This window comes from Vanellus vanellus, assembly GCF_965231255.1.
Source record: "Vanellus vanellus genome assembly, chromosome: 18".
Lineage (NCBI taxonomy): Eukaryota > Metazoa > Chordata > Aves > Charadriiformes > Charadriidae > Vanellus > Vanellus vanellus.
In genome coordinates this window covers 1,316,161-1,602,631 of record NC_138923.1, presented here as the reverse complement: position 1 = coordinate 1,602,631, position 286,471 = coordinate 1,316,161, and the positions used below count along the sequence as shown (strand labels likewise).

The window sequence follows — 286,471 nt, the reverse complement described above, 5'->3', positions numbered from 1 at the left end:
AAATGGCGACCTGCATCTGTCTGTTCACTGTCAGGAAAGAAAATTTTTACTCTGTCTTAATTTTTCTTTTAAAACACCATGGAAGACAAATACGTTAATATCTCTTAGGTTAGGAATAGCCTGATAGAGAAATCCCTCTTGCTCTCCGCCTGCGTTTGCTTCCAGCGCTGCCAGCTGTGTCTGATACATGGAATGTTCCAGCAAGAACAGAGTCACTTTTGGGCAGAGAATATGCACAGAGCTCATGGAGACGCCTGTGGGAAGGTCAGGTCAGCCCCGCAGGGCTTCACTGGGATTTTCCTCATGCTCCTCGGAGCGCGCAGGGGTGATGGAGGGAGGATGGGTTCCTGCACTGAAGTCTCACTTTGCGTTTGGAAATGTCAGGAGCAGCCAAGATGTTGTGTCAGTGTTTCTGCTTCTGAGCTGTAAACGTTCACTGCAGTTCAAAAGAAACTTTTAGATATTTTCCACTTTTAGATATTTTCTAAAACGTAGAATTTTTTCGCTCCCTCATTTCAGATAATCCTTTGGGGCTTTTCTACTTCCTTGGGGAAAAAAGACAAAAAGAAAGAAAAAAGTTTTTTCTACTTCTTGCACTGTAGACTCTGCTAAAATTCTGGCCTGAAGGCTAAATTGTGACATTGAGTCCCTCAGAGTGATCATTTATTGCATTTTCTTTCAGTATTTTTAAATTTCATGTCATTCAGCTTCATAGAATATTCTTTGGTGTTCCAAATACAAAAATAATGAATCAGAAAATTACTTCTTTCCTCTAGTCCATTCATTATTTCCCATTACCTTACCCAGTCCCCACTTCTTTTTTGTGTGTCATTCAAAACTTAATACTCCCCATCTTTGAAGCCTGTCTCCACAAGAGAGCCCTTCTCTTTCTGTAATACCTGTTTTGAGATGGAGTTCTGCTATTCAGAGATGCCTAAGGGTGATCCTCAAAGATGTTTAAACATCTAAATTCCACAGATATTGAAGGGAATGAGCTTTCTAAATGCTTTTGAAAAGCTGGGGCTTGTACTTCTACATTAGGTGTATCTGAAAGCCCAGCTCTGAGCAGGACTGAATGCAGCCGCAGGGATGACATGCAGACAATCCGGGCAGCGGTTTTAGGATGTCCTTTGGATTTTTATTTTCTTTCACTTGTTCCGAAAAATCGGTCGAAAGGCATTTATAGAAAATTGTTGGGCCCATTTGGACATGCTCTCAAAGGGAATCTGCAATTTCATTCTAACAACTGTGTGCGAACAATACTTTGAAATATTCCATCACTGAAAAATCAGAAAAGTTGACCAAACCCAGAGAAATCGCACACAAAATGATAGACGGTACTCACCAGGCAAACAAGGCGTTTGCTGTTGCGCAAGTAAGCACTTGTGAGCAATCGTGAGCACTGCTGCTGATTGCCTTATTACGCCACTGCCCTGCGGACCCAGGTACCCTCCCTGAAAGTTCCCTTTCTCCTTGAATAATGTTTCCATCTCCCAAATCTCCCCTTTCTTGTTTAGACCATTCCATGATCTGATCTGACTTTTAATATGTCTGAGGCAGAGAAGTTTAACTTTTTTTTTAAAACTGGGACTCTTACTAAGGTAGTACAGTGCCAGCAAGAACTGGATTTGGCTAAGTACGTATATATATAGGTACATCCCTATATATATGTACTTTTTTTTTTCCCCAGCTCGAGGAGAACCCAAATTACTGTGTGTCCCAACCAGTGGTAACCAAACCCCAATTAAACCAACACAGGCAGTCAAAAAGATAGCGAAGATAGCCAAAAAAAAAAAAAAAAGCACACCTACAGTGCTGCTGTAAGAATATATTTAAACAAAGCCAGAGGTGCAGGACTGAGCAGTGAACATCACCTGCATAAGAAAAGAAACCTGGAGTTTCTTTATTTGAGCAGGAAAGCACCGTTCCTCTTTATTATGTAGGAATCCTGGTTCCCCTGTGACTTGGTCCTAGGAAACCCATGCAAAAGCAAAAGGCACAGCCTTGTGAATGCGGTGGTAAATCCCTGCTTCCACAGAGACATCAGCTTAAAGCCGGAAATTACATTATAAACAAAAAAAGAAAAAGGAGGGTGGGGAGGTGCAGTCAAATTAAGGAATACTGTCTTGAATAAAAACTGCCCTCTTCCTCTTTTCGCATTTTTTTTTCTGTGGCTTTTGCTTTGCCGGCAAGTGGCAAAATCTCTCAGCACCAAGGACGCCCTCCTGGCCAGGAGTTCTGCGCACGTGTGATGAGTTGGGGGCTGAGAACGTCTCCAGGGGCAGGGACGAGGGCTGCTGCAAGGAGCCTGCGCTGAATGTAGGGGGAGTGGAGAAAATATCTCACTCGGACCCGTCATCAACCCCTCTCTGCCCACAGAGGGGCTGACAAACAGCCTCATCCCAGAAGGAGAGGAGAAGAAGTGCTTGTGGACCTCCTGCGTGTTACACACCCCCCACGCACGTGCCCCGGTAAGGGGACCTGGAGCAAAGGAATAATGCAGGGAAAGATTATTTTGTGAAGTGCCCACTGCCGGTGCCGAGAGATATAACTTTGCAGCCATGTTCAGAGTGGAGCAAGAAATGCTCTGAATTTTGGACGTGTTATTACCCCGATTTAGTGTCTTCAGCCACTGAGCGGGTTGAAACATGTCATGTCCTTCTGTTGGGCTCTCAATGCTTAACGGAAGGCAAAACCTGACTTGAATCTGTATTACGTTGTGGGTTTTAAAAATAAAAACAGAACAGGCTAATTCCAAACATCATTCCTCGTTTTCAAACTGGGTTTTCCTTTGCTGCAGCTTTACAAACCATTTTTAATAACTGAGATGAAGCATCAGACTGTGACCTATCACATCACATTGCATCAGTCAAATTGTGTTACATCCAATAATAAACTACTGCAACTGATGTTACCCAACATGACAAGCCAAATATAAACCCAGAGCTGGAGAATTCAAAGAAAAGTGCAGTTTTGATAAGTCGCGATCTTAAAAATATCTGAGCTGCTTTTGATGGTGATTTTCAGATTTATTCTGAAGTCTAAAACCCTTGGAGAAATTGGACTGGCTATGAGCAGGCATATTTTTCTAGACAGTTTTGAGGATATGTGTCCTATAATTACTTTTAAAATAAACTTCAGCTACTGTTTCTACAGAAACAGCACTTCTTGCATGAAGCGGGTAGTGCAGGAACAAGAAAACTAGGACCCGGAGCTCCCTCTTGAAATTTAGGGTGACCATTGCATTTGGATTTTGTTAATCCAAACATCCAGTTTCAGGATGCTCCAGGCTAGTGGTGAATGCCTGTCAAAAGAAGAATGGGTGAAAATGTATGGTAAAATCAGAACATTTCTGACTTTTCATTTTCACGCGGTTGAGTTAGCAATTTAGTTGTATAGGAATTTTTACTAAAGAGAAGAAAATCTCGTCAGTCAAGCCAAAACAACTCGCTTTGGGTGAAACATTTTGGTGATTTTGTATTTGGAGAGCTTTGTTGTTTTAAGACAGAGAAAGGACACAGAAAATAATATTTTAGATAGATTTAGTGTTAGATAGAGTGCAATAAAAACATAAAATCCTTCAGCTCGGAACTAAAATTAAAACTCATTTATTTGCAAAGTCCTGATTCTTTCACAAGGAGTAACGTCAGCTTCTTTTCCTCCATCCACTGTATTTTAAGGGCGTGCACGGGAGGATGAATGACAGGGTCAGATCTGTGTGCAGTTCACCAGAGTCATTTTCAAAACATGAATGTCTTGGCATGGTTTAGCCCGATTTGCTCTTGATTACTTTTAGTCTGGTTTAGTTCTGTATTTTGTCACGGCTAAAAAAATGTGTACTCTGTAGCAGTAGTATGGTATGAGTTGGAATAATTCCATATCTAATAGGCATCAAGAATAATATTTCAGAAATACCTACATTTAGAAATGACTTTGCACCTGCGTTCGACAGATGCTTATGCATTCAAGTTGTAGATATTTACTCATAAATACCTATTAAAGGCTACTATCTAAGAGTCTAAATCTCACTGTCCATGCCTTCTGGACCTTCTGACCAGCCGGCCAAAGAGGATCACCAGCTATCACAAAATCATCATTATTTTGAACTGTGAAAAAGTCATGAGATCAGTCAATTATATTGGTAAGTACTGTTTTGGGGCAAAAACTCATGACACCGGCTGTTTCCCTGACAATTCAGCCAGAGCCCAGTTCCTGTTGTGCTGGGGTCTGTGTTTTCCACATCGGTGTGTTGGACAACGAATGCTTTCACTCAGTGTAATTGAAAGACTGGTGATAAGGCCGTAAGGATTGTACATAACAAGTCATGGGTCATTCAAAGGAAAAGTAATTTTCAAGCTCAAAGTATTTTACTGCTAAAATGAAACAAAAATTGGAACCTTCCAAATTTTGAAATACCTCGGTCTTTGCTGGATGCTTTGATATTAAACAGAACTCTATCAAGTTGCATCTACTCTTAATATTTCTGTGTTCATGGGGAAAAAAATCACACATAGTATATCCACGGTTTCTTACGCCTTTTCCTTTATTTCAGACAGAAAGGGAAAAGAGATTGATAGAGCTGAAATTTGAAGCCAGTCTCAGGGTATTAGTTTCATATTCACTTAGTTTCCCGTAAAGCTTCTGCATTTATAGTTATTTTTAAAGAAAAACTAAACTGAAGGTTGAAAGCCATTAGCAATAACTCACTTGGATTTTAACTCATTCTGATGTTTACTTATTTTGATTTTAATGTATTCTGATATTCTTATGCCGTTTGTTGGCATATTTCCATGTATTCAAGGACCTGAATTGTTCTTGTTTGCAATACTGCAAGGAAGAAGGAATACAGAGCACCAGACCCACCAAATCACCAAGTTCCTTAAGATTTAGTCTATCCATTTAATTTCTGTTCATAAAGATTTTGTTTTACCCCTTCAGAAATGTTGTCTTCATGCGGTCTGGGGGGTGGCAGCAATCGGTGCTCAGCACAAGAGGTTTGTATAAACCCTACAAACACCGTTTGTAAAATAATGGTGCAGATAACTCACGCTATGGGAGCCCACCAGCTTCATCAAGAGCAGCGGAGGGGTGGGCTGTGTGACTCCAGCCGGAGGGTAACTCCTGGCACTGCTAATGAAAACACTGAGCGTTGGAGAGACGTGGGTCTTGTCACACGCTGCAAACAGCGATGGTCTCTTCCATCCCTTATGCGAAATGCACCAGAAAGCTCACGGAGGGTCCTCAGCTGCGGGGCTGGCAAACGCAGCATTGCCCTGCTGAGATGCAGGGGAAGATATTTTCGGCCAGCAAAAATGTTGACAGAGTTAATGTTAAGACAAAAGCTCCCCAGACAAATCCCCACTGGCGTCCCTGTTGGATTACCGGGGTGAGGGCCTGTGCTTCAGGTGCTGTGATCACTCGAGAGTTTTGTGTTTCAAAGGAGCTTGAGGCTTTCTCCACTGCCGCACTGGTGTGCTGTGGGCTGGCTTTGCAGCTCTGCTCCGGGACAGGGGCAGAGGGAGCTGCTTTTTCTTAGTGCCAGGAAGGTTTGAGCGGGACCTCTCCTCCACTGCATCGCCCTGAGCGGTTCCTCCCGCACAGACCCTGCCCAGGTCTCCCGCAGGCCTTCTCCAGGCCTGCCTGCGCCCAGCATCCCCACCACTGCATGCCAGAGGTGAGGGGCACGCCTGGGGCCCATGCATACACCATGGATGCACGTACATGTCCAGCACGTACCCTCCCAGACACCACCGCTGGGGCTTCCAGGCACAGAATAGTAACATATATTCCCAACACTCCTATTTGCACCAGCACGCACGTGTGAGCACACACTCACCTGCCACATTTCCGCTCACTGACTCATTCCCAGCCAAAATTCCCCAGTCGTCCTGACAGGGAGTGAACTCAAGCCTTCAAGGCATCCAGACTTCCCTGGACAGATCCTTGTTTGCTGCTTGCACTCTCCATTAATCTTCATGCCTGTGAATGTTATCCTTTTTCTTCAACCAGGTAAAAAGCTATCATCAAAAAAAAGCGAGTGCACTTCTGGCGAGAAATACCTCATTCAATTCCTCTTGTATGGATGGCATTTCCAACAGATTTCCCCAGGATAAGAGCCGGGTTTGACTGTCACCAACATTTCTTTCATAACGCACATGGTGGCATTCAAAGTATGCTTGTGAAATCCACCTCTGCGCGCGAGGCTGGGAGAGGTTGTGAGTGCTTCATGAGGCACCAGTAGTGATCAGGAGATGTTGGAGGAGGAGTGTCGACATCCTGGAGAGAATCCAGAAAAGAACAGTAAACATGATGAGAGATCGGGAATCACGACCTCTGAAGACAGGTTAAAAAAATAGGGTTTCTTTAGTCTAGAAAAGAGGAACAGTCAATCATCTCTCAGGGCTGTTTTGGAATAATTTATAGGAAAAAATGTTACACTATCTTTAGGATATGATATTGGGATGGTTTTGCTTTGGACTAGAATATCTAGAAGAGTTGTAGAACCTGTAGGAACATTGAGGCACGTGGGAGTGGTGCGCAGCACTTCTCAGAGCAGTGCAGTGCACTCTTGGTCAGAACGTGTCAGCTGAGGTCTCGTTTCCCGGCTCTCAGGAGGGGAATGAGGGTGCCCTGACTTGCACTTGCACTGACTTCAGGAAATTGGGACCAAGTATATATATGCATCGACAGCAGTAGCTTGTCATTGGCCAAACGTGATTTTCCAAGGAGGCAGCCCTGGCGTGTAGACATCAGATGACAGAACCACCACTTTCCCCTGTGGCCAGCTCCAGTAATTTATGTGCCTCACAGTTAGAAACTCGAGCTTTATTTCTCATTTCAGTTAAGTCCGGTTTCATCTTCCAGCCACTGCTTTGAGCCATGTCTTTGTCTTCCAGGTTGGTAACCCCTTGCTCTTGCCGCACAGTGTATCTCCCCATGAACAGCACAGTTAAGTCACTTCACCGTCTTTTATAACCCCAAATCCTACTGGACACATTTGTCTTAGATGTTGTTCCCCACTGGCACCTACGGCATCTCATCTTTTATTAAGGGAACTGATAACATTGAAAAAGAAAACCCAAAGTTGAAACAAAAACCGGAGCCCTCCAAAGCTATAACACTGTAAATGTTCAGAACGGAAACCTGTTGTTTGGACCTTTGGCTGTCATTACCTGTAACCACTCACCATGAACCTTCCCCTTCTGCCATCTCCAAGCTATCATGGCCACTATATTACTGTTATCTTCCATGACTGCTTGGCGTTAGCGACCGTTTTAATACACAGTGATATCCCTGAGTGCAGCGCTTTATCCCAAATGCCATGCAGCACTGCAAGCAGCGAGAACGATTTGAGCTGTAATCTCACCCGATGGGAGAGCGGTGTAACCAAAACACAAACTAAGCCGCGAAACCTGCTTGGAAACCCGGCGAAATACTCGTAAGTCTCACAAGCTGAGCTTCACTACCAATTCTTCATCTGCTTGATTCAAATTAGCTTAGCTTTGACTACACCAGCTCCATTGCTCCCCCGGGTTGCAGTGTAGACACTCTGGCACACTCCACTCCATCCGTTATGTCAGCTGCAATCACATCTGCAATGTGAGAAAAGGAGGAAATCAGGTTTGTTTGAAATGGTCTATTTTTCCATAAAATCCTGTTGATTGACATTTGCCATATTGCTAGCTCTGCTTTCATTAGCAGCTGGAGCTGATTCCGCCTTTTCCGTTATTTTGCCAGGACTGATGTTGGTTTGTAGCTTCCCCAGGTATCCTCCCTGCCCTCTTGGCACACAATTGCCACAACCGTTTTCTAGATTTTTGCTTTGAACTCCTGGATGAGTCAAAAATGAATGTCCGTAAGACAGAGATCTCAGTCAGCTCTCTTAGGGCTTTTGGGACAAGCTACCCAAGACCGCTGACCTTAAAACATTCTTGCACAGCAGATGCAACATAATGTTTTATCTTTGGTTACTGATTATCTTGGAAATACTTCATTGACTTTATGTAGAAAAAATACATCAACCTCCTTCTTTCCCACCATATAACAAATAGGTATTGCATATCGCCGTTCCCATTTTTAAATATCCTCTTGACAATAAATAACTACCAAAGTAATAAGTATTTTTAAAGTGCCACTGCTGAGCAATCTGCTGGAAAATAAGCATGCATGTGGTTGTCTCCAGGCAGTGTGGACGCAATGAGCCCCTCTTCTTTTTGAGACGATTGCTGAGGCATAGAGAGAGAGAATACCGAGCTGTATCCTAAGTCTATCCCACAGCCTCACGCAATGGTAGAAATACTCTCCAGCGTGGTATCACCACAAAACCACCCCGCCTGGGGCTATCGTCTGCAGCACTGATTGCTGGAGACAGAGGAGGATACCAGAATGCAGCATCTAACGTCAATAAGGAATAAGCAGCAGGGCCGCTAAAAAACAAATCATGCCAGGCAAACCTGATGGCTTTTATTTTGCTGTATGGCTGAATTGTTCCAGCTCTGTAGCTTTTTTTTCTGGGAAAATGAATCTTTTTCAAGCTTTTTATAGTGAAGGTCAAAAGACAAGATGTTCAGGACAAGGCTTCTCCATACTGGAATGATCTGATAAACTCAGGGAAGAGAAACAAAAAATTGGAGGGAAAAATGTTCGGAGGGATTTGTTTTTGGAGAAAGAGTGAAAGCACTAAGTGCATTAAAATACTGAAATGAATACAGTAGTATCACAGTGTAGATTCTGTCCTCAATATGTGACTCCAAACATGAGTAGAGAGATAAGTTACAGACTCAGAGTTTTGTGGATTTGCATCATCAGCCTCCCACAGATAAGAGAGAATGGGATTGAGTACCGCTCTCCTAAAATATTGTTTAAATGATCTGCTGCAAAACTCTCTGCTCCGATTTTGGCAGAAGACCAGAACTTGGATTTGACATCAATGACAGCACGATACAATGGGTTTTCCCAGTTTGAAAAGCCAGTTGGATGAGACAGCCTTTCGTCTAGTTGGTGCAAGAGCGAGGATGCACAAGACAATGCCGATATAAGATGCTCTAGATGTTCTGACTCCTTTCTTCCCGTTGCATAGTCAGGATGCTCCACCTACTGCTAATGGTGGTTTTGCTGCAACAGCTCTAGTCAAACTGCTTTCAAGTACCGTGTTGAACTGTGCCGGCTGAAGATGTCCACTCTGTGCATGAACAAAACCACAAACTTTCACCTAACCTGCAGGTTTTCCATCCCTGGTCTATTGAATTGAGTCTGGTTCTGACTAAAAAGGGACTTAAACAGTCCTCCTTTAGGCAGTAGCACCTCCAGACAAGCAGGCAGCCTCTGGAGTTACATGCATAGCTCCCAGTGTCTTGGTCTATCATATGGTATGTGCCGTCAGAGGCTCCAGCAGGTGACACTAAAGAGGTTTGCACATTTGTGTGGACATCATCATCAGTTTTGGCCTTGCTCTGTCACTTTGGCATGAGTAACGGATGCTCAAATTGTCATGATGAAGGCTGAAACTCATTTAAGAGTCTGTAAAAATTGCATCAGTTTAACCAAAACCATATAAAATGGTGCCTTTCATTAGAAGAGTCAACTCAGCGTGCAAAAAAACCCACTGATAAGAGGAGGGGAACCATGTCGGGACAAGGATAAGGTGTGTTACCTCAGAGATGGTATTTGGGAGCTTCATTCACCTCGAACAAGCAACAGGTGTCCTCTGGCACAGCCGTCCTGACGTGACAGAGGTGAGGACTCGACCCATTTGCTTTTGTCTCAGAGCCACCCTGCTAGTGTTATAAACAAAAAATATGTGACGTTACCAGTTCACAGAAGAAATCTGAGCATTTGGTTTCGTTCCAATTCAGAACATGAACAAAATGTTGAAACATCAAACGAACTGGAAATTTTGGCCAGCTGCGAGGGGGAGCTCCTGCTGGTTGAGCCCAGCCTGCGGGCAGAACCACAGACGTGGTGCCAAGAATAAGACACAATTAGCGAGTGGTATTTCGTCTTTTGGTGAGATTGAGGATGTCCCCCTGCTGCATGCGGGATGGTGAGGACATCTGCCATAAAATAACACAGCTGGAATGACAGCATCTGTCTCCAAGGTTTAGCAAGTCAGAAAAGGGAAATTCCTGCCTTAACCCATGAGCAGCTCTGTACCTTTATACTTCAGTCCCTATCCAGCTGTGAGGAGAGACTGAAACTGCCACTCCCGAACTCATCACATCCAAAGAGCTGAGTCCAACCTAGTTTCAACCTTCTGATTGAGTACAACGGGAAGGAGCAACAAGGAAATTATTGCTCTTGGGAGCATATTCACCTTGTGTTCCTCTAAAATACACAGAAAATAAACAGTGATTAATGCCAGCGATCAACACCAAAGGAAGATTAGGGACTTCCTCAAATATGGTGTATCCACGTTTGATGCGTGCCAATAGCTTAAAGAAGTGTACCTATGCATTACACTTGATGAGCTGTGATCTTCAAGATACTTATTTTGGATGGAAGTTGATCTGATCCATTTGTGCTGTGAATTATCAAACCTTACCTTTTCCTTGCCACCGTCCTGTTGGTCTGTTTGTGATCGGCCCTCAGCCCATGGTTCGTAAGATTCCTCTAAGAGCACACATTTTGCTATTCTATCTAAAACATCCCCTGTCTGGATGATCACCTTAATAATAATTGCGGGAGTGCCTAATACCTTGTGAAACACCGAAATAAATGACAATTGCAAGTACCTCCGGTGCCTCTGACCTCCATGAACTCTGGAAAACAAGAGGATGTCAAAGTGGCTCTGGAGCAGAGGCACCAGAACAGCCTTTTGGAGCATCTTCTGTCCATATGAACTCTTCCTGTGCTTTGAGCCCAGCAGATCTCCTTAAGGCAGAGGAGTGGACTAGCTGGTCTGCAGAGAACCTTCCAACCTCAATGGTTCTGTGATTCTATTATCCAGTATAATTGCTCTCTTTCTCTCTCTTCTCTCTTCTTCCCATCCCTTCTTATCCTGGTGCTTGGCACAAATGAGCTGATGTGCTGAGATCAAGCCATCAGGTTGCTCTAAGACACATCCGTAGTTCATAAAATGAGCATAATAATGGTCTTCTACATGGCAGGAGAAGGTTAGTTCGTTGCAACAGTGTCCAAGAGAGGGTAAATCACCTGCCTCTATATCAAAATGTGCAGTAACAGCTCATGCAAAGCACTGAGTTGGCACAAAACACTCTGCTAGTTCAAATTTCTTGGGGATTTTTTACAGGGGAACTTTGCCATCACAGGCTTTCTGCCTGATCTGGTACCGCCTGTCCCACAGCCAGCAGAAAGACAGCATTAACGCAGTGTCACGTGGTCTGGTTAATCCAACAGGAATGCAATCAGTGCTCATGCTTGAGCTGGATCAAACTTGGAATGAATGGTGAGCTGAGACTGCACAGATTGCACTACTAGACACAGCCCGGGAAATGTTACCTTGAAATTAGAGTAAACCTATTGTTTTACTAAAATATGAACATCAGGAGATCCCCAAACATAACATCAACCCTCAACAGCAATGGCAGAGAACTATCAACGCATATCCTGCAGCTGCATCCTATTACCTTCAAACCTCCACCGTCTTAGGACAAGGTGCGCACACAGTTGGCAGAAAGTCCCATGGCCCCATGGGGCACCCCTGGTTGGTCCCTATTAGCTGTAACAAAAGCCGTCCTGTCACCAAGTCACATGTGGGCAGATCCATCGGGCTGATCGCTGCAAACAAGACAAAAGCTCTCCTTCTCGAAGCGCCCCTTTAGCACATGGGCAAATTTGTTAACATCCCGAAGAGAACTGAAGTGTACAAAATAAAAGGCAAGTTGCAAACCCAGGCGCAGCTGTGGTGGCTGGAAGGGTGGCTGAATGCTTTGCTCCTCCTGTGAAGTGCTGTCAGTTCAAACTGAGGCTGGAATCTCAAATAAAATGAATTAGTTTTTCCTGTCTGGAAAAGTCCCAGGACTTCCAAGTAATCTGGTGTCACATTGCCAGCAGAATTGGGCAAATGATTTATTCCACAGTTTTGGTCTCTTTTTTTTTTTTTTTTCCTCTTGCAACATCTGTGAGTAGTTCGGGATGTCTTCGAATATATTGCTTGATCAGATTTCTTCAATGAAATGATGGCAGGGCTTTTTTCCAGTCGGTGATCATTACGCTAGGAAAATCAGACTTCTGCCTTATTGTGAGCTGTGTTGCAGCTTCTACTCCTGTACAGTTTCCTGACACCCTTACAGGCTGAATTAAGAGCCTTTAGAAGTTACCCTGAGTGTGCCTGGGCACTGCATGCTGGGATTTAGGTTGCCCAATGTATGTAGCTCACAGTTGCTCAAAGCCAAAGGAGCGGTTGTCTTGGCTGAGGCAAATACTGTCCCAGTTCCCCTTGTGGGACCATTTGGGACACATGGATGGTGTGTACCTAACCCAGAGAAGAGAGCTGGTAGACGTGTAAATGGCTAGAGGAGAGCCTTGGCCACCTCTGGAGTGATGCCCCAGAGACAAAGGCGTTTGCACAGCCGGGAGCAGGAGGGTCGGTCCCTCTCTCAGCCTGAAAGAGGGGTGAACTTATTGATCTCACACCTCAGTATTGTGCCCCAAAGGCCAACCTAAGTGTGAAAGACCAGGGCTGCAAATGCACTGGGGCTCCGGACGCCTACTCAAGCTTGCACAGTCCCACTGAAATATTTGGGGAACTGAGATACGCTTGATGGACTTGGCCCAACCACCTATTCAAGAGACCTAAGAAGTTATGTCAATGTCTACTGCGTGACTCCAGAAAAGCTGTTATAAGAAATCAGAAGCCCGTGAAGGATGTTTAATGAGTCTGTGAAGTGAGGGACAGTGCACATGGACAGGTGAATACGAAATTTATGTGCAAGGTGGGGGGAAAGAGTGGAGGCAGCTGGAGGTTGCCAGTCCTAGCTCAGAAGAGTTCAGGCTTTAGAACAATCTAGAAAGAAAGAACTATTAAAGGTGTGGTGGAAAATGGGATTCCATGCAAAAAGGAAATTGCCTTAAAAATAATTCGATCTACTCTTTAAATGCTTGGTGTATCAGACAGTAAGTTGCAGCGGAGTGTTTTAGAAATATATTTCATTGAAAAAAAAAATCATATACTGCAGATAAGTGTTTCCCTCTCGGCAGCTAAAGAAAATTCACTAAACAAAGAACAGAGTGGCCTAGCAATAAATGTAATCCAGGTGAACAGGTTTAAGGTAGGAACCAACAATAACTGGAGGCAGCAATGCCTAAATGTGCTGACACTTCCCATTATGAGACCCAGTTTTCACTTTTTGATAACTTTGCTACTTTCATTCACTCGGGCTGCAGATCTCCCAACCAGGGTCTGCTTCAGACTGGGTTTGAAAAATTGCTACTGTGGATCAGGGCTATGAGTGAGGTCTTTATGAATTTATTAGACCTGACTCTGACAGCAGCCCGTGCAAGAATGACAACACGTTCTTTTCCTCCAAAATGTTTTAAAAATCAGGAGACTCATCCAAAAATAACATTAAAAGGAAAGTGAGGCTCTAAAGGGAAGCACCAAAGAATTTGAAAATGGCAGCAAGGAGGTTGCCCTGATCTGTTGGCCATATGGCCAAAGAGCCCCTGCCAGCCTGCCAGGCGGGACGGTTGTGTAATATCACTCTAAGAAGTCAAGTGATTCTACTGCCATATAATACCAGATTTTCCATTTTAGCCTGGGAGAGAAAAGATCTGTAAAAATAAGACTTTCACATTACAATTTCTTTTGAAATATTTATTGCTGTTTCTGCGCAACTTCAGCAGTGGAGGGAATCTCCCATTTCAGGTTTGTTATGGCTATTTCAGTGAGGGTCATCAGTTACATCCACAAAGGGGTTTTGGTGCATAAATGTCTCTTCAGCTGTTTAAATCCAACACACAGTCTCCCCTGACACTCACTAATGCTCTACTGAGCAGTCATCTTCTCTTGGAGAGACTCAGAGCTTCTGTGCTTTACAGACTAACCTGTCCCAAGTCCTGGCGCTGCCTCTCTGCTTACAACCTTGATTGGAGGCTGCTTCTGGCCAAAACCCGGTTAAACGGCCTGTGTCTGGTCCAGATGCATGTTCATGGCTTTCCCAACTCTGCCAAGAGATGACCAGAGGGCGACCCTGGACCCCGCGGAGACAGCTAAACAGGTGTCTTCTGTACCTCAAAGGGTGCTCTACTGTGGAGAGGCCAATGTGGACAAGCTTTTTTGGTCTCCCACACTGGACAAGATACCCACCTGTCAGGAAGAAAAGAGCTTGAAATGCTTCTGCTACAGCTCAATGGCTTTGGCTTTTGCCAGGAGTTGAGAATAGTCAGGTCGGCACCTTCCTCCTTTGTTATGGTGGGAGTCGTTCAACACTGGAGCAGGTTGCCCAGGCAGGACATGGAGTCTCCATGCCTGGAGACATTCAAAACCCAGCAGGACTCAGCCCTGAGTGCCCTGTTCTAGCAGGACTCAGTGATCTCCAGAGCTCCTCTCAACCTCAGACTCTTGTCTTCTGAAGACCTACATTCTGTTGAGGAGCGAAATGATGAGATACTTTATTTTACGTAGACTAGATGGATTCTCAAAATTTGATGTTTTTATGAAAAGCATATGCTAGTGTTAGATGATAGGATTCTGGGATAATATGAGCCAAATTTGATTTGAGGTTAGTCCTTGAAACAGGCCTTTGTGATGCTCAGAAAGTTATTAAATCATAGCCTGACCTTGCCGAGATTTTCAGCTTCTTGCTGCTTTATGCACAGTCCCACAGTGCAGATGTGGGTGGAGATCATGTGACACAGTTTTATTTCCACCGGTTTGTTCTGTATTTGGGCATTGTTTGGATCAATAGCGGCAGGATGTGGCCCTTTATAATCATGTTAAGCTGCCTGCCAGTGCTCTCCTCTGCAGAAGAGCTCCAGTCCCGCTGCTTATGTGGATATTACCTTTACCTGGCCTGTATTCTTAGATGAAGTTTCAGTGCAGATCCCACTTTTCCTCAGATAGACATGTTCCAATTTGTTATTCGGAAGGCTGCTGACCTCCAAATGTAGCTGAGGCACTTCTCAAGGAGGTCACGTCTATTAGAAAAGCACAAACTGGTACTTGGAGCTTGAGGTGTGCTCCAAAACAGCCCCCAGTAAGAAACACTGGTGGCTAAAAGAGTTGTTAGAGGGTGCTCAGTCCTCGGAATGCCCGTTCTTATCACCATGAAGTCAGAAGAAATCTCAGCACTGCTGCTGCAAATTTCAAAGGAATCCAAGGACGCATATGGATGTGGGTACACGGATTTAGTCTGCCTGCAAAGGAGAATTCAGCAACTTAACTCTACCAGGGTAATTATACTCCTACAAGTACAACTCCTCACATGAGCACTCGTATGCCGCACAGTTTTCTGTTTTATCTTGCATTGCGTTCAAAGCAAAGCAAAGACACTAAACTGTAAAAAGCATCTGTAGGAAGGGACGTGAGTGGGAGTTGTACTGGTAAAATTATAACGGTGGTATAATTATTCTGATCAATTTTCCATATAAAACAGACTTCAGAAGAACTCATTTGTTAAACTATGTAAGCCTCAGCCTTTACTCTTGTGGCGTCTCTGTTCACCAATCAACATAATGAACATAGGCAATTAAGGTGCACCAGAAACCTGGTTACATTTCCTAAAGGCATTTCCCAATGTCCAAATGCTTGATTTGCAAAATTAATGAGCTGCTAAGGTCCCTTGGTTTAAATCAGCACATCTCCACTCACTTCAGCTGAGATCCTCTTCTACTTACCAACTGAAGGTTGGGTCCTTTCTAAACCATGGACTGCTCTGGGAAGCAGAATTATGGTTATTTTCAATATTTACGATTTGATCCTAGAAGTTAATTTGGACAATGTAACCAGTGATTGAATTAAATAGCAGCCTCGGCACAACCGCAAGCACTTATGCTAAGAAAAAAATGGCAGTTTCCTATGGCGTGAGCTCTGCATAGTGAGGTGCCATTCAATGCTCTACCATAATGGCCGGGCTTACAGCCCCCAGTTTTCATCCGAGCAAATTTCTTCCCAGAAAACTGCATAAAAACTGCAGGATTTAGCCCCCCAGAAATCGGGAACCAGCACTGCCTCCTCATTAGCAGTAGGATATAATAGTAGCTGTGGTACATTTGCCATTTGCTGGGTGAATACCATTTAAATGTATAAAAGATTCTGGTACGTGATTGTTCAGCAGCAGAAAGCGAATGGATGTCAAGTCCTTTGCTCACAACTGTGTTGGCTAATGCTGCCCTCAGGGGGTGAGACTCTTTCTAAAACATGAAGTGTTTATGGCTGATTTGAGTGAAAGTGATTTGCTCAAACCTCCTTGTATTTAGCGGTTTTAGCGTTAAAGGACCAGCCCTACTCCTACAAAGGATCTGATTTCAATTCTGTTACCAGCATGTTGTTCCAGAAAAGTGTCAAGAGGAGAAAGAGTGCGAGGAGCGGTGTCAGAGAGGCAGCGAGTCCCGCCTGAGCAGCAGTGTGACCCCACAAGCTTCATCACCCTGCCCGCAGGGATCGGCTCTTACACCCATGCTCACGCTCGGGAGCAGCACTAATTTGTAGGGAAAGGTACCACTCGGGAAAAGGGAGGAGTTTAGGATCTGAAATGGGTCCATAGCTGCTGGCTGCATCCCTCCCCAGGGCTGCTGGCATTCCTCAGGCTCATGCTTAGGAGGTATCATTAGGACAAGATTGATTATTGGGCCACCTTCACTGCTCTTTTCTTGCATGCTTATTCTTATTTCAAGGCTCCAGGCTACGGTATACTAATCAAACATCATGCAAAGTAGGGCTTGTGTATCCCGAGGCAAAATCCCTGACTTCGGAGCCAAGAGTTTTGGCCAGCTAAAGCAGATGTATGGCAATCCTAAAGGAGACGTGTAATTTTAAATTGGATGATGAATTATGGCTTTCCCATGACCCTGACTATGTGTGACTGCTGGCATGTTGGTCTTGGGCCGTATCAGAAAGGTGATTGCAGCTCTGCAGCTGAGCTACTGCCATAGAATGGAATGGAATGGAATAGAATAGAATAGAATAGAATAGAATAGAATAGAATAGAATAGAATAGAATAGAATAGAATAGAATAGAATATTTCAGTTGGAAGGGACCTACAATGATCATGTAGTCCAACTGCCTGACCACCTCAGGGCTGACCAAAAGTTACACCATATTATTAAGGGCATTGTCCAAATGTCTTCTTAAACCCTTACAGGCTTGGGACATCGACCACCTCTCTAGGAACCCTGTTCCAGTGTTTGCCATGTAGTACAGTGAAGTGGCTGGGGGATGTCCCAACAATGTTTAGGAATGAACATCCCAGGCAAAGCCAGCACAGCACTTCTATTTGCCAGCTCTCAAAATAATCTGAAAATTAGGGTGCATATGGTGACAATGAAGGACAAATTCTCCTGTGCAGCCCACTGCCCCAAAGTGTCACTGAAGCCACGGGAAAAGAAGACTGAAAAAGAATTAGAAACCATCCCAAACATTTTAAAGACTCTCAGTGGCTCTTAGGGGAGTAAATATGATTGCAATAAGCATTTATATTTCTGGGCACATCAATCACATTGAGAAGCTGATAGAACTTTCCTAACGTCCTTATGGTTGAGAACATCCTCTTCACCTGGCTCATCTCCTCTTACACATGTGCCTTGTTTCAACTGGTATCAGACCTGGTGGACCAAAGTCTGAAATGTTGGTAAACAGAGACTTATGCTGTTGATGTTGGGGTTTATTTCCTACTGAAGAAGCCACTTATTAATTGCTTTGACAGAATGTGAGGAGTTGGACTCAAAATCTTACACTGAGTCAGGAAATTTTAGTGTTTTCCTGAGATACCAGCTGTGCCACAGAGAGAAGTCAGAGCATATTAAAAAAGAGCATAAAAAAAATAAAAAAGAAGAAGAAACAGTGGCAAAATTTTGGATAGCAGCTGTTAGAGGGATGCTCCGAAGGCTGGGCTCTTGGGAATAGCTCCATTAGAGAATACGGGTAGGATGGTGGAGGACAGATGAGAGAGTCAGTGCTATAAAACAGAAAGACATTTTCCTTGTACATTAGTCACGAGAAAGATCAAGGAAAGGTTTGATCCGCTATTTGAGTAGAGGAAGAGAAGTCAATAGGTTACATGAAGGTGACCAAAACATTTAATGCCTTTTTGGCATTCACTAAAAAAGTCAAATGCAGTCAGACAGAGATCACAATTAAAACTGATGTTAAATGCAAAGTCCTTAGCTTTGAATATTTGCAAGGAGCCGTAAGAGAAGAAGATGTGTATTTGCATTCATCAAGAGCAAATTGTTTGCCATTTATTTAATTTCGTTCTAAAACTAGGAAAGAGGTTGTGTGGACAAAAAGGCAATTGTATACCTGTACTTTTAGGACATGACTTTCAAGTGCCCCTATTCTAGTAAGCGAGTGAGAAAAACCCAAAGTCCGAGTGAATCCATAACAGGTGGGCACACAGCTGAGGAGCGAGGAAGTTCTGATCACACACTTGGGGGATGCACTGAGAGGGGCTCCACAGACACCTGCTCCAGGAACTGGATGATGAAGTAAGAATGTGCATTTTAAAGCCATGGAAGACACCAAGTCCAAAGGGTCTGTTAAGATGTCAAAAGACAGGGTTCATTTTCAAAATTTCGTGGTAAACTTGAGAAACAGTCTAGGGGAAGGGAAAAAAAAAAAAAAAAAAGAGTAATACGGAGTAGTGCTTTGGCACCAGTGGTCCTGGGTGGAACAGCTGGCTGGAAAGCAGGATTTAGGAAGAGATGGAGGGATAGATGAGCAGTGATATTCTGCTGCTACAAAAAGACTGAGCTACATACAGGAGTCTATAAATGAGTGTTTCACCGGCTAGATATGGACCACAACCCTGACGTTCTTCTTAGTGCTGGGGAGGCCTCAGCCAGAGCGGGGATCTAGGATTGGGCTCTGCGCTTCAAGAAAAACGTGGGATAGTTGACATAGAGGAGAGTGATGAAGGTGACTAGAAGTCTAGAAAGCTGTGGGTTGTTTAAGGGACAGCAGAGAAGGAGGGATGGGGACAGAACTGGCAGTGCTGAGCGCATCTTCGAAGAAGGAGGACGTTGTTCAGTCTCTGGGGCAGGGCGGATGAGAGATGGGGGCTGGATTTGCTCCAGGGATGACCTGAGTTAGCTGCTGGGAAAGCCTTCCGAAGGATAACTAAGTACATAAACTGCTTTTGTTGTAGATTGTTAAGTGTGTCTTTGTTAGTCTCACAGAAAGATAAACTTCTCTTGAGTTTCACATAGACTGAAGTCATCTGGCTGTAGGGCAGAGGATCGATCAGGCAGGTCCACGAGGGCCCCAGTGATCTTCTGACTGTAGTTGTGAAGCACGCAGTTGTTTGCTGCAGCACTCTTCACATGAGTTTCGTGCTCCTGTCTCTGTGCATAGTTGTAATCACAGACGGACACACTTACACGTATGGCTTAAGCGTTTGGCTCCATATGGTCTCTGCCAGCAGAAAAGCCTGGGAGATCAGCTATCAGAGATCTGTTCAGCAGCAACGGGACTATGAAGAAGGGTGGAAATGGCGCGGGGAGCAAGAGCAGAGCTGTTGCCCCACTGGGGAAATGCATCCTTACGGTTCTGGGAGATACTAAGCCACAATTCATCAGAAGCCCAGAGATTTTTTGAAGAGTTGCACTTCTTGCAGTGCACAAATAGGCCGAGCTGAATGTCCTTCGCAGAGCAAGGACAGTGAAGTATTTCAGATGCAGGATTTAAAGCATTTTTAATGACCCATTCTTTACTCACATTCATTATTTAGGTCTGACTGTTTCAGAAACCTGACTATTTCTTCTTATTCTTGAAGACAGATACTAATGCTGAGCTGGAAGTTTTTCATCTTGTATTTACATTGAGTTGACCTCTGTCTCTCCTCCTAACGTGAACACTGAAATGCAGGAAGACAAATCCAGGGTCCTCATTCTGTTCTGAAGGGCACAGAGGCTAAATCCTTTCCTATTGTTGATGAATTGGTGTAATACAACTCATGTCTTTATCTCACTGGGCGTCTGTACCAGGCTTATCTCTTCGTGTCTTGAGCGCCTCATAGCTCCTCGGAGTCCACCCCACTCTTCTGCTGTGGCACCCTCAGACCCCTTCTAACACTCATCGATTTTTGGTGAAGCAAGACCAGCCTTAAATAATGACACGTCGTTCCTCAGTGAGCAGCCCGAGAGTAACACGCAGCCCTACCTCCTGGAGAAGGTCATGCCAGACCATGCAAAGAGCCATCCTAGCTCCGGAGGAGCTAAACCAGGAACGGGCAGAGGAAGCATAGCATGGTGTACTTTGAATTAACCAGCTCAGTTCGTTAGTCCAGCACATTGGACTAACTAGCTTTTGCTACCTCAGTTTGCACTTTGCAGGGCTGGGTACGTCTGCACAGCACGGCACCGTCAAACAGAGGGTCTGACGCCGCCGGAGGCTTTGAGATGTTTCATACTGCAGTGACAGATATATTAAATAGTGCCTGCTCAGGAGGGACCGAGCTCAGCTGGAGACATTAATGTGTCATGGTTACCGTAATCATCACACATGCTGAAAGCAAATATTCACCCATCTCTTTGAAAATAAGACTTCAAATAAAAGTCAGCCTCCAAATTTTCTGCAGCAAAAGCTCAACAGGCAGGGATGAATCCTGCCCCCCGCTGCACCTCTGGGTTTCAGGGGGCTATAATGGTTTAAATGGGGCAGAATTTGGTCTCTCATGTGCTGCCTGGAGGGGGGCAGATAGAGAGGGGCACTGAGGTTTCCATGTAGAGCCAGTTGTTTTAGCCCACATTTCTTATTTTACAGGTTTTAATGTGTTCATTCTAATTTCTTGCTCTGGTAAAGCCTCTAAAGGTTGGACGTCAGAAACGCGTGTAGGAGAATGTCAGTCTTGCACAGATTCTGTAGATGGAGATAGTGTTTTCTGACCTGAGTCTGGGAGAGAAAGACAGGGACAAGTCTCATCCTGCATCTGCAGGTACGTAAGAAAAATCCTTTTACCTTTATAACAAGTCTGAGCTGCAGCCTGAATTCTGGAAAAAAATGACTGATGGGGACCTAGCAACCTTTGGTATTTTAGTTCTCATTTTACAGTATCCATAGGCAATTAACATTCTGCAACCTCCTTTAGAAGCTCTTGTGCTCCTTTAGAAATACTCATGTTCTTTTTGGGAAGCTGACAGGTTCTGCCAAGTCACTGCGTCACTTCAATTCAAATCGCTCAGAATTGCTGTTATCCAGTCAGGAAGAAATAAAAAAAAAAAAAAAAAACAACAAAAAAAAAACCAACCTTCCTGTTTCTGAGGCACAATCTAGCTCCGGGGGTATTTTTATGGTTGTACTCCTAAAAACCACAATGGAAACGGGCAGTATCCACTGCAGGTACTTTTCACACAACAGCTCCTTGGCTGTTCAAGGGACACCTGCAAAGGGGAATAAATCTGTTTGTGGATTATTTTTTTTTTTGGTGGTGGTGCTTTGGTTTTGCCTCTTCTGATGTCTCTATTTTGATTTTATATTAAAAAGTCAAGTCCTGTTCTGTCCAAAAAAAAAAAACAAAAAACCTCTGGGGCATTTGGAAATCGATTAATAGATGTAACAGCCTAGAGAATGGAAGTTGAGTGGTCATGAAGAGAAAGCAATGCTGAAAATGTTTTTCAATGTGTACAAATAAACTGAGCTGTGCACTAAACCTTCTGATCAAACCAGAGAAAACATTACATTTTGGTAAAAGCAAAAGAAAAGGCACTCCCCCCTCAACTCTTCTCTCTGTGACTATATATTGCTTCTTTATGTGGGTCAAGTGGCCAATACAATTTCTGGCTTCGAAAATGCATACAATTTCATATCTCTGTGGATATCAAATTAGACAATATTCTGCAAAGTCATTGTGAAGAGGGTGTAGGAAACACATTTGTGAATTCCAGAGTCAGTAAGTGGAGGAAAAAAGCCTACAAGAAAATAAAAACTCTAAATGAACTTCAAGAATTTAAAGTTGTTTTTGTTTGGTTGTAAATGAAAATCATGTGGAGGCAGCGCGGAAAATTTGCTGCGGATATTTTATTTTCTTTTTTCTCAGGCTAAGTGGTCCTTCAAGATTAAAAAGCAGGGAAACATTCGTCTGTGCATGCAAAAGGGAGACAATCGCTTTGACAATTTGGGCTGGAGAGGACCGCGTGATGGTCTGGGAGAGAAAGTGAGGCTGTGAGCAGCACATAGGTACGACGGCATTCAAGAGCAGGAGCAGGTTGCTCCCCTGTGCGCTCCCCAGATTGCAAGCTCGAGGACCACAGTACCTCCCTGGTAATGGGTTTTCTGAGAAACAGCTCTCTTTAAAAAAGACTAAAGACTTCAGAAGCATAGTTCCGAATGAGACATAGCCTGCTGCTGTCACTTTTTGGTTTTGCTTAATTTTCCCAACAAACCTATAGACCTGAGAACCTGCGACTACACACCCGGGGTGAAGGACTTGAAGGACGCATTTCTCACCCGAGTCAAGTGTGGCTGAAGCTATTTCAGTCAGATCCATTTCAGGACCTCCAGCCTGAAATGCTAGGAGAAAAAAAAAAAAAAAAATCCATAATGATTTCTCCTGAAGAAATACACCAAAAATAAAATGAAAAATAGAAGACAGGCTTCACATACGGTGCCAGGAGCTGAAGGCTGAAATCCCTTCAAGTAATAAGCCAAACGTTGCACTCAGCTCTGTCTCAGTTCCATAAGCTTGAGCTGTGGAGGTGCGCACCTTGGTGTGCTGCGGTGGGGCGCACACTGCCTGGCGTGACTGAGCTCGTGGAGGTGGTGTGTGGCATACACGCGGCTATAGGATGCCGTCAGGCTGGAGCTGCAATGGTGCATCTCCTCGTCCCCTTGGATCATGTGCTTTGTGCTACAGGAGCTGAGAGTGCCCGGTGGCCCTCTGCCCACCGAGCACCAGCCCATTGCTTCCCCAGCGGCAACAACTGTGGAAGGTCCCTAGGTGGTTTAGAGGTCCCTAGAGATGAGGAAATGGATGGGATAATGTCCCTCAGCTGTGCCTGAGCCTCAGTGGAGCCATCTTCATGTGTGGATCATTACCACAGAAACCTGGGCTGGACCAGACAGGTCTTCTCTGGTACTGGAGGCTGCAATCTCATTGTGTTAAACTCATCTCCTGCTCCCCAAGGACCAGTGAGGGTGATGTTCCCCAGGGAAGGAGTAGATGAGGAGTCCGGGCACTTAGTGTCATGCAAAGAGATAGTAAATTCTGGGAAAAGCTGTACAACCCTGAGCCAGGTTTGGTGTGTGTTGTATGGCTTCAGGTTTAGGACTTCTTGGTTTTGGCAAGGTGTTTGCTTCATAGCAGGAGAAGTGTCCTCTCCAACATCCCTCTTCTCTGAAGTTTTCTCAGAATTTCTATTTATGGGTGGTCACAAATTTTTGTGTTTCTGGAGTGTCACCTTTTCCTCGAGCTCTGCCCGTCTGCCCTACTCACTCAGAGAGCTGCTGGAGTTTGACAACCAGCAGAAAATTCCTGTCCCCTCCTGATTTCCTTAGGCAGCTTTCACTTAATTAGGTCCTCATTACAGTGTCTTTGTCCAGACAGCACCTCAGCACCGTGCTCATCAGATTCCTCCCCTGACTCACAGGTAATGGGCTTTTAACCTTTAAGTAAATATTTTCATATATATAAGGAAAAAAGCTAGGGAGGGGAACGGCTTTTGAAGCAGAATTGAAGGGCACAGAGTGGGAAGAGGAATATTTTAAGCAGATTTTGCCACCAGGCTCTCCAGAAAGTGAAACTTTGCCCTAAGACCAACACACAGATAACAGCAAATCCACCCGAGGCATTGCTTGCTGGACCCTGTGTCCCAAGGCGTGAGCTGAGGAAGGTGAAGATGTCCCATGATGTGGTGGGGCTGAAGCTTGGGCTGATGCAGGGGAGAAGCAGAGAAGTGTAGAGGAGCCCAGGAGGGAAAAAATCAAGAGGCAGAAGCTTTAGCACGGCAAATTGAAAGGTCTCGAAGCAAATTCAGATCCGGCTGATCCTGACTCTCACCTTGAGGTTTCTACCCTGCTCCTCTCTTCACTGGCACGGCTATTTCTCTTGGAATCAGAGGCTTTTATCTTCAGTGGCTGCTCTGCTCCTCTGTTAGTATTTTTTTGGCTTGCTAGAACCAGCAAGGAGGTGACCCAGCATCTCCAGAACCCCATGCCCCTCTACAGCTCTGGCAGCATCTTTTCCTTTTTGCCTCTGAACCACAGAAGGGCGTTTTGTCAGCCCAGGGCAAACAGTGGGAGTAGGATTTAGGGATGCGGATGGATCGGATGGGTCAGAAGTATTTAAGAGTGAGTTAGAAACAGGGTCTGTTCTAGTTAAAGCTTGTGTCTGTTTCTTATGGGTACCACGGCTTTTTGAGACCCCAGACACAAAGGGAAATTCAAGAAACGAGAAGCCAGGAATGTGAAGTATGTGCCATGTCAGGCAGAGTGGTATTTAATACTCCGGACATTTGACGATGCAGTTTGAGGCGAGAGGGTGCGACGCAGTGTTTACTCTGGAAAGAGAGAGGAGGGTGGGAGGCAGAATAAGGGACCTCTCAGAGGTGCCGGGGGAGGTGGCAGCATCGCTGTTTCCAGGGTGTGCTGTAGAGGATGTGCGAACACTGTGTAAGCTGGAAACCCCCATGACGGGAGGTGACCTGCTCCGAGCAGGACAGGGTATCCATTCTGTTTGTCAGGTTGTTCAGTGACTGACAAGATGGGTAATTTCAGCAGTTTCCCATTTCACTGGCCGTGCTAGCCCAGACCCTGTTGTTAGCTGCACCGCGCCGGTGATAGCTTTTCCTTCTGTTATCAGAGGTGAGTTTTGATGCCGCCACGGTGTCAGCGTCGTGGTGTCAGCATCGTGCTGACAGCGACCTGGCGGCTGCCTTCGGAGGAAACTGGCTGCATCAATTCATTAGATACTAACCCAACTCGAATTTGGCTGTACCTTTGCAAGCACGTACCCCACTCCAGCAAAGGTCCGTGTTTCCCCCCGTCCCCTCTGCCGGCGGAGCCGTTCTGCACCCCTGAGCTCCGCTGCCATTTCTTCTTAACCAGAGCAAAACCGCACAGTTCCGGAGAGACGGCTTATTTCAGAGGGAGAGCGAGGAGCCGGGTGACTCGCCCTGCAATACCGTACGTGTGGATCGAAACACAAAAGGGCAGACGCTGAGGCACAGCGAGGCCGCGGCGTTTCGGGGTGAAGCACGGCGCGAGCAGGGTGCCATCCCCCCACGGTTCTGGGCGCCCCATCACGACTGCGAACGGGGGCATCGAGTCCCCTCTGGTCCTGGGCAGAACCTGGTTACTGCCGGTCCCTGCCCGTGGGAGCGAGAGCAGCAGAGCACCCCAGGCGACCTTCCATCGGGGGCCGCTTGTCCCCAGACCAGGCGCCCTTTGAAAAAGCTGGATATTTTTTGATAAAATGCAGTTTCTGTCTTGTGGAGGACCGGCAGTGCCTCCCAAACCAGGTGCTCTCTGTCGTCAGGTTCACCTTCACTCTGCTGCTGACGCGGCTGAAGTTATCCGAAATAGCACAGGTTTTGTGATTGCCGCTAATTGTCGTGCCGTGGTAATCAGACGTGTTTTGCCTCTCCCACAAACCCGCTAACTCTATTTGCCTGCCTGTTTGCCTTTTTCATATTAAAGTGTTTAGCAGTTGTGCTTTCTAATTCTTACCGCTTTTAGAAAATAGATTAATATACAAAATAACATCATAAGCAGCAGGGATCTGATAAACTCAATTGGCTAAATGACTGATGGCAGCGTTTGTTCCCAAATCGGAAATCATTATGTAAGGCACGGGATTAAATGAATAGTGAGGTTCAGCGGTACGTTGTCTGTGTGTGTGTGTGCAAACGTGTGTGTCTATATAAGCACTTGCGGGTGTGTTTTTTTAAACTGGCTCAGCATACAAACATATATTTCTGCTGAAATTATGTTCAAACAGTCAAAGTAAAAACAGATGTTTTGAAAATATAAATACAGGGCTTAATAAATATTTTATCATCAAATATTTCAAAAATGTCATCTTTAAAAACATGAAAATTCAGCCTCGGGAGGACCAAAATATTTAATCACTCTCAAGAAATTCTTAAAAAAGGAATCTCTTTCTATCAGATTCCTTCTAAATAGAAGAATGCATTTCCAGGTGCTGTGAGCTATATTTATTTTAATCAAAATCAGTCACTCAGTTAAAGGAGATAGAATAATCAGTGAGGTCATTATTAAGTGAGATAACTTCTGAATGAATGCTCTCATTAATCTAATTATAAAATGGAATAGTATCTTACTAATCAGGCTGTTAATTGAATCACTGAAATTGTAAGGCTGTAATCACAGTTATTTGAACCGCGCCAGGCTCCCGACACCGATGCTGTGGGAAATGAGCAGGAATCACGCTCACCGCCGCCGTGTGGGGACAGCCGTCCCCGCGTGCACCGGCGCACACCGGCGATGCAGATACCTGCCCGTGGAATATTACCTGCAGCTCATCTTCACACAACTGAAGGCCATTTAAAAATTGTCTGAAAAACCAATTATTATGAAATCTGCATGCAGCAGCACGCAGTGCCTGGGGCGAGGGCTGAGTTTGGGGGGGACACACCAGGTCGGGCTGATGGTCCCTTCTGCACCACTGCCCTCTACTCCACTCCCCCGGTGTCACCCCATGCCTTGGACACGTAGCAAGACCCCATGAGCATTCCTAAGCTCCAAGGGTCACCAGGACCTCCAGCAAGGCTCGTAACTGCTGTGCAGAGCAGGGTTTATAGCTGGGGAGGGGATGCTGCTGGAAAAGGCAACATTTTTTGGAGGAAGCAGATTCAGCTGGGCACAAGTGGGTGAGGACGGCTCTGGAGGGCCACCTGGACTGCAAAACCCGGTGTGGGTTTCACAGCTGGGGCTCCGGCCACCCCAGGTCCTGCTTAACCTGGACACACCGTTACACACAGAAATATCTGGTTTGGACATTTGGACTTCAAAGACCCTGGTGGTCTTCATACAACGCACTGGGCATGTTCAGATCCTCCAGCGCTCAGCTCCACCTGCCCCAGTAGCCTTTGCTTTCATTTTATGGCATCTTCCCATTTTCAGCGTATGTTATGCATTAAATTAATTTCTAGAGGGCTTTCATAGTTCAACCACCATCATCCAGGCAAGATGTCCCCTTGGCCTCCCTCACCAGGGGCATCCAAACCCACCCTCCCCTGTCTTAGCAGGATCCCCTCCGTCTTCCGTTGTGTGAAAACAGCACGAGGGTCCTGGAGAGCAGGTGGGCAGAGCCTGGCAGGGCAGGCAGGCAGGCAGCAGGTTTCTCGGGGGCTCTGACCCCGTGTGTCCTGCAGATCACGAGCAGTTTCCTTCACCAGCTTTTCTCTATAAACTGATGGTTGGTGGTGATTTACCAGCATCAGTGTTCCTGGTCCAGGTAACAGCAGGGTGAGGATGTATCAGTAAGAGTAGGCACGCACACGTGGAGTATGGACCTACCACTTCAGGCATATTGAGTCTTCCTCAGCCTCAATTGCTACAGGAACTTGCGTCTCCCATTGCTCAAAGCAGGTTGGTCAGCCCCGACCTGGCCGGTCAATCATTTTGAGAAGTTCTGGCACCTCTGCCTTTGAGGGTGCAAACAGACAGGGTTTTGTGAAGGTCTTTGTGTTTCAGCTCTAAACCTTTCATCCAGCCTTGCGCACAGGTATTGCTCCTCTTCTCAGCTCCGCTCTCTGCTGCTGGCAAGGCAGGACAGTTTGGAGCTGCCGGCACATCTCCCCCTGATCCAAGTCATCCAGTAGCCCAGCAGTGGCAGCTCTCTGAGATTGCTCTGCTCAGGAGGGAGAGCTAAAAATTCTGCATCTCCAACTGATGCCCGGTGAATGAGGAACGTTTGCTTGTCTTAAAATGTATACTAACAAATATACGCGTTGGAGCTTGATGAAAAGCTAAAATGACATACCCCTGAGTGAGCTTTCCAAACAGCATAACAGGTTTTTAAATATTTGAGAAGAAAGATAACATTGTACAAATTGTATAAAATGTATGCAGCTGTACCACTGCACCAGCGAGGAACGCATTTCAAGGGCAGCAAAGGTTTATTTCTTGCCTAGGTGTTTTCATAAATCCCACCCAGTATCTTTCTGCATTTTTAGTTCCTAAATTCCTTTAAATTCTGACATAATTCCCCCCCGCCCTCCCCTTGGGGGGAAGAAAAGAGAGAAAAGATTTTTCTCCTACTTATTAACGCCTGCTAAGAATTTTCACAGCTATTAGTAAAAACACAGTATTTTATTTCACTTCAGCAGACACGGGAGCCAAGTGTTGTCCTACCAGACATGTTTTGAAATTTCCAGTAAAAATACTTTGCCACAAATAATATGGAAAGTGCAGCTCATTACAACACTCGCTCTATTTTCTGTTATCCGTATTAATAAGCAAGAAAGGTTACTTGGAACCTGTTGTGGAGAAAGCCTTCCTAACAACTCCCGGTCAGGTCCCCTGGATTATGGGAAGAAGGTCCTTAGAGGAGTGGAACATGTGAGGAAAGAAGAGCAGGGGCAGGTGGAGGCATCGGGCTGGAAGTTGCACAGAGGTAGGGCACGTTTTCTAGCACAGTAATAGACATCATTATTTTATACTTTATATATTTGGGGAGTTGGACTAGATGATCTCTAGAGGTCCCTTCCAACTCTGAAAATTCTGTGATTCTGTGATTCCGTGATACTTTCTTAGAAGAATAGTAAGAATTGCTCAGGTCGCTCAAAATAAGTGCTTGTTTTTGAGGCTGGCCAGGACCGGACACACCAGATGCCTTTGCTGGAGGATGTATGTTAGCACATGGAAGATGCCACGTGATGAGGCAGCAGACCTGGTCCTGCACGTAGACCTCCTCCTGTCTCAGGTGTCTCTATTGCTTCCAACCCCTTATTTGAACTTTCCATTATAGGGAAATTTTCAACTCTTCATAGCAGCTCTGCTTTCCAGAATTTCATGCATCGTGCCATACTCGGACAACATCTCGATCATGAGTTCAATGGAGGATGAATTTGCTGAGTGACTTAGGGAATTTTCATGAACATTTGGAAAGTCATATGCCTGCGTTAAGAAAGCAAGCAATCGGTGTCACCCTCCTGTGATACTGCATTGAGGCACATCACTCTCTAATATTGAAGTCACCGTCATCCAGGCATTTCCGGAGGAGATCAAAGCTACAGTTCAGGACCACTGCATGCAGTCTGAGGACATTGACATTCAAGATATGAAACTATGAGAGCATTAGCCAAGATGTAAGCCTGATTGCCCAAATTAGTGCTAATATATAGAGAGAATTATAAGTGCAGGTTTCTCTTGCCAAGTTATGCCCCAGACCCTGCTGAAAGCTTGAATGTTTCCATGGAAGGTATCCAGAGGCAGTGGTCCAAAATCCAGACTGATTCCATTTGACTTGTTGAGGGAATGGACTTCCAGCCTGGGGTGGTTTCTTACAATAGCCGGATATGGTTTTAGTCTTACTGCAGTCATCTACCACAATCTCTTCTGCAATTTGGGAATTGGTACAATTTGCGGGTTAATACATAACACAATATCTAAGGGTGGAAATGTCATCACCTTTAACGAGTTGGAAGATTCCGCCCAAAGCAACCTGACTTGAATTGCCATCAAGGTTCCATACAAACACCTCTGCCGTGTCATGGTGAGGCTGAACAGATCGTACGAAAGTCAAAGATGCCTCAGAAGGGATTGCTGAGGCTTGGTGAGCTCTCCATTGCTCATCAGGCCAGTCTTCGCCTGACTGTTGGAGTGAACCAAGTTCATCTTCTCATGGGTTGGTATGTGCCGTGTCACAACCTGCATCTGTCTAAGCCCTGACACAAACAGGATGCTTTTTAGTGTGTTTGTCATAGTGTCCCTTGAGCTCCTCTGCATTGCAGCACTCATGTATGAGGTAAACTATGGATTTGGAATAAAGTGTGGTCCTCCACCATCTAGCATGGCCTTCACAGCTGTTTCATTAAGGTGTAAACTGAGGAAGGCAAAATCCAAAGCTATTACACTGGTCAGGGGAGAGCACCCTCAGGCCGCACTGCTATGGGGGAGCACCCAGCTGTGCCGTTCGGGGACACACTCAGTACACAACACAAACAGAGCCTTCCTACATCATTTCAGTGGCTGCTTCGTAAGCAGAGGAACAGCACATGACCTGAACTCCCTTGGCACCAACGAAGGAGCTTAGCTGAGGCATGGCACCACACAAAACTGCCATTCCCCTTGTGCAAGGTGGAGGCAGCATCCCGGTGTCCACATCCCAGCCCCTGAACTGGATTGCTCCAGTGGCAAGGAGTGTCCCCCAGTAACACCACCCCCCTCTGACACAGCCCTTTGTACCCTCAACACCAGCAACCAACGCCTCCAGCCCCACTGCAGAGCTCCACCCTACACCTTAGCTTATCCCACTTCAGCACACCTCTCTCCTGCCCCAGACGTCTTCCACCTATGGATCCCAACCCCTTCAGTCCTCCTGGCCTTCCCCCCTCCCCTCATTTCCAGTGCAGCCCTTTTATCTCAGCCCCCCCCGAGGATGTCCCCTGTCTGTCCTGATGACCCAGACAACTCCCGCAGCAGCCCCTGGGACAGGCACGGCCCTCATCCCACCTCACACCCCCCTGCCCCAGCTCTCCCCACAGCAGCAGCACTCTGGCTCCTGCTCAGCGGAGGGGGACCCCGTGGTGGGCCACGCTGCGGGGACCGAGGGAAAGCGTGGTGGGACTGGCACCGGGCAGGGATGCTCCGTCGGCAATGGGCAGGCATCAGAGCACCCACACCAGGGAAAATATCCTGCAGAAGGCACTGAAAAGGCGCTCAGGGCCGAATCCTGGTGTGTTTGCTGCGCTCAGCTCGGCTGCCTCGCTGGAGTGGGTGTGTGTCTGCTAGATGAAGGGTGAAGCACTTAAGATAAAGAAGAAAATCCACTGTTATTAAACATTCCCTTCCACCATTTACCAAATCACATAATACTGATACTCTCCCTATTTCGCCTCAGGAAAGGCACGGTGGGTTAAAATTAACAGCGATTCTATATTCATTGCAAGCTCCTAATTAACCAGGCTGGGCCGCACTGCTCCAGCCAGATAATTCCCCAATATTTAGCCATTAGTTCTTTCCAATTTGGCCTGCTGCTGCTTCTGGCAAGTTTTGTCTCATAAACAATTATGCTGAATGCCAGATGTCCCAATAGACTGCTCGACTTTCACTAGAGGCTGTCTCATCAGGCCAGTTTTGCTGGAGCTGGGGAGACAGTTTGACATTTGACATCCGTGTGTGTATAAAGCTAAGGGTCAGCCAGAATCCCAGCGAGGACTTTTAATTACAGCAGCCTCACGGGCTGAACACACACATATCCGTATCACAGCTATTTTCTGACAAGCCAGCGCCCATGTTTCGCGCTCCAAGGAGAGCCACTGCGCATCCAAGCTGCCGCCATCCTCTTCTCCGATTTGAGTTTGATTTGCACAGGAGAACAGTGAATTGGAGATGGTGACCTGGATAGGGGGACAGAGCAGCCTGTATATCAGTATAAAGTTGATATTTAACTCTGCAGAGAAAAAGAAAATAAAAATGCAGAAGGCAGAGGCCCGGGCAGTCTTTTCAGCTGTCCTCCTGTGCGCAAGAGCCCTTGAGGAGCCACAGGTCTTTGACCTGCAGAGCCCCAGCAGAACCATGCATAAGGTCATCTTGTGGGCAAGATTTACACCTCCAGCACAGGATGTCCCCAGTCTGGCTCCATGTTCAGCAGGGCTGAAGCTGGAGCTCTGGAGACCCCTGCGTGGGGCCACCTGAGTGGGGCACAGTAGTGGTGGATGATGCCTTTCAAACTTCATGACACCACCCCAGCCAGGTGGATTTTGCTAAGAGTCTGGGACATGTCCCATGGCCAGTTCACCCCACGGTGGGAATACAACGGGGCCCTGCGGTTGGTGGGATCCTCCTCTGTGCCCTACCTAAGGAATGCCCTCCCTCCATCGGGCCGCTCCCGGGATCGGGGATGTCCGCTGGCACAGGATCAGGGCACCGCACTTGGCCACATTTCTCTAGCCCTGCCTTGGTGGACCCAGGTGTGTGACTGCAGCTTTTACTGCAGCAACACAGGAGACGGTGGGGCCAAAGAACTGTTTTATTGTCTATTTCAAGGCAAACTTCACTAAAGGGTGGTGTATTACACGAAGAAACTTTTCTATTTGAAAAGGCTTGATTCACATTAATGCGGAGGAAAGCAGTTGCCAGCCGAAATTCCCTGGAAGAGAGTCTCATGAGATTCAGAAAAGAAGCAAAGAAATGTGCATTTTAATATAATATTCTTTCAGATTCCCACATAAAACGCTGCATGTTTTTATGCTCAGCATGGCAGCTTACTTTTATTTTAAAATAAACAAGTGCATGTTTAATGGAAGGGCACTTGTTGACAGACACATTAATTTCTCACTGGAGAAACAGAGAAAAAGCACAGGTAAATTCCTGAGACAAGTGTATTTTCAGATAAAAGACTAATGGCGTTTCGTATTCCTGAGTTGTTGGTGTGAGTAGTTGAGATGAATCGATCGAGGTGGAATAGTTCAAGCTGGCTCCAGGGCAAATAGTGTGGTGGCACCAGTGGGCTGTGGGGACTCAGGGGTGGCACACAGGAAAAACAAACTCTTACGAGACAGGGTTTGGCTGTGACACTTTGCTGTGATTGCAAGTTGAGAAACAGAGGAGATTTTCTGCTCTCTTGTCATTGCCAAAATACTCCACTGGTGTCCACCCCTGCCCTAGATGCTACTCCCAGCAAACAGAAGTTAGTAACACTTGCTCCTAATCACGAGCATCTCTTAATTTAGGTTGTATTCCCACTCTTTGTTATTTGCAGAAAAACAGCGAGACTCTTGAAATGGCATTAAGTGCACTTCTGAGAAAAGTTAGGTCCTCTGTGGTCCTTCCAAGAGACTGTCCTTTCTCTGCCTCTTAAACCAGGTTCTTCTTGGAAAGCAAAGATGCTAAATGACATTTCTCGCTCCTGACTCTGGAGCTGTTTCAGTACAAGCAGAGAGGTTGGGCACCTTCCACCGGAGTCAGCATCGTGCTCTGGCAGGCGAGATGCAGTTCACCACATGCTTCTTCAGGCTGGACCACCCCAGATGTTCCTGCCTGTGACAGGCAACACGCCTTCTCCACAACCCTTTTATTAACTGGGGGTGATACAGCATTACATTTGGATTTGATGAGCAGAGCCAGTCACTAATAAATCACTTTATTTTGAATTACTTTAGCTCAGACAAATTGAGGGCTGACTTTATTATCTGCAAATAAGGCTCTTGATTGCAAAGGGCAGATGATAATAAGCCAAATGAACTAAGATGACTGTCCTGAGTGGCTCAGGGACATACATGAGGAAGCAGTGGGAATGTGTTGAAATCAAATACGTAGAAGTAACTGGCGTGGGCTTCCAAAGCAAGAGGACAAATCCCAGAGGACTGGGCTCCACGTTTAACACAATGAATAACTTCATCCAAAAGTCTGTTAGGACCAAACAGAGAGGCTGCAAGGATGGGAAGAAAGAACTGAGCAGCAAATAAACCTACATCTTGAATCTCATAAAGTGTAGAAAAAAAAGTGAGAATTACTAAAAGTCAAGCTGAGCTAAAACTGAATTGAAGCAAATTGTAAAGGACTCATTCGCGTTATGAATAAAAAGAGAAGAAAGACGGGGGTTTGCTGATCAGCAACAGTGAAGATTAAAGATCTTCTGGATACGGACCCAAAGCTACCTATATATTTTGTGTCGGCCTTCACTAATGAAGAAAACGTTGAATGCAGACGCAGCAGCGGGATGCTGCTGTGAACGAGGGTATGAAAACGGAGCTGATCACATCCGCGGAGGAGCGACTTTTTGAACAACTCAATGCACTGGAGCCAGGGGGCCTGATAACCTCAACCTTGGACATCTAAAAATAACCAGAACATCAAATTGCGGGTCCAGTAATGATTATTTCAAATAAATCTACTAAGTTGAGGGTGGCACTGGAGGAACAAAGGGTAGGCAGGGGAGTTCCCAGGGCAAAGGAAAAGAGAGAACCGGCACCTATGAGCCGGCTAGTTTGATCCCTGCGGTACCTGAGCTGTTAGAGCCAATTTGGACAGAGAAGAATTAAAGATGTGGGATAAATGAAAAGAGGTTAGAGCTCAACATGGGTTTATTAAGCTAGATGGTGCAAGACTAACCTGATAACTTTGAATAAAAAAAGTGGTTTTCTCAGTAAAGAAATGTAGTACCTCTAATGACTCACACTGGAGGAAAGCTTTTGATTCTGCGTCATATAGGAAACGATTATCTAAACTACAATAAGGGACAACCAGGACCAGTCTGCAAAGGGACTTAGGAGACAAGTTAGGGCAAAGCTGCAAGGGCTGGCTGGAGGGAGGCCACTGGGGAAATTGTTCCGGATTCAAATGCATCCAATATCTTTGTTAACGAACAGCACAAGAACCTGTGTGCGATGTGACTGTGGAAAAGGCGAATGTGAGGCTGGGATGGTTTCAAGAGAAGTCAGGAACTACAGGTGTGACGGGACCAGACACGCTGCCATCACCTGCAGAGCTGGGTTCGGGCTCTCCCAGAGCCACAGGGGCGACCAGCCACCCGGAAAGAAGAGATAACACAAACTTGTGTTGCCACGAAGAACAGAAGCTGATAAAGGGTGGGGTTATTTTCCCTAAAGATTTTCCCTAAAGATGGGGAAAAATGAAGTAGAAGAAGAGTAAGTTTTGGAGCAGAGGAACGGCAACACAGGAGGAGACGGGTGTCAATCAGGGAACTATTTGTCAGCTGTGTATTGGGAAAAGGTTCATCCTGGAAGGACTGAGCTCCACACCTGGTCCTGTAGGAGTGGGTGACACAGTGGGGTGTGAAATGGAGATGTGCCATGGCGCAGGAGGCTGGTGCCTGCCCCGTGCTCCCAGAACCCTCGCATATCTCAAACCGTTCCCATCACAGTCTCATCACGCTTTGGCTGTAACCTGCTCAGCCCTCCACCTAAGTTTGAACTGACGCTTGCTAATTCAGCAAATGCCAACCTTTCGGGGGTTCTGCCAGAAATTTGCCATTTTGTCTACACTTTCTCACCCTGAGCCATGATCCACATGTTCCCACTGAGCTATTTGCTATATCTGGTGCACAACCGTGCTGCAGGCTCACCCCTACTCCCTTCGGCTGCCACACACCTTCTCCCAAATCCTCACCTCGAACGTTCTCAGCCAGTTCGTCTCATTTGCTCACTGTAGAATAATTTTTCTGCTTGCGCTAACACCGCTTTTCTGTTCTTACTCATAAAAAATGATCTGTACATGCTTAACAGCTTATTTAGCAAGCCCTCAGCCCAGACCCTGCCCTCCCTGTGTTTTCTTCAAGTCTTCCCTGAAAGGTCACGGTAGGACCTCTCTGAAAAGCTCCAAAGCCTGTGTGTGTCTTCCACATACGTGTTTTGAGACTACCTTGATATGTTCATCATGGCAGCTGTGATTCTCCCTATGTGATGCCAACGCATTTGTTTTGCAAACCAAATGCAGTGTTTATCAATAGCACCTCAAGAAAGAGCTGATCACATTTTTTACCGTATGCCTCCATACGAAAAATCACATTGCTGCAGAAGTTACCTCCACGCTGAAAAGTCATCTGCATAGAAAAAAAATTAAAAAATTAGCCAGTTCTATTTCCAAATCTGTCATGTTCAGCCTCCGATTACCAGTTTTGCAAATATTTTGACTTCTAAATATCTCCCTAGCTAGCTCGGCTGGCTGCAGTGCAGTTATGCAGCCTCATCCCTAGATATATCTAGGGGTTTTGTTTTTTTTTTTTTTTTTGCACTGGGCAGAATCTATACAGCATTCATTGATCAATGTTGGCTTCATGGCCCTGAGGTTACAGCGGTGTCCTTCTGGTGGAATTTCTTATGAACACCTCTCCAGCTCCCCCAAAATGTCGCTGCTGGAGCATTAACTTCTGCAGAGAGGTGGGTTAATCAAATCCCTGGACATCCTTGTGCCCAATACAGGGCAGATGTCAGAACTGCCTTTGGTAGCTGTTGTTGCAGCACCTGGAGGAGGCTGTCACCCAGGGGTCGATCTCCCCTTGGGCATCACTGATTCCATTACTTCAACACATTCGAAAGAAGTCCTGGCTGGTTTTTGGGAAACAACAAAAAAAAAATCATTCTTTTTTACCCTAGGATTGTTTTCTCCCAAACTTTCTGTTAGCGCTGGCCTTCAGAAACCCTTTACCCAATTCAGGAGCAACTCCCATTGCTCGGTTAACAGCTCCTTCGTGTAGAGGGAGGATCGAGGAGAGGGAACCTGGAGAAATGCCTCCGATTTCAAGGGCGCATGACCACAGGGCAGCCACCAGCAATGAGGACCAGTGCCACTGTGGCCACAGTATCTATCTTTGCCCCTGTTTTGCCTCTGTGAATATTATCTTCTTATTAAAAGAAGGAAAAATAATTAATTAACCAATTAATTAACTTTCTTTGCTTTTTATTCCAGTTCAACTTGCAATTTGAAACTGGCATAGTAGCTAAGATAACAGTAATTAGGAAGGCAGTCAGGTATATGCTGGGATTTCAAGATGAACTTTGCGACCTAGAGAGAGAAAAAATTAAAACAGAGGCCCTCATCTACTTTATCTGAGTCATTTCATTCTTCTTGTTAGGGCTCAAGCAGCATTAAAGTACCTGTATCACTACAGGAGGCTAAATAGAGAGGGGACCGTATCTACCTTTCTGCAGGGAGGCTCAACAGACCACGTAGGAGTGGGAAAACTCGGTATAACCACTGACAGATACTGCGTTCCTTAGCCCAAGGCTGGCTACCCCAACTGAGCGCATCCCGGCAGGAGATCCGCATCACCTGCACCCTCTTAGCCAGAACAGAGTGCCCCGTTCCTCTCAGCCGGGCTATGTCAGGGTGAATTTCACCCGGAAAATTTTCCTTCAACATCTTGTAATTGGGTCCATAAATAAATTTCAACCACTATAGTTACCACATGTGTTTTAAACACTTTCGATATCTCTGTAGCTGGAAAAATGAAGGATTTCTGCCCGCTGCCCCCGAGTAGTTCCAAGTTAAGTGAAAGTTCCTGCCATGTCTGGTGATAATGATCCTATGTCTGTCACAACTCTGATATGCTCAGAGCCTACTCACTGATTAATGTCAAAATAACAATCCCTGTGCTTTTTGCATGCTTGAAAACTTTTCGGAATTATGCTATCATCAGTAATTAATTTTTTACCCTTATATTTATGCAACATATTACAGTGACTTTAAAACTTAAATGAAGATGGAGTTTAGGACATAGGACGTTGTATAATATATTCACTCATCTGCATATTACAATTCAGAAAGCAACAAATGATCATTTATTTTTATTACACGAGGAGTTGGCAGAACCGCTTTACGCTTCAGGTTGCCTGACAGCTCCGTTTTAAAACATTGTTCTGAATTGCTTAAAATCTTGCCAGATCTTGAGCATTTTGTCTGAAACTTTCCAAGTCGAGTTCCTGTCTCAGATTGATGTTTTTATAGATACTTTTTTGGAAACTGAATCTCAAATAGGTCAATCATTTCTTCGGCTGCAATTAAGGGAAATACATTGCTATGCTAATGTTTAAAAGCTCTTAAAGTTGTTTTGTTGAACAGCTCTAATACCTTCCTGGTTCGGAGCAACATTTGAAGGTTGGGAGGGACGGCAGCCTGGCTCGGCATGCGTTTTATTGCTCCTGTGGACAACAGCCAGATTTAGATGTATTATGGACCACAGGAAAGAAAAAAAACATCTTATTTTTTTACAAGTTTATGAAGGTGCAGCTAAGCTGTCTGAAAGTCCATCTGCACTGTACGTGCTGTCTGCAGCGCTGGGGCGGAGGTCTGCCACGGCAAATTTTGTCCTCGGGTGCAGCGAATGGTGTGGGGGTGAGGATGGGCATCCCTCCCCCTGCATCCCTTCGGTCCCCATCGGGGGGGTGGGACTGGGGGGGCAGCAGGGGGCTGAGGCAGAGGGGACACAGTCAGGACGTGAGCCCGTGGGGAGGACAAACGTGTGTGGCTCCTCCGTGCAGGCTCTCTGTGCTGCCAGGGCACGCAGGACAGGAGCACCATGGAAAACAACAGGGAAAGATCGCATAAAGAAGGTCGTCTTCAAATGGGGGGTGGGGGAGAGGGGAAGGGCGGGTTTTCACTTCTTTTGCCTCAAAATACCCTTTGCTAGGGACTTTTGAAAAGGGACACTGTTCACCAGTCCCCAGGATCACCAGGGCTCTGGTCAAGGGAGAAAGGATGGGATTTTTGCTGGAAGCTGCTGGTTTTGCTGATAAAGCTCCATCCTATTTTTTTCTCGTCGTGCAGCTGATGAGTGGGTCTTCCCTGTCGAGATCAGAGTTGGGCCGGGCAACCACAGCCCTCCCTCAGCTTTGAAAACCATGAGGGAGGTGCAAACACCAGCCAGAGGATGCAGCCGGTAGCCGGGATGGCCACTGCCGTTCCGCTGCCACCTCGCAGGGTGGGCATGGAAACCCCCAGAGGGTCTTCACCCCCCCTCCATCTCCCTGCGAAAGGAAAAACCTTCATTAGCGATGCAAAGCTGATAGAAGCTGTGAAGGGCTTCCTCAGAGCGAGGAGAGGGGGACAGGAGAGGGGACGGTTTGGCTAGACAGCGATGCGTGATGGGGGACAGTGCTGGGACGGCGGCAGGGCACGCAGGCTGCCCGCGCACGGGCGTGCTGGGGGGTGAAACGCAACCCCCCAGGTGTTCCCTGCAAACGCGTACCTTTTTATTTAAAAACGACAAAACCACTAATTAGGATTTTCTTTCTGCGTTTGGCTTTCGGAAAAAAAAAAAATTAAAAATGTATAAGCCCTTCTGTACTGGGTATGTATATTTTATTGCTGTATAATTGGGATCTTCATTAGTTCCCTGGGTGGTGAAGTGACAGGCTTTTCATGTGATACAGACACTAATGCATTGCGATACAGTTCTCTCTTTTTTTTTTTTTTCTCTGAGATGCGCCTTCCTAAACACATGCAACGCTCCCTAATAAGGACTTATGTACAAAGCCCCTTTTTGGGGGAACGCTATCCACTGTAGTGCCACTGAAAGACAAGACTCTGATTGCAGCAGAAGCAGGGGCGGGGGGGACATTTGGAGATCGAGAAAGTATTAATCATGTTAATCCCGAACCCCAGGGTATAATTGCTGCTGCTCTCAAACAAAATGTTACTTTTATCTAAATTACTAAAGTGGGAAAAGTGCAATCCAGTTTAATTTAGCACTGGTGCTCCCGAGCAGACGTGCAGAGCCCGGCTGCAAAGGGGAAGGCGCCGCGGGGGCCCTCGGCACAAACGCTGCTCCATTCTCTTCAAGGAGCAGAGATTTTCCCGGGTCCAGAGGCGGCCGACCCAGCTCCATCGGAGACAGGAGGGAGAGATGAGGGTGGAGTAAACTTCCAAGAGGAAGATGACCAACCCTGTGAGGGCAAGGTGATTTCTAGCCCACACCTTTTTCCCTTTTTCTGCCAGAATCCAAGACCCTTGTTCCCCGAGGAACCTGAAGAAGGCTTTCCCCTGCAAGCTGCTGAGAGAGGCTCTCGACCCGGCAGGTTTCATATTCCTCCTGGTGGCTCGTGCCTTTTAGAGCCTGGTCACTGACTGATGATTTCCTTGTTCTGAGGCAAAATAAAATTATATATATGTGGCCCAGAAGTGTATATTTTTAGGCAGAGAGTGGTGAAAAATTCACATCACCTCCATAGGGATGTCAAAAGCCAGCTTCATAAGGCAGTCCAGCCTGGACTTTGGGCATCAAGTCCCTGGATGCAGCAGCATCTCCCTGTACCGGGAGTGCTGGTCATCTCACCTGATCTCCCCTCTCCAGTTCTTCCTTCACCTCAGCTCATCAGGCTGTTGCCTCTCCAGCTGCCTGGTCTCAACTGAGCTCAGATCTCATCGCTCACCTCCAAGCATAAAAAGTGCGGAGGGCTTTGCAGCTGTGGAAGGAACAACTTGGACATTCAGTGGGAGGAAAGTGAATAGTGAGCTGGTTTGGTCACGGTTAGAGGTGGTGAAGGGCACGGCTCTGCACCTGTAAAACTAAGGAGCTTCATCCATCTAAATCTAATAGACTGCTGGGAACGTCAGAGACAATTCACTGGGTGAGATTTAGATGCCTCCAAGAGCCACAGATGACTAACTCGCCATGCAAGAATCTGACCCTCTATTTATTATTTCAAGCGGGTTTGAGTTTGGTGGGGGTTCTGGTGTGCTACCACATCAAATTTTTTCAATTCATTGTGACAAGCTCTTAAAAGAAAAGATACGATATGCTTACGCAAGACATAGTGTTTTCCTGACCGGACCTGACTATGTGCTCACCAGGATCAAACAGCCTGGTAGAAGGAGCTCTCAGCGCAACAAACTTGTGAGGAATGAAGAGGAAAGCCAAGTGACTGTGCAGACACTGTCGAGGGCTGGTCCTATCCTCAAAGCATGTGTCAATGCTGTTTGCTCAGTGATTCATGATAAGCTCATTAGAACATGGAGTTACGGGGATAAAAAACCCTTCCACACCAAGAAATACGCTCATGTCACTGTTGAATCAGATGTGACACCAGCATACATTTTAAAAAGTGCATTTTTTAATTCTAAAAAACTGTTGACAAATGCATGTCCCAGTTTTTTGAGACTGATCATATTTTCAGTTCTCTAAACAGAATAAAGATGAGCTTTTTCCTTTGTTGTCAGAAGTTCTAATTCACCACTGTCCACTACTGCAATTAGTCCTTCTGTTTAAACACCCAACTGAGAACCCCTACATTGTGGAAGTCACCAAACTTGCATCGGGATGTAATAAGAATGGAAGAAGGGACATCCTGGGTCAGATCCATCCTACCCATTATCTGTCCCTCCCAATGGTCACCATGGGATGTGCAGAAGAAACAGGACAAACATGGAGTGGCAGTTCCCTGATGAGTCTCCCGGCTGCCAGTAGAGTGAGGCTCAAGGATTTTTTTTGCTGAATATTGTTCTGCATCACCAAGTTTCAGACAACATCCTTCTTGTCCATAAATCAGTTTTCCTGCTTTCTGATCCTATTTGTACCTTTGGACTCCATGACATGCTCAGACATCACGTTATGAAGTGCAATTATGCATCCTCAGGGGATCTTTCCTTTGCTTGTTTTAAACTTCTTGACTGATCATTTGAGATGCTCATTGCAGTGGTTTGTGTTTGGGAAAACAGGGAATAACTGTCCTCTACTCATTGTTTCTATGTCACTCATGATTTTGTAAGACTTTGTTCACCACAACATTTCTCTTCCCCATGCAACCACCCTTCTCTCAAGTTGAGGAGCGGTAGCCTTCCAAAATCTCCTGTTATGAAAGTTATTCTACATCTGGTTATCCTTCTTGCCCATCTCTAAAGCTCTTCTGGTTTGCCAAAATTTTTTGGGGGCAGTTTCAACAGGAATGTACATCATATTCAAAATGTGGTCATTCCAGGGATTTATACACGCAGTAAGTTGTTTCCTGCTTGCTTGTAATGTTCACTGTGTTTTCTAACGTTTCCTTTCCAACACTACCAAGGATTGCAGTGATGTTCCCAAGAACTCCCTACAAAGATTAAATCTTTATACATCTTCACATTATACCTTTATGCATCCTTATGTCACACCTGGCACGGCATGCCACATGCTCATATCTTGTATTAATACTCTCCCACCCTCCAGAAAAGGCTGGTTGTACCCACACCGACCATTGGAAAGTACCCTGGGCCGCACCGACGGCCCCGTAGTGCCTGTGAATTGTTCGGTACGGCACGAGTTGGCTGGGAAAAAACAAGCCAGAGGCCAGGCTAAAAATTTAACAGTGTAATGTTCTAATTAGCGAATTCCACTGCCCAGGAAGGTTCCCCGGCACTGTTTACTGTTGTAGGCAGACTCCCCTGACTGCAGCCCTACTCTCTTGAGACACGAAGGTTTTTATTCCTGCATTTTTTCATGTCATTCAAGTGGCCATGATAACACATAAGGACCTTTCCTTTTATCCCATAACTGGTTTTGGGTGAAACTTCCTTGAAAGCCTTTTGGAAATCCAAGTACATCTGTTCTCGCTTCCAGGATCTAGAAGTGCTCTGTTGGTCAGCTTTGGATGAGACAACATCTTGTTCTGCCTTATGTACCTGCTTATTTTGCTCTTTATTTTAGTGTCTACCAGTTTTCCTTGTAAAAAAAAAAAAAAATAAAAAAATCAGACTTCCCATTTCACAGTTTTCCATATTTCCCCTTCAATTCTTTTTAATAAATTGGCAAGAAGTTCTCCGCCTTATATTTTCTGGTACCTAGGTAGATTGAAGTGACAGATCACCCAGCAGAGTTAATAGACTGGAATTTCATTTTTTTTTTATTCCTTCACAGCTCTTCGGAAAATACCATCTGGTCTTCATGAATTTTTATTATTCAATTTTTAATTTCAAGCCTAAAATATAAAATGGTTCCTTAAACTCATCCCTTGTAATGAAAATTTCCCATGTGGGAACATTACTAAATTCCTCTGTTTATTTAACTTTCCTGCTGTGCCCTTTCTTTCACAGTTCTCCCACTGAATTCTGATCTTCCGTGAGCTGTACTAGCCCCATGGCATATACTCACCTTGCAATGTTTGGAAAAAAAAAAAAGTTATCATTATTTTTTATGTCTTTAGCAATTTCTTTCTCAATCACATTTTTGGCCCATATTAATATGGTTTTACATTAACTTGCCAGAGTTTATTTTCCTCCTTTGAAAGATATCGTTTTAGTTCTAGCTGCTTCTTTTATGCCTCTGTATAACCACGGTCAGAATTATTTTTGTCCATTTAATGCTTTCTAATAATGTTCCAGAGATTCTAATACAATGTCTTTCAAAAGTAACCCCACCACTTTCAATCATTTTACCCTTCTAGCCATTCCCTTTAAGTTCCCTTTCAAGTAGTTTCCTCGGGTTTTTGTAGTCTCCCTTTAAACTTTATCAGAGTGATTTCTGCTTTCCCCCCCCCCCCTCCTATGGAGTATTGAACTTCAGTCTATTACGGTCACTCTCATGGAACTGCTTTTTGATGGCTAGACCTTGAACCGGGTCTCCTGGACTGCTCCATACCAAATCAAAGGTTGCTTCTCCTCTTTCCTATTCTCCGAAGAAACAGTCACATACGCTGCCTGAAAACGTAGTCTCAGCACCTCACCCCTTTGTAACAGTCACTAATCACCATGGGGGTAATTGAAGTCTACTTTTATTTTCGTGTTTTCAGCCCTGAGACACCAACTAACATTACTCAGTGCTTGATGACCCCGTGCACCATCATGGGATTGTCTCCTATCCATAGAGTACAGCGTACAGCCATCGGGCCCTTTCTTCCCACGTACGCATGAAATTTCAGTCTACAGGAACTGCACGCTACTTACCAATACAGTGAACCCCTTTACCTTATTGACCTTTAAGATCTCCCTAGTGTCTCTTCTCCACTGACGCCCGTTACTCTGTTGTTACTATGCAGATGACACCTTAGTATGAATGTCCCAGTGATTACTATACCCCTGCCAGGCATCTAGAAGGCCTCTTCAGTCAATACGTTCCTTTAGAATTGAGTCTCCAATTCACCTATATTAATTTTTAAAATTCAGGCATTCAAATAGATACTTGCAAATAGTTGGCATTGGTTCAGCTGTTGGTATTTTTACCATATTCTTAAACGCCATCTCCAGCCAAGGTCTGTTTTGGCCATGTGGGAACCTGCCTATCACGGACACATTCCACCTATTCCAAAACTTTATTCAATTTCTAACAGGTCCAGATCCTGATCCCATACACATTTTTCTCATACATCTTGATGTTTGTCTGCTGTGCACTTGGTTCTGAGAACATTTCAGAAATTATACTGCTGAGATATTGCTGCATAATATACTCATCAGCAAATTAAACTTTGTGTCTAAAAATTCTCTCCCATTCCTCCTTGCGCCAATGGCACTCACACAGACCACCCCCATTGACTTTACCTGGCACAGGAGCCTACCGAGACACCTTACGAGGTCTGCACCTTTGTGTCTCGCCCCGTGGTCCTCCCAGAGCAGCACTCGGCACACCCAACAACGGGGTCCTCCCTGCTGCATCCCCCACCCGGGACATTACACCCTACAACCAACACTTTGTTGTGTCCATTGGGCAAGTGTCCCTCATCTCTTGGATTTCCGTGTACGTCTCTCAGATAGAGATAACAGAGCAGAAAACCAAATCGTACTGGAAAAATGAAAATTATATGTGTGTTCTGCTTGGGTTGGATTTGTTAAAAGTTATTAGGAATGAATGTGACAAATCAGACTTAATCCCCCAAAACGACTAGCTGCAGCTTTCTCAAAAGCACTTGATAAGATTGCTTGAAAATTTTGATGTCCTGCCAATACTTTTTTCCAGTAAAAGATAATTTAGAAATTGAGCCAAACCACTATAGAAAACTCTGTGCTATTTCTAACAGTTTTGTGAAGATCAGAACCCTAACCAGTTTCACCAGGGAAAACACTTTTCTTGTACCTCTATTTTTATATTTTTAATATTATGAGATGAACTACTGGCTTACCTGAACCAAATCACCAAGGAGCAGAAGAAATTAAGTCTGGAGACCAAGTACCAGAAAGTAGTCTGTATACAGATGACTTACTCCTGATAGTAGGACCACAGGAGAATCAGATGCAATGGAGACGGTGGAGGAATTAGATTCCCAGGGAGGTGGAGAAGCAGAAAACGATGCCCTTAAGTGACAAAACACTAAGATATAAAGGGACATTTTTTCACAAGTGAAGATATAGACACACAAAGCTCGTGCCTGAGCATGGTGTCAGGAACAGAAATGGTCAAAGACTTGGGCAGGTGAGAGGTTGTCTCTCCAAGTGTCTGCCTTGTTTAAAACAATCTTCTTAAAAGACGTGTGCTGCCCTGACCATGCTGCTGCCCCAGCAGCCCACGGCAACAGCTCAGTCCAGTGGTTAAACCCTGTGGTACAGCACCGGCTTCCTGCGGAAACGGGCAAGGCTTGTTCCCTAGAGCAGCTGGAGCGACACATGATTAGCCATTTATTCCATTAATGCTGGATTTCTCTTTCTCTCAGAAATTAACTCTGAACAGCTTGTTTTGTATAAATGTGCTCTGTTATTACACATGTACTTATCGTGGGAACATATTTCCATCCACTGATGGCTTTCGAACTATTCTCAGTAGTATTTTTCTCCCACTACTCATTATTTATGGTGAATAAGCCATCACATGAGTCACCTGGTATTGCTTTAGCTCCATGACTGGGTGACTGAAATGTTTATAGATAGGTGGAGGGATAGCAGAGTATTTTCGAGCTGGCCAAGCAACCACTTGCAGAATAAATGCCAGCGCGCGTGTGCTGCAAAGGGAGTCACAACAACATCGCTGCTCGTTGCTAAAGAAATTGGAAGTACACCGAAAACCCCACAGCACAATAACAAAGATATCCTGCATACAGCTTGGGCAACAAAAGCTTCTTTTTTTCATTTTTAGTAGCAGATGATTTTAATATTAACCAGTATGGAATTCAAAGGGGTCACCAAAGAAAAACATAAACAGGATTGAAGAAGGATCTCCAGTTTGCGTGAATAAGCCCAGTTCAGTCCATGGCCGCATCGCTGGACTGGTGCTGGATTACATACCTGGGACTTGGCCTTGGGAGGTGCCCTGGTCATCTTCTTGCAGGGTTCAGGGAGAGATTGAGCTTCAGAGGACTGCCAAACGCTTCTGGGTGGAAGAGGATGAACGTCTCTAAGCCCTGGGAGCATCATCCGTCAATGCAGAGGGAAGGTTTGAGCTGGAGGAGGAATGGAACAAGGCACCAGTGGCACGGGAGAGCGTTCATGCTGAATGAGTGGCCCCAGATGCCGAGCTGCATCACCCCGACTGAGACGCTGGGCTGGCAGCTCTTCAGCCACCTCTGTAAGCCCCGCGGACCCGAGTGTGATATTTTAATATCTTTCATTAGAAGAGGTCCCTTTACCCTCAGTACATCCAGGTGGGAAGGCAATTTTCCACAGCAGTTTCCAGCCAGGAGGTTGTATGGCCTTGTTGAGACCTTGTAAGAAAGGTCTTTACCCTGCAAAAAGGCAAATCCTTGGTATTGGGGTAGAGCGTGTCTTCCCAAAAAGAAGCCTGGGCCTGAACAGAAGCTATCAGGAGACAGAGGACACTCACCTTCCCTCAGGACTTTGTGCCAGTGTTTAATCAACTCCATTGTTAAAACCTTGTGGCTTACTTAGTCTGAATTTCTCCAGCTTCAGCTCCCAGCCATTAGTTCTTATTATGCCTTTCTCCATTAAATTAAAGAGCCCTTCAGTACCTGGTATTTTCTCCCCATGAAGGTACTTACACGCTAATCAAGTCACCTCTCGCTCTTCCTTTCTACAATCTAAACAGATTGTGCTTTTTAAAAATCATTCACTGTAGGGCATTTTCTCCCGCCCTCAAATTATTTTTGTGGCTCTTTTCTGAACCTTCTCCAGTTCCTGTACCCTTTTACAAACGTGAGCATCAGACCGGCATGTCATAATCCAGCCTTGATGGGATGTGAGCATTTGCACATGGAGAGAAGAAAGCTTCCCTTACTCTTGGTCGTCCCTGTGTTAACGTACACCAGGCTACGTTAACTCTTCATGTACTCACAGCTCACCTGTCCACAGAGGTCTTCCGTCTATTTTTTGAACCACTGTTTTCCAGGAGGTCCTTTTTGCCTTTAGATGGATAAGCTCGCACTTGGCTTCACGTTAATACATGTGAATGGGCCCATGTGATCCCACTCACTCAATTAGCTGCCTTGACAGGTGCGTTGCAGACATCTGCTGCATCCAGGCAATATGCTTCTCGAATCAACTTCCAGTTCCAGAAAAAAAAAAAAAGCAAAGCAGAGTTTTTTTGACAGGATCTAATTGCTATAAAACCATGTGGACCCATATTTGTTGATTTTCTAGGTGTACTGTGGGTGGCGGTACCGTTATTTTGCTTAGGACCGGTGCCAGGCTCGCTTGCTTAGAAATAACGCGTCACCCCGCTACCCCAGCCTGGGTATCAACACATCACTTGCAACAGGTATTAAAAATCAGCATCGGAGTACCAGAAATCTCCTCAACCTGCTATTTTAGGATGCTGAAGTATAAAGTGAGAGATACGCCAATGTTAAAGCGTTCAGATCTAATAGGTGCTGCTTACTATTACCCTGACGTACTAAGGGACAGAAAGAATACATCTGCATGCCCTGACATACATTTGCACGGAGGGATTCAGCGTCCACTCCCACTCTCCGAGTGCCCTTTTGGGGTTCAAATGCATATTCATTTGGGGCATCTGGAAAGGAAAAAAAGTCAAATGGAGTCTTCCTGTACGTCATTTCTTAATTCTTTATTTATAAAACAAGGCCGACATGACCCAGTGCGCCTGAAAGTGATGGTGGTGGGGCTGAAACTACGAAACGACTCGCTGGTTCTCAGCTGAGCAGCTCCTGAAGAGAGCTGAGAAGAAGGTTTTCATGCAGTGCTACCGGCTCACAGTCTCTCCAGACTTCTCCCTCTCTTCAAAAAAAAAAAAAAAAGTGTATGTATGAAAAGCATTTGTAATTATCATACAGTGCGGCACATTAGCACAGATATAGCTACAGTTCTGTCACTTTGTAGTGATAATAGTGTATTGCTGGTGTTGTGTTTCTCCTGCAATGACAGCACTAAAGGAGCGGTAATGCCTGGCAGCCCAGATGCAAAGATACAGCATTATTTTACTACAAATATGGGGGTAAATACAACAGACTTATGGTGTGTACAATGTACGCTGTTGGATTAGAGCACAACACAGTCCTTCCTCCTTATGCCGTGCATAAGGCTGTGGGAAGAAAAGGTCAATATTCCACGTATTATAGATCCCAATTACTGCAGAATAACACAGTGGAGTGAGATCTGTGTTGACCTTGCACTCAAACTACAAAATAAATGTGTGTTATGCAGCTCACCGTGCAGGGCTGACATGGAAGACCCACGCGGATGGGTGGACAGGGGGAAGGACTATCACCACAGAGGAGGAGAATAAACGCAGACTGACAAAATTGCAGCCCTGGGTGCCAAGCAGAGCCCGCTAGCTCCAAGCTCCTCTTGGACCTCTTGGAGACAACCCACTTTTCCTTTTCCTTTTCTTCTGCCCTTTGCTGGACCCTCTCTCCACTTCTTGTGTGTCTTTGACCGTCGTCCTGTGGTTGCTGTTGGGTCACCAGTCAGCAAGTGGAGAGGACCCCACTGCTGACCTGGGCGCTTCCCTCCAGCCTGGCTCAGAAAGGAGTCTCCAGGGATCTTCCACGGCAGCCAGTTTGGGACCTCAAGATCCCATCCCAGTGCTAGAAATCTTACTCTTAAACGGGCTGTGAGATCTTTATAGGATGATGACAGCACCGTCTGTGCAAAGTATCTGCCTCAGCTCATGCTTTTACTGAAACGGACTGTACTGAATGAAAAGCAGCTCCACGTGAACACTGTGTATAAAGCTGCAATACCACAACTCTAACTCGATACCCACTGTGCCCACCAGACAACAGGAGAGCCCACAGACAGTGATTTATTCTCCAACCAGCGCTGGTATTTATCTCACCCTCTTAGCACCAGGCATCCTCAGGACTGACAGCAATTATGGTCCGAAGGAGAAAATGTAAAGATTGACCCTTTGCAAAGTGGAAACGCGGCAAACGGGCTGCTGGAAAGAGCGAGCTCCCTCCTGGCTCAGCACCGTTCACTGGTCCCCAGTCCCAGGCTGGGCAAGCGCCTGTGGGAGCGTTTGTAACGAGCGACCCCCCGGGAGCAGCTCAGGAGGCAGAAACCCGACGTGACCAGCCTGCAAGGGAACCCCAGTTTGCATATTCCCAGACTTTCCCCGCTTCTGTTAGCAACAAGGTAAAATCTGGACAGTCTTGAGGAAACTCCTCACGCTTACCTTCATCCATACCAGTGGCTGCTGTGCCCCATCCACCTGTTCTGCCAAATAGCTGAGAAACATCAATCGTATGTTTTTACAACAGTTTGTAGAGACTTACTGAGAGTTCAGCTGTATCGGACACAAGTTTTCTACAGCATACACCCTGGATCCTCAGCCTAGCATCCAACTTTCTGCCTCTTTCAGCCTATTTCCATCCTTTCAGCTGCAGGCAAGGTCATCAGGACTTGTTTGATGGGCAGGGAGTCACTATTTTCTCCCAACACTTGATGCCAGCTGCACTATTTTTGTGATATTCTCAGAGGAAACCCACCTGGGAGCAGAGACAGAGCCCAGAAAACATCAAACTGAAAGATTTTCAGCTGTGTCCGGCTACAAGGCTTGGAAACAGGAAAAGGCTTGGAAACAGGAAAGACAAGGCATCGGTACCCTGATTGCCCTCACAGATGGTCCTACTTTCTCTGTACTCCATGGACTCCGATACCAATATTTTGCTGATTTAGGGTGACGCAAAAGCCACAACATGTCTGAAAGGAGCAGAAAGAGGTGAAGAAATGTCAGACAGCTGCTCTGGCCAGCTTTGTACTCAGTCTTTGATGCCTCCGAGATAACCCTCACACAAGCATCACTGATGGCTCCTGGGTCTTCACACTGTTGACTGTATGTTTCCCTTCAGCCTTGCTTGGCACACCCCAGCTGCCTGACAACGCCGTGGGCCATTGGCTACGGCAAAGGAAGGGAGCATAAGGCATTTTTTCAATTTCGTGGGTTGTTTTTTTTTTTATATATTAGGTGAGTTCTGCTCTCTTGTGTCCTCTGAGGCAGGGTCATCTCCCTGCACCTCACCTGCATGGTGCACCATAAGCTCCTCTCGATTTCCTTCCTTGAGAAGCATGTGAGGATGTCTTTTTAAGATCTAGGTACAATGAGGTTGCCTGGCATCCTCACCGTCCCGTTGTAAAGGCTGCATTTTTCAGTGGCAAATTAAGAAGACTGATTGATCAAATTCTTCTGGCATTTCCCAACTGCTTTGTTCCACAGGGTCACTTCTTGGGCGCCCTCATGCTAAGCCTTCATCCTGAGGCACTGCTGCCAGAAAATTCATTATTTAACAAGGCAGTTTCAAAGCAAGGTCCGGGGTTCCCTGTGCCATGGCCTCTGATGGGTTTTCCAGCCAGCTGGTGACATTTTCCTCCTGCAGCTCCTGCAGCTCAGCTGAGGAGAGCTGCAAAGGGAAAAACACGAGGCAGCTTTCCTGGTGTGGGCTGTCTGAACTGCCACAACCTGCTCCAGGTTTCCAGATTCAGGGAGGACTGAAGAAACGGAGGTGCTCCACACTGGCCTTGAAGACATCCATCCTTCCCACTGACACAGCCAAGGCCGGCAGTTCCTTTGCCGTTTGTCAGCTGCAGCCTGGTGACCTCTGAGTATGTTAAACACAAACATTAAGCAAAGAAGGCTCAACTGTACCTACTCAGTGGTCCAGAGATGCTCAACATTGCTTTAAGTAGTAGGAGGAGACATGTCACAATGAACACTGTTTTGATTGCTCTTGCCATTAGGCGATGGGTGTTCACATAGGCTGTTACATTTGAGGGGTGTCCCAGAGACCTTGACCATCGGTGTCACCCCTTGCTGTTGCAAACTCAGGTCTCTATTTCAGGGTGCACCCACTGATTCATTTTGCCAGGCTGGGGGGAGATCAGGTCTTCTTGTGTGTCACACATCAACTTGCAGTGCAGGTGAAACCAGCACATCCCCAGGGCATGTGGGTGTATGAGCTATGGAGGTGGCCAAGTGCCCCTGGGGCATCCTGACCAACAGCCCAGATATGTCCCAGCGGGTCTTGCAAGCTTGCTGACCCCCGTTTGTTTCATGACTCCCACACTTTTTCCCCTACCCAATGCAATTGTCATCAGCACAGCCTCTCATTTCTCCCTACCAAGCCATGGCATCACCGTTCTGGGAGGCCAAGGAGTCCCCAGCTCAAATTAACAGCTGGAAGAAAGTGACGCCTGTTTGATGCTTCCCACCATGTTTCCTTCGACTTTTCCCTCCAGAAAGATGAGGCGATTGCAGCTAGGCTGTTCCAGGCAGTTTTCCTTAGCCCTAGACTGCTAGTCTGGGGAGTAATTTGATTCATGACTTTGTGGAGGGGGCAGTGAATGGAGCTGCACAACCTTTTGAGGTCGGGTCATTACCCCCAGGTCTCCCTATGGGATTTAGGGAGCCAGAACACTCAAATCTGGGGAGCACATTTCCTCCCACCACAGGAGATGCTCTTGGCTGCTCTATCCTCTTCTCCATGGGACGTCAGGTGAATGTCCCCTTTGGGGCTTGTCTGTGCTTGGAATTGTGCCCATTTAGCGTAAGGTGTGATGTCAACATGATTCAGTTCAACCTGAGGAAAGGTGCGGCATGTACTCTCTTTTCCACATCAGCCAGGCCTCTTTCAGCTTGCTTAAGATAATGAGGAAGAAGCTTAAGCTTGGTTGAAACAGGTCAAAAAAACCCAAACCACTAAAAATGCCTTTGAATTGGTTGAATTGATTTAACCGGACCAGTTTAACCCTACATGGTAGCAGCAACCTAAAGCCTCCTAAGAATTTTTGTTTCTCCAAATGTTCCAGAGCAGAGAAAAATAAGGAAAGCAACGCATCTCGGTGACCTTCAGACAGATGTATATCCTGTAAGTAGTCTGTAATCTAGAAGAGACGGTATACTGAGCCATAGTATTATAGTGTCACATGTTGTGCTCCTATAATTAAAGTGTTTCCATTGTAAACTCAATTTTTAGGGGCTTATAACTTTTCTTAAGAGAGTGAACAGCAATGACCTGTTTCTGCATTCTAAGCAGGTTTTAAGGTCATTATGTGAGTGTTAACGTTCCGTTACAGTATATTGCAATGAAATGAGTCTTTCAGAGTAAAAGCATTTCACAGTATTGGCAAAAATGAGCATATTCATCTTAATTTTCGCATCTACTTAATTTCAGGAGCTTTTATAATTAAATGTTTGGTTGCACTGGCAAATAGAGGAAGCAAATCCTTGTCATCATGAAAACAATCCTACCCCATCTGTGTGCTCTGCTGGGGAGGAATAAAATAGCTTTACACGGAACTTCTCCTTAAAAAGCCAAATGATGATTTTTCCATACTGGAGGAGCAGATGGGTGCTATTTTCTCAACGTGCGCACACGCATTGGATGCTTCTCCCCAGCTGGTATCCGGCAATCACCTGCTTGAGAACCTGCCCTTTCCAAGGTAATTGCACGTTTTCCTGCACTGCTGGATAGAGTTCTGCTACAGCACCAAGAGTGGCCAAACACCCCCAGGGAACTGCCACCCCGAAGTTCAAATAGAGCTGTAAGGAGGTGATGAGTGAGAAGCAGAGTGGTGGAAACGAGGATCAAGCAACACCGTGCTCCTTACAGCTGCTCAGGGGGACCAGAACATAAAGTCTTCTGCTTCCCACAGGTGAAGGTTATGAGCCACTACACACACCACCCTTCCCACAAGCAGGTGTCTGCCTTCTCTAGGCAACAAAGCTGCCCAGGTGACCAAAAAATACATTGAGAAGAGTTTGGCTCACAGCCGTTACCTTTGTCCTTAGGAGACCCTCATATTTTGTAGGATTCCCATGGGGATCATTGCTCAGGTGCATGACTGCAGAGCAATTCAGGACTGTGCTTAGGAGGTTTAGTTTCTCTCAGATGTATGATTCTACCTTCACTCATAATCAGAATTTCTTTTCCTTTAGGAAACCACCACTCCAGAGTGAGAAAAGTGGAGTCTTGATGCAAGACCCATGCAAGACATGGGTCTTGCAACAAGGTGACCCACCTGCAATTGCTGAGCCCACAACTGGAAGTCATATGCCATCGGGGCACCCCTCTATCAAAAAGTTGTTGACACATTGGACAGGTGGGAAAGAATGAGAATGATTCAAAGGCTGGAAAATAGTATTATAATAAAAAATAACCACTCGATCTTTTTTATCAGTCCAAAAGATGTAACTCATAGACTTCAAGTTCTTCCATGGGGAGAGGAGCTCGAACAGTGGATGATTCTTGTACAGAGTAGGAAAAGGCAGACTGACAGGCAACAGTTAGAAACTAAAGGTAGACACGTTCAGGCCAGAAATAAAGTGCAATTTTTAATAGTGAGGTAATTGATCATGGTAATAGAGTGCCTGGGGACACAGTGGACTTTTCATCACTCGGAGCCCTTAAATCAAGTCTTGCCATCTTTTCTGAGGCATTAAAGAGAAGTTATGGGTTTGAACTGTAAATTATTGGCAAGAGCCTTTGGCCTCTCTTAAGCAGAAGGTTCAACCAGCAGTCGCGATGGTCCTTTATGGCCCGAAGTCCATGAATCTCTGCCTTTCAGCAGATTTTTCAGTCCAATGGCGAGAATATTCACATCTTTTGAATCATACCGCTAAAATTCTTAAGCACCATCCTGAACTGCTCTGCTAATAATTAGGATTGGAAGTAGCTGAACTGAAGGATTTGCAGACACAGATCCAGTTCAGGAGAATGCTTCAGCATGGGTTTCTTCAGAAACATGTCCCTGAATGTGCTACAACAAGCTCCAGTCTCCATCTGCAAAGGAGAACACACACACTCTGGGTGTTGCTTGGAGATGGGATGAGGAATGAGCTGCCCTCATCCTCCAGCTACAGTGGAGACAACACTCAGAGTAGTGGAGATTGCTTAAAAATCATGAATAAAGGATGAGGGACAGGAGTGAAAATGACAGAAAAAGGGGCTTGAATGGTGTCAGATCTGGCTGCTGGGATCTAGTTTGTTGAACTGGACCATGAGTTCTCCTTGCTCGAGTTCAAGAACCTGCACTCACAGCTCCCAGGAAATGGGGAGCCTTTCTTACAGAAATGAGGTAAAAACCTGGGTCTGAGTAGGCTAGCAAAAAAAATAATTAGTTTGTAAACCTGTGGGGGAGACATGAGGGAGGGGGAGTCCATGGTGGCACAAGAACAGACGCACTGGCCATAGAGAAATGGAGGCTGTGACCTAGAAGGACCCAAGCCCTCAGAGAACTGGGCTTTGGGTGGGACAGGCAAGAAACCAAACTGATTTCCAGATGGGAAGGAAAACATTTATGAGCAGGACTGTCATGAACGTGGTACAGCCCTCATATTGAGGGACACATGCTTAAGATCCTTCCATTTTATATTCCCCATTCCTAAATTTCCCAAACCCATCAACAGAGAGAAACCACCCATGAATTAAAGGATTTCAAAGAATCACAGAATGATAGGGATTGGCAGGGTCCTGTGGAGGTCCCCCAGTCCCACCCTCCGCCAGAGCAGGGGCACCTCCAGCAGTGGCACAGGACATGTCCAGGCGGGTTTGGAATGGCTCCAGAGTGGGAGACTCCCCCCCTCTCTGGGCAGCTGTGCCAGTGCTCTGCCGCCCGCACAGGAGAGAAGTCCCTCCTCGGGTTGAGATGGAACTTCCTATGGTCAAGTTTGTGCCCGTTCCCTCTTGTCCTGTCACTGGGCACCACTGGAAAAAGACTGTTCCCATCCCCCTGGCACCCTCCCTTGAAGGATTGATAAGCATTGATAAGATACCCCCTCAGTCTTCTCTTCTCCAGACTAAAAAGCCCCAACTCCCTCAGCCTTTCCTCATAGGAGAGATGCTCCAATCCCCTCATCATCATTGTAGCCCTTTGCTGGGCCCTCTCCAGCAGTTCCCTGTCCTTCTTGACCCGGGGAGCCCAGAACTGGACACAGTGCTCCAGATGTGGCCTCCCCAGGGCAGAGCAGAGGGGGAGGATGACCTCCCTCGACCTGCTGGCCACACTCTTCTTGATGTCCCCCAGGATGCCATTGGCCTTCTTGGCCACAAGGGCACGTTTCCTACTTTAATACAGCCCAATAGCAGAACAGGTCCACCAGCAAAGGAGAATCAAGAGACACAGCTCTGACTTCAAAACCCAAGAGTTAGGAAAAAAAAAAAAGAAGAAAGGAGAAATTGGTCCTGAAGCAGATATTTCAACAATTCTGCCAAAAAACGACCTAGTGTGAACCATTAGAGCCAGCTCAAGGAGGTACCTGCTGCTGGCAGGGCTGTCACCAATCCAGGGTGGTCGCCCTGCAGCAATGCTCCCCTCGCACCCTGAACCCAGGGACCTGGTGCTGATGCTACTCATTTGTTTGATGTCACCATCCCAGTTCTCCCTCTGTTTTCCACACACACCTACATAGACACATGGGAAACATTGTAAAGGAGACTGACAGATACACATTCCGGCATCTTATAGTAGCCCATTTTACTAGTTTTACCAAGAAAAGCTTATTTTGATGTGTCTTCAAGATAGAGCACTTCCTGATAAATGAAGCGGTTTATTGACAGAGATCAGCTGGAAGCAGGCAGAGAAATGCTGGTTTTCTGGTGAATAAGAAAAAAAGCATTAGGCTGGGGTGAAATCACTGCACAAATTTTCTTTGCATCTCCAGTTCTACAGCCCCTGTGTTTGTATGCACAGTGCCACCAAGGTCATAGTGAGGATTTCCAGGACAAGCGTTAACAAGTGGCTTGTGAGAATTAGGATTTTTTGCAAGGGAAGCGAGAGGAAAGCTATTTCTGAGCCCTCCGATTCACCACCTCCCGCAGCCCCACACTTCTTGCCTTGAGCATCTTTGTGCTCAGCGATGGGCCAGTTGGGTGTGACTGCAGCCCAACAAGAACTGATCTCGCCTCTAGGGAAGGGATCACCCTGTTCCCTGGACAAACAGCAAAGAAAGGAGTAAAGAAGAGTTTGTAGCTGAATGCACCAGACTTGTGGGTGCAGGGGGGGAGGCTCTCTCAGGGTACAGTCCTACGTATTTTTGTAAAAGTTCAGACTAATGCCCTGGGCTCGGCCGGGGAGCAGCGCGGAGCATGGTCTCTCTTCAGACGTTCATCAGGGTTCACATGGTTAACTGAAATATTTCTGCTCCTACAGCTTTAATTCATTCAGTGTAGTTCAGAAGCTTCTGATAATAAGACCTAATTTATAATTAGGCTTTATCAGTAATCAGTTAATTTATAGAACCCTAATTCTCACGAAGGTATTTCAGAGGCTTTGCTTATTATATTGCGGAGCTAATGCCCGTAGACAACCAAATCACAATGATAGGATGGAAACAATTTCAGGGTAATCCCACTCCATAACTACTCTAGTTATTTACTTCAAATTTCATGCAGTGGGTGTAATACCGCGTATCATTTATGCAAGCAGCCAGGGAGAAGGGTACTTCATTCAAACATGTCAGGAATAGCCTATCAGTAACAGGTAACCTTCCCTGTGCGTTCAGCCAGCTGTTACCTCCTGGGGGCTTCCAGAGGTCTGATAGGTGCTGAGAGACGAGTCCCACACAGGGGAAGGGAAGATGCTGGTGGGGAGGGATGCAGCCAGGGCTGGATGGTGAGAGACATCACCTCCAAGCCCAAATTGACAGCCCATGGAGAACCGCAGAAAGCTTCTCATGGGCTTCATCTCTGATCGTTCCCACATTGCCAGTCCGGATCAGTGTAAGTTCCCCAAAATTCCCAGCTGGTGGGATATTTGTGGTGGAGTTGATTCCCTAGAGGGACAGTCACTGCTCTCTTCTGGCTCTTTGGGAGGCATTCCCACATTGTGCCAGCCTTTCCTGCAACCATATAACACTGAAAACCCATCTTCACCTTCCCATTACCGCTCTCTGTGCTTTCAGACCTTTCCACAACTCCGACTCCTGGTTTCTCACCCAGGTAGCGTGTTGTTCTCACATCATTCCCTCCAATACACTGAGAAAAAAAATCAAGACAAAACCCTCTCTCTCCACCTCTCCAGGCCCTTTCAAATCACGTCACTGTCCATCTATGCTTGTTTCTCTTCCAAATGAAGCACAGTCCACAAATATTCTTGCTGTGCTTGCTTTCAGAGAATTGATAACTATTTTAAGACGAAGCCCAGGCCCTAATGAGCCCAGACTGTCTCCTTGCAGTGCAGCGCTCTCCTTGGTTGACTGTCATTTCTCCAGCCCGTAACCCCTCTGAGAGCTCCTAGCCAACCAGTTTCAATTAAATTTCAATTAACATATCTGAGCAAAATGCTATATGCTACAAAGTCACCAGGAGGGCTGGATTAAAGTACAAACGCGAGCAGCTCGCCCCTGAGGCTCTCGCTTCTGGGACTGTGCGGCCATATGAAAAACCTCACTTTGCTCTAAAAAACGTGGCCGTTGCCAGCGGCGGCAGGCTCGATGGCAGGCTTGCGAGGGCAGAGCTGGTGGGAACTGATAGGGCTCACCGTCCCACCAGGGACCGCCTGGCCTGCAAGAAGTCCTCGGTCACCACATCGGGCGATGCTGCGCGTACAGCCCCACACGGCTGTTTCACCACGGCACGGTCCTGCCCTCACCCCGGGGAGGAGGCAGAGCCCTGCGGGGGCGGTGAGCCGGGGAGCACATTTCCCAGAACATCCCGTTAGCTCCTGACTTCCCTTCGGTTTTACCTTGTGACACTCATCACTTCCGTTTGTCTTACTGAAACTCCCTTTGTGAAGAGAGCTTTTATGAAGTCACTCAGGGTCTCAGCCCCAGCGGCTGTGAGTCACCATCCATTTCAACTTTCTTCCACAGGCACCGCTTTCCCCAACGTCCTTCTCCCGCCCCGTGGTCCCACGGGATATTTCTGTTCCCCACATGTGGGATGGCAGCGCAGCTCGTGCTGCTGCTTTCCAGCCCCTGCCTTCTCCCTTCGAACCGCACCGCTCCTTGCTCAGAGCCCTCCCACCCCCGGGTCCACTTCTAGGGCAGGTTTTCTTTTATCCTCAAATCTATGAGCCGCCTTTTCCCGATGCCGCATCAGCCAATTCTCCTTTCTTGTAATTGCAGAGGAGCTGCAGTCTGTTGTGCTTTAATTAAAGTGTATTAGTAGTGGCATGTTATTGATTTACTATACATTTGCATTAGCTGAGTACTTTACACTCTTATCTGATGGGCAAAGGATTGATACGGCGCACGGAGCCTCCCTTGATGAAATACAAACGGGAGATGCAGAAGGCCCACCTGGGTAGATCTGCGGAGCGCCGGCTGGTTGGCAGTAGCTTCTGTTATTGCCAACCGCAAATCCAGACGATAAGGCAGGAAGCTCGAAAACCAGTCTTATTTAGACCGGCAGAACTTTCCAATCAAAACCTTTCACATGTCATGCTTCTGCCGTTATTTCCCCACCTGCAGAACAGAAAAATGCTTTGGCTTGTGCCCCTCCACGCAGGGTGGGAACTGCCCGGCGCAGTAAAATGCACAGAAAATTGAAGCAAGTTCATCCCTTCGGAGCAGGCTCACAGTCTGTGGAAGCTGTACGGTCAACGTTCACGCTTTACAGTTTTGTGACCGTGGGGATACCCTCCAGGTCCGCAGGGAAACCTGGTTTTGTCCCCACCAAGCCAAAAAGGCATCTCCTGTGCTCCACCAGCAGCACAGCCATCCTGGTACCACACCATGAAACGGAGCGGGCTGCTTCCTCTTTCCATCCCAGAGCCTCTGCAGAGATGGGCACATTTCAGGCAATATCCCTTCTCGCCTGGTGAAGATCTCCTCTCTTCTCCATCATGTGCCGAACTCAGCAGCCTATTTATGTGGCAGAGAGAGGAAGGGACCATGGCACACCTCAGTGAGCTCAATGAACCGCACCCCACACAGATGAGACAAGTTTGGACAGAGAAAGCGTAGAAACTGGTCATTCTGCTGGGATTTCGGTTCACAGATGGGCTGGGGCATGCTGAGCTGTGGATGGGGATCGGGGTACCAGAAGGGCTCCGTAACAGATCACCAGCTGATCAGAGCTGAGTACCTGGGGCTGGGCAAGCTGTGCTGTGCAACTTCTGTCATGGTCATCTGTCTTACCAAGCCAAGCAGAAAGTCCTGGCCGACACGGGGCTGTGTCTGTAGTGCTGATGTGCACAGCCTCAAGGGACTTCGTGGTGGGAACATGGCTGTTTGCCCACCCGCGAATGTGCTGGGCACCCCAAAGAGGCAGCGAGGAGTAATTCTCCACCAGAGAGTTGGTGGGTCTGGTTCCCAGGGGCGGCTGAATTGGACTTTCCTCCATGAGGGTCCACACTGGGATCCCAGTCCCACATGCCCTGAGCATGTGCAGCAACAGAGGCGAATTGCGTTGACCCCGCTCCGGAAAGGCACTTCAGCCCCACAGCAGGGTCTCCCTGACAGTCACGATCTCCACACGGGTGCTCTCAGCCCCCATGAGCCAGGTCTTCTGACTGGCGCTTCTGCAGCACCTGCTTTAGGTTGAACCTTTCCCTCCAGGTCTTTTCTCATGGCACCTCGGTGAGAGCTTTCACATGAATCAAGCGGGGATTGAAGCCAAGCAGCAGCACATGGTCATGGTCAGCACAGTGGTCCCACAGCCCAGCGGAGCAGCTTTTCTGGTCTCTTCGGCGGCTTTGCTATAAGGATCGCACGTTTTGCCACAGCTGCAGTCACAAGAGGTGCAGCGGCTTCTCTGCGGTGTCCAACAGACCAGCCCACAGAGGGCTCAGGTATTCCAACGCTCCTCTCTTTCTGGCTCCTCTGAACATGCGAGCAACACCGCGAGGATCTTTGCAAGTACCAACAGTGAAACCACATCTCCCTGCATGCGCAGAGCCCGGAATTCCCCACGGTTAGACTAGCAAAGGCGCTTCCCTGAAGATACCCTTACCCAGAGTGATGGCTTTTCTTGTTAATGTTAGAACTGATTGAAGTTCGTGTCGTAAAAAGCAGATTTATCAAGATCCAAAAGTGTCATAGAGCTGTATAATTTTCACTAGATATTTGGGGTTTAATTTGTTGAAATACTTCAAGAAAGTCATAACTAATTTTTCTGTTCAAATTTACTACTAATAATTGCTGCACAACAACATCTTTCATCTACTGGCAAGTTCTTTTTTAATTTCCTTTTTAGATGGACTACTCATTTACAGTATTTTTTTATACAAGTTGCAGTGTAGTATTCATTCATAAAATACACCTCATGAAATAGAGGATAGACTAAATAAAAAGCTAAAGTAACAATACTCAAGAAATTGCTAAATTTCTTTTTGCCAGACATTTTTGCACTTTTAAAACATTGAAAGGCACATTGCAGGGGAGATTTGCATTTCCGTCCTGTTCTAGCTACCGTGTTTCCCTGCACTCACTCACGTTTCAGCTTAGATAATATGCTTCAATTTTAAGAAATCAAATTTCTTAAATTCTCCGTCAAAAGAGAGAAAATGCAGCGATTCGCTTTGCACCTGAGCGCTGCTCGGAGCTCTCACCCGATGCCCATGAGCCAGAGCATCCGCGTCCCTCCCAGGGCCGCCCATGCATCCGTGTGGTTTTTGTGCCATCAGATCCGGTAAATACTGCACCATACAGATCCGGGACCCCGTTTCTGCTGTGAGGGTCAAAATCTCAACATCAGTTCTTCCAGTGACAGCAACTGGTCCTTGCTGCTCCGGCATGACCGGCGTTGCTGGGAATTAAATTCTTCGCACTCTCCGTCAGACCCAGTTTGTCCTCTGGTGGTTTGGACACCCTATGAGCGATGTGACATCCCCCCGGCACTCCAGAGGGGCTGGGGCAGAGGTGGGGTTGTGTGCCACACCACCACAGATTTCGATGCCATTTCACTATTGCAGAGCTGGACAGAATCAGAGCTGGTGATGCTCACTGTACTTTTACCGAGGATTTTTTTACGGCTGATTAGATGGTCAGGGACAGCATTAGCACAAAATACAAAAGGGAAACAGCTAAGCCACCCACAGGACACATGCCCGCGTTGATACCTCCAGCAAGGACAAATGAGACTTTTAGTCTCGCAGGAGGGTTTGCACCTCCCAGCCCAGTGCAAAGTACAGAGTCCCGGGGAAGGACCATGCTCATGTGCTGCAGCTGTGTGCACCTCCCGAGATCAGCCTGGAAAAGGAGCCAAACACTCAGCCCACGTCTACGTGAGCTCACAGCCGCAGACCGGGGCTGAACCCCATGTCAGCTGAATGACATCTTGTGCTCTGGTCCCAGCTGACCTTGCCAGCGCGGAGGAGAATGACCCTCGGTTCAGGTCCTACCTATGGACAGCATGACCACGATCAACATGCGCAGGAAACTTGACCTCAGAGTCAAGGAGGACTCCCCAAACCAGCGTGGGAGCAACCACAGCTTTTCTAGATTCAAGGCACGGAGGGGTTGTGGCTGGTCTGGAGGTAGAAACCAGCTCTCCAGAGAGCACTCTGTGCACTGGTACAGCACTCCCGCTTTTGGCCGGGTTGGTCTGAGCATGCCATTCCCTCCAAGAGAGAAGTCGAACATTTCCCTGTTTTAAATCTCCAGGGTTTCACATGAACCTTCTGCCTCGGGGGGAGCAATTTAGCAGCAGAAGTGAACCCCACCCCACTGGAAAATCCCAACACACATTGGGAAGTCCCATATAACAGGCTATCTGCAAAAGAGCTTGTGGACCTGCCCATGCAATGGCACTGTGGAGAGTCCGCTCTGCTCCCTCGCCCAGCGGGCGCCCTGCCCACCCCAGGCAGCCTCCTGCCTACATGCATCCATGGCATTTCCACACTCGGTCCCTGACAATGCCCATCCGAGCAGTCAGGGGGGCCTCAAGCAGCGTCCTGAGCTGCTGCCTCCTCCTCCTGACATGACCGAAGTCCTGGCTAGCCCTGTTTTCCCAGTAGGAAGGAGATGGAAGATGGTGCGCAGCCAATACCATTCCGTGATCAATCCCACAGCCTCTCCTGCCATCCCTGGAGGTGTTCAAGTCCAGGTTGGATGGGGCTTAGAGCAACCAGATCTAGTGGGAGGTGTCCCTGCCCATGGCGGGGGATTGGAACTGGAGGATCTTTAAGGTCCTTCCAACCTATTCATTCTATGATTCTATGATTCTATGAAATTTGGGGCTAAATTAGCAGCAATCAGGCACCTTCCTGCCACCCCCACAGATGTTCTGCTGCGCTTAGGGAGACCTTTGCGAACTGTAATATGTCCTGCTTGCCCAGCTAGGGCTTCCGCACAGCTTGGGCATCTCACCTCTGTGGCCCCTCTCGCTGCCCCAGCCAACCGCACTCCTCGCTCCTTTTCATAGGTTTGTCAATGCAGAGTCCAACTCCATCTGCTTTGCAGCAATATCAACTGAGTGACTCTATTCAAATGCTCAGACAGTTGTAAATAAACAAATCTTCGTGGTAATTCAAAAGAAAACTGAAAGGAGAGAGAGATGGCCTATATTAATCTCAACCGGTTCTCAGCAAAAATGCATGCAAAAAGCACATTTTCATACAGAGGCTGTTTCATTAGTTGACAAAGATGAGCTAAATACCTCAGTCTCTGTTCTTTGGTACGGATGTGGCAGCTATTTTAAGTATTCGGGAGTTCAGAGTTATCTGCTCCTGCACCTTTGTTTAAATTGATTTGCAATGGCGCTTTATTGACCTCGCTGCATAAAGCAGCTCAAAGAAAATAAAAATGTTAGACCCTCATTAGAAGATCCGGAACGAGCATCAGCCAAACTGTGAGCATTATCCATCCTAACACCTGGAGCCAACGTCAGGGTTTGCACCTAGCTTAAATTATCGTTCCCCTTGCGTTCATTATTGCAGAAGTCCTGTCGGCTCCGTGGGTGCAGAGATGTCCCGTATGGCTCCCCGCAGAGAAGCCCAGACTGGGGAGCGTGATGCACAGCAAACGCACCACGCAGGCTTGCCATGGACATGGAAACGGGCTTGGGAAACCACCCGGCTAGAAGCTCTGCTGGGAGACTCGCTTGCTCTTACGCTTCAGCCCACGCTTGTCTTTCTGCTCGTCACTGCGCTGCCGAGATCTCTACCTCCTGCATCAGCACGAGTAAATCCTCCAACTTGATTACCACCCTCTTTATTCTGTGGTCCCATTCAGAGCTATTCCCCAGCCTAATTTTAATGCCTGCCTTTCACAGGCCACGTGCTACAAATGCTGTAGCTGAGGTAACAATTTCAGCCTCCATGAGAACACTCTGTCTTCACAAACTTGTACCTTTTCCCAAAATTCTCCTCTTGGAATGAATCTGTTTTATGGAAAGTTGGAGGGAAATCAATTTGGCCACATTTGCATTAGGAAAGAAGGGGAAAAGCACACTATTTTCCTACCTTGGAAAAAAAAAAAAAAACAACAAAAAAACCAACCTACATTTTTCATGCAACGCAAACAGCTCTAAAATCCTGAAATCCTGCATTCTGCCTCACCCACCGCAGCGGGGGGTGCCAACAGGAGCAGGACAGCAAAGGGGCAGAGATGTAGAGGAGGAAGAAGAACGGGGGCTGAGCGTTCTGACGTTTGCTGGCCACTAATGCGATAAATCAGGGAAAAAAAAGAAGAAACTGTTGAACAAATAAACAGACCTTTACAGGCCCAGGTGGAGCACTTTCCTTCCAGTTCCATAGTTTCTACCGTTATGTCATCAGTGTACATACCTACTTCTCTTTGTCTGTTCCACATGTTTTAAAGGATTTGTTGTTCTACCTGGACGCAAGTGAATGTTCTCCCAGCAAACCAGACAAAAATACAATAATCCCAGTCCCTTCCCAAATGTCAGAGGGAAGAAAGCAGAGAGAGATTCAGACAAGCCTCCAGGGGTGAATGGTCGTTTGAAGACATACCAGTAAAAGTCTTGTTGTACACCATCTGGCTTGAGGACCAGACCGGGACAGAGAGGTGCTGGGAGATCTTCAGGGGCGTCTTTCTCACTTCCTTGCTCTTTGTGTGCTTTTCCTATATGTTTTCACTGCAACAGCAGTCTCGTATTCCATGTATCCCACAAAACCCAGGTCTTCTCCTTGTGGCTTATGGCAGTAGAGACTGTCAAGCCAACTTCAAGCTTTCTTCAAGAACGTGCTTCTCTGAAGAGAAAGTCCTGGGGAGCATCATTTCCCATGGTGGTTTAAGATAAAAACTCTCTCCCTCCACGTTTTCTGTTCAGTGGTTATTCTTCAGTGGTTATTAAATAATGTCATTTTCCTCTCCATGCCTGCAGAATGTGGTCGGTGTTTTGCTAACGCAATCAGATCCAAGTGAGAAGTGAAGGAAGATGCCAAGACTTCCAAAACTTTTCCACTCTAATCAGGCCAACCCCAAAATTTTCAGTGTTTTGTATGAAGCCCTGCAAAAACCCTCGCCTCTCTTATGCCCAATAAGCACTTCATTCAAACCAAGTAAAACACTTCTACCCAACAGGTGATGCAAAACAGCACAATTGTGTCTCTGGTCACAAGGTCTGTCTTTGATAGTCCAACTAAGAGCAGCTGATTCTTGGTGTGACTCAGAGAGCTGGGAGATGTGAGTGGAGGTTTCACCTCCAGCACAAATGTGTGCAAACCAGAGGCAATGTGGATGTGATCAGAGAATCATAAAATCATAGAATGGTTTAGGTTGGAAGTGACCTTGAAGATCATCTCATTCCACCCCCCTGCCCTGGGCAGAGACACCTCCCCCCAGCCCAGGTTGCTCCAAGCCCCGTCCAACCTGGCCTTGAACACCTCCAGGGATGGGGCAGCCACAGCTTCTCGGGGCACCCTGCGCCAGGGGCTCACCGCCCTCACCGGGAAACATTTCTTCCTAATATCTCATCTAAATCTCCCCTCTTCCAGTTTGAAGCCATTCCCCCTGGTCCTATCGACACATGCCCCAGTAAAAAGTCCTTCCCCAGCTCTCCTTTAGACCCCCTTTAGGTACTGGAAGGTTACAATAAGGTCTCCCCGGAGCCTTGTCTTAAGGTCACAGGGACTGTCCCACCACACTGTTATGCCCTGGCTATGTGGCAGCCGTGGGAGCACCATCTCAGATGGGACCAATCTGGCTGACAGTCCCTTGGCCTGTAGGAGACCTTCCCCTGGGAAAGGAGGCTGTGCTCAGCACTGGAATCAAAACTGGAATGGAGTTTCTGTCTCAGGTCCCACAAATCCCAGTTTCACCCTGTTTCCATTGGGCTGGCACCAGTGAGTTGTTGGACTAACATCTCCAGCAATGAGCCAGTCCTGAGCAAAAACGACCAAGAAAAGGAGAGCTCAACCTCTTTCTTAAACAATTTATTCCAATGATTAATTGCCCTCATTGCTAAAATTTGTGCCCGGTTTCCAATGCAAATTTAACTGACTTCAGCTGTTGTAATGCACTTCTCTACTAAGCTAAAAATCTCCCCAGTACCTGATATTCTCCACATGCACACACCAATACAGAGAGTTTGGACACACTGTAAGTGAGTCAGCTCAATTTTGGTTTTGATAAATCTCAATCTGTTGCAGCCAAAGTCAAATACTTGGGTCACCTTGCAGAGTGGACTTAGAGAACACAAAGTGGTGACCTGTAAAATAAAATTAAACCAGAAAATGTGCCCCAGAAACACTTGGTGCTCTCCATCCACTAATGCGCCACAGGACCACACCAGAGATAGTCCAAAATAACCCCACCAGAACACACACAGTATGGATGCTGATGGTTCCGTGTCAGCTGTGTCACTCTACACATCTGCTCATATTGAGCTGCACAATGCGTTGGTGTAACAGTTCACCACACTGCAGACAGAGAGAAAATAGCTCCAGGTGATTTGGGCAGGGTCTCTTACAGAGTAGTTTTACATGTTGGCAAACAGTGTGCCACAGGGAGAGAGAGGAGATTGAAAGCCTCTAACGACTTCTGGCTGGTGGGCAAGCAGCTGAACATAGCAGTGTCTTCAAGTGGTGCTACCTGGGTTTGGGCACAGCCTAAAGCTCCTCTAGCCCAAAGGGTCTGGTGGTGTTTAAGGGTTTACCTTCTGAAGGGCATGAAGGTCCCGTCTGAGTGGCCAGGATTAAAAACTAATCTTAAAAATAAGATTTTAAGACTTTTGGAAAAGCAGTCTTCTTCTGGTCTCTTCCTTCTTCAAATGATTTGTTCCTACGGATATCATCCTCTTCATTGGAGGTTTAGTGGCCACTCCACCAGTGGCCACAGAAGAGGCTGTTAAAGAAGGTACTGAGGGACTGTCCTGGCCTGCGGGAGAGCAATGATGGGGTTTCCTGGCAAGCAAGCGCAGGCAGATGATGATGGAAAGTGTGCTGTGGTGTGTGGAGGTGGAGAGGGATTCAGAGGACCCACCAAGGGGACAAAGCTTCGGCTGTCCCCAGTTGCGACATGGGTGACTCGGGATGTAAACTAACATTGCTGTGCCTACACAGCGGTGTCTGTCTAGCTCATCTTTGTGTCCGTCACAGAAAGGTATGATTTTGCTTTAGCTCAAACCAGTTTCTAATTGGCTAAATATAAACAAAGGAAACTTGGTCCCATATTTAATGAAAGGGTCTATAGACAGACTTCCATCATTTAAAAATGGTGGGTTTAAGCCACGCAATGGTCTATATAACCAGGTTTCATCAGCTGGACACAGTTCGAAACCTTTCGGTGTGTGCCCTGTTTGGAAAAAAATGGTTCACAAAATGTGATGCTCCCGCTGAGATATAAGTAAACACAGACCTGCCAAATTACTGCAGCTTAATGAGTCACCCCACATCAGCTGAGCTGCAGGAACTGGCCTTGTGTGTACCCTCTTTGAAGTGCAGTGTACTCGCGTAAGCCACCCTAAGAGGCTTTAGGTAGGGATCCTTGTTTGGGCAAAGCTTCACGATGGCTGGTGCTGGGATTGTCAAGAATTAGGTGGTTGCTTTGCTAATATTTTCCTCCTGTCCTTGCCTCCAGTTGAGTCTCTACTTCATAGACTAGCTCTAAACAACATCCCTGAGCTTTTATCTGCAGGTGACAAACAGAGGCATACAAACTGGATTGGCAGGAACACAAAGAAGGCTTTCATCTCATCATTGCACGAGGCACTTACAGTAACTTCTCAAGGAAAAAAGAGATTATGCATCAACATTGTGAGCATAAAGACAATTTAAAAGGGACGTTAAGAAACTTCATGTCAGGAAAATATAGAACATCTGCAAACAGATGAGTGTTCAGTAATAAGCTACGTCAACAATCTTGGAGGAAAGAGCCTGTTCTCTTGCAGTGACAGGCCCATAGAATACCCCCAAGGGGATTTTAACAGGCTAAAGTGCTCCTTGTGGTCAGGAAAATTAGCTGGCTGCGTGCCACAGTTGGGGTTCTTTGGCTGGGTTTGCCTCACCTGCTCGCAGCTCTTTGCCGTCCGTCTCCAGCACATCTCCCAGCGAGGTTCACCCTCGGCGCAAGGCGGTGTGAGGGTCCGCCCCAAGACTGCGACAGCTAACTGTCCTAGAAGTTTTCTGGACTTGAGGCATACGCTACCGCTTGGTTTCACGGCAGTTTACGGAATTTTGCCCCCGTGCTTGGGGTTTCCACGATGGGTGATAGAAGCGGCAGGATAGTTGCAGGCTGTACTGGATGACGCGGTGTGTGGTGCTATGCAGGAGCACGCGTAGTAATCGTTATTATTGTAACAATCCAGGATGACAGGGAAGACTCAGCCACCATTAAATAACAAGCTGGGTTAACTGGTTATTAGTCCACTAATTAACGGATAACTAATGGTAATACATGTTCATTCCCATTTGTCAGTAAACACTACTTCCAATTCTGCAGCTGATGCTTTAGAGGTGCTTACATCCACCAGGAAAGCACCGAGCCAAATCCATGTGCTAGCCCAAACACTGCCAGGCCTGCCAGGGTGACACGGTGCCTGGGTTTCCCTGGCTGTCTTCACCTCCTCAAGGCTCTGTGCTCTTGCCTCTGCCAGCTGGATGCAGCAAGTGTGCCAGCTGGTGGGATTTCTAACTTCTCTGAGATGTACCTCCAATCTGAGCTCGTTGCCTTCTGCTGCGCTAAGAGTCAATGGACACCTGGCTCGGAGGTTCACTGTGGTCCAGGGTGTCACCACCGGGCTCACCTGAGACCTCCTGAGGTGAGCCGTGCCCCACTGCATAAGGCATTTTGCTTACGCCCGCACTGATGACCATGTGCGAGTCAAAAGTGGCCGCCTTGGGTGGAGTCAGCCAAACGGCTGTTGCTTTTGCAGTAACGTCTATTTGCGATGCGCTTTTTCAAACACCTCCCTACGACTGCTCTGTGCCAGGATGCCAGCTGGGACGGGCTGTCCTGGGCTTTCTCCAGCTCCTCTTTTAACCCAGGGCAGCATAAATGTCCAGGTGAATGAGAACCTGGGGAAGCCGGTGGATTTTACCCTGTGCTACATACAGCGTTTTACCTCTCGAGTTTGAAGCCAGCAGGTGGGCACTCTCACTGCTCTGGTTTTAAGATGAAATCATGTGAGACTGGGGTCTCAGCATGGTCTGGAGACTGTCCCACCAAGGTGCCTGTCTGCAGTCCTGAGGCAGGTAGTTAAGTCCAAGGTAAGTCCTGCTCTGACATTCCCATTGAACGAGGCAGCCCAGTGCTCAGCCAGTATGCTCCTACCAATCACAGCCCCGGAGCTCTGCCGTGAGGGCATCTACCACAGCATCACAAAACCCACTCTGAAGTCCAGGTGCTGAATTTCATGCGCCGGTTGTTGTCACAAGACCTCTTGAGCAGCACATGCCTACTGAGCTCCTCCAAGTGAAGATCCTGTCACCTCCAGCCAGTCGTCGCTCCGCGTTTGTCCCTTCCGCTGCCGCTCTGATGGCAGAAAGACACGTGTCACCTCGCTTTGCCTGTGGTGGGTTTGGGAGTGCGCCCGCTGCCCCTGCATCTCACAGGGTCCACAGGCAGGAACGAGCAGCGGGGGCAGCGGCCACGTTTATCGCCACTTCAGCCATTTGAAAGCGAGCTCATACCTTGCAAAGAGGAGCGGGAGAGCCGGAGGAGCAGCGGGAAGGGGGACTCCACCAACCATCTGAGCACAACCTGCTCCCTGCATGAGTTGGCTCAGCAGAAAGCAATATTTCGACTGAAATGTTTTAAACTGCAGTGGGCATGAAGGGTGTGAATTATCTGACTCACAGCAGATGCCTGGTGCTGTTTTAAGCACCTAGATGTTTGGCAGCGCTTCCTCTCATCTACCCCAAACAGCGGCAAGATGTTGCTTCTGTGAGTGACTGCATTTAGCACGCTCTGCGCGCAAAGATGTCCACGCTGTCTGCCACGGGCTGGCTCACCGTGCACAGCCCAGGGTGACACTTGCCGAGATTCACCTCCTCGAGGTGTCTCCCACTCCCTGCTGATTTTCCAGCCGCATACCTCTAGTTGTCAAAATAGCCATTTCTCCCCAGATCTGTTTTTTTCCTTAAAGGGCGCTTTTTTTTTTTTTTTTGCTCAGGCTGCAAAAAAAAAAAGTGACCCACTCCCTGACCCAGGCAGGCTCGTGCCTTCCCCAGGACACACCAAGAAGGCAAGAGCTGTGCTTGTGCCCCCCACGGGGCGGGTGTGTGACACCAGCCGACCATCCCCATCCAGCCCCAGCACACAGCGATGGCAAAGCTGCACCTTTGCTTTCGGCACGGTGTGATCCTGAGGCTTCCCTCTGCCATGGTACATGGTGCTCATGGCTTGTGGAGCGTGTCTTGTGTGTGAGCCCTGGGAGACACATCAAAGATGTTCTGGCAGAAGGGGCTTATGGCAGGCGTGGTGGAGGAGGAGTGTGTGCAGAAGAGAGTATATGGGAGACTGTGCATCCTTGTGTTTGTGAAGAGGTTTACTGACTTTTGACCACCTTGTGAGCATCTTTCACATGCAAATGGCTGCTGATGGCCCCATGAGGCAGACTATTTTGGAGAGGGACTTTTTACAAGGGCATTCGGTGATAGAAGGAAGGAGGGCACATTTAGATTAGGTATTAGGAAGAAATTTTTCCCTGTGAGGGGCTGAGCCCCTGGCGCAGGTTGCCCCAAGAAGCTGTGGCTGCCCCATCCCTGGAGGTGTTCAAGGCCAGGTTGGACGGGGCTTGGAGCAACCTGGGCTGGGGGGAGGTGTCCCTGCCCAGGGCAGGGGGGTGGGACTAGGTGATCTTCAAGGTCACTTCCAACCCAAACCATTCTATGATTCTATGATCCTATTTGGTCTGCATGGGGAGCCTAGACAGCTGAAAAGCCTTTTGTGGACCAGCTGGTCAATACATCTGGATCACAAACAGGCATCTAGCCTGGAGAAGTCATCTTTCTCTACTTGGAGAAATTCCATGCAAGATAGTTACACGCACAGGCACTGAAACATGGGTGTATAAACCTCTTCCCCTATGTTAATTGTTTGGGGCTCTTCCTTTCTAGACTGAAATGACACAGATGAAGATCTTAAGTACGTGGTCCTTCCTGCCATCAACTGCCTTTCCCAAGTTTTGACTGAATTTCTACTTAATGAATCCAGCTTTGTCATTTAGGGGATGTTCCGGCAATAAGATATGACAAGGTGTGAATTATAGTACAATAATTCATGCCTGGAGCATTGTCAGGCACAAGGCTGAAAGCCGAGTGCCGTCCATGCAACTCAGCGTGAATTATTGCACCATAATTCAAGCCCTGAGGAAACAATAAGGGACTAGCCAGAGACTATCAATATGAAAAAAAAAATAAATGGGTTAAACCTATTAATTTTGTTCAGGTTGTTGGATTAAAAGGAAAAAATATGCTCTTTGCAACATTCCTTTCTGCCCGTCCCCATGTTTTCTTCGCAGAGAAGTCAAATTAAAAAAAAATAAATAAATCCCTGTTTAATGGGAAACGGGAGAGAGGACCGTGCGGGCTCCTGGAGGGGAGAGCGATCCGCTGCAGGCAGAGCGGCCTTTTTTCCCCCATCCCTGCTTTAAATATTCAACAACCTGTCACCAGATCCTAAAGCACTTTACAAACTTAGTGCAAAGTATGAACACGGATCGCTCCACCTGCCAGGGAACCGCGGCAGAGCTCACAGCGCAGATGGGAGCGCCTTACACCAGGTGGGACCTGCAGCAGAGGGTTGGTCACACACAACGTAGGTGTGTTGTGAGTTGTGTCTACTGCTTGAACCTGAAGATGACCTTCCCCTTCACCCAGGCAGAAAAATACGGAGCTACGCTGGAAAATGGGCTAAGGATTTGCAGCAGCAAAAGGGACGTCTCAACATGGCCTCTGCCTTAGGTCAACTGTTGGGCTTCTTCCATTTGTTACCGCCTTTGATGCCCAGTAGGGTATGCAGCAGAGACTCTAGAAAAGGTTTTGCTGAACATTTTAAAGGCTGGTTTTGCGGTTTTTGTGTAGTCAGTCCACAGAAGGTCACCCTTGTGAAATCTTTTTTTTTATTTTATTTTATCTGAGAAAACAGCCCTCAGTTTTATTCAGCTTTTCCTAGAAACATTTTATGGTTCAAAAATAAACCACCCAATTTTCCAGGGATCTGTGAGAGGTAACCTGCCTCCAGGAGCCCCTCAGAACAACTCTATTTTGCAGTAGACATGATCCAGCTTGCCCCTGTTTTGGGGCTACAGATCCAAATGCCCTAAAATTTCCTTCCAGGATTTATTCTCTTGAACAAGGAGGCAAGTCCTCACCCTGCAAGCTGTGCTTCTCTCTGTATGCCTCTTGGTTTCTTTGTAGGGATGTCTCCAGTCCCTCCTCCGCAATGACAGACCTGGGAGAGCCCTGAACAAGAGGAACCCCTCTTCTTCCCACCTCTGAAGCCGGGGCAGTTGGTCATTCAAAGTTGGCTGCTGACTGTGGTGGACGTAGGGTGAAGGGCAATTTAAGGTTATCCAGGGCAAATTTTAAGTCATAATTTGGACCTCAGTTGCCCAGTCAGTATAGATCTCATTTCGGAATGTCTCCAGGTTAATTGATCGCTGTTTCAGGCAGATATTGATTTTCAAATAACTATTCTAATTATTTTTCATCTAGCTATCTTTCTGTCCCTCTGCTCAGGCAGTCTTGAAAATATTTCCTTGCTGAGCCCCGCACAAGAAGCTGATTTTTAGTGTTCCATTTGACAGTGGGACACTGAGACAGAGCGATGCTCGAGGGCAGAGACCCACCTCTGACTCTGCCCCTGGAAGGGACGCAGGACCCACCGTGACGTCTACCAGCAGTGGAGCACGTGACGACCCCACACCCCCTGCCACAGGGCTGCCAAGCACAATGCAGTAGTTGTTATGAGTGGAAGTAGATGGTGTGTTCATGTCAACTCTTTGGACATCCGGGACAGATGCTCTGCATGTTGGTTTCCACCGTCCTTGGGAGGACCCACCTTCTGGAAGCTGCAGAGCCCAGATGAACTCGGCTGGTCCTCGCTCCCCGGGATTGCATGTGTCCCTGTCCACATTAGGACAGAAAGCTTCAACAGATACAGCCTGACCTTCAAGACTGCAAGAGATACCAACTTCTATTCCAGCCCTGGTTCTGCTGATGACAAAGCAGCCCCTGTGAAACCGAGTATTCCTATTAGAGATCTATTTACCACTTCACTTACAACACTATCTAAATATGCCAAACGGGAACAGGACTTCTTTCCCAGGATATACACAGATATAAGATGCAATCTCAGCTCCAAAGACCCCAGACAGTCAGTCTTCTTTCAGTCTAAAACCAACCAAGAGGAAATAATAAGGGACAGAAATACAATGACAATGTTGATTTAAAAGTCAGTTGTATTCAGTAAGATTGATTTTTTAAATCAGCAGTTTTCATTACACTTCTCAAAACTTTGAATTACCCTCATTGATCAAAAATATTTCCAAACATCTTTATAACTTACCACATTACAAGTGGGCTGGATGGGATTCCTTCCATTATTCTGGTGAGGACGCAGTCTTGAAGCTCCTCCATCCACACCTGCAGGTTTGGGCTTGCCCGGCACTGCACAATGAGGGGGATGGATACGTTGGAGGCTCTTGTGAAGGGTTGGAGGAGCTTCATCGGAGGAAGAAATTCAGGGGGTCATGAGCGTATGGAAGCAAGATAGGGAGGAATATAAAGAGAGGAAATAGTTGTGATATCTTATCTGGCCATAAATGAGAGGAAGTGGCAATTCTCGCTGTTTTGATAAGCAGCAACGCGTGCGGGGTGCAGTGTGTTAACTAACACCGTGGGGAGAGACTGGTTGTGGGCTGGTCCGTGCCATCACGCCCCACGCGGGGCGCACCGGGCTGCAGGGTGTCCCAGGGAAACTCGCCCTTTTCCCCAGGACGTTACTGTGGGAGGTGAAAGCCGGAGACCTCCTGCCGGCAGTAATAAAACATCAGTGGCATCTCTAAAATTTATATACGATAATTTTCTAACACAAAAAGGATGGCACCTAACGTGAGGTAATTCTATTTTAGATCTTATTATGATGGATAAAGATGAATTGATCACTGAACTAGAAATCGGTGGTTGCCTAGAGACCGGTGATCATGACCTGATTACATTAATTATGGGATAATAAAAGACAGTCCGGACCAGTAATATATACCTGGTGCTTCTCCCTGGATCTGTGAAGCTGAATAAAGAGATGAGAGAAGCTCACCGGGAAGAAAAATAAACACACAAGCAAATGAGTGAAAAATGAAAAGTTCCCACGAAGAGTTCACAACCCGGCTAAAAAGTTACATTTCCACTATAATTTTAAAAGAATGGTGTTTGATTTTGAGATCTTTCTAGGTGAAAACGAAGGCAGCAATTAGAAAAAGAAACAGCGTGTAAAGAATGGGAAAAGAGGGAAAAACTAGTAATCAAGATAATTTAACATTTCTGAGTGGTAGAAAATGGATAAATGAAGCCAAATGCATTAAAGAAAAATCTAGCTGATGAGTTATAGATAATAGGAGCTGTTATTATCAACAAGAAAAAGAGCCCTAATTGTGGTATATACCGACTACTTGAAAAAGATGATAAAAATGATAAAATTAGATCATAAAATTAATAACAGTGACACAGAGAAGATCCAAAAATGTCAGAGTGTCATTATCTTGGTCAAGCAGCTCATAAGGTCCTCAAGGCATTAGAGGAAGCTTAAATTTAGAGAATCTACAAAAGGCTTTTTCCTTTGAGGGCTTTATGGCAGTGTTGCAAACGGCACATTGCGCGTTGCCCAGACTCTCTGAAATATGGCATTTCCCACCCTTCGGTCACAGTGGTGAACCATGCCACAGATTCCCGTTTTTCCTGAGTTTCTTTTCTGTCATTGTACTTCCAGAATGTAAAAAATATGTCTTTAAAAATCATGGCAAATTGCCCTCTCTTACTTTGTATGGATTTTATCTAGGGACAGCTGCTGGCTCAGGGCCTGCTGTTGCAGAACATTTTGTAAAAAGCAGACAAAATTATGATTATTTTTAATCTAAACCCCAGATTATTTGTAATAGCCATCATTATTAAAATAACTGAACCCCTCGCAGTCTCTGATATATTTATCCTTGCAAGAAGCATTGAAGTGGAGACCAGAACTGGCTTCGGTCTCCATGACAGCTCACGTAGGTGAAATGGAGGGTTTGTCCACAAGTAGGATGGGTCCCACTCCCCGGGAAGCCACAGCCCTGTCACCACCGGCACTGTGGCCATGCCCAAGTGTCTACCTGAGCTTGTAAGCAGGTTTTCCACCCTGTGCTGACCCCCGTGCTACTACAGCCGTGGACACTGGCCTTGTCCCTCGTCCCAGCTCCAACACCCCACTCCTACGGGTAGAGGGTGGGATGGTGATGGGGTCCAGGGACCTTGCAGGTGTTCTTAATGGTGTTCCTACAGAGACCCAGCATGAGACAACAGCCCCCAGGCACACAAGGAGCTTGCGAAATGGTCGGAACTGGGTTCAGTCTGTAAGCCCACAGCCGTGTCACCATCCCACTATGGTGATTGTACAACTGTCCTGCTGCAAAACGAGTGGAGGGAAGGTGGATCCTGTGCTGACAGACAGCCACAATATGCCTTTCGAGTGAAAATTTTACTGCTGTCTTATTTATTGTTTGTATTTCTACAGCACCAAGAGACCCCCTTGGGAACAGGGCTTCCTTGCCAGCCTTTGAACAAACATCAAATAAGATGGTCCCTGTCCCAAAGAGCCTCCAGTCTCTCCAGCAAGTGGGAAAGGAGGAAAGACAACTGCTTCAGAAATCAGTTGTATTTCGTAAAAAGTGAAGTTGCTGATTTTTGCCAAGCTGTTCAGCTCTCTGCATAATCCAAATGACTCCAAAACATTTCAGAGCAGGTTTTGGTTCCACTTGCCACAGGTGGAGCTGGTGGCCATGCCGCACGCCTATGAGCCGTGGGGGGACGGGTCTCCTGTGCCCAGCGGACCCCCTGCTTGGAAGGAGGTTTTCAAACCGGCAGCTTTGGGGACCTCAAGCTTTTGGTGCCTCCCCAAAGACATCAACTACGGGCCTGACTTCTTAGTAAATACCGAGACGCACTGGTCCCCGTTTGAGCAAACCGAACTGGCGCTTGTGTTTTGGAGCCGTGCCTTTTTCACAGAATCATAGAATGACTTGGGTTGGGAAAGACCTTTAAGATCATGGTGTCCAACCGTAAACCTAATCAAGGTTAAGTTCCAAGTCCACCGCTAAACCGTGTCCTGAAGTGCCACATCTACACGTCTTTTCAACACCCCCCGGTACAAACCCAGGGGCAGAGATGCCGAGACGGAAGATTCCTGGCCACGGGACGGCGTGATCCCTGCAGACATGCTGTGTTCCCATGTCATCCCCACGGGCTACGCCAGGCACGCAGGCTGACACATCCCCGTTACGATTTCTGAACGACTCGCCCCGCAGCGCTGCCGAGGCTGGCGAGCCCACGTCCTCCCTTGGGTGCCCCGGGGCCGGAGCCAGGGGGGAGGAAACCTCCGCACCCCGAGGTGAGGGACCGGCTTTGGCTCAGGGGCTGCCGCTGAATTTCAGCCCTTATTCATAATTTAGCACCGCGTTGGGGCAGAGAGCCGCCCGGGGCTGCCCGGGGGCTACCAGCACGGCTGCCCCGCTGGCCCCACTGCTCGCCCACCCGGTCGGCAGCAACGATGCAGGGGGGTCTCCAGGGCTGGCCCGGGGAAGTGTTTGCCTTGCTCTGGAACGTAAAATACAGGTTTGCAGAATGCCAAAAAGGTAATTTAAATGTTAAAACATTTGTGATTGCATAAATTGCATGTATTATTCCAATTGAATTGTAGTGGGATTAATCTGACCTTAATAGAATACTACTAATAATTTATATTATTATCTTTAATAATATTAATTCTACTTAATTTTTTTCCATTTACTTTGTTCATTTAAGGGCAGCTCCATTGAGCTCTGGAGCATTTAGCTCTTGGTGTGCGGCAGTCACTTATCATTTGCACAAGTGGGGATTCCACTAGGCAATTTTCAGAGAAATAAAGATCATCTTTCAGTGAAAGGAACTTTAAAAAAAATTATAGTATTAAATGAGTAGATATTAATGTGTCATATTTAGAATATAAAACAACCCATAATCTGTTCTGAAGTCTCTTCCACCTAAACATATACTTTTTTCCTTCTAGAGGGATCTTTTATTCTGCTGTTTAACTTATTAGGCACTACCATTCTAACTGTTAAAATAAAATTGTTAAGATCGTAATGTCAGGGAAATAAAAACCTTGGCAGTATGATAGCGCCTTCTGAGCAGAGCATCGCAGTTTGTTGGTGATGAATTGGAATTGCGCATTTCATTAGAATTTATATCACAAGCCAAGGGATGAAGCATTATTTCATTAAGTATCTTGAAATTTCACCAACCTAATGAAGCTGTCAAAATTCTATTAATAAAGCACTGGAAATATTTATTTGTTTGTTTGTTAGTATGCATTTGCCATTATTTAATGTTGTATTTGCAATTTGTTAATTTACGAGCAGGGGCTCAGTGGCGCGGCGGGAGGACGAGTGGCGGGGCCAGGAGCGGGGACGGTGGCGAGGGGTTCCCGGCTCGGCGGAGGAAGCGGAGGGTCCCGCATGGCCGAGGAGCTGCTCCGTCCTACGGCGGGATGGGGCCGCCAGCCCTGCCTCGCGGGGAGCCGCGGGACTCCCGAGTCGCTGCGTGCTGCGGGAGCAGAGGTGCTCGGGGAAAGAACGGGACTCTCTTCACCGAAGCCGATGCTGCCGGGGAGCGCAGCACGGTTTGGTCAGGGCGAGCTACGTGCCACCGCTTCATTTTTAAAACGCATTTTTAAATGTGCCCTTTTCTGACCTACTTAACATATTTTTATTTTTTTTTTCTCAGTTTATCTCTGAGAGGTGGCAAATTTCAGTGGGAGCTGAACAATGTTAGTGATGATCACCGTTAAGGAACTCCCAAGTTTTACCGAGTGCCATTTGGTGAGGATCCGCGATTCTCTGCCAGTTGCACAACCGGCTTGGGGGCAGCCCCGGCGTACCCGAGGTGGGTCAGCAGCTGCGCCGGGATTAGAAATGACAATATGTTACGTTTTGGTCAGGCTCTTTGTCTTGAATAAGCCCATGGAAGTTTACGGGCTGTTTTCGGCGGCGATGCTGTCCGCGGCGGTGCGGCACAAAGGGTGTGCATCTGGGATGGACCCATTACTCACGCGCGGTGCCGCCGTGAGGGGAAGGTTTGGAGCACCCCGGATGAGTATTAATAAAATTAATTATGCCAGTTCAGTCGTGTATTTAGTATATTCTATTTGTGACAGTAAAAAATAGTCAGGAAATCTTTCACTTCTTCAGCCTCCCGTCCCATGGCCCACACGCAATGTTCTTCTGAAGGCGTTATAATGACTTCAAATGACAGCTTATGTTCATTATTCAAACTAACGCTTGTGGCCCGACTCTCCCATGTGTCTGGCTGCTTCGTGTTGCTCCAGAGCAGCCACAGACCTCCAGAGCCCGCTGCCCCGTGCAGCCCCACTCCGGCAGAGCTGCAGGAGCGCCCCAGCACACGCCGGCCGGGCTCGGACCCGCCACCCGGCTGTGGGGGATCACCGGAGCCGGACGGGAGGCAGATCCTCACGGGAAAATGGAGGAAAACCTTGCAAACCAGCCTGGCTTCATAAACTTCCAGTTAGGAAGTATCATCTCGTAAGAGACCATTCGTTATAAAAAAAAAATTCTCCGAGTGAAATTTATATATAAGATTTCAGTGAGTATTAATTGCACAGGAAGGTTGCAGGGTCTGCATTATTCTGTTAATAGGATCTGCGGGGGGAAAAAAAAAAAAGACAGGTCTGACACAACGCATTAGATTTGTTAAAGGACTGATTTTTAATTAGTTTTAACTGATAAGTTAATTAATGAATTTGCAAATACCTACCCAGGACATGTATTCGATATTCAAAAAGTAGATGCTGGGATTTCGCAGGGAACGCTCTGCAACAAAGAGATCGTGCGCCTGCCTGAAGTGCAAAATTCAACATAGCCATAACTACAGAACCCTAAATAGTGATTTCCATAATTACACAATTAAAGCAGAAAGACTCAATTTAAGGCATGCAAATATTCTTAATTCTGCTCTGCCATGACACCACGAAGAAGAGACAGATGAATCTGATTACGGGCCCAGAAAGCTACAGCTCCTCTCTAATACTCAGTTGATGGTTGCGTGTTATGGCAGAGCAGAGTTAGGATTTCCTCGGTGAACTGCGTGCACTTCTTTTAAGTACAACTTTAACTTTCAATTTCTGCCGTTTATACTACTTAGCATGGGGATAACTGCAAATCGCTTTAATCTAATTTACCCCAAAATAGTGATGATACATCTCTCAGTATAAACTCCTTCTTAACATAACATCTCTCTAGGAATATCAATACCACATACGATTTTCAATTAAAGCAGAAACTCAACCTTTTCTGTCTGAGGAACGTTTTGTTATCTTTTTCTAAGCTTACAGCACCTGATGTGTGGATAAAAATTCCGTCTTCTGGGGATTTTCAGCTAAATCTATTATTTAAATCCCGTTTATTAAGGTTCTTTGCTTCAGTGTCTGAATTTTCTTGGACACCTTTTTCCTGCCAAATGCAATCCTCGGCATAATGCGCGCCCTGAGCCGTACCCCAGGCACGCAGCCTGTGCCACCGGCGTGCACGTGCCAACCCTGAACATCTCCTGGGGCTGTCGGCCAGGCTGACTGCACCCGGGGCTTCATCCATGCAATCATAGAATCACAGAATGGTTTGGGTTGGAAGGGACCTTGAAGATCATCTCATTCCACCCCCCTGCCCTGGGCAGAGACACCTCCCCCCAGCCCAGGTTGCTCCAAGCCCCGTCCAACCTGGCCTTGAACACCTCCAGGGATGGGGCAGCCACAGCTTCTCGGGGCACCCTGCGCCAGGGGCTCACCGCCCTCAGAGGGAAAAAAATTCTTCCTGATCTCTAATCTAAATCTCCCCTCTTCCAGTTTGAAGCCATTCCTCCTCAATGGAATGTTCTCCTTCAGTCCAGCGTGTATTTCCCGGACGAGCAGCTCAAGCCCATGCACCCCAACATTGCCTCTGGTGCAGCCCCCAGGAGGGCAGATGGGCTCCAAGCATCCTCCTCCCATCAGGGTAGGTGGCCAAGCAACTTTCGGCTGCCGCTCCATCTGGTGGACCCACAAGTGGGGATCTGCTGCTGTTACAGGGTGGATTCCTGCGCTGGGATGTGGCTGTTGCATTATCTGGTGAAGGCAAAAGGAAGTTCTTTGTTGTAGCACTAAACCTCTCACCATCAGCAGAAATGTGTTGTACTTCAGTGTCTGAATTTTCTTGGACACCTTTTTGCTGCCAAATGCAATCCTCGGCATAATGCGCACCCTGAGCCGTACCCCAGGCACGCAGCCTGTGCCGCCGGCGTGCACGTGCCAACCCTGAACATCTCCTGGGGCTGTCGGCCAGGCTGACTGCACCCGGGGCTTCATCCACGCAATCATAGAATCACAGAATGGTTAAAAGAAAGTTTAAAAAAAAATTAAAGAGTGCGTAAGAGGTGCCCCACAGTTTGGGGTTTTATTGCTTTGCAGTTTTCTCTGGAGACTGTTGTGTTTATACAATCTTCATGCTTTTAAAACCAAAGGTTTCTCTTTTTATGTAGGTAAAATACACGCTCACATGCTTATAAATGCCCCACACCCTTGTGTTTGCTCCTGAAATTCAGTGGGGTCTCGAGACGTGTGCAGCTCCGGCCTCTTCTTGAACCCACTGGGACCAGGGGGAGCAAAGCCCCACGTGCATCTGAAATCACGCCACCAGCTCCGCGGCCTGAGGCTTTCACCGGAATTTCCCCGGGACAAGGGTTCGTCAACAGAGCCGATCCTAACGACTCGGCCACTGCGATTTCTGAAGAGGCTTTGATGCAAATGAAGAACTCGTTAATCATCCCGTGGGAAAAAGTACTGGAGCTAAACCCACACGGGTTTGGGGCTCCCGTTCCACCCAGCTGGTTGCTCGGTGCATTGTCGGTACCAACCCATCGCAGAGAGCACCGGCCCGTGGGGGATATAAGATCATCGCAGACTTTCGAGGGACCTGCGGGCGCTGACGGCGGGTGCTCAGCACACACGGTCCCGGGAAAGGAGGGGACGAGAGGGATCACAGCTAGGAAAGGAGGGAGCAGTTAGTTCAGTGCCGAGAAGGACAAACACAATCCAACACTTCCTTTTATATAGCTGTTGGCAAACATCTCTGATGAGGCGTAATGCCACGGAGTGAAGCAAATAGATGGTCAGGAAGAGTGAAGCGGGGATTTTTTTTTTTTTTTGCTGGTCTCACAAATATCTCTGCAGATAGCGGCGATTATAAATAGCCCTTTTGCCATTTCCTGACTGTGGTTTGCCGACTCTGCCTTATTTATGGCAGCGCACGAGAAGCCTTCAGCATTTTGCCCCGGCGTGGTGGGGCTCAACTTCAGCGGTTCGGATGCAGAGTTCAAACTTCAGAGTGGGCACCGAAACAGAGGGATCCCCCGCGCCCCGTCAGGATACCCTTTGGCGCAGACGAACGAGCGCTGTGACGGGATTAAGGGGACCGTGAGCTCTGGATTTACTTGAGCGGACTGCTAGCAATAATTTCCTCCTCCAGACTATTGAGCACGTAACCCCGCGAAGAGGCTCCTCGCTGGAAACAGCACAAGTGCCTTACGCAGAATCCTCCTCGCCTCGCCGGGCTCGGCCTCCAGCGTGTCCTAACTTCATCCTCGGCTGCGCTTTTGCGAGATGGAGTCAGTTGTGCCCTGTGACACCCTTTCCGGGGGCTAAGGAGCATTGCCCCCTGCCTCCGTCACCCAACAGCCTTCTCCTCTAACCAACACCCTGAACACAACAGCTCAAGCAGAAGTCTACGCTGCAGCACGCGAACTCCCACGACGGACGCTGTGCGGGTTGCGACACTTGTACACCATAGAAACTGTGCTGCCCGCCTTAAAAACAGGCGAGGGTGATACACGCAAATTCAGCAGGCCAAAAGGCTATCGAGCTTACAGAACCAACCTCCCTACGTGTGTGCCTCGTGACAATCTTTAATCATCGGTTTATCGCAGCAGGGACCCCACCTCCTCCAGCACGTGGGAGGTGGGTTCCTACCAGGAACCTACTCCTGGTTCCTACTAGGCTGGCATTCCAGGGCTGCAGTGACCATAGAGCTTCCCTGGGAACGGGCACGCGCTGCTGCTGCCCCATTTTACAGGTAGGAAAGTCAACCACCGAGTCACCCCGTGGTAAGCCCAGTGCCACGCGGACAACGAGGTCCCAGGAGGAATTCCTGGGCTTGGAGGCTTCCAAGTTGGGAATCCTGCAGAGGCGTGAGCGCCACTGTGCCCTCAACCCACAGCCACCGGGAACGGGAATAAGAAAAAAAGATTGTTCTTTATTGGAAAGTCAGTTTTGAAATGTGGTGGTGGGGACCTCCCGGCTGGAATGGGCCCCTCAGTACTTGTCACCCAATGAAGGTATGAGGGCGCTAAAAAAGTAAGGATGTGGGTTTTCAGGCGCTGGTCACTGATCACAGGGAGTTTTGAGAGATAAAACAAAAACTTGCTACCAGTCAGGACAGAAGAGCCCACCGAGTGCTACCGGAGTGACAGGCTGGCGCGGCCGAAGTGTCTGGCCCGAACATACAGGAGGAAAGGCCACCTCATCACGAGGGACTTCAGCCTGAGTGACGCAATGGATATCTCATCCTGCCAGGATTAAAATATCCTTGGAATTCCTTAAACCTAATCAATACCAATTTCCTAACTAGAAATGTCTCGACTCGTAGAAATTCTGCATTAGACCTCACCCCGCCAGAGGAGACCGGGCTGTCCTTCAGGCAGAAGGGATCACCATCTGATGATACTTGTTACGTGCAAACAGCATGAAATCCATGCTCAGCCGCAGAAACCCACGCTGGTTGTGGAGGGACGGTTTCCCAAAGCCAAGACCAACCAGCAGCCAAATCCCTTGGGAGAAAGGCTTCAGACTCCGAGATCTGGCCAACGACTGGGAACTCTCTCCTGCGAGGCCCCAACTCCACCACCCAGTGTGATGGCTGCCTTAGCTGGACAGCCAAAGCAGACCGCGAGGCCATTGAAAAAATATATATGAAAAAGACCTGACTGGTGTCTCTGGCCGTTTCCTGGTTGCTGCTCAATTCCTGCATCCGTTCCGTGTCCACGATCGGAAGGAATGGGAGAAAGTCTGGGCTGAGGAAGCTTGGAGAGCTCAAATACCGCCCTTCCAGAGGGAAGACCGACCCCAAAAGAAGGCAAAGGGATGATTTACCCACACGGCTCGTGGACATGGGATGGCAGGAGGCTACAACCTTACCGAACGGCAGCAAAACTGGGTGAGGCTTGAAGTGAGTCATAGTTTCTTCTTTCAGCAGCACGGCTGAGGAACGGTTGGCCAAGTCACCGTGACTTGAGATGAATTCTCCATAGCTGAAGAGGATTAAAGGCAGGCAGCGAATGCTCGGAACGGGCCCTTGGACATCACGGTACACAGAGGGCTGGAGATCTGTTCTCTCCGGGCTTTGACTGAGGAAGGAGGGCAGTGAGCAGGTTTCCCGAGGGCTGTTGAGGGCATCTCTATGCACCTCCTCATCCTGCAAAACCCACGTCAAAACGGCATTTTTCCCCTAACCTTCCTCAAACTATACCATTTGTTAAACACCTTTTTTTGCTTTATTCTGTTCCGCAGGGGATGCCCTCTGGCTCCTCTTCACACCGACAATGGGGGTGAAAGAGCCTTGTGAGTGGTTTTTGCCTCTTGACTTCCCACATCCCTTCTCAGCTCATTCGGAAAACATCTTCCCTTGCCCAACATCTCCACCAATTCCCCTTCCCCTTTGTTTTTATTTAGCTCTGTAATGACATTATCTGACTGTACAGCGTTTTGGAATGAAATCTGCATGAAAGATAATAAGAAAAATAAATTTGTCTTTTGCAATATCTTTGAAGCTATCTTTAGCCTGGGCAGCAAAAAGACAATCAGCGTTCGGCTCTCCACAAATTTCCAGCTTTGTGGAGCTCTTGGGAAAGAAGGTTTCACGGGCCGGGCCGGGGAAATCCATGAGTTCGGGTTATTTTATTAACACTATTAGTAACTATTTTTGGCAGCGCCTCACAAGGCAGAAAAACACCCAGTACGCAGGAGATGTAATTATGCTGATCGCCAACGCTGTATGTTTTCCAGGGGAAGGGAAGCACTCCTTTACTCCTTTTTTTTTTTTTTTTTTTCCCCTTTTTTGGGGGGAAAACGGAGCAAAGTTTGGCCGGGCGGCACCGCGCGGGGCCTGAGCACGTGCGGAGGAACCGCTCTTTGCGGCGGGCGATGGTGCCGGGCCGAGTTCCACCGGGGGATGGGGAACGACCTTCCCCCCCTCTCCCTCCCCCCCCCCCCCGGTTTGCACCACGGGGAAACCGCTCTCAAACACGGTGGGGGGGACCCCGGGTGGGGGGCAACACCGGGGAGCTTCGGGGCTCAGGGGGTGCTGGGGAGGACGGAGAAGGGCAGAGATGCCGCCCGGGCCCTTCTGCCGCCCCCGCACACCCCCTTCGCCCCGCGGCCCTCCGCCTTCAGCCGCCGCCCGCCGCGGCCGGGGGGGAAGGCCGGTGGGGAGGCCCGGGGGTGCCGCGCCGCTCCCCGGCCTCTCCCCCCGCCACAGCCCGCCGGGTGTCACCCCCCCGCCCCGGGCCGGGGCCGCTCCGCACCCCTCCCCACCCCCCAACCGGCTCCGCGGGGGGCGCCGCGGCGGCGGCCCCACAGCGCGGAGCGGCCCCGCGCCCGCCGGGCGGCGGCGGTGGCGGCGGGCCGGGTGCGGGGGGCGGAGGGGGCAGCGCGGGGCCGGCCGGCGGCGGGGCTGCCGGGCTGGGCCAGACTCAGCCCCTTTCTCCCGCCGCCGCCGCTGGCTGCGAGCGCGCTGCGGCTGGAGCTGCCCCCAGAGCGGCTCGTGATGGCGGCGGCGGCGGCGGCGGCGGCGCGGGCTCGGCAGCGGGAGGCGCCCGCCCAGCCCTGCGCGCCGCGCCGCTAGCGGCAGCGCCCGTGCCCGCGGCGGCCGCCCCGGCCCATGCCCCCGGGGGGAAGGGGGGCTGCAGCAGCCCGGCGAGCCGCCCACCCGCGCAGCGGGGGCATCGCCCCCACTCGCCGCTCCTGGGAGGGCGGAAAGGAGGCAGCGGCGGCGGCGGCATTGTGCGCGGCGGATCGCAGGCCCCGGCGGCGCGGGGCTCGCCTGCCTCCCGCCTCAGCCTCATGAACCAGCCGGACGGCTCCGCTCCGGCGGCGGCGGCGGCGGCGGCGGCGGCGACGGGAGCGCAGGTACGCGGCGGGCCGGGCGGCGTGTCCCCCGGGGGGAGGCGGAGGGAGCGGGGAGGAAGAAGGGAGGGAGAGGGCGGCCGCCGCCGCAGCCGCCCCGTCGCGGAGCCCCCGCCGGCGGCGCTTTGGCGCAGTGGCGCGGGGGGCGCCGGCGGGACGCGGCTCGTCCCGGCCCCGCACCGGCCCCGCCGCCCCCCTCGCACCGGGGGCGGAAAACAAAGCGGCGCCCAGCAGCCATGTCGGCGGGGACGAGCCGCCGGCCGCGGCCCGGCCCGGCCCGCACCCCCCCCGGCCCGGCCCGGGCCCGCCGACCGCCCCCCCCGCCCGCTCCCCTTCGCGGGGCTTCTCTCGCTTTTATTTTATTTTTTTTGTTACCCCCCCCCCCCAAATTTTTTTTTTTCTCCCCTTCTCTAATGTTCCTGCCGAACGGTAGTTTTTTTTTTTTTTTTTTTTTTTCCATTAAAACGACGCCACCTAGAGGAGAGTATTTCGTAAATAAAAAAAAAAAAGAAATTAAAATTGAAAAAAAAAAAAAGAGGAAATATTCTGCTATTTCTTATTTTTTGGAGAAAGTTGGGGGGCGGCGGGGCGGGGCCGGTCCCCCCCCTCCATCCCCTCCCCCCCCGCAGCCCCCGCAAATCCCGTGTTTGTCCCTTCGGAGGCGAAGCCCAGCGAATATGTAAATGAAAATTAAGCTGGAATTTGAATGAATTCAAGTTCCCCCCCCCCTTCCCTCCCCCCCGCCACCCCCTTTTCCAGGGGGGAGCCGGAGCCGGCGCGCGCGGGGGGGGGGGGGAGGGTGGGAGGGGGCACCCCTGGGTGGGCTGCGATTAGTTTGGGAAAGTGGGAGAATTGCTGTTACGGAGCAATTAGGAATTGGTACTTCATTGTAATTTTGAACTTGGGCAGCACGCTGTGCCAAAACTGATTTTCTTTTTTTTTTTTTGTAATTTTTAATTTTTTTTTAATTTTTTTTTTTTTTTCACCGCGGTCCTTAAAGTTATTTGTTTCAACTGGGGAGTTTTGCAGGAAAATTAGAGCAGAGAAAATTTGCTGTGGACACACCCAAATTTTTTTTTTTTTTTTTTTTTTTTTTTTTTTGGCGATTTTGGATTTCATGCAAAACTGCTCTTAAACAATGAGGGTTCTAAACACAGTCCAGGAAAACACGAGGACAAGCAAAATTAAGAGTCGAATGTCAGATTTATTTTTGAATTTCTTGGCTTTTCGGATGGTTTCTCCTGGCATAATTAAAACATAGTTTCCAGCATTTAATTTCCTACTTCTTTTGTAGAGAAAAAAATTTCCATAGTAGGTTTCCCCCCACCCCCCCGCTTCTTTTTTTAAACACACACACTGTAACAACTCCAGATACTGGGGATCATCTAAATGTAATATTTACACAGGTTTATTATAAGGTCCGCCATGACATTATGAATATGCATAATTAACAATATTGTGAAAAAATAATTGCAGATTTAGTGATTTTGATTTTTTTTTTTTTTTTTTTAAGCAGTAAAACTAAAGTGCCTTTAAAGGGCTCAGCCATGATTATTTCTCACAATTTCAAAATCCTTTTTGACTCTTTACTACAGAGCCTTCCAGGAGTTTGAATTGAAAAATCTTTTTTTCACATTTTTTTGGGGGGGTGGTTGTGGGTTTTTTTTTTTTGTTGTTTTTTTTTTTTTTTTTTTAAATGCTGTTATGTGCCTCTTATTTTGCTGTTAGGGGGTGACTGCGAGTTCTGGACTGTGCACACACTGGTTTATTATTGTAGGGTTGCCCTTGAATAGTGGGGTCTTGGTATTGATCTTTTTTTAAAAATAAATAACAAAAGAGCACTGAAACATGCATTGTTTCAAGAAGAAAAAAAAAAAAAAACAAAACCCAATATAGGAGAGCTCCATGGCCTTTCCACCCAAAAGCGGGGGAGGGAGAGGAAGGGAAAGATTAGGTCAACATTGAGTTTTACCAACCTTGACACAGTCTCCTCTCTAAAATGGGGACAAAATAGCAAGATGGCTGGCTCCACAGCTGCAGCAGGGTGGTTTTTTTTTTTTTTCTTTTTTTCTTTTCTTTTTTTTTTTAAAAAAAAAAAAAAAGGCATTTTAAAATTTTGAACTCAGAAGTGAGTTTTCGGACCTACTGGGCACCCACCCCGCCAACGCTGAAATCCAGGTGCTTACAAAAAAAAAAAAAAAAAAAAAAAATTAAATTTCAATCCGGAAAGAATTTTTAAATCTGAATCTCAACCCCCTGAAAAGTTTTTGTTTTTTTTTTATCTTTTCTGGTTTGATTTTTATTTCACTGTAACTTGATATTTGCTGGGGATTAGGCAGGAGTGGCTGGTGAATTTGGGGGGTTCTGGGGCTGTTTTTCACCCTCCTCTTTATTTGTTTCACATTTGCTCAAAGGGGGGGAGGGGGGGGATGGAAAAAATTTGCGAAGCAGGAGAACTCTTGGGCGGAGGACAAAATACTCTGAAATGTCAACTTCATATTTTTATTTTTGCATTTATTTCCCCCCCCTCCCCATCACCGCCCCCCCTCCCCCCTCCCCGAAAAGGACCCACCCTCTTCCTGAATCTCTTTTTTAGCAAATAATGCAGCGCGTCCCGTGGTGCCGGGGCGGCAGTGGTGCAGTGAGAGCGGGGTGGCGCGTACGGGTCAAAATGACACACAATGCTCTAAATTGGATTAAACAATCCCGGCGAATATTTTATCCCCGGTTTCATCCAGGAAGCTGTAACGTGGTGGCTTTTCCAGATTCTTACCCTCCAAGAATTCCCCTCCTCGAGCTGCACCCCCTAACTTTCACTTACTCTATAATTATACCCAAAGAAACTGTTTAGCTGTAATTTTTTTTTTTTTTTTTTTTTTTTCCTAAGGTTTCATACATTTTTTTCCAAACGCAGATTTTTTTGCTGCTGCTTTTTCTCTGCCCGACCCCACGCCGGGATCTGGGGAGCCGCGCCGTGGCTGCGCCGTGGGTTGGGGGGGGACGACACACACACGGATACGCTGATGGGTGCTGCATTTTAATTACGAATAACGAGATATATTCAATTTGGGGTCCGAACGACCGCATTTCGTGGGTGTATCTTTCGAGTCGATCGTGCTATCCTAAAATAGAAGAATTGAAACTCGAAAGACCCCGGTTGGGGTCTGTTTTAACCTGTTTTGGGCTGTTGTGGGAATAAGTGAATTTTCTGTGGGTGTTCGCGGGGGGGGTTTGCGCGTCGCGCGGTTCCTCTGCAGAGGGGAAAATGCGATGCCGTAGCGCTGGGCTGCAACTTGGGGAGATGCCGGCAGCCCGTAGGTGCGCGTACCGCAACCTTTAACCATCTTTAACTCTCTGTATATCAGTTTCTTTTAAACAACGGCTTCCATTATACGTTCCGCCGGCGATGAAAAGCTACGGTTGAGGTTATAATGGGTTTCTGAATCTGCCCTTTCTGCGCGCCGCTGTCCTTCCAGGGGAAACCTCCTCCTGCTTGAAAATATTTTCATAATTTTTCCATCGCAGTCCGCTTTCAGGGGGATATTTTTTTTTTTTTAAATTATTTTTTTTTTTTCTCTCCTCCCTCTGGAAAGTTGATCAATATTTATCATTTTAAAAATTGCTGTTTGGCAGCCTGGAAGGGGGAGGGGGAGGGAAGGAGCCCGGCAGAGCCATACCAACAGATTTCTTGTGACATAATTGGAATGTATTTTTTTTTTTTTTTTTTAAAAAAAAAGGAAAATTTCAAGTCCCTCATCCTCGTTGAGGATGAAAATAGACATGTTTTCATCCCTGGATGAAAATAGACATAATATTATTAAAGTAGTAGATAATATTTACACAAGCGCCATATAAAACCTTAGGACGCTATTCGCATAACTCCAGAATAATTTAAATATATATCACAGCCATAACGCAACGCCGTGAATAGTTGGGTTCCCGGGTGCAGTCACGTGGCCCTGGTGATGCACAGGCAAGTTTGCAATTACGCCGGTGCGGTAGCGAAATTAGTGTTCTAAAAGTTAGATTAATTTAAATTTTCATTTATTTATTTTCCTTTTTTTTTTTTCTTTCTTTTTTTTTTTTTTTTTAATTTCTCTGCGTTGAAACCTGCTGTCGGGCTCACGCTGGTACGGATTCGTGCCCGCTTCTTTGGATGCTCTGCCCGCGGGAGGGTTTAGACCTCCCCACGGCGGCGTGGTGGGGCTCGGGCTCCGCTCGAGCATCTCGGCTGTCCCTCACGTTTCGGTGACAGCACAGTGCCGGCGTCACCCACGTCGGGGAGCTTCTGCGGGGCGCCGCGCGCAGGCAGCGCGTTGCGGATGCAGAAGGGTTTGCCGGGTCCCACCGTGACCCGCTGGTGCGAGCCGGGCTCCACGGGAGCGATGGTTTGCGTGGGAACTGCGCCGGGGGCTGGAACGTGGAGAGGGTTAGTCCCGGGGGTCATGGGGAGCTGCCCATGGAGTTGTGTCCGAGGTGCCGTGGGCAGGATGAGGCTCTCGTTGGACCTGACGTGCCGAGGGGGGACGCAGCGGGGAGGGCGAGGGGATGGGGTGGTGGGACAGGGGCTGCGAGCGCGGCGGGAGGCGGCGGTTGCGTTTTGGTAAGGGACACGAGTAAATGCCACCGTGTGAGACTCGCTTCTTGTGACTGCGAAATTTCTGAGCATCTAGCTTTACGTATATTTAGAATTTTGCATTTACGGATTCGGTTTGGCCATGCCGTGTTTTCTGGGGGAGACGTTTCTAATTTTTAAAGGTCTTTTATGGATTAATTGCTAGTCATCTGCCTCCTTTTTGCTTTTGTTTGGTTCCTTGAATGTCTCTTGATTATTTTGTACTATGCGATGCCAATTTAGTGGTTAACTAGTATGCAAACTACATCTGGACGTGTTGACTTTGCATTAACAATCATTGATTTGTCTGGAGCGAGGGAATAGAAATGAATGATGCTGTTTACCGTGGATAGTATATGAAAAATAACCATTTGCGATGCGTCTTTCATCAGTGGCACACGGCTCTGCCTCGTCGGCAGTCGTGTGAGAGCTGAATTTTTAAGCCGTGGCACCGAGGTGGGCAGAGGGACCCGGGAAGGTGGTGGCACGTGGTGTCCAGTGGAGGGGTTGACTGCGTGCCCGGCGTGGGAGAGTCACGGCGCGTGGCTTATGGTGACCTTGGTTAGCTCTGGTGACGGTGGGAGTGGGGTAAAGTTGTAGCAGAAAGGGAGTGCAAAGGAATTAATATGTATATATTACATATGACATATGTAATATAATATATAACATATAATGTACAACGTATATACATAGAGAGATCTTTTCTCTTGGGCCTTTAGCGATACGGGTAATGGCTTTGAACTAAAAGAGGGATGATAGACTCGATAGAAGGAAGGGTGGTGAGACACTGGCCCAGGTTGCCCAGAGAGGTGGTAGATGGCCCATCCCTGGAAACATTCCAGGTCAGGTTAGACAGGGCTCTGAGCAACCTGGTCTAGTTGAAGGTGTCCCTGCTCATGGCAGGGGGGTTGGACCAGATGGTCTTTAACGGTCCCTTCCAACCCAAACTATTCTATGATAATCAAGAGGATTCAAAATTTAACAATCATAACTAATAAGCAGCGGGTTGAGTTGATGGGTGCCTTCAGTGACAGTTGGTTGTCTGCAAAGCCCGTGGCCGCAGGGGCACGGTTGGCTCTGGCTGGAGCAGAGAGTTTGGTGCCTCTCATCCCCGCCTGGTCGTGGGGAAGCTGAGCTGCACCCGTAGCTGCTGCACGTTCAGGTGAGTTGTGGGATGCAGGAGGCATTGCTATGCGCTTGTGTCTTCTTTGGAAGAAGTGAAAGGCTGGAGGACATGCTCTTTCTGTGGAGCAGGTCCCTTCCCAAGACATGTGCATGCTGGAGATCTCAAAGCTGCCATGCCCCACTCCTTGGACGGGGTGTTTATAAAGGCAAAGCATCACTTGGTTGGCGTTGGATATTTAGACCTCGCATCTGTCCTCCCACAGTCCTGGGTCTTGTTTGCTCTCTCCCATTGAGTGCTCTCATTGCCGTTGGTGGGACTGTGGTGGTGGGTGAAGTTGGGTGTGAGTGGTGGTCTTTCTTTCGGGCTGGGGTCAGCAGTCTGGGCTCTTCCCGTGCAGAAGTTGCTTTGCCAGCCTCTGAAATGTGCATTTGCGGGTCGGGTACCAAAATGAAGGATATAAGTGATCTCCGGTAACATGGGCTTTGTACACCAACGCTATTGAGGGTGTAAACACACGTGGAGGGGCTGGGCAAGCTGCACGATGGGTTTCTGAGGTATTTGGGTTTTGCTGCTTTGGGTCTCTATTTGTGGCTCCCAAAGCAGGCAGGGTAAGCCGTGGCAGAAAAAGGAGGTTAAGTAGAGAAAATCCTCCTCCGTACTCTTTGAAAGCACAGCCGCAAAGTTTCTTACTCGGAGAGGTGGGTTTGGGGGAGGGATGCGGCAGTGAGGGTACGAGCTGTGTAGAGGTGATATTAGCAGGTCAGACTCCGGACCCCAACTCAAACCACCTCTGGACCCATAGAGAAGAGTTTTTGTGCTCTGCACCTTTTGGGGTTCTTTTGGCGATTGGTTGGCAGGTGGCTCGGGTTCATGGACTGGTCTCTGAGCACGCTGGAAGCCTTTGCTCCAGCTGGGATGCTGCGTTAGGCAGTGTGGCGGGTGCCGGGAGCCTCCCCTGGGGAGGTCGGATCAGCCGAACCCCCCCGTGCTTGTGTCTCTGGAGGTGTGGATGGGCCCCAGTGACTCTTGGACGAGGTCAGGGCAGAGTTTCAGGCTCTTACCAGGGGATGGGACTTGGGGTTGATGGAGTCGTGCTGCCGCTGGAGGCCGGGCAGCCCGTTTGGGGTGAGATTGCAGAACTTTGGGTCAGCTCGGCGTGCGTGATGCTTTTCGGTGGTGGGACCGGTGTCACTGTACGGGTTCCTCTACTAGGGTAGCTCTTCTGGGGGGGTCTCTCCTCTGTCTTTATTTCTGTCTGTATTGCCCAGGTGGGCTTCAGCACGCGCTTAGAAGGGCTTAGCTGGTGTGCTGTACCTGCGAAGATTTAATTATATAGGCAAGGCCTTCCTCGCTTGTAATTTCCAGTCTTCCTCTTTGTTTGGCGTCTATATTTGGCCTGGCGTAACGTGAAAAATAAGGCTGGAGGTGGAAAAGCGGTGACTAGATTTTCCCTGCGCTGACAAGGGGCTGACGCAGGGGAACGGGAAGGTGGGCTGGGGGCTGCCGAAGCTGCCGTATACCTGAGGGGTCAATCCGTGTGGGTACGTGTTTGTGCCTATGGACGCGTCTGAGGGACTCCACTCGCCGATGGAGGCTGCAGCTCTCTGGTGACTCTGGGATGCTGTGTAGACCGTTGGGTACGTGGTTCGGCAACACTGGGGCCAGACCTCAGTGAGCCATCGGTGTCCTCTGTACTGCTGTAGAAATTTGGGCTGTTACCACACGAGGTTTCGTATCTCGGCGCCTGGTGGGAGTGCGAACAGGCGCATTTGTCAGAGCGGAGCAGGGTTCTCCTCAACAGCCGCGACCGGCCAGATGTGGTCACGTCCCGGTGCTGGTGTCCCAATGGCACTGCCGTCTTTCCGCGGTCTTCAAGTTTTAATACTTGTTGTGATTTCATTTTACTAGATACACTCGGGCAGCAAGTCATTTCTTGCGAGTTAATTTTTTACTCTGTGTGGGTGTTGGTATCCTCTCCTGCCCGAAAATAGCAACAGAAGTGAGTTTTCAGAAGAAGTTGGGTGTGCTTGCGTTGAAGGCTCATCATTTAGGTTCTGCTTCCAGTACGTTGAGGACGATTTTAGTACAAGTATTTAATTGCTTTAGACCTATTTTTAGAAGTATTAAACCTCAGTTTTCAAAACTCTGCAACCAAAGCCAACAGCTCAGCCGGTGCGGGAGAGCCGGGAGGGGACCCTGAAGCAGCGATGTGGGTTGACCCCGTTGGGAGCAGAGCCTGGTCGTGGTCCTTGGGGCACTGTGGAGCCTTTGGGGTGCACGCTTGAAATGGAGTTGTCTGTATCTGGGTGAGGGTTTTTTATTATTATTTTAATTACTTGGCTACACACGGGGAGAATGAACGAAACCCTTTTTCAACAGATCTGTATGATTTTTTAGATGAAGTCTGCAGACCGTTGGGTGTACTTTGGAAGCTGAACGAGAGCACCCCAGTGAGCAGCGTGCAGACAGCCCCGGTGGCTTCGTGGCTTGAAACCCAAGAAGAGCTACTGCTTTCTGGGTGTAAATCCGTCACTTCAGGTCTGACGCGCTTTAGTCTGCGGGCTGCAAATCCTGAGCTTTTACCGGCATTTGTGATATTTGTAATTTTGAGGGTGGACAGGGAGGATTGGGAGGACACAGAATAATTATTTGCTGGAAACAAAATACCTTTTTGAATTTCTGTATGCGTTTTTGAAACCCGCGTCGGGAGGCACAGCTGGATTCGGATCAGGCTGGCAGCAGAGGGGATCTGAAAACCCCCTTGGGAATCAGCGGGATTTCTCCTTGCAATCAGGTGATGCCGTCGACAGGAGCCCACGTCGGGCTCTCGAGATGCTCAAGTGCATCCTTGGGATGACGACGGTGGTGGCAGCGACACCGGGGGACGGGTCGGCACCTGGCAGTCGGTGGCCCTGGCCTTGCCGGGTGGGCGCCAGTGGATGCGGGCTGGCAGGGCTGGACATGAACTTTGCCAGTGAAGAAATTAATAATTGAACACCAGAAGGACTGTCCGCGCGTGTATTTTGACTCTTGTCATGTTTAGACTGCTTGGGGGCATGCGGCTTCGGCTATCTGGTTATGGTTAATACCCCTGAGGCATGCTACATATTAACTCCGAGGGAGGGATGTTTTTACCTTCTTATCTGTCTTTATTTTAAAGGCCTATAAATTTGGCTGGTTGGTGATAACAGCACTTAGAATTAGCGTTTCTCCTTAATGAGGTGTGTTAGGACACTGCCGGGGAGACAGCCTTGTAGGAGGACCCGCTCTGCCCCGAGCCGAGGAGGGCGCTGGGCGAGAAATCAAAAAATGCAAACGTATCGAACTAAATTGCATTAGGTGGTGGCAAAATCCATCCGGAGCAAGTTTGCAAGGTCCAACTTGTATCACGCGTGGTCTGAGAGCAGCGATGCAATTCCCACTCCTGGAAGCGGCTCGCAGACATCGGGGGGATGTAGGCTTGAGTCCACTGGAGCATCCTCAGTGGAAACAGCGATGCCGTTCGTACATGAGAAAAAACAGCCCAAAATCAAGAAAAATAAGAGGCCTTTTTCCAGAAACGTTGCATGTATTTAAATTTTTTTTTTTTTTTTTTTTTTTTAATGCCGTAGTCTTGATTGGTTTAGTTGGTCACAAGTAGAGTCGCTGAGAATGCTGCGTTTGCTCTTGGTTTGGGGCAGCGTGGAGGAGATGGCAGTCCCACCTCGCGGCGGTTGGTTCGTCTGATTCGGAAATGTTTGTGCTTTCCTCCTGTCAGGGAGAGCGCTTTGGCCTTCCCGCTCCAGCATAAACGGTGTTTGTGATTGTAGTTCATCATGTGATACTTAAAATGTATAAAATGAAACGTTCCTGTCTACTTTAAGCAGACATATGTCTGCGTTTTACAAATTAACCTAATTAAATATATATGTAGAAATTTATGATACTCAGCTCCTGGCACAAGGTACGCAATTAGCATCCATGGAGCCAGGAAGGAATTTTCCATTTGTGTCTTGACTTTTCCTCATAGGATGTGTGGTTTGGTTGTTGTTTGTTGTTGTTTTTTTGGTGTTTTTTTTTTTTTTTTTTTAAATCTTCAATGCTTTAATTTTTATTCTGCTTAGGAATTCACGTAGGGACCAGTCCTGCAGGGATTTAGGCTTGTGGTTAAATTTCCCCGCAAGCAGCTTTGACCGAAGTCGGTAAAATGGTACCTAATTCCCGTGCTTCAGCCGAACCCCTTTGACTCTGCAGGACAGAAGGATTGCGTTCTATTAAGAGACTATTATCATGAGCAAAGTATCATTCTGGAGGAAAAATGGCATTAGAATATTTACATTTTTCAAGCCTCTTCCTTCCTCCCACCCAAAAATAGCAAAAAAAAAAAAAAAATAATTCTCTGTCTCCTCTGGATTTGTGTAATTTTTAAGTGCTCGGCTAACGTTGTTTCCAAAACACTCTGTCCCTCTACCTTAACTCTCTCTATGGCAAGAAAGCCCTTAAACAGTAAATGTAAGGAATATATTCCATTTAGAAACATTCTGGCACCAGGAATAATACATTTTCATTTCTTTTCAGCCAAAGTCTTGGTTTTTTTTTTTTTTTTTTAATATTTAAAGTTTGATCACGTTATAATAGTCTGTTATATAAATAATCATTCGGTCTATTTTGCATCTCAATAGTTGAATCCATTTTATTCACAAAAAGCCTTTTTTTACCCCATAAACATCCCCACTGTTCCATCCCAGAAGGTACTCTTTCTTAGCAAAACCGACGAAGTAAATGTCGTTCCCAGCTCAGCTATTTTAATGATCCCACAAACCCAAAAAAGCAGTAGGAAATTTTTCAAAAGCAAACTGCAGAAACATTTTTTTTTTTTTTTGGGACATCATAACTTTTCAACTTTTCCCCCAGTTATTTTTTGTTAGATTTTTTCCGAGTAGATGCTGCAGTGAGCTGTAAACTCGAAGAATTTGGGACTATTCTTCCTTTCTGGAGATAGTTTAGGGGTTTCAAAGGTGACTCGCGGAGCATCCCCCAGCGAAGCCGAGGACCCAGCACACGCGCTGGCTCCGTTACTAATTTCTGCGCGGGAACTATTAATAATTCTGCAGGAGGAAGGTGAGATGTTGGATTGGAGCCATTTTTCCCCTCTTGGACACCTCTGTGAATCCATCCTCCAGTATTTTCCTTCCACTTTCTGCGTTGCCGTGTTTCCCCGTCTCTCTATTTCAAGGCGGAGGAGGTGTTGCTCTGAGCCGCTGCTCCAGATCTGTCCCTTCGCAGGAGCTCTCCGCTGTCTCGGGGTTGGGGTTGGTGGTTTCTCCCACCCTCCCGAGATGTTTCTGTGCCCTCTCCTTTAGGGGGAACGCCTTTTTCTATGAGGTGCCGGAGCTGTCACCAGCTTTGGTTCCCATTCCTCCATCACCAGGTGTTGAGTGGCGACCGACTACATTAATGAGAAGAAAAAAACAGTATTGCAAACTCTTTTTCTGGGTTTTCATGTGAGGCTGCAGCCTCGCCAGCAAGCTCTGCGGGGCAGGAACCGCGTCCTGTGTAACTTCAGGTACGGGACAGGTGATTTACTAATAATAACTTTATTTTCCACTCCGGCGGGGATGGCACCCAGCTGTTTCTTTCTCCCCTCTGCTGTGCCCACCCTTTGGAGGCTCCTTGTGACTTGTCCCCGGGACGTGCTGCGGCCCCTCGTTATGTGGATTTTCAGCACCCTGGCGTTACCGACCACCGAGGCAACGATTTGGATAATTGCAGCGTCTGCAATTTATTTAGGCAAATAGGAGCGTGAAAAAATATTTGCTTTCCTTTGCTTGTGGGGTTTATTTTTGGGGTTTAGCTTGGTCCTTTGGGAAGCAGCGACCTTGCCAGTAACTTGGTAGTGCTGGGTTAACGGGTGGACTCGATGATCTTAAAGGTGTCTTCCGACCATAACGATTCTATGGTTCTACGACAACGATTCTATGGTTCTACGACAGCCGTCATCCTGCGTGCCCGTTCTTGGGGCGGTCCGTGGGCACCCTGTGCGCCCCACGGGAGTTTCTCTCGCTGGATCGTCCTTGTCGCCCTCCTTTGCTTCCTTTCTTCCCACAGTCGCTTTCGCGGTGGGCACACCGGCACGATGCGCAGTGCTGTGGGTGCATTTTCTGTTCACACAGTATCACAGTATCACAGTATGCTAGGGATTGGAAGGGACCTTGAAAGATCATCTAGTCCAATCCCCCTGTCGGAGCAGGAACACCTAGATGAGGTTGCACAGGAAGGCGTCCAGGCGAGTTTTGAATGTCTCCAGAGAAGGAGACTCCACAACCTCCCTGGGCAGCCTGTTCCAGTGCTCTGTCACCCTCACTGAGAAGAAGTTTCTTCTCAAATTTAAGTGGAACCTCTTGTGTTCCAGCTTGAATCCATTACCCCTTGTCCTATCACTGGTCGCTACTGAGAAGAGCCTGGCTCCATCCTCATGACATTCCCCCTTTATATATTTATAAACGCTAATAAGATCACCCCTCAGTCTCCTCCAAACTCAAGAGACCCAGCTCCCTCAGTCTTTCCTCATAAGGGAGATGCTCCACTCCCTTAATCATCTTAGTTGCCCTACGCTGGACTCTCTCCAGCAGCTCTCTGTCCCTCTTGAACTGAGGGGCCCAGAACTGGACACAATATTCCAGATGCGGTCTCACCAGGGCAGAGTAGAGGGGAAGGAGGACCTCTCTCGATCTGCTAACCACCCCCCTTCTAATACAGCCCAGGATGCCATTGGCCTTCTTGGCCACAAGGGCACAGTGCTGGCTCATGGTCATCCTGCTGTCCACCAGGACCCCCAGGTCCCTTTCCTCTACACTGCTCTCTAACAGGTAGCTCCCCATCCTATACTGGAACCTGGGGTTGTTTCTGCCCAGAGTTCCTTCACTCGTAGTTCCTTGTTGCCCTGCTGGCTGCCGTGGAACGCCGCGCTCGTGCTGCTGGAGAGGTGCCCTCGGTTTCTCCTCAATCGCTTTTGTGAATGCTGATGTCTCATTTAGGTAACTTGATTTTGTGTATGTTGTCGTTTTTCCCCCGGTGTATTCCTTTCTCCAAATCTTCCTCGGTGCACGGAGCAGATGTCTGCGGGACCCCACTGTGATAACGAACTATTTCTGCCCTTTATTTTCCAGCTTTTAATCAGTTGTTAATCAATGAGATGACTTCTTATTTTATCCTGTGCATATGGAAGTACTGTGAGTGTACTTACCGTAAGAGCCTTCGTAGAGGAAACTTGTCTAAGGCTTTTGGAAATCCAGGTACGCTGTGCTGCTCGCTCGCCCCGTTCTTCCGCATTGACCCTTGCTGGCAGTCCTCAGCGCTCGGGGAGTTACGGCTGTCTACAGAAGCCATATCGATTCCTGGTGTTTCTTTTTTATCTCTGTGAATACTGATTTTTTTTTAGGTTTGGGTTTGGTTTTTTTTGTTTGTTTTTTTTTTTTTTTTAATTACTGTCTATACTAATTTTTCTGCTACAAAAATGGAGTTCTGCAGCTCCTAATTCCTTGGGTGTCTTCTGTAGCTCTTCTAAAACGGTGGGATCCCATTCGTTACTTTCTTGTTCTTAGGTACTGACATCGATACCAGTGATTTTGTGGTAGCTAGGTAATTTTAGTAGCTTAATGCCTTTCAGACTTTTGGATGGATACTGTCTAGCCCTGTAAATTATTTTTTTTTTTTTTCCCCTGTTAATTTTGCTGGGCAGGTCTGCCTCTTTATCTGGTGACGCCACAGTTCGAGGCAGATGCTCTGCTCATTCCTGGTGAAGGAAGAGTTCAGGAGGGGAGTTGCTGAGCCCTGTCACAAGTGAGCTGTGGTGCAAAGAAGTTGAATGTTTATTCTGTGGTTTTATCTTTCTTTGGTGCTTGATTTATACCAGAATCTGGCAGACTTCTGGTGCTTGTGTGTTTGATTTTTTTTTTTTTTTTTTAACTTTTAAATTAGGTTTTATTCTTTCAGCGACCTGTTCTTTGAAATCTTTTTCTGGATTGGCTTTTTATGGCTTCAAGTGTAGCTTCCTTGAGTTTACATTCATGTAATTTTGATTTCTTTCTGAGGGTGTCTTTTTGTTTCTAATAGCCTTTTTCACTCTGCTGTTAAAATATCCTTATTTGTTTAACAGGCTCCCCTTGGGAGGTGATAACCGTCTTCTCCAAGTTCTCCACCTCACCTGCAAGCCCTTTTAGCTGCTTCGTTAACACTCTTTAAACACATTTTCCTATTTAAGTATCCTTTTCTTTAGTTAAGTGTCAGCGTAATGGACTTTTTTTTGTGTGGCTTTTGTGTTCTGAAGGCTTTTGGTGTTGGCTGCATGGTGGACTCTACAGCACGGCTGGGTTTTGGTGGCTGTCTCCTGAGTCACATTTATGGGACCAAACCCAGAGAGGGACAGGAACCGCGGGGCTGAGCAGGGGTTGAGGGGCTCCACAGAGCCCGTAACTCCATCCCTGGTGGGGCCTGGATTCATTCCTCCTGCTTGTGTCAAGGCTCATTGTTCATGAACAGCAGAGCAGGACTCACGGACAGCCGTGTTCCCCAACATGCGGCAAGAGGTCCTATGTGGGACCTAGAGCATCATTTCTTAATCAGACCTGCTTTCACAGATTTCACAGAGGGACCTGGGAGTCCTGGTGGACAACAAGTTGCCCATGAGCCAGCAATGTGCCCTGGTGGCCAAGAAGGCCAATGGCATCCTGGGGTGCATTAAAAAGAGTGTGGCCAGCAGGTCGAGAGAGGTCATCCTCCCCCTCTGCTCTGCCCTGGGGAGGCCACATCTGGAGCACTGTGCCCAGTTCTGGGCTCCCCGGGTCAAGAAAGACGGGGATCTGCTGGAGAGGGTCTAGTGGAGGCTATGGAGATACTCAGGACTGGAGCACCTCTCTGCTGGGGGAAGGCTGAGAGCCCTGGGGGTGTTCGGCTGGAGAAGAGAAGGCTGAGAGGGCATCTCATCAATGCTGATGGAGATCTAAAGGGCGGGTGGCGGGAGGACGGGGCCAGACTCTTCAGCGGAGCCCGGCGACGGGACAAGGGGCAACGGGCACAAACCGGAACATGGGAAGTTCTGTCTGAACATGAGGGAGAACTCCTTTCCTTTGAGGGCGGCAGAGCACTGGCACAGCTGCCCAGAGAGGGGGGGGAGTCTCCTTCTCTGGAGCCATTCCAAACCCGCCTGGACGTGTCCTGTGCCACTGCTGGAGGTGCCCCTGCTCTGGCGGGGGAGTGGGACTGGGGGACCCCAAGAGGGCCCTTCCAATCCCTGCCAGTCTGGGATTCTGTGTGATTCTGTGATTCACGTTTTCAAGTCTCTGTGGGAATAACTGAATTCTCCTGTTACTGAAATCGTATTTTCTGCCTTGGCAGAGGCCCGCAGCCTCTCTGGTATCCTTTGACATTTTGAGCATCCTTCTCTGCTCACCGGTGCTGGAAATGTTCTCTGTTTTCTTGGATAGGCTTCCAGTCTGTAAAGGTTCTCTGCGACCTACTCGCATAATATTCACGTTTAATTAATTGGGCTGCACTTTGCTTCTTTGTCAACACAGCTCCATCATTCCTGTGTAATTTGGATACGGCCTGTAATGCGTTCAGTCTTTGGTTTCCTACCTGAATTTTTATAAAGTTTTTCAGGGATACAGTAAATTTATGACCTCATCAATAGAAAATGCTTCCCATAAACTGGATGTTCTCCTTCCTTAGTTTGATTTTCTCGGGCTTTAGTTTAAATAGACCTTTATATACTGGCATCTGTTTTCATTTTGGTTTTGATGGCATCTGGCTTTCTTGTAAGGGCTCCGTTTCCTTTGGCATAACCCCTCCTGCAGCCTGCGCCTCTTCACCCCCCTGGACGTGCAGGTGGGTCCTCCTGGGACTTCACAGACAGGCACCACCTGGGTCCTGAGTTTTACTTCTTCGGGATCTCTTGTCCCCAGTGTCATTCGCAGGCGCTTTTTGGCGAAGGGTGGTTACTGCCATGACATGAGAACCGTAGTCGGGGTTTAAAATTGCTGTAAAACTCGGATGGAGGTTGCGTTGTGCGGGACCCTGCGCTCACCTCTCCCGCTGGCTGAGCTCACCCTGAGCCGGGCGGCGCGAAGCTGGTGGGAATTAAGAAAGAAAAAAAAAAAAAAAAAAAAGAAAAAAGAAGAAAAAGGGTATAATAAAAGGAAGAGATGACAGTTATCCTTGAGTTAGAAGTTATCAAGTGCAGAAAATTGATAAAGGAAGTTAAAAACACAAGGGAAAAAATCTGTGACTGTCAGTGGAGGGAACAGTAAGAAAGTATTTGTATTAGGAACAAAAGAAATTCTAATAATGGTTTGTGTAGACTTATCACAACTGAGGAGAGGTAAAATGCATAATAAAGCAGAAAAACTAGACATGTTTAATAAATATTGCTGTTCCCTATTTGCAAGGAAGAGGTGTGCTACACTTCCCGCCCACGTGCAGAAGAGCTCCCGGGTCCAGCGTTAGCCAGAGCGGTGCTGAGCACAGCCCGAGGGGTGGGAGCGTTTCCCCGGGTGGTGATGGTGTTCACTGGGGATTCCTGGGGGAGGTCTGGCCATTGGGTTTCTGTCTTTTTTTTCTCCTCCTATGTGACTTGGGTATAGTGAGAATATTCCAGAAAAATTGGCGAATGCTGCTGTTGTACTGTCTTAGCCTGACATCGCTCTGGGGATGAGGACTGACAAAGCGAAGGAGCGCACAGAACGTAGGGGAGGAGGTGGTGGGAATATTGAATTGAATTTGTTCTTTAGTCAAAGTGATGGAGGATGTGTCACGTGCCAAGCTGGCAAAATCTTTTGGTGTCACACACCAAAACACCCTCTGGTAGCATCAAGCTGGTGTGAGAGAGGTTGTGAACGGGGTCTCAAGTGACCCCATGCATCTCCAGTGGCCCCGTGGGGTCCAGCCCCAGAGGGCTGGCGGCTAATGGTCATGCTTGGACATGGCCATAGGGTTGGTGAAAATGGGGTAACGGGGGAGCATAGCTGTTCGAAGGGATTTAGATTATTGGTTTGTCTCCATCAGATCAACTTTGATAAGGTGAATCGTAGGATGCGTGCATGTGGAGGTGAGAGCTGGAGGGAGTGCTTTTGGGATGGGGACACCAGAGAAGGAGCTGAGATGCCATACCGGGCTTTGGGGTGGGAAGGGGACAACTGCTGCAGCATGAGCAGTGGCACTGAGTGTGGGAATGGGATAGCGCAAACCACGGCTGTGCGGAACAAGAGTGAAAACAGCTATTCTGTCTTCTCCTGTTGCTTGTGCTTTAATACAATATCCCTATTTTCAGTTCTCTCATTTTTTTTAAGAGATGTTGAAAAGTTGGAGAAGGCAGACCACATGTGAGTGGAGTGAAGCAATTCGAAGAGGCAAAGGAAATACTCATTGGTATTTGTTCCTAGACGTTTGGGGACATGCGCCATATTTGGGGAAACTCTCCCTGACCATAAGAGTCTGAAAAAAAATCTCACTTGCTGATTTTTATCTTCATGGAGCCAGTTCTACATGGGTTTAAAAAAAAAAAAAAAAAAAAAAAAAAAAAAAGGCAGGTAGCAGAGCTCTTCGTTTTAGCAAACTGCGTAGCAAGAAACAATACCTGGAAGCTGGATCCAAACATTCAGATGACAAAATGAAGACGCGAAAATATTTTTAAGAGTAGGAGGTGGAAATTTTGAACAGCAGGGGAGATCAGCTATTAGAACAAACTACCACGGGAAACTGTGGACGCTGCATATCTCGATGCCGTTGCTTATTTTCTGCATCTATGGAATATGTGTTTCAGAGTTTTCTGGCAGAGCTTAGCAGTTAGACAGGGGAGAATTGCTGTTATGTTATAAAGAATGGCCATTCTGTGGTTTAAACAAAAGATCTTGCTTTCCGTCTCTCTCTTTTGGAATCCCGTTTCCCAGTGTCCAGTAGCAGATGGTTGGGGAAGAATTATAAGGAACAGAGGAAATATTGAGTGAGCCTCCCTTTAATATACTCTCCCGCTTCTGCTGAACGGACCCTAAATTACTCGCACACCCAAACCCTGTGGGATGCTCCAAACCCTCCTCTGCCAACGCCGGGCCATTGCACGTGCGTGCGCACCCCCCGGCGTAAGCCCTTGTGAGAAACGGGAGGACTTGCAACTGGTTTTTTCCTCCTAGTGGAGATATAACTAATGAAATTCATAGGTAATCTCCTGTAACATTGAGCACAAAAGGCTATTTGTTTACTTTTTCAGGCAGGAAATGATAATGAATAAGGTAGTTAGGGAACACATGGGACGCAGTCATTAATAACCTGCTTAATATTCCTAATGCAAAAGCGATAGGCAAAGCGGTGGAGAGAAGCGTGCCTAAAGCAATATATAAGAATATGGATTTTTCTCGAGAGCGCTTCGTGGTCTAGAGGAGGCTTCGTTCCCTCTCCCAGATCCAAGGGAAATGTATCGTAGAAAAAATGGGAGGTATTTACAAACTGCTGTAGAGATCAGAGAGGAAATTTCCCCTGGTTAACTCCGAAATCAGGCAAAAAGCAGCAACTGAGCCGAGGTGGCTAAGTGAAGATGTAAACAGTATTAGAAGCAGTAAGCAGTAGGCTTTTACAAAGTATAAACAGTCTGGTAAGGAGGAGGATAGGAAGATCTATTAAAATAAGCAGAAGGCAGTTAAAAGGATAATTAGGAAGGCAAAAAGAAATAGAGAAGATCTAATTGCTAAGAATATTTTGACTTCAAAGGGTTCTGTAGATACGTTCAGAGCAGGCAGATGCCGGCAGAGGGAACTTCTCCGCTGAAGTTGATGATCGCAATTGGAGGCAGGAGATACAGGAACAGCGTATTTTTAAACGAGCTCTTTATTTAATGCCTCTGGTAGGTGTTGGGTGGCTCTGGTAGGGTCCAGGCATACCTGCGTCCTGGACCCGGCTTGTGTCACGTGCTGGGAACTCCATCATCAGCAAAGGCGGTTGCAAAATGCCTGGGCACGTTTGTTTAGTGTGGCTATTGTTTTTAAACGGAGAGGTGTGTGCAGCTTGCCAAGAAGCTGGAAGACTTCTCGTTGCACAACAAAAATGCTTTGTTGCTGCACTCACCTGCCAAGCGTAGAGGTGACCTCATGCCTCAGACAGTCCCGGAGGATTCGCTTTTTCTTATGACCTTTGCAAGGTATATATGTGTGTATGTGTATATATGCATATATTTGTATACGTCGTGGGAGTGTGTATATATAAATATTTTGCACAGAAACACAAAACTTGTCTGCTGGAAGCGGACCTTCCTGCTAAAAATGACCATTTTTGTTTCTGCATGTTTGGTGTATGCTTCACCTCCAAAATCTTCCCTCTCTCAGCTCAACAGGCACGTAAACCAGAAGGAAAAAAAAAAAAAAAAGGCAATGCCACAAACGAAATGCATTCTGGCTAGGAGTTCGTGAGTCTTGTGCATAAAAACCTGGGGACAATTTATGCGGTTACTCGGTAAGCTCACTAGATTTTTCTTTTTCATGGTCTACAGAAGGGGCCTGGAAGCTTTGATCAAAGTTGCTTTTCTCAGCAAGCTGCCCTTGCAGCAGAGCTGGAGTGTAACAAACTCCTTTGTATGTGTAATTAAAAGCTGTCTTCTATCTTGGTATCACACTGTGGTTAATGTTTCATTTAGAAAAATGGGTTGACTGTAACAGGCCGGGAAGGTTGGTGATTCTTCTGGTGGCTGCCGCAGGAGCGGAGGGGCTCCGCGGGCTCCTCTTCGCCCGCCTGCCCTGGTTTGGAGAGTAGGATTAGCAGTGCCAGAAGATGTTGTTTTTGTTCTGTTTGTTGTGTTTTGGAGGATGGATTCCATGTGTTACTACGCTAGATAGTTGTCACAGCCTGCGGCAGGGAGGACGCCTCCCGTTGGGTCCGTGCCCCATGGCTGGCTGGTCAAAGACATTTCTGGAGTCCGGGGTTTGAATTCCTCCTTTTCACCCGGCCGCCACCGTAGTCTGAATTTCAACAAATTTGGGAGGAAATTAGCAACGTTTCAAGCGGCTGTCGCGCGCGGCTCTTCAGTTCTCTTCCTGGGGTGCTGTGGTTGCACGGGCAGTGCCTCGCCAACAGGGCGGGTTTCCATGTCGGCGAGCGCCGGGTGGCTGGTGTCACATCTTGACTGGAGGGTAGAATTCCCCTTGTCGGGAATGTGACCGGATCTATTGTTCGTAAATTATGGCTTGTCCCTTAAAACATTACAACATGTCCGTAGAGCGTTTCGGGCTTGCAGCCTCGCCTGCTTGCCTTCAGCTCGGGGTTGCCAACTCCATCTGCTTGAATGAGGTGTCCAGCTGTGCGCGGCGGTGATGCCGCTCTGCGCAGCCCGCGCTCCCTGTCCTCTTCCCGCAGAGGCCCTCGGGCCGCCTGGTCGCTGTCTCCTTGCCCAGCCCTGCCTTTCTTTGCAGGCAGTGGAACGGCAAGATCCTTCCTTGGCATAAAGGAGGTGGTGGGGTGGGAGAGCGGCAGCAGCACCCGGCGTTCACACCTCGCGGTGTCACCAGCAGATAAGTGGTTACCCCGTCCTGTGACGGCAGCAGGATGGTATTCTTTAAGCTGTTACGTTTCTAATGGAGGGGAGAAATGGCCTAAATATCTAATACTGAAGTTTTGAAATGGGATTTGAGAGGTTTCATATTGAACGTTATTAGCCCAGATAAGAAGTTACAGTCTCAGGAGCGAAAGAGCTCCTCGTATAGAGAAAGAGCTTAGCATTGAGCGTGGGCAAGTTCCAACTGGTCCTGAGTGGATGTTTTCCGTGTGCCCACGCTGTTTTGATATTAAACCCCCTTATTTTCACCTGCATCAAGTGCTAATGAGACCAGGGTGTCTTTTGGGCTGAATGGGAAATAAAGCAAGACAAGAACGTGGCGCATCTGTCGTCGTGCTCTGCTTTCCTCTTTTCCTCAAATCTGATATCCTTCGACTTCATATTTCATTCGACCAAATTGTGATCGGAGGAAAACGGTAATTTGATTCAAGGGGAGAAAAGTTAAATTAAAGTCAAAAACCAATATGCGGGAGATATTTGTGCAAAAGTAATGTAGATCTTGGGGAAAAGCTTTTGTAAATCGGCAGATGTAATCACCGGCAGAGGAAGTTGTGTGTTGTAGGGGAAAAGAAAAGGAGGACCCGCAGTCCTGGAGCCCTCAGCCCAGACAAAGAAGGGATGAAAGCGAGAGATGCTGGTGGAGGGAACGGTTTGCTAATGAGATATGGGTACCGCAGCAAAGCCTCGCTTGTGCTGGAGCTGGCACGGCTGCTGTTTTCAAATCGCAGCCCACTTTGGAGAGGAAAGTGAACATATTGCTTGTGAGCGTGCCTGCAGCAGAGGACCTGCTCTCGTTCCAGCTTCTCTGAGTGTGTTTATGTGGTGCAAACTCAATAGCGGTAACTTGCTTGGATGGAGGATGAGAAGACCTTGCGGTTAGTGTTCAGCTGCGAGAGGACGTGGAAGTCCCTGACCTCAAGTCCCTGTGTTGTATGTAGCTCGTTAGACCCGGGTTGCATTGTAGGAAAATCAGAAGTATGTCCTGTGAGTAGTGAAAACTTGATGTTTTGGTCTTGAATTCCTTGTTTGCCCTGCAGTGATGCCGGGGTTAGCTAGCCAGCTCAGTGGGTCCGCCCCAGAGTTGGCTGCTGTGGCTGTCAAAGTGATGGTGCTAGTCAGCAAGTGATTTCCTCTGAGAGCAGAAGGAGTGACCAGGAGGGGATGGTTTTCAGTTGACACAGGGGCTTAGGTTGGAACAAGAGCAAACCAGAAGATGGGACTAGGTTCTAGAGGGGCAGAAGTGGCAGGGCTTGTTGTGTAGCTTGGCTTGGATGTGCAGCAGTGCTGGACCCTGCTCTTTCGTATCAACCCTTCTGATCCATTATGTGGAGAAGGAAAAATGTGAACAAACCCTGCAGAAAGTTTTGGATGTTGTGACCTGCCTTTGTTATTCTTCGGGGAAGATAATGAAGGGAAGAAGCTTAAAAATGAGATTAGGTCTGTTGTCTAGACTGTGTGAGAGCTTCTTTCCCTGTTTCTGTAGCCTGCTGGGAAGTTCATCCTTGGTATTTGCTGTGAAGGAGCACTTTCTGTCCACCATCAGCTAAATGGGGAAGGATCTCATCTGGTGTACCAAGATGCTTCTCCTGTTACAGGAGCAGCAGAGGGCTCTGAGGCTGTTTTTACCATGGTGCAATGGGGCTGGGAGGTTTTATTCCCGACCACAGATGGACAGTAAGAAGTACCCAAGGAAGTCTGTGTGGTTCACCAAGACATGAAGACTGTGTGTCTCAGAGGAACCCAAACCTGTCCACATGGCATTGCGGCCATGTGCTGTGTCACACATAGGCTGGGCTGCTGGCTCGGGGTTCAGGTTGGGCAGGGTCAGTGCAGGAAGAGCATTTATTTCCGTGTTGCAGGTTTGCCATAAGCACCTTTCTCAAACCACACAGACTCGGCTCTGAGGTCATTCTATTGAGGTCCAGGTCACCCCCAAAGCTCCTTGCTCTTTGGGGTAAGATGCCACCAGTGTGTTCAGATGGAGGATGGATCTCCATGAACTCGCAGGATCTTTCTGCTATTTAAACATCTGCAGTTGCTGCCTGGGACAAGGCAAGATGGGCTGAGACTTAGTGTAGAGTCTGAGTGGTGTTTCAGCTTTGGCAGTTGTGCTGGTGATATGAAGCAAAGGAAGAAGCAAGAGATAACAGTCTGTGTTTTCCAAAGGGCTGAAGAACAGGGATGCTTGAGGACTCTGTTAAGAAGATCGCACCGTGCTGCCATGGCGTGAGGGATCTCAGAGTGGGCAGCAGTAGGAGAAAGGAGAACATTCATGGAGGAGGTGGGACAAAACCAAGCGTGAGACAGATGGGCAATGTTGCTAAAAGGTGGTGATTTGGTTAATATTTTGGGGGTCAGCCTTATTGATGGAACTTGCTGATTTGCTTGGGGTTCAAAAAGAATGTAAAAATGAAATCTCTTTGCAGTGCTGATATCTCTGCTCTGTCCCCACGCACTTGAGAGTACAAGTGGGAACACAGGGCGAAGGAAGGAGATGAAAGGAGTCTCTTAATGTGCCTTTGGGATCATGGCACAGGTATGAGTGGCTGCAGCAACATCGCCTTGGGATGCAGAACACTGTGTTGGGACTCACCGCTCTCCAGAGCGGTGAGTCCCAACATGTCCCTGGAGCTCAGGCTGTGGTGGAGGAGAGGTAGTTGCGTAGACCTTCTGCCTGTAGGAGTCGTTGTGGTGGATGAGACCAAGATGTTGCCTAAGCTACCCTCCATGAATTGTTCTGTCTCTTTGTTTTGTTGGTGATTTTTCCAACAGTTGTGTCCTACAAAGACATTTAATTGGAGGTCTTGCTGGTTTTGATCCATCCCAGTTACTGGATTTGTAGTGAAATGTTATTCCTAAAAATAAGAAATCAGGTTCTTTCTATTTCTAGAGATTAATCTTATTTCTTCACTAGTTCTTCCATGGAAGGGTTGCTGGGAGTCTTTAAAGGCTGGATAACGTAGTTCTCACTCCAGTGAGCTTTCAATAATTGACCTGTTTGCATCAACTCTTACGGAAGCAAGTGCAGAACTAACTACACCCACAATCTTGTGTCGCCTGACGTGACATGCACTGCGTTATAGCAGCCATCGGCACACTACTGTGTTGCGTTAGTGATTTCTGACTTCCGTTGAATAACTGATGTGTCCTCTGGAGATCCTTCTGCCATGCTCCTGGCTATGCTCTTGTGTCTTTTGGCATCCATCGGCAGGACCATGGCTTTGGCCGGTGCTCCAGCCCCGTTCTCTGCTTGACTGCTGCCGCTCGAGCGGTGTAACGACGTGGTGTCAGACTAGCAGATCCAACCCATTGACTCGTTGGCTGGACGTACCTTTGCGGCTGCCTGCTGCATTTGCTTTCAGAACCATCCAGGATTTCCTTTAAAAATAGCTATGCTCTTTTTATGAGGAGCATTTTCCGAGTGCAGCCTGAAGGCAGACCAGCACGTTCCAGTCTCCTTAAGTTTGCCGGCAGCGTTACCGAATAACTCGAGGTGTGAACTCCCTTAGCCCTCGTTTGTTGCATGTTAATGACACTGCTAGTCATCCTGTGGAAGGGAGGAGTGGGTGGCAAGCAGAGCCTGCGAGATGGGGAAGGGAGCCCGGCCAAGAGCATGCTGATGCCAAAAGACGGAGGTGCTGGTCCTCTGCCTTCTGTCCATGCTCTTCTGCTGCCTGTCTCGTGGGCTAGTGTTTGCCGGAGCCTTCTGTGAGTTGATTTATCTCCCTCACCCAGGAAAAGCACATTAAAAAAAAACCCCCAAAGCTATGGAGGGGGAGGGAAAGGCAGGGCCTTCTGCCAGGTTGGTGAGTAAATTGGCTCATGGAGGGGAGTGGTGAGTTGGGGGGCAGTCACAGGAGAGGAGGAGGATGGGTGGGAGGAGGAAGGCACCCCACTCTCTACCATTAGACCACTTCAGCCACTGAAGAGCTTGCCTCCAGCGTGGTGAAAAATAAAGAGATGACTCAAGTTCAGCAATGGTGCCGATGTGAGGAGGGAGGATTCCTTCAGCAGCTCTCTGTGGCATGGTCAGCGGCTCACGGGGACGTGGTTGAACCTGCTGGAACGCAGCTCGTGGGGTTGCTGTGACCTGTGTGGGGGTATCACCGCTGCGTCGTTCAGCAAAACCCAACATCTTGTGTCTTAATGACCCACTCCTCAGACAGGCTCTGCTGTCCTGGGACTCGCTGTCTCTCTGGGAGCATCACTGCCAGTGCCTGACGGTGTCTGGGGACGTCAGCCCTGCCCACAGCCCGTCCCAGCCACCGTGGCCATGGCCGTGGTGCAGAGCAGAGGGGTCACCTCCATTCCCGCCACGTGCTTTAAGGCTTGGTGTGGTGTCGGCTCAGCACTGAATCTGGAGTTGTCATCCTTCTGTGGTCACATCAGGTGTCCGACACCCTTTTCTGGCACAACTTTATAGCGGTGGCTCTTTGGCTTGTGTTCCATCAGCTGCTCAGCGTTGCTGGCTGAGGTCAGGTCTCATGGAGCTGAGTGCCGTAGAGTCACACAGTTTCTAGTCTGGTTACAAATGGTTGAAGAATAAACCGTTCCCCGGGGGCGCCAGGGCCACGGGCGGGAGCAGGACATGGCTTCCTCAGCCCTGGAGTGGTGCCACGTCCCCCGGGTCGCGGTGCTGCCCTGCCGTACCGTGCCTCCACTGGACTTGGACCAGACCCCGTGTGAGTTCCCGTCACGCAACGGAGTCCTGGGACACAAACACCTCCAAGCCACACAGTCACCCTTCCAGCCGCTGCTTGGCCTCTACTGGATTCTTACCACATTACCTGGGTTTGACGCCTGCAAGCTTCACCGCAGAGGTTGGTAAGCTGCCGAGTTGCAGACAGTGGGCTGTAACTGCGCAGCGGCCGTCGGAGTCCTTGCTTTCCAAGAAACTGGTGGATCTTACTCTTAAGATGAAGTCAAACGGAGAACTTCATTTTAGCACATGCTGTATAAAAATATTTGTGTCTCAATAGCTTCCCGCTCCCTGCAGTCATTGATGTGCCAGGTCTGGCTCTGAGCTTCTTTGCAGCCCCAGGACAGTCCTGGAAGACTCCAAGAAGACACGTGGAAACCCTTTGGCTCCCTCCCGTCACCCTTCCCAGCCCTCTGCCCTCTCCAGGAATCCTGCAGCCCTGAGGCACCCTGCGGTCGTTGGCTTTGAGCAGTTGCTCACAGAAGCGGTTCTGGAGCGGGTTCCGTCAGATGCAGTTTGGTTCACACAGAGCAGAGTAGTTGGGTGGGAGGTGAGAGCGGTGGCTCGGGCTGTGGGCAGGAGCCCAGCATCCCTGTCCTCCGACTCTGGGCTCCCCTCCTGCAGGGCGATCGCTCCTGGGCTGTCACCCACTAACTCGGAGCCTGTGGGACCAGGGGGACCTTCCCGTCCTGTGCTCTGACCTGTCCTCTCCTAAAGGACTGGGAAACGAGGTGTGTTTTGAACAGCTCCAGCTCTGATGCTGAGCAGCTCCTCCTCCGATGCTGATGTTGGAATATTTCGCTTTATTTCTTCCAAAATCTGTGATGACTTCCCAAGCTGTAGCTCACCAGGGTGTATAAAAGGCTGGGAACGAGAAATGAGATGAAAGCAACCTTCTCTTCCTGACTTTGGAGGAGGCCGGTGTGCCGCAGCATGCCTTCGATCAGCCACCATACCCTAGGAAAAAGGGTAAAATCCTGGAATTGGGGAAATCCGGGAGTTTTCCTGCGACGCTGTTCTTTATGCGAAACCTCTTTATCAGGAGAGTGTCAATGGAGGGCAGCACCTAATTTCACCTGAGACCAAACTCGTTTCTGAGCAAACTCCACTCTGTTTGCCGGTGTTACCACGGGGATGGACGTGAATGAACCAACTGGGTTTTTCTCTTACAGTGAGAAATTTATTACAGTATTTTCTTTAGCCTGGCTTGTAGCGTCAACACCTGCCTGGCCCTTTCCCTGTAATTCTGGCTGTGCCATGAGGACAGCAACTCCTGATCCCCAAGTGCTGGAAGCGGAGGTAAAGGGCCTTTTGCCTTATGAATTTTGAAATAAGGTTCTGTACTTCTATATTTTAGGGTTTTTTTCCCATAAAATACTAGTGGGCAGAGCTACACATGCGCACAGTGTCTGTTGGCTTATTGGGACACATTGTGCTGCTTGAATTTACATTGAGTTTTCACTCTGTTACTGGGGTTCTTTTGAGCTAAACTGAAAAATGTGAAAATAGGTATTATTGCTTTAAAGCACTACTATGTTAAAAAAAAAAAAAAGTCCGTTTCAGAAGTTAAATAAATGGCTTGAATATTTAAGAAACCGTATTTTGTACTTCGGTACCCCGTTTCCCAAGTAACAAATACCTTAAGCTTCTGCCCGAGATGCCATCGCCGTGTCCTCCCCTGCCTCTCTACTGGTCCCGGCAGAAATCTTGGCACCGCGGCCGGCAGCGCTGGAGTGATGAAGTAGTGAAACTCGATGGATTTCCGTTCCCGAGGTCAAACAACGCATAATTCATCCCCCACTTCCTTTCCCTCTAACTCAAAGGACGTTCCCCAGCGGGCCGTAATGGGACCGAGTGGTACAAAATATTGCACCTCCCTCCAAGTGAAACGTCTGTGTGCCGCACGGGGGAGGAACGGCTGTGCTTTGGGCTCTGCGCCGGTGCTGCGGTGCTGGTGCCGCCGTGGGCATTGCCGTGCACGCCAGCTGGGGTCTTTGCCATCTTGGTGGTGTCCAGGCTGGAGCGGTGCAAACCCCAACCCTCCCGTTGTCTCCGGTGCTCACACCTGCGGTGCTGGAGGATGCATTTAAGCATCTTTCACCCATCTGAGGGGTCCCATCTCCGTTTCCCCCCGTTGCCTCCTGTCAGCTGAGAGGTTTTAGTTCATTTAAGTTCTGCTGCTGAAGGTATTACTCTCTGCCTTCCCCAGAGGTGGTCTATCTTTGGGACAGGGTGGTGAAAGCTGCAGGCTGTGTTCAAAATGCAGGTGTGGTAGGGACACGTACATGGCACAGTTGTGTTTTCTGTTTGTTTTGCCTTTTTTAACAATCCCTTACCTTCTCTTTTCCTCTTTGACTGCTAAGGAGCACTGAGCTGACGTTTTCCCTGCACATGTAAGACATAAAGGCCAACTGAGATCAGGTTTGACCCTTTCCTAACACAGAGCATGGATCTGTTGCTTTTTTGTGTTCTACTGGTATGAGTGGTTTGCTGGATTTCAGTGGTTTCTGCCCGTTGTCCCACTGGTGGTCTTCAGCCCCCCACATTTCCACCTGCGGACCTGGCAGAAGGTCCCCGGGTGGGGTTTGCACCTCCTGTCCCCCCATCGGAACGTGGTCAGCACAGAGAAGATTCAGCTGTTTCGTGTTTGCTTTCACCGAGAGGTTTTGTTAAGTCCCACCGGGTCTTGGCAAGTTCTTACAACTTGCTTTATCCAGTTCACTCTGAAACCTTCTCGGCTGTGTTGTGAAGATCTTTGCAGGTGTTTCCATTGGCAAACGTGGTTAATTCTGTGTGGGGATGAAGGGGCACATGAGGAGTGAGCCAGGGGAGCATGAGCCCCAAAGAGAGGGAGACCATCAGTTCTTGGGGTGGTTGGGAGGCTCGTTTAGTTTTGTGAGGGAGAGGTTTGGTTGTCAGACGCCGAAAACAGCCGTGCCTGCGTGGGAAGGAAGCATTTCACACCTTTTAATACATTAATTAGAAATGCCTTTGGGGTGCTAAAGTCTGTATGATGAGCGTGGTCTCCGTCTGCAGTGGTGGTGGCACGGGAGATGCTCTGTACCCACTGGGTGCCCCGTGTTGCCACCGGTCAGAAAAGGAGCGACTACATATATCCGCGGTACTGCTGGAGGTCCTGCTCCCCGCTGCAGCTGCGTTTGGGCTACGGGAAGACCTGTGCGGTGTGGTAGAGCCCATCCCGTCATTGAGCTCCTGGTGGCTTCTGGACTGGTCGTGACCAGATCTTGTTGATACCTGGCCAGCAGCACATGTGGCTGCACACACTGGCAGTTGCTTCATTGTCTAATAAGTTACTTTTGGGGACAAGACAGGCCCTTCCTCCAGTCCCAGGAGACCAGAGAAACCTATTGGTATGTTTTTTTCTGCTTATCCCTGCTTGGGTCAAGGTTATCCCTGCTTGCAGCCTTCGAAGCTGGTTGTTCTCCAGTAACGTGCTGTTTTTCCTCTATTTGAAGATGTAGATCATGGGTGATCACATCAAGTGGTGTCCATCTGTGTTGGGGAGTTGGTGAGATTTACAAATAGACCATCAGCTTATTGAAAACAATGTGGGTCCCAGAGTTCTTACTTGGATTTTTTATGAAGTGTTTCTCTTTGACCAAGCCAGAGGCAGTGGTGTTGGTGTCCTACTGCCCGAGGACCTGTTCGGTGGTGGTGCAGCCCTGCAGGTGTTGCCTGTTTGACTTTTCCCACCTTTGGCACTTCTCGTGTGGGTTTTGAGGCAGCATCTCGCACAGGGTAGAGGGTGAAAGCTGGCTTTGGCTGCTGCCTTCACTGCTAGCTGAAGCCACCGAGGCTGTGGATGGACATCTTCCTGGAAGCAGCAGTGCTGGTGGAGGAGCTTACTTCACTTAATTCGAGCAAAGTCACCTGGGTTAGCATTTCTGTTTGATTTCTGGTCTGAGCTGTCACACTTTGTTTCCCCAGAACAGTCGTGCGTGTGCCGTGGGCTGCTCACCCTGTGGTCCTCTTCCCTTCTGCTGGGCTGGGGCTGCTGGAGGAGCCGTGCTGCAGCCCGGGGCGGAAGGGGCTCGTTTGCACCACCATGGTCCCACTGCGGCCAGAGCTGCCGGGAGCCGCCCGGCCGTGCTCAGCGGACGGGATGGTATGTGAAACTCTCTTCACATTAAGCATTAACAGAAGGGCAGCCTTGCCCCCAGCAGCGCGAGTGAGGCAGCACGAGGCTATTCCTGTTTTCTTGGAAGAGCAGATGCCTGTGCCCGCTCCCCCGCGCTGCCCGTGGTCGCGTTGCTGCTTGTGGTCTCGTGTTTGGCAGGGCTGCGATGCAGCTTGTGGAGTTTGTAGCTAATCTTCCTCTCGTTGCACTCTTCTGTAGTGGAGAAAGAGGCTCCTCTGATCTTAGACATCCTCCAGCCGAGGGGAACGATGCTCTGTCCTGCTGACACCTTGAGCGGACACCTTGCTCCAGCCCTGCCGGCGCAGCTCGCCATGTGGGACCATGCACAACCTCATTTGACATATCCGAGTCTCAGCTCTGGTCCTGCCGATGCTGGAGCAGGCAAGAGGATGCTGGCAGCGTCTGTGGGGCTGGTGGCACCTTTCCCGGTGGCAGCCATGCACCCATCCTCAATCTGTGCACGCGCTTTGCAAGGCACCCTTTAGCCGTGAGCTCGCAAAGGGTTTTTTTCTACCTCTTCCATGCACGGAGGGGCGATTAATTGGAAATGTGTGATGGCTGTCCATAGGAACCAGCTTGGATAGCGGCTGGTTGGCAGGGGAGTGTGGGCAGGGGATGCAGAAGGGATGCAGGCATGGGGATGCGGGCAGGGGATGCAGGTAGGAGATGCAGGCAGGGGATGCAGACGGGATGCGGGCAGGAGATGTGGGCAGGGGATGCAGATGGGATGTGGGCAGGGGATGCAGATGGGATGTGGGCAGGGGATGCAGGCAGGAGATGCGGGCAGGGGATGCAGAAGGGATGCAGGCATGGGGATGCGGGCAGGGGATGCAGGCAGGAGATGCGGGCAGGGGGTGCAGATGGGATGCGGGCAGGGGATGCAGATGGGATGCGGGCAGGGGATGCAGGCAGGAGATGTGGGCAGGGGATGCAGGCAGGGGGATGCGGGCAGGGAGAGGAGATGTCTGGCTCCGAGCGGCTCCTGTTTATTTAGGAAGGGAAATGCTCCAGGTTGGGTTGTGCCCTTTAGGAGTGCGTCTCCATACGGGTGAAGGAAACTGGTTGAAAAGTTGGATTTTTCTGGACTGCGCTGTAAGTGGTTTGAAACTGTTCTTGAAGTTTTATTTGACTGGAAAGCATTTAGGAAGTGATTTTGAATCCATTTGGTTGATTCACTGCTATTCCCGCAGTAGGATGGAGAGCAGTGATTCTGTAATTAATTTAATTACATGCTTATTCAATCTTTCCTAAACTAGTAAAATTTCAGAATGCTTTTGAATTCAATGAAATGTGATTTTCAGGGACAGGAGGAAGGCAAGGCAGAGAAATGGAAAGTTATTTGCTTTTTCCTTTGCTTGGCGTGCCAGCCCTCCCTCCCTGCCGCCGCCGTGGACTCGCAGTGCCCATTGGCACCCCCAGCCCTATTTCGGTTGTTTCCCAAATTCCTGCCTCTGCTCGGTGCTTCCCAGCCAAAGGGAAACCTTTTAAAGAAGCTTCACCAATAAAATAATACAAAGCCTTTTCTTTTTCTCCTGTCCCCCACTTCTTCCATATTTGCTGTTACCAAATGTTCGTTTCTCTCGCTGCTTTTATTGCCTTCGGATTTGGCCAAAACAATATATTATGTAATTGGGCTAATGAGTTCCAACCCACTCTCCATCTTCCCATGGCGGTGCAGCAAGCAGCTAATCTCTCCCCGGTTTACCTCTTTCCCCTTTTCGGTTGTTAATTTAAAAGTATCTTTTCCAAATCTGCCTCTCCTCCTCACTGAGTCTCATTTTAATTTTTTTTTTTTTTTTTAAACTCTGCATAAGGCCTTGAATGAGTAACCGAATATCTCCCGGGCTCTGGAATTTAGCTGTCTTTGCCCTTTGTTCGGCTGGGTCAATGCATGAATTCACAAGTTCCTAAATTAAAAAGGAGGAAAAAAAGCAAATGTCTGATTGTGAGTTGGATTTGTATTTTTGCCCCCAAAGAAATGAAATACAAAGAGGAACTAGTATTTTCAAATAATTTAAAAAGTAGCAATTTATTTTAAAATCTAGTTGTACCAAGGCCAATTTTTAATACAGAACTCAACATTGAGCTGTTTTTCTAAAGGGAAAGTGGTAAAATCCAACTTTCTGTGTTTAAGAAGTTAGAAAATGTAAATCTGCGTACAGCATAAGCACGGGCAGACTGGAAAAGGTTTGGTGGGCAGAGGTTGTAGCTGGAGCATAAAATTACCACCATGTCAAGATGGTTTCCTTAATTTTTCCTGCTTGAAGAAGAAAATAATGACAGGTGCGCTTTGTAAAGAGGGGGGTAAAGCAGCAGAGCACCGAGCGCACGCAGGTCCTGTTTGCAGCCGGAGCAGCCTTCTGCCTGGTAAGCCTGGACAGACCTCCGCGCTGTTTCTTGTGAGTGTGTCTTCATAAAAATCTGAAAATAAATATAGTGATGTTTCCATTAAAAAAAGCGTCGAGGGAGCAGCACTGGCTGGTGTGAATGGGTCTGGTTTATACCAAGCTGAGGGTTTCCCCTTGGCTGTAGCTTTATTCCTAAATCGGGAGCCATCCCCTGGTGGAAATGGTCTGGGCTGGTGACTAGGGGGGTCAGGATTGCTTCGTCTTTGTTGCTGCTCTTTGGAAAGGTGAGGATGCTTTTCCGTACCTTTTGATGGAGAGCTGCCCAAGCAGGGCTTCCTTGGGAGGGATGGAGGAGCTTCAAGCTTTTCGTAGGGATCCTGCAGTTGCACAAGGTGGGCTTTATGGTGCTGTAAATCTCCATAAGTGACTGACTTACAAATAATGGGACTCGCAAATCTCAGCAAGTCAGTCGCTGGGTTTGATAATTTTTGGGAGGGATTGCTCGAACTTTGCTTTCCTTCTCACTCTCGTATGGCAGCATGAGATGGCTGAGCTTTGGGGTTTGGGCGGCCACGACGGCTCTTTGAGCTCCAGCAGTGCCTTTGAGGGCTGCCTCCTGCTTTGCGGCTTTGCAATATTTTCCATGTTTGTGGGAGACACCTCCCACCATCCTCCCGGTGGCCTTTGAGTCAACTCGTGAAACATGCCGTCCTCTGCTCCAGCTGCTCAAGAAGATGACTTCCATGCTGCCACCTCCTCCTCCTCCTCATCTTCTTCATCATCTCTCAGTGTTTTTAAGCTCTGAATGGAGGATTTCCAGAAGTTGAGCTGGCTGGTGGTGGTAAGAAGAGCTGGTGGCATTAGTGCCCGGTGCTGGCGTGAGCCCAGACGAGTGGCAGTATGGCTTGGGGACGCTGGGTCTGCCATGGGAGGTGGTTCAACCCCAGACTTTAGTTTGTCTCTGTTTCATGGAGCAATGGCAGTTGATGTCTGGTAATGTGCAGCAAGACGAGACTTGAAGCCTCCTGTTCTCCTAAACAGAAATGCATTTTAGTGTATTAAAATTGGCAGCCGTCTCCAAGTTGGGTGACTTTTGGCTATCGGCTCTCTCAGCATTGCCTTTGCCTTCAAAACTTTTTGCATTCAAAATGACAAATGTAACCAGAGACCTTAAGTGACCTTAATTTCCCCAAATTGGATGCCTCATGCCCAATGTGACAGCCTTAGAGTTAAAATTAATACAAATTTTGTAAATCAGTAGACTGACCTTTTGGTGAACTGGAAAGAAATGTCAAATTTCTGTTCCCCCTCCCCCCTCCCCTTGTAATCAGCAGTCTGTAATGAATGAATTATTCCTAATTTCAAGATTGTAGCTCAAAAGGGCACTCAAATGGCTGAAATCCCATAAGAAAGGCTGACCTTTTGGTTGTCTCTGATGAAAATTCAAGATTTTCCTTGAACTTAGCAGTCTGCAATGGACTGCACGAGATGCTACTGTAGCTCGGTGGGAGCAGCTCCCTGTTCCTCTTCTTAGTGTATTCAGAGTAACAGTGTATGATCCCCCAAAGCGCCTTCACAGTCTCGTAGGAGCATTCAAGGCGTCGTTAAGATTCGGTGCCAAGGCTTCTCTTCAGGTACAAAGTGACTGTGAAATAAATGATTCCCCTCCTACTCCATGAAAAATGGATTATTTGTTATCCCCTGCGTTGGATGCAGCGGCTGCGTTTCCCTGCCTGCTCCCCGTCGCTGCTGTGGGTTTGGTGATGCTGTGTACGCACAGGAGGGTCCTTCAGCTCTCTCTTGCTTGAGATAAGTGGACTTTGAGGTCTACAAGGAGCAATAAATCTGTGTTCCCCACAAGACGCTACCAATGACTGTAGATCTGTCTTGGCTCAGAAACTGCTGGAGAGAGTTCTGGATTTGGAGAACGTAGTTCACAGAATCACAGGAGTAGGTGGTCTCCAGAAATCTGCCAGTCAATCACACACGGGCAGGGGTTGGAAAGGACCTCTGGAGCTCACCCAGTCCAACCCCCGGCCAGAGCAGGGTCAGCCAGAGCAGAGTGCACAGGATCTCATCCAGGTGGGTTTGGAATGGCTCCAGAGAAGGAGACTCCCCCCCCCTCTCTGGGCAGCTGTGCCAGTGCTCTGCCGCCCTCAAAGGAAAGGAGTTCTCCCTCATGTTCAGACAGAATTTCCCATGTTCCGGTTTGTGCCCGTTGCCCCTTGTCCCGTCGCCGGGCTCCGCTGAAGAGTCTGGCCCCGTCCTCCCGCCACCCGCCCTTTAGATCTCCATCAGCATTGATGAGATGCCCTCTCAGCCTTCTCTTCTCCGGCCGAACACCCCCGGGGCTCTCAGCCTTCCCCCAGCAGAGAGGTGCTCCAGTCTTGAGCATCTCCATAGCCTCCACTAGACCCTCTCCAGCAGATCCCCGTCTTTCCTGACCCGGGGAGCCCAGAACTGGACACAGTGCTCCAGATGTGGCCTCCCCAGGGCAGAGCAGAGGGGGAGGACGACCTCCCTCGAGGTTATCCTCCAGGATATCCCGGATATCCATATGCGGTCTGTCCCCTGTGTGGTACCTGAGTGTGCTCTTGGTTGCGATAGCTTACCTGCCTTACCGGTCAGGTTTATGGGTAATGGATAGATGAGAAGTCACAAGTGTTTTGCCTAAGGAGCTTTTTTTCACTGTGTAGCACGGGCTTCCCTTTAGGTACAGAAACATGTTTTGTAATAGAAAACAATTGAGTTTAATTTATGGAGAGAAAAAGTTTCATAAAACTCACCCGTGTTGTGAAACGCTCATCCCCGGGGGGTTGGAGGAGCTGGCTGGCTTGGCCGGCATTGTCCCCGCGGCGGCAGTCGGTCCTGCCGCTGCGTTTCAACACCCTCAGCCACAACCCGCCGGGGCCGAGCCGCCCCCCTGAGCCCCCCCCGAGCCCCGCAGCATCCCGCAGGGGACTGGGAGCCGGTCCTGCCGGGAGTGGGAGCACTGTCCTGGCTGGGCATCGCCGAACCTTTAAGAAAGAGGGATCCATGTTTATTTGGGAAAAAGGCAACGCTAAAGTGGACTGGCTAACTCCTTCCTCGCTGCACCGGCAGAGACAAAGGTTCCTAAAACCAAGTGAAGCCACACGTCCATCCTGTAAAATTCTCTTTTGCATCTCCTTTAGAGATAAAGCAGGCTGGGAGCACTTCTGCTTTTCATTTTCTAGTTCTCTTCCACAACTGCAGCACGGGAAAATTTTGGAGGCAGCGATGTGAAAGCAATATTTAAGCTTCTGCCCGGTTTTCATTTTAATTTTACGAAATCGTGAAAATATTTCTAGTAAAAATAGATTTTGAAATAGATTTTGCAATTTTTACCGCCAGCAGCTTTAAAATAATAAATGTCAAGTGTTAAATTATTTGGCGCTGTTTCTGAAGTGTCCAAATGCTGGATAGCGGTTTAAAACCCGGTCTCCCGTCGGCCTTTTCAGCTCTTCTCTCAGATAATCGGGACCATGAGCCGTTCAGCAAAATATTTTCCTCGGTGAAGTGTTATCACATAGGACCTTAAAAAATAATAGTGGAAAAAAAAAAAAAAGACCAACGGGTTTAATGTCCTTAAGTTTGTGTAGTTTATTTAGAAATTAAAAAAAAACAAAAAAAAACAAGAAATCCTGATTTTTTTTTTTTTTTTTTTACCCTACTGGAGGTTGCAGGTACGTAATAGCGCGCGTACGAGAGTGGGACTGCTCAGCGCCTTGGCTTGCACCGGGGGCTGCCCCCCAGCTCGTCGAAGTCTCTCGAATCTGAACGTTTGGCTCAGAAACGTTGCTGAGCCCACTGTGTCACACCTCGGGAGTGGTTGATGGCAGTCAATCTGCCGCAAAGGTTTGGTTTTGTTTTTCAACATACGTGCCCCTTTTAGGTGGCAAAAAACCCCATGAATGGGCTGCGCTACTGCTTAAAAATTAGTTCGTGCTTCTAATTATGCTCCCAACCAGGGCTGAGGGGCTCATGTGTGGGGTGGGATTAGTCAAGTCGTGCACCGAGAAGTGGGGCTCGATGGCTCGGCGCTCTCCGAGTTGCCTTTTGGGAGCTCCTCTGTTTCTTTTGTGCGTGTGGTGTGTAGACGCTTCACCGAGCAAGGCGTTTCCGATGGTTTTTATGGGAATGCTTCAAGCTTCTTCCGTCCTGTCTGGTTCCGAGAACCCGGCGTTAGGCTTTATATTTATAAAATAGTAAAAAAGCAGCAACCGTTTAAATTAATGAAAGAAATTTCTGCCAACAGCAGCCAAGCACCTCTTGACCATGAAGGCCCTGAGCTGCAGCTTGCTGGAGGATGGGAGGTTATTCTGGAGATGTCCCACTTGGGTTTTTTTCTGATTTTATACACTTTCCTAACCCAGGCACTGCTGGGGCCACAATATTGGCTTATACGGACCCACGGTCTGAGCCTGTTCAGTCCTCCTGACATCAGCACTCTTGTGCAAGGGTGGTCCAGCTGCTTCTCCACCGTTTTTTTGAAGGTCCGGGTCCTGCACGAAGCCGGGTGGCAAACAGAGGGTGCAGGAGCCAGAGCGAGTTTCGCACGCGGCGCCTGCATCTGGAGCAAGGGCAGGACTTGCTGGCATCTTGCAGGGTCGCACCCTGACCCAGGCTGTCCGCCTGTGCCGCGTGAGCACGGTAACGATGCCGTCCTCCCTGAGAAGGGCTCTGTTCACCTAAGAAATGCCAGGACAACCAGAGGGGCGTTTTTTTCAGTCAAGTCTGCTGGGACGTGCAGCTCCCGTTGCTTTCGCTTGGAGAGCATTGCTGGAATAAGGTGGAGAACCTGAGCCTTCACCTGTGTCCAGGAGAGCGTGCCGACGATGTGTCCCCAACCTCAGCTGGGCCCGGCAGCTCTCATCCTGGTACGCGGTGTCTCCATTCATCGCAGTCACGAGGTTAATGTTGGTTATGGATTCAGTCCATGTGCAAAACTCTTTGGGTGTTGGCTTGATAGAAGGTTGTATCTTCTTGGAAGTGTGGATGTGGTGTAGGGGGTGAGGTGTGCTCAGAGAGCTGAGGAGATGGATGGAGCTCTGAGCAGAGGCCGTGGCCTCCGTGCGGGTGCGGGGTGCAGCGGGGACCCCTCCTCTTCCCTTCCTTGAGTTCCCGCTTGCTACAAAACTAAGACTTTTGAAAATGGTCTTAAGTTGCCTTTATCTTTCCGTTTGGTGTTGGACGTCACATTTATTCATAGATGCAAAATTTGTGTTTCCTTTTTCCTGTGCCTCGCCGGGCACGGGGAAGCACGTGTCAGGAAGCTGTTGTTACTGGCAGCTTTCAGACCGAGAGCGTAACTTTGCAAAGGGAAAATATTCTGTTACCACCCCGGCTTCTCAAAACTCGGGCATGGGCTTCTGTGGACATGTTGCTCTGAGCCGTAACCCCCTCTGTGATGTTGTTGACAGGTTTCACCGGGCACTGAAAGCGTCTGAGCCCACGGCAGTGAGCGTGTAAATGCAGGATGAGCTCTGGTTCCCATCCTCCAGGGCTGAATTAAGGGCAAAAAGTCCTAAGAGTGGTACTGGTCTTAATGGGTAACTGGTCCAGCTGTGGCAGCAGGGCTGTGGATGGACCTTGGGCTGTTTGTAGCCCGGCAGCCCGGATCATCCCTGCTATAAACGCTGATGTTGGTGCTCCGAGTCCTCCCGTATCTGGTGGGGAGGGGATGTAGTGGCAGCACTGGTTGTCACTGGGATGGGTGCGGGCACCCCTACGAGCTGTATGTGGCCAGCAGAAGATTAGTGGGAAAGCAGACTTGTAGGAGTGTTCACACCTCCAAAAAGTTTCAGAAGACTGAAAAAAACCATGTTGAAACCCGGTCAGTCGGAGCAACAGGTTGTGTGTTGAGCAGAGCAGCCCATGGTGGGGCTGAGAGGAGCTCTTCGGTGAGGAGCAGGCTTGATTTAGCAGGTCCTCCCCTGCCACCCAGCAGCCTTCTGGGCCTGTCTCTTTTGACACTTCAGTTGGTGTGGTTCTCTCCTGGGCGTCAGAAGCTCTCACTTGGTTTCTGTGGGGGGGTCCGGGAGAACCCCCTCGTTATCTTATGGTCTCTACAGCTGCAGAATTTGAGTTGCCAAAGGCTCCCATCCTGCCATTCCCCTCTGGTGAAAGATGCAACTGAAATAACTTGTGTGAGTATCTTGAACTTCTCAGGTGTGCCTGAGAGTGATGAGGAGCACCTTCCAGAGGAGATGGGGAGCTGAACCTCTTGTCATGGTATCTCTTGGTGCATGTCCTGAGAGTGCTGGGCAGTGCAGGCGGGGGCTCGGCAAGTGCGGTGATGCCTCCTTCAGATGGTGCTGAGCTTTGCTTGGAGGCTTTCCTCCTCTGTAAAGGAGGGAATGTGTGCTGGAAAGCACATGTCCATGTGGGAGTAGGCTTTTCCTCTTAAGCGCTGTGAAAGACAAAGTTGCTCCCACATCACACTTGTCTTCTCTGTTCCATAAATAAAAGAAAAAAGGATAAAATTCTAATTTTTTGGTGCTTCCAAATGTATCTCCTCGTATGATAAAAAGCTTTTGCTATCCAGCCCTTGTGCATAACTGCTTGAACATAGTCAGCCTCCAGTTTTCAAGAAGGCAAAGAACCTGGTCTGGATGAGGGCTCTTTCCGTTGGCTCTGCAGCTCATCTGCGTGCCCATGCGAGGGATGTCTGAGCAGTACCCCGGTTACTGCCAGGAGAGCGAGGACCACCGCTGTTATCCACCAGTCCAGATTCCTGCTGATGGCTGCAGGGCGATGGGTTTGAATGTCAGAGAGCCAATAAAGGCAAAAGACCTTTGAGATAAAGTGTCTGATTTTGAAAATACCTTCTGGCTGTAGAGTCTTGTGTTGGCTTTTGTAGGCCGCCTCGTCATAGAGTTCCTGGCCATCTTCATCTGTCTGTCTTAAAACTAGCTGGGGTGGACAGTTTCTCAGCTAAATGGCAAATGTGCCGTTTGAAGTAGGATTTTCCAATGTGGTATTCAGAAGCTTTAAAGATAGGAGCTGTGTAGTGCTGGAAGTTAAGTACGTAAAAATAAAATACGGAGTAAATATTTGGCCCTGAAAATAAGTGCGTGGGTACGATGTTGAAGAGTGCAGGTCTATGCAGGTCTATGCAGCAGGTGTAGTTCCTCTTCCCATCAGCTTATTTTTCATTGATTTGTTCTACAGTTGATTAAAAACTGAGTTAGTGCTCAATCAGAGTGATGTTAACAAGTGACACCCAGAGCTGTAGGCCCTCAAAGTTGTGTGTGGTCGCAGATAGTGAGAACTGCTTACGGTCTTCAGCAGTGTTTGCCACTTACCTCAAAATATGGAAGATGGTCAGAGAAAAATAAATCTCGCGTTCACCAAACACAAGTGGACCGAGATTCGTGCTTTGCATTCAGTTTTTGTTTTCCTCCACATTGCTGGAGGAAGACGGTACTGTTGCATTGCCTTTGCAAGGACATAGATTAGAGCCTTAAGACCAGAAGTAGTTGATCTGGTGGTTTGCACGCCAAGCCATGTGTGCTGGCCAACGCTATTTGATGCCTGGCCAACGTGCTTGGACACCCAGCCACCTCTTCAAGTGTCACTGCCCGCTATTCCTGTCGGGGGACTGTCACTGCTGGCTGTGAAAGCTCTACAGTTGCGTTGTATGGCTGAACAGTTGTCTGAAGAGCAAATCCACAATGGGGTGGGAAGTGTCACTTCTGTCACAAGTTACTGTGTCAGGGGGTGACTTGGAGCCTGGGCACCAGCTATTTGAAGACTGGACCACGATGGAGAGCCAGGGAGTGCTCGGTGGATGGAAGTGAGGTCTGGACTCTTGTTTGATGGTTCACAAGGAGAGGCCGGAGCAGGATTTTGGATCTCGGGTGTTCATATATTTTTGCCAAGCCCAAATGTCATGTTTGGTAGAAGCAGGAAACTGTGGCAACTTTCTGATGTTTCCACTCGTTGAGTTTGTGTTTCTGCTCGGCAGCTGATCACGGTGTCTGGTTGTGTTACCTGCCACATGGGAACGCTTCAGGAAACTTTTTTTTTTTTTTTTCCCCCTGAGAGAAAGCTGCCAACAGACCCCACAGAGCTGTACCCAGTTCTATATCGTAGCTGCTTGTGTGTCGGTCTGCATAAATGCCCTTTGGATAGTGTTCTCCATCACGGAGTTCACCACCTGGATCCCTCCATCCTGGAACACCCTTCTTAGCTTTGGAAAGCAATCAAATGACCCTGTTTTCATTTAATAGTAATTGCAGTAGCAATAAGCAATTTGGAGTGCTCTTAGTATTTTTCCTTTTACTGGCCAGGTTGTGTCTATTGGCTTTTTGATGTCTTGTCTACCCAGGAGATGCTGGGGGATGACCCTAGGCACTTAGATAACCTCTCCAAAAGGAAGGAATGATTTTTTGAATAAAATGCAAGACTGAAATTCAAGAGATAAGTGTCTGGTTCTCACAAAATCTTTTTCTGTGGCTCTGGGCAAGTTGTATAATCTGATTTCCCAGTACAAGAACCGAAGAGAAATGACTTCATCGGCTCACATCAAAATTGTCAATAATAACTAGTGTTTGGGAGACATCGGGATGTTTGAGACATTTTAGTTGATGTTTCTCCTAGTTTTGAATGGTTGGAGTGATTGAGAGAGGTTTACTTGAGCCTCTGGAGCCTTCTTTCTGTAGAAGCTATCTTAATTTGCCTTGTCCTTGTCCTCTTTAGAGGTAGAAAAAAATACCATCTCATAGCTTCAAGGTGGCTTTGTCTTGGTAGACTTGACCAGATTTTTTGTGGGCTGTAGATAAGCACCAGGTTGGGCATCATCCAGAAGACTTAGCAGAGGTGCTGGGGATTTTGGTACACAAGGAGATCAACCGCTGTGCCATTACAAAGGTGGTTAGTTCCAGGTCAGAGCTGAGGTACCCCAACAATAAGCACTCAACACCTTGAGTGTATTATCCTCACTCTGTGGATGAACTCCTTTATTGCTGTCAGTCTGCCATCTTTCACTGGTGTTGAATTTTCTTCCAAAGTAGGAATAAATAATAATAAAAAAAGTTGCTCCTATTTTGTTTTTTTTCTGAGCGCTGACAATAGCCTTTGGAAAAGTCCGGTTTTCCTTTCCGAGAAGGTCGCCATGGCTACTCTCCGTGCAGCATTTAACAGCCGTGCTGGCTAATGCAGCAGAAACAGATTTGGCTTTTCCTTTTGGATGTAATGAATAGCAAACTGCTGCGTATTCATTAAGAGAAGCAACTTGCAGAGGTTAAGTGTTTCATTTCTGGAGCTGCCGTCTTGGGCTGTAATAAAAAATAAATTGGGCAGCCAAGGAGGAAAAGGGGGTTTATAAGACATAAAGTGGGAAGAAAATAATTGCTACCTCGTTCCTTCTTTCTTTCCTTGGGTTCTGCAACTGTAAGTCAGGATCCCTGCGTCCAAGCTATGCAGATTTTTGTTAGATGCGATCAAATTTGCTGGAGAATTAGCCTTGTTTTTGACAGGAACCCATCTGACTAATTCAGCAAAAATAAACAGGCTCTTGGACTGCAGTCATCCAGTCCAGGAAGGATTGAGGAAAATAGGGCTGGCTTTAACGTCTGAATGGCACTACTGTGAGTCCAGACGATGCTCTGTCCACCTTTCATGGACCTGTACCTTTCAAGGCTGGAAAGGGTCCTCATCATCCAGCCGCAGCCTCCTGCCCTGCCCCGGCCAGCAGCTCCAGAGTCAAACCCATGGGTTTGGTTTGGCCCCAAGTTTATCTTTCGGAAAAGGTCTGTAACCCTGATTTCAAGACTCTGGAAACGGTAGTACTCTCTCCCACTTTTATATGTCTGTGCCCATAGTCAACGAGGAGGGATGGGCACATTTCAGATACCTCCTGTAGGGTACGAGGAGTTGGGTGGTGGATGTGCCTCTTTCTCTCCCATCTCGTTTGTGATCGTTGCATGAGAAACGGAAAGAGCGCAAAATAACGATGTCGCCGCTGGTGTCGGTACGTTGCACAGCCTCGTTGTCCTCTTGTGAACACCCCTGGCCTCCTTCTCCACAGCCTTACGTGGGCAGCGGGACTCCCTTTGGTCTCCACCACGACAACTAAGCGGTTTCCAGCCGTTTTTCCAGGACACTGTCCATCTGCTGGTTTGGGTTGTGGTTTGTTTCTTTTTTTTTTTTTCTAGTTGTACAATCTTGTGTTTGGCTGCATAAAAATGCATCTTGTTTAAATGAGTCCAGCACACCCATCGATCCAGATGGCATTGTATTAGTGACCTGTCCTCTTTAATTATGTGCAACTAATTTTTAATTTTATGTTCTCTGCAAACATGGCTGGGAATGATTTTCTGGCTGCTTGTAAATCATTGATAGATATTGAAACCTTTCAGGGATTGCTTTCTCTTGGAAGAATTGAGGATTCCTCCATTACAGTTAGTTTCCAAAATCTATCAAATAGCTATTTTTTAATCCACTTAGTATGTGTTTACATTGATTTCTCTTCTAGGGATATTGTTTTTTTTTTTTTTGAATCAACATCTTGTGCAATTGTAAGCCCTGCAAAAATCTAAGTCTCTTATGCTAAAATAGTTCTCTTTCTCAACCAAAACTGTAAATCTTACCGGGAGGTAGTGCCAAGTGTGTTTGACAAGGCTGGTTTTCTTTCTTCGTTCCCAGATGAAGACATACGGGCTGAGCGTCTTGCTAAGACTTTTTTAGCCAGGTTGGCACAGGGTGTTCACACCTGCAGAAAAAAATCATTTTGAATCCTTTCCCCACATTTTTCTGTCTGAAGTGTGTTCGTTGTATCTGCCGCGGGGATGGGAGTCTCTCTGGCCTGGCACCATCACACAGGAACTACCATTTCTTCATAATTATATTTTCCCCACTTTTTTTTTGTTAGGGAGGACAAAGTTATGTGATGCTTATAGAAACAAACTGAACTATGAGCTGTTTGGAAGCTCCAGCTACATTAAAAGTCCGTGTTACTTTTTCCCTGTGACCTGACCTATTGACATGTGCTGTGGTAGGACGTGGTAGGGATGTCCATCAAAAACCCAGTCCTTGTTTAGGAATCTGAAAGGAGTGTGAGGAGGAGGACCTGGACCTGGGAATAGTCCAAGGGGAACGAAGGGATGGGTGTCCCTCCACCCTGCTTGTGGTCATGGCCGTGTTTTCACAGATGGGTCGGCCCCATCTGTTTCATGTCTGTGAAATGCCTGGGCATGGGGGTGGCATGGGAGTCCCCAGGGCTCGTGGCAGCAGGGACAATCAGGGAGGTCACCTGCAGCTCCTGATTTGGATTGGGTTGAAAGTGATGTGCAAAGTTTTAGGTATCTTCATAGCTCCTGCCTAGATCCGTGTTTTAAAGACCTCTGTTTATAGCTCACCTGAAACACTGCTGCCAGCGTCGTGGAGGGGATGGTGCGCGTGGGGGTCAGCTCTGTGCCTCCCCCCAGGTGCGACCATGGTGTTCGGTGATGGAGTTTCGGTGGCCGGGAAGGAGTTACCTGCCTGCAGCCATGCTGGTAGCACCTGTTGATTGAATGGACATGAAAGTCATTAAATCTACCTCCCCAATGAATGTTCCCCCCTTAGTGCTGGTGTCTGGGAGTCAGTTGTTTCTCTGGGTAGACCTTGTGGTGTTTTCTTGGGGAAGAACGTGGTTGGTGTTGGTGGGTACTTCTGACTCACACGGGCAGCAGCCCAGGCTTCTGTGCGGAGCTGCCCTGCTGTCCGACCGGCGTGTTGCCTACAAAAGGTTTTGTTAGATGAGAGCTACGTGTGCCGTGGAGCATCATTAAGAGGCTCAGCGAACCTTTTCCAAGGGTCATTGAAGTCAAATGAAAGACTCGATAAGCTGAAAAGCCTTGAAACGAGATTTAGAAGGCAGTGAGAGTTTTTGAGCGTGTCATTATGGGTTTGGGGGTCGGGGAGCGCTTGGAGGTGTGAGACCTGTTTGCCTTCTTCCCTGAGCTCTGGGGCCGGAGGCTGTGAAACCGTGGAGGAGAGGGCGGGCAGAGAGATCCCGTGGATGTGCTTGGGAGGAAGGTGAGAAGCTGGAGAGTGGAGGGACCGTATCTACACTATCTGCCTCTTGTGGCATCAGGATCCATATTTTACCCGTTTCAGGTGTTTCTCCGGTGGTGTTTTGGGCAGGTTCTCTCTGTGTGGCTGCCCTTGGCAAATCCACAGCTGTGGAAGGGATGGAGAAGTTGGGTGTGCTGGGGCTTTGGTCCTGTGGGGTCCTCATAGGCCCATGGTGAGCAGCTGCCCCTACCCTGTGCTGCAAACCTGCCATACAATGCCAGGAATCAGCCCCGGGGCCAAATTTCTGGATTTAAGTAGGACCCTAAGGCAACAAAGAGCTTGGCAGCAGGGTGCCCAGCCTAAGCACAAGCCGGTTTGTGCGAAGGTCTGTGAATCTGCATTTGTTTTTCATGGATCGGGCTGAAATGCTTTGTTGGCTTTATGGGTAAAATGAAACGCGGTGGTGAATCAGTCCCTTTAAAATGACACCCGGTGCTGTAGATACGGAGCCTACTGGTAGAAATCAGTGACGCCCAAGAGCGTCAGAATTTTGAAACGTCTTTATTTGGATGCTGAAAGCCTCTGTGGTTAACACAGCTCGGGTGTGAAGGTTTTTATGAGAGAGAGAAACCCCTGTAGCTGAGGGTGAAAGCCAGCCACCGGCTGATCAAATTAAGCAGAAGCGTCCTCGTGCAGGGGATGGTCTGCCATTGCTCACTTCAGAATTTCTTCGCCTTCCTTCTGCCTTTCGGCGGGCGACGGCGCTGCCCCAGTCAGAGCATCGCTTCTGCTGCCGCGAGTCTTCCCGAGGGCTGGTTTGTGCCGAGGGGACAAAGTCTCGGGAGGTTCATTCTGGTGATGCTGTAAAGGAGAAGATAATTGACTCGCGGGGTGGAGAGAAGGAACAAGAGAGGGGGGTTTGGGGCTGCGGGGGCAAAAGCAGTGCTTGCTTTAAGAGGAGGTGCTGTAGGCACCCCGGAATGCGCTAACAAAGAATCCTAATTGGGCAAAACTTTTGGTGTGATTGTGAAGAAGGACCAACAGAGCAGAGAGCAGGTCCCTGCAGGGCAGCGCGCCGGCGGCGCAGGGGTCATTGTGGCATTCCTTGGGTCAATGCCAGAGGGGTGGGCTAGATGGTGAGAAGCTGGGAGAAAAGCTGGAGAAGGCTTTAAAACCAGTCCTGGAGCATATTTTTTTTTTCAGTGAAGCAGAGGGAGAAATGCAAAAGAATTTAGGAAAAGGAGAGTTGCAAAATTAGCATGGTGTGGTGTGACGCAGGAGAGGGACAGTGGCCTCTTGCGGGAAGTGCTCGGAAGACGCCGATGCTCAGTGATTTCCAAACTCACGGCTGACATCAGCGATGACACAGCCCGAGAGTCATCTGAGCTTGCCCATCTCCTGCTCGGTTGCGATGGAGGTGGGTGCAGATGCCAGCAGCGGTGCTCTTATCCGAGTCGTGAACAATACTTTGCCGTATTCAATTTTTACTTTACTAAAATGAATATCATGGGCTTCTTAATAGTCATAGGAGCATAAAAATCTCAGTGTATCACAATTCATCATCCTTTAAAAATTGAATTTCTGTTGAATTATGCCTTGCCGCTGTAGTGCTGTGGAAAAGCTCTTATTATTCATAACTATAAATACAATGATGTCGAGATTTAACTGGTGCCTGAAGGCTTTATGCTGTACTTTCGTATTGACAAAGCAAACAGTCTTATGGATCGGTTTTAAGTTTATGGGACCGGAGGCGGCTGAGCCCTTCCCCGTCGTTGGAAGCAGCAATCCTCCTCTACGTTCTGGAGACGTCTCTGGGTAGACAGGAAGGTTTTGGGTCATATTGGCCCTTCAGGACTGAGATAGATGGCCACCAGAAAGACAACAACATCCCTGTTAGGTGGATGCTTGTCCCCCTGGGTACTGGTTTGGTCAGGCTGCTGGAGGGCATGTTTTGGGACCAGCACCAGCTTGGAGGGAGTGCTTGGGTTGCATGGCAGCAGAGAGAGCAGGTTGAATGAGCTGAAGGCCAAGAGGGAAGAGCTGGAGAATCAGAAGGATCCCCAGAAACCGCCTGAATCTTCCAGGTCTTCATCAGCACAGAGGAGCAATTTGACCTTAATTAAAGAGACTTTCCGTAGGAAGGTTCTCACATGCTCTCCTGGATCAGCATCAATAAGTACTTTCATGTTCTTCCTCATCCCAACTGAATGTTCAAACAGACATTGGCCCATTGTGCGATTGCTGGTGAGGACAGGCCTGGCTGGGGAGAAGTTTGCTGGGGTTTATGTTTTGCTTTGTAAGCATCTATTTTGGGCCTGAAATGTGGAAAAGTCCCGTAATTTGGTGCTCAGCCGAGGTTGAATTCGAGCCGTTCGCATGGATTTTACTGTAACACAAAAGAGAAGTGAGTTAATCTTTTACAGGAAATAATTAACATATGGAAATAATTTTTAAAACCGTGATTGGGTAAATTTGGTCTCTGGGGACAAGGTGGGAAAGATTCTGATTGGATTTGGAGGGATTTTTTTTTTTTTTTTTTTTTTTGGTGTGGTTATAATTAGAAATTTACACACAGCAAAAGAAGTATTGCTGTTGGATGTTGGTTATCATGGCCCGTAGGTTGTTTGGAGTTTTGTTTGTTTTATGATGTCTTTTCTTAATATAGTGATTGGGCCTTGCAGAAATTTGGCAGTGGCATGTTTAACTTTTGACTTAGTTTGGACATTCAGTAGTTTTGTTACAAAAGAACTCTGCTGCATTTTTTTTTTTTTTAAAAAAAAAAAAAACAAACCAAAAATTAATAATCACTTGGGAACTGAAATTCTGTATTTGAGAAATTGCAAAGCCTCCATTTTGGGCTTTCTTCCACTGGAAGCCAGGCAACAAAATAGGTGATTTCGCAGTAGTTCTATTTTCTAATGCATTTCAAAACTAGTTGCCGTGCAGCCACACAGAGAGATATAAAAAAGTGTTAAAATTCCGATGCCTTAATGTTATGCCCTATAGCAGGTCTAAAAAACGGGCTGATCATTAAGTGATGGTTGGCAACAACGAAGGGGCTCAACACCATTTGTTTGTCTTGGAGTTCTTTACAGATTTTGCTGAGCGTGCGCGAGCGTTGCTGCCGTCGCACGACGTGTGAGATGGGGCTCATCTCTTCATCTGGGTCGGACACCCCTGCGTGGGTCAGGGCGGTTGGGTTGTGTTCGGAGGAGGATGAGGATGGTGCCAGTGGCGGGACAGGAATTCTTCTCTTTGTTTTTTCAGAAACATTGGGGTTTTGCATGGAAATGACCGGTACCTGAACAGAAATCGTTACCGTGGAGTAATTTCTTTCCTAGAGAAGACCTTGAACCTGCTGGGTGGTGACTCCTCAAGCAGGAGCAAGGGGGGGATCTGTGCTGCCAAAATTCTCAGTTTATTGGGATGCTGCTCAAACGGGAGGAGGCTCACATGGAAACCTGGTGTGGATGAGCACAGCTCTCTGGGCTGGACCAGACCTTCTACTCCTCCTCGTCCTCCTCCTCGTCCTCCTCCTCGTCCTCCTCCTCGTCCTCCTCCTCGTCCTCCTCCTCGTCCTCCTCCTCGTCCTCCTCCTCGTCCTCCTCCTCGTCCTCCTCGTCCTCCTCCTCGTCCTCCTCGTCCTCCTCGTCCTCCTCCTCGTCCTCCTCGTCCTCCTCGTCCTCCTCGTCCTCCTCCTCGTCGTCCTCGTCGTCCTCCTCGTCCTCCTCGTCCTCCTCGTCCTCCTCGTCCTCCTCGTCCTCCTCGTCCTCCTCGTCGTCCTCGTCGTCCTCCTCGTCCTCCTCGTCCTCCTCGTCCTCCTCGTCCTCCTCCTCGTCCTCCTCGTCCTCCTCGTCCTCCTCGTCCTCCTCCTCCTCCTCCTCGTCCTCCTCGTCCTCCTCCTCGTCCTCCTCGTCCTCCTCCTCGTCCTCCTCGTCCTCGTCCTCCTCCTCCTCTTCCTCCTCCTCCTCCTTTTCCTTCTCCTCCTCTTCCTCCTCCTCCTCTTCCTCGTTCTCGTCGTCGTCCTCCTCCTCCTCCTCCTCCTCCTCCTCACTGCTGCTGTATCACTGCCAGGGAAAAGCACTGCACCATCCCCCTGCCCAGAGACACCCTGGGGGGCTGCAGGCACCAATTTGGGGGGACCACGAACAGTTCCCTGGGGGAACAGGACAGGGGGGCTCCTGGATGCCGCCCAGGTTGGCGCGGGGTCTTGAGGGGTGGCAGTGGCGGGTGCCGGTGGCTGCTTTGCTGTGCCCGCTGCATGGAGAGGAGAGGGAGGTGCTGGTGCAGGGGTTGAAATCTGCCATCCAGGGACCCCCAAGGGCGATTTCGGCGGTGTGAACACCCGGGAGATGCTCCACCGCGCTGCACCGTGGCCGCCGCTGTTTTCCCTCCCGCCTTCGGTGGTGACCATTAATTTGAAGGAAAACAGGAAAAACTGGTTCAGTACTCTTAGGAAACTGGAAAGTGAGAGGATGAACGTAGCTGTGCCTCTAGACATGGATGAGGCAGGGGGTCCCCATGCCGACAGGGGGTCCCAACGCTGGTGGGGGGGCCTGGGCCTTCCCCGCTGCCCCCGTGTTCCCACCCAGCATAATTCGGGTGGTGTGTGCTCAGGCTCTGCGCTTCATCCCCGGGCTCAGCCACCCCGCGTTTGTGAAATTCAGACCAGCTAAATGGGTAAATGCTGCCGAAAGAGGGGCTCCGGCTGCTCCCGAAACCTCGCTCAGACTTTTTCAAAGATGCTTTTTCAGTAAAAGACGTGAATTTTCTGACTTGGAGAAACCCAGAGCCATGGGATGCAAATCTCAGAGTGGAGGAAGGGCGGATTGATTAGGTGAATCCCAAATAAAAGGGGAGATGCGACTTGTCGTCCCGTGGGCCCGGGTGCAGGGGGAACGGTGGAGGGGGACGCTCTGGTTCCCGTGGGCAGGACGGGGACACCTCGGGGGCGGCAGTGCGCACTTCTTGCTCCCAGACGGCGTTTAAAGTCGGGACGAGGCAACGGGGTTGTGTTGTGCAGGCGCCGACTGGGTTTTTTCCGTGGGAACAGGCACTCGATCACTAAATCGGAGCCTCTCCGGGATGGGGAGCGGTGCTGGTTCCTGAAGGGTGTTATTTCACATGACTTTCCCCAGCAAGGCAGGTGCGCGGACTCGGCGCCCGTTGGCCTCCCTGGTTAATGATTGCCCCGTGACTGCTCATACCGCGACTCGGGAAGTGCCTGGAGCGAGCACGGAGCCGAGCCTGGGAAGGGGCACCACGTCCTGGCGCTCATCCTGCATCCCGGCACAGCGAGCGGCGCTCGCGCAGGACCAAGCGTGTTTGCGTTTTATCCCTCTTTCTTCGAAAATCGGTATAGTGAGCCCCGGTGCTCTGGTCAGGTTCGGAGAGTCTGAACATGAAGGGAATTGGGAGAAATGCCACCAGAGCTTTCCAGAGCTGAGCCTGGGGAGGTGGCAGCCGCGATGCCGCCCTGGTCCCCGGTACATCAGCAAGTGGACGGAGGGAAGTGCGTGTATGCCTTAACTTGCAGTATCTAGACTCAATACTATCTAGACTTTACTCATTGCAAATCTGCTTCTTGCGAGAAACTCCAGCTTGGAGAGCAGGGCTCCAAACAGATTTGTTTTTATTTATTAAATAAAATGTTTATCGCTGTAGAGACGCTGATAATTGCACCTTTCTTATATATATCCACGGCCGCCCGGAGGCTCGCGGAGGGGGCGGATGCGTGCGGAGGGGACGCGGCGCTGCTCGGCCGCCCTCCCGTGCCGGCAGCCGGCGCGTTGCCGCGCTGAGACCAAACCCGCCGAGCGCCCAACTCGGCCTTCAAATTACAGTCCCCAAAGGCGATTTTATTTTTATCGATTTACCAACAAACCGGTTATTTCAGAAATGACCGGCTGCTGCTGTTGGTCATTTCTGGGTGACCAGTTGGCTCTGTGTCGCGTGGTTTAATGATTGCATACTTTGTGCTGGTTAAATAGCGCGCAACAAGGAAACAGGAGAAAAACCACACTGGGATAATCTAAGAAAAACAAGGATTATAAAAACGGCTCTGAGGCGCTGACTGCTAGAAGCGAAACCTATTTTGTGGGTTTGTCACTGCACCTTTGCTTCAAAAAAAAAAAAAAAATATATCGGAGCAGTTGTTCCACTCGTTTTCTCAGCAGATGGGCTACTCCATCGCCGGCACGTTCACCCGTCTGGAAAGTAATTATGTCGCTTGGCCCGGTCTTGATTTGCACTTCTATTAGCGTGTGCTTAACTACTACTGCCTTCGGAAGAAGGCTTGATAGATTAGTTCCTCTTTAAAACCAAAAAAAAAAACCCAAACCCCGAAAACAAGACCAAGCCCATGGTGCACCACAGAAACACTTCTTTAAAGCCAAAAACCCCGCCATTTTGATTCAAAAATGTTTCACAAACTGTTGTAAGATGACCTTAAAATTCAGGTTACTGGTGCCAATGCAAGAGGAAATTTAAAATAATATTACTGATTGCTGTGTGCCGTCTTCGCTGTCTCTTTTACAGCATCGTCGGCTGTGGGAGATTCTCCTTGTGTAGGTCAAGAAATTCATCATCAGTGTTTTATGTTTAATTCTTCTCCCGTTATAGGAAAGGACACGATTCATGACATGTGCTTTCCCGTGCTGCCAGCAAGAGCTGTTTTAAAAAGCTCCGCTCTTGGCATGCATGGAGGTCTCCAAAACTGGACCAGGGCGGGAACGGGGACCGGGATGGGGACCTCTCTGCTCCCCATCGGGCAGAGCATGCTTTTCTCCCCATTTCTCCCCAAACAGCCTCACACTTCTCTCTCTGCTGTCAGACAGTAAATCAAACTCGGGGTGGCTCAGGAGATGGGTGTGCCATGGGGGCGAAGCTCCCGGTCTCTTATTTTAGTATATTTGCTAAAACTTAATTAGGAACTACAAAAAAACCCCATATAAAACCCAAAGTGGTTTTTTGGGGGTTGTTTTTTTTTTTTTTTTTTTTTTTTTTCTTTTAGTGCAAGACTGTATGAGCTTGAGTTATTAAAGGCTTTCCCAAAATTCAAATGTGTGGGATGGGATTTGCAAAGCACCTGGGTGGCGAGCCAGTGCCCCGGGCAGGCGGTGGGTTTGTGCTGGGGCTGTTTGTTTAAATTCTTCCCGACTTCCTTATTGCCCAATCATCTATTCTTCTTGTTCTCCTGACTTGAGAAGGACAGGGGCTAGCAAGGCTTTTATATTTATTTCCTAGTTCTGTTTGAAAAATAAATGAGCGGGAGTTGCTGGTGGCTCCGCAAGGTCACCGGGCACATGATGTGCTCATGATTCATTAATGTTATTTCTTCTTCACTTCATCAAAAAAGGAAAAAAAAAATATCCAAAGAGCCCTGAAAAGACCCTTTTTGACCTCCGTTTGCCCGATCCGTGCCGTCGTGTGCCACCGGTCGTTTCGTCCTTGCGTCCTCGTGTCGCCCTTCCTCCTGCCAGCGGTTGAAGCGACTTGGATTGTCCCTCTCCCGTGTGCCAGCCCCAGTTTGGCTTTAGCTTTATTTGGCGGTGGGGCGGCGTGGGCCGGGCCGGCACGGCGCTGGGTGCCGGCGCTGGGTGCCGGCGGCGTCGGGCTGCGGAGAGCCCCGGGCTGGCGGCTGCTGGTGGGAGGGCCCGTCTATTTTTGTGTATAATAAAAATACGACTTTGTTCATTACCCGGGGAATATAGGCCGTGACTGACAGCCATTTTGCTCATCATTAATAGCTCTACTTAATCTCCAAACAAGACTTTTCCTGTGATATATCTGTAAAACAAAGCAAAACAAAACAACCTTTCTTCCTTCAGTATCTCTAACGCCACCCCCCTCCCAAACAAACAAACGAAAAAAATCCCAATTCCTCCTCTCCTCTGATGAACAATGACTCATTCAGCTTTTTTTTTTTTTTTTCTCTTTACTGGCTTTTTCTTTTTTTTTTTTTTTAATTTCATTTTTCATTTTGGCCTTTCCCCGGGGTGGCTGCATTGCAGGCGGAGCCGGCAGCGGTGAAGATTGCCCAACTCCGACGACCCCCCTGCCTTCCACTCTTAATAACTCTGCCAAAAACTTCTGAAGTGTTTGGGACGCAATTTTCCAAGCCAGGTGTCTGCCCAAGGGGGGGGGGAAATTCGTTTGGAGAAGTTGCGGCAAAATCTACTGTGTGCCGGTGAAGGGGGTTCGGAGGCGGCCCCGGGTTTGCCCACGCTGAGCCCAAAAATTTGCCGGGGGTGTGGGGGAAAAGCGCGTGGACCATGGTGTTTCTCCGTCCCTGTCCCTCGGTGGGACTTTTGTCTTTTGCTCATCTTTAGGAATTTTTTGGGGGGTTTTGAGACCTTCCCTCCTAAATGGGGTTAAATGACCCTCCGATCCGGCACTGGTGCAGTCGCCCAGTGCTTGGCTCCTCCATTGGGCGTCGAGTGGAAAATTTGGAGAACATTTAGTATTTGTGGCGCTGTGGAAAAACACGCTGATCCGGCTGAATTATTAACCTCGGGAAGTACTCGGGCTGCAAAAGCTCAGCCAAACCTGGAGAAGAGGGGGGAGGTGGGGTGGCACACAGCAGGGCCGGGGGCTGAGCGGAGCATCCCTCCTGCGTCCTCGGTGTCCCCGCATTGCCCGCACCCCGGTACTCAGGAAAGCACGAATACAGGAGGGGAAAAAAAAAAAAAAGAAAAAGAAATTTCGAATTATTTCTACAAAATATTCTGAAGTATTTTAATTGTAAATAAAAAATTGAGCTCAAACATAGCACAATCGACGAGTGGCTCATCCAGCAGTGGCGGCCCCTGCCAGGCCAGTCTGGCTGGTAGACATTTTCTGGTTTTTCTCCCCTTTATTTTTGGGTGTTTTTTTTTTTTTTTTCTAAATCAGAGTGCTGGAAGTGTTGAGGGTCCCACGGAAGAAGCGGCGTGGGTTCAAGCATCATGGGGCTGCGTCAGAGTATGGGGCTGGTGGGCGGCGCGTGGCACAGGCTGGATTCCACCGAAATGTTGGCGTTTTCCGACTTTTGATTTTGCAACTGTGTTATTCTTCCATGTGGTTTTAATGTAATCTGTGCATGGGGTTAGGTTTCCAGTATGGGCTTTTAAACTTGGGTTTTTTCGATGGTGTTGTTCGTTGCTGCTCGATGGCCGTGGTCGGTGGGACTCGCCGTCGGACTCCCCGGCACGTATGAGCCTGTCGGTTGACACGTCCCCTTGTTTACTTTCTCTCACTTTATCTGCTAATTTCCAAATTCTTTCACATTTTTCCTTTCAACCTAATGTCTTAATTCTGGTGCTTTATTAATCCGTCTAATTATGTTGAGTTCAAGTTGTTTGAAATCCACTTATGTCGGTATAGGAAGTACTTACTGTATTAATCAAACCATCCAAGGTGGCTTCTTCTCTGAAGTCCTTAATTTGTGCTATACATATTCCTCCTAATAACATCGAACTTTGGAACAATGCATGTTTCCTCTATGTTCCCAAGGAGACACTGAAATACATTAATTCTGTGATTCTTTTGGCGTACGCCAATAATTCATCGAGGAGCGTGATGTTCCCTTGCGCGGCCGCATCAAACGCCATCGGTCTCCGAAATCCCGGCACCGGTCTCGCTGCGGGGTCTGCAAAAGGGAAAGAGCTGCTTATGACAGAAATCAGCTTTCTTAAAGATTTCAAATACAATAATAGTTGAGATAAAATATTGGGTATTGAACAATTGAATAATATAATAGACAAACATAATTAAAGTTTTTTTTAAAGATTTGAAAAATTTATTTAAATAAGTTTTTAAGGAGGAGCTCAGGCGAGGGAGCGGCCTCTGGGAGGGCTCTGGTTTTGGGTGAAAAGCATCACCTCTGTGATCACCATTTTGTTTCTCTTTCTGGGAAAACAAGAAGATGGTGGCGCTCGGTTCTGCTCAGCGCGTATTTCCGAGCAGACGCTGTGGGTGAAGATTTGCTCCATCTCTGTGGGAGCAGAACGGTGTTTCCCACGTGTATTTATTGGATTTTCATGAGTGTTTTCCCTTGCTGGGTCATACGGGCAGCGAAACCTCGTAAAGGTGGCGGTGGGGTTTTCCCCCAACTTTTGCATCCCCCGCGCGCCCCAGCTCCGTGGTGACCACTGGGCAGGGGAAGGTCAGCAAAAATCTGCAGAAATGGAGTTTCTGAGTCAAACTGGACGTTCAGAGCGTGGGATTTAGCTCTGGTTAGAGCCATACTTTAAATAAAGCAGTAGAGCCGGGGAGGGGAAGGTGGCACGGAGAAACACTAAGCTTAATTCTAGGTCTGACAAAACCCGGTGCCGGAGAAGCTAAATCTATAGGGTTTGGTTAGAGGAGGCCAAAAGTGCTCGAGAAGCAGCATCTCAGTCACCGTGACAGCGGGGACAATACCAGCCACGGCCACTCTTCATGGGAAGAGAGGAGAAATGTTGAAAGTAGAGGCATTTAGGACCAGAAATGGAAAAAAACCCCAATTTTTGCTCATGCCTTAAAAGTCTCTCCCCATCGGGAGCCGTGCCGTGCCGTTAGCGACGCCGGGGAAGCGGTGGCACCGCGTCACATCTGGCTCTCCAGCCTCCGAAAGCATCTGCCCGTCAGCAGGCTTTGCCCTCTGCTTTTTTTGGGTCTGGCGTAAAATGAGTTAAACGAGGCGGTGTAAAGCTTTGAAGATTTACTTTAGCGTGTCTAAATTAAAGTACAAAAGATGGCTGGTGCGTGCGGGGGAGAGGAGGGGTTGGCTCGTAGGGGCCATGATCATCCTTCTGCCTTTGCGTATTGACACCAGTGACTTTTTTTTAGACAGCAGCTATCAGAATAAGGGCCGGGTACCAGTTTTTTTTTTCTTCCCCTTGTTCTGTTTGTGCTCCTCTGTCTGTGGAAAATGGTTGTTTGTCCGTTGGGTGATTTGGGAGCAAGAGTTTTCCCAGTTGGACCGGTCCTTGTGACAGGGGGCGCATAGCAGATAGCAGCCCCTATTCTGAGCTTAAGTATGTCACGCCAATAATAGCATTAAGGTTTCGAACTGAAGGAGGGATGCTTTTTTTTTTTTTTTTTTTTTTTTTGGTGGTGGTTAATAATTAATTAGGTCAAATTCTCCAAAATTAGACCGCTGGAGAAGGAACGGGCCGACAATTTGCATTTTCACAAAACCTCGCGACAGAAACTGATGGGGGCTGATTCCACCTCCTCCCCCCGCACGCTCCGTCCCGTGCCCCAAACTCACTTCTCCCCACAAGAGGTTCATTTTAAAAATTGTATCCATTAATATCCCAATTTCCTCCCCCCCCCCTTCTCAAATCTTGCATTAAACCCCTGTAGATTCTGCTTTAAGTAGGCAATTAAGCTAACAACATAATTATATCCCTTAATGCTCATTTTAACCGGTTTAGAGAAGAAACAAAAGGGGAAAGCAGCTTCAAATATATGGAAATAAAAGCTCCGTTGTAAAGATATTTTTGATACTCGCGATAATTTGTGCGAAGTGCAGAGTTTGCCCATTAGCGGCCGCAGGGAAACCTGGAGGTCGCATTTAAGAGCCTGACGGGCACCGCAGAGTTTTACCTTCTGAACGTCCTTTTCCTGAACCCTCTCCCGGCTGCAAATTTCGGGGAATCCCAGGAGACCCCAGAGTATGTCCACTTCACATTGTAGGGTAGTGGCTGCAGGGCTGTGGCCTGATAGTTTTTTCTCTTTTTTTATTACCTAGGCAATTAGTCACCAGAGACCAATACACTGAGGCTTCAAGCTGCCGCCATACCGTATGTACGAGCGGAAAATAGAGCGCTGCGAAATAGCATTGGTGGGGAATTGTTGTAGCGAACGTGTGCCGATGGAGTGAAGCTCCTCTGCTGCCCATGTTGCGGCGGAGGCAGACCCACAGGGTAGTCATACCCTTGTGGTAGCACGCAGAAGAACTTCTGTGGTTTTCTGCAGAGCATGTAACGGCCGCAAAAATCTGTCTGCGAGGTGCAAAGTTTTAGGAAGACATCAGGGTGCCATCCAGACAGACCTGGACAGGCTGGAGAGGTGGGCTGGTGTGAACCTCATGAAGTTCAGCCAGGCCAAGTGCAGGGTCCTGCACTTGGGTTGGGGCAACCCTAAGCACAACTCCAGGCCGGGTGGAGAATGGCTGGAGAGCAGCCTTGACAAGAAGGACTTGGGGTGCTTGGTTGATGAGAAGCTCAACATGAGCCGACAACGTGCACTTGTAGCCAAGAAAGCCCCCGGCACCCCGGGCTGCATCCCCAGCAGCATGGCCAGCAGGGCGAGGGGGGGATTCTGCACCTCTGCTGCTCTCTGGGGAGACCCCCCCGCAGTGCTGCCTCCAGCTCGGGGTGTCCCAACAGCAGAAGGACACAGAGCTGTTGGAGTGGGGCCAGAGGAGGCCCTGGAGATGCTGCGAGGGCTGGAGCCCCTCTGCTGGGAGGACAGGCTGGGAGAGTTGGGGGGGTTCAGCCTGGAGAGGAGAAGGCTCCGGGGAGACCTTATTGCAGCCTTCCAGTTCCTAAAGGGGCTCCAGGAGAGCTGGGGAAGGACTTTTAACTAGGGCATGTAGTGATAGGACAGGGGGAATGGCTTCAAACTAGAAGAAGGTAGATTTAGATTAGATATTAGGAAGAAATTCTTGCCTGTGAGGGTGGTGAGCCCCTAGCGCAGGTTGCCCAGAGAAGCTGTGGGCACCTCCCTGGAGGTGTTCAAGGCCAGGTTGGATGGGGCTTGGAGCAACCAAAAAAGCTGTAGCTTTAGCAAACATTGTCCATAGCTCCAACCTGGGGTGTCTGCTCACCCCTTCAGGGATGTGTTTCAATGGATGAAGAGATGTATGGCATTTCTGAAGAACTGGAGATGGCCAAATTAAGTTGTGAGCTTGACAAAGCATGAAAAGACTGGAGTGAACATGCTTTCGAGTGTCTGTAATGGTGAAGCTCTCCAAAGGCTCTCAGTGTCCTGTCCTGCCCTTGTCTGGGAGGGTGCATCTCTCCTGTGCCCGTCTCTCTCCAGCCAACCTTCTCCTAGGCTCAGGAATGTCCTGTGGCTTCTGTTGTATTTAGGACAATGTGGGGGCAAAGTGCATTCAAGTAGAGGTCCCTCACCCAAGATGGAGTTTGGGGGTTCAAGGGCAGTCCCTAGGATTCACCGGGCTTTTACATGGATGCCCTGAATTGTCACAGCTTCCCACACATGGAGTGTTATGTGCAGAAAAGAATTCTTGGGCTGAAGAAATTTTCCAGATGTTCAGTAGAATAATTTATTGGAGGTGGTGTGCTTAATCCAGCCCTGAAGTTTACGGTGTTCCATGTTCCCTGGGTACAAAACAGTTCATACGGAAAATATCCATGGCTGCTGCTGAGGTTATATGTGATCTGAGGGGGAAAACAAGGCACCCAAGGTGGATGACACAGCATAAAGTATAGGTGAGCATCGTTTTTTCTTCTTTAATGGAAGAGCTTGTGGTAGCTGGCATGCGTGAGCTTTTCCCAGCCCAGCATCTTCCACAGTTGGTACTCAGGGGGGACTGGAGCAGGCTGGTGGCCGGAGGATTCCTGGTGGCACATCTGGAGGAGGAAACAGCCCTTGGGCTAACTGTTTTTTTCATGCAAAGGACACAGATCCATTGTGGTGGGTTCCTTGCTACTTTCCCGACTCGGGGGCAGCACCGGCCCTGCCTGGCTCCGGCGGCAGCAGACTGTGGTGGGCAGAATCTCAGACTTGGTTTGGAAATTGGGCTTCAACGCTTGGGCGCGGGGATTTTGCTGTGGTTCTTAGCCATGACCCAAGGCCACATCTGCATTTTGGGGTGGCGATCTCACCTGCTGCTTTTCCTTTTACGCGACTTTGCAGGAGCTGGTGGCCTGCAGGCTGGCAGGGGACTAACGATGCCGCCTGCGAAATTCAACCCCGAAATGGATCCTGGAAGAACATTTGTACCTTTTTTCACATCACGGTGGCGGTTCTCCCGCTCTGCTCCGACAAATCTGTCTGACGGCAGGGCTGTGCAAATCACAGATTTTTTAGTTTCCTTGAAGCTCTGACAAATTGAAAAATTCCTTTTCAGATAGAGCCAAAAAAATATATTGATTTTAATTTTTGTTGTGGACCAGAAAATAAAAGAATGTCATTTGGGGTTGCATAGTTTCAAGTCGAACAGAATCTGGGGCTTCCGAGTGCTTCATTTAGATTTTGAACACATCTTACAGTTCTTGCTTTAAAAAATAAATAGGACAGATATTTTGCCTGTATGAATCAGAAAATTTTAAATGTCAGACTGTGTCACTTCCACTTTTTGAAAATGAGTGTCATATTCTATTGTATGAATGGTTCAGCAGAAATGACACTAATCCATGCAATGGTCGGTCTCGCTGTAGCTCCATTTTTGGCTGAAAATAATTTCCCTGCAGCTCTGTGCCCTCATTTCTTTCGGCTCTGTGAACTATAGAGAATTGAAGGTCATGCAGGTCGGGGTCCGGGTGATGGTTTGTCCCATGCCAACTGCTTGGAAAATGGTTTTTTCGGCCCAACCAATTGCTCGGAAGTGTCGATTTGGGAGTGAGAGAAGCCAAGGTCGGTGGTAGGGGGTGACAGCCTGCTCTTCCCAACGCCCTGCCCGCTTTGAGGACTTCTGGGTGAAGGCTGTGGGGTCACCATCCCCTCTGCCCTTGGGCAATATTTGCGTTAACTCAAGGAGAGAAGACCCAGGAAAAGTTGTTTTTCCTCTTCCCTTTTTGTCCAAATTGCCGTTGTTTTCGGACAGCCGGCAAACCCACCCGCCCTTGCTGAGAGCAGCTAGGCTCTTCTGTGGGTTTTGGTCTTTTTTTTTTTTTTTAATTTTAGTTTCATTTTTCTTTTTTTTTTTTTTTTTAAAATCTTGGAGGTTTGTTTGTTTATTTATTGATTTATATCTGCTCGGGGAGTCGATCTGGTGATATTTATAGGGTTTGTGGTTGGCTGATGGGAGTTATTTTGCAAGCAGAATTTCTAAGATTTCTACTTTAAGCCTGCCTTTTCTTCAGCTTCCTTCATTCTCCCCCTCCTTCTCTTTTTCCTTTTTTTCTCTTTTTGCTTTTTACTATTTTCTTTTCTTGCCTTTTTTTTTTTTTTTTTCATTTTTGAGGGAGCCAGGCAGACTAAACTCTTTCTGAATTTCCCCCCCTGTAATTACTGCTCTTTTTTAAGTCTGAAAAAATTACCCAGCTTTGTGTGCCTTCCCCCCTTCTTACTTTTAGATCGATGTGGTTTGACTTTTTTTGTTTTCCCTTTCCAAAGTAAAATTACCACCATTTCATGCTATTAAAAAAAGCCAATCGTACAAAACTGGGAGAGGAGGTGACGTCCCGTAGTTAACTTCCCAACGGTAAATGTTTGTTTAGTTCCAGCCTCTTCGGGATTTTGTTTATAAGGATAAAATTCATATTTTGCAAATGGACAGCCTTCCCCGCTAGCATCAGGGAAAGGGTGTCACGTAGTCTCAGGTTCCAGCCTCGCCGGGGACCGTTGGCCAACACTGGACCTCCTTATAGTTCTGTTCCTGACACCCTCTCACTGCCATATTTATCAAATTACGCATTTTTTTTTTTTTTAATTCTAGATACTAATTTTCTGCCTTGGATGATCATGTGTTTGACAAATGTTTAATTTTTCATTATGTACCTCAGATTTAAGCTGAACATTGTCAGCAATTTACGTCTGTGCAGTGCTGTTAATGACGGTGGGACCCAAAGTGTTCTCCAAAATTTACAAAAAAAAAAAAAAGAGGTAAAAACAACTCCAAAATGTACAATTCTGCCCAGGGATCACATTACTCCCACTGAAACACAGATGACTTAACCATGAGCTGGAGCAGCTCCTCTGGGACATGCTTCACAGCCTCTGCAGATTTAAAGGGCAAAGTTTTAGTCTTATGAAAGCTTCTTCCGAGAAGTGCTTCATCACACGGCTCCTTCTTGGCTCTGAGGTCCACGACGCTGTGGCCGGTGGATGGCCCACCAGTGCAAGCGGTCCTCTGAGGTTCTTTAACATGGGGTGGTTTTGGTTTTGTTTATAATTTTGCCTCGTGTCTTGGGTTGGGGCTTCTTGAAGGTCACAGACTTTAGCGAGGGACCAGCGGGATGATCCGTGTCTCTGTCCTTCTCATGCTGGGAAGCAGCAACGGGACTTTGAGGTTTCATGGGCAGATGGGAGGTAGCCAGTTTGGAGATGGTTCTTCCTCTAGATGCAGGCTTGGCTCTCTCTTTCTCAGCATCTTCTTTAATGCTCAGAGAGCAGGATTTGAGCTCATGATACAGGTGGACCTGTATCTGATGGGACATCTTGCTGTTAGATACTTGACCTGCTTTGATGTGCATCAGGACTACAGGCTAGCGATGGCAGGAGATGCTCCTGCGTAGTGCCTGTGTTGCACCTGCATGTGTGTTTGAATTTGGACATCCTAGTGTCTGAGAGCTTAAGGTGTTTCCTGCCTGGTCTTTACTTTGGCCAAACCACGCCGAGCTCTGTGCCCCCCACCTCCACACCGGGACTGCCCGGGAGGCTGTGCTCCCCACTGCACATCTCCAACCACTGCAAACCCTGCTTTTTCTGTGATTGCACAGAGATTTATTTTGGGGTGGATTAAACTGTCCCCGGTCAACTTCCCATCCAGAGGGACCTGGACAAGCTCGAGAAGTGGGCCTGTGTTAACCTCATGAGGTTCAACAAGGCCAAGTGCAGGGTCCTTCACATGGGTCAGGGCAACCCCTGGTATCAATACCGGGGATGGAGAGCAGCCCTGCCGAGAAGGGCTCGGGGGTACTGGAGAGTAAAAAGCTGGCCATGAGCCAGCAATGTGTGCTGGCAGCCCAGAAAGCCCCCCGCATCCCGGGCTGCATCCCCCGCAGCGTGGCCAGCAGGGCGAGGGGGGGGATTGTGCCCCTCTGCTGCGCTCTGCTCTGGGGAGACCCCCCTGCAGTGCTGCCTCCAGCTCAGGAGAGACATGGACCTGTTGGAGTGGGGCCAGAGGAGGCCCCGGAGATGCTGGGAGGGCTGGAGCCCCTCTGCTGGGAGGACAGGCTGAGAGAGTTGGGGTGTTCAGCCTGGAGAAGAGAAGGCTCCGGGGAGATCGTAGAGCCGCTTCCAGTGCCTAAAGGGGCTACAGGAAAGATAGGGACAAACTTTTACTTGGGCCTGTAGCGATAGGACAAGGGGTAATGGTTTTAAACTAAAAGAAGGTAGATTCAGACTAGACATAAGGAATAAATGTTTTACACTGAGGGCGGTGAGCCCTTGTCCCAGGTTGCCCGGAGAAGCTGTGGTTGCCCCATCCCTGGAGGTGCTCAAGGGCAGGTTGGACGGGGCTTGGAGCAACCTGGGCTGGGGGGAGGTGTCCCTGCCCATGGCAGGGGGGTGGAAATGGATGATCTTCAAGATCCCTTCCAACCCAAACTATTCCATGATTCTATAACTTCTGCTGAGTTCTTCCACATGTCGTGGAGATGAAATGGTTTCTCAGGTTGCCTCCCATCAGCGGAGCTGCGGTGAGGCCCCATGCACGTGCTCCCAGCCCGCTCCGCTTGCAAGGTGGTTTGTCTGAAACTCAAATTTCAGGTCTTCCCCACCGCATCGTATGGGCTCCAGCAGGGAAGGGCCGGACCTCTGCAGGTGGATGGCCCCGGGGGGTTCCTGCGGGGGTACCGGGAGCGGTGGGGAGCTGCCGCAGCCCCCTCAGAGGTGACATTTCAAAGTAAAGGCTGCCTACGCACAGCCGGGAGATGTGCCTGCTCACCAACGCCCCAACAAAATGTGTTTAACGGCACTTCTGTAGTAAAACGTGTGGGATTCCGTGTATAAATAAGTCCTTTTTTTTTTTTTTTTTTTTGTTTTTTTCCCCGTGCGCACTCGTAGCTTGTTAGATATGTTTGTTTTATCAACTTGGAAAAGTGCCTGTAACAGGATTTTTGAAAAATTGATTTCCTGAGAGTTTCCTGTGAAATTGGAAACCTGGAAAAATGGGTGGATTTCTGAAATGCTATCGCATGGCTCCTTCTCTCCCCTTTTTTTCCCCCAAGTAAAAAATAATAATCCACCCCCCCCCCCCCAAGTTTTCATTCCATATACATTTATTCTTTAAAAATATTTCCAGCTGTTTCTTTTGCTGGGAAACTCATACCATCTGTAAACAACTGCTTGATGCAGATAATTCTGTTGTTTTGCCTGGTCACTCTTTATTTTCCAGCTTTTATAATACGAGAGTTCAGAAGTAATCAGTAATGCCTTTTCTCCTCTTCACCCTCAATTTGATTATTTTTCTCATAAAGAATGGAGTAAGGAGAGCACTGAGCAACAGGAGATGGAAAAAATATTTTGATTACTTTTCAGTTGCTTATAATCAAGGAGTAACTCTTTAAATCCAGACCAATTTGCTGCATTGATTTAATTCATAATTTTAATTTCATGACTGTTTGGGGGGGGGGGAGGTACATCAGATTGAAGCTTTTTAAAGCTTGCTTGGCCATTTGTAGTTTTAGGTTGAAATTTATTTAATGTTCCCTTTTTTTGGTCTGCTTTTGCTAGTATGTGCTACTTGAATTTCCCTGGGCTGCCATGGGAGCAAAATTGAAATTCAAAGCACGGATTCTGCCAATGCTTTCAGCAAGTTCATAAAATTACTCCTATGAATATTCCCTTGACTCGAAGGCAACTGCTTACAGCCCTTAAACTTGTCTGCGACTATCTGAGGTATGGGGAGCCGAAGCGAATGGGAGGTGACGTGAAAACCTTGGGTCCTTCAAAGGCAATTTTTTTTTTTTTTCCATTTCAAGAGGGAAGAGCGCTGGCGCGGTTCAGCGCCTGGCCAGGCTGGTGGAGATTTGGTGGTGGGATTTTTCACTGCCTCTACGGTTTTGGTGTTTGCGTGACTTCCCGGTTAGCAAAACCCCATGTGTGCCTTTCCCCGCAGGGATGCGACCTTTTCAGTTTGAAACTTTTTAAAAGAACTTGTAATTACGAGTTACCAAGACAGCTCGGAAATTGGGCGGATGCAGGCAGCACACCCAGGTTATTAAATTAAGATTATAAAATGGGAAGATAATAAACAGTAGACAAGAAGTAAACACAATGAAACTGAATGAGAATAATTTCTAGATTTTAATTGTGATTTTTTATTATTATTACTCTCCTACTTACAATTTTCACCTCCTTGCTGCAACTTTCTCTGCCCGAGATAAGAGTTTGGGGAGAAGTTTGAGCAAACCCAGTCCTGCTGTTTGCGAGTGGAAATAATGTTGGGGGAAAAAAAAAAAAGGGAAAAAAAAAGAGAAGTTAAAAGAAAAATATTTCTTCTGCCAATACAAAGAGAATTGAAATCAGTGTAGAGAGGGCCCCCGGGTGAAGTCAGAAGTGAAACTACAAGAGCAGAGGGGATCATTCCTATCTCGGCTTTTCCAGTGAAATCCTGTGCTCAGCCTGACCTTTGCGTTGGGCTGCTCAACCTCCTGCCTGGTTTTGTCATTAGTGTTTGTTACTAATTAGTATTTGGGAGGCACCTAGCGGCTTCACAGCGACTGGGAACCTGCGGGAAGGTGAGCGGTGAGAAATGTCCTCAGCTGTTAATCCTCCCCAGTACCGCAGGGACGGGCACCGGGAGAGGGGGTGACTCCACACCTCCATGGGTGGGACTGGAGGAGACCCCTGGTGTCACCTGGGATGGCCAGAGCATCTCCTCCGCAGCTGTAGTTGTCTGTCGTGGTGGTAGGTCCTGGGTGTCTGTGCCGAGCATGGCCATCCTGCGGTACTGTTGCTCTCAGTGGTGGTGTTTGCTGGCTTAAGGTCTTCCTTGACACATGTCCTCTTGGGGGGTTGGCCAGCAGCAAGAAAGGGACATGACCAGGGGCATGGCCGAGCTTGGGTGATGCTGTATTCCCATCTAGAAACCACTCTGATTTCTTTTTAGGCTGAGCAATTGTCTCCAGTAGGCGTTTATTTGCATGTGTACATGTGGTGGAGGTGCTGCTGTGGGTGAGGTGGGTGCTCGATAAACCTCGTCAATTTTTTTCTGCTAAACCACGTCCTGGACACGGGGGTTCAGAGCAGCCACGTGGGGGATGACAGGCTCCCCGTGTCCCCAAGCACTGAGCATCAGGGTGCTCCATCTGTCCAACATGGGCGCACTGGGGATGGGTCGTGTCCCCTGCGGGTTACGGTCACCTCAGCACCTTCCCATGACTGAACCTGGGAAATCTCAATGTTAAAATAAGCCTTTCTAAAGCTCGGTTTAAAGAATGAGTGTGGCCAGGACTAACGAGCGCCCTCTTCTCACGCTGGAGGCTTCCCCATATGCTGCATTCCCCGTATGATTGATCCATGGGCTTTTGGTACCACCATGTTTCAGATGTCCCCGTGTGCAGGGGTTGAGCATCACCTGCGCATGTCCCCGGCAGGTTTGGTTTATCCCACTGTCGGCGCCTCCATCGTCCTTCTCACTGGCTGGAAAGCTCGTCCCTGGTTGGCAGGAGCCGGACGCACTTCTGCGGCCGGGATGGGAGTTGCTGCCTTTTTCTTCTGATGACCTCAAGTCAAAAACACTCCTGCTGCTCTCATCTCAGAGGGTTCAAAAATCTCAGTTGGTTTGTTTTTGTTTTTTTTTTTACGGCTGGGTTTTCCCCCTTGCACTGGCTGCAGCCCATCCGCACCCCGTTTTTTCCTGTGACAAGGCTGCCACTGAATAAACGGGTGAAATTCCTCACCAGTAAGTTTGACGCTAGTATTTTTTAAAGCTGCCCCAGCATCCCTGCCCTGTGCCTCAGGAGAGGGGTGTTTGCGGCCCCCATGATGGGCAGGGGGATGGGGGACCCACGCTCCCAGGGCTCAGCTCTGCTGTGGGACTGGAGAAGATGCATTGGGTAGAGCTCAGATTTCCTCCTTGCAAAGAATTTTTTTTTATCATTATTATTATTATTTTGGTTATTACTTGAGGCGAAGCTGCAGCTGAGGAAATAGGCAGCACATTCCTCCAGTATACTTGTTCCCTGGTGGAAAATTCATCCCTTTTGTAGGCTGCCCATATGGATCTGTAGTGGTGAAGGATGAGAACGGGAGGAGCCACAGCAGCCTCAAGCACGGGAGGTGATTTTCATAGAATCATAGAATGGTTTGGGTTGGAAGGGACCTTAAAGATCATTGAGTTCCAGCCCCCCTGCCCTGGGCAGGGCCACCTCCCCCCAGCCCAGGTTGCTCCAAGCCCCGTCCAACCTGCCCTTGAACACCTCCAGGGATGGGGCAGCCACAGCTTCTCTGGGCAACCTGCGCCGGGGGCTCACCACCCTCAGAGTGAAGAATTTCTTCCTATTACCTAACCTAAATCTCTCCACTTTTAGTTTAAAACCGTTCCCCCTCATCCCATGGCTCCCCTCCCTGACCAAGAGTCCCTCCCCAGCTCTCCTGGAGCCCCTTTAGGAACTGGAAGGCCACAATAAGGTCTCCCCGGAGCCTTCTCTTCTCCAGGCTGAACCCCCCCAACTCTCCCAGCCTGTCCTTCCAGCAGAGGGGCTCCAGCCCTCCCAGCATCTCCGGGGCCTCCTCTGGCCCCTCTCCAACAGCTCTGTGTCCTTCTGCTGTGGCACCCCCCGAGCTGGAGGCAGCACTGTGGGGGGGTCTCCCCAGAGCAGAGCGCAGCAGAGGGGCAGAATTCCCCCCTCGCCCTGCTGGCCACGCTGCTGGGGATGCAGCCCAGGCTGTGGGGGGCTTTCTGGGCTACGAGTGCACATTGCCGGCTCCTGGTGAGCTTCTCGTCCACCAACCCCCCCAAGTCCCTCTCCTCAGGGCTGCTCTCCAGCCATTCTCCGCCCGGCCTGGAGATGCCCCGGCTGCGGGAAGTGCCCAGGCCCGGCTCCTGCTCAGTTCAGCCCTCGCCTCAGCGTCGCTCCCTGCTCTTTACAAACTTTGGGGGACATCGCTGAGTTTGGGGGGGGGGGGGGAGAAGGACGAGGTGGGGGTGATGGAGGGAATTGCGTTGCCACACAAAAGCCTGGGCTTTGTGTTTCCTTAGCCAGGGGATGCAAGGACACCCCCCAAAAAAAAAAGGGGCACAGGCGTATTTATGGGCCTTTGTGCTCTGCAGATGTTTTGGTGCGATGTGGAGCTGCTTTTTTTTTTTTTTTTCTTTTTAATGAAAATTAAATAGGAAACTGCCAATGTCTTGCCCTTAGATTAAAAAAAAAAAGGGGGGGGGGAAATAGCAAAGCACTTCCTGCATTTTCTGTTGCTCTGAAGTTAATAATAACAGACAGCGCAGGTAGGCCGGCCCGCAGTTATTTTTATGGCGCATTCCTCTGTGAGACCTGCTTTTCAGTTGCTTCTCCCGCTGCCACATTTTAATTATTTGGGGTGAATTTTTCTATGCTGGGTGCTGCCGGCTCGTTTCTAAACTGTCCGTGGTTTTTTTTTTTTTTTTTGTGTTTCAACAAAAATTATTCAGCTGCCATTGGGAAAGGTGTTGAGGGAAAGTAGGTTGTGGGTTTTGGTTTGTTGTTGTTTTTTGTTGTTTTTTTTTTTTTCTTTTTTTTCCCTTCAGGTAAAACAAACCGTTCAGCCCTTTTACAAAGCATCTGGAGAGTAAATCTGACTTTCCCTGCTCTGGGAGAGGAGCTGGGGCACGTGGCTTCTGCTGCTCCTGCAAATCCTGGGCAGAATGAGGGGAGCTCCCCTCGGCAGAGCCGGGATGAAGTTCATATTATGGGGGGTGGCTGTGTACAAATAAATAAATGGATTTAAACCCATTTTCCCCCCTGGGGAGGGCTTTGACGATGCTGGGGGGGGGTCCTGGCACCCCCATCCCGCACGGGGCGTCACGCCCCTGGGAGCGGATCAGCGCGTGGCATACATGGATGCAAATCCAAGTGATTTGAATAATTGTTTCTAATCATCATTTAAGCGACCAGGCAGAAAGCCCGTGCTTAAATCTTTCGAAATCTCATTTGACATTTTTATGGTTTTTAGTTATTTTGTTGTTTTGCAGTAACTGTTAAAACGTTGAGGTTTTTTCCCAATATAGCGTAACCCTTTCTATAAACATGCATTTCTCAGGTCAGTTATACATCTGCTTGGACTCCTAATTTTTGACACTTTATCCTGTTAGGAAATGTTGACTGATACATTTCTTAGTTATCACATGATTTACTTTTCGCTTACGACTTGAGTCGAGGAGCATATGGCCAGAAACCACATTCTGCTTGCGTGCATTTTAATTTAATAGATATTTATTAGTGTTAGTTAAACAAAACTACCTTAAACGTACCCGATATGTACAAAAGCAGCTTTAGGGAATCGTATTTTGAATTGTAAATTATTTTGCGTGAGAGATTGTATGACTAATTATCCAGCCGGTGTTTCAGAGCCCCGCGTCCGTCCTCCCCTGCTCGCCAACCAGCAGGCAGAGGCAAACTCTGCTCCTCTGCTTTTTCAATTATAAATGAAGAAGTCACCGAATTAAATTACCTGGGTAAGCTGGAGCACAGGAGATTTCTCTTCGCCCTTCCCAAAGACGCTACTTTCTTGAAAGCTGCTCTGGCCCTTTTCAGCCCAATCTGGTCACTGGCGGGTAAATGGTGATTTCCAGCAAATCACTGCTTCGACTTGCTTATGATATTTGTATTTCTTAAATACCTCTTCTTATAATTTAAATGCAGTGTTTTATTTTAAATGGATTAACAGCATGGCCTGCAAAAGGCATCATTCCTTCACATTTGATTCCGAGTGGGCTTACTGCAAAATAAAAGGAAAAAGGCTTATTTCAGCCAGATATTTAAAAATATGTGGGTAGGCATCTCCCAGTTTTTTCCCTGAGCTGAAAGTGAATCCCAAGGGGAGCGGGAGAGGAGGAGGTAGGGTTTCACCTTTCAGGTAGGGTTGCAGATGGAAAGCCCCCATGGTGCCACCACAGGGTGGAGATGTTCTGCTGAACACTGAAGTGACAATTGCTCAGGCTGCTCCAGGGGTGTCCAGCCGGGCATGATGGCCGGTTCTTGAGGCAGCACAGCGGGTGCTGCCACCTGGCCTTGCGCCAAAGACACGTCTGCCAGTTCAAGTCTGTTGGTCTTTGGCATCGAGGATATTTTTGAGACTTGATTTGCGATTGCTGAGGGTTGGAGCCACCTAACAGGGTCCTGGGCATCATGCCATGGTGGCCCATCCTATTTCTGTGGAGAGCTGAGGGCCATCACATGGCTCACTCACAGAATCATAGAATGGTTTGGGTTGGAAGGGACCTTAAAGATCATCTAGTTCCACCCCCTTGCCCTGGGCAGGGACACCTCCCCCCAGCCCAGGTTGCTCCCAGCCCCGTCCAACCCGGCCTTGAACACCTCCAGAGATGGGGCAGCCACAGCTTCTCTGGGCAACCTGCGCTAGGGGCTCACCACCCTCAGAGTGAAGAATTTCTTCCTTTTATCTAACTCAAATCTCCCCTCTTTTAGTTTAAAACTGTTCCCCCCGTCCTATTGTTCCCCTCCCTGATCAAGAGTCCCTTCCCAGTTCTCCTGGAGCCCCTTTAGGCACTGGAAGGGGCTCTAAGGTCTCCCCGGAGCCTTCTCTTCTCCAGGCTGAACCCCCCCAACTCTCCCAGCCTGTCCTTCCAGCAGAGGGGCTCCAGCCCTCGCAGCATCTCCGGAGCCTCCTCTGGCCCCACTCCACCAGCTCTGTGTCCTTCTGCTGTGGGGACCCCCCGAGCTGGAGGCAGCACTGTGGGGGGGTCTCCCCAGAGCAGAGCGCAGCAGAGGGGCAGAATCCCCCCCTCGCCCTGCTGGCCACGCTGCTGGGGATGCAGCCCAGGGTGTCGGTGGCTTTCTGGGCTGCCAGCGCACATTGCCGGCTCATGGTGAGCTTCTCATCAACCATTACCTCCAACACGTATATACACTTTCTTGCAATATTTTTTTAAGCTTGTAATTGTGGTTATTTTGCAAAGTTTGAGAAGATAGCCATGGCGCTTCTTTATTAAGGTTTGTCACCTTTGCATGCCATGTATGATCAAAGGAAATGACCTTCCTGTGCTGTGGCTGGGCAGGCCGCGGTCTTGGGTAATGTGGGTGCCGGTGATTTATGATAAAATCATCTTGCAGCCTCGGGATGGGCCGGGATTCACTGTGCTGGGTGCTGCACATGTGCTGAACAAAACAGAGCTGCTCCTAAAGAGTTTGTAGCCAAGACAGATTGTTGGCACAGAAAATCTGCCAGTTGATTGCATGTCTGGAAACTGGAGCATTGTGTGAAGGTGTCTTCTGGTGGCACCTGTGGAGAGGATGGACTTATTGAAGCAGCCAGAAAGCTAGATCTGATTTCGGTCAGACTTGCCTTTCTGTTTAGGTCTAATGGATCCAAATGAAGAAGTCAACCACGGGGTTGCAGAAGCCCCAAACCAACCGTGCCAGCTCTGTCCGTGTCCATCAGTGGGTTTTAAGTCTTTCTCCAATGGGAGGTGCCCAGGAGATGTCTCCTCTCCACGAGCATCTTGGCTGGTGTGAAACCATCTAGATTGAGCACTCCTATTTCTCACGGTTCCTTTTTTTTGGGAACCCCCTGATGCTGGTGAGGTTGCACCATTGCACCTCCTGCTCTCTGCTCCTCCTGGACATCTTGTCCTTTGCACTAGTGTGTGCTACATCTCAAGGCAGGGGTGTCCATGAATTGTTCATGAAAAGAGGTCAAAAAGCCAGAAAATCAGCATTAGAAAAGTTTAAAAAAAAAAAAAAAAAAGAACAGAAGGGGAAAATTGGGCAGTGAGACACACCCAGAATGGGGAAGGTAAGCAAAAAAAGAAGCAAATAATAAAATAGCATATTGGCGGCAGAAGGTGCCGCGCTGTCGGTCGGTGATGCTCGGGAGCGCAGAGGCTGCAGTCGTCCCATCATTTATTTCCCGCAGTTCACTCACGCGACTCCAAATACACGTACGAAAAGGAGCATAAAATGAATTACACATGTGATCCTTTGCAGAGTAACACTTGGGTTAGGTTGGGTGGTAAATCACACCAGAGGCACCAGCTAACGCGTGTGTGCAACCAGGAATAAAATACGGCATGGGCACATCGAAATGCTTTGTGTTGGGAGCACGATCGCTGCGCAACGCGATCCCAAAATGAATTTATATGTAAAGAAATTTTTGCTTACATGGGGGATGAATAACTTTGCAATCTCAGACAGTTTTCCAAAGTTGAGGTTGGCTATGTGCTTCCCAAAGGGAAATATTTTAATTTTTGGTAATATTTAGGTAACATTTGGTGGTGTGGCTGGAGTGGTCCTGCGGGTGGTGTGATGGCAGAGTCGAGGCGGTGCCTTTAGCTTTGGCTTCTGTATGTTGCAGCTCTCACGAGCTCTTGTCCAGGCGACATTTCTATTCAGTGAGCGTTTTTCACGTGGAATTATAGTTGCAGGAGCCCGGACAATTTCCCTGCGGTTGGGGAATGCGGCTCGCAGGGTGACTGGTGAGGTTGGGTTTTGCAGAAAGCTCTTTAAACCGAGGGGAATTGCGGCATACCCCGTCTCTAGGGGCTCCTGGGTAACACTGATGCCCCAGTACCCCACAAGGTTTCTGTCCTGACTGTACATTAAATCTCCCCCCCCCCTTTTTTTTTTCCCTTTTTTTCCCTTTTTTTTTTTTTGTACACACAGATCTAATCTTCTAGAAAATGCCCCGAAGGTTTGAGCAATCTACCAGTTGCAGGAACCCATAAAGCTTTTTTTTTTTCTTTTTTTTTTTCCATTGTGTAAGCATGACAAATCATTAATTTTTGATTGATTGCTTTGAATTATGGGTGCTCTGACATCCTTTCTGTAGCTGAACAGCTGTATAACAAATGAACATATCAGTGCTCACAAAAGATTGGAGATCTAACAGAAGCAATTACATTGTCAGCTCCTCCCTTCTGGCTTTTCCCAGGCAATGGAGGGAGGAAATTTTTTAACAAAAATTCCTCGAGTGGCCAACAATAATAATAATAATAAAAAAATTACCTTTTTGTAATTGAATTAGATTTTTATCTCTTAATTTCCAGTGGATTTCTTAAACCTTTAAAAGCCAGGACGTGTTTCTGCTTTCTGTAACTCGGAGAATCCCTTTGAACAAAATTTTCCATGAAGAATTAAAAAAATAAAATCAAATTGCAATTTTTGGTTGCTATTCCTTTAAGATTTCAGAATTGCACCAGTGCACTAAATGTGACCTCCATAACTTTTAAATTAAGAATTTATGCTGGCTTGAAATTTATGAAATATTTCAGCATGAAAGAAAGCCTTTTTCCCTCAGGAAAATTGAGCAATAAATCACAGCACTCTCGATTTACTGCCCTACAGCCAGCCAAAGATAGGATTTTTTTTTTTCCTTCCCCCCTTCGTTCTGTAAAAAAAAAAAAAAAAAAAAAAAAAATGTAATCATATAAGACAGCTTAGCTGCTATCCTCCCACTCTCTAGAATTTTTAATTTCAGCTGTTTCTGCTTGGATTTATTTCCAATATTCCTGCTCGGCTTTTCAATTTCCTCAGTTATTAAATTTTAATTCAGTGCATTAGCATTTAAATTAAAAAAGGGTTTATTTTATCGAAATCGTTGGCTAGCCCCCATCCTGCTGCACATGAATTGCCTGTTTCTGCCATTTGCACAAAATGTGAAATGCAGCTAATATCTTTTAACTTGTATTTGCACAAATTCAGAAATAAAATTTCTGGGTTTGGAATAATATTGTCTTTCCAAGGAAGCCTCTCATCAGAGAGCTGGGGGAAGGAGGCGAAAAGGAAGAGACCCTGCTTACCCGGAGGGGCTCAATTAGGCAATTCGTCGCTAACGAAGGGAGGTGCACTGGACCTGCCCCTCTCATCCAGGAGTGGGGCCGTCTCAGCGTGGATGCGGCGCTGAATGGGGCTATTTCTGTCTTATTTGCCTCCTGCAAATTGCATGTTTTTGCATAGGAGGGATCATTACTTTAAACTTCGGTAAAGTGCAATAAAAGAATCTCACGGGAGCGACGGGAGGGAATCGGCTGAGAAGGTCGCCTCCATGGTGGGGCCGCGGCTGAGGTCCTGCCGTGGCCTCCTGCGGACCGGGCCTGTGGGGCATGGCGTGTCCCACCAACACGGGGCACGGGAGATGGAGAACCCCAGGGGTCCTGGTGCAGCGTGCTGGCAGGAGGAGTTTGGAGGATGGTCTGGCCTTATCTTCACCTAAACGGTCTTTTTTTCCCCCATGTTTTTTGTCCCCTTAGGCCGACGAGAGCAACAGCAGTGGGCGGAGGAGCTCTTCCAGCAGGTAGGTGGATGGTTTTCTCTGCTGGGGTGGGACATGGTGGGCAGATGTGGCTCTGCTCGGATGGGTCTCTCCGTCTCGGAGATGGGTAACGAAGGGCCACCTCAGGAGAAGGATGAGTTGGGAGCTGTTAGAGCACAGCATCCATACGTCCGGTTTTGGATTTTACTGAAAAGATAGATTCAAGAAGGGTCATTCTGGCCGTGGGGGCGGCGAGGAGAGGCGGTTTGCGTGCAGTGCGGGGCAGTATGGCTGAGCCCCCCCAGCACCACACCGGGGTGCAGAGACCATCGCAGGACGAGGTTCTTGGTTGGAGACCTTGGGCTGTGCTGCGGCGGTTGGGTGTGGACCCTCCTGCTCCCACACCAGGGGAGAGGAGGGGATGACCCCCCACCTCAGCCCTCTTGGATCCCACCGAGGGCTGTCCCTACAGCTCCAACTCTGGTGGGTACAGGAAATGTCAGGTCCCACACAGGGGTCTCTGCTCCCGGTGTCCCGTGTGCTGCCACCCCCAGGGTGGGTGGTTGTGGGCAGCCCCCCGGCCGGTGTGTCCCGGCAGCCCTGCGCAGTGCAGGTGGGAGGAAAGCCGGGCACAGAGGAGAAGGAGGTGATGAGGTTGGGTCTGCCCTGTGCTGTGGCCTCTCCGTCTGCTGCTGATGCTGTAGGACGTCTCACCTTGCTGGGGCGTGGTAAAGATGGTGCTTCTGGGTCCCTCTCCACCTCTATCTGTGTTCAGTTTTGGGCCCCTCACTACAAGAAGGATATTGATGTGTTGCAGCGTGTCCAGAGAAGGGCTACAAAGCTGGTGAGGGGTCTGGAGGACAAGTCTTAAGAGGAACAGCTGAGGGAACTGGGGTCGTTCAGTCTGGAGAAGAGGAGGCTGAGGGGAGACCTTATCGTTCTCTACAGCTCCCTGAAAGGAGATTGTAGAGAGGTGGGGGCTGACCTCTTCTCCCTGGTGACAAGTGATAGGACGAGAGGAAATGGGTTCAAGTTATGTCAGACGAGGTTTAGACTGGATATTAGGAAAACTTTTTTCACTGAAAGGGTTATTAAACATACGAATAGGCTGCCCAGGGAGGGGGTGGGTTCGCCATCCCTGGAGGTGTTTAAAAAAAGGGTGGACGTGGTACGTGGGGACATGGTTTAGAAGTGGTTTTGTCAGGTTAGGTTAATGGTTGGGCTTGATGCTCTTAAAGGTCCCTTCTAACTTCAACAATTTTATGATTCTATCTGGTGGAGTCAGTCGAGAGCTGTGAAAGCATGGAGGAAGCGGCAGCTTGCCTTCCTTGGCCAGGCACAAATTCCTCTTGGCTGGGTTTCCTCTGCAGAGCAATGCTGAGTGCTGGGGAGGTGGTGGGAGCTGAGAGCAAAGTGTGGCTGTGGTGACAGTAGGATTTACCTGGTCCCTTGCATGCTTGAAGCCCATTCCTGGTTGTCTGCCATCCAGAAGCAAAGTGGTAAACTCACCTTCCAGGTTTAAAAGGTTTTGTGGTAAAAACAGTTGGAGGTAAAAATGTAGGAGATAGAGGTGCCAGGCTGGAAACAGGAGCAATGCAGAAGATGTAGCAGAGAGGGCAGCACGTGGCCCAGGACGGGGAGCGGGCTGCAGCTGAGAATGGAAACATCCACAGGAGTTGGAGAAGATGGTCAGAAAGTCAAGGAGGTGCCATCACATGGTGGGATGATGCACAGCTCGTTGAGGGGACCACCAAGCACCTGAGGCATGTTTGTGGGTTACATCAGCATGGACAGGGGATGACGGATGACAGAAAACCAGAGCCAGTTTGGCAGCCATGGAAAAAAGTCAGCACAGTGCTGGGGGCTGCACCCCATCCTGGCACCATCTCCATCAGCATCACCTGCCCCTTCCTTGGTGAGGGGGCACAGCGGCGTGGGCAGCCCCAGAACGCTGCAGTGGCACAGGCAGTGAAGCTGTGATGGTGTTGCAGAAGCCACTGTCTCTGTATCGGTGTGATCTGTGCGGAGTGAGACCACCGCTGGTGCACCCGCCAAGCTTTACCGGTCACCGCTGATGGGCTCAGTCCCTCTCCCCTGCCACGGGTGCTGCGTGGAGACACGAGTGAGACACGAGGCTTTTCTGCGGGCACCCTGGGTGGCGAAGCAGCGAGCACCAGCGCTGCTGTCCCCCTGTGGCATTTCGGTCCTGCCCTGTGCACTCCAGTGATGCCGTCTCTCCGCTAAGCGTGTGCCAGAGCACCCTCGTCTTCCCTCCGGAGACTTGAAAGTGCTGCTGAGGTTTTATCCATCAGGTGAAACACATCCTTCCACGTTAAAACCCTGCTCCGTTCTTCTGATCTCTGCAGTGCTGCGGTGCGGGGTCCTCCCCCACCTCCCGCTGCCCCACGTGCACCGAGTGCTCCCTGCTGTGACGGAGGTCCCTGCTCAGTGCCCTGGCTCTCCTGCTTGGTGTTTCATAATGAAATACCCTCTGTACCGGCAGCTTTTCGGTACGGCAGTGCTGCCTGGCGTGGAACACGGCCGGGGTGGAGGGGTGGGCAGGCAGGTTTCGGCAGGGGGGAGCAGCACCAGCATCAGGTGTCCTCCACGAAGGATAACTTCTGCTTTCCCAGTTTTGGGGTGGCTCATTGGTGCGGTCCAGCACTGGTGCGGTCCCAGCTCAGGATGCTGGGAATTAGCCTAAACAAAGCATTGGAAGGAAAATTGGGCATGGGCTTAGGAGCGAGGAGCCAGGCATTGTTTCCTTCCCCTAAATTCAGGCTTTTAACTCAGTTTTGTAGCTCTCACCGGAGGGTTTTGCAGAGCAGGTGGGTGAGCGTGGTCTCCACGTGGGAGCTGATGCTCCGGGATATCCCCTGCCCTCCCCTCCCAGGCATGTGGGAGGTGCCCTGGGGGCTGAGCACCCGAGCATCCTCCTGGGCACGAGCCCCGGAGCAGTACCGGAGCACCCAGTGGGCGGCAAAGCTTCCTCCCAGTGTCACTGTGGTTTTGTACCTGCGTAGAGAAGTGTGAGACTGGCTAGCAATTTTTCTTTTAGAAAAGTGGAAACAAAATCCACTCAGCACCTGCCTGATTGAACAAAAGATGGCCAAAAATAAGGAAAGTGACCAGGTCTGTTTAAAAAAAAATAAAAGAGAATAAAAATTTCATATTTCAGGAAAGCTCTATCAGTGATGGAAGGTTGAAATTTGGCTTTGATGAAATCTGTGGGGCTGTTTGTGGCTGGAGGTACCAGCTTGATGTTTTTCAAAGTTGTTGCTGCTTAAAACTCTGACTAATTGCAAACTATCGAGGAAGCTTTTTACGATTAATTTATATTGGTAAAAAATATAAGCAAAATGAGGTTGCCGGGATGACTCTATCTTTCTGCAACTTATTTTTTTTTTACTATAGCATGCTTGATCTTAATGTGCTGACCGTAGTATTGGGTCAATACTATTTTTATTTATTTCTTGTATTGAATTGATTTTATTCTCTTTCAAGTACGTGTTAAAAGCTCTGAAGGCACGGGATTTTTATGATCTTATCACCCCTACAGCTCTGATCGGGCCTGTCTGCTGCCTTTGAAATAACACGGTTCAGCGCGTGCAGCTGTTTGCAGCTGAGAATTAGTGGTGGCAGAAAGCACTCGCTATTCTCCTGCCTTATTAACTTGTGTGTGGTTCCTGTACCTCGCTGTGTGCTTATTAATGGGAAATTTTAAAAAGTGAAGAGACTTATTAGGACCATAGGAAAAAAAAACAACCTTCTTTTAAGGGAGCTAGAAGAGAGATGGCTGTTTGCTTTGGAGAAGATGACAACTTAAGAGACAACATGACAAAGCTGTGCGTGTTTTTGAACACTCCAGAAAAGGTAGATCAGAGACTTCTTTCTTCCTTTTGCAAGAAAAAAAAAAAAGAGACAGTCAACAAAATTAAAAGGCAGCAAATGAAAAGCCAATAAAAAGCGGGATGTTTTCTTGCATGATGGGCAGTTCGCTGTCGGAGTACATTGCCAGGAGCCGGGCGCTCGAGGCGGGCTCGAGGGGACTCAGCTGGAAGGTGGCATCAGTGGGTGACGTGGGCTTTTGTGGCTGAGGCACATTGCCTGGGGATCCCCCACCCTGCTGCTCTACCGGAAAGTTTCTTGAAGCTTCTTCTGAAGCCCCTTCAACACATGGTGGACCAGATTGGGTATCACTGGCTGGTGTGAGTTTGTGTGACAGTCCTGGAGAGTTTGGAGGGGCCACAGGGCAGTGTGGGAACAGCGCTGGGAGTTGCCGACCTCAGGGTAATCGTTAGGAGTCTGCATAACGCTATTGTAAAACTAACTACTTACCAATAATTAATGTCAGCATTCAGATGGTGGGTTCTGGATCTCGACAAGAAATAATTGAAAAACCAAATGTGCAATTATGTCTGACAAGCAGCGTGTGCTTTTCTTGGTCACCAGAGCCTTGTGTAGTCATGTGTTAGACACGGTTTTATATAATTATTATTGTTTATATGGTGGGTGTCAGAGGAAGGAAGAATTTTAGTTTCAAGTCCTCCGTTGGCTATTTATTTTAAAGTCATTAGATTTGTTTTCAGACTTAACTACGCTTAATGTGCGAGACTCCTGCTGAATAAATCAGACCCTGATATAGGAACTGCATCTGTTTGCGGAGGGAACGGAGCCAGCTGGAAGCTCAGCCCCCGTCTGCACCAGGGCTGTCACCAGCCGGGGAACCCGCTCGCAGCACAGATGTAGTGGTGCAGCAAAGCACGCTCCGCTCCCGAAACGGAGGTGAAATCCCAGAGCTTCTGGGATTACGGGCCGGCTGTGAGGGCAGGCGTGGGTCTCATCTTTAGTGCAGCATTAACAGCGCAGTGGTGGAGGTACCGAGAAGGGCGGGAGGTCTCTTGGAGATGGAGATCCAGCAGAAGGGCTCTGCAGTGCCGGGCTGGAGAGAGGCAGGGCGCTGCGCAGGCAGGAGCCTTTCCAGCAGGTCCTTTGGGCTGGAGCATGGAGGTCTCCCCATTCTGACACTATGCCATCTTCCCCAGTATGCCTGACCAACCTCTGGTGCTTTGGTAGTCTGCTCATTTCGGTCTCTACCTTCAAAGATGGGACTTTCCAGCTGGAGAAGGTACTGAGAAGGGGTCACACCTACTGGCCTCCTTCTCACTTCACCCTTCTCCAGCCTCACTGGCGGCATCTTTCCCTCTCCTCCTCTCCTCCCTGTGTTGCTTGCTCTGTCCTTTGCACACACATCCTCCCTAGCAGCTCCTGTGACCCCAGGGAGGTTCTGTCCTGGGATGGCACCAGCTCTTCTGCAGGCTCCTCTCCCACCTGACCAGCCTTCACCGGATTCCCAGCATTTGGGGAGGACTACTTCCGTCTGTGCCCAAGCTGGAAGTTGTGGGAGAGGACTCCACACCCCATGGCAGGGACAGGCCAAGGGCTGAGTTTTTCCAAGAAGCAAAATGATTTAAATTGTTTCCCCTTTCTTTAAAAAGCCATCTGTGGGATTTTCAGTCCCAGAGCATAAAGAGCTTCACACTCATCCTGCGTCAGAAAGAGAGAAAACTATTAATAATTAGGCAAGGTATTTAATAAGCCATGGTGCGCTCTGAAGGGTTCTCACCACTCATCTTCAAAAAGAAACAAACCAGCACAACCTCTCCCAAAAGTCCCTTCTGGCCAATTTAAGAGAAGTGGATAGTTCAGTTCTGGACTATGACCAGCGCAGAAGCTGTTGGAAACCTAGGCAGGTTTCCTTGAAACCTGAAAGAAGGTCAAATGTATGCGTAAGAATAGATGACAGCACTCAGACGCATCCCAGCTCCCTTGGGACTGGCATCTTTTCTGTACAATCCACACCAATTTGCCAAACGCCAGAGCCTTGGAGGGCTTCAGATGGTGTGAGGTGAAGAAACGTCCCTTTCTGGAGCTGTAAATTACCGAGTGCTGGTAGCTATAATGTCCTCTGCAAAGCTGAGTTACCAGGAAATGGTTTTCCTTGGGTCACCCCCTCTCCTGGCCAGCTCGGGGTTGTTCTGGTAATGGCGTAGAGCCTCATGGCCTCTTTACGTTAAATGCATGTGTATCTGCAGCAGCAGGACATCTGCCACCTCATTTGTGTGGCTCCTCAGCTGGGGAGTTATCCCAGTCCCAAGGTCCTCTCTCCTTTCCTGTCCGTCTTTTCCCGTTGCTCATATTATCCCGTTCATCTTGCGGCCGTGCCATGCTGCGCTGCTGCCGGCGGGTCGGCGGCACGGTCCGGCAAAGGCTTCTCGTGGCCGTGTTTGGGGACCTGTGGCGTTTGTTGTCACCCCCTCAGTCATTTCTTCATCGAGCAGCATAGAGCTCTTTCACTGATATAAATAAACCTTTAATCTATTCTCTTTGTTTTTCCCTGAATTTCTTTGTGTCTGTTGACATTTCCACGCTTGAAAATTTAAAGACGCTGGCAGCGATTCTATTATCATCTTAAATTTAGTTTTTAACCTGCATCATTTGTATGTCGCTTTTTTTATCTGACTGAATTCTTTTGCTTTTGGCAAACAGTACGCGTTTGTTTTTTGTTGGGTAAGCCAAATTTTTTTTATATTTGGTTAGACTTTCCTCTTCGAACCATCCTCAAGATATTCCTAATAAGGACTGAAGGGAATTTGTTTTTGCTAATACCTTAGGAATTCTTTGTGGCTCTTAACTATTGTTCTGGTTTTTATTTTAATGTTTAATTTCTAGAGGAGAGGTAGCCTGATATGGTCCCATAGTTTTACCTTTTCTGAAGGATTTGGAGCTTCCGAGCATCCCTTGAGGAATGCACGCACGATTGAATTCCTCTTACACTTACTGTGGTGTTTGTTGTCAGGAAGGGTTGTGTGTTTTAGCAGACCAAGATAATTGGAAAAATTATGCTGCTTTGTTTGTTTGCTTTCCCCAGATTTTAGCACTGACACCACACCATACCACTAAGTGTTGCATTAGTTATTTTGGGGGTTTTGGAAGCTCTTGCCTCCGTTTTTAAGAGCTGGCTGTCCTTAGAGGCAGTGATCCTGTGATCAAGTGATCCTTCGAAATTTATGAACTCCATCACAATATTGGTATTCATTGAGCAAATTTCTTCCAGGAGAATCTAAATGGCAGTTACTGTTACGCATCTGCCTGCAGAAGGATGTGGTCTCATGCTCTGATTTCAGTTTATTTTGGGGGGAGAAAGCAGAAAACTTGAATGTGTGCCAGATAAGGACAGGGGTTTGGGCTGCTTCTCTGTCTCAGAAGTTTTCTTTGCATGCCCAATTAGTGTGATGGCCACAAATGTAATCGCTGGATTTGGAGCATGGGCCTCAAAGCCTTCGAGAGTTGCACCTTCATCCTAGTTAGCTTCGGCTTACTTTGGTCAGTTTATAGATGATTGGTGCAATCAAGGAAGTCATGTATGGCAAAGGGTGGACCCATCAGCCTTGTGAAGAAAAAAACAACCAGTCAGCCAAGGATCCAGCCTATAGGACCATGGACAAAACAAGTAGAGAGATTTGAAGCAGCACTTGCAATGTAGCAGTGACCTTGAAGTCCTTGAAGCATGAGGTTCACATGAGCATGTTGTACATGGAAGATGCCCTGAAGCTCTGACTGGCTTTTTCTTTTTTTTCTGTTATTCTGCAAGTCTTCACTTCTCTACCACTGATGGAGGAAGGAGTTCCTATTCCCTAAAACAACTTCAGAGAATCATAGTATCATAGAATAGTTTGGGTTGGAAGGGATCTTGAAGATCATTGAGTTCCAACCCCCTGCCCTGGGCAGGGACACCTCCCCCCAGCCCAGGTTGCTCCAAGCCCTGTCCAACCTGGCCTTGAACACCTCCAGGGATGGGGCAGCCACAGCTTCTCTGGGCAACCTGCGCCAGGGGCTCACCCCCCTCAGAGTGAAAAATGTCTTCCTAATACCTAATGTAAATCTGCCCTCTTCCAGTTTGAAGCCATTCCCCCTCATCCTATCACTACATGCCCTAGTAAAAAGTCCTTCCCCAGCTCTCCTGGAGCCCCTTTAGGGACTGGAAGGCCACAATAAGGTCTCCCCAGAGCCTTTTCTTTTCCAGGCTGAACAGCCCCAACCCTCCCAGCCTCTCCAGCCCTCAGATCATCTTTGTGGCCTCCTCTGGCCCCGCTCCAACAGGTCCGTGTCTTTCCTTGTTGGGGCCTCCAGAGCTGGAGGCAGTACTCCAGGTGAGGTCTCACCAGAATGAGTGAACAAGTTTTTCCTATACTGTTTGCTCTCAGTGGTTAAACCCCACCCTTTGAGATTATGCAGTGGCATTGTGGAAAGGGGCAATTGTGAAGAGAATGGAAATCTCCTGGTGCAACACGAGTGACTGTGAACTCCTTGTACAACTCCAAGAGAAGATTCGGGTTTTAGACACATGCACCAGCATGTGCTGCCACCGTGTGTGATGTTAAGAGTGCTGGTGCCATACTTTGTCCTGCTCTGGTATCCGTGCTTCGAAATGCAGACAGGCTCCGAAATGCTGATGGAAAGAGTGAGGAATGAGGAGGCATGTTTTAGCATGTATACGTTAAGGAAGTGTGTTTGCTTCGTTCAAGAGACAGCAGAAGAGGTGGTTCCCTCCTATGGAGGGGTGATGGCTGGTCAGAATCTCTTTTCCAGCAAACCAAATGGAGTGTGGCTCAGTGGCCGGAGGCAGCAATCCACGCTGGAAGTACGGCGCCTGTTTTGGAAAATAATTGCTCAGAGAAGGGACTCAGAAATGCGATGGTTACTCCAGGACTTTACGCATCAGAATCGAGACAGCCTTTATGAAAGAGGCACTGGCTGAAGCTGCAGGTGTGGTTTCGAGAGAGGAACGGAGCTGTGAGCTGTGACACAGGAGGTTGGGTTGGATGAGTAGGTCGGTCTCTTTGGCTTTCAAGTCCGCGAGGGAACATCTGAAAGCTGAAGCAGGAGGCATGGAGATTAGAAGCAAAGTGTTCAGTTGTTAACACTGGAAAAAATAGCTCCTGTCTTTTCTCTCTTTTAACACTGAACTTGAAAATATTTTGTGTAGTGAAGTCTGCAAAAGAGATGTCACTCATGAAGGACACCAAACGGTTCCTCTGCTTCTTGACCTGCTCTACCTCCCTCCTCCTGGTGTAAGGCACGGTGCTCGTGCAGATGGGCTGCTCCAGGGAGCAAAGGAGCACTCCTTTGGGGAGGGGGTAGGAAGACCACCACACATAATTTATCAGACAAGCAGATTTTAAATTTACATCTTTCTTTTTCTGTCGCTGCTTGCATCATCTCCATGTAAAATGAGAGTTCATTTACATCTGGTCTGCCTGTTCCACTTCCCTTAGCTCCAGTCATGGCAGGAACCTTCTGGTTCTTTTAAAACCATGGCAGACATCGGTAAATTGAACCCAGTTTCAGCCTCCCCCATTTTTTGCTTCCTTTCCTTTCTGACAGCTGAGGCCTTTTGATTTGGCATGGGAAGAGCCAGCTGCACACTAGTTTCAGGAAGACAAGTTGTAACATCGTACTGATGATATTGTCCTGGTGGGCTCTGCAAAGCATGTTCCTTTAGGTGCCCACGGCGTGGTCCTCATTTGAGTGAACCTTCTGAACACTCTTCTGAACCTCTTTCGTCCTGCAGATGTACCAAGGACCGTACAGGAGTGGGTTTCGGTAGCGTAAATGGGCACAGTGTGCTCAGCCAAAGGGGCGTTGGGTATCACCATCATTGATAGCTTCAACGCATTAGTGATGTGTTTCTGGTTCTTCCAGCTTGAGTGGTGTCCAGGAAGAAACTGAAGATGCTCCACATTTGCTGCTGGGGCGGAAGAGCTTGGCTTGTAGATGTTGATACAGAGCGGTATGTCCTCCTCCACATTTGTTTCCTTTTCCTCTCCTTTTGAGGAGAAAATACACAGGAGCTGACGTTGAAGACTGATTCTCCGCTGATCTCACTTTGCCCCTCCCAAAAAGCTCAGCAGGATGTGTGCTATAAAAATAGCCTCATTAGAAGCCATCTGAGTACGTATGCAATCACAGATCACTCAAAAGGGAGCACGGAGCATGCATGTTTCTGTTGCTGTCTTCAGAGAATTACATGACAAATTATTCCTAGCTGGAAGAAATGTCCTTTTATAATTGGGGTTTTTTCTCATTCTTTCATAAGGGAGGAGTGTGTGTTTTTTAAGTAGCTTTTAGTCACTTTCATTATTTATGAGAATGCTACTCCAGATCAGAAAAAAGCAAACTGCAAACGCGAGTTTCTTCTGGCTGCAGCAGCTGACGGGGCCCCATTTGCTTTCAGTCATTGCCGGATCCGCTTATCACAGCCAGAAAGAAATGCTCTCCAAGGATGAAGACGGCACCGTATTGCAGCTCTTTGGTTTGCACACCCTTCTCCTTTCAAGCCCAGGAGACTGGCTGGAAGGAGCCCCGCTGGCTTCATGGGTAGAGTGTTACCCTGCAGAGCAGACTGGTGCTCTGTCCTTCCATCTGGAAGAGCTCCTTGCGTTGCCCTTGCATTGCTCCTTGCACGGATGCCCGTGAGGCACATCCAGGCTACTCAGCTTCGTAGCCAAAATTGTACTCCTTGCATGGTCATTTGTCCATGTTCTTTTGCTGCATCATCTGTCTGTCCTGAAGCCTGGGGCCTTCGGGAGCTATCATGGGTGTAGGACCGAGGGAAGCTGCACCTAAATAGGTCCAGGACCCCATTTTTACCCCTACCTTTCCAGTTCCCCGCGATGAGTCTTCATCAAGGCCTCCTTAAATCTCTTCTGCTTTCACATACTTGTATTTGACATGAAAGTGGCCGCAACATCATCGGAAGATGAAAGTCTGATGATCAAAGCAGGCAGCAATGTTGAAATGAGCATTGTGAGATGGCAGAGCTGGTAATACAGTAATTGGCTATGTGGCCTACTTAGTCACAGGAGTGATACATGCAAGTGCAATGTTTGTTTGCCTCTTTAATGTTTAAAATCCATAGAGCCTGTTCTGGAAAATGAAACAGTTCCTCACCTGTAGGAGCAACCAAGCACGCCGTTGAGTGACGGTGTGAGCAGTGTGTGATCCCAAGGCTTCTGCCTCCTCTCCTCGGCAAGGAAGAGCCTCTTGGATTGCCAAGCTCCACAACTCAGTCAAGCCAAGACATTAAACAGTAAAGGAGGTTGGTATTCCCCAGGAAAACTCAAAGACATGGAGAAGAAGTTAGATGCACCCCGTGGAAGGAGGTAGGGTTCAAGCCAGATGTGTCTGTGCGCTCTGCTAATCTCTGGTCTGATTCCTCTGAGAAGTTTTTGTCCTGTGGAAACAGTGCTTTGTTTGAGGAGGGTCCTCTTCCCATGGAACTTCACATGGATGTGAAATGCAGGTTGGACCTGCAGAGGGAACTGCAGTGGATCCCTGGAAGGCCACACTTGAACACTGTAAAATTGCATTGTTTCATCCAAAAGAGTGATGGCGTGAGGCTGGGGACTGCATTCGGAGCCACCAGGAGCTGGATGGGGGCAGGTACCCAGGAGTGGGATCTGACTTACAGTAGGTTCTCCCTTAGTTCCTGTGCGCTGCTGTCTCCACCAAGTGGAGGCTCTGACCACATCACTGGTACCAGTGTGTTACCCAGCAGTGCCCTGCAGGAATTTGGAAGATGGGGCTGATCTCTGGGTTAGCACAGTGTGAGCTCTATGTCTTGCGGTCGCAGCACTTGGAGACATGGTCACCTCATGGTTCGTGCCGGGGAGTACTTCGGCTTCCAGGACCAAGTACCAGTACGTGACTTAGGTGACATCCTGGAAGCTGCATAGTCCTCTTCTCTCTGTGTGCCCCCACCCAAGACCAGTAAAGACTTCCTTCCAGCCTTGGGAACTGCAGATTCACTCCTATTCTTACTCATCCTCTTTTTGACACCGTTCCAGCAGTTGTGCGTCAGCGCCGGCAGTGCTGCAAGCAGGAGAGGAACAGCAGAACCAGGTCTGGACATGGTGGTGCTGAGGCCCAATTTCTTCCCTCCAGCAGGCAGCGTATTCTCTCTCACCGTGGCTCTCGGGGAATTTCTGGAGAAGTTTGTTCTGCATCTGTTGCTGCTTTATCCTCATCTCTAGTTGGAGGCTCCTCGTGCTGCTCAGAAGCAGGGGAGGCAGAATTTGGCACAACACCGAGCAAGTGCAGCGTCATGGGCTTGCGAGGGATGCAACGTCCAAGGACCAAAGGGGTGGTAAAGAAATGATGCTTTACTGGGTCACCTCTCTTGGGTCAGCGCGTGTGTTCCCTCCTGACTTGATGCCATGCATGATGGAGACTGTGGTGAATGGTGTCTCCTCAGTGAAACCTGGTTCTGCTCTGGCTGTGCAGGTACTGCTCTCCATCCCGTCTGAAGTTTTCCAATGTCAGTAATTTCTTTCCCATTTTGCTTTCTGATGCTGATAGTGTTTCCCCAGCCAAACCAAGAGGCTTCAAACTCTGCTGTCCCATAAGGGTCGTTCCTTCATCCCAGCTCCCCCCTGCACCTTGGGGACAATTACCCAGGTCCACAGAACGTCACTTCAGCAAATGGAGCTTCAGACCCAAGAAGCCTGAACTGATCCTAGTCTTGCTCTAGTCACAGGAGCGCTAACTGCATTTCACATGGGATCAGAAGAAAGTGATGCTAGTTCTTGCTAGGAGAGCTGTCTTCCATTCTTGCTGCTGCGTTCTTCTCTCCGAAGCTGTGTAGCCCCCAGCAGACACCGAGTGAGCTTTCTGAGAGCTCAGACCTGCTCCCAGGGCTTTGGGAGCAGTGCTGTTGGGTGTATTGCCATCTGGAGCAGCAGCTCTCATCAGCCCTGCACCTGCTGGCCTGGAAAGGGACCCACCTTCGCACCTGGGGAGATTTTTGGTTGCGGTGTCCAAGCAGAATGAGAGATTGAAGTGTTGCTGGACAGTCGCCATGCGAGTGATGATCACTTCAACGCTGTGCCATTGGGGTCCGCTTTCTCTGTCATCGCTGGCAAGAGGCCGGGAAGAGTCGATCCCATTGCCTGTCAGGATCTTGTTTCCTGGTCTCCAGACAAGTCCTCCTGTGTGGTCTGTCCATCAGTGCTTTGGAGGCTGTGAGGATGGAGATGAGGGAACATGTTCTCCGCGTACAGGGAAGGTAGGAGGGGTCCATCGCCTTCACCTGCTGTTAGCAGCAGCTGGTGATGCTCCTCTCATTCAACATGTGAAGTAATCACAGTCTCCTGACTCCTCTGTCCCCTGCGTAGCACACCCACAGGAGAAGAAAAGAGGGCTGAGACTGTATTGCTGTTTGATTACATTTATTTGAAGGTATTTTGCAGAACCATAGTGTTCCTTTAGACGTTGAGCTGGAGAGAGTCTGCAGTTGAACTTTGGCTAAAGCTCGACATCAGCCAGTGGCTGGAAAATCTCTGCGAGATGTGAAATAATAAGAGTGACGTAAGAACACGGTTCTCCTTAAGCGAAACAGCAATGAAAAAGGTAGTTAAAACTGCTCTTGGGTGGCACGGGACTGATTCCCGGTCTGGTGCATGTCAAGAATGAAGCTTGTGTTCGGGGGTGGTGTCTCCTGCATTTGGCTCAGGTGGTGCGGATGCCGGGGCCGTCGGTGCTGTGAAACAGGATCAGGCTCATGCAATAAAACGCTGGCACCTCAGGGTGTCAGCAGAGGATGCTGCCGGCGTCCTGGGGCTGCCGTGGCCAAAGGGGTAGGAGCGGAATGCGACAAGGGGATGCTGCCGGAGATGCAGGTACCAGCCCTTCTTGTACGTATACCTGCATATATATATGTGCATGCGTACACAAACACACACTTTTATATATGTATGCATTTTTATTTTTGTAGATAGATATAATCTGGAAAAAAAAATCTTACTGCTGCTAATTTATTGCCTTTTCACCACCTTAGAGCTCTTTCCCTGGGATCTGCGCGGGAGGTGGGTCTGTGCAGAGCTCTGGGGGGTCACCGGGCAGTGCCGCGCGGTGCCGGGGTGCTGGATGGGGAGCCCGGGGGGCTGCGGGCTCACCTCCCTGACACAAGCAGTGGGTGCGTCTGTACCCATTCTGTAACCTGGGTACATCTGCTGGCTGCAGCTTTCTTCTCTCCTAGAAAGTGTCGGAAGACAGAGAAGGTCTCTGTTGTAGAATTGTTGTAATATTGTTGTAAAAATCCAGTGGTGCTATGTTTTTGATGGTTTTGCTTATTTTGTTTATGAGGGGATCTGCAGGGTTGTTTCAGGGCTTCTGTACTATGAAATCATGCTAAAATATTTGGGGCCAGTGTCCTTCTGTACACTGAGTACTGGCTCAGGCGTGTAACACACGGGGCAGTGTCGGAGGAATAGTGTTGCTTTCAATTAATCTTTGCAGGTTTGGGTCCCACCTACGAGCAGACAGCCTAGCCGGGAAGTTACTTTCTTGGCAGAGATGGATCCAGAAAGTCAATGAGTATGAAGAACATTTTTGAGGGTCCATCCGTCTGGTCTAATAGTTTATATATCCTTATAGCTTCAGGCCACCAATTCCGGCCAGTGCACATCTGTACGGAGCCCAGTAACCTGGGGCCGGCCAGATACGGGTACTCTGGGTTTGAAGACTTGGAGAGATTTGTTCTCCCTGAGCACATCCTTTGGAAAATGGTTGTTCCAGTGGACCACCAGCCACGCTAATATTTTATGCCTCATTTCAACTTGTTTCAGCTTCCAGCGATGAGCTCGTGCTCTACTCTTCCCTGCCAAATTAAGGAAAGAGAGTATTTTCTCCCCATGAAGATGATAATGTGCTGCAATCAAATCATCTCTCAGTCTTCCTTTTGGCATAAGAAACAGATGGAAGTTGTTTGGTCTCACAAAGTCATAAAGTATCTTTCCCAGTCTCCAACCATTTCAGTGCCTCTTTTTTGAACCCTCTCCAGCTTTTCTAATCATCTTTTAAAAACGAGGGCGCTCGGTCTGTCTGCAGCGTGCAGGGACTGGCTTCACCACAGCTTCATACAGGGAGAGAATTACCTCCTCGTTCCATCTCAGGCCGTGTGTATCCAAAAATTGTGTTATTCCTTTTGGTGAGACCTGGCTCTGTGTGGCTGCAGCGTGACCTGCCTTTTGGGATCACGGCGGGTGCTGTTTGTGGGTGCACCCCCATTCCCGGACACCTTTGACTGGGCTTCACCTGCCAGGTTTGGGCAGAGCCAGCTTACGGAGCAATGGATGTGCCGGTGTTGGTGCCCCTTTCGCAGTCAGCGCTCTCCACCCCTCCGTGCGTCACCCGTCATTTTTAGCGACAGCGACGGTAAATTTAATTCCAGCGCGTTAATAAATCTGCCACACATCAACCATTTCAGGAGCCCTGTGGAGATATCTCCACCAGGGAGCAGTACCCATTGAGGAGGGCCCATCGCTCCCTTGGGGCCGTGTACTGCCGATCCGGTTTATAGCCGAACGTGATGCGATGCAAAGCTGAGCGCTGTCAGAAGGTCTCTGATATTCTTACCCAATTTGTAATCTCCTCAGAAAGCCGTATCCTTAGCCTCACCGCTAGTTGTAGTAGCTTTTAATTCCACATCGCTTGGCTCCTGCATTGATTTTTCTGTTGTTTTGTCCAGGATTGGCAAGTCCGGGTTTCTGTACCGTCTATAACAGAGGTGTTTTGCCTTCCCCGTGGGTACGAAGTTGGCTTTCAGTGCCTGCCCTCACCTTTCTGCTTACCCGTGGGAGTTGGACTGGTTCGATTTTGATCTTCCTCCACTGTTCCCTCTCCCCCCCCCCCCCCCCCATCGCTTTTCCTGCCTTTGTCAGTGTTTTGCGCTTCACACCTTCTCAGTTTGATTGATTTGCAATTAATCCCACCCTTTGCTGATTGCTGAATGTTTTGTACCATTGCTCCTGGCTGCTGCCTCTCCCTTGGCTTTAGAGCGGGTGCTCAGCCGCACCACTGTCGGGTGAGATTGATGGACCTTTTGGGCATCCAATAATATTACCATAAAGACCGTCCAGCTTTCAACCACATTTTCTCTGTCTTAATTCATCTTTCTCACTTGTAAAAGCCCTGTATGATTTTGGGAGCATGGGGGGAGTACGTGTGAGGAGGATGGGAACGAGCGGGGAGGCAGGTCAAGGCTAATTCTCGCTGTTTAGGGGTTATTAATTGTACGTTTCATTCCATAATGAGAATGAAGGGATGAATAATAAAATATCTGGCAATATGATGTGACCGACCCATTTTGAAATAGCAACTACATGTCCGTGTAGGAGGTTGTGCAGTAATTATTGCAGAAGATTGTTCTCTTCCTTCATCTGCTCCTCTCGGCTCCATCCTCCCAGATTACCCGCTGGGCGCTTTCGCCTGCACTTGCGGCATTTTGATTTCTCCACCACCTTCATAACCCCTGTCAGAAACCATGGCAGGTGTTAGTTTTCTAACATTCATACTTTTTTCTGACTTTCTGTGATGGTCCAAGCAATGGGATTTCCTTCTCTCTCGCTATTGCATGGTCTTATAACTCTCATCCATAAGTTCAGCCTATTTTCCACTTAATTTTTTCTATTACTTCTGCTTAAAATGTTTTCAAACACCTTCAGCTGTTCCCAGTGTTTACACGACTCTAAATATGTCACAGTCTTTAAAATCTCTGTTTCTGGGTAGTCTAAGCTATTGTTATATATTTAGTTCTTCTGATTTCCGCACAGACTGAAGCAGCAATTACTTTATCTTTGCGTTGCGTGTTAGAATTTATTAATAACCAGTCTTAAAAACGGGGAGCCCATAACGAGTGATGGGATGGTGCGTTGGATGGTGGGAGAAGGCTCTACCCTCTGGATGATGACCTGGTCCTCACCTGTCATGCTCAAACTCCCTCTGCCTTTGGCCACCATGGCACTTGTTGTTGATGTTGTTTTACAGCTTTGGGGTGCCCAGTTTCCTTCTTGCTCTTAAGGGGTTTTGAATATTTATTTATTTAGATTGTTTTCTTCCATGAATTTGCAGCTTTCTCTTTCTGAGATGAAAACACAATTTCCTTCATCTGCTTCTAAATAGACGGGACTCGTTCTTTCTTCCCCCTGCCTTTCCCCACCCATCATGCTTTCCCTGTCATCTTTGATATTGTATCTGTCTGTAACATAATGGTCTCTCTAGATATCATTATGCTATGGATGATCCCCTTTCATCATCACTGTATATGTTAAATAAGGCCATACGAATACCATAGGATGTTAGGTTGCTTTGAAGGGTTAAAAGAGAGGATGCGATGGCAGATTAACCCCTGGAGGAGTGCACAAGGGTGGAAATAGCTCCAAATCAAAAATGTCAGGAGGATATGGCTTTTCTTTTGCGTGTACAGTGTAGTCTTGGCATGATATTTGATGGAGTTGTGCTCCTGACCTGCTAGGAACCAGATGAAATTCTGTGCACTTCTTTAGTACTGGTCAAGTCTGCTTATGACTGCTGCTATTGTTTGTGATTATTAAAGTTATTTTCATTACTAACATGATTTTATTACTTTTGTCGGGTTAAATTTTAATTACTTACCATATAGAACAGACAAGCATACTTACCCATACTTATTTTAAATAAATTGCATTGCAAGAAAGTACCTTTAATTATGTCCTAGTGATTAGAGACGGAGCACTTGACAATGAGGATTCATGTTTTCTCCTCTTTTCTCCCCATTCAGGGAGTGTTTGAAGAGGAGCCCGCGGAGCCCGAAAGCAGAGGGCTCCGATTCGGTGACATCTCAGTCCTCACCCAGTGAAGACGCTGGAATGATGACTGAGGTGAAGGTGAAAACAGAGGTACCAGATGACTATATCGAAGAGGTGATCTGGCAGGATGACACCAAAGATTCCAAGAAGAACATAAAAGATGGGCCAGGAGACGTGCCCGCGGAGATCTGCGTGGTCATAGGTGGGGTCCGCAACCAGCAGACGCTCGGTAAGCGGTGGGATAATGTGCCCCATCAGTCGATTCCCTGAGTCCGTGGTGTTGAGTCTGTGGTGTTGGGGAGAGGAACGAAGCTCCGGAGAGCCGTTCCTGGAAGCTTGGCTCTGCCCGGGGGACCAGAGCCAAGGTGCACATCAACCTCAGGGTCCTGTTCTTGGGATTATTGACCTTCTTTAGCTTTCGCTCTCTATTTGCATCTGGTCAACCCTAAAGACTCAACCAAGATCAGGGTAACTGTAAGAAAAAGCTTCTTACCTTCTTTTGACATGTTAAATGAGCTGCCCATCAGTGACGTGCAAAATTCATGGTGAACCCAGGGCTGGTGGTAGGTATGTTGGGCAGAGATGAGGAGGCAATCAGGAGGAAAGCCTGAGAAAAAGTTGAAATGCTTTGAGGAAAGCTGCTTTGAGGAAAGTGGCTGCTTTTTCTGTGAATTATTAGATTTAACTCAAAAACGGGTTTTACAGGTTGCTGTTTGTTTGTTTTTCTGATTGCCAATAATGTTGTGGGAATAATTTTGACTTCTGGCTGGCTGTGGTGTGCCACTTCCAAGATAGTACTTCCTATTCCAGCCCACCTAGAGCTGTGATGAGAAGAAGCTTTTTCTTTTTTTCTGTGAACATCCATCTGTCCTTTCCCCCTTTCCAAGGAAAGGGCTTTCTGTGGGATCCCGGAGAGATCCAACTCCTCTGTTGGTTCTGGCATGGAGCAGGTCCCAGCAGTGACTTTTAAGAGCAAAGGCAGCTGCTGATGTAAAGAAGAAAGAGCAGTTGGACCAATGTTTCCTTTGAGGCACTCGGGAGGAAGCTAATTTGAGCTGCCCAGAGTTGCTGTTGGAGTTGGCTTGTCTTGCAGGAGGAGAGAAAAGTATTGATGTTAGATTTGTCTCCTGGTTTTTGATTGATCATTGTCCACTCTGTCAGAAAGAAACTCTGGAGGGTGTCATTAGGTGGTGACTGTATTTGGAGCATTGTTGGCCTTACTGTCCTCCTTTCCCCAGTAGGACAGCCACTAAGAATGGCAGGGTTGGAGGTCACTGCTATTTATGCAGGGTCAAAACATCTAGGGAAAGCCTAAGAAGTCCATAACTGTTTCCAACTTCAAGATCTTACAATTTGGAGGAAATAGTCTGTGTATATTTACAGCTTTTGTGCCCCCACAGCTCTTGAGAGGTTGGTCACTGCATGGGCAACCCTGAAATGCAGAGGTGTCCTTGGCACCCTGGGAGGGATGGGTGGAGAGATGACCACTGGTGGGAGCCAAAGGAGCCTCTCCTTCAGCTGTGGTCACCAGCCTTTGATGGTGACCTGCATCCGCAGATCAGGACTGTCATGTAGGACCCTCTTCCCCACATGGCTTCTGGCTGGGCAGCAGCAGCTGCTCCGCAGATGATGTCCCCTGAGTTGACTATATTGTTGTGAAAAGGGGGGAATGGGCTTTTGCTGTTGGCTAACTTGGATGTACACCACCATGTCGTACTTACTGAGAACTTTGGGGACAGGCTGGAGTGAGAGGGGACACTATTCAACATATAGGCACCATGGGGAGAGGGACAGAGAGTTATTTACTAGTTAACAAGTGGTGGTTGAAAGCTGTGGAAAGTAAACTGGAGAACTTCTATCTGGAAGGGCCTTTTCAAATGAAAAATGTGCATCGCATTTGTTATTTTATAGCCTTGCGCTGGGTTTCTTTAAAGGCAACTTGGTCCTGAGGCGATTGGCAGTTGGCGGCCGATTCCTTTGTGAAAAGAGCCCTCTAAGTGCCCCTATTCATCCGCCATTCACATAACTCTCATTTGTTGGGGAGGTGGCTCTGAATAACTTTTCTGTTTGGCCACCAAATACTGTGCTCTGTGTGGACCGACCGTGGTGCCCAGATATCAGTTCCTTGTGGTTTCTTGAACTGGCTCCCAGTCAATTCTTCTGGTCCCCTCCATCCCCCCGCAGAAACCACAGACAGGCACTATTTCCATCGCTGCGGACAGCTGTGTAACTCGCACAAGAAGCGTCCCGTGCCTGCTGCTTCGCTGACATGTTGGCTGCTGCTCTGCAACAGCCCAAGATTGCGAACAGCTGAAGACGACGGTGCCTCCTATCTCCGGAGCAAAGGCTTCGTGCTCTCTGCTGCTGCTCACCGGTACTTCCAGGAGTTTTTCTCCCTGCAGTCTTTCTCACGATGTGATCTGGTAGCCCCATATCTAAATCACTTCAGCCAAGCAGAAAGGCAAGGCTTTGGTAGGATTTTATTCACCTTCATCAGGGAAGCTGAGATTGGAGGTGTTGAAAAGGGTTCTTTTTTTATAGTCATTCGTGATGCAGGATGAAGCCGTGAAGCAGAAGTAAAAAAATCCCTCTCCTTCGCATGGAAATGCCGGCCCCCCAGGCTCCCAACCTTTCATGGCGTGCTGGGGACGGTCAGTTCAGTGGGGCATGTGTCGTCTGCGCCGGGACCGTGGTGCTGAAGGCTTCAGGGCACACGTGGCTCCAAGTGACAGACAGCTTTCCTGCAGGGCTCAGCTTCGGGACTTGGTTGAAATGTGCATGAGAAGATTTATGTCTCTTTTCTGAGTCACACATCTCCTGCAGGAGCATGCTATAGTTATGCTTTTAGTTGTTCATTGGAGCAATTTATAACAGGGATTCCCAGCTCCTTATTGCTGCTATTTGCTTGTAGTGTTTTCATCAAATTAGGCCTTATGTATGCTGCCGCCTGTTTGGTTACACGTTCACATCTCTCCCTGCACTTTGGACTCCTCCAGACCCTCTTTCCATCTGTTTGGAGCAGCCCAAACCCTGTGATGGACGAGAGCGGATGCAGCGAAGCGGGATGGGTGGCAGTGGTGGCTGCAGTCCCTCAGCCGCAGGGCCGCTGCTGATGTTTGTGGGTTTGGACCATTTCCCTTTCATCTGCTTTTCCACAGACGTCTTGCAAGCTCCGTGAGATCCCACTTTGGGCATCCCAAGCAAAGAAAGCCAACGGAGAGGTTGGCTGTAACCCGGGGTCCGGTCAGCAGCAGACAGATAACTGCCACTGGGCACCCCGCGCTCCTCCCCGTCAACTCGCCCGTACCCCCCCGGCACCGCCGGCGCTCCCTGCCATGTGGGTGCTGTGTTTCTGGCACTGCACAGCTCCGAGATGCAATATTTCCTGTTCTTGTCACCTTTTTCCTTGGTAGCTTCATGCGCTGGCCTTGGGCCAGGGTCCTTTGAAGAGCTCCACCACATGAACGTTTCTGCGGGCAGGGGCGTCAGGGCGGAGAGGCAGAGGAGCCCACCCTCTCGGAAGGAGAGGAAAAGAAAATGGCACTTGTGTTGTAAATCGAGAGAAAGGGGGAGAGGCTGTTTAGCTGATGTGGATCATTTTTTAACGTTGGGAATACCGTCAGGTCAGCATTTGTGTTTTGGAGGACAGAGTTATCTGCGAGTTGATCAGGAGAAGTTTTATACAAGGCCGTTTAAGCTCTCAATCGGGTCCGCGCTTTACAAGAAACATTTTGGAGAGGATTTTTCAAGTAACGCATTAAATCAGAAATGTTTCTGAGGCGAAGAGTGAATCCTCCTGCTTTGAGACTGTCGGTCTGACACGCGCGTGCTTGCCTCGCGCCGTGACGCTGGTGTCTCAGTTGCTGAGCTGCTCAGCACACAGAATTCAAGAGCACTCTGGATTCTCCTTAGTTATACCATATAAGATGGAGCTGCAGAAGCCTTAAGAAACTCTGTGTGACCTCTGACACCTTGTTAGCAAGCCACAGGGACAGATGGGTCTTGGAAATTTTTAATAGGTTTCAGCCATCATTATTCTTTGGAAATGCACCCACTTTAAGGGCTCTTTTCTGATTTTTTTTTTGTACAATGTAGATGGAAAAGCAGTGGAACGTGCCTCTCCCGTTGGATATACACGAAATCGATATTCAGGGACCTGGATTTTTGACCATGCATTGAGATACACGTCCGGTATGTGATGGAAGGGTGTGAAAGTCTAACCAGGGATCAGGGAGCGATGGAAAGCTCTGGATGCAACGGGTGCGTTGCCCAAATTCCGGCTGCGAGGCCCAGGAAAAGCCTGGCAAAACTGAATGCACCAACTAACCAAAAACCTTCCCCATCTCCCATCCTACTAGAAACAGCTTTAACCCGCATGACCCATCCTGATGCGGACAAAGTCTGAGACAAACCACGACCACGGTGGCAGTGTCCAAGGCAACACGGGCATGTTCTTTGTAAGGCCTTAACACGTAGCGACGTCTTTTTTTCCCCCACTTCATCTTTCCTCCACTCTAATAACACATTTATTGTGGCAAGTCATCCTTCCTTTCTCTAATATGAGGATCTGTGCCTTTGCTCCCAAATCACGGTGTGCGGCGTACACAGTTGTGGCTGTTGAGTTGTCTCTCGGTGCCTGCAGGACTCTAGATCTGCACCGCACTTCCCTTCCACGCTCCACAAACTCGCTGTCTCCCGGGGCAGCGCTCTACCGCTCACGCATGAGAGGTACCCGCGTGGGTGAGAGGTATCCGCCTCGAAGAAGATGACTCCAGCCTTCCCCAGCTTGCGCTTGAGACCTGGGTGCTTCAGGACATCTGCACAACAGCACCGGCCGTGGGACGCGCCGGTGGCTTCGGCTCCTGCCCTGGCTCTCCAGGCACAGCCCCTTGCCTGAGGCCTGCAGCGCCCGTTTGGCTTCGTATCGGAGAGGGAAGGCACTCCCTGGTTACTTGTACAGGTTATACTCTTCTTGGAAGAACTGCATGACCAAAGGCATTTATGTGCCGTAGACTATCTCCAGAGGAAGAGGGAAATATAAGAAAAATGGGGAAAAAAATTCACCCTAGAGTGACCCTCACTGTTTTTTACCCGTTTTCCCAGTGCTCTGCGTGCACGCAGCGCTGCTTCGGGGTACGGGTGGGCGTCAGTCGCATTCTGCTGTTGGTGCAGCTGAACCTCGGCTGTCGCCCAGGGTTAGTGGTTGGTAGGGCCCAAGTGGTGGGGACTGCGCTCGTCTTCTGGCCGTGCTGCTTTGGGGCTCCAGCTGGAATAGTTTTCAGGAAAGAATTTTGGAGGTTGGCGATGAATATCATCAGTCCTTTGCGCATGGAAAATGAGGGCTGGCAGATGCTGCTGACTTGCTGATCTGCAGAATTTCACTTAGAAAAGCCTGTGTGGAGCGACCACGGGTGATGACTGTCCCATATATATATAAATATATATAAAATACAATTAGCTACGATAATTAAAAGGCTATGGAGCAGATCAGACGTAGTCAACTGACCATAATACCACTTTTTTAGAGTATTTTTTCAGATGTGTACTCTTGTGTATCAAACTGTAGCGAATTGCCTCTTTCAGCATCAGTGACGAAGTAGCTTCCCAAGCCCAAAAGACAGTCCCAAGTGATGCTGACAGTGGTGGACAGGGAATTCAGTGCTGTTACAAAGTGGAAGGAGGGTTGTTTTCTTCCCAAGCTGTAAGCAATAGGGCATGGGAAGGGAAAAAAAGAACATGGGTATAGCGTGTTAAAAAAAAATACAGTTGGTTTTGTTCCTGGAAAGAGCTCACTTTGAGTAGCGCTGGGTAAGTATTGCTGTCGAATGATGTTTGGGAATATTTATTTGGATGTGTGCGTGTGAATGTTTTGTTCTTGTTTGTGCCTCGTCCCTGAGTTTTACTGGTTTTGCACAGTCAGGAAAAGATTGTTTTAAGATTGGGTGAGGAAGCGTCCGTGGAAATGAAATGCTGCGTTCACACAAAATCATGTTCAGCCTTTCTTTCTCCCACCTCCTCTTCCAGTAAGTGCTGCTCTCGCCCTCCTGAAGAGCACGGATGGGATCACAGTTACTTAGCTGCTGATGGACAGCTAAGAAATGCAATACATTTTGCAAGTGAGAACTTGAAAGGTGAATTCGTTGCCTGTTCACCAACTCGGAGTCGGGGGGGGGAAAAGGTTGAATCAACTTAAATAACAAATCTAAGGAAATTTCTGTCCGGGTGTCCAATAAACAGAAAAGGCTAAATTCATTGCATAATTTCATCATTACAAATGATTCTCCCAGCTCTGTTCCTCTGGTTTCATTTGAAATGACTGTTTGCAGATGTGTGTTTTCTGGAATTAGAGACACAAATTGAGAAGAGAGACTACTGTGGTCATGTGCTTTTCCTTAAAAAGGTCAAAAGTTCTATTTGTATCTATTTGGTTTCCTCTGGGTGGATATTTACCAAATCTCTGTGGGTTTCTTGAGAAATTTGTACATTGTGCATTTCTTGAGAAATTTTGAAAACTCCTTGCCTCAAGATAACATATTGCCTTCTTTTTTCAGTTGAAAAGCTTTTTTTCCCATATACTAGGAACTTACTGAAAAGTAATTCAAGGTTATTTCTGTCCATAGGAAATATTAGTCATTATTATAAAATTATAAGTCAAACTATTTTGAGAGTGGCCCTTTCATGTTCGCAAAGTTATAAAGATATACTGAAAATGTAAGTTCAGGGTAATATGCCAAGGAATTTTAAATAAGGCTGAAAAAAGGATTGAGTCTGGGATAGTGATTTCCTGCATTTATCTCCATGAACCTTCCAAAAATTACTTTGCTGCAAACTGCATTCTTTTGTCCCCAGTTTATGGATAAGTATGCGGCGAGGCTGTTTTTCCTGATCTACTATGGTGATGTATACTTTTCTGTCTTGTTTTTCAGGGTCTTACGAGTGTGGCATATGTGGGAAGAAATACAAGTATTACAACTGTTTCCAGACCCATGTGCGAGCGCACAGAGGTATCTCACTCCTGCTCAAATCTTTGGGAATCCTGGGGTAAACGTTCCGGCTCGGGGACTTATTTTCGGGAAGGTCTTGAAGATTGCTCTGCTGCTTCTCCGTTCATCAGTGATGCTTCTTTCGGGTGGGCCATTCGCAGGATAAATTTTGGGGCTGTCTAAGCTTTGTGGCTCTCTACTCCAGCAGTATTTCTTCTGAGGTCAGAAGCAGCTCTTGCCTTCGGTGCAGTATTTACAGCACGGGGCTCTCTGGGGACGTTGCTGTGCATTGGGAGAACTGCAAATCGAAAAGTTTCTCCTGGCAAACGATAGCCCAAGCCAGCAGTATAGTTGCCCCCGCAGGGGCAGGCGTGTCCCCGAGGCGCCCCGCGCTCCTGCCCAGCTGGGTGGTTTAGTCCATCCCTGGTGAGTCAGGATGGGAGGGTATCAGGTCAGATACTGGCGTCGCTACATTGCTGTATTTTTATGTTAAAATCAAAATGTGGCTTGAACTCACCCCCGTACCCCTGCTGTCGGCTGAGGTCACCTTCCAAGTGTATTGTTTGTAGGAAACATCTCGTCCTTAGTCAGGAGTGACTTTATTTGAAATTTCCCTAAGTCTGGCCAATTCGATGTTGCTTAATTGCAGAAATGTGAGAGTTTTGCTGGGTGTTTTGTATAGTGAGTGTAGTTTGTATAATATGGAGAAATACGTATCTGAAATAACAGAAGAAACTAACTCACGAGCCTTTCAGTGGTTTTATTTTCTTTCACCCGAGTTGAGCACTGAAGTCTGTGTGTCAGACTTGTAGGAGCATCTGCTTTAGCTCCTGGGTTGTAACTAGCAGCATCAGCGCACGTGGTCTTCAGTAGAACGATCGACTGGAATGGCTAAAGGAGCATAAGGGAAACTCCCGTGAAAAGTTTGAAAATCTAGGAATAATGAAGGCTAATGCAATATTAGATTTTAAATGTGTAAACTCCCACAAGTCAGCAAATGCACAACTGAAAAGGAAACATGCATCTTAACTTCTCAGAGTTTTTCTCAGTCTCATAATACGTCCTTTAATTGCATGGTTGCGTATTTCTTGTGTGCTGTTTAACATCACAGAGCTTCTTCTGTATCCTTAGATACACTCAGAATTGTTTTTCAATGCTGGTATTCCTTTCTAAATACCAACAAAATTCCTAAAAGTCCTTTAAATGTAACTACAAAGTAGCTTCACTCTGCAGTTTGAGAAAAAAAATCCCTAAAATAATAGTCAGCAGCAGTTATTTGCTGACATGCAAAATGCTTTACTGTTGCATCACAGCATTGCAATAATTTTGCAATAATAATTGCAGTATTTAGATTAGGGACAAGGATTGCTTTTATTTTATTTCTCTTCCCCAGGCACTATGGGATCTTTAATTCAGCTGGAATTTTAGGAGCTACATTAGTATGAGGTCACCTCCTGGTGTGTGATCCAATTGATTTGTATTTATACATTTATTTATATTTTGATCATGAAGCTATATATTAAATAGTCTGGATGCATCAACCTGCACATGTGCAATTAATATCCACATGTCCTGGTTTGAGCATCTGTCCTTCGTCTCAGTGACCAGTCTGGCCCAAACCACAACACCATAGTTTTGTCATGAACTCAGTAGAGACGTGACTTTACCTTTTGCTTCCAAAACCTTTTTAATGTGTAGCTGTAGAAGATGGAAATTTTCAAAATTTTGAATGTGGAAATTTATTGGCAATTTTCACATCAGTCGTGGAGGAGCACAATTTATATATGTGAAACTTAAAAAATTGTTGGTTTATGTTGCTGTAAATTGATGCATGTAGTAGTAACATTTAAAGTGCTTTTGAATTGCCTTAAGACAATAAAAATCAAAATGAGATATTTATTCGTGTACACTCCTCAACAAGAAATCAAAGTGAAAACTCGGTGCCGCTCTGTAAATGTGATTCTCCCAGAAACAGAACCTGAGCCGGCAGTTAAAGCAGCGGGGAAGCGTACCCGTCTGCAGAGAAGTAACATGCCATTGAGTGTGCATGTAATGTATAGTTAGGAAAAAAAAAAAAGCAAGGGTTATACGGAGGAAAGCCCTGGGTGATATTATCCAGTGTGAATCGTACATGGAACTGTACCAGTAACAGTGGTGGAAATAACGTAAGACTGCAGGACTGAAAAATTTTTGTGAGAGCTGCTTTTATTCCCACGCGTATCCGAGTCTTGTATGGAAGTGGCTGGTATTGCACCACCATAACAAACGTGAGATAACTTGCTGGTTACACATGTGCTGAGGATGGGATTCTGCGCTTTGCATGTTCTCCCTGCGTGTTTTCAGTCTGTGTCTTGGCCGCAGGGCACTGGCGAGCCAGCTCTCCTAGGTCTGCTTCTCCTCGAAGCACTGAAAATTGAGCTCCCTTGGCATATTACGGGCAATTATCAGCTGCCAGAAACTCAGATCCCGAATCTTTTAGTCGTTTCGTTTTGGCTGGCCAAGGAAGGAGCCAGCAGTGGCAGGACCTGGCAGTCCCTCTTTGCCTGATGCGTTTTTCCGTGCATCAGCCGTGGTTTCCCCAAGGTCTGGGCCACCCGTCAGTCCCATAACATCTGTCTTTCCCTGAAGGTTTGACTGATCCTGGGTAAACTCACCAGCTCAGCGCCAGAGTAACTAGAGCAAATTCGGGCCCCTTTTTCTTCTCTTTAGGTGCTTTCTTCCAGTTTTTTTTGGGCATTCAAGCAGAAATATCTGCTTTTTTTGATTTGCTGAAGGATACACCCCTTCCCCTTGAACAGCCCTCTGCTTTTTGCTTCCGTGTGTGGTTCCTGTGGTGCTGATGGTCCTTGGCCAAGCTGTGGGATGGTCCTGCAGATGGACAGAGCTGGTGATGCAAAAGGTTCAGCGCATGGGAGAGCAGATAGTAATTGTGTTGATGTGGTTTGGACCTTTGGGGCAGAACAACTGAAAAAAACATCTGTCCCGCCAGCTCCGCTGTCACCATTCAGTGACCCAACTTCAGTCCCTGGGTCAGGAGGTTGGGTGGTCCCAAGTTGTCCTTGCTTTGAACTGGGTGATTTCTAAGCTGTTTTTTTTACATTTCGGTGTCCAGTTTGGAGCTGCAGCAGATAAGCTGGGGGCGTGCGGCTGGTGGCCAGCACAGGTGGGAGCCCTGTGCCCTCTTTGCTCCTGCAGTCGGTCCCTCCTTGTCAGTCACTTGTTTTGCCCTGTGCAAAACTTACATTTCTTCTCATCCTTCGAGCTGTTCAGTTCCCCATTGAGACTTTCATGCTGGCCAGATCTCTAAAGGTAAAAATTACATTTTTCTTTGTAATGATAGTTTTGGGGAGAAATTGCCTAGATTTTTTTTTTTTTTTACATCTGCACCTGCCTCCTCTCTAGATCTCCACGGTAGAGAAGCTGTGTTGGAGGTGACCTGTGTTCTTTAGGCTGATTTTTTTTCTCGTCTGCCTTCAGGAATGGGTGGTTTCTTATTGCAAAATGGGGCATTTTCTTAATTTCTTGAGCTTTCCCTGTGGTGCTCAGCATCGTCTGGAGAATTTCAGGGAGCGATCGATCTCCTGGCACTTTAGAAGTACAAAAGGTTGAGGCAGCTCTTGTTCAAGACAGGCTGCCTCGCAGGGGCAAGCTCCCGTTCTGCTTTGCTCTGAAAGCCGAGAGGCAGGCACGGAAAACCCCGCGTAAAGGGTTCCGGAAAGAATCAGAAACGTAGGTAAGAAGTTTACTCACTACGTTTCATCAAGGCAGAAAGGCAAAGGTTGCGTTCCTTCCCTTTCGCCTCCCCGAAACGCGCAAATAAAATAGAAAAAGAAACCCAACAACAAAAAAAAGAGACGTTGTTGAGCTGAAAGGCTCCTTTGTGAGCTGTCGTGCAGCCCCGCGGGATCGCGGCTCCTTCCTCCTGCCGAGCTGCCGGAGTTCAGGGGGAGCAGAAAGGCGGCGCGTTCCTGGTGGCGATGGAAGGCTCTGTCCCAGCCATGGGCGCTCACAAACGTTACCGCTTCGCCTCTCTGCAACCCCCCGGCCTGCAAAATGTGTGGCTTACAGTGTTTTTTGTCTAGCTATGTGGGGTTTTTCAAGTCATTAAAAGGTTTGGATTCCCTTCAGGAGTTAGTCAGCTAGAAAGTTTTGTTTTGTATGGTTGGGTCATATTTAAGCAACATGAGCAGCAAAACATCTGCATGTTTTGAGTCAGAAAAATTATTTCACTTTTAGGTAACTCAAAAAAAAAAAAGCGGCTGAAATGACTTTATTAGACTTTCACAAAGTAAATTTAAAAACCTCTGGGCTGAGGCCAAGCAAGGGAGATTTTTACCCAAAGGAGAATTCTTCAGAAAGCAAATGAAAGAAAATAGCAAGGCTCAAGTTTAACCCTCGCAGGATATATCGCCTCTGTCCTAATAATTGGTGGAAGTTCTCTGTTTCCAGATAAGCTTTTCTGGGCTGCACGATGATTTTGCTCAAGTTGTTTTTCTTTATTATTTATTTACATTATTTAGTTGCCGCGTTGCCTCCCCCTGAACCGATCAGCTCTCCGTTACCTTCCCGCGTGGGTGTGCCAGCCCGAGGGGCTGATCTACCATGGTCAGAATAAATGCTGAATGCACTAGAGCGGGATTGTTTTCTTCAGGCAAAGTTTCTAGTTTAACCAGTTGTTCAAAAACCTTCTCAAAGCTTTTAAAGTTTCGGATTAATATTTTCCAAGAATGGGTTCTGCTCGATTCCAAAAATACGAAAAGGAAGATGACTCGTTCAAACTGTGAATATGGAAAAATGGTTTTTTCCAAAGTGCACATTTTTGGAGTCTGAGTTGGAGCAGTTCTGTGACTGAAACGATTTTGAGGTGAGAAGTTGAAAATTAATAGCGAAATAACCATTCCTGAGGAGAGATGGTGTTTCGGAGCTGAAGAAAGTGGGGTTTCATTTGTGTGATTATCTGCTACTGAAAAATCATAGGATTTGGGGGGGTCCTTTGCCCTCTGTGCTGCATCCCAAGCACCCATTTGTTACTGTGCACGTTTCCCAGTCTGCAGCCAATTTTTATAGGAGATTCAGAAAGTTACTTGGGACGCAGGAGTTAATTTGCCTGTTTTCCAGCTTTCCCGCCGACCTCCCTATTCTCACTTTTGCAACTTTCTCAGAAATTGGTCTTTTGTTTTGAAGCTGTAATTACTTGGTCTCAGCCCAAAGGTGATTTAGAGTGGGCTGTTAGGGGATTTTTAGGTTGTTTCTTTTTTAATTCATGACGACTTTAGTCTGTCTTATGACTAAGAGTAACAACATTGCTTAACGCAGTTCAGAAATGGCCGCTCCTTAAACCTTTGTGTGTTGCTTGATTCTTGTTAAGTTTGACTGAAGTACTTTTTAAAGCCATTTAAATGACAGAAATGGCCTGGCGCATGCATCGTACATAGCTTTTATGGTTTATTTATGCCGTTGTCTGTAAACGCCAGGACAGCATTTTGCAGAACTCCATTGTGCCACAGCTAGCTTTTTCCTTGAGTGATAGGTGGTAATTCAAACAAGTAGCGGCTGTGGAAAAATACAGGGGTTTGACTGCGGAGGTTTTGCATATGATACCGAGGGTTTCTGATCTGGCCCCTCAGTTTATGAAGTTGTGCCAAATTAATAACGTTGCCTCGAAAAGTGATCTAATCAGGCAGGTTAATCAAGTAGAAATGTACAAATTCACAAACCCACAATCATTTGTTTTTATTATTTCTTAAGAAATAAGGAAATTAAATGCAAACAGTGTTCATTACTTAAGGTTGCAAATTTTAAATTCAAAAATGCTGTGACATTCCACAGCTGTGGTTTTCCGAGCAATGCGAGCGTGATTCCAAGAGACATACGGAATATTTTGAAACGTAGTTATGTTATTAGATAATGTGACATACAGTATATGCAATTTAGGATGAATATGAAACACTTCAAAACGGCTTGGAAAACCTAATCATTTATGATCCTTGACTTGTAACATTGGGGTTTGTTTTCCAGCTTGCAGTTTCGCCCGTTGCATTCGTTTCGGGCTTGAACGTGATCGTTGCTGTGTGCTTCCCGCCGTCCCAGGCGTTACGGTGGTGGGAGCTTTTTCTCCCACCTTTCCACATGTCCCTTTGGTCAGACCAGGACAGAGTAGCCCCGGGGGGATTCTGATGGCCCACCTCTGGCAGGGGCTGTGCCATGGCTGGCCGTGGCGGGGAGGTGCGGCAGTGGAGCGTCCCCTGGGGAGGCCGAGCGGGGTGACCTGTTCCCTCTGTGACAGCACTTGCCCAGGAATTACGCACATGAGCGATTTCAACAAACCTTCACTAGAAATTACAAAACGCATCGTTAAGAGCTCCATGGATGACAGTGGGACCATGAGGGAGCGTCATCCCAGCCGGCACAGCGCCGCAGGGCCCCTGGGCCCGCAGACACCATGCTGAGGGGAGAGCGGGGGCCATGGCGGGGCTCTCCGGGGGCAGAGCGGGGGGCGGCTGCTCCCAGCCACGCCGGAGGGAAGTCCTCGCACCTCGCGCCTCACCAGAGCCCCCAGATGCCCCCCCCCGGGCTGTCCCGTTTGGCATCCAGGCCCCTGTGACAGCTCGGTAAACAGGAGCCCCAGTGTTGGAGGCTCTTCCAAAGGCAGCTGCGTTGTAACGCACAGCCCTCGATGTGGCCTGGTTCGGCCCCGCAGCCCGTCCCTGCTCAGGGCCGCCAGCCGTTCACAGCCCGCTCCATCGGCAGCCGCCGTCCCGCCGAGGCAGCCCACACCTGGCAGTGGGGCAGCGGCTCCAGGGAGGTGCTGTGGGCCTGGCGTCGCGGGCCGCCATGGCGGAGAGGAGCCGCGGCCAGAGGAGAGCGAGTGAGCGAGGCGCCGAGGCGCAGCCCCACGCCGTCGGACGGGCGTTGGGGACAGAGTCGGCCGCCAGATCTAAGTGCAGCTCTTTCTCTTTGCAGACACTGAAGCTGCCTCAGGTGAAGGAGCCTCACAAGGCAGTAAGTACTCATGGCGCTGTGGGTGCGTTAAGGGGGGACCGGGGCCTGGCGTGTGCGAGCACCGCGGGCGCACAGGGCCCTTTGGCGGGCGCTCCCCCCTCGGCGGTGCGGACACCCGCGGCGCCCCTCGCCCGCCCGGGGGGCTCGGTGCGGCCGCAGCGCCGGGGGATGTGGTGGGGCGGGCGGCGGGCGGCGTGCCGGGGTCGGCGGGGCCCTTCCCCGCGGGCCGGGGCTGCGGCGCGGCGACGCGGTCGGCAGAGGGCGATCCGCGCCGCGGAGAAGGCGGCGGGCGGGAGGCGGCGCGGCCTCCCCGGGGGAGAGGGGCCGCGGCGGGGGCCGCGACTGGCGGTTGTCGCCGTCCTCCCGCCGTGAGGGGAGAGCGGTGCCCGCGGCTGGGCGGGCTGGGACGTGGCGCCTCGGGAGACGGAGGGCGGCCATGAGCAGAGCTCCCGTCGCCCCGCTGCCTCAGCGCCCGCAGGGGCGCCGCCGGGTGCTGCCAGCCTCCCTGGTGTGATCAAGTCTTGTAGGACCTTTAAACCTTAAACCTACAATATGGGGGGTGTGTGCGCATCCCCGCCCCGAAGAAGGGCATTGATAAACCGGAGCGGGTTCAGCACAGGGTCGTGGGCTGCCGCGCTGAGGCAGCAGGGCCTGTGCACAGGGAAGAGGTGGCATCAGGGGACCTGGTGCCAGCCTGGTGGCTCCTGTAAGGGGGTGTTTGGGAAGATGAAGCCAGGTGGTTCACAGTGGCCGGAGGATGAGAGATAATGAGCGTAAAGTGGAAAGAAGAGAGGTTGAGGCTGTGTTGAAGGAAAAGCTTTTCCCCATGCTCTGGAGGAGGTTGTCCAGAGAAGTTGTGTCTTCTGCATCCTCGGAGGCTTAAAAGACCAGCCTGGATAAAGTCCCAACTAACCAAGTCAGAGCTCAGAGCAGACCCTGCTTTGAGCAGGAGGTTGGACCAGAGACCTCCTGAGGTCTCTGCCGACCTGGATTTTGCTGTGACCATGTTAGGTGAGAGCCACAGGTTCCATTCAAAAGGTAAGTTACCAACCTTGGTAGTAACAGAGGGCAGTTTGGAAGCACCAGACTTACCCTGGGTGGGTATAAAAATGTTAGATAAATAGTAAAGAAAAATAATAATTAAAAAGTACAAGCATGCCACCTTTTTTTGAACTGCTGTTTCTTCAAGCCCATTCTGTGATAGGTGAAGAGTTGGGGTTAGCATAGGGGAGTCTTGACTTTCTGTGTGCAGAAAGAAGAAGGACTGACGCCACTGCAGGCGGGGGGGTGAAGATCCTCAGCCCTGAGCCCAAACATCTCAGTAGCAATCAGCCATCGCACAGTGTATACCCACTCCTGGTGCCCACTGGAGGGGAGATGGGCTCTGTTGCTGAGCCCTTTCTGTTGAGCCAGTGACGTGGTGTCCAGCTCCAGGCAGGGGATGGACGCTCCTTCCCAGGCACCTGTTGCCTCCTTTGCTGTCTTTTTTTTCAGTAGGTGCTCTGCTGCCCAACGGTGTTTCACTTGTCCTGAGTCTTTCCAGGCTCATCTCCTGGCCCCTTGCTTTTGACATAGTGCCCTACTGTGTTCTGGGCTAGGCTGCGTGCATCCTGAGCTTGTTATTTTGGTATTGGACATTGTATCCTTTTTGCCAGAGCTTTGGAACCACTTTGTGCAAAGAGATGTTTTTTTTTCTCTAGGTCAGCCTTTCACCTTCTTACCTGTTGAGTGAATTTTCTTGGCTGAGAAATACAGGGCAGAGTGAGGTATTGAGGGTAAGGGGGGAAAAACATGAGGGTTCATGCCTCTGCTGTGTGTGCAAACCCCATGTCATTTGAGACGTAGAAGGATTTTCTGTGGACATAACTGCCTCTTCTGTGGTGCCTGGATTTCAGGGAGCTGGGGAGAACAGAAAGTCACAGGGAGAAGTTGTTTCTGGGAGAGAACAGTGACCAGCAGCTGCTCTCTGTGCCAGGCTTCAGAGGAGCTGCCGTGGTAGCAGTGGAGGTGGAGCAGGGAGCAGAAAGAGAGGCAGGAACTGCTTCCATCTTCATGCAGGGCTGTACAAATCTGGGCCCCTCCCCAGTGCAGAAATTACTGAACCACCTCTTTACCTGCCACACTCATTGCTATCCCAAAATAGCTCATCTAGCTGAAAGAGCTGGAGGCAAGACCAAGACTCCAGAGCAGGGAAACGGTGAGGGGTAGGCTAGGGGATGGGGAAGGAAGGTCCACCACAGGTATCCACCCTGGTGGAAGAACAGGCTGTCTGTGTCACCTGTCTTACAGAGTGAACCTGAAACTACTCAGCCGATGCTGCAGTTCCTAAGTGCAGATGGTTGTAATTTCCTGACAAAGTCATCTTCCTCTTCCCTTCCTTGCTGCTGTAATGAAATAGTTCAGCTGTCTTGTTTCCTCCCTGTGCCGTCCCCTCTGGGGCTGGATTAAATCCCTGGCCTACCCTGGTTGCCTCTGCACAGCTCTTCTCCTTTTTCCACTCAATGGCCCTCTTGTTTCCTTGTCAGTCTGTTTGCTTCTCATATATTTTAGGAATTTTTTATTTATCTTTCCTTTCCTGCTATTTTTGTTTTGCTTTCTGCTCCAGTGCTGTTCCTCTGTGACCCGATTTGGCTGTTTACACTCTTTCTATTACAGACGTCTGTATTGTTCAAATCTTCCTTTGCTATTTCTATCTCATTGGGAACCTCTAGACTCTTGGGCTCTGCAGGCATGGTTTGCTGCCTTCTTCCAAAATTTCTCAGTATTTAAGGGATACAGCAAGGTCTTGTTTTTTCTCACATGCTTCTCTTTGGGCCACAGATTGCATCCATCCTAAACTGATGTGGATGAGGAGCTCCCTTGGCCAGCAGTGAGTCCTTGGCATTCGTTCAAATACCTAGAAGTGCAGGTTTTTAATAGCTGTTCAAGTTTTCTCCATGGTGACTTTTTGGAGGCAGCTGTTACTCGTGGCCACAGCGGGCACCTGAAAAGTTTTGGTGTCAAGTGAGGAGGTATCTCAGCTGGTGCCTCTGCAGAGCACAGCAAGGACACCTTGGCAGGGTCCCAGTGTAATCGAGCTTTGGTGGCAGTTAGCTGCGTTATGCTCCAAAGACTTATCCTGAGAGCAACGAGTCATGTTTGTTCTTGGGAGGCAAAGTCTGCATCTTACCATACTGGGTCTGAGAGCAAGTCATGCTTGGCCTGTTGGGAGAGTGAGTTACTGACGTGGTGGGTGAAGCTGTGTTGTAATGTGCCCCTGCCTTCGGGTCTGAAGGACTGTGGTAAGAAGGGGCTGCTGCAGGAAGGGCTGCCCTGGCCTTTTTTTTCCTGGGAAGGGAGCCATGGGGCAAGCCGGGACGCAGCTGAAGCCAGTTGTTCGTTTGCTGCCTGCTTAAAGAGGAGACACTGGTGCTTAGACTTTCCAGCTGGGAAGGCACTTTGAAGACTCCCTTGAGGAAAAACTGTTGCACTTGCTTGGTTATTTTCAGCCTTTGGGGTTTTTAGTCTATAGATTGTGTCTCTGGGACTCCCTCTTTTTTTTCACCCATTCTTGAGGGGACACAGATCTGTGGTATTGAGGAGAGGATGTGCTCATGGGGACATAGTTACATGGCTTTGGGAGATACTTTTCTAGCTTTGGCTCAGGGTCCAAGACCAGAATTCCCACATGTAGAGAGAAGAAAACAATACAACCCACAGTGCTAATGTGTTAATAAAAAGGCTTGTCTAAGTGCTACCAACTTTGACTTTCAGGGAGAAAGAAGAGAGGAGAGAGTTTCTGAAAAAAAAGCATTCTATTTGATATTTTTTCCTAGGTAGGGGTGGCCAGTTTGACATCTAGGTCACTGACTGTTTCTGTAAAAGAATCTGGCAGTGTTTTCTGAGATGGTTGTATGCATCTGTGGTTTACTCCAGACTTTTGGAAGTCCTTGGGAAGAAGGCGTTTGGGCTAGATCTGCACCATCATTCACCATGGAAATTCCAGTCATGTTTAGGGGAGTTACAAACTTTGTAAAAACAGTCTCCCTCCTGCTGCTCACATACCATGGGAAATTCTTGGCAACCTGACAGATAACTACATAAAACCACTGGCAAGCGGGGGTCCCCAAGCCCTGCACCAGCAGGGACAGCGTGCCAGAGAGGCGGCTGTGGGAAGCATCACCTCTGATGAGGACAGGTCTTTGCACTGTGCTGGATCATGAAGCAGGTTGCGTTCAGTACACCTGTCACAGTTTGGGGACAGTAATTTTAAGAGCTAGGCTGGCACCACTGTTGGATCAGCAGTCCTACTCATGGCAGCGCCTACACCTGGGAGCTGCGATTGGGTTAGGAAGAAAACCCAGGATGGTCTCCATGCTGACAGCTTGGTTCTGGGCTCATCCCCATGAGGTGGAGTGGAGTATGAGCTTCCACCAGCACAGCCCTGGTCTCCAGAGCGTGGTAGCCTTCAGTGTTTCCAGATCTGTAATTCTGCTACAGATTATGGACTGTAATATTCAAGCTATTGGATTTTTGTATTATTCCTGTTCTTTTCTGTAGGAAAGAGTAACTTACATAGAAGAACATCTCCAAAATAACCATAACTGGCCTGCAGAGCTCAAAGTTCGACTGTGAATTTTATGGTTGCCCATGAAACCTTAATTCAGCTGGAAGTGTGTAAGCACCTAAGCTTTTGACTGCATGATCACTACTGCTTTTCCTAATAGTGTCTCTGCCTCTTTGGACCAGCCTAGGACAGAATTAAGGTTGCTCTGGCAACTGTTAATATGGCACTTGCCTAATTACAACTTACCAACTTGCCTTTTGATACCTGTTTTCAAAATACCAAATGTTAGTAAGTACAGCAAATAGTGTTACTAGTCCCTAGTACTTCCAAGCCTTTACCTGTATGAGCTTCAGATCACTTTTCAGAGGAGTTTGGTATTCTGCAGGCAGGGGGGGAAGCAATGGAGAAAGTGACTTGCCAGAGGCAACCAGCGGGTGAGTGGCAAAGGAAGAGAGCGCAAGTCTCTGGGCTTGCAGCCCAGTCCCTGTCTGCTGGGCACAGCCTTCTGCTGTTGGACTGCATTTCTGTGCCTTGTGAAAGAAAGCAGAACAACAAATGCACAGAGAAATGGGAGAAGAATTGCTAAAAGCTGAAGGTTTCTTAAAGTATAGCTGGTTTATTAACTTCACATGTGTCTGGTTAGCTATTTGAGACTTGATGAGTGTTCCTCTTCTCAGGGGAGAGGTCCTGAGCCTGATGGAGCAATGCTGATTAATATTGTGGGGAAGAGTCTTACCATTTCTGGAATCTTTAACTAAAATGCTGTTAAAAGTGGGAAGAACCAGGAAGAGATGAATTTGGGAGCCTTGAATTCATCTCCAGTGTGTCAGTCAGGTTGGCTGAGTCCCGGGGGGCTTGCTGATAGTGCGGTTTGCTCTGTTCTCTTGCCCTGGTAATAACTTTTTTTGAGGACTATGACAAACAGGTGATAGTTTAAAAGCAGGTAGTGCTCACAGGCATGAGTGTGAAGTTTGCTCTTTTAGACTGTCAGCATGGCACCAGACAGTTATTCTGTGGTGTGCAGGAAAGCGAGATGAAAAAGCAGTTCCACTAAAACAACTCACTTCAAATGCTTCACTTGCTTTCATTCCTGGCGGTGTTGCAGTTTGTTGCTATGGCAATTCAGTGACATTTGCTGGAGGTTGGAAGACCAATAATGGTTGTTTTTTGGTAGATCCCGTTCTTTCTGTCTCCATCTCCTGCTTTTGCATACGTTCAATTCTGTTTTAAGAGGCAAAGCTGGATTTTGTGCTGTTTCTCAAAAGCAGATCCCTGTGCTCATGCTGCCAACAGGTTACTCCTACACAGCTCTTCAGTGGACTCCACCATTTGGGAGATGCCTGAGAGTCCAGCACACAAATCCTGTCTGTAAGCCCAGACCATCCTTTGCTTGCCAGTGCCTGACAGCCTCCTTCACTTGTGCTTTAAATTCTAGTGGAAACGGAAGCAACTTTCCTAGTATGTTTGTGCTTGCTGTAGCCAGCCCAATAGGTTGAAAGCTCTTAGGCTAGATCCCACAGAATTCCCAGATTGATCCCAAGTAATGCAGCCTTTATTTTTTCTTTGTGTCTGTTGGCCTTTCTGTTGTTTTGGGGCATTTTTTTCCTGTTCACAGATAATTTTTGAAAATTAGTATTGCCACTTCACAGGTGACGATATTTACCAGGTATTTCTGTCCGCCCTGTTGAGTTACCGGGTTGTATAGGGGGGGGCAAGAAGTGGTCTTGGGATATTGTGTGACAGTGTTATGTTACCTCCACACACCCTGAGGAGCCGCTCTTCCCAGACCATTGTGGTATGAAATTTTTCTGGGGTAGAAGGGAAGCTTTGGCACTACAGAGAGATTGTCCTGCCTGAGTCTCTCCTGGAAGAAGGCAGGAGTCTCTCCATGTTGCCTTTTGAAGGAGAGGAAGAAGTGACTGTGTATACTGGGGGGGGGGGGGGGGGAGGTTATACCAGAGCCCTTAACGTTCCTGTGTCTGGACAGTGGGGAGAAAGGTATATTGGAACAGGAGAACCAAGGCCGAGCAGCAGCCCCTGCGTGCCTGAGGACAGCAGCAGTACTCATGGGAGAGGGACTACATCCAAGCTGCAGCCAGCATGGCTTGTGGGAGGTACAGACTGACCTGATACAGTGTCATACCCCCAGCCTCCCCCTGGGCAGGAACACCCTATGGAGCAGGAGCTGGTGGCAGCTGACAGAGCACAGCAGGAACAGTTGTTGAGCCGAGCTGTGGAGCAGTAACTCCCATACCCTGCACAGCAGCAGCCTGTAGCCTCCCACTTGTCTCCTGCAGAGGAGATGGGTTTCAGCTGTGCTTACCTGAGGGAGGGAAAGCCATCCCTGATGGTCAGGTAAATGTGCTGGGGTTGGTGATGGATCTCACTGGAGGAGCTGCCTGCATTAGGGACCCTGCTGAGAGAAGTGTTTGAAAGACCGTGGCCAGGCACAAGCTCACAGTCTGCTGCAAGGTGCTGAGTTAACTGGCATTCATCAGACTGTATGTGAGGGCACCAAGTGTCTGCCCATTAGGAGCAGCTGCTGATTGCTCCTGCAGCTAGAGTTCCTGACTCTGAGCTAGCATTTGAGTGCACTTTTCCTTCTAGTCATCTCAAGAGGACTCCTTCCCCTTGCACAAAGGCAGGGTAAAAATGACTTGATGAAATGATGGTGGGGGATGGTGAATTGTGTGACAGCAAAGACATGAGGGGTAGTGATAATTTGGTAGCTACAGTAGTGTCTTGAGTATGATCAGGTGCGAATTAGGGCTTGTCCCCCCAAGAAAGTGGCAGGACAATTAGCCCAGCTGAAGTGCATCTATACTAATGCACACAGCATGGGAAATAAACAGGAGGAGCTGGAGGCCATTGTACAGCAAGGAAACTATGATATAGTTGCCATCACAGAAATGTGGTGGGAGGACATACACAGGTGGAGTGCTGTAATTGATGGCTACCAACTCTTCAAAAAGGATAGGCAAGGAAGGAGAGGTGGTGGGGTGGTCCTCTATGTTAGGGGCAGTTTTGAATGTCTGGAACTTAACAGTGTGGGTGACAGTGTTGAGTGTGTATGGATAAGAATTAAGGGGAAGGCCAATAAGGCAGACATCGTGATGGGAGTTTGTTATAGACCTCCCAATCAGGATGTAGAAGCCGATGAAGTATTCTATAAGCAGCTGGCAGAGGTCTCACGATCATCTGCCCTTATTCTTGTGGGGGACTTCAACTTCCCAGACGTCTGCTGGAAATACTACGCAGCAGAGAGGGAACAGTCATGGAGGTTCCTGGAGTGTGTGGAAGACAACTTCTTAACACAGGTGGTGAAGGAACCAACTAGGGGAAGTGCCCTACTGGACCTACTGTTTGTTAACAGAGAAGGTCTTGTGGGGGATGTAAAGGTTGGAGGTCGCCTTGGGCAGAGTGATCACGAAATGATAGAATTTTCAATTCTTGATCAAGTAAGGTGGGGAGCCAGCAGAACTGCCACCTTGGATTTCCGAAGGGCAGACTTTAGCCTGTTTAGGAGCATGGTTGAGAGTGTTCCTTGGGAGGCAGTTTTGAAGAGCAAAGGTGCCCAGGAAGGCTGGTCATACTTCAAGCAGGTGCTCTTAAAAGCGCAGGAGAAGGCCATCCCCTTGTCTCGAAAAACGAGCAGACGGGGAAGACGACCAGCCTGGCTAAATAGAGAACTTTGGATGGACCTCAGAAAAAAAAGGAAAGTTTACATTCTCTGGAAAAGGGGGTTGGCAACTTATGAGGACTATCAAGATATAACAAAGCTATGTAGGGGGAAAATGAGAAGGGCCAAAGCTCAATCAGAACTCAGCTTGGCCACTGCAGTTAAAGACAATAAGAAGAGATTCTTTGAGTATATCAATAGAAAAAGGAAGACTAGGGAAAATGTAGGCCCACTGGTGAATGAGACAGGTGCCCTAGTGGTGGAAGACACAGAGAAGGCAGAGTTACTGAATGCCTTCTTTTCTTTGGTCTTCACTGCTAAAGCTGTCCCTCATGAATCCCATACTCTGAAAGAAAAGGGGAAGATCTGGAGAGAGGAAGATTTTCCCTCAGTTGAGGAGGACCGTGTCAGAGACCACTTGGCCAAGCTGGACATTCACAAGTCCATGGGCCCTGATGGCATGCATCCGCGAGTGCTGAGAGAGCTGGCGGATGTTATTGCTAGACCACTCTCCATCGTCTTTGAACGGTCATGGAGAACAGGAGAGGTGCCTGAGGGCTGGAGGAAGGCTGACATCACTCTGATCTTCAAAAAAGGCAAGAAGGAGGACCCAGGGAACTACAGACCAGTTAGTCTCATCTCTGTCCCTGGGAAGGTAATGGAGCGACTCATTCTGGATGTCATCTCCAAACACGTTGAGGAACAGGAAGTTATTGGAAGTGGTCAACATGGATTTACCAAGGATAGATCATGCTTGACCAATCTGATAGCTTTCTATGATGTTATAACTGGTTGGCTGGATGAGGGGAGAGTCGTGGATGTCATCTACCTTGACTTTAGCAAGGCTTTTGACACTGTCTCCCATGACATCCTCATTAGGAAGCTGAGGAAGTATGGGTTAGATGATGTGACAGTGAGGTGGATTGAGAGTTGGCTGTGGGACAGAACCAGAGGGTTGTGATCAGCGGCACAGAGTCTAGTTGGAGGCCTGTAACCAGTGGTGTCCCCCAGGGGTCAATACTTGGTCCAATTTTGTTTAATATATTCATTAATGACCTGGATGAGGGGACAGAGTGTATCATCAGCAAACTTGCTGAGGATGCCAAACTGGGTGGGGTGACTGACACCCCAGAGGGCCGTGCTGTCATCCAGCGTGACCTGGACAGGCTGGAGAGCTGGGCAGAGAAGAACCTAATGAGGTTCAACAAAAGCAAGTGCAAGGTCCTGCACCTGGGGAGGAAGAATGCTAGGCACCAGTATAGGTTAGGGGCGGACCTGCTGGGGAGTAGCTCGGAGGAGAAGGATCTGGGGGTCCTGGTAGACAGTAAATTATCCATGGCCCAGCAATGTGCCCTTGTCGCCAAAAAGGCCAATGGAATCCTGGGCTGCATAGGGAAGAGTGTGGCCAGTAGGTGGAGGGAGGTCATTCTCCCCCTCTACTCGGCACTGGTGAGGCCACAACTGGAATACTGTGTCCAGTTTTGGGCTCCCCAGTTCAAGAGGGACAGGGAACTGCTGGAGCGAGTCCAGCGAAGGGCAACTAAGATGATGAAGGGCTTGGAGCATCTCCCTTACGAGGAAAGGCTGAGAGCGCTGGGACTCTTTAGCCTGGAGAAGAGAAGGCTGAGGGGAGACCTTATTATTGCGGACAAGTATCTAAAGGGTGGGTTGAAGGAGGATGGAGCCAGGCTCTTTCCAGTGGTTCCCAGTGACAGGACGAGGGGCAATGGGCACAAGTTAGAACACAGAAGTTCCGTTCAAATACACGGAAAAACTTCTTTACAGTTCGGGTGACAGAGCACGGGCACAGGCTGCCCAGGGAGGTTGTGGAGTCCCCTTTTCTGGAGATTTTCAAGACCCGCCTGGATGCAATCCTGAGTAATGTGCTCCGGGCAATCCTGCTTTGGCAGGGGAGTGGGACTAGATGATCTCTAGAGGTCCCTTCCAACTCTGAAAATTCTGTGATTCTGTGAAGTTGGTGATTCTCACTGACCAAAATTTGTAAGTTCTCGTTGATAGCAGTGAGGTTGCAAGAAATTTAAAAGTAGATTTGGGCTCCAGAAAGTTTCATTGCTTCACAGATAGAACATCCTCAAGGTTGTTTTTCTAATGTGTTCTTCAGAAGTCTGCTGTGCAGACAGTTCCTCAACCTCTCAGACGTGTGGCCTTTCCTAGTGCTTTCCCTGCTAGCCCCAGGTGGGACTTTCTGCCAGTACGCAATCTTCTTTGTTGCAATTAAACTGAAGTCTTGTCTTTCCTGTTATGGCCAGTCTCGATCACCCTTCCCAGTTTATAGCAGCTTTTTAATGTATTATGTGTTGCTTTCCCTATTGAAGTGAGTTGTGTTATTGTGTTTGGGGTACAAAGTTTGTGTTGTCGAAGGTTTATGTAGATAGGAATATCTCTCCTACAGAGAGAAAAACAGAGGTATGTCTTGCAGGGAAGACAGGGCACAGCTGGTGATACAAAGAGTTCTTGAGTTACAATCCAAGCTTTAGCATCCTCTCCAGCTCAAAACTGGCCCTCAAGAAGAGTCTGAGAAACGGACGGACCACGCTCTCCTCTCTTCTCCAGTGCTGTGGTACAGACCAAAATCATCCTGCAAACTACAACTATAAAATGCTGAGAAGCATTTCAACTCCAAGGCTACGAGTTCTAGCGGTGCAACCTAGGGACGGAAAACACGGCACCTTTTTTTAGGCTGTGTCACATAGGAGCAAATACCAAGGAAGGCAGGGGTGCACAGTGTCTGCTGCAGTGTCACAGAGTTAAAAATAAGTGCTTCTCAGAATAGATATCCTTAAACAAGGGGTACCTATATACAAGAGGTACCAAAATGATCTTCAGAATAGGTATTTCAGTCCCAGCTATGTACGTGATGAAGCAGGCAGGACAACCCAGTATCTCCCAGTTTTTGTGGTACTAGCCGAGTGCCGCCATCATCACCAGTTCCGAGCTTGACTCCAGCTTGGGCTTTGCCGTAGCCTGGAGGGAAGCACATGGCTCTGGTGGTAGAGCAGAGCTGGCTGCCAGGGACATTGCCAACCTGTTCAGCTCTCTCATGCTGAAGCACCCACATCGTGACACATTTTTTTAGTGGGTACAGTATAATGTCTGAGTCCTCTTTGCCAGGTCTTCAGGCCCTCTTACTGAGTACCTAGATGTAGTGAAGCATTTATGTCTCAATGCAAGATACGTTTTAGTTTGTGGTCATATCCCAACTCCTGGTAGCTGGCTGTAGTTCTTATCAGACTGACGGTGGGTCAGGAGGTATATCTTTTGAAAATTATATATAACTGCTGTCATCTGTGAGCTTTATTTCCTCCTTCCCCATTCATAGTAGCGTCATACTTGCTTATTGTGTGCTAGGTTGTGTCTGGATGCTGGGCTAAGACAGAACATTTGGTGGTAGCGAGGACACTGACTTTCATCTGGGTCTCACGATGTTGTAGGCTGCAAACAGAATGATGTCTTTCTTTCCAGTTTCTTAGCTAAATGCATTCAAACCCATCACCTGTGTCCAGGGAGGCATCCATGAAGAGTGTGTGTCTCCACTCTGACATTATTTAGTTACAAAAAGGAAAAAAGAAAATTGCAATTTTTTTATTCCAAAATGGAATACATAGTAAATATTTCACAACCCCATAAATAAAAATGATTGGCCTGATCTTTTAAAAACATATTTCCCTTTGGGCTCTGACTAAGCATGAGAAAGTTCAGCCTAATAGGGAATTTATTTGAAAAAGCAGTGAAAGGTTAGAAGCGAGGATGTGGGCTGGAATATGCCTTGCAAACATTAACTGTGGAGGCATAGTGCTAATGCCTTGCATGTGCAAAAACATTTTGAGGGTTGTGAATTTAAACCATGAAATTAATATATTCAGAATTAAGGTTTTCTTTTCCAGACCTTAAGCATACAGGATATGGTGCTTTTAATGTTCCGACTAGTGATGGAAAGGTACGTAAGTGGTTTGCTGGTATTAATTTAATGTTAAGGATCTTTAGCATCTCCATTTCTTGATTAATTTTAAATATTCAAATTTGCAACCTTAATGTTTCCTTAAAGTAAATTTTAGCTTTTGATTTCCTTTACTTTTTGGGAGGTAACAGAGCAAAAAATGGAAAGTTCCACTGTTGTGCTTGGTAAAACTTACTAATGCCTTACACAATTAAAAGCCTAATGTAAATGATGTGTGTGTGCGTGCACACCCACGTACACTTTCCAAAGCGAATGGTTAGTCATTTACAACTTTGTGATTAATTTTTCCAGTGTTCTTATTTAATAATTCTCCCGCTCCCTGGGGAGAGCAATAAAAATGGATTTTATTTTTCTAATGTGTTTGCATTTTAAGTAGGTAAAATCTCTTTAGATTCCCATTTGCCTAACAAGTAGATGAATATGTTCATCTTTAAATTTAAATGACCAATGGGCTGAGACCAAGAATGATAAATTTCAGTGCAGGAGGAGGACATTAAGAAAATAATGTGGAACTTAGTTCTGGGATCTACAGTGTGAAGAAAATTTTAACCTTAAGGCCTGAGATATGTTCCTGCAGTGCTCTAGTTGTTGCCTTTCACAAAAGCATCTTTCTCTGCAGCTCTGGGGCTGAGTCACTCACTCTCCCCTGGAACAAGACTTTTTTGGCAAGGTGCGGTGCTGTCCCTTGCACCTTAACACCGGTTACTCCTGTCTTGCTCTTACATTCTCCTTCTCCGAGTACATTGCAGGACTGGAATGGGGGAGAGTTTATCACTGGAATTTCTCAGGTGTTCTGCAACATGGGAGATCCATTTCCCTTTGCCTTTCTCTGCTGCTGTTTCCTAGTTCTGACCCAGTGCCTTCACATTACAGCACCAATGTGTTTTTTGAGGCTGGGTGAATTAGGTAGCAGTTCCTGGATCTGTTTTAATAGGGTAAATTTGAAGTTGCTCTTCTAACACGACTGTTACACTAAGGGTTCTTTTTGGATGTTCTCACTTCGGGTGTCTTGCCTTCTAACCCCGTAAGGTGTGCTCAGGAGCATGGCACACGTGCGGTCATACCGGAGATTTTGATGTTCGTGCAAGTCCCGCAGTTCCACAGCTCTGGAGAGGACCAGTTGCTCTGCATGTAGTTTTAATCTAAGGTTTTAGAAAAGAGGCTTTCCAGTTGTCTGTAACTGTGATCTTCACATGATCTTATACAGAAAATTGATAATGTACCCATAAAAATTAAATTTCTGTCCCTTTCCCAGATACTGACCAAATAGTACATGTTTACAGAAATCTGGATGTTAATACTTTGTAACACATCTCTTACAAAGTTCCTAGGCAGCAAAATTGATGGAGAAATGTATTTATTCTACTAAAAAAGGTTAAGAATTTTAGTAATCCCAGACTGTTCTGATCGTCCGTCAGTTTGTCCTGAAAATGCCAGGAGAGCTTTATTAAAGACAGAAATCCATCCCCCCACTGTTCATTGAGAAGGGATACACTTTCCATCTTCCAACATGGTTTGAAATTTAGCAAGAGAAGAGACCTACAAGCAGCAACACCAATAATTATTCCAGATTCTTCTGTCAGCCTGAATCTTTGTCTGCTGAGCTGCGTGTTGACATTTCAACAACAATAAACCTGAATAGCACACAAAAAACTAAAACACTTCAAGTATTTTTTTTTTATTTCTTGAAAACTATATCCAGATCATTTGTAAGCCAAGAAAATGGTGAAAAAGATGGAGCAGCCTGTACTGTTGAGTAATCCAGCTTGCCTCACCACAGTTCTCAGTATTTTCACTTCTAAGGATCTTTATAATCAGGAAAGGCAGAGCAATACAAGGATTACCTTCTTAAGAGCTCTTCCTTTCAACCTAAGCAAAAAGGTTAGAGTTCTTGATTATCTTGGCTGATTGTAGAGAGGAGGACTCTGCATCCTTCCTAGTTTTCTTGATTATCTTGGCTGATCGTAGAGAGGAGGGTTCTGCAGCCTTCCTAGTTTGTTTTAATTTGGTTTGGTTCTTTATGAAGGTTTATGCAGCCAGGGTCTCTTCTTCAGTGCTGCTTGGTCGTTTAACTATCACTTTTCCTTTCCCCTTTGGAAACTAGGCAGTGATGCTCCCTGTAAATTCCCATCTGGAAATCACAGAACAAAATTTCTAGTCGAGAACAAATGAGTAGGAAAAAGTCAAGATGAGGCTTGCTTTTCCTTTATGAAACTCTCAGTACTACAGCATTTAATCTGAACAGTTGTGAAATAGATAGTATATGTACACAGCCAAACTATTGTGATTCCAAAAGGAGGTTAAAATAAAATGGCCTTTATTGCCTGTAGTGCGCAACTCCTTAATGTGGGCTGACCTCAGTTTTTTTTTTGCTTACAATGGAGATTCAGCATCCTTGTTCATGTGAAAAACAAATCTTATTCCATCAACAATTTATGTATGTATAAGTACACGTTTTTTTTTAATTATGCAAGATTAATGCTGTTCTTTGTGAGATTTCTGGTTGTAGCATATTAAATCTCTCTTTTCAACATTTTTTATCTTACACTTGGTTACAATTTGAATAAAAAAGATTCCAACACTGCCCTGAAGTGGCACCAGAATGAAAAGTATGAAACTAGATCTGCTGGTGTTACATTACATTGTCTGGTATGTCTGAATTGTGCCACGGAGTCTGAATAATCTGATTCATAATGCTGTTTTGGGGGATAATCATAAAATGCTGTTATATTTTCACTTTAAATCGCTGATATTTGCTGTCTGTATGGACTCAACTTTAACATACTTATAACTGTGGGAGAAAGAAATTCATTGATGTGTAACATCCTGAGAATGCTGGGGAAGTCTTTTCTCTCTCAACATCTAGTGAGTAGTACCCAAAACATCTTTTCCCCAACATGTTTTAAAAAAATACAGTATGTGACCATCAGACTGTTACGAACAAGGAGGCCATCTTTCAGAAATTAATTCAGGATATTCCCCTCTGTATGGAATTTCCTGCTAGTCTGGCATCAAGTTTCCAAACGTGGAGAGATTATATACAGCCCTGGATGGTCTGCATTTAAATCTCCATCGTGCTGATACATTCGGCTGACACATGGTTTGGATAAAATATCACAGAATTCATAGAATTCACTGGCCACCTACTTGAAAGCAGCTTAAAAATGCTGTAAGGTGAAGTCAATCCTGTAGCTGCTGGATGCGTCTGCGCCAGCTCTGCTTAGGAGCTGGGACTGAGCTCTGAAATGCTTCAGCGAGAAACCAAGCACAAGCCTGTGGCTCCGTGCCCTCTCACCTGTCATTTAGCCTCTTGCCACCTTGAAGCTGAGGTAACATCTTGTACCACTTTTTTTTTTGTAATTTCAAGGGATTTGGCCCCTCTGTGTGAGGGTTTGGGATTACCTTTTTCTTGACTTGGTAGTTTGCAGCCTGAGGACCCCCCTTTGCGAAGCATGGGAAGCAGCATGCTAGGTAAAGCCAGCGTGTGCCCATATGTCTCCTGTGTTCCTGACAAAGGCCAAATGTTTGTGGGAAGGAACTAAATGGTCATGAAATGAGTGATCTTGGAATAGTTTGCCCACAGGAAAAGTTTTTTCCTAACCCCCACTTAGAAGCTGGCTTGTGCCTTTGTGCGTGAGGGTTTCTGTCCTTTCCAAATTTCTGGATTTTATTATTATTTAATTCTTACTAATGTAACTCTGGATACTTTAATCCTCTTAAGGGGTTGCTGCTGACTTTGGGCTCAGTCCTGCTCCCTTTTCAAGGAAGTTTGCCATTAGACACCTTTTAACTTGAGCTCTGATGTAGATTGCAACTGATTTTACTGGCAGCTCTCTACTTGGCTGTAAAATGCAGGTGTAAAGCTCGTAACTTCTGTGCAAGAACACAGTTTGGATGAGGAGTAGATGGAAGTCTACAGACGTGTTTCTGCAAAATTGTATTTTACCTCTTCCCACTGGCAGTCCAGCATCTAGAAGGAAGCCCCTAAAGATGCCAAAGGGTTAGGTCAAAGGAATTGTCTGTGAACCTGCGCGGGGAATATCCTGCTAGCTTAGGAAGCCATAAATATGTTCCTTTCCATCTAGGTGCCCCTCTGGCTGCGGAAGGGGAGAAGAAGCCTCTCTCCAGAGCTGTCTTTGTGCTGCCCTGGATGGAATCCACAGAAACAAGTGAGGGTCCCAGATGTTTTTGCTCCCTGCTGTGTTGTAAGGAAGGAGTAACTGCACTTCTGGGGAGGCTGCTCATGTAGTCCGTGTGCTGGACACAGCTTGGAAAGGGGTTTCCCAGTGACAAGCATGTGGCTCATGTCGCAGAAAATGCCAGCCTTTCCTGTTTCTTTGCATCAGGTGATTTAGTCATGGTGACTTTGGCTCTTACTGAAGAGTGTTGGAGTTGCTCATGGTTCCTTTCAGTGAAGCAGATATCCCAGGGAATAGTGTGCTTTTTTCAGGTACCACTATGCAGCCATTCGCTAGCGCCAGTCCTCTGTGTTTGTCACCAGCAGAAGTCGTAAGGACTCCAGCATCAGAGCATCTCATGGACTGTCCTCTGATCCACTGGCTGTGGCTGGAGGGATGATGCTGATACTTCATTGTCACATAAGCCTCACTCAGAAAGCCTGTTTGGGGGTAGAAACAGCACAACCTCAAATAGAGAGATGACAGATAAATGTATTGCAGCGGCCTTAACTGTAAGAAATCCAGCCCCCCTCCCGTTTCAGAGATGCTGCTGAGCTCTATGAACTGTTTGGGAAACCTTGTTTCCCAAGGTGAGCCAGGAATGTGGAATTCCTGGAGTTTGGTGCTTCCTTTGCCATTCTCAAACCTTCTGGTGTAAAGGTGCCACCCTGACCATGGGGCAGGACAAGCAGTGCTGTCCAGACTGCTCTCTCTCTTCTTTTTTAATTCTGCTGATTTTTTTCTTGACTGGGACCTGGAACACTGCTGGATTTTAGGAATAATTCAGCAGGCTGTTGCAATCTATTGACATTCAGCAGTTTTGCCCTTCCACATTTGGAGACTGTCCCTACTAGACAGTTATATCTGCAGTGCTGTATAAGAGTAGGATCACTTAGGATTCAAGAGGATCTCCAAAGAGCCTAGTTGCTGTGAGAGTTCCTCTATCAAGTCATTTTTGTGGCTTCTTCCATTTGAAAGGTCAGTATGAATTGTGGAACAGGTGAAAATTTTTCTTCACCTTGGAGATGTCCTTAAGAAGCTCCCACAGCCTGCTGTGTGGAGACCCCATCATTCTGGACCCTTAGTGGGATGCGCTGTCGTCATTGCCGGGGTGTCATCTGGATGATGTATGTAACTGTTTCCAATTGGGGTTTCTGTGATTCTGCACAGAGGTCTTCGAGCCCATTGGAAATTGGTTTGTACGCAGTTCTTGTGATCTCAGGCTCCTGCATTTATGAAGGTGGGTTAGGTGGTCTGTATTTTTAGCTTGTGATACAGAATTCCTGACCTTTCAACAAATTTCTGATTGCTATCGTTCCATTCCTGGATTTCTAGAGCAAAATCCACTGAGGCCTTGGTCCAAGTGCCCTAAGGAAAGAAGCCTCTGCTTCTGCCTGCCACTGTTGGGCATGTGTTCTCTGCTCTCCCTCTTTCCTGCCAAAATGAAATATGTTCTTTCTTCTCTGCTGACTATTTGAAGCAAGACAACAAAAAAATCTCAAAATGTTTAATGCAACATCTGGGAAGAAATATGACCTGGCTGATCATCCCTAGGGCGGGATATTTCAGCAGCTACGAGTCATTGCTGAGCACGGACCGTATGACAGGAGCCCGCCGGCAGCAGCCCCTGGAGACCGGCAGAAAAGAGCGGCACATTCCCTGTCTTTTACTGGAGGTGCACTCGCAAGCAGAGTGGTCAAAAATGCTTTCAGGTCCCATGGACATATTTCTTGGGGTACTTGAAAAACCTGTCTGTTTGCTGTTTCAGTATGTCGGTCCTTTATATCTGAGGAACTGCCTTGTAACAAAGCTGTTTTTTTGTCTAGTAAGATGTGATGCTGTATTTTGGTGTGTGTGTTTCGCGAGATTAAACGTGGGCTGACTGGGGATATAAGGCCATTACTCCTTAGAGCTCTGGAATCTCTGCTCCCCTTGGAAAGACTCATGAGTGTGAAGGAGGAAGGATATTTGCTGGAGTTTGGTTTTTAACTAGATGTCCTTTAAGCATTTTGAAAGTCTAGATTTGCAGCAGTGTCATATGGTGATTGCTCAGCTTGCAGCAAGGGCGTGTTCTGCAGGACTGTTGCCTGAATACCAATAAGGGACAGCACTGAACCTCTGTGCTCGTGGGCTAATTACTATCTTCCCCTGTATTTTTCCTCAGGTCCTAATAGTGCCTGTTGGTATGTTTTTGCTTTTGGTGGAGCTGCACTGCATTAATGTCTACCTGGTGATAGGAGACAGTTTGAATCTGAGCAGACTCACTCAAGTAGCATCAGTTTGGCTGTCTGGTACCATCTCGTCAGAGGTTCAGGGGTGGGGGTTTCGGCACAGTGCAGGCACACCTGAGCACTATGAGTCCTTTGTGGTTCTTCCCTTTGAAGGCTGGGGTGTTTCATGTGTTGGGTGTGGTGCCCCAGCTAGAATCTGCCTTGGTCTGGTAGTTGTAACCCAGAGCAGGAGAAGTGGTAGCAGACAGGCTAGTTCTGCTCAGTGAGTTTCTTGCTAAGAAAGCTGTCACTGCTGCGACCAGCACTGGAAGTATTCGACAGCAGTCAGCAAAGACAGCTTTATTGGGTAAGAAGGAAGAAGTCTGGCACTTGGGTGCAGCTCTGGAAGAGTGACCGTTGTTCAGAGAGGGTAAAGCTTAGCTACACATCAGCAGTCTCCTGATACTTTCTGAATTCTCCCTAAACCTGCCTGTCTCTGAAGCTTGGCACCATTTGCTGAGTGTTATCTCCTTTAAAGAGTCAAGGAAGAGATTAGTACCGAGACCAGCTGGAACAAATTTTTACTTCTCATAATGACTTGTTTCACTATAATCTCTGGAGGTCATTCTTCTTTAGGGAAAACAGTCCCCTAACAAAACAAGCACAATCCTATTCTCTTGTGGTGTGCTGTTATACTTTTTATTGTGGTTTCATTTTCCCCACACTGCCTAGGGAGGGAAGTGGTGATACCCAGCATGTGCTACTCAAACCTCTGCTGCTGACAGTGAGATCCCCACAGTCTTTTTAAGTTACAGAGACTACAATGAGCCGTGCCTGTTTGAGTCTGTGAGAAGATGTGCCTAGAGTTTAGTTTTATTCTGTTCTAATAAGTGTCCTTATTTATTGAGCACTTTTCTTTGAAACTAAGGCCATAATCATTTTTGTCCTCCAAATGGAGATGCTGAAAGGGCTTGGTATTTGGTACTCCTTTGAAGGATTAGTCTTCCTCCAGTTCATCTACCGCATGGCTCATTACACTTCAAAAGGGAGGTTGGTTTCTTGTCTTTGGGATGCCCAGAGATGTGGGACTGATTACTGATGACATATTATGAATTTTCGCTGCTAATAATTGACTGTATTTTTTTTTTTTCAACAGACATACAGATATTCACTTGCAATCATTAGATTGTCTTTGTTGTTGAAGAGAGTCCAGGGTAGACTGAGACCCTCAATGCCATTGTATGACCACAGGAGACTGTATACAATTATATAATGCAACATAGTTAAATGTGACCCACCAGTGCTTTTATCACGTGAATGTTCTCGCAGTCATGTTTTGCTTCTCTTCCTCTCTTCCTCAAGCACTGCACTGTCCGAAGCAGCGAATCCGTTTCATCTTGGTATATATGCCTGGGCTGTGTCTTGCTCGTTCAGCCTAGGCTTTTTAAAATCCCTTAGATCTAGCTTAGCACTGCTGTGCTCTGATTAAGACATAAATATTTTTTGGTAGCAGAAGTAGAGTTCCAGTGCCCAGCTGTTTAACACCGTTTATATTTGGCATTTTTCTCTTATAGATCACCATAGCTTCTACTTTGATTCTGCCAAGTAGAATAAAGGGGCGGAAAGTGATTCTTCATTTAGTGTTGAAGCCCCATGTGCTGATGGATGGCAGTAGTGAACCCAAGTGAGCGATTAGACTGTACCAATGCATACTAGCTTAAAACATTTATTTATTTTAAAGATAAAATTATTGAGAAGTAAAATAAAAGCTTGCTTAATGTGCATACTCTGGTGTGTTTGAACATAGTGTGGAAGAGGTAAAAACGAGGCTTTAACTTTTCTAATTGTATGGATACGTGAATACAAACAGCTGAGCTACTGCAGGGGAGCTTACTGAATGGCAGCTCGTCTGTGGAGCCACGGTCCGCTCCTGGCTTGCTCCTTTTCTGAAGTAAAACACATTAGTTTTGAGATCCTTTGTGACTACGCAAGCTGCTGTGTTTTACTTTGTTTGCAGCGGGCGACTAGCATGCAACCCATCGGCTACTGTGGTCGGCTGACAAGTACAATGCTGGAAGCTGCAGTGGGGCAACTAGTTACAGGTGTCAGTCTGTAGCCTGAGGTGTATGCCAGATATCAGAAGATGGAAAAACCCCACCAAGTTGACATGCAAATTATTCCTCTTACACTGCTGTGATTGCTGAGCCAAAGGCATTTGTTGTCCCCAGCCAGACCCAAACAAGTTCATGAGTATCTCAAACTTCTTTGCATCTGTCTTCCCTATGGCTGTGGGGAATGGGGTCTGTTGTTGCTGGGATGAAGGAAGGGTGTCCAGGGTACAAACATATATGAAACCAGGCTCCAGCAGTCCTCCTGTTCATTGAGCACCCTACTGTCCTGCCTGTTTCACATTGTTGGTTCTCTTTGGTTCTGGTTGTTACGATGTGCCCGTATGAGATCTTGGATGCAGTTAGTAATCAGTAAGCAGCAGCACTGAGAACCAAGTGTGGTACGAGCGTGTAGGCACATCCAGCCCATGTTGTAGTTAGCAAATTAAGATTTTGGCTTCTAACAGCTCATGTGTTCACTCCATGTTTAGTTCTTGCCAGTTTGTCCCCATCCTGACCTGTAGCTGCCTACTGTAGTCCTGAACTTCCAAAGGAAATTTCAGCAGGGTCTGCTGCTCTGCGTCTCCAATGCTGTGAGGTCTTATGGTGGCTGTACTGGAGAACAGAGCTGCCTGAACTGGAAATAACAAATCAGAATATGCCCCAAGACGTGTAGGCTGGGGCACACAGGGGACATTGTGAAGCAGTGGTTGTCTGCGTGCCTTAGAGATTTGACAGAGCATGTGGGATGAATGTAACTGCGTAGGGGTGTCTGATTGAGCAGCGCTGTCTGGAGTGCTTGCCTTTTACCTCAAAGTTTCTAAAGTGACCTGTTTTCTTCTTCCTACAGACAATTTTAGGTACACGTGTGACATTTGTGGGAAAAAATATAAATATTATAGCTGCTTCCAAGAGCACAGAGACCTACATGCCGTGGATGGTGAGTACTGTTTTGACACTCAGACACATTGGGAAAGACAAATTGTGGTTCTGCAGGACCGTGTGGCCCATGATGTACAGAGTTTTGCACAGCATGGCTCGCTTGCCGTTCTCAGTGGAGGCACAGTCCCCAGGCGCTGCAGGAATAAGTTTGCTGCACTTGATTCTCTTTGCGTGCATCAGAATAACACCCTCTGCTGGGACCTGTGGTCCTTGCAGTCCTGTCTGTATTAAGGTTCGTGGTTAGGATGTATATGCTAGAATCGAGTGCGTTGAGGTAAATTGTCTGTCTAGCTACTCGCTGGGCAAGAGTTGGTTGCCTTTTGGTTTTTGACTTCACAGGTTTGTTCCCAACACGCACCTCTGTGAGAAACCGCATTTCAGAGTTGAGAAATGTTGGTTCATTCTTGTTAATCACTGTGGTAGTGAACTGATGCAGTTCTCAGTGGACGTTACAGGTCATTTTTTCCTCCGTGCATGTGGATGTGGCCTAGGCTGGTGACACTCAGACAGAAGCAGGCACCCTCCTTCAGAAGCAGTGTTTCTTTTTCCTACATCGGGGGAAATAGAAGCAACAACATGCTGTCTTCAGCTTGCCTGCATACATTTAGTAGGCATCTACAGCTCCTCGACTCAGAGCCCGCAGATACTCCAAACCCTCACTGTGTGAGCTGCAAGCCTGTCAGTATTGTTCCTCACTTGGCCAAGGAGTGAGCCCTGGCAGAGGTTTAGAAAAAGGGTGCTTGGAAAGCAGAAGGTTTGGAATGGCTGGACTGTCTCGGAAAAGCGAGTGGTTTTTCACAACATGTGGTGTTGAAAAAAATTGCTGGTTTTAACTGTAACACACGAACATCTGAATGTACTCTCAGAACAGCCAGTGCTCTCTTACCGCGCACCACTGCAAGCTCCCTTCCTCCCTTGGGGAGCCAAAATTAAATGACTGGGGCTGAAAGTCACTGTGAGATGGACATGTCTGCTCCTGTCAGAAATGTGTCTTCATAGCTATGGTTCAGGGAGCTCTACCTAGGGTTACTGGAGGGCTTTGGAAACGGCTTCCACTTGTGTCTGGCAAGAACACTGTTTGTCTCAGTTCCTCCAAGGGGCTGGTTGTATCTTAGCAAACACAAGTGTGAAGCAGTTGTGCATCTGAACTTCGCGTGGGGCTGTGTAAGTGTCAGAACAAAGGCCTTGAGAATCTGTGTATATTAGGGCTGGGCATGCTCAAATAGTTCCTGTGTAGATGCTGCTGGGAAGAGGAGGGACTGGGGCACAAAGCCTCGTTTATTCTGTGGGGCTGAAATATGCTGAAGCGGTGCGTGGAATACAGGAGGAAAACAAGGCCATTTAAGAGGATTTAATTTCTGTTTTGTTTCTTCCCCTCCTTCTTCTATTCTATGTTAGTTTTTAGTGTGGAAGGGGCCCCAGAAAACCGGGCAGGTAAGCCGAGATCCTTCGTGTGCTTTATTTCACAAACTTTTTCAAACATTCAGTAGTTCAGGCACAGCAGGTCCGATTCTGTGCTTGTAAGGAGTTTTGTCACTGATTGCAGTGGGAGAGGAGCATCCTCTCTCCCTCTCCCAATGTGTATAGCCAGTAGGTTGATGCCCAGCCCTAGTAGATACTAGGCTTTTGGTGTACGTACACTTGATCAGGCTTTTGAAGATCAAAGAAACAGATGTTTCATGTCTCTGGTGATTTAGTGAATTGTTCAGGGCATAAATTAAATTCTTTTGTAAAATGGGTTGGGTCCTGATTTGTTGGTAGCTGCGCTATTAGATGGTAGGAAGTTACTGGTCCGTATTTGTTAGCTGACTTGCTCGCAGACTGCATCACTCTGCCCACTTTCAGACAGTATAACATCATTAGATAGGAGATGTACTGGAAGAAAATCAGAAAATATGAATCAGGCTTTGCAATGTGTTTGTTCAATCTTTCTCAGTATTTTTTAAACATTATATACCTACAAGGCACGTTATTGGGATGGAAGGGGGGTAATACCTGCCTGGGGAACCTGAGGAGGAGGAGGGAGAGGTCAGACAGAGGGGTCATTGGGTTTATAATTCCTGTCTTGAAATCTTGTTAGAGATCGAAATGTCATTACGGATGCAGGAGCGTTCTGTGCCCATGCAGCTGTAGAAGGAATACCTGAGGGTGTTGTCAGCTCTCTTGCTGGTTCTGTTCTCTTGCAGACCCCTATGACCAGGCCGTCATAGCAGCAGATGAAGTGAAGGAGGAGGAGCCGGAACCGTTCCAGAAGATTGGTCCAAGTATGAGTTATTATACAGCTTCGAACGCTAAAGAGACATTACAAGGGTTTCAAATCTGGCATTAGCTGGAGTACCTCTAGGAAAACCCAAAAGCACTGTGTTACGCAGAGGCGTTGGGACCTTAGGGGTGCTGAAGGATGTGTTTAGGTTCAAATGAACACCAAACAGCAGCAGCCCTGGTCCTAAGAAATGCAGCTTTGTGATGTTTTCTGCTCAAGAGCTCTGCAAAGAGAAGGGGAAAGAGGTTCAGCAGAAAAGCAAGCTGGCAGTGATTAGAGAGGATCTTAAGGTATATTGGCAGAGTTGGAAGGTGATTGCATTTATACTCGCTGCCTTTGTGGTGGGTTCATCAAACAGATCAGAGTGAAACAAAGAGAGGACCAGACTTTGCTGATGCAGTTATCTGAATTTTCCGTTTTGGAAACAATTGATTAACCCTGGATTTTCCATCGGCTTGCAGCTTGCTTTCAGTTCTGTACTTCCCAGCACTGGCAGGAGCAGGAGGTGTCAGTGTATGGTCACACTACTTCATTATTTCAAGTAACCCCAAAGCAGGAATTAGCACAGTTATTGCAGAAAAGCCCCTTCTCCTGCAAGAGGAACCCACAATTCCAATGTAAAAGTTCTGTCATTAAGACTTAAACTTGACAACTTGTTTCCTAGTTTGACTGTTCCTGTTGTCCACATATCACAGACTGTGTGTAACCAGAAGACAAAACTGTGTCATCTGTCATCTGACTTTAGAAAGGGATTCTCTCCTTTGTTTTGCACGGTTACTTGCTGTAATTTCGGGATAATCTTCTGTATTATTTTGGGATAATCTTCAGTTCTACTAGACTTTTTATGCCCAATCCATCACTCTAGACACTGGCTTTAACTGTTTCCTTTGTTGGGGAAAAGGATGTGTGAATTACAGGGCAGATGAGTTCCAAGTACATGAGGAGTATGCTCTAGTTTTTGTCAGTTGGCTAGTTTCTATGTAAAAAGTCAGGAAGTTGGAGATGTGTGTGAGAGGGTGCTGCGCTCCTTTCTGATCTTTGTGTTTGTTTCATCTTCACAGAAACTGGCAATTACACCTGTGAATTCTGTGGCAAGCAGTACAAATACTACACTCCCTACCAAGAACATGTGGCACTGCATGCACCTATTAGTGAGTATCCTGCTGAAGATCTATTTCATTACGGACTCTGATTTACAGTAGTTGGTGGCAGGAGAGAGTTTCATTCTTGTGGATCCTTCCACTGGACCTGTGGGATTGCAGCTGGCAGGACGCAGGTCATGTGCTGACCAGCGCACTGTAAAGCCGAGCTGGAATCTCCTCCCAGAGAGACACTGTTACTGTTAGGTCTTACCAATGCCCACGCAATTCTACTTATTTTCCTTGGGGGTTTGATATCTTATTTTGTTGTTTAACTGAAGGTTCTGGTACCTGAAGTGCACATAACAAAGTGATGCACAAAATTGTTAGGCTCCCCTAAATAATAAGTGAACATCTATGCTAGAGAAGCATCTTTCTTACGAGCTTCTGAGAAATTATTTCAGACAGTGAGTTAAAACTGGTTTTCAAAATCATGTAAATTACCTTGGCAGCTTGCTCCTAAATCACAGGCAATAAAATATTTATTTCAGGGAGCTCGGGAAAAGGCAGTTCTCAGCATACTACACGACACTACGATCTGCACTCTGGAGGGACACTACGATCTGCACTCCCCAGACAAAGGGGAGGTTTTAATGAGCAATTATGTGTAATTTAGTGCAAAATCTTAGTAAAATAGTTGAGAGAAATTCTTGATACCTGCTGGTTTTGGATACTTTGAAAGTACGCAGAGAAGTTCTTTACACCTGAACTTCGTGCTTCTTTCGTGGCATCAGCCTGTGCTTTATTGTAATTGTAATGCTGTGAGCCATCATGGTTGCTCTTTGGCCATGTCTGTCCGGCTGCCAGCATTTTGGCTGATGATCATGAATGAGCTGAACTCATTAGCTTAGTGGGATTAACTGCTCATCCACAGCCAGCAGAGGGAGTGCACACTCCTTCCTCACCAAATCCAGCTTTAGTTAGGTTTTCAAGTTATTGTAATAAGGCAGCTTTGGTTTTAGATATATATAGAAATAAATTGGGAATGTAGTCCACCAGACTATCACTTTTAAGGTGGGTCAAGGCTTGGTGGCTCCTGACAGCTCCTGTGCAGGTTCTCTGGAGCATGGAGACGGACCAAGATCATGGTATATTGTGTAGGGCATAAAATACCTCTACCGCCATCATCACAAGGTTAGTCTTATTATCTCCCACCTGCCCAACGGAACTAACCCAGTGCTTATGCTTGCACACATAACGGTTATTTGTAAAGATCCGTGCACCTGCAAACTCCCCCTCTTAATTCAGGTGTTTTCAGGTCCTCAGAAAAGCTGTTGATGGTGATGAGCACTAGGTTAATCTCCTGATATAGACAGGCCTTCAGACACCAAGGCTTTGGTGTCTGTAGTCCATCCCTTTACAGATAACTGAGGAGCAGTATGCTGTAAGGACTGTGCATTGAATCTCTGCTCAGCAACAGCAGCTTCTGAACTTCCCAGTGCTTCCCATTTCAAGCGGATTTATTGCTATGGATATCTCTCCACCCTCCCAACCATCTGTAGTAATAGGCTGCAGCTGCTGGTTCCAGTCCAGGCTATCCAGCATAAAAATCCCACAACTGTTCTTCTCTGAAAGGTATTTGCCTGAAGTGGGCTTTGTGGGTCTGGCTGCTGATAGGAATGGTCCACGCAGATACTGCCCTTCTCCCTGTGCAGAGTGCAGCTGCAGGTCCTGCTGCCTACTTCTTGACTACCAAAAGCCAGTTTTGGAGGAGGAGGCACATTCTTTTGAATACTGGGGTTGAAGCCATTCTTGCACCATGGTTTCTGCAGTAACCTTTGTGAAAGCAATAGAAGCTTCCCCTGCTGCAGACTAGACCAGCAGTCACTGAGATGTGCAGATGGGTTTCCAGTCCTTTCAGCAAATATCTTTAACTATGAGGACACTTAAGATCAGATGAAGATAATATTTTCATAAGGTTTAACCCCCTCCCCATAAACTTTTCTTTTTCCTTTTTTTTAACCTTTTTTTTTTCCTCTCCTAGTTCCCATGACCAATAAGATTTAAGATTTATGATTTGCAGTGACAAACCACTAATGAGCATAGAGGAGAGGGCATGATTAACTTCCAAGGCAGGCTGGCCAGTACATCCTCCCACCTTTCTGGTGCTCAGACTCTGCTTGCTCTTCCTATAAACCAAGGTCCTGTGAGGCAGCTGTAAAAACATGACTTTTGAAAAGCATAACTGGCTTTTCTCATGCCCTGGCAGTCAAGTAAAGCTGAGACTCTGTCTTTACCCAGTTCTTGTTCTTCTGGTTATTAGGCAAATGCTGAAAAATTAGCCATAGTGGGAGCGGGTAAGGAAAACACTTCAGCATTATCAATTCAGCTTTCTGGGTCTTGAGTGCAAGCTTCCCTTCCGGAGCCTGTCTTTCTGGTTTTCTGTGATAATGGATAAAAAAAATATTGAAAATGTGTCTAAAACAGGGACTCATATCCCACAGGGTCAATAGGACCTTGCAGGATAATTTTTGGTCAGTGCTGCTGGATACCTGCTGTGTGGAAAAGAGCTCTGCTGTGGGGTTCCCTGGAATTGTTAATGCCAAATGTCTCCTTTGAAAGTTCCCTTTTGTTAGTGAGGAGTAGGGGCTTTTTCATATGCTTAGAACTGGGCTATTACTCTTTTAAAATACATATTCTTATGCTGTTTCTGTCAGCCTGCTCACTCTTTCTAAGGGTGTCAGAGGCTGTTTCCAAAAAAAGTGGACTGTAGGCACATTCATTGTCCCAGTTTTAGAAACGTCACTGAATGGCAGTGCACAGGGGGAGGGTTCAGAGATTTCTTTCTGTCCTCCTCCAGGCTCTGTTTGCTCTGTAGAATGGAACTGATTTAACCACGTTTGCAGGTGGCTGGGCTATTGTGATTGCTCTTAGATGATGTGTTTACAATGCAGAGAAAACCTGGTGCGTTTGGGTTGTGGACTGGCTAGAAAAGCCACCAAGAGTGGGTTTTAGCTTGATAAGTCCAGGCTCAGGAGTGTTGTCTTACTTCATCCTCTTCTGGTAACTGCAGAGAAGGCAACAGACTCCCTGGTCATGGAAGTATGTGCTGAGAAAGGTAAAGTCTGCACACCTATCCATGTCTCTTGCTTCCAGGATGAAAATCTAAAGTGACGTCAGGGCCCTGAGTGCACTAATAGGTCTTAATGGCCCTGGCCAGCCTCACATGGGGCCACTGCCCACATTCAGACCCCCTATTTCAGCTCAGCTCTGGACCGTCGGTTCCTGCCTGAGCTACACTGTAGGATGTTGCTCTCCAGGTCAGTTGTAGACATTCCTGGCCATGGATCCCATTGGTCTGTACCCCAGCCCATAGACTGCCTTCCCAGCTCGATGTCAACCCTGTCTCATCACTCTGGACCTCCGTGAGGATTGCTGGTATGTGTCTGGCCCTGGTTATCCTCAACAGAGCTGATCCTGCTGCTGACCTGTGGATTGACTTCCCAGCTTGACCACGGACCTGTCTCATCCCCGTGAACTTCCTGATGATCCGGACTCTTGGTTGAACCTGGCTGTCATCTCTGGGCCTGCCTTGCTCACCTCTCTCAGGGGCTGTGGGGAGGTCCCCAGCTGTTGAAGACCCTGCCCTGCCAGCCCCATGATTGTACTTGGCTCCACAGGGGACAGACAGACCTACATCCACCCTGGCACCTGAGGTGCTCAAGGAAGTTCATCAAGCCTCTCTGCTTGCTTCCTTTTCCTATCACGGAGGACACTGGATACAATTTGTTCATCAAAAGTGCTTAAACACGGTGTTTCTTAGAGGCAGCTGCCGTCGTGGCTTTTTCTCTAAGGAAAAGGGATCCTTTTTGGTAGCACATCTAGTTTCCACACAGCTCCAGCCTAATCAAGGACAAAACAGATCCAGATTCCAGTTGGATGGTGTGACTTTGCTTCCTCCAGCTCAGTGAGTGAAATCTGTGAGTTCAGATGTTTTTCCCACTCTCTGATCCCACAGTGCCTTATCAAGAGGCTCCACTGGCAATATTTGTTTGTATGCATGAAGAGGCACGTTAAGAATTTGATAGGTTTGAGCACATGGTTTTTTTCTGTGGAAAGACCTGTTTCCAATAGCTGAGGTTTCTACTTAGCATATTGAATTTCAGGCCGTTGTTAAGGCATCGCTTTCCATCATATTCATTAAAGATTGGTTTTTCTCCAGAGGTGATGGTATAAGTCCGTCTGAACCATCCGAATGATTCCTTACACCTCCTGACAAGATTTTTCTGGAATAAGGTGATACACAAATCATTAGCCAGAATTTTTACCTGGAAAAAGTGAAGTTACTGAGATAATCTGCTCTCTGTTCTATTTTGGTGGTGCATCGTGGTAGTGTGTGGATTTACATAGCTTTAGAGGAGACACGTTGAAATATCTGCCAGATTTTCTACTTCGTGTCGCAGCTTGCCATTCACAGAGCTTGAAGGTCTTATCAAAGACAGGAAAGCCATAAGGGACCACTGTGATCTCTGGACTGACCAGAGTAATGCATGCCATAGAATTGCCTTGATTTAATTCCTCACATACATGTTTTAGAGAGACATCTAATCTTGCTGTTAAGAGTGACAGAAAATACAGCAACCTCTTAAGGTAATTATTTTGATGAATTATTACCCTCACTAAATTAAGACTAAAAATATCCAGCTGTAGCTTTCAGACACCGGGTCCTATTTATAACTTTGTCTTCTAGGTGGAGGAGGACTAAGTTACCAAATTTCTGTCCTTGATAGACCTTTGTGTAGCCTGCTGTCAAGTCACTTAATAGTGACTAACCTCCCAGTTAACCCAAAGGAGTATCTCGATGTTTCCAACGTAAGGAATGCCATTCTTGTCCTTTATTTATCCTCTAGCCTTCCATCTGAATATTCTCAAGTCTGTTAACCACCTTTGTAAAGGTCCTGCACCAGCACTGGGTCTAGTGAAGGAACTCAGAGCTTACATTTGTCTTCCCAATCCCTTTGAAAGTGCCCTGATTGCATACCCAAAGAGAACCTCAGTCTTTTTAGCTACATTGTTGCTCTGGGAGCTCCTCTACAGCCATCATGATGAGCACGGCAATGAACAAGCCAAGGCGGAGTCCCCCATCTTTTCAGTATCACCTGTATTCTTTAGCACACCACGTGCCATGCTGTGCGGCTGTAGCACAGTATGGAGCACAGCATGTAGCACAGCACAGTATACCAAGTGACCGGAGATCATTCAGTGAGCCTTACCCTCCACATTACTCCTCTCCTGCCCTCCCTTCTACAGGATGTCAACCTCAACTGGGGTATATCTCAGATGCTTTCTGAGAAAGTTTAGAAAACTTCATAGCAGCAGTTATGGGATTGCCTGTCTACAGTCCTGTCTCCGGTCTTGCTGTCTAGCTGCAGATTTTGAGGCAGGAGGTTTTTGTGAACATTCAGCAACTCAGCATTTTCATTTCATTGTAAATATCTTGAACTTGACCTGAGGCAGCGAGTTCCACAGCGAAGATGACTTTTCAGGAGCAGAACAGGAGCTGCGTGATCGTCTCTACCTCTGTTGCTTAGTCTTCAGAAGGAATTTGTCATCTGATGAACTAAAGACTAAAACTTTTTTTTCAGTGAATTATTAACATCATCCAGGCTGGTAGAACTAATACTTTTTTGTCTGTCTTGCCTTGCTGACTCAAACTCTGCTTCTGCATGGTGTCAGGATGGAGCAGCCTTCTCTCTGGGGTCAGAATTTGAAGACATACTGTTTGTTTTAGTTGGTAGGAATAAGAAGTAATTCTAGAGGTCTTCATAGCATTGAGATTTTTTCTTCAGATCTCAGAGAGCAGTATCTGGAGGATCTGTGGAGGATTCGCAATGATGCTCTTTGTTTCTGATGCTCAGTAGTTGGCTGATTGCTACTTCTCTTGGTATGGATGGGAAATAAAGCAACAGTTGGTGTGAATGGGCCTCTTGGGAAACTAGATCACATGTAAGCAGGGAATTGTCATATCTGACTACATTTTTGCTGGCACTTTGGCAGCAACTGGAGGAGGATTACCCATGGAGATTGAAAGGAAGTATGGGAAGCAAAAGCAAGCCTCCTGCCTTTGCAGCTGGCCGGAGACCAAGCAGAGGAGAAGTATCTTGACCTAAAGTATGAGAAAACCTAGTGCAGAATCTCCTGCAGAAGTACACTAACATTACAGGAAATGTGATCCTGGCTCTGTGTATCAGATCAAGTGAAACAAAAAACTGTTTCCTTTGAGTGTCTTTTTGCAAGCCACTTTGAATGTACTCATCCTCTCTCTCCGGTGCTGCTGAATGCAGGCAGGGAAGATGAGAGCAGTTCACATTCGAGGTCTATAATGTCTCATGGGATTTTGGAAATGTGCATCCAGTCCCAGTCTGGGTGACTTTTCTCCTCACCTGTTTCAGAGTCAGGCTTTTGTGCTGCCATGGTAGTCCATGACGGACAACTGCTTGATGTGGATAAGTGCTTCTGAAGCATACTATATAGGATGAACAGGTGCTAGTGTTGTCCCTCCAACTTTAGCCATCCTAAAGTACCACTCTATAGAAATTACTGGTAGTGAGCTTGGGCTGTGTGTTATATGAACCTTGTTTCTTAGTGATTCTTCATGGCAGATCGTTGGAGTGGGACTTAGGCTTCAGGAGCTGTATCCAAATTTCCATGGAAGAAGCCACTGAGGAATGAAGGGGGTTGTTGGGTTGTTTCTCCATTTTTGTAATTGTTTTTTTAATCCACGTAGCCTAGACAAAGGGCTGTCCTCCCGAAGGTTTTACGTCTGACTTTTGGCATTGAAAATTCCTGGTGATCCTCACTGTGCATTGCAGAGACCAAAATATAGATACATTCCAAGAGCATATCCCAGTAATACTCAGAATTTCTCCACATGTCACCAGTACTTGTCTAGAGATGGGGGCAGAAGGCCTTTCCTGACTTGCAGTATGAGAACTCTGCCTCCTGCTTCCCTTCCATTATCAACTTCCCCCTTTCCTTTGTATTTGGTTAACGAGACAAGGAATTTAGCTGGAGATCTCTAGGATTTATGCAAGGCTCAAATAACAAAGATGTAAACTTCTCCCTGTTCAGAGCTCTGAGTATCACTTTAGAAACCTGCTCTCAAAATTCCAACTCTTACATACGTAGAAATGGAGGACAGACATGCAGGTACACCCAGCCAGGCCATGGCAATCAAATAGTACTCCTGGATGGATGGGGTGATTCCTGCTGGAGGAGGAATGGGTTGGTCACGTGGCAGTTAAAGGTGTGGAAGGGAGCTAACAACTTGAAGAATCTGTCCCCTCGGGTGAGTGGGGAAAACAGTTTTGTTACATGGGATCGGTGGATCCACAGTTGCTGCAGGTCCCGATGCAAGGGATTCGTGAGCATGGCTGTTAGAAAGCAACCCTCCCAGAAGGCACACGGTCTGGGAGCTGATTGACTATCCAGGCACTAGTTCTGAGTGTTCATATCCAGAGTTCTCTCGATCTCCACTCTTCGTGGCAGTGAAGACACAGGCGAGCCAATCCAGCAAAAAAACACCGGCTTCAATAAACCGATGTTCTACCCTCCTGCACCGCACCCCCTCCGGTGTCCCACCGGCATCCCAATCCCAGATGTTCCGCGCTCCAAATTCTGGATCCCCAGGAAGCAAGGCCATTACAGGTACCAATTGCCTTTCTACCATCAACTTTCTTAACTTAGTGTCCAATCCTGCCCTGGGTTGGCTTTTAACCCTTCCTGGACTCAGTCTGCTCCATCCATGACTGTCACAGAAAAGCTACTCCCAGAAGCAGTTGAGGGGATTAGATCCTTTGGCACATTATAAATAACAATTTAGATGAGCAGTAGGTCTTTATAACCTCTTCCCAGTGACAAGTTGGGTTTTTTAAGCATCGTGCTAACTATGAGTTACAAAAGACCCTGTTTCAAATCCTGGTGTCACAAACTGAGGAGACCTTCCTGACAAGTATTGGCATAGTGGCTTGTCAGGTGTGGGGATTTTTTTTTTTTTTTGGTTTTCAGCTTTGTTTAGCTGAAAACGTTTAGTGTTTGTTTCCCTCAAGGGGATATTTTCAGGGCTAGGCCTGTGCCTGAGGTAATGAAGTGGAATACAGGTGTCTTCACAGTGCTCCGCTTCCCGCAGGAACCACCAAGAGATAAACTGGGCTGCAGCAGCAAAATGAATGGTACAGAGCCATTACAGGGGTGTTAGAACACTCAAGTCAGGGTTGATCCTCTCGTAGTCCCCGTTTCCTCCTTCCGAACAAGATCAAACCTTAAAAAAAAAAAGGATTAAAAAAAAAAAAGGGGCAAAATGCACTGAATAATAACAATTAATAAATAGGGTGTGAGACATAGCGTTGACATGTCCAGGCAGCAGGGAAGCAGTCTCTTAGGTCTGTGGGATTGATAGATACATATGCCATCTCGGTACAGCAGAAGGGCTGGTTAATCAGCTGGTGTTTAAACACCCCGAATTATCTGGCGTGAACAGATGCCAAGTAGCAGAGGAGACTGTGGTGGCTCTCTGGGCCACAGGATGCTGAACAAGGATGCTTTTTGTTGATGACACACACATGCGCAGCTACCAGATATTGCAGTGAGCGACCTGTCTTCTTACAGCTTTTGAGTCCTGAGATGCCATATTGTTATTGCACCTCTTAAACGTTTATATGATTTTATTACTAATTTGAGGTCCATCCAGTTCAACCAAGTTAGGAGTTACAGCAGAGAAAGCTTTTTCATTATTTACTTAAACTTGCAACAATTTCTTCTGGTTTCATGTCTCTTACAAAAAGGGAAAAACTGGGAGCCTTCCTGGGTCAGAGGCCAGATTCAGCTGAGCGGTAACTGGGAGATGGTTTTTGTAAAGGCACGTTTTTCCCACCACTTCTCTAATCAAAAAGTGTGTCGGTACATTGGATAAAAACTTTGAGCTGTTCTCTTCCTCTATGGAGGAAGGAATCGCATGATGCTTGAGCCTGGTAGATTGATCTTCAAGAAACTAATATTACTCTGGGGGTCCTACCCTATCTGTCTGGTGACGTCATTTCCGCAGTGACTTTCAAGGCAGTGTCTTCTACAAATGCAATCTGAGCAGCTTCTTGAATTTCTGGTACAAATGCATTGACCATAACACCTATCAGGAAGACAGTCTCCAGAAGGGATGCCTTCCGAGTGCTGCCGTTAGAGGCGTTCTACGCGGGCTTGGATAATACCAGAGACAGTGGAGTACCACTCCACTGACAGTGTTTGCACAGACACTTAGTGGAGTGGCACTTAGTTTCTCTATACAGATAATTTTGCTTTGCGTGCAAAAGGTTCAGGTACGAGGAGGGGGAGAGAGAGGGAGAGAGAACTTGTGTCAACTGCACTCTCCTGTGTGGGAAGGATGCAGTAAGTCCAAGGAGATGCATTAAACCATTTTTTTCTTATTGCCAGACTTAGGGGAAAAAAAAAAAAAGGATAGGGGATGAGGACAAAACTACCGTGCAAATTTTTTCCAAACATTTTTGGAGACCTCCAACTCATTTTCACTTGTGACGTAAGCCAGGATTTGAATCTGGGTCTCTTAGGGGGGTGGGTTGGTCTAATTGATCCATTTTGTCGTAGTGGCTTTTTCCCACTGTGCCATCTGATGTTCTAGTTACTTAAGGCCTCTCGTTCCTATGATTTGTTTATCAAGGAGGATGGACTAGATAATGTCTCCAGTTTCTTTTCAGCTCTGTTTTATATGATTCTGTTTTAACTGATTTGATTACCAAATTTTCCAGTTCTCCTGCGTTTTAGAAAGAGTCAGGAATGTAGTAGATGATAGAGAATTTGAGAAGCCTGCTCAGGATCACTAAGGATTGGCTGGACCAAAATTCGTGTGCTGGGAGCTTCATGCAGTTCAGGTCTTTTCTAGCCACATCAGACATAAAGCCCATGTGTCTGAGCCAGGCTTTGGCACTGGGGGGGGCTGTGAGGCTGCAGGGAGCTGGGGCCTCTTTATGAAAGTCTGACCACTCCAGCGGTCTGCAGAAATATGCGATGAAATAATGATCTGATACAAATTTTCAACAGTCCCTGTCACTCCTGAATGAAAGACTTCTTTCCCCCGGCTCCCTCCCTGTACGATTTGCGTGCCGCTGAGCCCAGCAGAGCCTTGCTAAGCCTGTCCAGAGGAACCCACAGTGTGACAGTGGACTCCATGAATGAGTTCACATACGGTCAGAGTCTGTACAGCATATACCATACGCACTAGTTTGGCCAGTTCACCCTTCATTTGATTTATTTCTAGTTTATCCTTTGAGTCACTACAGTAAGTACATTTGCCCCGATATTGCAAACCCAGTTGAAGTGAGACGAGACCTCATGCTATTTGTTCTGTTGAACTCGTGCTAAGGGACACCAGCTTGAGGAGGTGAGAGGCACCTTAGCTGTGCCTGTGATGTGTCAGGACAGCGTAGCTACTGCCAAGGTCAGGAACCGCCTCTGCATGCTGGAGGAGTCCTTCCACTCCAGTTACTGGGAAATTGCCCTGCGCTGAAGCGTGTGAAGCAAGTGAAGTGCCAAGAGCAGCGGCTGGCAGCATGGTGCAGAGGAGCAGGGCCTCCCTGCATGGCCTTGGGGAGGGGTAGGGTGGCGAGTTCACTGTTGGAAAGCACAGAGGTCCAGAGGATCTGCCACAGCTCTTCCAGTCATCGTGGGCAGGCTCTGAGACAGCCCTTCAGTCCTCCACTGGAACCTTTCAGGGAGGGTGTTTAGGAAGGGAATGCAGGTTACTGGAAGCACAGAGACAGCTGCCATAGTGCTTCTGTAGGTGACATTCTGCGTGTTGTGGTGAAGACCTCAGTTCAACCTGCAGGCCTTGTCACCTGTGCCAGAGGCTTTAAGGGCTGCTTATTGTCCTAAGGAAGAGGAAGATAAGGGTTGGGTTTTTTTGCAGGGGAGGAAGCCATGATCCTTCTGGTTCAGTCAGGACTTGTGTTCATGGGCTCCCTAAGAGCCAATCCACGCCACCTCAGCCAGAAGGCATTCAAGAAAAATACCTATCTGTTATCCCTTCAATGAATCTGGCCCATTTGCCTCCGAAATGAGATACTTGATCTTTCTGCTGTATTCAGGATATGCAATAAAGTGGTGCAGAGAATGTTGTCTTGCCTTCTGTCTCTGTGTGGTTTCATGTCCAGTATTGACCAGTCACCATCCCTGCTTTGTTCTCCACCCAGCAGAAAGTGCTTTCAGCAGGAGAGTGGAAGGCAAAGTGCAAAACAACTTTGAAGAAACAAACAGCAATTCTCAGAACTCCAGCGGTAAGTGTGTTCACTCCCTCCTGCTGTTGCTTACCACATCCCTCTCCAGGGCAGGATTCAGCTGTGATCGGTGATGGTTTATATATGTGGGGTACCTTCTTTAAGTTTGCAGGCAGCTAGCCTTCCTGGGGCAGTGCCCTCTTCTCAGTCCTCCCCAGGCTCCTGGCACGCCAGAGCCTGTAAAAAACGAGAATGTGTGGGTCCTGCTCCCAAGGCCCACGTACTTTAGCACAGATTTTTCAATGGGGAGCAAAGATGTAGAGAAAGGGGAATATGGATGGAGATAAAGCGGTATTTGTTGTTTGTCTGTGCATCAGTGAAGTCCTTGTGGAGCAAAGCCATTCACAACAAGCAAGAGAAGTTTGAGTACTATGAATAGAACAGCAGTTTGCAGACTACAGTGATGCTGCATGTGGCAGTTATTTACACATCACTGTAGCTGGATTCCAGCTCTTTCTGAGTTTGCTACATGGAGGTCACAGCATATCAGACATGTAGAGGTGGAACCAGAATACACATGCCAGAAGGAATTAAAATTTACCCCACTTCTGGAGTTTCCTTTGAGTTTTAAGTCCAAGTGGTAGTAACTAAACGTAACCACTGGCTTAGACAACTTTGTTTAGGTACACCATTTATAGACTTTTCTTCACAAGATTTTTATCAAGCCAGTGTATCCCCCAGCCTTCAAGTGGGACACTGCCATTCTCTTATGCTCCCTAATTGGAGCATAAGATGACAAACCAGATGAAAAGTAATTTCGGCATCTTGATGCAGAGATAAATAACATGCCAGCAGAAAAGGCTGGCCTCCCTCCATTTCTCATTCAAGAGTACCAAAACCTGTGGGGTTGCAACACCGTTAGCTGGAATGAACAGGTAAGGAAGGGATTTCTCCCTGGGGCAGGCTACGCTGCATCTGTTGTGGGGGTTTATGTCTGCAACTGAAGCAAATACGGGGCTTTGTGGAACCATATCGAAAAGGAATTAAATGGTCTTGGAAAACCCATGTGCAGTAGCAGAGTGGGTGACTGTGAATGGGAAAAAAGTTGTTACTAAAATACTGTGTATTATGTTTTGGGGAACAATCCTGTACTAATCCAAGCATTCACCACAATTACAGCTGTTCATTCGGGGACAGAAAAACCTAAAGAAAAGAGGTGTAAGCAGAACCCATCAGGTGAGCTTGTCTCTGTGTTTCAGGCCCTTGTTCTCTTTCGTCCTGTTCCACTCGGATAGCAGCAGTCAGGAGCCCCTCGGGGCTGGCCACGTCTGTCTTCAGTCAGCCCAACCAGGCTGTTAGACACAACACAAAACCGTGTAGTTCACTGACTGCCAAGAGTCACTAGCCTGACTTGCTGTTCTGAAAGTGGCCGCTTGCCTCTCAGCAGGTCTGCTCCTCATGTCTTGTCTTCTGGGGGTAGTAAGAGTGGTTTGTCTGAAGGGTTTCAAAGCCTTTAAGTGCATGTCTTTAAATGCCAGTATACCATTTGGGTTCCTGACTCCTCTGGCGCCCTTTGAAAGCAGCAGCCTTAGATTGTTCCTTTTTTATTCCTGTCAGGCCCTGTGTAGCTGACAGAGGAAGGGCAGAATTATCTTCCTTCATATCAAACAGCTTGTCCGTAAAGCCAAGAAAGCTGCAGGAGGGGAAAGGAAGCTTTAGCATGGGAGGGGGCCAGGAACCACTGTCAAGAAGCACACAAAAAAAGAGTGTCTGTATTGAATAGTCCAAGACTTTAGTTCTGTCTGAACTGCTGTTATATATTGACCCATTGCTGCTGTGACACATCTCACAGATTCTCCGTACCATCTCCTTTTACCAGCTCACGTCACACTCATCCTTCTGAATCTGTTTCTACCTGAACTGCAACATTTCAAGGACATGAGTAAAAGCTCACAGTAAAAATCAAAACAAAGCCAGAAATTCTTAGAAACTGAGTAGTGAGTTTCATATGATTTGCTCGACTTATTTCATTGTAAGAAGTGTTTCTGTCTGCACTGCATGTATGGTCAGTTTATTTTAGTGGCTTAATCTAGAGCCTGGCAGGCTGCGGGGTAGTTGCAAGGTGCTCACCTGAACTTTTGTTTAGGAATCGTGAGGAGCTTGAGTGAGCTGCTCAGGACTGGTTTGAGGGGAGTTGGGCTCTGGTTGGAAGCAGTTCTTTTCTGCATTAGGCAGCTGACATGCTCGTCTAAGTCAGACTGGTGCATGGGGATGTATAAACTTTGTCCCTTTTCCCCCTTCCCTTATCTATTCCGCATCCTCTTTTTTCTTCCTTAGCCTGCTTTCCCCCCTTGTCTCCATCTTTGTGCTGCTTCCTATGTGTCCCATTCAGCGCTCTTTTCCAGCTCTTGCACCAAGTCATTTCCTCTCTTTTATTCCTTCTTGTTCTCAGGAGTCAGTCTAAATGTTCTCGTTGATAGCAGCCTGAGTGAGAATCACCGGGTCACACTGTGAATAGCACTGGTGATTAGAGAGGCCGTGGAAGTCTCTGCAGGCATCTGTGTGCTTGGGTGTCCAAGCAGAGCTCTCAGTAAGGGTTGACATGCCCTTAACTCCCCATTTTCCTTCTTTCCATGACTGTGTTTCAGTAGGTGGGACAAACTGTGTGGCTCTGTGTTCACATGTGTGATGTGAACTCTTGGGAGTAATTCTGGCATTGTTGGCTTGTCCTATCTTGTGCTCCAGCCAGCAGGTTTCACCCAGGCAGAGAAGCAGCTGGTGCTAACGTGGTTGAGAATGACAGAAGGATGGACGCTTCTGTCCTCCCCACTTCCATCTGCTGCTTATCACCAAACTCCTACTGCTGTAAAGAATAGTCCCCAGATTTGGGCGGTAAATGTAAGTCCCAGTTGAGCAGCCTGAGAGCTGGATGGCTTGGCCTCGTTAAGTGCTTGTTTCCCTGTACCACTTGCTCTTTGTGAATGGGAGTTTTGTGTCACAGGCTCAGTTATAGTGACGTCAAACAGACCAGCAGGATTTTTTGAGGCCACCCCGCTGGGTATGTTATGCTTTTTCCCCGTGTCGCCGTCCTGACATGCAATGCCATAGACCGCTTCACGTCTGGAGTGAGGGGGAGGACAAGCAGAGCAGGAAGGTCAGCAACCAAAGCCACCTAAAATAGACTTGGATACAATGCTGTAGGGAGTCCTCAGTGGGAATAAGACAACTAGAAAGGAAAATGTTGGATTTCAGCCATCTCTTCCCTTTGCTCAGCCCCACTCCTTGTCATAGCGCATGCAGGTACCTGGGATCCTTATCTGAGTAACCTGGCATCTCACTGCCCGTGAAACACCAACAGCTCCTGTTCTGCGTGGCAAACACGACTTAGTGGCTGCGTTTCAGTTCACCTACTAGCAGAAAGTCCTTTTCCCAGCAGGGCATGATGGAGCCACGGAGTGGATGGAGAAGGACTGTTCAGCTGCCGTCCAACTCATGATTGGGAGCGTGTCTTTTCTGTTAATGGGAAAGAATCTCTTGCATCAAAAAACTTGCTTTTTGATGAAACCTGGAAGTTTCACAGTGCTTTAAAAATAGTATCTGCTATAATAGGCAGATTGCTTCCTTGTGCCACTTCTGGAGCGCAGGCAGCCAACGCAGAGGTCCCAAGTCTCATGAAGCTTGTGATTATTCACTGCTGAAGTAAGCAAGGTCCAGAAAACAATTACATGACCTGATCCCGAAAGATGGAATTGGCTCGTTGCGATGCGTAAGCTGTTAGTCATCTAAAATGCTGTAAAGCTGCTTTCAAGAAAACATTCCTTCGTGGTGGTCATTTTGCTGAGTCTTGACGTGTGCGGGGTTTTGCTGTAGTAAATTCCAAACCAATATTTGAAGGCCAGCTTGGGAAATACTCTTCTTGCAAAAGCTAGTGATTATCAGCCTGAGCGAGGGAAGGAAGAAGCCCCAGAGAGGGGCAAATGCGTGCATTGTGTTCAGTAGTGAAGGCTTGCCGCCCTCCTCTTCCACCGTGCACAGCTGGACTGGGGAGAGCAGCGTTTGACTGGGACTCTGCAGACTTGGCCCTGCAGTGGTGTGGTGTGTAACCACAGGCGTGTTGCTTCCCAAGCTTTTGGATCTCTCCGTTGTCTCACTTTCTCTGATTTCGGAAAGCCTCAGGGGCAACAACCATCTCTAACTCAGTGTTTACAGCATAACCCAGCCTTCATCTGTTGTTTGGACACTGTGGATGACTCCCTAGTAAAATGAAGAATTTGTGTTTACACCACCTGTTGTAGGCCAAGAAGGATGGAGGAAATTGCGAGACTTTAAGAAGAAAAAAAAAAAAACAAAAACAAAGCAAAAAGCAAAAAAAAAGTTCTTTAGTTTAATACCTTATAATACAGCCATCAAAGGCAAAAAGCTAATTGAAATTGGCAGTATTTACTGATGTCTAAACTCACTAGGTGTTACGAATGTGAAAGAGACAAATTTAAAATTATGTAGGGAATTGGGAAATATTTTTAACTTTCAAGGTTGATTTAAGCTGTATAAATATGTCTCAATTTCATATGCTGCATTTGGTAACTATTACTGTCATAAGTTCCAGTGGAGCAAATTTGAGCATTTACCATTTTTAAAATGTCAGTGCTTTTCATTCATATTTACTCAGGGAAGCTTTTATTTCCAGCAGCGTTTATTTCAGACTGGGTAGAGGGGCAAGGGAATTACCTGCTTTTTTGAATCAGTTCATGCCAAGCTGAGGTGAGATTGAGATGAAAAAAAAGTTAATTTCCTCCTTTTGATTTAGAAGTAAAAATTTTGGGAAATGACTGAGAAGTGCCAGTTCTGAAAATTTAAAGGGCATAGGACCAAATTTTAAACACACGCTTAGTGGGATTTTCAGAAATGACAGACTAGGAAGACTAGGAAGATCTTATATGCTGTATTTCTTTTTAGTGAATCAGTTCTAAGCGCAAAACATTTTTCAGTAGTGCACTTTGTTTTCCTATGTATGCAGCACACTTAAGGTAGTTATATTTAGCTAGTGAAAATGTACACAAGCTGCATCCTACAGTATATTATGGATCCCAATTCCCATTCAGTTGTAGCATGGAACTATTTCAAGCAGAAGGATAATTAGAAATGTCTCATTTGCCACTTGCCACATAAAACCAGTATATTTAGTGTGTGTTAAGCAGGGTGGTCTCTTAAGCAGAAATAGGTGGTATGTCTGTCTTGCTCAGCAGCTGAGCAAAACTAACCTTTAGTTTTATGGAAAGCAGCAAAAAGGCAGAGTGCCAATCAGTGTTAAACTTGTGATATAAATCTCTTGTGAAGCTTCGTTTGGTGGTGATGGAAGCACACATAACGTCCGCTTGCGCTCCCCGTGCAAGTTCTATTGCGGTAAGAAGAGTTCAGTTCCTGCTCTTAACTTTACCATGATGCCAGGTCCTGTAGCGCACCCGAAGGGAAGGCCAGACCAAGACACCCAGTGGTGGCTACTGCCAAACTTCTGGGATGAAGCAAATTGCATAGTTATGGTGAGACTGTTGTCAGCATTACTGTGTGTTCATGAGACCGGAGTGGATGGATGATCTCGCTACAGAGGAAGGATGTTCAGGTCCTCAAACTGCCAGCTAGTCCAAAACAGCTGGTTGGCACTGAAAGTGCAGGCGGTCATGGTGCGCTATGGGAGGAGTCAGCTCGGTGTGTTACGAACACTGAGATCTTCCTCCTTCTCTGTTGTTGGCCATGCATCCTCTTCTGCACTTTGTCTGTAGTCCAGTGATCATATAGCACGTCCAAATCTGGTTGGGTTTCTTCTGGGAAGATGTGACTTTTAGGCTAGGATTTTTGGTGGGTAAATACAGCTTTAATGCTTGAGCCATAATAATTCTTGATTGTTGATTACAGTCTGATGTTAGCACAGCCGGCCCCCTACGCCTCTGCCTCCTGAGACGCACCCAACTGTCTTGCAGGTTATGTCAGCTGGACCAAAGCACAAAATACAAATCTCATGCAAGTGGGTCATCTTTTGGTAAATCTCTTTCTCATCCGTTGGTTGGTTTGCAAACAGTACAAGCCTGTTACTGCTGCCTTTCAGTTCCGCTGGGTGGTCCAAGCCTGATAATGACCAAGTTTGAGGAGTGAGGAAAGAGAGGAGGTTGTCGTTACATGAGCTCCCCCATTGTCATAACTAAGAGCTGTGCAGAGCACCGGTAATGCTGACCAAGAGGCAACACAATTGCACGTACATAGAGCTGCATTTTTCAACGCAGGCTAAAAAATGATGTGCCCAGATGAAGGATTACCATCTGAGTGCAGTTCTCATCATTAGAAGAAGAGTAATGTAGGGAGAGGCTCCAGTTAATAAGATGTCACTTTGCTCCGTCGCCTAAATGAGTTGCTGTGTCAACTGGGCATTTGCATGGAATTGAGGTTTCCAGGAATGAACTGTTTATTTCTGGTGCCACATTTATTTAAGTTGTTTCAGACTCGTCGTGTTTAACAGGCAACTTGTAGACGGGAAGAAAGATATCTGGGTTAAAATAACCACTCAGCAGCACGTCTCTGTGGGTGAAGTACTGCCAGTTGCTCCAGAGCTCTGGGACACCAGGAAGGACGTTGGGACGATACATATGAAAGACATTAAGGCAAGAGTGTGAGCAGTCAGCAAAATTGGGAACAAACAGCCAGCCATACGAGCTGTGGATTGCAGTCTTCAAGCACAGATACTGTGCTGGACTGGGGCTGGACAGGACATGGCAAAAAGGGTCACTGATAGACAGATATGTGGGCAGAAAAAGGTGAACTCCTCCTTCAGTTTTGCCTGGGGGATCTGTGAAGTGAAAGATGAGCAAATCCCTAAAGCAAGGGAAATTATCATTAATCATTCAAACTATGACACTTCTGTGACTGTTCTCTGAGTAGTTGGTGTTAGTGGAACTGACTGTGTTGAGGCAGGGACATTACAGTGCATGGACAACAAAATGGCCCATAATATAAAGAAAAATCCCAACAGTCTTTCTTCACTTAAAATACCATAGTAGCAATGTTTAGCAAGTGGCCTGAGCTCCTGTTGCAGACTGACAATGGTTTTCATGTGTATAGGAAGTCAAACATAATGAGGAGACCACGTTAGCGCTTCTGGCTGGAAAGCAGCCAGAGAGTGTGTTGAGAATTCACTGTGGGGTATTAAGTGGTGTATGCCAGTGCTGTGTGCCTCTCCCAGATCATGTTGAGTTCTGGGGGGACGGTAAAATATCAGGGTTTGGTCCTCAAAAGCTTACTTGCCTTTGGGGTGCTGAAAGAGCCCTTTAAAGCCTGAAGTCGTGGGACGATCGAGTGAACATCCGTGTGTTCACTGAATAAGTACAGCTCTTCCCAAAGCAGAGGCATCGAGAGCACAAGTAGTGAAAGAATGGTATCTAGAGGAGCCTGCCCTGTTCACTGCTCAGTAGGACCAGATTAGGAACCCGTTTCAGTGAAGATCTTCCTCCAGACACAGACTTCATCAGCTGCAAATAGCGCTCAGTGCAGCGTTGGGGAATAGAAATGCGTTAAGCGATCAGCAGCGTTCTGTATCCAGCTGGTGCCTTCCATGCATACCCTTTCCATAGCACTGTCTATTCATGTATTTGCCAAGCATCATCCATGCCTTCATCTTCATCCCTTACTGGCTGGCCCTGGCAGCTGAAGCCCTCTTCAACAGCTCAGGTCCTCATCACCTTGAAATATTTTGCACGAAGGCTCGCTGTGCTCTTGACCTATGCCGTTAATGATTTAAGTTTTCCTTCCAAGCAAACCAGTCCAAGTATGTCCGCCCCGAGAGCCTTATTCACCGATGTGTCAATTCATAACTTTGGACCTCGGACCATTCTGTAAATGCCCTGAATTAATGATTGAATGTTTAACACTAATGGGTTCTTCCCCTCTGTGGGGTGTTGAACACTAAAGGACCTCACCTGGAAACTGTAGGGAACTGCACAGGTGCTGAGAATCACCACTTCTGCTCCAGTGCACTGCGGGGTGGATGCAGATAGCTCCCGGTTGACCAAGGGCTTATTGAGCATCCTGGGTTTCCATTCCTTCCAGTCATACCTTAAAGGGAGGAAATCTGCAAGGTGTGCTTGACAGAAAATGTGTATTCTCAGCCTGAAGTAACGTGCACTGCTTAGGAACTCTCTCCTTTGACATACCATCCAGTGAGGCTAAAACACCTTGGTTTTCCTTCCCAGCTTCAGTTTGAGGAAGCTGCGCGGTGAATCTGGGCGTTTGTATCTGGGGCCCCAAAAAAAGCATTTGTACAGGGTTTCTCGCCCCCTTAGCTTTTCTTCTGCTGGCCTTCCCCGCTTGAATGTTCCCATTGCTGTAGCATAGGGTGTATGTTAAAATCTCTGGACATTTTGAAATGGGAAGGAAAGACGCAGATTCCTAGAAACTTCACAAGACACCGAGGGAGAAAATTCACAGCCGGACATGTCCTAAGTTGCGGTAAATGGAGATCCCCATCCTGCCACAGTTAAATCTGGAAGTGCGGAGTAAGGATAAGGATCAGTGAGCAGACAGGCAGAGCTGTGTAGCATGCAGCGAGGTCTCTGCCAACCTCAATATTTAAATCTCTTTCTTTTTTGCAGAAACCGCAAGTCCCCTGATTTCAAATCCTTTCCCGCTTTTACAAAGTAAGTGTGATGGATGTCTGTGGTGCGCAAAGGCAGGGACTCCCACCCTGCGGCCATGCTGGCCTGCCCTCTTAGCATTTTTCATGAATAAATGTTTTTTTTTATTATGAGTCCAGGTGTCAAAAACAAAATGCCTCACTTCTGTGGCTCTGGTTTTGGATTAAAATGCAACAGCAATCCTTCAGGGTGTTTCTGTGCAGTGTGTGCTACTAGACCATTTCGACTGACTTACAGTCTTCTGGGAGTTAAGTTTTGTGAAATGTGCCAATAACACATGTTCTAAGAGACCAAGGTTTGAAGACTGAAAATGAATCCGCGTTTAAGTTACATTTATGCACAGGAAAACTTGTCTCCATGGCTCAGCTCACGACACACCTTTGCGGAGTCGACTCCCTTTGGCCTGAGAGCCCAAATGAGCCATGGGAGCCCAGGACGTGGTGGTGAGCCAGCAGGAGGGGAGCGAGAGCAGGTTTTGGGATGAGCAGGTGGTCTCTGCTCAAGATTCTGCCCTCTGTCCTTGGAGATCTTCCTTTGCCCTGCAGAGTGTTTGGTTACTGCTTGGCTTGCGTCTGGGTTTCAGGGGTGATACCGTCTGTGCCAACCTCCAGGACTGCTGTCCCTCAGTGTAGGACAGCCCTGAGTGCTGCACCCTGAGCATCGCCACGGTGGCGCAGGACGCGTGTTCATTCTCCACTTACAAATCTGAGGAAGAAGTGAGAGATTTATTCAGAACATGAGAGTTCACGTTGGAAGAGAAATCAAATTAGTGCCAACATATGTAACAACTGTGATGTATTCAGGACTCCCCTTTTTAAAGCACGCTTCGTAGCACCTTCTTATGTAGCACCTCTTTTATTGTCTGAGATGGGTGGAAGTGGCAAAAGTTCTGCTTTCAGGAAACTTCCACTCATTTTGGTACGTGATGGTGTTTTTCTAGGAGACTGCTGCTGATTGTAATACAGTGTTTCATCAGTTTGTATCAAAGGTACGGGAAGATGCAGTTACACTATTAAAACTAAAGCCAATGGAAACATTGGGTGTAAACACTGAGAAGTTTCCCTTACGGTTCTTCTGCATTTGTTTTTCATCAGAATGTGGATAGAAGTGTTGAAATGTGGGTCTTTTCTGTGGAGGAGAGAGCTGCCTGGGGGCTGCTGCCTGCGCGGCCGTCGGTTGCTGAGCTGGCTGCCGGCTTTCACTCGCGCACAACCAGCTCGGGGCGTTTTCCGTTGAAACTTTCTGTTAAAAGCTCTCAACTCATGTTCGCTCTTGGCCTCGAACCAGGCTCTGCTATTTTCTCTGGCTTAGATGTGGCAATGAGACTTTAACATGGGAATTAGAGTGATTTATTTAACCTAAGCACAAATGCTAGTTTTTCTCTGTCTTGGCTTACACCGCCTGCTGCCGTACTCTGGAGCCTTGTTCACTGCGTGTATATATAAAGCACTAATAAAAGTGTCTAATAATAGCCCTGGGGAAAGATGTTTTAAATTGTGTAACCAATTGTGAGCGTTAGTTCTGTGTGGCTCAGGAGAACGGCTGAAGGGCTTCAGCAGCTGCTGGTACTTTAGGTTTCTGTAGAGGTGTTTTCAGAGGGTACCTGGGCAACGGTAAGGGTGAGGTGATAGCCTGTCTCGTTCAGAGCAGAGAGGACCTCGCTCATAAAGGAGGTCGTTTCTGGGGGGGAAGGATGCTTTTGGGGAGAAGGAGTGCGTTGTGCTCAGCAGCCAGCACCCAGCGCACCACAGACTAATGCCTCTTCTTTTTGGGGAGGAAAGCTCTTTGGTGCATGATACCATTGCCTGGGAATGCTGCAACGCTTGAGGTTCAGACTTGCGAGAGGCTTTCGAAGTTCCCTGGGGTGGGTGTTTGCAGTCCCAATGGCACTTCTTGCTTGCAGCAGATTTTCTCGTGCTCTCCGCTACACAGCCCCTCTACGTTGAGGGAAAACTCGGGAATTAGAGTCAGACTCTGCTGAGATCAGCTGGCTGTAGAGCCGCCCTTTTCTGCTGGCAGACAGGACACGTTCAGAGTGATTTCCTCCTCCTTCTAAATTTTCAAATATTTTGCCTCGGAATTGCTGTTCAGAGTCCGGATCCCGGCTCAGCACAGTGTGAACCTCAAGTTGCTGTCGAGAGGGTAGCACTGCCGCTGCAGAGACGGCCATCTCCCAGCGCTGGGGTCTGCTCCTCTGCTGGGCGGGCGGTGGAAGGAGCAGCGACAGCACGGCTCAGGAGGGAAACCCGCGGAGTCTGTGCCACGAGCTCTGAGTGGAAGGGGACAGGCAGTGAGGAAGGAGGGACTGGAGGAGGAAGGAGGGATTAGAGGAGGAAGATGGGAGAAGATGGTGGGTGGACAGGTAGCGGGGCAGCAGCGTAGGCGCTTGTGCAGGCAGTGACCTGTCATACAGTCAGTGTTGTACCCTCTCCCCTTCTCTGACGCCATGTGGACAGGTCTGGCCCACGCAACATTTGCTGTTTCACGCACAGACGTTCTGCTGCCAGATTTAGGCTACAGGATTGCAGAAGGCTTCTGAACATACAACAACAACACAGAGCCAGAGAGACAGCGGGGCTAATGCGGCAGCCTGAACTCCCTGGAGGGTCCACTTCATGATTTCTTATCCTTTTGTGAATACTTGGAGCCTCTTTCCATCCTTTCTGCAACAAAGCCTCTTGCGTGCAGCTCAGCCCTGTGGCAGAACAAGGAGGACAGGAGGGCCCGGAGCCTTGTGTTGCAGGGCTCCCTGCGCAGCAGCACGTGTCAGGGTCAGGCAGAGCCGTTTCCCTGCCGCTGCACAGGCTCTCGGCTTCTCCTGCTGCTGCAGGAAAGTGCCTCCTAGCTGTGGCTGAATGTGAACCCACGGGAGAGCTCAAGATGTATCCCAAGGCCTGCAGAAAACACAGCATCTCTGACTGCTGTCCCAGCTTCACGGCTCTGGGCTCGGCTATGTGAAAAGCTTCCTTTCTGGAGGTGGGTGGAGGAACGATAGCAGCCTGGCGTTTCACCTTCTGAGACGTTTAGCAAAGCGTGAGAATGCTGGGCTGCAGGTTCAGAGTTGAGCGCTGCAGGATTTCAATGGCTTATTTGTTAGTGTGAAGTTTTTGTCAGACGCACTGGTGGCAGTCGGTAGTAGAGAGGCCACAGTCTGCTACATGCAAACCGCAGGACCTTGTGCCTCGGTCACGGCCTGGCCAACACCGCAAGAGCAAACAAAGCTCGGGATTTCAGCCTGTAAAAGGGCAGTACTCTGAAGGCAGCCTGGGTGAGCTCTCTGCCTGTCTCCTCCCACCTTTCATGGCTGCGTAAGGCGCGTTCTGGGCTGTTTTCACACCCTTCCTTCCCATCCTCCAGCTGTTTTAGGCTGAGCAGTAGTTACTAGGAGTTGTGGAAATAAGGAGAGAAAGGGAGACCTTCTCATGCAGCCTGGCGAATTTATCCTCCACTGCTTTGAGACACAAGGGTGAAGGAGGATCGTGTGAGCGTGGCGGTTCTGCGTGCTCTCTGGGAGTTGGTGGGGTCTTCAGATGATGGAGCCCACGTCCTGCACCAGCCCAGGAGGGCTCAGGGCTGTGGGAGCTGTGGTTATGGGTGTGAACTGGAGTCCCAACCCTCAGCCTGCGCAAGTCAAGTACACAGCAAGAGACCAGCTGGCACCAGCACGTGTTTAGCATCTGCCCAGGGGAACGCAAACAGAGGAGGTTGGAGAAAGCAGAGCAGCCTCCTGCCCCGCCTGTGCCAAGGGAGCAGAGCTGGAAAGTTCGCGGCTCCTGGCATTGGTAAGAAGCCCACTGGCCCAAGTGAGAGCCAGGAGCCTGTCTGAGCACGTGGGGTGAATGGCTGTTTTTTTTCTCATTGAAAGGGGGTACTGTTGCTCCTGCCACAACTCCCACCCCCTCAGATGTGGAGCAGCAAAAGGAATTGGTTCCTGAGAAGGAATTAAGGGTTTGAGGAGGTGAGGGAGAAGGTTTCCAGCAGCATGAGACAGACTGTCCGGGCAGTGCTGCTGCAGGTCAGAAGCCTCTGAGCCATTTCTGAGCTCTTCCTGCTTTGCTCGTACACGAGGCCTATCTTGGCCACCCAAAACAGCTGGGGCTGTTGGGGAGCACAGATGTTCTCAAGGGGTTGGTGCGGGCAGCACAAATGGGTCCCAGCTTTCCTTGTATCGCCACCAGCAAAGCTAAGAGGGAAAGAAGTTCATTGATTGGAGCAGAGAAGTTTTGACAACTTTTCCAGTTAACTGTACCCTTAAGTTGCAAGGAGAAATCAAAGGGAGGGGGAATTTACTCAGCATGTGTACCAGCCCAGATGAGCAATCCTCTTCCAGTGGTGGCTTTTGCCTGGTTTCAGGTACAGATTGCCTCTTTCTCCTCTCCGCTTTCCAGACCCCTCTTCTAGCACTGACACATCCCACCCTCCTTCCAGCCAGCATGACTGTTCCCAGCTCTCTGCGCTGTGGAGCACAAGGGGCTTAGAAGCTGAAATCTCAGAAGTATGAGGGTTGAGAAAGCCCAGGGAGGTAAAGCGAGTTCATTCATTCCCACAGGATTCTGCACATCCTCCCAAGTATCCCTTCCCTCCTCCCCAAGAAAGACTTGAATTGTCAGATGAATTTAAATTTTATCCCTAGTTTTAACTTGTGTGCTCTAACTTTTAACTTAACATTTGTGGCAAACTGTAGACTTCTGTGGCTCTTTGTCTCAAAAGTGTTTAGAAAATGTTTCGGCATTTTCAGAATTTGAAATTAGTTTTTGAAAGTAGACAGTGGTTTTGTTTCCAGAGGTGAACATTTCTGTGGTAGAACAGAAGCAAGGCTTTTGGAAATGGGATGAAAATCAACAGGTTATTTTCTGAAAGAATCACAAACAAGAGACCTTTCAGAGTCACTGAGTGCACTGAGTAAATGGTATGTTCCAGCAGTAGAGGGAGGAGCTTGAGATGAAGAACTCTGGAGACCTTGATGGTCACTGCATGATGGATGGAGATGGGAAGAACCCAGAAAAGACTGGTCAGCAGTGAAGGGGAGTCAGGCAAGGGGAGAGCTAGATGAAAGGCAGCACACGCTTACGGTGATAAAATAGGTGAGAATGTAACAGGGGAAGGTAAAGCAGCTCAGTGAGACAAAATGAGCTGAGAAGGAAATAAGAGGACGTAGTGAAACGAGAAAAAAATGAATGTGAGAAATGCGCTGCTTGGAGAGTGCTGGCTGTATGAGAGCCATATGCTTCCCAGTGAGGCGCCCTGTAACTGGACTTAGGGGAAGGGTTGTTCTGGTGGCTACTTGGAAACCTGCTTCGAGGGGAACTGTGGAGTTTGTGTGTTTGTCTGGGAGCAGAGAAGAGTCCTTGGACTGCAGCAGTGCTCCACCACCGCTTTCTCTGGCCAAGGCCACTACAGGCAGAGATGGCAGAAGGGAGTGCATGTGCATGTTTATGTTTAAATAGCCCGCGGAGACCTTAGAGTGGCCCAGGGAACCACAGTGTGACATTTCTAGATTTCAGGCTTTCTGAAGCGCGGACGTACAGTGCGTTCTGTTCTCCCAACTCTGATGTAGGGGAAGGGGCTCCAGCAAAGCAATGGGGCAGAGAACGGGGCAGGTAGCTTTGTGGGCTGCCCTGGCTGCAGCACCGCAGCTCTTCTGACCCTGCCAGGAACCTGTCAGGAGCATTCAACAGGGTCTTTGAAGTGTGACTTCTTTCATTAGATAAGTCAATTGGTAATTTTGACATTTGAAGGGGGAGTCAACCTGCTTAGTTTGAGACATTTCCATCTGAGCAGTCTGAGCTCTATAAGCAGCAGAGGCAAATAGGTGCATGGGTAACGCAAGTCATCGGACATTGAAATATGTATCTAAGAGGGATGGTTTGCACCCATGTGGGGTATTCTCCACTCTGATAATTACAAAAGCTGTATCAACAATTAGATTACATTGTACCTCTTGTGGCATTTTGCCACAAGCGACTATTTCACAACTGATGATTTCAACAGAAACAGCCAGTCCCTGTTAATTCCCCGAGTCCTGAAATTCCCAGGGGTACCACTCAGCTGCCGAAGTCTTCCCTTTTTTTCACAAGCACAGTTACTTAACTACAGCATTTCCAAAACTTCCTCACTGCAGCAAAACACAGGAGTAGCATCACAAGGAAAGACAGTAAGTTAAATAAAGCGCTGAACACAGCTCCTCCAGGTGGAGCTGGCTCCGTCGCTTCAGAGGGCTGTAGGTTCCGTGGGAGAGGCACAGCAGGGTGTTTAACCTTCCGCATATAAGTATAGCTTATACGAACCGTTCATGGTCTCTTTTATGTTTTTCCTCGCAGCTTCCTGTAGCTATCTGATGAATTCTGGGTTTTGCTACTGGAGATAAGACATTTTACGGATCATAGCCGAGTCAGGCTTCTGCTTTCCTGTGTTTTGGTTCTTCCATCCTGGATGCTGGTGCTTTTGCTTATTCATTGATACAGAATATGATTTTCCCTTTGAACGTAGATACTGATTTCTGGTATATAGTAGCCATAGACCTTGCTCTCCGTGTGTGCCAGGCATTTATATGCAAAGCTGTTTATACACCAAATGCTTGCATTTGTCCATTCTGCTGTTACCAGACAAAATGCCACGGCATAAGTGGTGGCAGTGCGCTGGTGTATCCGGAGGTATAGACGCAAACGGCAATGTTAACATATTTCAGGCACTGTAGTTTGATATTACATCTGTCAACTAATGCACTCAACTAATACTGTTGAAACGAGCAACTGCAAACATTTGCGATTAGGTTAATTCAGTGGAAAAAACACACTTTCAACATACTTATTAGAACAGAACTAAACGTATCTTTCAGCTCATGAGGGAGCTGTGCGCCCAACTCTTCCCTGACTCCGGCTCATCCATATTACTCTGGCAATATGGCTCTCCTGCTCTGCTCTCAGCCTTCTGGCACAGCGCTGATTTCTGTGCTTCTTCCCCTCCACCTCTGCTTACCCCGGCGACTTGCTGCCGCTGAGCCCAGTGGCACTCACCATTCCCACTTGTTGACAGCCACAAAAAACCCCAAGCTGAGTTCCCCCATGCCCCAACTTCTGAGCAACGGGATTTTTCACAACCCGATGCTCCTCGTCTTACTCAGGAAAGGCAACAGAGACTGGAATTTGACAGAACTGGATGTAAAAGGAATTCACCGTGCTTTGCTTTCAGGCTTAAAAAGAACAAAGCTATGCTTAAAGCAGCCTGCAGCAGGCACGAGCTAGCAAACCCCAGTCGGTGCGTAGCCTCTCAAATCTGTGTGTAGGTTCACTGAGATATCCCCACACGCACCGCAGGCGCTTCGCTTTAGTGCACGAGCTGTCCCTCTGCCATCCCGGGCCTTCTCGTGGCAGTAAAGTGAAACGCATGGAAAAATGCCCGACCCCAGCCTGGGAAGCAGTGACGTGCCCTAGCGCTTTCCCGAATCGCAGCCCAAGCCCTGCGGGTTCGGTTCTAAGGGGCCGCTGTGATGTGCACACGTGGGCTGAGGTGACAAGGACCGGGCCCTAAAGTGCCGCCCCGCTACTGTACAAACTGAAGTATGCACGTGTGCTGCTTCCCTGCATACTCTGTGTAATTCTTCTGAACTGATTTCTCCCAAACAGAGCCTTACACCTGTGGAGCTTGTGGAATCCAGTTCCAGTTTTATAACAATCTCCTGGAGCACATGCAGTCCCATGCAGGTAAGCTGGGCACTTCGACTCGCTTAAAGCGGAGAATTAAATTCTGCGCTGATGCCTGATGTTGACCCCGTTGTGTGTCAATAGAGCTTTCTGTGCTCACGGTTTCCAAAGCCCCAGTAATTTCACCTGCAGCAAAACAGATACTCAAAGGCTGGAGCACATAGTGGCTGCGACAATGCAAGGCTCAGGGTATATCGTAAATACACTCCTTTCCCTAGGAAGAGAGGAAACTTGCCGTGCTAGCACAGAGCACATCAAACTCCTCATTCCCCTTATCCAAAAATATCTAGGGCATGCTCGTTGCGTAAGCGTTAATGGGTCACTCCTCCAGCAGATGAAATCCCTCCTGCAAAAGGGTAGTTCTCATTGCAGCAAACAAAGCCAAAACGCTTGCAGGGCAGCAGAGCCTTCGCCCACACACGTCTTTTTCTGTGCTTGTGTCTCCCGGAGTTCTGCAGAGGACTGAAATGTGTTCTCAGAGAAGAATTTGCTATTTCAGCAGTTGTGTTCGTTTCCTTCTCAGCCCTCTTCAAAAGACAATTCTGAGGAGTGGCTCCACTACTTTGTTTCAAAGCCACCTTTTTTTGTTTTCTGTCTCAACACATCAAAGACGATTTTAAGATTTCAAAGCCAAAGCTCGTTCAAAGACAGCATTCACAATAGTCAAAAATATAGAAACAGTATTTTTTGTCATTGGCAGATTTTTTTCCTTTTTACCTCTTGAATGGAAATTCAAGTGAATTAACACAGGTTTACTAGTTAATTCGCCTTTGACAGACCTGTGTTCTGCGACAGACAGCTGCTCTGTTGAGGTGCTCGTTCAGTGCCTGCATTTGCGCTCGCTTTACAGGTGAGCCCTGAGTGGAGTGGCACGGAAGAACAAGTGGCTTGAGGAAAAGCATATTTTTTATTCTGTAACAGTAATTCTAATCAAAGTTCTTACCTTGTTCTGTGTTTTAGTTTTAGTCCTAATTTTAATGAGCATCCCTTGAGTTTTGCGTGGTTCCTCGGCTTCAGTTCAGTTCTCCTCGGCAAATCTTGGTGCAGGCTTTGTGTCTTGTTCAGCAGCTACTTTAGTTTCGTCTTTGTAATGTTATGAAGAGACGTTTAGGGTGATTTCTTGTGAGATGGTATGAGTGTTGTGGATGTTATTTTCTGCTAGAGTATAACCTGGTTAATGTGGAGTAGTTGGACTTCAGGTTACACGGAGGAGCGGTGAAGCTCCGCTCAGGGTTGTGCCATCACTCCATGGTGGTGGGATCTGTTCTTGCTGTTTGTCGACAGCAGTTTCTGCTTGCCTCCAAGCTGCGTCCTCACCATCCTCTTCCTTACTCTGCTCTCCGGTACTGAAGTGCAACATTTTGAGTTCTAGCTCTTGGTGACACTGAGGAGCTGCAAAGGAGGGATCAAGGTGAAGGTGTCAAAGGGGAGAATGGCAATTCACTGGCAAGGCGTGAGCCGTTGGAAATGTTAACCTCGTGCTGTCTGCAGCTTCTTCCTTCTCTCTTCTTTACAAATGACCCATGGCCTCTGGGCTTGTTCACCTGGGTTACTTTGGACGCAGAACAGGGCTGGAGGGAGCAGGTATCTGTGATCCGACTCGTGTAATGTCAGCAGAGGTATATTAATGCGTAAATCCCCTCTCCCCAATTCAGGATGACTCCTGTTAAACTCTGTATTTTCTCATCTCTCCCTGCTCTGTTTGTAAGTCACGGTCTTCTGCTTGGCTGCTTTCTCCTGAATGTCTTGCTGGTACAGTGACAGCAAGCTTCTCCATGTCTTCTTTAAGTGCTTTCTCCAGGCGTCACAGAGGCTGCCCCTGTGAAAGCAGCCGTCCCCTGTCCCCTGCTGTGACATCTCTGTGCCTGGTGCTTGTCAGTCCTGTGCTCACGCCTCTTCCCCTGGAGGGAACGGCAGCCTTTCCTCCAGATCTACGCAGCTGGGGACCAGTGGCGCGGTATTTGCTACTGTGGGATGAAGGCAAAACAAAATGAAGAGGTGTGAAAGCTGCAGATGGTTTGGGTGAGTGACGGTGCTGGATATTCATCAGAGCAACAGTGGAGTTTACGCAGGGCTTGCGGTTACTCTGGTCGCAGTTTGTTGCCTTTTAGTCTGTCAGAGCTTGGGAATTTCCATATCCAAGAAACAGCATCGGCACAACATCTCTGAATTCTGGGAGTGCAGAGACCTTTCAGTAGTCAGCAGAACTGGTGGTGTAGGATCCACATACTGGGGACACTGGCGTAGTAGGGGTTTATACCAGTTCATTTGCCTGGCTCAAGGGATGTTTCATTATGGGGACGCAGAGATACAAGAAGCCTGTATGGGTTAAATAGTGCCTCAGTTAATGTGTTCAGGATTCCAGTTTGGCTTATGGTGTCTGATGCAAAGGGCTGATCTCTTCCAACTAAACGTGATGCATCCACTGAGCCCCTCTCGAAAGTGACTGAAGACAGGGAACGTGGCGCTGGCCTCAAGGAGCAGAAGCAGGGACATACTGGCTCTTGAGTCATTGAGGAGGCTGAGCCTGTAGGCTAGAAGGTAGTAAGGAGAGATTATAGCTCCATAAAGTGGTTACACAAGGAGAAGAAGCAATTAGAATGTAAATTGGATGCTGAAAGGCTGAAATAGAACAGCAGAACATCAGGCAAAGGAATTTGTTCTGTAATTACACTATACAACATACAGCTTTGACTCCCTTTAGAGTACTTTGTTCAGGTCGAGTGCTACCATATAATGCCCTTCCTACAATCTAGAGCTAAAAAAATAAGAGGACGACTAGGCTGAACCTGGATTAAAGGATTGGAGGCATGAAAAGAAATTAAAGAACCATGATCTGTGTAGTTCACAGACTGCCTGATAAGGAAGATGAGGCTGAAATGCACAAAACTCATTAATGCCATATTGAATGCCAGCAGATATTTGTACATAATGAATCCCCTATTATTATAAAATAGATAAAGAATTGGGGGGAGGAAATACAGAGGGTTTCTCCCCCTGCAGACCCCTCACCAGGATAAGGAAGGCCTGAACCGTGAACAAAGTTAGTAGTAGGCAACATCCAGCATTTCCCTTTGCCTACCTACAGATGTTTGGAGTTGAGGTCACTGGTGGCGTTAGCTCAAGAGCAGTTACTCTAGGCAAATGCTGGGGGAAAAGTGATGTGGCATATCTGATCGCCAGCATTCACTGGAGCACCTCCTGCTCTTCACGCCTCTTCCACACCTGCAAAGACTGACCTCTGGCTGCAGTCCTGAGCATGGCAGTGCTCCCCAGGGACCAGCCGCAACCAGCGAATTCCCTGGGCACATACAGCTCTCCAGGCAGTCCCAGAGTCTGCCCTGGTTCTGTCGTATCCTGGATGGCACTTAGGTATGGATCCGGTCTGTGGCCAGTGCAGTGCCAAGACCTCATAATACTGTGCAGTCTGTGACTGTTCATCAGCAAGGTTTGTGAACGCCCCAGCCGTTAACATGCAGAGCTGCTCAAATATGAGAGGACTTGCTTATAAGGAAGAGAGCGCTGGAGTTTCATCACATCATCGCTTGTCTCTAGATCCTTGCTGGTATCCCTTCTCTCCCAGGTCATTGCCACACATGAAGGAGAGCAACTTTGCCCTCTCCTGTTTGTTCTGATGGGCAGCCCACTGCTCTGCTCAGCGCCAGATCAGCCTGGGCTGTGGAGCAAAGCGCCTGTGTGTGCCTTAATAAGGCATTCCTCTAATTCATGCTCTGCTGTCTGGAGCAGTGGGGCAGGATTCATTTCACGGTGTGCTGGTGCACATAGGCTATAGATATTGCCACCTGAGCTGGTCAACTTGGACTCTCTTTATAATCAGTGGAGAAGTCATTGACTCCAGGTGAGTTCAGGGCATGATGGATCTTACACTACAAGAGGCATCTAGTTCTGCTTGGGTGAATGAATCACACTCTTAAGCCTGTTTTGCACCACTGAGTGTAAAAGGAGCCTCAAGGGGCCACTTTGAAGAGCAGTGTGTCTAATAGAGATGTCCAAAATTAGATGAAATAAGTGCAGCTGTGATGAGTAAAGGACCTGCTTTGTCTTCTTTGTATTTAGTTACATCCTTCTGTTCAGCTGGTCATCAGTCTCTCTCCATCTTTCTCCTTCCTCTTCCACCGCTCTTCATTGTGCACTTTGTTGTTGCTTCGCAGCCTATTTCAGAGCACACCTTCATACTGAAGCATGCTGAGAACTAGAAAATCCTCTCAAGAGGGTGGGGAGAAATTCTTGGAGCACAGGAGAGGAAAGAACATGGATACAATACAGAATTTACTGATCTTGACTGCATTTCCTTGAAAGATCCCATTGGATTGGCAGCCAAAGTATTTAGCCCAGTTACATATACAGAAATGGGAGCATGAACGCAAAGACCTCCAGGGCAGTTGGTATCTGCAGCGTTAGGAAGGAACGATCTTTGGTCACACTCCAGAAACATGAGGTTTTTTCTTTTTGCGTCCAGTCTGAGGCAGCAGTAGGCAACCCAAGAGGAGATTGGCCCTCTCTCTGCAGTGGGGGGAAACCATATATGAAGATTGTAATAAGATCCGTAGATACAGGGGAGTTGAGCGTAGCTTGACAAACAAGGTATTTAACAGTAAAGAAAAGGGAAAGCACCTGCAGTGCAGAAAGAGGCAGTAAAGCAAAAGAAGGATAAGTGTTTGTTACACCTCCTTTCATTTCGAAAGCAAGCAAATTCCACAAGTCAGGCTGCACAAGGAGCTTCGATTCCTCCTGGTGTGCAGCTTCACTTGATTGGGAGACATTTCTCAAGGTGTGCTGATGGCATCAATGTCACTGATGCACAGAAAAAGCCACTGTCATTTCAGTCACAGTTTGGGAGGTGATAGGTTGTAAGTCCAAAGCCAGTTTTCAAGGTTTCTGACGGTACTGTGCCATCTCACTGAACACTGCTTAAAAGATACAGCCAATGGAGTAGATTGGTGTCACCTTACTTAAGGGAACCATAAGTAAATGCGAAGCAGATGGGTACTGTTTCCCCTTCTTTGTGCTTTAAGCATTATTATCTTGTGCTTCTAACACCTCCCTGTCTCTTGCCCCACAGCTGACAACGAGAACAATATTGCCTCTAGCCAGCCCAGATCACCTCTAGCTGTTGTTGAAGAAAAGTGGAAACCACAGCTCCAAAGAAATAACGCCAACAATAGTACGTAGCAGTGTTTGCTCTTCTGTCCCGGGCTTACCTGTCCACTTTGACCAAGTGACTATCAGAGAGGGTGCAGCAGTGACGGGCATTGCACAAGGCCCTTGTCCTCGCCTGACTGCTCTGGATTTCATCCGTAATTCATGTACTACCCAGAGCAGAGCACCCATTCCCATTACAGGAGTGCTTGTATGCAAGGAGTACTGGGAACCCTGGGGAAGCGGTAGGAAAGGTTGGTAAGGAAGATGCATTTGGGAACTCCTGGAAAAAGTTAACTTCTGATCCAATGTCAGAGTTCCCGGCCTGGGATTGAAAAATTATTCCAGTCATCACGGTGTGACATAGGCATAACCTGTCACTCCCTGCGCGGGCAGGCAACCAGCGTCTGGCTTTGTCTCCAGCTCGTCCTGTGAGCTTGTGCTTCACCATGGGAAAAGGTAAAACACAGCCCTGTGGGAAATCAGTTCTGAAGCACTTGAGCTGAGCAGCCTGGGGGAAGGGTGATACAAAACCATAGTGCTTTTGTGTTCTGGTATGGCTAAAAATGACATTCACGTTGCCTGAAATCAGCCACAAAAAGTGGGGTTGCTGGAGTTCAGAGGAAGAAATAGAAAGTTGGGCTCCAGCACTGTTTGAAATGGTGGAGGAAGTTGTATGCTTCACTGAAGCAACTCCTCTTAAAATAACTGTCTCAAATAAAAGACTCAAATCACAAAAATGGAAAGATGTCCAGCTTTCCAGCTGGGCTAAGCTGTGACCACCAGCCCATAGCAAACGGTACACATGATTATGACTTACCTAGGCAGTTCCTCAGTGAACACCGCAGAGATGCCATTGGTTAAGGGAGTGAACTGTGAGTAGATAGTGTGTGCTCTGCCTCAGTCCCCACACCAGGGAAAGCATGCAGATAAGCTCCTTGCTGCCCTGAGCAAGAGCAAGGCCTGTCCCTGTCCAAAAACCCTTGGGGGAAGAAATCCGGGGTTGGAGATGTCTCTGCCATCATCTGGGCATGTTCCACCTCTTTGGGTCTCTCTCAGAATTGTTTTGTGACTTCCTCCCCCTCTCCCGTTGCAGAGGAGCAATTCTCATCTGGTGCTTTCTCTCCTTCCTTGTATTTCACTGCAGCATCCGCGAGCGGTTCGGTAGGGAACAGCGCGATCCCAGAGAAGGAGCGGCAGAACATTGCCGAGAGGCTCCTGAGGGTGATGTGCACTGACCTTGGGGCTCTGAGCGTGGTGAGTGGGAAGGAATTCATCAAGCTAGCACAGACCCTGGTGGATAGCGGAGCTCGCTATGGTGCCTTCTCTGTCACCGAAATCCTTGGCAATTTCAACACACTGGCTCTGAAGCATTTGCCTCGGATGTACAACCAAGTGAAGGTGAAAGTCACCTGCGCCCTGGGCAGCAACGCATGCCTCGGCATCGGTGTCACTTGCCACTCCCAGAGCATCGGCCCCGATTCCTGCTACATCCTGACAGCTTATCAGGTAGAAGGCAACCACATCAAGAGTTACGTCCTGGGAATTAAGGGCGTAGACATTCGAGATAATGGTGATTTTATCCACCACTGGGTACAGAACGTGCTCTCGGAGTTTGTGATGTCAGAGATCAGGACGGTGTACGTCACAGACTGCAAAGTCAATTCCTCTGCGTTCTCCAAGGCAGGCATGTGCTTGCGTTGTTCGGCCTGTGCCTTGAACTCAGTAGTGCAGAGTGTGCTGAATAAGCGAACACTACAGGCTCGTAATATGCACGAAGTGATCGAGCTCCTGAATGTCTGTGAAGATCTGGCAGGATCCACAGGCCTCTCGAAGGAGACCTTTGGCTCCCTGGAAGAGACCTCTCCCCCACCCTGCTGGAACTCGGTCACCGACTCCCTCCTGCTCGTCCACGAGCGCTACGAGCAGATCTGCGAGTTCTACAGCAGGGCCAAGAAGATGAACCTCATCCAAAACCTGAACAAACACCTGCTCAGCAACCTGGCAGCCATTTTGGCTCCGGTGAAACAGGCAGTGATTGAGTTGAGCAACGAGAGCCGGCCCACCTTGCAGCTGGTACTGCCCACCTACGTCAAACTGGAGAAACTGTTCACTTCCAAAGCTAACGATGCTGGCGTAGTCAGCAAACTCTGCCACCTCTTCTTGGAGGCGCTGAAGGAGAACTTCAAAGTACATTCGGCACACAAGGTAGCCATGATCTTAGACCCTCAACAGAAGCTGCGGCCCGTCCCACCGTACCAGCACGAAGAGATCATTGGCAAGGTCTGTGAGTTGATCAATGAGGTGAAAGAGTCCTGGGCAGAAGAAACAGAATTTGAACCTTCAACCAAGAAGCCTCGGGCAGCAGGGGAGGCCACAGCAGCTCAGGAAGAAGATTGGTTCGGGAAAAATGAAGTCTATGATTATTTGCAAGAACCTCTCTTCCAGGCCACCCCTGACCTGTTTCAGTACTGGTCGTGTGTTACCCAAAAGCATACAAAACTAGCCAAGCTAGCCTTTTGGCTCTTAGCAGTGCCTGCTGTTGGTGCCAGAAGCGAATGTGTAAATATGTGTGAGCAGGCTCTCTTAATCAAAAGGAGACGGCTACTCAGTCCAGAAGACATGAACAAACTCATGTTTTTGAAGTCCAACATGCTTTAAGACTGTCTTTTAATTAAAACAAAACTTTAAAACACTGTTCCAAACAAAGAAAAAGAATTTTAAGTTCTAAACACTGTGGACCTCATTATGAATGCCCCTGGAAACCAAGTGCTTTTTTATATATATATAAAAATATAAATATATATAAAATTAAGTTTGAAAGGAAAGCTGAGCACGTGAGAGAGACAGCCCTCTGCCAGGAACGTGCTCCTTTCCATAGATAGTGTGTGGACTTGACAGACTTTCTAATGTTTTCAAGTGGGCAGACCAATGGGAGGCTGATGTTCTAAAGTCTTCAGGCAGCTGAGATCTAAAGTGACTTGAAGTTTCTTTTGTTTCTCCTCCACCCCACCTTTCCTCTTGTCCCCTGGGCCATCTTGCCATGGATAATCAGACTACACGTTGAACAGACCAGTTCTGCACTGGACTTTGCTCCTTTGAATAACTGTACACCTTGAGGGCATTTGTCTGCAGCCTTCTTGACATACGGTGCATGTTATCAGGGCAGCTGTGTTTTATGAACACCGGTATCTTTAGAAATCAGGAAGGGAGACTTTAGGGTTTTTTTGAATTTTATTTTTAACTTTTTTCATACACGGTTTTTGCAGAAAACAAAAGTTACTCTTCTATCTCCATTCCCAGTTTTGAGTTTAACATGTTAGCTAGCGATTATAAGCTTGATTTGAACCTAAGAGAATATCGTTCATGGCAGAAAATGTCTGTAATTGTTACGTTTCTTGGAAATTTTTTTTTACAGCATAACTTCTTTTCTGAATTCCCAGTGTTAATTAGCTTCTCTGTAAATTCTGTACATCAGGGGTTCTCAGACTTGTTCCAGAGTAGCCCCTTTGCGATTAAATAATGTCCTTATGGGAGCCACAGCAGTTGCTTGTATGCTAGAAACTAGGAAAAGCAAGCAAGCGGTGACAACGCAGATGCCTGTGAGCCACCAGCAAGCTTGCCGGGGTCCGCCAGCTGCCATTGAGAACCCTTGTACCTCAACTTTTTGTAACCCTTCTCAGTACACACACTCAAAGTAACTTCACAAGGCCAAGGACAAACCAAGGTGTATGATTTTTCAGGGGAACAAAGGTCATCAGTTTTGTCAAACTGGGGTTTGAAGGAAGCTTAGAGAAGTGCATGGGCTCAAAGATCCTTCTGAATGTAAATGCTCCTGATTGAGTGCAAAGAATATCTTCCCATTTTCTTTGGAATGGTTTCCTCTAGTAGCACGAATGTCTTTTTAATACCTACAGTGCATTACACTACTTGTTATGTTGCTGAGTCGTTCTGGCTAGGAAGGCCACGGGCCCTTAAACGTTCACACTTACCAACTCACCCCAAATGCAATTAGAGATCATCGTAATGCAAAAACATCTCAGTGACTCCGCTGTCCACCGGGGCCGGTGTTCTGCTGTGTCGGTGTTCGCCTGTAGGCACAGTTTGTGGATGGGATCTCTGCAGGCTGTCAGGTTTGGTGCCTCTTGGACAATTCCCAACTTCTGGTGCCAAACTGTTCATTTTTTATCACTGGGACTTGTATCCCGGAGGCAGATTGAAGCAAATTCTTAATTTTGAAATAGTCTCTCCTGCTACCATTAGTGTGCTCTGGAGCTGTGGTTGCAGCGGCAGCAGAGCAGCGTCGGAGGTTCGGGAGGATGGCCTCTGGGCTCCGGGCGGGCAGGCTGGAGGCTGAAGCCCTTCGGTGGCACAGGGGTGTTTTCTGGTTGCTGACAATGCAGTGGTGAGACTGGGGGCCCTCTTTGAAGTGCTGCTGTTGAACAGATGTTAAACCAAGATCCTACCTGCCCATCTCTGGTTGTAATAGAAGTTGCAAGTCCCAAGACGTGAGAAATGGCAAATCTGATCTCTCAGGCTTTGTGTGCAGATGCCTTGACCCTGACAGGCACTAAGTGAGAGCTTCACTTCCGTGGGGCTCAGACAGGAACAGTTCACATGGCAGAGACCTTCCCTAGGTCAAAGTCGCCGAGGATAGCTCTTTGCACCCAGCTGTCCTGCCCTTTTCAGCCTGGAAACAGGACCTACCGTGAGCCCGAGTCTAGTGTTTGGGGTGACCTCTCGGCACCATTACTGGCATCAGGGCAAAGCTAGTCGTCTCCTAAGTGTAAGTTTTGCGTATGGATATCTTAAAAGACACAGTCTGCAACCCACTGACAACTGCGGGGGTAGCAGCGCTTGAAGATGAGCTGCCAAGGCAGAGGCACTCGGAGATCTGATTTCTCTGGCAGCGGCTTTTGCAAATGGAGGTGTTGGTTGTGGGGTCAACTTTTCTTCTTGTTGGTTTTATTTTCTCCCATACAAATCCTGCCTGCCCAGCTTTTGCCCACGGTAACACATCCGTTTGCTCTTGCAGTGCGGGAGAAACCTGTAACGAACAATAACTAAGTCTCAAACTACAAAGAAAAAACCCAAGTGAGATGTGTGCCGATTTCAAAGCGTTTGTGCTGCGCTGCGGTTCCCACTAAAAAGCACAAGGTATCCCACAGCAGGAAAGCACGGCTGGAGGGTGAATCCACAGCAAGGTTAGCTTTTGAGGCTGCGGAGTGTGTGCTGCGCAGCTCAGCTGTTGGGCAGAACTGGGGACAGGATTTGTAGTTCTTTCTCCTCATGGCACATTAGATCTTTTCTCTTGGTTCGTCTGAGACCCCGAGAGCCACTCCGAGGCTCTTCGATGCTCAGGCGAACGCGCAAACCCCTTGTGTTCCTTCGAAAAGAAAGCTCCGTACCCCAACCCTCCTTTGCTAAGGGACAGGCTGGTAACGTCTGTGGGATTTGCTGACTCGGGCTCGTTGTGATGTCTGTCTGCAAGACGTGAAGGGTGGGGAAGTGGGCAAAGCAGAGTTAGCACAGGTTTAAAGCCCTGCAATTGAGAATGAGGTAAAATTGCAGTCATTTGGGAAATCTTTTGGTGCCAGGCTGTGCGTGGCAGTGAGCTGGACTGTGGCTGCACAGTCAGGACGTGCAAACGGAGAGGCCGCAGCCACCCTTAACTCCCAGCCCGTCTCCCCTTCCCCTTTTCACAGTGTGGTTTTGACGTCAGATCTGGAGCTTTCTTGCTGTGACGACCCAAGAGAAGGATGACTGACCCTCTCCCCCGTCCGAGTAACGGTCAACGCCAAGGCAACTTGGCTCATAGTTGCGCTAGTGATGGATGTTAAGCAGACATGCAGCGTTGTCTGGTAGATGAGATCCTCCCAAAGACTTAAAAATTCAACTTAGTAGCTGAAAAAAGCAAAATAAAACCTAAAGCCCTAAAACGGAACAATCTGGAAAGTCGGAGAGAAGAGGAGCTGGTTGGCCAGGTCCCTTCTCCAGCGACTTGGTGGAAGAAGCTGCAGCTTTTCATGAGACTTAAACGTAGTTATAAGGTGTTCTGCTCAGAGGAGCTGCTCGTGCTGCGTCTGCTCCCAGGCTGACTTTTGTCTGAGGGACTTACGCTTCACTAAAAAGAGAGAAGCGCATCTGGAGCACACGTATTTACCCCAAATGCCAAACTTTTGCTCCTGTTTCTCCTTCCCTCTTTAAGGCTTGGGTTTGCATTCTAGGGAGCCTAGATACTTCACCAATGTCTGAATTTTGGAATCTCTTAATTTGCCAGGTTACCCCAACCGAAACTGTTCTGTGATTCAGCTCTGTGCCTGGCTCAGTGGTATGGAGCAGCACGTGTGCTGTAAGGAGCACTGTCCATCCTGTGGTGGGAGACCGGAGAGGAGAGGGTTTCTTAGTTTGGCCAGAGCTGTCATGAGGTTCTGCTCTCTTTGAGCCAGGAGAAGTCGTCCTCAGAATTGGGATCATCCTCTGGTAGGTCACATTGGGAATTTGCCTTCTGCTTGTTTGTTTCCTTTACTTGCACTCGAGAAATGGGTTGGGCTACAAAACCGGTGTATGTGTCCTCCAGGCGTTCATTTGTTTCTGCTGCTCAGTCTCTGCCTGACCTTGCAGACTTCTCTTTCTGCCTTCACAGTTTGCTATGGGAGGGGTTATGATCTTCGGGTGGGGAGCAAGCACCAACGGGAGCTGAAATGTAAAGAACGAAGGGCCTTCCAGTCCTGTCTGAAGATCCTTGTTATTAGAAAAATGAAAAAGTAGGATACAAAGGCAGAGCTCTTCAAAGCAGAAGATTGTTTCTGTGTGAGTACGGCAGCCAGAGGGTCAGTGGAGAACATGGGGCCCAAATTTGACTGCTGTGGCGCTCTCTTCTCCCCATGTCTCCAGCAGTGGACAGCAGTTGTGTTCTGGCTGCAAGATGGGCTCGGTGTCTTGTGCCTGGGTCGGTGTCGGATGGAAGTAAGCTTTTCTTTTTGTCCAAGCTGTGTGTCTGTTCTGAGAAAACTGATTTGGTTGTGTTTGAACTAGTGCAATCTGGAAAACTTTCTGTGAAAGCCGACCGTGGGCTCAGGTTTTGTCTAATTCAGTTGTCTGTTAATTGCTGATTAAACCAGTTTAACTTTGAGATAAATTGGTTTAAGCATCCACATGAACCACCTGCACTGGTTTCACTGTGCTTGCTGGGTGTTCTCCCCTGCTGATCAGAGAAGACATCCAGAAGCAGCTCAGGGAGTCATGACCCTTACGTGCAAATGAAGCTGTGGCAGATAGTCTCAAAGCTCGGGAATGACTGAAAATGGAGGGGAGATGCTTCTGAAAATTGCTTGAGCTCTAAATTGTGGTATCTGAGTGAACGCAGCATTAAGTGAGGTGTCTCAGGTGGGTTGGTTTGGTTTTCTCCAGCTGCTTGCAATAACGTGGAGGGTTTAGCGTGAGAAGAAATTGCCACGTGCGTTCATATTGGTGGATGAGTCCAGTCACCCAGTCTGAGGGACTCTTTCCACCTTCTGGATCCCGCAGCAGGCAAGCCGGGACGTAGGGTTGCGGAGGAACCGGGTGACTGAGACGCTGTGCTACTCGGAGAATGCTGTGGGCGTTTCTAGACAGCACCAAGTTACTGATAAATCAAACGACAGTGAAAGAGCAGCCAAAAAGTGATTCAAAGGCTGGGAGTGCTGCTTTGTCCTGAGGAAGGGCTCAGATCTCTAATTGCATCTCTCTGGCTAAAGGAGGTGGAGAGGAGCTCCTGCGTGGGAGCGCACGCAGGAGGAGACAAGTTGTTCCCTACGGAATAATTAGGAGTAACAGAATGAAAATGAACGAAAAGACACTAAAGGCAGATTCCGGGAAACCTTTTCGGGGAGGAGAAATCTGTTCATCTGGGAGGAGTCTGGTATGGGAATGTTTTTTGAGCCCTGCCGTTCAGAGGGCGGCTGTACAGCTGCGTGGAGCACACTCCGAAAGGCACAAAGCTGCTTTGGAGCTTGCGAGAGAAAAGCGACAGGCTGCAGGGGTGGGGGGCGATTGCCTGCGCGTTGAGTCCAGTCCTGCCCCATAGGTCCAGGAGGGTTCACAGAGCATTTTCCTCCGCATCCTCTCACTCACCACCGGCCCCAAACCCTTCCCGGCACTCCAGTTTATACGTTAAGCAGGTTTCCTAAAGGAGGGAGGGAACACCAGTTGAGGAGCAAATGCCCTCTCAACCCTTACACTGCCCGGGCGAAAGAGTCGGGGTGGGGGAGAGTGTTAAATGTTGTGCTGCTTCTGCTGTGCGTTTTCTGTGCTGCACCGTGGTCTTGCGTCCGTGGGATCCGTTGGGAACGCCCAGAAACGTGGGCTGAGACTCAAGGTCCCGTGTTAGCTACTCGTGAAGATGTCGCCCCGTAGCAATAAGAACTCCCTTTTTACGGTGCGCGGGACCTGTCCCCGTGCCACGGGTTATCATCTTCTTGGGGCTTCTGGAAATGTCACTGAACAAAACGAACAATTAATAAAAACACGGAGAGGTAAACCCAAGCCCAGCTCCCAGTCGAATGCCTCGTTAGTACTGTGGGGTAGTTTGCTTATGCTAGGCCAGAAATGGTAAACCAATGAGAGTGTATTGCCCTGAAATTTAATTTTATATATTGAATGTTTGAGGGATTTCTGTTGAATTTTGTTTTCTGTTTGGCTGGTTAGTTGGGTTTTTTTCCTACTCCCGTTAGAGTCCTTTGTTCTATAACTTGACGGAAGAGTTTTGCTCACATTAGACAAGGGTGTACCCAGTAGCCCCTTTGGGGTTTAATGATCTGTAGGCAGCTGAGTTTGAATTTTTTTTAGAATAGCTTCTGAAATGAGTCATGTAAACGGCTCATTGATGCACAACACCAACCACTGACTGAAAGGATTTTCTTCCTTCCCATCGTTGCAGCGTCATTGACAGTGGTCAGCGTGTCTTGGTGCCCGGGTGAGCAGCGCAGCCTTAACGATGGGAATGTTTGACAGTGGAGCTGATGAGTACAGGCATGTCAAACCCTTGCTTTTTACAACCAAAGTTCCTTAAAAAGACACTTCCAGCCTCATCAGCCTCGAATGCTTGTTTGCAGCCTTCTGGGGGTTCCGTGGCGGTCTCTGCGATGTGCGTGGATAGGATGGCAATTTTTTTCCCAGTGGGCGGGGGGTGGGAGGAGGGATTTTCTTTTTTTTTTTTTTTTTCTCGCTACCTACGGAGAAGGACCTTTCCGCTCAAGGAAGGAGGCATGTGTTCTGGAAGGAACAACTGTCTTAGGAGCTGTTTTCCACGGTCCCTTTAAACTTACTGGGACTTTAATTTTATTTTTTTTTTTCAATTATTTAAAAGGAAAACTGATAACGGATGAACTGAAACATTCGTGACAGGTGACTAGTCAAGGCTGTGAGTCCAGGAGGAACACACATCGTCCAGACCGTGAGGATTCTGGTCCACGCCGTAGCTAGAAAGTGTCATGCCGACAAACCAAACCATCAGGAAATCCTTGTTTGCAGCCAGTCTGAAAAGAGAAGCTGTTCCTCGTTCGTATGTTCGTTTTTCGAAACCTCCTGTCGGGAGCTGAATTCTTGTCGTTTCATCAAGCAAACAATTAATGTTCTCCTTTCCCTCCTCACCCTCCCTCCCCTCGGTAACTTGTGTGCATTTCCTTCCTTTCTGTAGATGCAGATGTTCTAGGCAATACCACAGATGCACCTGCGTGTGTCTCTACCTGCGAGTGCAAGAATCTCATGTCATCTTAAAAAATACAAAAAAAATATACAAAAAATATACAAAAAATATCTTTTTTAGGCCAGAGTTTTCTACAGGTATTAATGAATATTTTTCTTAATCCTTATAAGTTTTATGTGTTTAATATTTCTTAATACCGGTAGCATTAATTTATACTTTTGTAGCAACACAATATTTTTATAAACCGCCACCGCTGGCTTTGTCTTCATAATGGGGAAAAGTGCGGGCAGCTGGCCCCGCGCTGTACCATGTACTGTATTTAAAAGGTTATCTAATGTCACACTTGCTGTGTTAATAAACAAAACAAAACCTGTTTGAAGTCTCATGTATTGTTGGTGTGGATCGAATGACTCAATAGAGAGCAATATTGCACGGGGTTGAGTTGCTGATTTTCATTGTGATATATGAACGCTTGAGGCCAACTCAAGTTCTTCTGATTTTTTTCTTTTTAGGATTTTGTTTTGTTTCGTTTCGTTTTTTTTTTTTACAGCTAAATAAATTCAGTGCTGTTTGAAACTTAGACTGACGTCAAATGAAAAGGATTATTAAAGAAAAAAAAAATCAAGGTGTTTAAATGTTGCTGTTTTTACAAGTCTGTTGCTGTCTGAATGGAAATATTCCACAAGAGAAGAGGAATAGTTCCACTTAGCTTCCAAACGAGCTGAGCGCTCCAGGCCAGAGCTCAGTTATTTGGAGATACCTTAGAGACATGTTTCTGCAACATTCTTTTCAGAGTTGATGCCAAGGCAGAAGACAAACTGTAACTGTAAGAAAGCATCCGTTGCTTGAGGATTTTCATGTCAGTGTTGTATTTATGGTTTTACAATAAAACAACCTTTAGGAAAAAAAAAAAAGTGTCTGGGGTTTTCTATTTTTCAAGCACACGAATGGGACATCACCGAGTGCTGAGTGTCTTGTGAAGAGGGAGAACATCCATCCATGACCTAAATCTCAGCAGTGGTCTCTGATGGACCCCATGAGCCATAGAGCTCTGTCCTGCGTCCCTGGAGCACCCAAAGCTCCCTAAAGCATTTTCCAGAGCAGCTTCTGTCTCGCGCTTGGTTGCCAGTGCAGCCGTCCTGCTCCTCTCGCCGGGGAGGCGTTTGTAGGCAGCCGAAGGAACGTGGACCGCTCGGGCAGCCGGAGGGGTGGTTGGCGTGTTGCAGTGCGGTGTTCGTGTTTTCCCGGACAGCTTCGGCTCAGCTGGGGTTTGTGCTGCTAAAGCAGCGCGAGCTGATGCGGGGCAGGATGGTCTTAACTCGCACATGCCATGTTTCTGCCCAGCGCGGTGAGAGATTTCTCACTTGTATCAGCAGATCCACCTGCGAACTCGCTTTCGCCCCAGGAGAAAAGAGGCATTTGGGCGCTGAGCAGGCGCTGAGCGGGTTCCCTCCTTTCCCCAGGCCAAGGCCCTTGGCAGCTCTCTGTAATGGGAGCCAAAATATGAAGGGGCACAGAAATCTCTGCTCGGAGGCTGTGTCAGCCTTGACAGCCTTGACCGGCATCAAAGCGTCTCAGAGGGTCACGAGGACGTGACGGTGAGTGGGGACCACTGGCCATTCTGTGTGCAGGGGCGCAGCCTTGCCAATGCTCTCTGGAGCACTGAGTCCCACCTCCAAAGGAACCAGAAACCACCGGGGAATTGTCCCAAGTGGAACAGTACACAGAGCAGAGTTCAAAGGAGACCAGGCCCACCACTGGAAAATCCAAGGTATGTTGTCGGTCACCTTTCATGTATCCTTTTCTTTGACCTGTTTTGCTACGCTTTCGGGGTTTCCTAACCTTGCAGCCACCATCCATCCCCCCAAAAAGCATGCAGAAATCCCCTTTGCATGAGAATTAGGAAATTCATAGTGAAATTGTTAGTTGGGAAAAAAAAACAAAATCCAAAGACGCGGAATGACGATAGGTCTGGCAATTGGGCCAGTGGTCAAGTGTGAAGATGAGCCACGATAATAAAAGCAGCTATCAGAAGAGAATAGTAAGAATGACTGTAACTTTGCAGTAGATGTGGTGTAAAAGTGATTTCACTAAACAGTAAGATCAGATGCCCTCACTTCCTAACCAGATAGGAGCTAGGATTTGTTTGAAAATCTAAATATGTGAAGTTGATAATGTATAGCCAAAAGGCATATAAGGCTGGAGGACGGTGCTCCTTGGCATAACAATGTCTGCCGGCACTGTATTGTCCTTTTCGCTAGACCCATTTAAAAGGGTAAATAAGATTGCAAATGGAAACGTAAGAGGCTTAAGCTAATCCTGTCTTATTTCCCGATTCTCTAATTTCTGCCTTAACAGGACACAACTGTTTTAGCCTTAGTAATGACGAAATGGTAGCTCAGAATTCAGGCTCTGCTGGAGGTATCCCATAGTCTCCTCTAATTTCAGAAGGACCGATGAATCCAGCAAAGCTAATTTAACTCACCGGCTCTAAGCTGATCTTCAGCTATTTGCCGTCCTTGGAGTTTTGTTCATCCTGAGATCCTGTATGTGGGGACGCGGTGAGGAGCGGGGAGCAGCAGCCCAGGCATGTTGCGAGACCTCTGTACTTGTGCATGTGTGTGTCTACATGTGCCCCTGGTGGCCATGTGTCCCCTTGGACGTGTGGGTGAACCATGCCATGTAATGTAGCATCTCTGTCCTGGTAGTTGAAATTTCTGCCTCTTGCTGCTTCTCCATCACCGTCACCACAAGGGCGGCTGCTCCCGAAGGAACGGGGTGCTGGAGCCGCTGGGGATCCCACTGCCCCCGAGCAAGACAGGCAGGGCAGGGCCAGGGGTCTTGGCCAGGCTCAACCAAGAGTCCACATCATTGGGCAAGCTCATGGTGATGAGGCAGGTTTGAGGTCAAGTTGGGAGGTCAATCTGCAGCTCTGGTGAAGGCAGCCAGGGTCCAACACAGCCCAGCAATCGCTGGTGATGGGACAGGGTGGAGGTCAAGCTGGGAAGTCATTGTGTGGTCAGAGTTCAGCTCAGCCAGGCACGGGCATTTCTGCGGCTGAGCTGGAGACTTCCTAAAGCACAGCTCAGGACCAGGACTGAAGGTCCAGAGCTGAGCTGAAATGGGGCTCCTGTGCCATGGGATGAACACCCCAGGTGAGGCTGGCCAAGGCCACTAAGACATACTAGTGCTGGGAGGCTCAGGCTGTTGAGTCGGGCAATGCTTCTTTCCAAGCTCCTGCTATCTCCTTAAGTTCCTTCCTGGGGATCCCCTGTGGCTCCTGAAGCAGGACAGCATGGGCCAGCTGCAGAATGACTTCTCCCACGCAAGAACACCCCACAATACAGTGAAGAACAAACCGTGAACATGAGATCAGTTTGCAAAAAAAAAAAAAGAATTTATTAGTGAAATACAGACAAGTGAGACAGCCAGATGTGAATGGCGAAGGCACAGCTTACAGGTATCTGGGGTGCTGTCGGGGTGGGCGATGGGCTCTGCACTGGCAGAGGACTGCGGTGGCATGGTCCTGCTCCCGGTCCTGCTCTGAGTTAATGGCGAAGGAGGAGCCAGACGCCTCAGCAAAGCGCAGAATTCACAAGGCACATGCACAAGGGGTTGGAACTAGATGATCTTTCAGGTCCCTTCCAACCAAAACCATTCCATGATTCTATGAGAACGGCAGCGACCAGCCTCCTTGGAAAGCTGGATCTGAGCATTCGCTCGTGCTGGCTCTTGGCACAGAGTAACTGCCGGAGTCCTGCGAACTACACAAGGCCTATGGACATTACAGGTTTCTCCAGCATGTGCGGCAAGGCAGAATTTAGCCCTTTAATAGAGAGCATGTGGGCACAAAGCACAGGAGAATTTTGACCAGTTTCCATCAGACTTGCAGCCTCCATAGTCTCCATGTGTTAGCTTCATTCCTGATCACAGTGACAGTAAGCGGTACCTATGGCCTTGCTGCGAGACACATTTTCACAGCCAGTGGTTTACCCAAGGTATTGCTGGAATCCAGGGGCTACCAAAGCAGGACCTTATGGACATCCTTGACCTGCAGAGTTGTTGTCAAAGTGACTTGATCACCAGGATCATCTTCTCCCCAACTAGGTGCGATACCTCCATAAGGAATTGACTCATGCAAGAGCTCGGTAGGCTCGAGGAAGCCCAGAGCTATGGTAAGGACGTGGTGGGCAGCTAAAACCCACACTGCCCTGTCTGCTGCCAGAGGGAAGGAAGACGGCATATGTGTGTGGGCTTTGCAGTCACACTTCTGATGCCACGCAGACATCGGCCAAGGCTCCCCTGGAGAGCTGAAGCTTGCCCCAGCCAAGGTGACGGTGCAGAAGCAACAGCAGGCCTGGCTGGTAAAAGGACACTTCAGGCAATAAAAGGCCGCATGAAAAGCTTTTCATATAACTACTCAAAATGATAGCAGCAGCGAGAAACAAGGGCACTTTAAAGGCCGTTCTGGCGATCTTAAGTTCATGCTCAGTTCATACGTTGCAGCGCGGGTACAAGAGCAAGCACCCTTTGAGCTTTGACGCCCTGAACATGAAAGGTAAAAGAGGATTGCCAGGGCTCAGACTCCACGCTCTCTCCAGTGGCACCACTGCCCACCAGCCAGGGTGGGCAGGAGCCACCCGAGAGCCTCTGGCCACCTTCTGCAGTGGGCAGTGAGGTCCTCACCAGTCCAGGCCCTCCTTCTGCGCTGGGAGCCTCGTGCTCTTCTCGCTGTAGAACTGGGCAAACCAGCGCCGGTGCTTCTGGATGCTGGAGTCCTCCCTGACCAGCAGCGGCTTGGGCAGGTACTGTTTGTTATTCCAGATGGTTATATCGCGCTCAAACTGGGAGGAAAAGGAAGGTCTCATTCAGGTGGGGAAGCTGAACCAGCAGTTTTGTGTGAGCCACCTGCAAACTAAGTTTATTTTTTAGCATTTCCCCCAAATGGTGGGTGTGGGACTGCTGGTGCTATTTGTAACCTGTAACGCTACAGCTCTGTCTGCAGTTAGGAGACCTTTAGCCCATCGTAGCTCCCAAACAAGAAGCCACTTTCAGCTTAGACTGCCCTTATCATAGGAGGTCCTGGAAAAGAAATGGATATTGTGTAGGTAGGAGCTGCTCCACCTGAGATTTTTGACGCGTTGGGTAGCTCCAGCCAACCAGGGCTTTATAAATTAAACATCCGCGTCTTAAACTCTGCTCGAACACACATGCAGTAAGATTATGGAGTTTTCCTTTGTGAAGAAGTCTCTGCAGAAATGAGTGCTGCTCATTCACATTAGTAAGATGCAAAATATTAAGCCAGCATTTTACAATATGAGCTAGCGCAGCCAAGTTTGATTTGGGATAGGTTTTTGGCATCTGAAAATCATCTTTTGGCAGTTTTTACTGTAGTGCCAGTGAAACCCTCTCTGGTCAGACCAAACAGTTTCCAGGCTTTAACCCCTGACAGGAGGGAATGATGTGAACTCTTCTGACAGCTTGAAAGGGAGTTACAGGCATGACACAGATTTTTCTTGGTAGTGCCAACTGGTATAACAAGGAGTGACAGCTACGGATTGCAGGTTGAGAAGTTCAAAATGGACATTAAAAATAAAAACTGACAGTATGGGTAGAGCAATAATGGAATGGGTCACCCAAGGAGCTGGAGAGATGGGGTCATCCTCCAAAGGAGGATGCCTTCAAGGCCATGCTCAATCTGAATAAACCCTCAGTATGTTCACAGATGACACTAAGCTAGGCAGGTGTGTTGATCTGCTTGAAGGTAGGATGGCTCTACAGAGGGATCTGGACAGGCTGGACCAACGGGCCGAGGCCAATGGTATGAGGTTCAACATGGCCAAGTGCAAGGTCCTGCACTTGGGTCACAACAACCCCATGGATACTACAGGCTTGGGGCGGAGTGGCTGGAAAGCTGCCTGGCAGAAAAAGACCTGGGGGTGTTGGTGGACAGCCGGCTGAATATGAGCCGGCAGGGTGCCCAGGTGGCCAAGAAGGCCAAGAGCATCCTGGCCTGTATCAGGAATAGTGTGGTGAGCCGGACTAGGGAAGTCATCATCCCCCTGTACTCGGCACTGGTGAGGCCCCACCTCAAGTACTGTGTTCAGTTTTGGGCCCCTCACTACAAGAAGGACATTGAGGTTTTGGAGCGTGTCCAGAGAAGGGCTACAAAGCTGGTGAGGGGTCTGGAGGACAAATGTTATGAGGGACGACTGAGGGAACCGGGGTTGTTCAGCCTGGAGAAGAGGAGGCTGAGGAGAGACCTTATCGCTCTCTACAGCTCCCTGAAAGGAGATTGTAGAGAGGTGGGGGCCGACCTCTTCTCCCTGGTGACAAGTGATAGGACGAGAGGAAATGGGTTCAAGTTATGCCAGGCGAGGTTTAGATTGGATATTAGGAAAAAAATTTTCACTGAAAGGGTTGTCAAACATTGGAATAGGCTGCCCAGGGAGGGGGTGGATTCACCATCCCTGGAGGTGTTTAAAAAAAAGGTAGATGTGGTACTTGGGGACAGGGTTTAGAAGTGGTTTTGTCAGGTTAGGTTGGACTTGATGCTCTTAAAGGTCCTTTCCAACCTCAACAATTCTATGATTCCATGAATTTGGCAATAGTCTTGCCCCAACTGGGGTATTGAACTGGAGACTTCCAGAGGGGCCTTTCACCACTTCCATGAATCCCTGTGGTAAGGACCTGGAAAACCTCTGTCAGGAGGGGCAAGAGTTGCCAAAACTCATGATAATTTAACATCAGGAGGATTTCTTGGCACAGTTCACACCAAAGGAGATAGGATGATCTTAAAGCACCAGCCTGGGATGCTGAAAATCTGGATGCAGTTATTAGTTCCCTCAAAGACTCCCTGCAGCTTGGGAGAGGTTGGCTAATCCTTGTACCCCGGTTCCCCACCCACAGGAGAGGGATAGCACCTCTCTGCCACCCTCAGCAGATGATCCACTGCAGGCTCCCTCTTTACTAAACTTCCAGTTTAGCTCTTCGGGCTACTGAAAATGAAAGATCACACCAAGCACTGAAAGGATCTTGCCCACGAGTGCTTTGCTCCCACGTATATCTGAGCCCATGTGGGCAATTGCTCTTCCTTCTCACACCTCCCAGCCACCCTTGGCTGCTCTTCTTCAGAGGCCTTACCTGTATGCACTCTGCTCTCAGAATGAACTTGGGGATTACGGCCGGCATGTTCTTCTGGTAGTAGATTTTGTGGACAACATCCTGCAGGAGAGGCTCCAGGGGAGTCACCGTCTGCAGGATGACCCCACAGCCCAGGAAAGCGTGTTCAAAGATCAGGAAAACCAGCCCTGGCCCCACCTGCAGAGCAACAGAACATCCTCCAGGGAATGGCCTCAGATGGTCCAGCCCTCAGGTACAGCAGCTCCCACAGCTTGAGACCTGCTCCAAATGTCTCCTAGGCTATGTGCTCAAGTCCCCCTTTATCTTTTCATCAGATAATAGGCACAAATTCAGGCTGTGCCTCAGAACCTACCGTTCGCGCTCCCCAGGCCAGGGGAAACCCAGCAGAGCCCTGCGGCCCATGTTGGCCTGGGACATTCACAGATGTGTCAGGGCTGGGTGGGTTTGTTGTGAGCCCAGAGGAATTCATGAGGGTTCACAGAGCTCTACCAGTCTCAAAAAGTCTAAAATCGAATCTTCTGGGAAATGCTTCCCAATTTTCACTTGGTCTTGTTATTCATCACTGAATCACCTTCAGGTCATCAACAGCCCTATTGGATTGTCGATGCCAGTCCTGAGCCCCCATCTCAGTAACAGCGACTGCAATATAACACGGAGGTAATACAACATCCCTGCTCCTGCTCTGGCTGTCTCCTTTGCAGCTACAGCAGTCACAGTAGGTTTTAGCTGAAATCAGGTTCAGCTTTTAATCTTTCGTGACATGAAGTACCTGTTCTGTGCTCTTTGATGTGCATCCGGACACGCGGATGTGTGGTCATACACTTGGCTCTTTGGAGCAGTGTGGATATTGCTGGTTTTTTCAGCTACTTTATGTACTACTCCTTTAATGTTTGGTTGGGTACACACTCTTTGTAAGCTTATTTTAATGTCTTTTCTCTCTTGTTCATGGGTATTAGTGCTAAATAGCACAGATCTAAGAACTGAACAGAGATACAATCAGCATTGACTTTGTGATAATTCCCTAATTACTCCAAAATCTATCCCTTCTCAAAGTTTTGTGTCATGACTTGTTTTGCTGTTGTTCCAAATTTGTAATATGGGAATAGGTGAAATGCCTTCAAAAATGTACCTGAACAAAGTTACTAGGTTTATCAGGCAAGCTCGGCATTTCATAAAAAAAAAAAACAACCAAAACCAAAACAACCAAAAACCGAACAACAAACCACCACAACCAAAAGGAAAGGTGAGAAGATCTAGTTCCCACTGATTCATGTTTAGTGGCATTATTTCTATTTTCTTTTAATTCCCTTCATTCAGATCTTGGGCTACAAGACAGGCCGTTTCCGATTGTTTGCCTTTCCAGGTATATTCAACATGGATTGAAAATTAGATTGGATATTAGGAAAAATTTCTTCACCAAAAGGGTTGTCGAGCGCTGGCACAGGCTGCCCAGGGAAGTGGTGGAGTTGCCATCCTTGGAGGGATTTAAAAGACAGGTAGATGTGGTGCTGATGGACATGGTTTAGTGGTGGGTTTGGCAGAGTTGGACTCAATGATCTTAAAGGTCCCTTCCAACCTTGACTGTCCTATGATTCTATGCTTCTAAAAGGTCCACACTTTTGTATTGTAAAGAGCTGTGACAACATGGTGTGAAGGTCCCTCAGGATTATCACCACGGTCTGCTCAGGTACCAGTTTTTTATTTTTTCCACTTGTTTTGTGGGCACAGCAGTCCTTACGAACCCTCTCTTTTCTCCGTGCTGCCCAGCTGTGGAGCAGCCCCACTGCCAGTGTGTATTTTTTGGCCCATGTGCCTGATGCGCTTGGTAGGAAAGGCTACGCTGGGCAGGATGGGCAAGGACTCAGCCTTTGGGGTGACAAAGCCCTTCAGCTCAGGGTGTTGGTGGTCACCAGAGTAGGACATACCTGCCTGGCTGAAACCTTCAAATCCATCAAGGAGACGTGTTTCCCGAAGACGGTTGCGGTGTGTTGAAGCAGCAGCTGTGAGCAGTGTTCGTTGGGCTCCGGCTCCGGCTGCCACTCTGCCTGGAGGGGTGGAGAAGGATCAGCTGAGTCCGAGAGAGGAGGAGACGGAGTACAGGCTGAGGGGAGGCAGCAGCGAGATGGTGACAAGAGCTGTCTGTGAAGACCATCTAGAAATGAGCACAGATGAGGGAGTGCAGCAGAAACCCTCAGAGAGTGGACCTGAGGACGGGGGATGCGGCAGAGGGGTGAGACGGGACTGAGGCTTTGAGGCAGAAAGGGGATTTGGTTTGAAAGACTTTGACGTCCTCATGGCTGAGAGGGGGAGCAAGGCTCTTACCTTCCAGATGTGCTTCATAAAATCCCACAGCTTGGACCTCGTGTATCTCAGGTCGGATCCACCCAGAATAGCTGGTCCATGGAGGAAATCCAGGTGAGCCGTGTCGGCCGCGTTTTCGGGGATTTCCTGCCATTGGGGAACAATTTGCTATTGGTGAGAGCTGACTTGGGTGCGAGCTGCCCGTGTTTAAGAGCAGCGTTGCAACAGCACTGCCATACAGCCCCGGGCACGTCGCCCCGGGCACGGCAGAGATGCCCCCAGGTAGGTGACACAGCAAGAGGCAACCGAGTGAGCGGAGGAGGAAGGGGCCTCAGCACAGACTGACTTGGGACTAGTTTTTAACTCGTGTTTAGGACTAATTTCAACATGAAGCTCAGAAAATTCAGAGTTCATTTTAAGCTCAGAGAAGTCTGTGCATGTTCACTTCTGCAGCTGCATAAGCTGGGACTCCGAGTAAGTCCTTCCTTTGGCCCTGTAATAATTGTAAGGAATTGTGTTTGTGCTCCTAGACTAGTTTTCGCACACTTCTAAGCTTATAAACCCCGCCAGCCTGCCCACAACGTGTCACCTTTTCAGAAGTTTTAACTGCTTTATTACTCAAATACACCAGATTTCCACCAGCTTGGCACGTAGCACGGGCCGGCCCCAGTACAGACCTGCGTACGGCGCCTCGCACTGAAAAGCAGACATGAAATAAGTATTACTATCCCATCAATCTCCCAAATTCTGCCTGCTCGTCGCAGCTCTTCTGCCCACTCCCAGAGCCGTGCCTCCTGTGTCTTGTGCGCCTTCATTATTTCTTCTAATAATTCTTCATTTATTTCTCACCCGCTCACCTTAGTCGTGCTTTAGCCAGCGGGCTGGAGAGAAGTGCGCTTTAGATTAAGCGTCATTTTTGTCACTGATTTTTACGAATAGAAGTGTTCTTCTCGGTGGCAAGTATCTAAAGATCTCCCAAGGTCCAAAATCCCAAGGGAATGCCCATTTTCAGAACTGCCGCTGCCTCCCATCGCTCTCCCGGAGGAGCCTCCACCCGCAGCTGCCCCGGCACCCTCTGTGGCTCCCTCTGTGGACCAACGGCCACTGTCACTTCTGCTTAGTGCCACAGAACGGTGCCCCTTTTCCAGCCCCGTTTCCACTGAGAGGCGATGGAGGCAACAGCTATTTTCTTCTCCGTGGCACATTTGTCAGTGTGTGGTGGTGATTATGAAGATTAACAGCAAAATAACTGTGCGTTTCCATTTTGGTGATGGATGAGTTGAAAAGCCTCCTGACACTAAGTGCCGCAATTCTTAGAGAATCTTTTTTTAAACTACATCAATTATAAGTCAAAGCAAATTAGCATATTCCCTTTAAGTACCCAGAACATCTGCTCTCTACTCAAGAAGCCCACGATCCGCATTTGGGGAACATATGCCGTACTCTCGGTATGCGGTGCTGGGGTGTATTTCTGGGTCTGAGCTCTGCCGGCAGCAGCGGTGGCACCGGGCACGGGCAGAGCCCAGTTAATTGGGAGGGAGATGTCGCTGGATGGGTTAACTGTGAGGAGATGTCCCTGAAGTGGACTATAGGAGAGGACACAGGGGTGGACGTGCCCCACGGAGGGACCGGGGTCCCTACCTGGATGTGCGCGTCGACCAAGTGCTCTGTCCGCCCACGGAACACCCACTCTTTGGTGGCGATCTCCCGCTGCTCGGGCACTGCCCACGTCGGACCCACCCCTTCGCAGTGGTACCAGACCAGCAGCATCCCGTTCACCTCGCAGGACGGCCAGGTCCGGACCCTCGCAAAATCTGGCACTGCGGAGGACAGAAGGGAATCAGTTAAAAGCGGCACCTCCAGGGCTGACACTGGCGCGAAGGGTCCCCTCGTCCTCAACCACCGCTCGGAACTCGTCTTTACGGGCCACACTCGTGTGGCACAGCCCCTCTGGTGACACTTGCCACCTTGCAGGCTGCTGAAGGACAACAGCTTCTGAAGTTCACAGAAGAGGGTTTGCTTAAATCGGTTCTGTTTCAGTTGGGGGTTTTGCGTAAGTATTTTAAGGGCGAAGCACGGCTGGCTGCCCTGCAGCCTCCTTCACTACTCAAAACTGCTCAAATAATTGTCTGCTGCATCAATGGACCCTCCTCCAGTTTCAGTGAGCTAAAAGGAGATGCTTTTAGTTATAGATGTGCAGAGAGTAAAAGCCATCTCTACCTCTTGAGTTCAAGTCATTCTCTGTTACAATACTGCAGTACCATGTGTTGCTTCAAGAATATATCTGCAGTCTTTCCAGTGAAATTAATTTTGGCATTTATATTTACCCGATTGTCAGAAAATGTAGCTTCTACTGGATCGAAAGGTTCTTGCCTTCATTACTATTTTTTCTAATTCGCAAACAAGCACGGAGGATAGCGCTGCCTTTTGATTCGGCCTTGTACAGTCATGTGGGAGCTGAAATAGCAGGAGGAATTACATTTCTCTTTCAGTCAATGACTATCAGAGGGGGCAGGAGGAGACCTTCGCTGTGATTTCTGGTCGGAAAAATCTGGTGCTTTGGGTGGTGTGCATCTCGTTAAATTTTAAAGAGGGTTTCCTCTCCCCCCACACAGACATCTGGCACCGGGTCGGGCTCTGCGGCTCTCCTGCAAGCCCAGTGCCGCAAGAGCTGCCCATCCGAGCTCTCCAAAATCCCTCTCCATCAAAGTGACCTGCATGAGCACAGATGGCTTTTAAATCTGTTTAAATCAACCCGACCGATTTGGGCTGTCCTGGGAGCAGGGCAGCTGTCTGCAGTTTTGCCATCTTAATAACAGATAACCGCAACTCTGAATACAGCGGTTTCAGATTAAACGATGCATTTTGGCAAGCGTTTCCACCTATCCAGAATATTCATTCTCATTTTGTGATGAAACACATCTTTGCGTATTATTCGGTAACAATTTTTCAATCAAACGCAGCTCCTGAGTGAGTATGTATGGGAAAAAAATAGAGTATTAGTCTTTTTTTTTTCTGAAAATAACACACACACAAAAAAGGAATTGTTGTTTAGTGATATCTATAAATTACTTCTCTTATCCCATATAGATGGAATATTTCTTTCACTTTAGGAAGAATAGTCTGTTTAGTAGAAAGACTGACTTTTGCTGCTAATCAATGTTTTCACTGCTGTCCAAATCAATCCCAACCGGAGAAAGTTGAACTTCTCAGGAAAATGACTAAGAAGCACAAGTTTATCACAGAATCACAGAATTTTCAGAGTTGGAAGGGACCTCTAGAGATCATCCAGTCCAACTCCCCTGCCGAAGCAGGATTGCCTGGAGCACATTACTCAGGACTGCATCCAGGCGGGTCTTGAAAATCTCCAGGGAAGGGGACTCCACAACCTCCCCGGACAGCCTGTGCCGGTGCTCTGTCACCCGAACCGTAAAGAAGTGTTTCCGTGTATTTGAACGGAACTTCCTCTGTTCTAACTTGTGCCCGTTGCCCCTCGTCCTGTCACTGGGAACCACTGGAAAGAGCCTGGCTCCATCCTCCTACAGCCCACCCTTTAGATACTTGTACGCCATAATAAGGTCTCCCCTCAGCCTTCTCTTCTCCAGGCTAAAGAGTCCCAGCGCTCTCAGCCTTTCCTCATACGGGAGATGCTCCAAGCCCTTCATCATCTTAGTTGCCCTTCGCTGGACTCGCTCCAGCAGTTCCCTGTCCCTCTTGAACTGGGGAGCCCAAAACTTCCCTATGAAGCCCAGGATGCCATTCGCCTTTTTGGCGACAAGGGCACATTGCTGGGCCACGGATAATTTAGTCTACCACAACCCCCAGATCCTTCTCCTCCGAGCTACTTCCCCCTACTTTAAGCAAAGTTCAAAGTAAGTCTCTTTGTTGGTTTGAGCCACATCTAGAACTGGTGATTTAAACTAATTAGTGCAGCAAGATCAAGTAATTGTTACATGTGAACTTTAAGTAAGATGTTCTTCCTACACAGTCAACGCAAACCACATCTCAAAGGTAGGTGTATGCGAAGAGCTTTCCTGGATTCCAACCAAAAGTTCCCTTCAAGCCTTAAAAGGAGAAAAAATTGCCATTGAGAGACTATTCTGTCATGCTACTGCGACAGATTTAAGCACTGACGTGGTATAAGCTGTCACTACAGAGTACAGAATAATGTCTGAAACCCGATAGCTCCTCAGGATCCATCCCTGCTGGTGCAATGCATGACTCAGAGTGAAAAATCTTGTTTTATACCCTGCTTGCTGAGTGCAGGATTATCAAAATCAAGAAGGGTGGTTAGTTAACGAGACTAAAGCTCCAGTTATTATCTAACATAGGAAAGGGGACTGGAAAGTTATACCCTGATGTGGACAGCCCAGGAAGAGAAGTAGAGCACTGCATAAAATAGGGGAGCAGAATGGAGGGTGAGTTATTTTTCCTTGATGGACCATTTTTCCTTAATCAAGTAGATTTTAACGAGGATACAGAGGACGCTGCCATTGCTGCAGATGCTTGCTGTGGATCTGGGGGAACTTCACCTTTTTCAGCATACGGGATGCGGGTGCATTTTCCGTCTTCTCCTCGAAACTGCCAGCCGTGAAACGGGCATTCGATGCAATTGCCCACAACGCGCCCGCCGGCGGCGAGGTTCGCCCCGAGGTGAGGACAATAAGCGTCGACCACGTAGGCTTGGCCATCCCGGGTGCGAAACACAGCGAACTGTTCTCCTGCAGAAACGTGACGTTATGAGGTGGTAAAAACAACATCCCCACATCGAGGTGCTGGAGCGTGTCCAGAGAAGGGCAGCAAAGCTGGTGAGGGGTCTGGAGGACAAGTCTCATGAGGAGCGGTTGAGGGACCTGGGGGTGTTCAGCCTGGGAAAAAGGAGGCTGAGGGGAGACCTTACCACCCTCTACAGCTCCCTGAAAGGAGGGTGTAGCGAGGGGAGGTCGGCCTCTTCTCCCAGGGAACAGGCGATAGGACAAGAGGAAACAGCCTCAAGTTGCACCAAGGGGAGGTTTAGGATGGATATTAGGAAAAAGTTCTGCACCAGAAGGATTATCAAGCACTGGCACAGGCTGCCCAGAGAAGCGGTGGAGTCACCATCCCTGGAGGTATTTAACAGAGGGGCAGATGTGGTGCTGAGGGACATGGTTTAGTGGTGTTTTTGCCAGTTGATGGTTGGACTGGATTGTCTTAAAGGTCCCTTCCAATCTAGGCGATTCTATGATTCTGGGGAGGGGGGCTGAGGGGGGTGGAAGGATGTCACTAAGACACACATTGCTCAGCCCCTTATAGAATCACAGACTGGTTTGGGTGCGAAGGGACCTTTGAAGGCCATCTAGTCCAACCCCCTGCCATGGCCAAGGACATCTTCAACTAGACCAGGTTGAGACCCCCGTCCAACCCGGCCTCAAATGTTTCCAGGGATGGGGCATCTCCCACCTCTGAACCTTCTGAACGGGCTTTTACCCAACGGTGGGGACATCTGCCTGTGCAAAGACATGCGGAATCATCCTGCTAAAAATTAATATGGAGGTTTTCTTTCCTTTCTAGTGGAAGAGCAGTGGCAGGACAGAAATAGGCTTTCTCTGGAGAAGTTATTTAACCACGAGATGGCACCAGGCAGCTGCCAGAGCCGGGGAGACCTGCAGGCAAGCTGCAGGCAGGAGGCATCTGCTGACCGCAAAAAGGGCCACGCAAAATGAGGATGGCAGCTGCTGCAGCAAATGCCCAGGCTGTGGTGGCCGTCACCTCGCTGCCGGGGTTTAAAAGATGTCCCAGAGCAGCGAGCGGTTGTGCCACGGCCCGTCGCAGCCCACGTTTCACAGGCAGCGTGTTGGCACCCCGCAGAGCCGAGCAGTGGCCCCGTGTCCCGAGGGGCGGCTGGAGCACAGAAACCTCCGTGTTGAAGGGCATTGCCTTGCCCCAGGCAGGGGGAGCGTGACTTCTCCCGGTCCTCTCTAAACCCTCACGGCTTTGACCCTCAGCCCCGGTTTTTGAGCTCTCGGAGCCTGGTTCACCTGCAGGATAAAAGTTGCCTTCGCAGAAATATTTAAAGACTTAGGATGGATGCTTCCCCTGCTAAGGGAGGGATCCACACAGAGCAGAGCAATAGCTGCACTTAAACATAACTCTGTTCCTGTCCCTTTGCTTGAGAGGTTTAGAGCAGAGAGCACAGGCTCATAGGTTTCAGGAATCTGTGGTAATGGTGGTGGAAGGAGAAGCCCTTCATCTCTTTGCTCTTGAACTCCAAGAGCCATCTGCGCTGCAGCTCAGCAGTGGAGCCCTTCCTCGGGCAGGGACGGCCGGGTGCTGCGAGCCAGAGCGCGGACACCTCCTCGGAAAAAGTTTTTTTTCCGGCAAAGCAAAGGGAGGCGCCTGAGCCCGGTCTGCTCCATGCGGGGAGTGGAGGGCCGGTGCTGGCGTGGCTGGGGCCGTGTTGCCCCAGCACTCAGACCTGCTTTTCTCCATCACCGGGCCTGATTCCCTGTGCTCCCCGGAGCAACGTGAGGTTTGCCCTGCTGGGATCTGTCCCGGCTCAGCTCTGGGGTCGTCCTCTTCCCCCGCACCCCCAGGGTAGCGCTGCGTCAGCTGAGCACGGAACTATCACAATGGACAGACAGTACCTGGGCTGTATCCATAGACCTGCTCATGGCACAGCTCCACCCAGCTGTGCAAGGCAACCACAGCTGGATGGCATGCCACACTATGAGCTCAATAGATGCTCTTGACTGAATAGGTGCCAGGTGCTTTCGGGGCCCAGCACAGAGCCGCTCCGGGGGTGCTGTGGCACTGCAGACCCACCAGCGCCCATGTCCCTGCCAGCGTCTCAGAGGAGAGGGGCTGCCCATCGGTGACCTGGCCTGCAAGCAAAGCGTGACCCGCTCCGGTGTCCCCTCGAGTCATGTCCTGGTTGGAAGGGGAGGCAGCTGGTCTGGGAGCTCAGAAGCACTCGGGGGTTGTTCATACAGATGTGGCCACTGACTTAAAGGCCAAGGTGCTCCAAGGTGCTCTCTTCCATACTGTGCTTCAGTTTATGCATATGTGTATTCAGATTTCATCAGCTTGTGAAATCTGATCGTTACAACAGTTGCTGTAACTTACAGCTCAACAAGTGAGATAAGACCAAACTAAACTTTGGGAGCTGGGTTCTGTACGTACTTTCCCGGACAGCCACACCGATGACAAGTGACACAGTGTGAGCTATCCCACCCAAAACCACTTCTCTTGATTGAAGTTTTGTGGTGTGGGCAAAGAAAAGGAAACCTTGCAAACTTTACCCAGGACACCTGGCTCTGTTGTCCCTCCAGTCTTTCTGGAAGGGTCTCACACATCTGCTGGCAGCAGGCACAGGGGAGTGGAGGCCCTCGAGGTGCAGGTCGTTCCCCCTGCCCCGGGTAACCGGGATTCCTTCTGAAACATCAGCATTTTCCTCTCTCTCTAACCTGCCTCTCTACCTGACCTGAGGTTCAGGGCAAAGCAGGGAAGGCAGGGAAATTATTCCTTCCTGCCTTTGGAGATATTGCAGGTTCACCGGGAGCAGCGGCAGTGTGGAAACACAGAGGAGCAGGGTTGGATGGGTCAGACCAGAGCACTTGGAGCCCCGGGGGTTCCCAGCCACGTGCCCCAAGGAGCAGCCCTGCAGCCTGGTGCTTTGCCCACCAAAGTTTTAGGACAGTTTTACTCCAATGAGGTCCCACCTCTAGAGCTTTCCTTCATACAGACAGTCTGGAGCTCTTCAGCCTTGAAGATCTGACCCATGGCCAGACCCTTGCTGGGCTGTCCGGAATCCTCTCCGGGGACTCCCGAGCAGGTGCTGCTTTTACCTCCAGCCCGTGCGCTCTGGAGCCAGCAGAGCCGGAGGAGAAGCTGACCTTTGCTCTGGCTTGTGCATCAAATCTGACGTCTCTCCACTTGGCAGGACGGTATCCCGGCCTAAGATATACTGAGAAACTTTCTGCGGGTCAATATTAGAGTATTAACAGCCACATACTGATGTTTTCCTATTAAATTAGCCCGTTTCTTTTACGGAAATCAAACGGCAATTGTAGCAAGAACAGCACAGGGGACACAAAGAGCCCCAGGCCACCGTGCAGTTCGGGGCACTTGGCTCAGAGGATGCGCTCTGGGGCTTTCCTGCACAGGAGCCTCGCCGGGGTCTGAGCAGCTCCCCCGCAGCGAGCGCCCAGTGCTGCGCGGAGCCCCACAGGTCAGAGCAGCTCTCACCCCACTGCCACAGCCTCAGCAGAGAATGAGGCTTCCCTGTGTGCTCGCTGCCATATTCTGGAAGGTGTTCCCATCCCAAAGGACGAGTCTTGCAGGGACTGAGTCAAGTGATTTTTATTCTTTCATCTCCTCTGGCTCACTGCCTCTGGGGCAGGGCTGCATTTCCAGGCTGTGTTTGGAGACTCCAAAATAAATTAGACACCCACAAACCTGGAGGCTACAGGTTGTTTAACTGTCTTATTTACTGATAATCTTCCTGGCACCAGTACACTACTGTCACTCTGCCACTAGAAATGATTTTACAAGCGCATTTCAGCCAGACCCAGGGGACTGGGTGCCAGGAACCAGGCTTCAGGCAAACAACCAAGGGAGTCATAACAGTTATGGGGCTCTCTAAGCCGCGTATATTGAATTGAATAGGTCCCAATATACAAAAATAACCAAACCCAAACAACTTCACAGGAGAGGATGGCTCTTGAAAACAGAAAAAAACCCCACACTTTCACCAGTGAATCTGAAGGATTTCAGCGGAGAAACATTCCTTATGATGAGGAGTGCACCAGCACAAGTCCAAAGCCATCTTCAAGGGGAAAGGACCCTGGACAAGCACAGCACCCCTCTGGATGTGGCTGTGAGGCCCCATCCTGATCTCCCCAGGACATGGGGAGCTGCAGGCGGCAGTGCCTGGGAGGAGACCCCAAGCAGTGAGGTGCTCTGGTATCCCAGCAAGGAGCCCAGACAGGGGTGCCCTGCACACTCTCAAGGAGCCGGTGCCAAGAAGTCCCCAGTGACCCAGCAGGGGTACTCAATGCCCATGAAAAGCCCAGGCTGTGACACCCTTGGTGCCCCATGTGGGTGCTGGCTGGGGTGCCCTGAAAGGGATGCCTGGGCAGAGTTGTCCCAGTGCTGCAGCAGAGCCCCCAGGCAGGGACGCCCTGGCAGGGATGTCCTGCACGCTGGCAAGGAGCCGGGGAAGGGACACTGCAGTGCGGCAGCATGGGTGCTGGTTTGGCTACCCCAGTTCCCCAGCAGGACACCCGGTGGTGTGTTGGGGTGCTCCAGTGGCCTGGTGACAATGTCTGTGTGAGGATGTCTCAGTGCCTCGGTGGGGATGCCTGGGCAGGGATGTCCCTGTGCCCCGGCAGGAATGCCTTGTTTCTCTGGCAAGGATGCTGCCCAGGATTCCCTGATGTCCCAGTGAGGATGTCAAGGCAGGGGTGTCCTGGCGACCCAGCAGGAATGCCGCTGGGATGTGCCGGTGCCCCAGCACGGGGGCTGGCCGGGATGCCACAGAGGTACCCAGGCAGGGATGCCCCGGTACCCCGGCGGGGATGCCCGGGCAGGGACGTTCCGATCCCCGACGGTGGTGCCTGGGCAGGGATACCCTAATAGGGATGCCCCGGTACCCCGGCAGCGGTGCTCGGGCAGGGATGCCCTGCAGACTGGCCAGGACCCCGAACCTCATCGCCCCCGTTGCCCGGGCGGGGGTCGGGGCGGCCCACGGGGGACGCGGCGGGGGGCACTCACCGAGCACGGCGAGGCTGCGGACGGCGCCGCGGGGCAGCTGCGCGGAGTCGAGCAGGCGGTACCAGCCGTTGGGGTACGGCGGCGGCGGGGCGCCGGGCCGGCGGGCGCGGCGAGCAGCCCGCCTGTGGCTCAGCCCGGGGGCCGGCAGGTAGCCCACCTGCCCGGGGCCGCGCCGCAGCGCCAGCGGCCGGGAGCAGCCCAGCAGCAGCAGGAGGAGGACGAGGATGAGGATGAGGAGGAAGAGCAGCGCCCCGCGCCCCGGCCCCGCCGCCAGCAGCGCCGCGCCGAACCACCCGCTCCCCATAGCGCGGCCGGTCCCGCCGCCGCCGCCCCTTATAGCGCGGTCGGCCCCGCCCGGGGAGGCGCTCCGTGGGCGGGGGGGGGACGGGACTCCCCACCCCGGGGATCCCCCGGGCATCCCCGGCGGCCTCCCGGGCTGCGGCGGCGGGAGAGGGGGCTCTGCTCGGCCCCCGGAGGGGCTGCGACCCCACACAGCAGGCGCTGCCGGGGGTCTGCGGGGAGGGGCGGGGGGGCGAGGAGAGGTTCTGCCTGGGGAGAGGGGGGCAAATTGTGTGTGTGCGGGGGGGTACAACTGCAGCCTGTGCCAGCTGGGGGGTTGCGGAGCAGAGGGAGCCGGGGTCTTCTCCGAGATGCAAAGAGCACAAGGTGCAGCAAAAGGAACACTACTTGCACAGGAGGAAAAAATGCTTCCTTGGAAGAGCGGCCTTCAATCCAGTAGATATGTTAATTAGATCAATAAATACCGCAGCAACCTCCTGAGCTGCTATCCTGGGCTTAGAAAGGGGGAACTTGATGTTGGGACTGGCTTTGACATTGGGCACCTGACAGGAGGCTGACAGGTCCCTCAGAGTTCAAGAGCAGCTCAGAGAGGTTCCAGCACAGAAAACAGGGGACTTGGATCCCCTCCGTGAGGAGAGGATAAATCAGGGCAAGGCCAAGGTTGGGCTCTTTAAGCGTGCCAACTGGCTGGAAAAGTGAGGCAGAGAAGTAACGCTTGATCTAGTCCGAAGAATTACTCAGGTTCAAGAGGTAACTGTAGAAAAGTCACCTGCCATGTAGACCTAGTCAGAGACTTCTAGGAGAGGCAGCAACCCCAAATACCCACCATAGTACTGAGTAATTGAAAAGGGAAGAGGGCATCTGGCTGAAACGGAGCATCCAGCTGAAGTAAAACGAGTGACTAAGAGAGTGAATTCATGAATTCAGACTGGGTGAATTGCCTGAAGACCTGACATGAACGGTTCAAGTATATATATATATATATATATATATATATATATATATATATATATATGACCTACCGGAAACCTGTTGTAGGAGAAGAATGCCAGTGTGGTTACGCAGGAGACTGAACACAAGAGTTGGAAGTGAACAGACACCCCTCGGAGAGGGACAGGCTGCGAGTCTGGTCTGAACGGGGACAGAGAAGAAAGCAGCAACTGGCAAGTGACAGATCAAGTCAAAACAAGGCAGGTCAGAGAGGGATTTTTCAAGAGTGACTTACTAAGGGCATAAAAGCACATAATAAGTAGATCTGCAGCATAAAACCAGAGACTTGATGGGTCGTTCAGGGACCAGCAGACCAATGAGTCTCAGCACTATGGTGGGCAAATCCATGAGGCACTGCTGCGGAAGCTGAGAGACACAAGAATGAACGTGCTCTGTTGGGGAAGAGTCAGCACCCCGCTGGCACAGAGAAGTCACTTCTCACAAATAGATCTGAGGAGTCAGCAAACAGGTGAACAGGTTCTTACTTTGTTCTCTTGGCTTTTCAAGACACTTCCTCTATGGTATGTCAGTCCTTAATCCTGAAATAGCAAGGGGGATCCACTCTGCTTGTGTAATTGGAGAGAAGGTAGGAACCAAGGAAAAGGAATGGATGCTCAGCTGTTACAACAGAGAGTAGTATGCATTTATTTCCACAGAACTTGGGAAATGGGATGAGCAGGTGTCTAAATCACCTGATTAAGAGGACTCGAAATTATTCACTATGGTAAAACGTAAAGTTGACCGTGAACTACTGCAAAAGAAGCCTTACAAATCTCAGTGACTGGCAGGCAAACGGCAGTGCCTGCCAGCGAAACGTAATGCACGTGGCAAAGACCCACAGGAGAGGGTTAGCTGTTAATTGGCACTCAGAAAGAGATCTGAGAGTTACTTGACTTGGTCTGTGAATACATCTGTTCACTGGTCCACGCTGCTCAAAAGGACAAATGCAATGTTAGGAATAATTAGTATTAATGCTTTTGTAGGCATGATGATCTAAGTGTATAAAAGAAGCAAGGTCCATAGAGGACAATAATATTTTCTATTAGATGAGCTGATACAGCTGGAAAAAAGTTGACAAGCTTTCAGGCATAATAGCCCTCCTTCAAGAATAATTAGGAATGTAATTGGGAACAGAGAAAAAAAAACAGCTACACATGTTTGGTCTACTGCAAGGTACATGTAATGGTGGCCACCTCCCTTGCAGGAGTAAACCTAGAGGAGACACAGAGAAAGGAGGAGACTGATACGGAGCAGGGAGTGGCATGAATAGAGTAGGCTTGAAGCCTTGAAAATCCAAAGGTGACTTTACTGATCCATTACCAGTCCCCGAAGTAGACGGGGCTTTGTCTCAATCTAGCATTTTCCTTTTAAGCTCATATTTGGCCCCTTTTCCAAGTTTGAGGGTATTTATGAGTGCACAGAACTGGGTCAAGTGAGAGGGAAATCAGAAAATGAAAGGACAAGAAAGGCAAGGGGAGCCCCAGGTGTTGCTGCGTAAACCCAGCAGCAATAGATACCTCCACGGCAATTGAGGGCTCAGTACAAGAGTTGGTCGGCCAAAGCCTTTCTGAACACTTACCCTCTTTGTTCTGCTCTTTTCCCCCAGATATCTTAAATACCTTTCTTCCAACACATCTTGCGGGTGCAAACAGGAGGGCCAGAGCACCCACAGCTTCCATGGTGGGACACAACGGGTGTATCCCCTGATGAAGCATTCACCACCACTGATGAAGCACCAAGAGCTACTCAGGGCACATCTGGTGTGGCACCGTGGGAACTTCTGCTTTCCCGGGCACGGGTTGGGGCAGGGGACAGAAATGAAACAGCCCTTGATGTCTGGAGGCTGCCCAGAAGCTCTGGGTGTTAAAGACTGAGTGCAAGAGGCATTTACAGATGGATATAACGGGCCCAGGACAGGGCGTTGGGAGTTCCTGAGTGGAGTGATGGCAGGAGCACCCAGGAGCTTGTTGAGTAATGCAGAACCTCCACACACACACAGGGCGTGTGGCTCTACCCTGTGTCCTCCTGCTTTCTGGGGTGCCTGGCCCAAGGGTGTGGGGGAGTGGGCAGTACTGGGATGAAGCACACCCCATGCTAGAAGGGAAAATCAAGTGCAATGCAGAGATTTCCTCCTCATTAACTTCTCAGGCAAAGCTGGGCGATGACCTGCAGGGGACCATCCCAAGGCAGCTGGGAAGCAGAAAAGGAGGAAGCTAGGACATTTGAGTCCAAGAAGCAGCAAATGTTTCTGTAAATTATGTAAACTGAGTATAATTAAGCACTGGTGAGGTAACTGTGGCTTCTGCAGGCTATTATCTCTGTATTTATTTTTAGGATATACTGAGAGCCTTTTGACCGGTACATAGCAACCTTAGCTATACTGAAGCATTTGTCTGGGGTTTGAATTAGCGCATATGGCTACAGGTGCTGAACGCCTTTCACCATGTACAAAACCCCAATTTCAAATGCTTCTGAGTTTGCTGAACTAACCACCTAAGGCTGAAATGCGTCACTCCCCAGTTTGACACCCACAGGACCAGTGGTCATGGTAGAGAGGGTTCATCTGCTTCAAGAGGTTGACCGCATGAAGCTTAACTCTATAGAAAAGCAAGTAAAGGAGAAACGTGGGGTTTAGCCAGTATTAGAAGTCCTTGGACTGGCTGGGACTTTCTAGCACACCTCTGCGTTAGATCAGGGCTGGGGCTTGAAGCGAAGGCTGAAATGGGAAGTAAAGGCAATTCACAGGATTGCAGGGGGAGGATGAAGCCTCGGAGAGCTGGGTTATTGGCTATAAAAACTCTGAGGTTTTTCACCAGAGGGATAACTCTACCTGTGTGTTCGTCTTTCCAGGAAGCCCACCTTGAGACTGTGTCTGGCTTTCCAGATGCACTGACTTGTAAGTACTTTATAGACACCTTCAGGGAAGGAGATGAGATAATAACAGTGTTTTCTTCAAAACCAGTGCTGTTTAGCCTTGTCTTATCGTGTTTTTATTTATTTTTAGGCTGGTTGCATAATAGAACTTGTACGATCAATCTTTCTATCTGTCCTTGGCAACAAGGTTTTGATCTTCTAGCAAATATCAATCACACATGACAGGAGGGCACAGCTCTCGAGGGGGGGGTGTTTGCTGTCACATTCCTGTGCTCTGGGTTTCGCGTTTGAGCCCTAACCCACCAATTATCTGTTCTGGTGCGCGTTGGAGCACACCCCGGTTCCACACTCCAGCCTGCCAGCTGGCTCCCGGGATGAGGCACGTCAAGTGCAGCAGAAAGTCTGGTGCCACTCATCTCCTGCCCCTACATGCCGTATTGACACAACTGAGCCAGCTCTGGCTTTGTCTAGCTTGGTCAGCATCCTCCAAAGCTACTCCTGAGGCCGTATGCCTCTCATTTATCATGCTTGGTGTCTTTGAAAGCCACATCTGGCAGGTTGGAAAGCAGCCCTCTTAATTTTTCTGTTCTCCCAAAGCTGGGAACACTCACAAGGGAGCTGCACAGGCTGGAGAGCCCCTGGAGCAAGTTAAACGTTCACAAAGACATGAAAATTTCGCAGCAGCATGAAGTACTGAGAGTACTGAGGTGTCCTTGGCACTGTTCACTACAGGGGGACAGATCCACATCTGGTTGGGCCAGCGCAGAGCCGGGCCCCAGGATGCGAGGGGAGCTCTGGGCACTGTGGTGGGCTCCAGGGAGGGGGGACAGGAGGCTTGGGGATGCACTCAAAGGGGTTCAGCTGGTGAGATGTTTGCTGCCTCGTCCCAAAGGCAGGTTTCAGAGGTGGGAACTCTTGCACGTTTCTGCACCCATCACTGTGAAGACAATGTCGTGTCTTTGAGGACGCCTGTCTCTGGAAGGGTTTCAAGTTCCAGAGTGCCTCATTTGTCATTGATACCCTTTTTCTTCCCTCTTTTCAGCTTCATCACAGACAAAAGAGGTTGGGCATGCCCAGGGGCCTCAGTCTCCACTTGACAGGGCACATCTGCCTACCAACGAAACCTGTAACTGCCTGCACTCTCCTGGGAAGACACACCCACCTGGAGAAGCTCATATGTTCCTTTTCCCAGGGAATTTGGCCCCTCCAACATGCCTCCAGCTTCTTCAAATGGTGGGACCGTTTCTGCTCGAGCAAGGTGTTGCACAGGCACACCCCACCACATCTTGCAATGAGCAGGGCTGCAGGTTATTGGTGCAACAGCAGACACTGGTGTCCCAGTGTCCCTAGAGAGTCCTTGGAGATAAAGGAAGTGAACCTGACAGCCCTGGACACCAGCTCTGCCTTGTGAAACAAGGCAGCCACATCCCAACAGCAAGCTTTCCCACGGACACCCAAGCTGTTGGACTGAGCTCCAGCGTGGCGGGCTGTGCGTGTTGGGGAGCACCAAGGTCCGCACGGGGGCTGGTTTTCCCCGGTGTGCTCCATCTCCAGCCACTCTGCACCAGTGGCTGCGTCACCTCATTACCTGTGCCCAGGCTCCAGCATCCTCCGAGGTAAAGATGTGCAGGAAGCCCCCAAGCAGTGACCGATGTCTCTCTGAGCTCCTTTCCAGCCTCTGCTATGCAGCAGTCCCACGGGACTGGAAGTCCCTGAGGACAAGTTGTTCCATCTCCTGGGACACAATGTGCAGGCAGCTGTAGCCCAGCCACCTCTTGGCTGGGTTTCCAGCAGAAAAATTGGAATTTTGTCAAAATGAAAGTATCCCTACAGAGCACTTCAAACATGTGAATGATGGTTTTCCCTTGGAAAATTATTTCAGTGGAAATTCCCACCCACTCCTATTGCACATCTGACTGTGCGTTTCTGTGCATTCAGTCCCTTCTGATTTCACAGAAGCTGTTTCTGTGTTTCTCACCATCTTTGCCTCTGGCCACTGGTGTTCCATGTCCCATCTTCTTACCAGTCACCTGAATACCTCCCTGCCCACTCAGGACCTCTTGGTACCCAAAAGCCAGACTGACTGCTTGCATCCTGTTTTAACTCCCCCCAGCCCTGTGAATGCCCAGCTACCTTGGGCGAAGACAAAGCGCTGGTGGATGGTGTGAATGCTCCTGCACATGGGTGATGTGGTAACCTGATAGCGGAGAGAGACCTCAGTTCTCATCACTTGGAATAGCAGCTTCTTTCTGTGATGACAGGGATTCCAGAGGTGACACACACTGCTCGGGAGGGAGCCCTAGATCTTGTGCCCTGTGGGGAGAGCTGAGCAAAGGCAACAGAGATGCCCATAGCAGAACGCATTGTGCTGCGCCAGTGCTGTGCTGGTGACTCCACCAGCCACATCTGAATTGCAAAGTAGGCTGGGCTGAGTCTCTCTTGGCTGAGAAAGCATTTAGGGAGAGCACGAGACCTGCTTAGGGACTGCAGTCCAGCCTGGGTATCATCTGGAAGAGAGGTGGAGACAGGGCCAGAACATACAACAGCAACAACCCAATCCAAATGGCTGCTCAGACACTTTCACCTTGGTCTGCACCCCACTGCTCCCCACAGCCCCCCCGACCACAGAAAGAACCCCCTTGCTCACCTCGCAGACACCAACCATTGCCTCTCAGTCTGGCTGGATGGCAGACGTCGTGACAAGGACGTCCTCCCGCTGCGTCCCAGCTGCTCACATAAATCCCATTCCCCAGTGGACTGACAGTGGGGAACGCACTGCACCAGCCTCCTGGCGGGTGGTGAGGAGTTGTGGGCAGCCCCGGCACCCCCTTCCTTGTCCATCGTCCCTGCCTGCTGTCTGCCACCACTTGCTTCCCGCCTCGACCTCACACTGGGGCTAGTGCCATTCTCTGTCCCAGTCCCAGGCTGTCCTTGTGTTGGTCATATGGCCAAGAGCTACAAGGGGCAGGTTTCCTCTGCCTGCAGGGTCCCCGGGGCATGGGGACCCTCCAGGATGTGTCCAGGTGCCCGAGCAATAGGAACAGGAGATGTGATGAAACTGGGCAGGAGGCTCTGGCCGTGGCATGGAGACTGCGAGGAGGGGAGGGTTGCAGGGCATCAGGGAAGCCTTCTTCCAAATTCACCACCCTGCCTGCCCGCCCCAGCTGTGCTGGAGCTCCCTCGCACTATGGGACCGACTCTGGAAGCAGCTTCTCCAGTGCTCAGAGCCCCCGGGGAAAGCATCCACGCAGAGGCAGTCGTCTGTCAATGCTCCTGGTAGGCAACAGCTGATACCACAGGCAGCAAGCTCCTGCTTCATCCACACTCACCTCTTCTGTAGCCGCTCATTAGGAATTTTTCCTTTGAATATTTTCAGGGGACCTTTGCTCCATTTTTTCAGCCTCTTTGTAAAGGATGCAATCCCCAGATCTGAGGGCAGCTTTCCCACCCGGGGTGCCCCAGTGCTTCGTACAGAAGCTCAAGCCATTGCTGACTCCTGCTCTGACCCTTCAGGGGCACATCCAAGGACAATACTGCCTTCTTTTTGTTTTGAAATTCATGATCTCTGACCCTCTGGTCAATATTAGAGACCATCTTTCCAATCGATGTTTCCACTGCCTCCGCAGTCCTGTCCTAAGGGCAGGACCAACAATATTTGCTTCTTCTTACATGGCTCTGCACTGGCTGTCTTAAAATATGTTTCAGTACTCTGTGTATCGAAGAATCCAAATTATTTGGCATCATTGTTTGCTATCTCAGATTTTATCATCAGTGATGGTTTCCAGAACAATGGCAGAAATACTGAAGTATCAACCACATCTCAAGTCCTTAATACCTGTAAGAATACCCGCGTCCCATTGCAGTTCTTCACTAACAACCGCTCTTAAAGATCTGCCATGGCCACTCAGTATGTGCTTTACTTAATTTTATAGCTTAGCTTAGTCACTCCTGTGTCTTGCAGCTGCATGTAAACTGCATTTCCATAGCCTGTGTTATAGCTGTGTGGTTACTGCTAGCAATTAAATTTTAACTTTAGCTCCAGCGTGACCTGGACAGGCTGGAGAGCTGGGCAGAGAAGAACCTAATGAGGTTCAACAAAAGCAAGTGCAAGGTCCTGCATCTGGGGAGGAAGAATGCAAAACACCAGTATAGGTTAGGGGTGGACCTGCTGGGAAGCAGTTCTGAGGAGAAGGATCTGGGGGTCCTAGTAGACAGTAAATTATCCATGGCCCAGCAATGTGCCCTTGTCGCCAGGAAGGCCAATGGTATCCTGGGCTGCATAGGGAACAGTGTGGCCAGTAGGTCAAGGGAGGTCATTCTCCCCCTCTACTCTGCACTGGTGAGGCCACAACTGGAATACTGTGTCCAGTCCTGGGCTCCCCAGTTCAAGAGAGAGAGGGAACTACTGGAGCGAGTCCAGCGTAGGGCAACTAAGGTGATTAAGGTATTGGAGCATCTCCCTTATCAGGAAAGGCTGAGAGCACTGGGACTCTTTAGCCTGGAGAAGAGAAGGCTGAGGGGAGACCTTATTATGGCGTACAAGTATCTAAAGGGTGGGCTGAAGGAGGATGGAGCCAGGCTCTTTCCAGTGGTTCCCAGTGACAGGACGAGGGGCAATGGGCACAAGTTGGAACATAGGAAGTTCCGTTCAAATACACGGAGAAACTTCTTTATGGTTCGGGTGACAGAGCACTGGCACAGGCTGCCCAGGGAGGTTGTGGAGTCCCCTTCCCTGGAGATTTTCAAGACCCGCCTGGATGCAGTCCTGAGTAATGTGCTCCGGGCAGTCCTGCTTTGGCAGGGGAGTTGGACTAGATGATCTCTAGAGGTCCCTTCCAACTCTGAAAATTCCGTGGTTCCATGATTCCGTGAAAGAAGAGTTTAGTTTGTTTGGCAGCTCCATGATGACTGGCACAAATCACATATTCCTAAGGCTTGATTTCCTGATTTACAAAATTCCATATTAGCTTTTCCACCTCTGGGACTGATGCCTTACCCCAAGGCAGATGAAATTTCCAGCTGGGTTCAGTGCTGCTCCTCCGAAGTCTCTAGGTTTTACGCTGACTTGCTCTGGCCACTGGAAGAATTACACCATTCCCAGGCAACGGGACACCACACAAACATCAGTCCCTACTCTTGTCCAACTCCCCAGCATCCAGAAGGTGCCAGCCATAAAGAGCAGGATCACACTATGCACATGTTAATCGCTAACAGGCTATTGTGTTAAGTTCTTGTGCCAAACCATGGCTAAGAAGGTTGCCATGATATGCCAGGAGGCAGCGACAGGAAAAGCAAAGACCTTTGCTCACTACAGAGTCCTCACAAGGATCAGCTGGTGGATGCAGTTGTACCTGCCATTTACACAGCTTCCACCCTGGGACAACCCTGCATGCACCCATTGCCTTCAGATGATCAAAGAGCCTGAAGACACAGCAAGTGTGGAAGTCGTGTGGTGACAACGTCTGTGCTGGCTGAGCCCGGCTGCTGGAGGTTGTGATCTGGGCTGTTCCTGATGCCAGGACAACATGGCCTGGTGGGAGGCATGACCTGAGAGGGAAGCAGTCGTTCCTCAGATCTCTGCAATGGTGCCAGAACAAGAGTCTCTGGAGACAAAAACCGAAAGGAGGCACAGAGGGAAGAGCCTGACTCCTGAGTATGATCATCTGAGACTCCTGGGCAATACAGGAGGGGCTCGGTGCCTGCACTCCTTTTTCTCCCTACAGAGAACAGCAGATAATAAGGAGGAAAGACCTTTTGCACTCCAATGTGAGCAAGCCAAATAATGTTTCAAAGCCTGCCTTTTTCCTTCGTCTTCTCTGCTAAGTCCCCTTCTGTGGCCAGGACTTGCCTTTCTGAACACAGGAAGTTCCGTTCAAATACACGGAAACACTTCTTTACGGTTCGGGTGACAGAGCACTGGCACAGGCTGCCCAGGGAGGTTGTGGAGTCCCCTTCCCTGGAGATTTTCAAGACCCGCCTGGATGCAGTCCTGAGTAATGTGCTCCGGGCAATCCTGCTTTGGCAGGGGAGTTGGACTAGATGATCTCTAGAGGTCCCTTCCAACTCTGATAATTCTGTGATTCTGTGATTCTGCTGTTCTACCGCCACCACACCCACCAGGGTAGGGGTCTGCATAGCCCACTCCGGAACAGTTTCTCCACAAACAGCCTCCTGCAAATGTAGTTGGTAGTCAGAGAATGGGATGAAGTCAAATGCGTGCAGTCTAAGGGTATGGATGGAACTCTCTTTAACTTGCACCCTGCGTCCCTCCAAAACAGCGCTCAGGCCCCTCGGGGTGGACAGAGCCACAACACGTGAGTGTGGAGATGCATGTCCGTGCTTGGAGGAGTTGGAATGACACAGTGAGACTGAAAAGAGTAAAGCGTGCCAGGAAGCCTGAGAGCACAGCAGGATCAGTGTGGAGCTCCATGCAAAGCACTGCAAGAGTTAAGGCGAGGTGGGGCCATTTTCCTTCTCTCGCCGAGCGCGTCATAACCTCTGTGGGTATCATTGCTTTCCCAAGCAATGTCCGCAGCTTCTCTCAGAGGGTCTCACAGCTGGAAGGGTGCTGTGTAGCACACAAGCACCTCGTATGCTGAGACCCTGCGGCATTACACAACGGCCATTTTGCTTCTGCAGCTTCTTCCGAGTGCATGTGGGCAACGTGGGACACAGACAAAATGGTTTCCATGGCAACTTGCACTTCAGAGATGCCAGTGAGAAAATTTGCGTTGGGGAAAGAAAATTCTCCTTCAACTCACGTTGCAAGCAAGCACAGAGGTGGGCTGCGGCAATACCCTAGAAATGGCTGATGTAAAAATATCTCTGGTGATTTTTCTTCTGCAGTGCTCAGCCTGCCCTTCTTGGCTGGCGTACAGTGGGCTGGCTGATGGCATTTGTCCCATGCAGTTACAAAGCAACACCCTGTCGCTATCTGCAGCCCCTTTGTTTTCTCTAAACAGGCCAAAGTGGCAGCCCTGGGGAGCAATGTGCTGTTGTGGCCACCTCACCCCTCTAGCCCTGGAACGGGAGAGCCATGGTCCAGGAGTGAAACTCAATCCCTTTCAGCCATGGAGCCCAGACTGTCCTACAGATGTTGGCCACTAGCTGTGGTACCTCCATTTCCTTTGGGGAAGCTAATGGTAGCCCAGGGGCAGGTAGATAGATAGAGAGAACCCCAAGAAATTTCCCCAGCAGAGAAATCTGAAGGTCATATCCTGGAGTAATGTGGTGAATTTAATGGAGAAAAATGGCCGCTTGCCCTGTGAGCTAATGTCTGGAAGAGTGGTGGCTCTGTCTGGAGGGACAGAGTGAAGCCAAGGAACCAGGTTGAGTGTCTGCTTAACATCTCTGCCCAAGAGGTGTGTTGGTC

The 286,471-nt window shown here is 48.3% G+C and overlaps 2 protein-coding genes across 2 annotated transcripts; one reads left to right on the top strand and one right to left on the bottom strand.

Annotated features, from left to right (window-relative positions):
* Nucleotides 1-84,629: 84,629 nt before the first annotated feature.
* ZNF618 (zinc finger protein 618) lies at nt 84,630-248,714 on the top strand (the record flags this gene model as incomplete). Its single annotated transcript, XM_082492432.1, has 17 exons — nt 84,630-84,804; nt 156,573-156,616; nt 174,234-174,490; nt 178,357-178,452; nt 181,188-181,265; nt 188,208-188,246; nt 209,797-209,886; nt 211,287-211,322; nt 212,075-212,152; nt 213,213-213,302; nt 220,749-220,937; nt 224,489-224,572; nt 225,692-225,748; nt 233,149-233,193; nt 240,816-240,893; nt 245,977-246,078; nt 247,201-248,714. Exons 1-17 carry the CDS (start codon nt 84,739-84,741, stop codon nt 248,712-248,714), a joined length of 2,943 nt encoding a protein of 980 aa, XP_082348558.1. The 5' UTR covers nt 84,630-84,738.
* An 11,709-nt stretch (nt 248,715-260,423) lies between these two features.
* On the bottom strand, nt 260,424-275,239 carry LOC309679328 (cholesterol 7-desaturase nvd-like; the record flags this gene model as incomplete). Its single annotated transcript, XM_082492611.1, has 7 exons — nt 260,424-260,585; nt 262,885-263,061; nt 264,810-264,929; nt 265,207-265,332; nt 266,827-267,005; nt 269,718-269,906; nt 274,936-275,239. The coding sequence occupies 7 exons, from the start codon at nt 275,237-275,239 to the stop codon at nt 260,424-260,426; spliced, it is 1,257 nt and encodes a 418-aa protein (XP_082348737.1).
* Nucleotides 275,240-286,471: the final 11,232 nt, after the last annotated feature.